Raw genomic sequence first — 288358 nt, 5'->3', positions numbered from 1 at the left:
AAGGAGCGAGAGTGTAGAGAAGGTGGAGCACGTGGAGATGAGAGCCAAGGGTGATTTGTGACAGTAGCATAGCAGCAAGAGTCAATGTGAAGCTTTAAAACATGGTAGTGAGACCTTCCTGAAGGCCGAGCTGGAGATTTTCATTGGGAGTGATCAGAATGGACAAGATTAGAAATGAGGTTACATTTGAGATGGTTTGGACACGAGGAGAGGACGGATAGTCGATATATTGGGGATGTAGAATACGGTGGTTCCAGGCAAGATGAAAAAGAGGAAGACCACAGAGAGGGTTCATGTATGTAAGGAAGGAATAACTGCAGAGGCTTGGTGTGTCAGAGTAGGATTCTAGGAAAAGGGGGAAATGGAGGCAGCGAATCTCTTTGGGGTGAATATAAATATTTATTCATGACAGTTCTTGTCTCTAAATATAGACTTTTCTTTTTTTTCATAACAGAACTAATATTTTTCTGCTTTTTGCATCACTAAAATTAGCACTGCAATTAAACACAACATTTGTTGTCTTGTTGCAGCAGTATGTAGGAGGGCTCTCTCTTTTAAAATCCCAACTTCTAGGAACAAATGTGGCCTTAGTGTGTGTCAGGGCTCTCGTGGTCTGATTCTCATTGAGGTCTTCAGTCCCATAATGGAAAACACATGTAAATTAGAGCAGCATTTCAGTGACTCTAAAAAGGTTCACAATTATATTGAATGGAATTGTGAACGATGAGGCAGATATGAATTAATTAACGCTTTCTGTTCTCTTAGTGAAAAGTAGGTGCATCTGCTGATGAAAGCAGCGAGCTTCCCTCAGTCATAGTTAGTAATTACTGGTCTTGGTGCTGACAGTGACAGCTTAAGGCAGAAGAGATGAGGCTTAATTATGGACTAACAAGACACGTGCCACGTCAAGGTGAGGGTAAGGTGAACAACCCTGCTCATCAAATCCGTAAAAACCATTATCCAACATGAGACCATTTCGATTTATCGCTCCTGTAGGATCTACTTGGCACACTTACAGTAAAGGTCATGCATTTATCTGTTTTGGCTTTCAGTAAAAATCTCTTCAACCTCCTCTCTTATATACTTGCAGAATAACACATTACATTTCTTTGCTTTTTTTTTTTCCTTTTGAGGAGCTGAATTTTATGCAAATGTGCAACCCCTAAAGCTAAGAAATGAGGTTAGCAAAGAAGTGCCAAAACCTTCACAATGCCTACTGGCTCCAGAAGTCAGCAAGTCCCCATAGACTCCCATGGTAAAATGCCTAACAGTGTTATAGCTTGCTGGTCATGATGTCCTAGGAGTCCAGGGCTGTAGTGGAGATATCAAAGATAGGCACGGCTGTGGCACTGATTCAGTCTTTGAGCACTACGGTCACCCCAGGCCCATTGCGGCCCTTTCCTCCCTCCAGGGAGGAACCCAGCCATCACTATGCTGCCAGGCACACTGGTTCCTCATCAGCTGCCAATGAATCTCTAGTACTAAAGGACCAATCAGTGCTTCTAGAATCCATGAGATAGTCTGCTTCTACCAAATGGTAAAACAATCTCCTGACGTGTCTTGTCATTATGTCCTCTGTGCTGACTCTTCTGAATTGATGCAGATTTTATACCAAATACTCTTTCTGACACAGTGCTTTCATGTATCTGGGATTGGTACTTGCACTATACTGGAGCTGCGCTAGTTTCTGACCATCTAATTCAGACACTTAATACAAATGTACATGCATTTGTATATAATAATTTTATACAGAAATTATAGAAAGCCTAAAAAAAACTATAGAAAATTGTCTTCCACCTCTTAGAGCTCTAATTATGTTATATGTTGATGAATGTGAGAGAATGATCAAGTTACACTTCAGGTTTTCATTAACTCATTTGAACATCTGAACCCAGGTGAGGTTCTTCTTTTAATCTTGATATAAAATTCTGTCCATGTGTTTCAATAATGCATGAATGTCCATGAGGTAATATTTAATTTTATGATCTTAGAAATTAATTTCAGGCACATACACAGTGGGTAGATACCATGAAGTGCATTGAGCTCAAAAAGGCATAATTCTCATAATTATCAGATTTTGCATGAAATTAATTTTAATGGCATCTGAATCGCCTCTTTATGCTTATGAACGGCCTGTCCCTGCTGTCCTACAGCTGACAGTAATCGCACGTTCATAAACATGCTACACACAAGTCCCATCTTCTCTATGCCCATCTTCTCAGCCATCAAAACTTAATTTACATAAACAAATCTCCAGATTGTGGTTCAGGTCGTGCTAAACGATGTTTACTGGTCAAAACTTATTTTGTGTGTTCTTTAAGTTAAATTAAATTATATTTGTGTAGCCAGTTCACAGTTCACAACAAAGTCAATTTATTCACTAAGATAAAGACACTACAATATTAGAAAGTGAACTCTTGGAACTTGGTAATGGTTTACACAGACTCTGACCAGTGCACAGCCTTGCATTTTCACCTTTCCACCTGACCCTCTGATTCCAACATGTGTTCTCCAAAGCATACCTCCACCTATCCAGGCTCTCTTGCACCCACTCCCTACTTACACAGCAGGACAAAGTGTCGTCCGTGACCCTCATAGTCCAAAGAGACTATTACATTGTTAAATACAGAACTATAAACCAAAATCATCATCTTCCTGTGACCTTCTTTTGTTATGTAAATTATTCTAAAACTGAACTGCATGCGCTTTGCTGTAAATAATTAAATAAGAACTCATTAATGAAAAATATTTGAAGTAGTCTCTAGATGTATGTCTCCGTTCTTACTTACATTTTTTCACAATTTATGGCCACATTTTTGTTATTTTTGTCAGATTTTTAACTGGTCTAATCCGGTGCTTTTGTACATTATAATGACTTTATGTCTTACAACTTGCAAGTTTAATAAATAAATAAACAAACATGACTTTGCCGGTGCTAACATATCTGTAGTCTCTGTGTCAGGTTTGGCATAAAAAGGCCAAGCGTCTGAAACCACACACGTCATAGATGGACCAAATTAACATGCTAATAGCATTCCAAGCATTCAAAATAACTTTCATTTTTATTCATTTTGTGGCACTGTGGGGTCGCTCGATGCCCAGAGGTGAATTTCCCACGTGATTTCTTTTTATCATAAATGTACATCTCATGAAATATACAATATGACACGCAGAGCCACAAAAACAGCATCAGGATTGTGCAAGAAGATTTCAGTATTTAAATCTTTGCATTTGAGCTACGAGCTGTCACATAATGTACTGTCCAGTGTTTTCTCCTTTTTTAAACAGGCAATGTTTCCTCACCACATAAACTGATTTTATAATCAACCTGTTTCAAACATTTCAACAGGTGCTCAGAGCAACTGCTGTGGAGTCAGAGAGGCTTAAAGGCTTGCTGATATCTGTGGACGCGAAGGAAGCAACCAAATCGATCCAGATGGTCTGGGAATTTGTGAAGTTCCTTTAAAAAACACAACGCTGCTTCTTCTGCAATAGTTAATGAAATATTGCAATATGCAGTCCTTGATGTAAAAAGAGCCCATGTAGCCCACATGTTCCTAGAATGGCCATCATAGTCTTTTTTTTTTCAGGTACAAATTGGATTTTTCCGGCCAAGATTTAGCTGAAGCAGTTTTAGCAAGTACAGTAAATTTAAATAAAATATGAAATACAAGAGGCTGCAAACAAATTGCTAGTTTCTTATAATTTTTTTCAGACTTGATTAGCTAAAGGGATGTTCTGCTGTAAAAATTTTTTATGTTTTTACCCAGATCTGACAAGCAGAACGTGCTCCTCTAAGAGCAAAAGTCCTTCAGAAATAATGAAATGGGCTTTCACTCCACATACACAATTTATGCATCAAAACGTTTCTTTAACTCCCTGTGACCGAAGCTTTTGTGGCTTTCCTGAACCAACTGTATATAGAAAAATACCTTGAAAAAATGTAAATTTTTCTCTTTTTTTGCTTCTCCTAAAGGCAGTTTTGACAATCTGGAGATCTGGAATTACTTTGGACTTTAAATGTGAAAAAAAGAAGCAAATAGTATTTTTATATAGGAGCTTCTAGGGTATGGAAAGCTGTACATTCATCTTTCATTTGGACAAGGAAGAACTGTGACTATAAATCTTTGAGCTTTTTTTTGCATCGTCATAAATATCTTATTTAAATAATCTTTATACTTTTTAGAAAGTTAAAATTGCCTCTTTTTTGGTTAAAACAAATAAGTATCAGAATCAGCATCAGAATAATTATTTTATTTCCTCCTTCATCCAAAGACTTGAGACAACTACTTAGTGAAAACAAGTAATCCCTTGGATTAAAATTTGGATTTGGGTTGGGATCACCACCAATGACAAATTCATAAGTGAGCGACTTAGCTACATCTTAACTTTTCCAGGTAAACAACAACATTCCTAGGACACCATTGGTTACTTAGAAATTCACTAATCACAGAGCAACTTTGTTCTAGCTGGGGTTGGTGTATGAACCACGTGCAGGATCTTAGAAACAGCAAAGATCTGATTTTTTAGGGTATTTTAGTAAGTGAATGACCTCCATCCATCCAACCATTCGCTTCCGCTTATCCTTTCCAGGGTCGCAGGGTTGCATTTGAACTTATTGATATATTTTTGCTTGAGAGAAATAACGAATATTTTTCCAGTAAAACTAAAAAAAAGGAAGTTTAGTAAACGGTTTTGCCATCGAAATGTAGGTAATGCACCTCCGCGTATCTCAGAATTGCAGCATTTATCGAACGACAAGAATAACAGGCAGGTCAGCTCCGTAGGAAATAGCTGAAACTCATTATATTTAAAGGCTCCAGCGGTATTCTATCCCACAGACACAACAGGCATGATGTGGGGGTTGTTTCAGTCTAGAGAAACTTGATTGGTTGCAATTTCCTAGATGTTTTCCAGCCTCAGTGTGAAACTGAGCTGACGTGCTGCAGTTCTTTCTTTTCTCTTCGGGGCTGTTTGGTTTGATAACAGCTGCAGAACATTAGATTTATTTTAGGTGAGACACCTGCTGATACAGTGACTGTAACACACAAAGACAGAGGAACCTGTCTGAGTACGCCGATGTATTGTGCCGTAGAAAACTTCAGACTGCTCTCCACAGGGCTGTTCAGAGATAAAATGTTTCGGGTTTGAACTGCCTGCTTCCTACGTATGCATCTTCAGTCTCATTACCTTTTGAGTTTCTGTACTTATATGTGGCTCCATTCTTTGAGAGACTCCGTGGGCCTCCTGAAGCCAGGAACAAAACTATATGAAAGCTTTGAGTCATATTTTCCTCTCCTGCCTCAGCAATTCTGCATTTAAAGGTAGGAAAGCAGTCTTCAAAATTACTGGCAATGACAAAAATAACAGGATTACAATTCAGACTGTCTCCCAAGAAAAATGCATAAAAGTTTTGCAGAATTTGCTACAGTTGCAAAAGTTTTCCCCAGCTTTTCTTGTATTCTTTATAAGGTTGTATTTTTGTAGTTTGTAGTGTACTCAAGACAGTGAGACAACGTGGGAAGCTGTGAACAGACCAGCCGTACAAAGTATCAACAGTACCCAAATGATGGATAAAGACACCTAAGTTAGTGACATATAGCATAATGTGAGAAGACTCACAGTCTACTTACTTTTTGCCGGTAAAAGCAACAGGACTTGTTGGCAGTAAACTTTCATCTAACTTAAAAATGATCAAATAAAAAAAATGACAAAAGGTGAAAGGTCGACGAGTGCTGTGTGAAGTCAGCTTAATGGAGTTTTTCTGCTACAATCTCATCTACTGTGGTCCAATGTGTGTTCGGCTGACAGCTGCTCGGGATTTTATAAGTGACCTATGACCAGAATACTCACTCTGCCCATATGAAACTCTGATGCTTTGACATTACAGCTGCCAAACAACAGCATTAAAACACAGATCTTTGAGCTAACAAAAGGGTCTAATGTACTATAGGCTGGTATTAGAGTTTAGTGTGTGTCAAAGGTCCCTTTGCAGCAAGCTGAACTGACACGGTTGCAGAAGAGTGAATGTATTTGTAGGTGAGGTACTGACAATAAGAAACATACAGTTGAAGTCAAAAGTTTTCATATGCTCACATGCTTCATGGACATGAATGTTATGGTAATTTTGGGCTTTTAATGATTTTTGAAGTGTTCTTTTTCCATACTGGAATCATTATAAAACTTGTCTAATCATAAAAACAACAAATTTGAATTACTTCTGATTTTCTCTAATCCACATAGGGTCAAAATTATAGTTCTGATATGTGTTTGCGATCACTGTCTTGGTGGGTGTCCCAACCATATAACTGTTGATTTCATTTGAAGTTGAAGAATTTGGAAGTACTCTTCCTTCTTCATTATTCCATCCAAGGCAGCAAACAGCACCAGTGCATGATGTTACCACCACCACTTTCACCTTTGCTATTACTGGGTTTTTTCTGGACATCCTAACCAATTTCTGATCTGAGGGTGACAGTTTGGGTTTTCTTCAGAAACCTTGGCAAAGTTGTGACTCATCTGAATAACTTGCACTTGTTTGAACAGATAAACTCTAAATCAGCAGTTGTTTAAAAATGGCTCGAAGAGACCTTCCCAAGTTGGTGAATCTAGTGAGAGCTGTCAAACAGATCATTTTATGCTGCTAAAGCTTGTGCACCCAAATCTTGTTTTTACTATGTTGTACAATCATTTTGCCCTGGGGAAAAAAAAATTAAAAGCCCCAAATTACCATGACATTCATGTGATGATGAGTCCACAGCTGTACTGTCAAAGAATAAACTAGGACTGTTCTGGAGGGCCACAACAACAAGCTTAACTCAATTTTGCTCATATTATTTTGCTCTCTTCATAAGCCTATTGGTGTGGCCCTCCATAACAGTCCCAGTTTCCTATGTAAGCTCTTGAGAACATTAATTGTCCAACCCTGGTCTGGCAGACTTTTACTGAGAAACATCCACGTGTTAATGTAGTCAAGCAGACATTACTTATAGCTTCAATTCATCAGTTACCCCAAACTTTATACTGCAAGTTGAAGACCCCAGCTCCTATGAGAAAGCACTCGGCATTTGTAAGAGCAGAAGAGACAAGAGAATCATAGGGAAACAAGGACAAAAAAAAATATTCCATAGTTTTTTATTTTTTATTTTTTTAAATGTAACCGTCCCGAGGTCTGTCCCTCAGGCTCGTGTCAATTCCACATACAGTAGAAATCATATCGGTAGCACAGCTCACAACAGAATTAACACATGTCTGCTACATGTATTGTGTTCCTGGGGAGGCATAATGTTGGTCACTAATGTTTGAGAGTACCTGCAGACAGTTTTTTTCAAAGTGTTTTTATTAAATATTCACCTAGAGGTTTGTTTCCAACCCACCTGACTGCTCCGGTTTTATCACTCAGCATTTTCTCAGATCTCAGAAGCTAAAGCTTGAAGTCATACCTCAGCGTTTCATGTTTCAGTGAACATGTCCACAACAACAGCACAGTAGCAGCGTCGTATTCATCAAATAGACACCTTGACATAACACTAAAAAGCTACATAGATGTAAAAATTTTTTATGTGTGACTAAAAATAGAAATAGACTTTACTGTAGGAAGAGAGTCAATACAAACAACGTACAAGTCCAGCTCGGCAGAGGTGCCTTCTAACATCCCACAGGTCTCAACATGTAAGTTTGTGTTTATTACAGAAACGACAAGTGAAAAAAAACAAACAAACAAACAAACAAACAACAACAACTGACCCAATTTGCAATTAGATTTTTCTGTAAGCCACGAGAAGACATCTGATCAAAGTTTTCATACATTGTGAATAAAACATTACACAAGCATTTTCTGATCAGCATGGCAGGACACCTCCAGTGAACTTGTGGATTAAACAAATATTTCAAAGATATAAGCTGTTGTGGGAGCCACAGACCTGGTCTAGGGTTTGTGGTTTTTTGGTGGTAGTGGTGAGATAAATCCCCTGCACTTCATTTCCTGCAGCAGTCCTTAAAAAGGCTGAAGGAAGAAGAGAAATGAAGTCAATAAGTCTTCTTCCAGGAGCGGATGTACAGCTGGATTGGGAGAAGGGGATTTCTGTTCTGTAGACTCTTGTGGAAAACATCAAAATCCACCCTCCTCACTCTGTGAAGATAGTCCTCCAACACCACCTGAAGCACACATCACAGGAGAGTTTGGTTTCGGCTTCAACAGGTTTGACCTAACAAGCTGCAGTGTAAACACCGACTCATCCTCCTACAGGTATTGTTCATATGAATATGACTCAGACCTTCATAACACGGTTTAGTTGTTGGTTAGGGTACTTGAACAAGTTTTTAACTGCAATTGCGGTAGAAATAAGTAAACACATACACCACTGGCCATGTCTTTTTTTTGCCCCTCCATATCCTGTGAGTCACTGAGCAAAATGGAGGTGAGTCAGAAACCTGAAACTAGCCAAAAATTGACTATGGCCACAGATGTGCACTACTGAGTCTTAAAAATGCTATTTTTATGGTTTTATATTTGGGTATAGAGGACAAAATTGCAGCTTGACTAAAGTAGGAAAACAAACAAAATGTCACCAAATGATTTGAAAACCATCTGCATGACTACATCAGATAAGAGCATTTTAGCTCTCTTAGAAATCTGAGTGATCAAGGTCATAAAGAACTTTGCATTGATATTGCTATGGCATTTGTCCTCAGCTCTAAAAAGGTACCCTCTCAACTGTAAGGTTTAAATAAACTACTCATGTGTTAATATAAAAGAACCTAAGCGGCGGTTTGTGCGTTTCATGTCCCTCAGGCTTCACTAGGACTACTCTGTTTTTACCCTGCTGTTTCACATGACTCATCCGAGGCGCGGTGAGAAACGTGAGTGTCTGTGCCGGCTTTCTTGTGCGGGCAAGAACACTGAGCTGGAAAAGTATCAAGCACATGCATATGGACAAATAATACAAGTCCACCGCAGCGTGAACATCATAATCTACACTCAGGAGTGCAGAGTGATTTGTGCTGCAAACTGCAGAGTTGGAGAGCTTTTCAGCTTTGTGCTGTAGTAGATGCAGGTCAGTACATCAGCATCATTATCATCTGAAATCATTGTTTTACAATCAGAAAACAGCTTCTGCATGCAGGTATAAATAGTCAGCTTAAAACAGTGTATTCCTTTTAGGAACCACTTGTGAGATAAAAGCAGTGCTGCATTTTTAGCTACTGGGAAGTATTGACTAACCCTTCGGTGAATTACATCACTTCAGTGTTGTAGAGCAAAAATTTCCAGGTACTCACACTTTAGTAATGCTGTTAATAAAATTTTAGAAACATTTTTTTTTTTTTTTATTCAGCTTTAGTCATATAATGATGTCATTTCATCTCCAAAGAGATGAGCTGCAGTTTGCTTACACAGCACTTAGTGCAAGTTCTTTACATTTTCATCTGAATACATCTACTCTGAAAACACAAGATACATCCTGAGTTTGCAGATATTTGATGATGTATTGTTCAGATTTTACACAGGTAGCAGCAACATAATGACATCAATAATTAAAAACAGGTGTTGATTCCATAAGTTGTTAGTTTTTTGTAGGCAACAGTCTAACATATTTGGAGGACAATAAAGCAGATTGCTTTGATTAATCATATTGTGCTTCATTCTCATGGTACCAAACACGTATTACTTTAAATTCAGTACGCTAGAGTACTAGTGCATCTCAACTAACTCTACTGTGAAAAAAAAATCTATTTTTAAATAATTTATGTCAAAAAGGTCAACTTTTACATCTTCTATATCCACGACACAAAAAGTGAAACACCTCAAGCTTTTAAAAAAAAAAAAAATTGGTTGAGGCTCCTTTATCACAAATTACTGCAGTGATGAGTCATGGAGGTGTTCAACTTAAGTTATTATTGATCTGTTACTGAAGCCCAGCTTGACTTGATGATATCAGTTTCAGCCGTTTCTCATCTTTCTTAAATGTTCTATTGGGTTGATGTCAGGAGAGTTGGCTGGAACACTGAAGCACAGTAGTCGCATGCTTAGCAAACCCTTTGGTAGTATTTTGGACTTTTCTGCTGGAAAAGGACTTTGCATCCTCATAAAGCTTTTCAGCAGATGAAAGCATGAAGTGGTCTAGAATCTCCTGGTAGATGGTCTTTGGACCATTGAGCACGAGTCCAGTAGTTCTTCTCCTTAGCCCAGGTATGACACGTCTGTCTTCTCTCATTCAGGAGTGGGCCGATAATAGAAATGTGACAGTTGTGGCTTCTTTCCTGCAGCATGGTGGCCCTTGATGCACCGACACCAGCCTCAGTCCATTTCTTGTAAAGCTGGTATTGACTTTTCTTGACAATCCTCTCAAGGATGAAGTGATCCATGTTGCTTGTGCACCCTTCCCTGTTTCTGACAAAGTTTTACTTTCCAGTCGATTTTCCATTACCTTGCTTTCATACAGCACTTGAGAAGCCAGCCTTTCCAGAACTTTCTGTGACTTAACCTCGTTGTGAAAGATGCTGATGATTGTCATCTGGACAACTGTCAGGTCAGTGTCATCCCTGTGATTGTGGTTGTGTGTATTCGCACTGTTTAAATAGTTCTAACAAAAAGGCTTGAAGTTTTCACTTTACATGTCATAAATATAGAATTTGACAGTTTACTTTTTAAATTAAAATGAACTTTTTCAAGCTATTCATTTTTTTGGAGATAGACTACAAATAACAAGGATCAAAACCCTTCTTCACCTCTTTGAAAACACACACAGCAAAGGACTCAACACATAAACACATAACACTTTAAAAAAAACAACAAAAACAAAAAAGCAGGCAGCTTAATCACAGTCTTTCTTGTGGACACTCAACTTTGACTACAACGTCTATCTGCGTCATGAGAAAAACACTTTGTTGCATACTTGTCTGTTCTAAAAGTGAATGTCTAAACTACCATCTGTGATTAAAACCTTGCGGGACTTGAATCATTGGAATATTTGAATCACACCGAATCTGTGATTCAAACATTGACCTCAAATTTTATCTATCAACTTCTGTGTCAAACTGACCCAGCTTTCATGCTGAAGATCACTGCTGGAGATAAGAGCTGCCTGTGTAGCTACAAGTCACTGTCCAAATAATGTTTTGATGAAGAGTCCTGTGCCCAAGTCCAGAGGCAACAAATAAGGTCAGCAGTGCAACGATGAGCATGCTCATGTTTTTGTTTTTAACATTGTGTGCCATCAATTTTCCTCCTCGCTCAAACTGCAAATGATGAGTAACATCCTGAGGCATCTTGAGAAAGGACATTCAGCTAAAATGACCTAAACTGAGTTTTTTGGCCATAAGCAATGATTGCTCACTACCAGGCCCAGTGGCCAGATGTAACCCCCATTTGTTGTTTTCCCCAAATGACAGCCAATCTGAAGGGTTGTTTTCACTCTTTCTTGTATATGGTATACAATGATCAGGCATAACATTAGAACCACCTGCTTAATACTATGTTAGTTCCCCTTCTGCTGCCAAAACATAGCCCTGACCCGGTGAGGCATGGACTCCTCTTCACCCCTGAAGGTGTGCTGTGGTATCTGGCATTTGTTTGTCCATTATATCCCAGAGATGCTCGATTGGATTGAGATTTGGGGATCTAGGAGACCAAGTCCTAACACCTGAAACTCATAGTTGTGCTGGATGCATTATCCTGCTGACAGAGGCCAAAGCCATCAGGGAATACCGTTTCTATGAAAGGGTTGGTGCTTTCAGTGAAGGATGGGGGGTCAGCATGGGCACCCTGACTGGTCTGCAGCTATGCAGCTCAACACGCAATAACACTGCGATGCAATATGTACTCTGAGACCTTTCTATCAGAGCTAACATTTACTATTTATGTAATTTGAGCTACTGTAGCTCGTCTATTGGATCAGACCTGCTTTGGTTCCCTCCCTCATCAATGAGACTGTCACTGGTTCACCACTCCTTCTTCCTGGGACCAGTTTTGGAAGATACTGATATGCACACTGGGAAGACCCCACAAGAGCAACAGTTTTCGAGATACTCTGACCCAGCCGTCCAGCCAGCACAATTTGGCCCTTGCCAAATTTGCTCAAATCCTTACACTTACCCATATATTCCTGCTTCTAACACATCAACGTTCAGGACAAAAAGTTCACTTGAAAGAGATGATCAGTGTCATTCACTTCACCTGTCAGTAGTCATAATGTTGTACCTGCAGATCTGGTTTAACTGTGCAGTCACAGGTAAAATCAAGCTTTCTCAAACTCATCTTTGGGCACGGCAGCTCATTGGCACAGTGGGTTTACCGTTTATGTGGTTTCTTCTCCCACTGAATAATATGTTTTCTTAATCGCCACGATTTCTAATGTAGCGTTACATAAAAGTTAACAGATCTTAAAAATATGCAAATTTTAAAAAGTTTAGGCTTTTCCCAAATTAAAAGTTGAGCTTCCAGAGATATCGCATGTAACAGCTGGAAAACTAAAGAGAGACATCTTTGTGCCCTAATTTTAAACGTTTTAGTCTTTAAGCAGAACGCCATCACGCTTTTTTAAAAATAAATAAATAAATTCTCGCAACTTACATCAGGGCTGCCCAGAATAATCCGTTCTGTGATCTATCGCCTCTCTGCGGATCCTCGTTTGTCAAAAGGCTTAAACTGCGATTGCTTCTTACAAACCATGACTTGCATTCATTTTTAGTTAATAAGCAAGACTTCTAAACATTTTTAAACCTCCATATGTGATCTGTCCTAAAGACAGAAAAGTGGGAAATCAACTGGGAAATATAACGTAATCCTGGATACTGGACACCTCATTAATATCCAAGAGAGGTGATGTGGATTTCCAATTTCATTATTTTATTTTAGCCCCCCAAAATAAATCTTACAGATATAGAGCCGTAATTTTCAAGCCTAAAGGAATGTTTGAAAAGTCAATTTAACTCTTGATAAGAAGTGATGAGGATACTATGTTTGGGTGCAACAGAAGCCTGAAAAATCGCTTTGCCTTGGCCTCAGTGGAAGTCTGTTTTTCTGGTAGTCTTTCTGAACAAAAAGAGGAATCCACTAGAATAAATTGATGGGCTCAGTTCTTAAAAGCTTTTCATGGGAGGTTAATTAAAGCTCTGAGTCACTTTAAGACATTTTTTTTTGGCATATTTGACATTCAGATAAATTTTTCTCCAAAATAAATATAGAGCGATTTTATATGAAGCAGTTCAGAAGGCATACAGAGAAATGTCAGCATCAAATTGTCAAAGAATAAAACCATAACCACATTATTTGACTTACAGTGGGGAGGAAGGCTGGAGTGGCAGCTGCTGGAACATTGTGGCTAAAGGATCGTGCCTGAAGGAGAGAGCACAATAAACAGAAATTAAATGGAGAGAAAAAAAAATTATCTACACTCACCCACACCAAATATTTGAAAACGCACCCACACCGGCCTTTTAGGGTTGCTTTTCTAAAGATCGTTCACCCACACAGAAACAACAGGAAACGGTTACATCTCATGTTTGTCTGCCATCACACAGCACATACCTGAAGCTGTGGGACGGACTGGTTACAGTGAAGAACTCAGGTCTTTTTTTGTTCTCTCATGGACACAACTTACACATTTTTGTGCTTCTGTTGTTATACAAAGGAGCAAGTGAACATATTGACACACTGGCAGCACATAAACTACACTTGCTGCACTGAGACGTCAATCAAATCACTTTTTTTATGAGCTAGATGACTTCTGCGATTTTCGCCCTGGTTATTGGCTTCTCTTTAATTTTCAAAAATAAATCCGACATATTCGATTTAGATGAATGAAGTTTGTGGTATACTACACAGTAACCAAGAATGACAGTAGAGACTCTTACAATGAGCAAAGATGAAACATGTATGCATTATTTTGGTGGTAATTTGTTTTTCATGGTTTCTCGGGAGAGTGGCTTGTCAGCTCAGACACCATATCGATGGTATGCAGTGTATCTTTTAAAAATTTGATCGGGACAAGTGGAAGTCAAAAGCGATGGCGACTAGTTCTATCTTATGCTTTGACGTGTCATCAATGTTCTTGCAGAGCAGCATGACTCCTACTGGGCGTTTAGGGAGGCTGAATACTTTTTCCACACTTAATCAAATCTCCCTGAATTTCAAATCAATTTGTAAGTGGTTTGGTTAGACTTATTGCTCCATCTTGGGCCACCCAATTTTCATGCAGTTGATTCTTAACAGTAACAATAAGCAGATAAGAAACACTGGCTAACTTAAAAGCTGCAGGTCAAGCTTAAAAACATCTTAATACAGGAAAGTACCTGACACTTAGATCCAGCAAGGCTTAGAATACGGTGATGAAGTGTGAGACCTTACTAGCCAACTTACTTGTAACTCAAAGAAATAGTAATATGAAAATACAGAACACCATAACAAATGCACAGCATGTTTAAACCCAACCATTTTTTAAATTATTCCTAAATGTTAATTTTGAGATTATATAAAAATATTGACTTGTAAAGAGAATAGTTTGTTTTTTATCCTTTTAATGAATTAATTTTTGATTCAAGTTTGGTCTTATATTTAATTTAAAGTGTCATTAAAGAGATTTTAAAACCAAAAAACAATGTAGTTGTTCATCTGGCTCACAGTAAGTGTTCCTATCACTGGTGTTGCTACACAAGTACTGCAAATAAGAACTAAGACCCATTGAGAAGTCAGTCTTGAAAAGAAACACATCAAGGACGGATTAATCTTGTTTCAATGACCAACAGTCTAGGAAGAGTACCACTTCTTTTAAACCTAGAAAGGAGTCTGTAGAAAAGACAAATGTGACTTTAAGCACACTGTGAATAATAAAAAAAATAAATAAATAAAAAAAAAAAAAAAACACATTAGAAGTCATTTAGAAAAACTGACTTTATGATAATTAAATGTAACATTTTGTCTGAATTAAAATTTCCAGTTGTTTTAATCATTTTAAATATGCATTTATTTTAATTATAAAAAAAAAAAAAAAAAAAAACAAAAAACACACACACAGACACACACACATTTTCATATTTTTGTGGGGGCATCTTATTGACATAATGCTTTCCCTAGCCGCTTACCATCAAAAATGAATGCGTAACCCTAACTTATTGTAATCCTGACACTAAAACCACATTTTGACTCTTAAAAATGCCTTCAAAATGGGGGCATTTGATCCCCACAAACATATGTAAACATACCACACACACAAAGAGTCATTACTTGCATAATTTGTGTAAACTGGCTCTTTGGTTAATGGGTATAGCCACAATAGGAAAATAAATAACATTACATCTATTCATGGCAGAGAAATCATTTACATTTTATTGTTTACACTTTAATATCACACGTCCTTTAACTGTTGGCGACACTCCTAACTGGTATAAAAAAAGGCTCAAATTAAAACAAGTAACTGCTGATGAATGTTTGGGAAGCCACTTAATGAAAAAGCCTCCTAAAGTACAAAAATCAATGAGGCATGTAAGTGGAGGTTAATAAATCTCCCAACTAATTAGCTCCCAACTAATTAGAGCTACATTAGTTAGACAATACTCAAACTGAAGACATTTCCAGGGCATTTTCAATGTGCAAGACGCACATCACAGCATGTCAAAGCATTATGTGTCACTGGTGTTCATTTACATTATAGCACAGCTTTTTGTTCATGCTGTTTTGAGTGGATTAAGAGGTGTTCAAGAGTGTTATAAAACACAGTAATGCGGAGGAGAATTTTACTTCATCTCGTCTCTGAAACGAGTCAACAGGTGTTGCAGAGGCATTATGCAAAAATATATGTTGTGAGCTTGGCCAGCCTCGATGTGATGCTGCTGCTGAATTCAAGGCCTTTGTGGAAATCCTGAGTGTGTTAACAGATCAGCCTGGTTATGTTCTATACTGTAGAAATACCGCACTGAAAGACGAGTGTCTCCTACTAACAGGTTTACAAAGCCTGATTATTTCCCCTGAGCACCACTATTATCCAAAGTAAGCTTACATTTGCACTGGGTGAACACAAACATGTAGTTTATAAGAATGCAATCCAGCATACATATTCATGTGCAGTGCTGACTGAACATATGAAAAAAATATCCATCTCTCTTTTTAACTGTAACTCAATTGAACTGTACTTTGATGTCGATTTGTCACCTGAAAATATTCAGTACTCATTAGGGCAACATACTGGACAACACTGACAAATTAGAGGAAGAGCAACACAATGGCAGAGGTAAAGACCAACAAATTTTATGTTGTTTTTGTTTGAAGTTAAACACAGTTTGGAGTTCAAAGGGCCGACATAACCGTGCATATGTTGTGTGGAATTTGTTTGTGAAAGATCCAAATGTTTTTATTATGCAACTTAAAATACACTTTGTAACTGCGGAATATTAGAATATTTCTAAAAGCTACTGTGGTCAGCTGTTTTAAGCCCCAGTCCCACACGGTTACAGACCCACGGACATTCAATGGGTTGCTAGGGGAAAAAAAGTGTAATTTTATATACATGAATGTATATAAAATATACACTCATGGTTCCAGTTACTATATGAAATTGGTCGCAAACTGATATATGCCGATCACATTGCTGTAGTTGCCTGTATTCTGCAGGGAAGATGCTAACTCGTGTGCAAGTTAGCATCTTCCCTTAGCATCTTGCATGCAAACAACTGCCAACTACTTGCTAACTGGTACTGAAACTGTGTTGCCTTTACTACTGCAATAGTTATGTATTAAAAAGCGCAACTTTTATTTTGAAAGGAGATATTCTCCATTTCCCGACTGCTTCGAACTTACTCGGGTTTCACTACTGCTTTCTCCATAGTTGGAAAATGTTTGCAGACAAGTTGGTGTCTTTCATGCAAACTATCAGCAACCTACTAGCAATCAAAGCATTCACGAGGTTGTTTTTGGTTTAAAGCCCTCTTTGTGACTGATTTCACCTGCAGCAACTACCTATCAACCCGTCAGGAAATACACATTTTTCTAGTCACCAGAGATTCCCAGAGGGTCACTGACCTCTTTTTAGGCCTATGTATCTAAAGAGGAGGAAAAAACAGGAGGAAATTAGGCCTCCTGTTTTTGTTTATTTTCGTGAACAGTGCCTGAAATTAACAATAAGTGCCAATGAGCTTTAAGCAAAAGCAAGGCAGTCACAGAGTGGCTGGATGATGAGAAATATTCAAATTCTGTTGTTCAGGCTTCCCCTATGGTACCATATTCTCAAATGAGCAACAACTAGCCCTCAAACTCCCACTCAAACTTCAAAAACCACACAAGGGTGCTTACTCATCTAATGTGCTCTCTTGCTCTCATTCCTTACCTCTCAGGAGAAGATGAAAAAAGGTCATTTGCTATGCACTTTATGTTGTTTCATACACTTGCAGGCTTGTTGCACTTGTTTCAAATGGGATATGGTGCTGAGTGTTGAGTTAATTATTCTCAAAGCTTTTCTTTGATCTGTTGTCCCTTACTTTGGACAAAAGCCTGCACCAACTGAGTACATGTCGATGCATATGTAAATCCCAGAAGCCAAGTTTCATAAACTAGTGAATCATATATAAAAGTAGCACTAAAAAGAACATGTTTTTGCCATGTGAAACATCTATACAGGAATATGCCATGTGCATGTGCATGCAATGTAGACCTTATTGTGTAGGTGAAGTACATACATGTTGCAGGTGCACGTGAGCCTGACTGGCGATGTCATACACAACATCCCGAATGTTCTGCTCCCGGCTGCCCCGGATGAAATCCTCCTGAGAAGCTCCGTGCTGGAGAGACACACAATAACAAAAAACGGTGATGTTTGTGCCTTCAGTTCACAGCTGTTCTTTCAATTTAACAACAAAAACTATCTCTGCAGTTCAGCTGTATCCATTTTAGCTCCACTTCCCACACGAGCCGAGTCTTCTCTTTAATATGCTGAAAAAGGTTTAAAAGCACCGAGTTGGCTCCTGGAGCTCTAGCAATGAAATGTGACATTGTGCTATGGGGGCATACCACCCCCACACTTGAATACTAAAAAAATAAATAAATACACACACTGCAGCAGTGTTTACATTACAGGTTGTTTTTTTTTTTTTTAACTTGTCAATAGATAAAAATGCTCTGCTTTGCCTCTAGTAGCCCCTAGACTTCTGCTGAACTGCAAAGGATGTTAATTTTATGTTTGGTTCCAGGTGCCTTGCCTCAGTGCATAGTCGGCTCCCATACAGCACCAACAGTGTGCAACATTAGCGCCTCATCATTTCAAAGTTTCAAAGAGTCCAAAACCCATGCGTGACCATCTTTTTATATATAGTCTATGGTCACATGCAAACATGAACAGGATACTGAGTGCAGGCCATTTAATGACCATAGCTGTCTTTAAGAGCAGAGGTTCTGTGGATGTTATACAGGAAGCATTTTGTTGCTCCTTGATATTCTTATATTGGAGCCTTAAGTAGCAAGAAAACGGTATTAAATGACATTTTCGTATAAATAAGTAGTTACCCTGTTAAAAACCATGGCAATTTCCGTGTTAGCACCATGTTATTACTGTGGAAAATTTTTGCATGATATAATAGTTTTTTGTTGAGAACCAGCTGCGCCTGACAGAGGTCTCTTCCTGTTAAAAGGGGATTCGTCATTCCCGCCATTTACCATGCGCTTGCTCACAGAGGGGGTGCGATTATTTTTACCCTGGAAGTTAAAGCAATTGTATTTAATTCAAATAAATTATTTACAACTCAATGACAATATACTTTTTTTTTAAATTAACATAATGTAAGCATCAAATCCTTTGCAATCTATTTAAAAGTGGTAAACACTTCAGTTATTGGTGTTTAATGCAGTAACTAACATCACACAAAATGCAGTTTAACACCCCACCCACACCCCTTTAAAAACAAAAACAAACAAACAAAAAAAACACAGGTCACTGGTAGAAATAATAATAAAGTGTATATGCAGAAATGCATATCAGAACAACCAATTCAATCCCAGACTAATTCCCATTTTTCCATAAATGTATTACCCTGGATCCAGATAAGCACAACAAGCTGACAAGATAACAACAGGTCATTTTAACTGATGATTTTCAGAATACCTCCCACCTTTCCAGCGACACTAGCGACTGTGTATGAAACTCAACAAAAAAAGTAGTGAACATAATCCACTGTTACAATCCCACATTTAATGTCTACTAGTATTCCTGTTGATGTTGAAAGTCTAGCAGGAATGTTGAGCCTATTCCAAGGTGGAAAACAAATTCATGAGCTAAGATTGAAATTTTATTCAAGACTTTAATTCAAGGAACTAAATTTTGTGCTTTTCCACACCTGCAGACATGTCGCGTTTTAATAAGTTCTTTCAACTTGTTGGATGATGTGGTATTAATATAACTCCCACTGGTGCGTCTCCATATGTGGCCACACATAATGATGTGACAGCAAGTCAAGGCCACTAAGAAGAAGAGAGAAATCAATGGCTGGTGTCCATTATTGACATCCTGCAGTTTACATGGATCATTAAAGCAGCAAAGCCTGTTCTATTTATTTCACATAAACTGAAAGCATTGATTCCTCTGCACCATGAGCACTTTTCCTCCAGCAGAATATAAAATATAAAATCTTACATGCATGACCATTTGCAGGTTACCTTATAGCTGAGATATAAAAAGGAACAAAAGTGATATTTACAGCAGAATTTAGAAAAATTATTCCCTACAAACAGCATTACATTAACAAAGATTAATTCTCTTTGTCTGTAACATCTTTATCTCAAGACTCGTATGTTTGGTTGGTAACAATGATCTATTCTTTTTGTACCTAAAAAAATATATATATATACTCAGGTGTTCAAGAGTTTTTGAATTGAAATAAATAAATTAAACTTCAAGAAAACTTGAGAAAGTGCTAAATGAGCTTTTGGGAGATGCACAAAATAACTGTTTCTGTAAACATGATAGGCAACTGTTGGAAGTCTGGTAGACACTGGGACTTTGGAGAGAACAAAAACTATGAAAGTTTTGCTGTGTACCAACAATATTACATTAAAATATGTCACAATAATTCAAAACAATGAAAAAAAAAAAAAAGCCCAGAAAGCCACGAAAAGCTTAAAAAACAAATGTCATCAAATGAAGTTTTTTTTTTTTTTCATATTTGCAAATCGACCGACACAGAAAGAAAGAAACTGCCTTCAGACCACATGGTTGTGTGATTAAAAGTTTTCAACTTTCAGCACATAGCATGTAATTTTTCTGAAACCGGACCAAAGTGTTGGTCTTTTGTGATATGGCATCTGTACGTCACCTAAAATAACGTATTTAAGATTTAACTGAAGTTTAGACTGTCAGGTTTATTTCAAGGATTTTAACCAAATACGGCATTGACCATACAATACATAGAAATCTTTCAGGACTCCCTGTAAATCACAACTAGGTTGGACCTCCTTTGTCTTCAGAAGTTCCTTAATTCTTCACGGCACAGATTCAACAAGGTGCTGGAAACATTCCCCAGAGATTCTGGTCCACATTGACATGACATCCACTATTTGAACCTCCTGACCACCACATCATACGCTGATCTACTGGATTGAGATCTGGTGACTCTGTGGGCCGTCTGATTCATTGTCATGTCCAAGAAACAAGTTCCTGACCTTGCACATTACCCTGCTGTAAGCAGCAATCAGAAGATAAATCAGTTAGTATTAGTATTAAGAGACACAAACTGTAGCGATCAGCCTAAAGTATGGACGCGAGGCAGGATGGATCTAAGCTTTTATGCTGTTTTACTAAAAAATTTTGAACTTAACATCTGAATTGAAACTCACACCAAACAACGATTTTAAAATCTCCTAAAACTGCCACTCACTAGGTATTTTCTCTTTTTCAGACCTCTCTGTAAACCCTGGAGACTTTGTAGGAAAGTAAGACCAGCCGATCTGGCACCAACAACCACACCCCGTTCAAAGTCATTTAAATCACCTTCCTTCCACTTCCTCCAGCAGGTATGGGTTGCCACTATGCAAATGCCTGAACAGATATTTGTGTTACCAAGCTACTCAACAGTACCTAATAATGTGACCAGTGAGAGTATATCTGTCTTCTCTTTATTTAAATCTTTGTTTTATTTAAAATCTGTTGTGGTGGTGTAGAAAAAAATCCCTCTTCAATAAATGATGGGATTTCCAGTATAATGTTGCATAATTACACAGTACAAAAACGTAACAATAACATTTATATTAACCATGAAACAATTTACAAGCTGGCTTGATTTGGAAAATGGAGACGTACTGTATCATTAGTTAAATTGTCATTTGTTGTAATCAGCATCTTTTTGAATCAAGACAGGTTTCTTTTTGGACACATGAGGAGATTCATTTTGCTCCGATAAAAAAAAACAAACAAAAAAAACAACAACAAAAAAAAAAAAAAAAACAGACATTTGACGAAATCAGCTATCATAAGCTTTTATTAGCATATTCACCACATACAATGAATGACTGTTGGATTAATAGTAATTATTAAGTATTGTTAGCCCTATATATGATATTCTGGATTACTTTAAAATATTTGAGTAGCAGGAATCATAAATTTAGCAAATGGATATCTTCACTGTTCGATATAACGATATATATCGGATGACGATATAAAAACGTCTATAGTTTCATTTTACGCTATCGTTTGTTTCGTGGTGTCGCAAAATAAACTGTTTACGACAATATTTTTTCATCGTTTTGATGGTCACTGTAGTGGCTATATTCATTTCTTAAAGTTCTCTCTTTCTCATATATTTAATATAACCACGACGGACGGACAAGCGCCTGTTTTTATGCGTTCTGGTTAGCAACAATGACAGTAGCACCACTGCGTGTCCGCTTGTTTATGTTCCACATAAACCTTTCACAATAAAGCTCAAGATCCTGTTGAGACTTTTCAAAATAAACTGAATCACATTAAAGAGCAGATTATTTACGGATGAGAAGTAAAAAAAAGAGCCACCAGGTGCTAAAAAAAATAAACCTTAGACTCAAACGTTAGAACAGGCTTTTCCCCGCAGCACGCCGTGTAATAAATACTCACAAAGAAAACGGCGGCCGTTACAACTTATGTCTAAAAATGTATCGTTTCATGCATCGGTTAAAACACTCGACTCCAGCTACATGACGCGCAGCTGGAAACACTTCCCGCAAGTCGAGCTGCCCGAGATTCACAGAATTTACAGAAAATGTTACATTTTTGTGATTTATATCGTTATCGGGACGATAGATGTCTTATATCGGGATATGAGATTTTGGTCATATCGCACAGCCCTATGTGTTTACATCGCAGACAAGCAGATAGTAGGGACTAAACTGAGACTCTCCGCTCTAGGTCTGCTGGGGGGGGGGGGGGAATTGTGAAGGATGAGCTATTGCGGGAAAAGAATGGAAAAAAAAACTAGAAAAAGGGAAGAAAAAAAAAAGTGGAAGGCAATAATAAAAGTGACGTTGAATATGAGAAATTATTTCCAGGAAAGATGATGAGGGGTTCCTGACCATCCAATTACCTCTAACCAGACTACCTGCAGTGTCTGCCTATTATCAGTTGTGTAATTTCTACCTTTTTCTCAGTCATTTTCAGAATTCAAGCATCAATGAAAAACAAAGTAACACAAATTGTGTACCCACACTGCCCAGCTGTTACACTGTGTGAGTGAGAAAAGTCAGGTGACAAAACCCAGACGAAGCAATTTGGTCCTGTGTTTGGATTTGTTATTTTTGCACTCACAACATAATATTTACGAATGTAATGTCAGAACTTCGACAGAGGCAGACAGATATTGAGCAGAGTGAAGAATGACTGCAAACAACCTACAAAAGCTGTGCCGCAGCTTGTAGTTCAAGTGTTATTTATGGTGCCAAATGGAATAAGAGCACAAAGGTGATGATATCTCCACTGCCAGCATAACTTCAATCAATATTTCCTGTGCCTCATTTAACAAAAGGATGGAACAATCCAGACTGTTAAAGCTGTTGCTATTCTGAAAGTCCTTTGTGCTAATTTCACAAAATGATAGAAGCTTATCATATGCCAGGTTTTTGCTGTATTTTTAAGTGGACTGTTCGATGCACTCACACTCACTATGCTTCAAAAAACGAGGATGTCATTTAATACTATTTTCTTGCTACTAAAGGCTCCAATATAAGAATATCAAGGAGCAACAAAATGCTTCCTGTATAACATCCACAGAACCTCTGCTCTTAAAGACAGCTATGCACTCATGGCCTGCACTCAGTATCCTGTTCATGTTTGCATGTGACCATAGACTGTATATAAAAAGATTGACACACATTGGTTTTGGACTCTGTGACTTGAAACGATGAAGCGCTAATGTTGCACACTGTTGGTGCTGTTTGGGAGCAGACTACGCACTGAAGCAAGGCACCTGGAACCAAACATAAAATTAACATCCTTTGCAGTTCTGCAGAAGTCCAGGGGCTACTAGAGGCAAAGCAGAGCACTTTTATATATTGGCAAGTAAAAAAATCCCACTAACAGCACTTTTCACATCCCAGTTTAGCAACTTTTACAGCCCTATATCCTCTTTTAAATTACTTTCCACTCAATCAGTGTAAAACAATCACTCTGAATAATCTGTACTTCATTTAATTAAAACATCCACCACATAAGTAGCATAAAATAGAATAGATGATTACTGCATCCATTCTTTTTTGCTGCCCTTTATAAACATCAGGCTTTCTATGTGTCGTACCAATCACGGTGTTTCCTGCAGTGAGTGATGGTGATTGAAATTCCACAAAGGGCACTGAACAGCCTCCTGCAACTAAATCTGATTTAAGTTGACAAGTGTATAAAATACAATTAACATTTGTGCATACTATTAAATTTATTTCAATGAAACTACCCATATGGAAAAGAAATAGTAAAAACTTATATGTGATTACTCATGAAAGTGGCCACTTTCATGAGTAAATCATATAAGGCTTACATGATTTACTCATGAAAGTGGCCACTTTCTCATTACTTTCATACATTGTTTTAGTAAGTATCCAAAACATACAAGTTTCATTATATAATTTTTCAAGGGATCTTATATCTGTTTTCGCTCTTATATGCTTTTCATACAAGTTTCACACAAGACAGATACAAACTTTATAAGATTTATATATATCTTTTCCACATGGGTAAATACACTGTGACCTCGTGCAACAAGTGAGTGGGATTTACCTTTAAATCCTGCAGATTTTGATGCACGTCACTCCCTGTCAGAGTGCGACAGAACTGAATGGAGCTCACAATGAAATAAACTGCAGGACGTCAGTCAGTGTTAATGAATAAAAGATGAGAGAAAACTCTCACTGTTCAGACTGTATATTCTAGTAAGCCTGCATGTAAATAGTTCTGTTACTGACTCGGGCAATTCAAAGCCTTTTACGGTTCAAGTAACAGTCACCCACACGCATAGTATTTTCATTTTGTACTTAACAAGGTGCTTTCGCCATCACATAAAGATGACACACATCAAGTTTTTATTTTTAAGGGAGGATTTAACCCAAAGCCCAAAGGTACTGTGACATGCTGACTGGGGATCAAACCACCAACCTCACAATTTATGGACAATCTGCACCACAGCTCCTTAACCAACTGTGGGCTTGTTGGCCCAAATATTAAAAACAGTCCAAATTCTTTCAACCAATAAAATGATCCATGTAGTGCATAAAGTATCGGATAAAGTACCGAGTATTAATCACTCCAGTTGTCTGTGGAAAGAAAAAAAAAAAAAAAAGGTTTTATGAGATCGAGGCGATTCAGAGGTTAACAGCAAATTAGCTAGCTAGGTGACAGCTACAGATGACATGCCTACAGTCATGTGAAAAAAAATATTATTTTCAGGAATCTCTGCAGTCGGGTAAAAAAAACTTAAGTACACCCACACAGCTTCCAAGGGAGTTAAGAGAGTAAGCTACAGGTGCTGCTAGTCACATGCACTCAACCCTCTCAAGGCAGGCGTTGCAGATTTGCAACAGTTAAACACTAACAACCTGATTACCCCACATACATATTTTATGAGTTTTTTTTACTCAGAAGTACCACTGCAGGACGTGGTTGTGCATTAGCAACCAAAACTTAATTTGAGCCTGAGAGGGTTAACTGATAATCAGCAAGTGTGAGCACCTGTGTAAAAGCCAGATGTTTGGGCAGTTTGCCAGATTGGCGCATTCACGTGTGTGTTAACACAATGCCAAGGAGAGGACGCCCCAGCAAATTCACTCCAAGGTCTGACTGCTCAGTGAAAGAAACTGCAAAAAACTCAAGAGCTACATCTCTGCAGGCCTGATGTGATACATCCGCACAAACACCCCATGCCAACTGTCAAGCACGGCGGTGGAGGTGTGATGATTTGGGTTTACTGCATTGTGCGTTGACTGAACTGCTCTGTATACCAAAGAACTCTACAGTCAGACTGAAATGCTGTAACAGGTCCTCAAAAGAGCTGTGAACAGAAATGTGCAAACCTCAATGAACTGAAATAATGCCGCAAACAAATTCCTCAACAATGATTTGAGATGCTGATAAAGTCATACAGAAAATGATACTACCAGTGGTGGCTTTACAAGTTGCTGAATTATGGGGTAATTTCAGTTTTGGTTCCCATTTTCACAAGACTGTGAAGACTGTGACACCACAACTATAACTTTGGAGATGCTAAAGACTAAAACCTAATTACCAATGACATTTGGAGAGTTACTGCAGTTGACTGACATAACAATGTGCCATCTTGTGGGTAGCTACAGAGTGTTTTTTAGACTAGTACATTAGCACAGTGAAGCTCTAGGATGAAGGTTAAATTTTCCTCCATAAATATACACAAGGATGCTCAGCAGGCAGAGATAAATGCCAGAGCTTGTGAAATTAGCCCATCCATAACACAAAGGATGTCATTAGTATGCAGCTGTGTGGTTTGGATTACTTGCTGTGAAAAAGTTTTGATCCCAAGCTTCATGCCGACCCTGCCAAAGAGTCATTGGAGAACAATGTGAGCCCATCAGCTGCAGCATACACTGTCGGTTTCTAACTAATCCAGGTGATTGGACCTGGAAACAGGGTTGTTACCTCATCTAACCTAATAATTTAACAAGCAAATAAATATGAAATATTTTTTAAACTAAAACGCAGCAAAAGAGAGCAGACCTCTTAGATCCAGTGGAACCTATACATGGACAGTCGGAGCTTAAAAACCCTCTTTGGGGAAGAACAGCAGCTATTGTAACAGCAATTTGAACAAATTAGATACAATTACAGCCCATTAGACTTAGTTGAACAGAAACATTATCCCTGTGTTAATCAATAAACCCTGTTTATGTGGCATATTACAACCATGAAATCAAATCAGATTTTTTAAAGCCTGTGTAAGCGCAATGTGTGACTTAACTGCAAAGGTTCACATCAGGCTGTGGTGTGTTGTTCTAACAGTACTATAAATCCAGCTTAACCAGTGAGCTGTGCTGGAAAAGCATTTTCTGTTGCTCTTCAATATAATTTGCTATAACATAAAAGTTTTTGTCCTGCCTTTGTGCTCCATCCTTCCTATCCAGCAAAACCAAAAAAGAAGAGGTTACCAATTAAGTTTTAATATTATATTTTGGTAATTGATTAAATCTTAAGACTCATATATGAACGGAAATTTAATGAAATTCAATCAAGCAAATCTTTGTAAATAGAAACAAGAAAAAAAAGATTTTATGGTAATTCAAAAGATGAATGTTGCATCAAAAACAATAATCAGATCCCCTTGTGAATGTTTGCAGTGATTTGATTGACTGTTTAAACAACATTAACTCTTCAGTCTGCTTACCAGCCCCTTTTCCCTCCTCAACTTGCTCCCCTTGTGCTTTTTTAAACATGAGTGATTGTTCGAGTATCGGGACAATTTATTCCATCGCGCCTGCCTGCTGTGTCCAAGAAATTCAACTCCTGTTTGCTAATTGAGGGAACATTACATTATAACATTTTGTTAGTTCATTAGTGATGTGCAAGTCACCCTGCATGGATAATATGAGCTGAAGTGTGCATGTGTACATGTGCAGGGTATTACAGCACACCACCAGCGCCCTCTTAAGGCAGCAGAGGGCGATGACATGAGGTAGGTTTTGTCACAAGGCTTCGAAGATTTTAAGGGCAGCACCTGCATGCTACATTCAATAGTCCAAACGCATCTGCACAATAAATACAGCCCAGCGCATCCTGGCTCCCTCTGCATCGCCGGATTGTTATTGTTCTGGGTGTGTGACAGATGGCTCAGCGTGTGGATGCAAATTATTTGAGGTGTCTTGTTTTTCTGCTGTGCCTGCAAATATGCAAACTAAGAGGGTTTTGCCATATTGTTGTTGTGTAATAATGCCTCACAGTTTTGTTTTCGGTTTATGGTGGACAAAAATTTCAACACTGTTCCAACAAGAACGTCACTGACAACGCGGCAGAGTCGTGCCATGAGTCGGTCAAATGTTTGCTGGCATGTGTGGGATTGCCTTGTGTTACTTTTGTGAGGAAGATTCAGACTCAGCTAAATATGAAGTAGCACTTAAAAGATCCTTCACTGAAAGTACTCTTAGGTTTCTGTTACAAGGCTAGAAATGCTTAAATTACATCCATGCATTCTGAAAAAGCCTTGCAAAGTTTATATGCAATTCAGGCTTCAAGTTTTCACATCACTCTCGTGTAAACTGGACCATGATTGGCTTCTAAACTGGATGTGATGTTAATAAAAATTCAAAAACATCCTGCTTGCATACACAAAAAAACCTTTGATTTTCACGGGACTTGATTTAGTTGCCTGAGTAAGGCAACGTTAAGGTAAACGCTAGGGTATGACTCTTGAGAAATGAATTTAACACAATAAATAAGAAATAAATAACAAAGGCACATTAATCTGCTGATGATGATACCAAAAAAAAAATCATCTGGCTCAAGTCCTGAATTTGTTGATTTCCTGGGTTTGATTTGGGTCAACAAAACCACAGTTTATCAGACGTGTCACCTTCATTAAAGTCTCAACAGCTGCAGCTCAAACCTCACCCAAGTTTTGGTAAGATCGCTCCTTTGGGCCTGAAATCAAAGAAAAAGTTCAACTTACCAACATGCAGATGTCCATGGGCAGGTAGACTTTCCGTCGGCTGCTGTGATAAGGAGTCGCTCTCAGGCATGTTATGATTCCCTGAGCTTTACCGATGTGACTCGCTGCGTGGTCCGCTTGGACATTTTTGACACCTGCAAAGAAAGACAGCCACACAGTTTGGCATCACCTACTATAATTCATTTTCACAGGTAAATCACACTCCTCACTTGAGGCAAAAAACAGTTTTTTGTTCTGGAAATTAAATGCTGTGTGGATCAAAACCATTAATTTTTTTTCGTAACACCAAAGTAGTACACCAATTAAAGCATCTAAAACAGACTTCTCATTTTGAGGGGCCCAATCCTAACTACAGTCCTTCCATTTTAAATGTCTCCAAATCATAATCCAATCTGACACCTATAAATTTACTTCAGTGTTGATTAAATATGTATTTGGCACATTAGAGTAATAGCCACAGCCTTCTTCTAGCCTCCTGGCATATTTACTCACAATGTGACACAATTAGAGGGAGGGGTCTGCTGGTATTACAGAATGATGAATCCACCAGCACAAAACACCAGAAACAATATTTAGCAGGATACAGAATGCAGAAAGAAGACAAATTGAACAACAGACCATTTATTTTGACCTATATTTAAGTTTTTAAATGGCTTAAAGGGTGAAAAGGAGAATTTGTGCTAAAATGAAACTTGTGAATTTGCTAAAAGGGTTAGAAGAGCTGGCTTAGGCCGACACAGCTGTCAGAGCAGAGACAATCACTGACCAGATAATTTTTCCCTTTTCACACTCTGTTAACTTTCACTCTCATATCCAGTGAAATGCTGCTGTGCAGAATCCGGCTGTGATTAAAGAAACCTGCAGCCACACGGGCACACTGAAGTGACAACACACAGCAGAGCTGAAAAAAAGAAACTACTGGATTTTGACTGGATTTGTTTCAGCAAACAATGACCCATAAAATATGGATGGATCTGCCCAGATAAAGGTCTTTAGGAGGGACTCGGGACACCCCTCAATTTATAATTACTGTTTGTCTTTTAGCTATCAACACAGTTTCTTACCTAAACACTCCAGCAGGAGGTAAATCAAGGATGACTGTGTGTTCTCTGAATACGCCTCCAGCTCCTGAAGGTTCCTGTAGGCTCTGTCATCCAAGTCCTTTTCCTGGTAAAACAAAGTTTTAATAACAGAAATGTCACTTTTTACATTTTTAATTACGCTAAACAGCAGCTGGCAAGTTTAGTTTTTATTTCCATTAAAATAAGCCATTATTTAACCTCTAAGGGCACAGGATGCAACCACCTGACAGGTCTTGTAGATAACCCACAAAGCGAAAATAATAAATGAAAATTGAAAAAAAGCAAAATATACACATGCAAAGACAAGTTTATATTGTCACATTTAAGCAGTTATTCGTGTTCAGTTTCACTCATCAGCAACTTCATTTATTATATCACAATTTAAACTTGCAGCAATTTGAATTTAATGATCATCTTAATTTTGTCTTACTCTCTCTGTTATGATCCTCAGCAGCCATCTCTTTGTCAGTTTGTGTGTCCTCACTGCCTGAAAAACACCACACAGACTGTTAATTAGCTGAGGTGCAACACTGATTCAGATTGGTGCCCCTCAGCTAATTGAAGCCGAGGGACAGAAACACAGAAATCCGACACACTGCATGGCACGTTTAAAACTGAAATAAGACATCCAACATCCTGACAGTGTTTCCCCTATATATTGCTAACATGAAGAAAAAACATCTTAAAATACCCTGTATTCTGTTGGCTAATATTTACCCTCCACAGCTCAGTGCTAACTGGTTGGTTCGGAGGCTCATCTCTGTAGATTTCTTCTATAGCCGTCTTCCAAAACTGCATTCGCATTAAACCAATGGTCTTTTGGGAAACAGAGTCCTTCACCTTGTAGAGAAACAAATGAGCAAAACAATTGGTTGACGAGCCAGTTTGAGAAGGACCTGAAATTAGCCACTGTAAGGCAAGGCAAGTTTATTTGTATAGCACAATTCAACAACAAGGTGATTCAAAGTGCTTTACAGAGACATTAGAAACAAAAACAAATAAAAAGCATGATTTAAAATTGATTAAAACAAGCAAGCAAACAAAAACCAAACAAACAAAACAGTATATAAAATCAAAAATCAAAACAGATAAAATCTGAACAGTAGATAAAATCAGTAGTTAAAATGTAAGTTTTGAAATTTAAGCTTAAGTGTGGATTTGGTGCTTTATTTAAATGCAGCTGAGAATAAGTAAGTAAGTACTGTAAGGATTTCATTAAATTCCTTTCTTTTTTATTTTTAATTAAGAGGAAAGTCAGGATAGAGGATAGTCAGGAATAGTGGCGGTATAACAGTAGTAGCAGCGGCAGTGACGCAAGTAGTAGAAAAACAGCAGTATTATCAGTAATCATTCTGCATTCAGCCTGATTGTACCAATACCTGCCTGTGCCAGCTCCACATTGAAGGCCCTCAGAGCCAGAGAAGAGCGCCGTGCCTTCTCTGGGAGGAGGAGAGAGGACAGGAAACCATCATAGTCTCTGGACCTGAGGAGGAGAGAGAGAACAAGCTGATAGGGGTGCCGGGAAGCAGATGAGATTTCATGTTTTATCCAAAAACATTTTCATACCCATATAACAAAATAGTCCCATTAACTTGCTACTTCTGTATAGCCTTTTTTGACAACACTGTAATTTTGCATAAGTTGGACAAGATAACTTCAAAAGCCACATTTTAAAACAAACACTTTAAAAATAATAATAAATAAATAGGAGATTAAACAAACCAATTCTCTTCAATATGTTCAAACAAAAATAAGTTCACATCAAACACAACCGAAAGAGCTTATTACCTCCAGTGAGTTTCTGACAGTTTTACTAAAAACTAAACAAAAGTACCTGCAAATAGGGATCCCAGGGAACAGTTCGGGATCCCAAAATATTAGGAAGTCTTAGTTGTTAGGGATCCTTTTAAGAAAAAAAAAATTCAAGTGACCCACCCATATTCCTATAAAATAATAGTATTTTGAAACGATTGTTTTTCTAAAACATTTGATCTGTAAGTTCTCTCATATAAGAGCTCAAGCAACCAATGTTAATGGGTGGAGAAAATAAGGGCACAATATGTCTTTTTTTCTAGCACCATTTAGAAATTAGAATATTAGAGATCAGCTTTATAACACAGAAAAGAAAGTCAGCGCTGCAGATTTTGTTTAATCTTAGTGACGGACAATAACAATGATCATATACATACAACAAGGGGAGGTATGTGATCCTCGTGGCTTTTTTACAGCTGTTGTTTCCATTTTAGTTCATTTTCTGAAGATGTCATGATTTAAATTATGATCATATCAGTTCATAACAAGAATAGAACTGGTAGTTTCTCATTGCAAGCTTAAAAGGGCTTTGTTTTTACAGGCCTCATTGAACTGACCAGCAATGAGAACCAGAAAGTCCAAGGAATCCAGTGCAGATCTAAGGAGAAGTGTAGATTTACACAGGTTGGGGAGGTCTCGTGGAGCCATTTCTAAACAACTGCAGATTCCAAGATCATTGGCTTAAAAAAAATGTATGAAAGTACAAGTTATTCGGATTTGTCACCACTTGGCAAAGGTCTGGAAGAAGACCTAAACCAGGGGTCCCCAACCCCAGTCCGCGAGGGCCGGTGTCCCTGCAGGTTTTAGATATCACCCTGGGTCAACAAACCTGAATCACATGATTAGTTCATTACCAGGCCTCTGAAGAACTTCAAGACATGTTGAGAAGGTAATTTATCCATTTAAATCAGCTGTGATGGATTTAAACTGGGATTGGGGACCCCTGACCTAAACTGTCGCCCTCATATGAAAGGAAATTGCTTAACGATGTTCAAGAAACCCACTAAACACCAAGGCCCAACCCTGCCATCAGAATCAGAAAGACTTTATTTATCCCCAAGGGGCAATTAACATACAACAGAGCAGAGCGTTGAAGATAAGGACAGGGCATAAACAGGCAATAAGAGTGAGATAATATGAATGAACTATAAACTGCTGGCGCATTAAAGAAATCATTAAAATGACATACAATTTATATTCATTTGAATAATTGGTGTATGTAAACTGTAGGTGTGCGATATTTGAAAGAAGTCTTGCATAGAGATGTGTCCCCACAAAACTTAAAAACTTTAGATTGCTTCTATTTATTTATTTATTTATTTCAATAACAGGACGAAGTTTCTTGCTATAAGTGACCGGATTATATCTGCTTTCTATAAACACAGATTAGCTAATTAACCCAGTTTGTGTTGCTAGCAGTCAGACCCACCTAACCAGATCCAGGCAGTACTTTTGAGTGTGTTGTGAGTCTCCCGTCGTGCTGGTTGATGCCCTCACACTCTGTATTTCGGCTGCTCGCTGGATACAAACACTATAAGGTGATATTTTCCTCTGAAGACCATAAACCAGCCGGGCTTTGCTGCATAATAATCCATGTTTCACACTAACACCAGCCGCCATGTTCCCCTTTAGCGTGCACCCCGACCTTGTGTTACATCAAAATAGTTCCCCGACCACCTTGAACCAGCAGATTTATTTATTTATCAATAAAATAGCCAGCGCCCGTGTTGTTAATTAATTTCCATTGTATATTTGAAATATAAAATATAAAAAATACATCTGATTTGTTAAATAGGTATAAAAGTCCTAATTCAATTGAACTTATTGTAGTTACCGGTGTTCCGGTAACACCACCGGATATGGCATGACTCTGCTGCCAAAATAAGAGCCGGTATCCTATACTCACATTTACCACAAATAGTTGATGATTAAAATAAGGGGAGATTCTGTTTGTTTTTGAATGATTTACGAACATATTGCAAAACAGACATGAAATAACTTTCATATCTATTCTTCTGACAATGATGTGCCACATAGCAACCATTATTTTGAAATTTAGCAGGAAAAGGAGTTTGCCGTGTGTTTTCTGCTGGCTTTGATAAGGATGTGGGATCCACAGGAGGAGACAGGAGTTTGACAGGCTAATTTTCCTCTTCATATGGCAACAGAGTCGGTGAAATGTACGTGTGTCTGGCTGCTGTTGTGGCTCTGTGTCCGGCTGTCCCAGACCACAAATACCCGGTAAGGCGCTACTTCCTGGTTGAGCTAATCGTTATATATAGTCAACTGCTAACTAACTGTTGTTAGCCAAGAATAAAGATTAAAAGAAACGTGTCTTCTTCATTTTCTTTTTCTGGTAAAATAAAAAATCACTTGAGGTAGGTGGCTGACGATATTTCGGGATGAAGTTGACTTAATGTACAGTGTTTAATTACCTACACGTCAGCATACAAACTTAGGTAAAGTCACTTGCCAGCTGTTGGGCAACAGTGTCCAATGTTTAAAGTCTTATCAGAAGAGTCCAGAGTTCACTATTCACTCTTGCGGTTATTCACTATTAACCGCAAATACAGTACGTAATTTAATGTGCTTATTTAAATACACCTAATAATAAATAATAACAGCATTAACAAACACGTGTAAGTCATTTGTGGTTGGCTCGATTGAATGTCTTCTCACTAACTAACAGTGTTCTTTACACTTAACTTTTCCCGTGTTTCTGTGATCGCAACTGTACATAATATTTATTTAACCCAAACTTTTGGTCACAAGACGAGCCGTCACGTTTTTGGTTTCATTTAACACGGAAGTTGACGGTTGGAGAAAATGTTGACGCAGTTGGATTTATTGGCCGCAAGACGGCGCTGATGTATTATAAACTTGAAACTTAAACTTGGATCAGTTTTGATATTTGACAGTAGCAGGTAAAGCCTAAATGTCATTCTTTTAGCCAGAAACGTTATGACTTCTCCTAAAATTAACCAAAATACACAAAAATTACAATAATTTAAGGTTTTGTGCTATTGTACAGGTGCTACAAATTTCTGTACACAGAGGCTCACCACTCTTTGAATAAATGTGGGTCAGTTTGACCCATATCTATTCAGATGGTTTTTAGATCCACCAATCATGTATGTGTATTTTTTTTATGGGACAGCAGTTACAGAGGTTGAGGGAAAAAACTTGACAGGTACTGAGCTTTCTCTTGGTAGCCTAGCTTCTTTCCACTGTCTAAATGCATGTGTGTCTGAATAAGTAGGAATTCTGTACTGACAGGCACATGAAGTGTATGTATTAAAGTGTTATATAAATGTATAGTTAAAAGTGTGACTTGTTAGAAGATCTTTGAGGTCAGTTAGACTACAAAAGTACAATGTAAATTCAAGTACATTACGAGTCCGTCAGCGCTGACATGTGCAAAGCACAAGAACTCACAATGTAAGAAAATATACAAACAAAATATAAGCCAGTATTCTACACCTAATGAGATGAAACTAACTCAGAACAGCTGAGATTAAACACTCTCTGAAATGGAACCCCCTTTGCTTTGAATGCACATACTGATTTGCAATAAGAAAGTTGTATATTCTATATGTTAATATTTAATTAATATTGATAATTAAGAGGTAAAGGATTGTGTTTAGTGGTTGCAGTGGTTATATATTGGTTATACAATAAATCCTAGTAGTTCTAAACATTCCTAGCACAGCTCAACTGGTATTATGAATACACTATTATTATTAAAGATATCTGCAAGAAATAGTTAAATAATATTATTAGAGTTTCAGTTAAATACAGCAAAGGAACAGCACTAGTGGAGGTTACAAATTATTTTCCTATGCTTCGGGCAGTGGACTCTATGTTTGCCCTGTTAGACTTAACTGCAGCATCCACTGACCACAATGTTTTACTACAGAGATTAGAACATACTGCTGGTATTAAAAAGAAACTGCACTGGAATGGTTTGAAACATATCTATGTGCAGTACTATCCATACATGCTTAGAATACTGCATACATAATCTTTACTATGCAGTTGATACCCAGCTATATTTATCTGTGAAGCCAGATAACACATTAAAGCTACAGGCACGTCTTAAATACATAAACATCTGGATGTCCTGTAATTTTCTTTTCCTAAATTCAGAGAGAACTGATGTAATTAACCAGATACTCACCTAGCAACACTGTGAGAAATCTTATTGCCAGGATATCTCCTTCAGTGCTCACATTAAACAAATGTGTAGGTCTTCCTTTTTCATGTAAGCAATATCTCTAAAATTAGAGACATCCTGCCTCAGTGTTAAGCTGAAAACTAGTTAATAGATTCTAGGTTGGACTAGCTTTTTTTCTCTTCTCTTCCCCAAGTGGTCGTGGGGTTTTTCCTTTCCACGATCTCAAAGTGTTTGCTGATAGGTGGTCGATTGAATGTTAGGGTTTTCTCCTAAATACTGCAGGACCTTTACCTTACAGTATAAAACAACTTGATGTTATTGTGCATTGACACTATAAAACACACATTAATGAAGAACCTAGTGGTAGATGTTAGGAGGTCCAAACAGGTGGTTTGAGAAAGAACATTTATGGCCCTTTTAGTGGGAAAAAATACTGGCTACAGCAAAAGTTCTCAAATGGTGGAAAAACTGCCAGCTGGCCAGTGACATCGTTTTTATTGGCTCTGGGCCATCAGGCTATTGGTTTCATTGAAACCTGAATAAAAAAAATATATAAAAAGAACCAAAATATTCTTACTGGGCAGTGGGCATACATACAAGTTATTTGTTTTGTATATATACTTCAGAATATAAGAATTCTAAGAAACCAAATTAAGGAGTAAGAGTTTAACATTCAAGTAATAATGGGATCTTTGAAGATTTAGGAAAAAAAACAGGCTGCGCATGGACTATTTTTGCATGACCCTGAGCAGAAACCACAACTCAGCACTTTTGAAAACACATTCCTTCATGTGATGAAACTGTGATTTGACCAGCTAAGGCTGTGATGAAATTTTCTCCATTAAAATATGTCCTCACATGATTTATTTGTTTAAAGATTAACACGCAAATGCGTTTTTATTTCCACAGCGTCCCTAAGGGGAAGGGGTTTTTGTAGCTCTTATTTTTGGAGATGTGGGAATGTTTTTCTTCCTCACAGAGAGCCAATGGGACACACTGAGCTACTAAAGGGTTTGTTGACATTACATGTTGGTGCAGTGGATATCAGGATTTGTTATTTTTGTTGCTTTTATTTTTCTAGCGAAACTGCTGCATCTAATATTAGTCGAGGTGTCTGTTTTTAACACATATTTGTTGGCTACTAACTAATGATTACTAATGATTTCAATAATTTTATTATTTTTATTATTATTGTTTTGGTTATAAAAGCATGGAGCCCCTTGTAATCTCAAAGAACCCATAGTAATTTTCAATTTGCTGGCATTGATCAAAAAACTGTCCAGAATAATATGATATGTGATAGGTTGGCAGTATATGACAAAGCAAAGCACCAGAGCTTTGTTGTGAGAAGCTGGAACTAGAAAATGTTTGGCATTTCTGCACAAAAACGTACACAAAGATTCAGTTATGTCTTTAGATCAATGAAGGGATTAACAGGTCCGTTCATTTATCTGGCTTTTTTCCCCAGTAAAACCTTTTTCAGTCTCCAGACAGTCTTGAAAGAATTGTGATGGAACATTGTCCAACTATCTACTAAGTTCACTTGAGAAATGCTATTTCTACATTGGCCTTTGTGTAGAGACAGGGTGTTTCCTTTGTCTGTCTATAGGTAGAGTTCTAATATACAAACACTTGGGTGCAACTTGGAACCAAAGGCACACCCACACACACATAAAATGTTTTTGCATGCAACACCTGCCACAGGTGGCACTTTCTAATTGACTTTTGTCACTTTCAATTAAGACCAACAACTCTTCTCTCGTTGCAGAGAGTCTATGGACGATGACATCCTGCTGCCCTACACACAAGGCCACGGCCCCTCCCACTCTCATCGCTATGTCAGGGATTGTCAGCCCATCATTCATGGCAACACCACCTATGAGAGCTGGGCCTCCAGTAACCGCAGCGGGCAGCCGGTTGCTGAGACCAAGTTGTTTGTGTCGAATATTCCGGGGAGCTCCAGAATTGTTTATGGTTAGTGATGACATCATAAGTTAAAGGAACAAAAAATAATATCAATCTCTGGTGTTTGATTTATTGATCCCTCTTTTTACTTCTGTACTCGCCCACCTTCATCTCAAAGTGTTGGCAAGAATCCTTTATTATATATCACTGAAGATTCAATTTCACCTCATCCTGCTGCGGCTTTCTTACCAGGACACATGACAGTGGTCAACGACCCCCTGAGGACGGTGTCCGTGTTGGAGCCAGGGGGGCCAGGCGGCTGCGAAATGAGAGTGAGGGCAACAGTACGAGAGACGGCTGAAGCGGCTGAGTGCCTGTATGCGCAAAATGCTGGTTTCTTCAGTACAAAAACAAGGGAGTGTCTGGGAAACGTGGTGAGCAACAGCAGGGTGGTGCGGGACAGTGGAGGACTGCAAAATGCCCAGTTTGGAATCAGAAAAGACGGCAGCCTAGTGTTTGGGTAAGAAATGCGGCTTGAAAATGTAAAACAGAGAAATCCGTTTCAGTGATTGTTGATTCACCATTAGATCATAGCCCCAAAGACAAAGGATGAGTTCATCCAAATACTCAAAGATATCTGCGTGAACAGACATGATCCAAGGTGAGGTAATGTTTTATATGCAGTTTTAAACACCCTTTAAACAGCATATTACACACAGTATGCAAGGAGGCAAAAAAGTCAAACCTTTTAAGAAGTGTGATCATACATATCAGTATGTTTTTATTTTCCAGACAGCACGTTTTCTCCTCTGTCAAGTGTGTCTCAAGTACCGTTTCTGTCAGGCATCTGTGCTTTATATGGCTGACTGTTGGATATTTTCCTAAAAAGATAAAAATCCTAAAACAAAGGAAAAAGAAAAGATGCAGAATTAAAGTAACAAAAATGTTCGTGTCAATCCAATTTTATATATAGCACCAAATAACAGCAACAGTCACCTCATGGTGCTGTATATTTAAAGGCATAGACACTACAATAATACAGAGAAAACCCCAACAATCAAACATCCTGGTATGAGCAAGCACTTGGGAACAGTGGGAATGAAGAACTCCCTTTTAACTGGAAGAAATGTCTGGCAGAACCAGGCTCAGGGAGGGGCAGCCATCTGCTGCAACCAGTTAGGGGGGGTGAAGGGAGGGAGACAGGACAGAAGACACGCTGTGAAGTTACCAATAATTGTAGAATTACTGCTAGATTGAGCTCTCAGATTACAATATTCAACGTACAAGCCAGCATTTATTTTTACAAGGTACAGCCCACTTTCACAGTTTGTATCATCAGTGTTTTCAAACAGCCAGAAACCACACCGTGAATAAAAACAAACCTCTTTCCATTCCCTCTTTGTTCTTAACTGTACCTGACATCATGGCGCTAAAATATCTTCTCACCTCTGCCTCTGATACTGGCCTCTTTTCAGGTTTTGTCCCAAGTAATGCACATTTGCAATACAGTGACTTCCTGTTTGCATAAGCTTATAACCTCTGCTCTTTTTTTTAATGTGAAAAACAAAAGAAGATGAGCTCATGTCTGAATCACTCACTGATCTAACTAGTGTTTATCATTGTAGCATGTTAAATCAGTGGAAATACATTAAACTATCATCAAATTGTTGTAGAAAAAGAAAACTGCATATCTTTACATTAATGCTTTAAAGAGATTCACATTAAAATTGAGCTAGAAGTTAAATAACACTCATATGTGAAGCCACCACATTTTCCTCGATGAACAAAAACAAAACATCTGCTCATCGTCTATCTTTAAACCATGAAGGACTCTATGTAACTTGTTTGTTTGATAACTGAGGTCAGAAATGCACATGATGCAACATGATGTGGTTTGTGTCGTCGGTCACACTCCCAGGGAGCGAGTGGACCTCAGTAAAAAAATAACCTGCTCACAGTCCTGCTTGGGCCCTTTGTGCCGTCCATGACCTGTCAGTCGAGCTCATAATAAACCTACCTCTGATTTAAAATAGGACGCATTGCTTCGCCCACAAAATGACAGTTTTGGGTCCTAGTTTGAAGTGACTGTTGGGCTGTTTACTCCTCCAGATGGAGCCGAGCTCAGTTTTTCTTTGTAGACACAGTGTCCAAAAGTTCAGTAGCTTTGGTCTACTAAACTAAATCAAGTACAGAGTCCAAACAGCTGTTTGCTATGACTAATATGTTGTTAGATAACTGAAGTGTTGATATCTGTGTGTGGGTTGTGTGTTTTTTTTTGTTTTTTGTTTTTTATTAAGAGACGCATCAAACAGCTACAGCGAGTACAAATGTGGGAACCACCGTGCTATGCTGTTTTAACATTATCCCTCTAAGTTAACAGAAATGCTGTTAAAGTTAATAAAGCTGCCTGAACCTAAAGTGGTAAAAAAGAGGATTTGTTAGTAGTCGTAACACAAAAGTAAAAAAATATTCTTTGTTTTCTCTGGGGTGCATAAAAAAACTGTGCAAATTGATGTCAGACATTTCAGCCTGGACTAAAGTAGATGATTACCTACCAGCATTATTTATCACCACAAATATCAAATATGGAAACATGAAATTATAATATGTACTACAGTAGTATTATATTTATTTTATTATTTATATATTTTTTGAATTCCTTTCTCCCCTCTTACCGTTCAGGTATCTATCTCAGGATGACGTTTTGGATCAGTCCAATCCGTTTGTCCAATTAGTCAGCGGGGTGGTGTGGTTACTGAGAAACGGCGAGATTTACATCAATGAGAGCATTGAGGCCGAGTGCAACAAGACGCAGGAAACAGGTAATGATGCAAATCCACATCCAGCTGGATTCATTTTATTGACCACATGTATGTATAAAGGTTTTCAATCGTAAGATTTTAGGATTTGAGAAATGGAGATATTTATAAATGATGGTGACTGAAGTTAAGCAAATAAAAGTAAAGGTTGATTCTGACTGGTAGAATTTTTTTAAAATCTTATATGGATATTGCGATATTATCTGTAAAGTCTTATTCCACAATACTTGCATAGTGAAAATTTGATATTAGGACCGGTATGAACCCAGATTTTTGGTTACGTTAAACTGTTACATAAAAGGATCCAGCCTGTCAGATTCAGTAACTAACTGGCTAGAGTGCTTCAGTACTGGCATAACCCAGAGGCCTGTTCATATTGCCCACAATGTCTTTACATTTATAGACAGCTAATTCTTTTACATTGTCTGTGCTTACACTCTCTGTCTTCACTAAAATTAACAGCTGTTATCATGTGTGTAGACCCAGGTTTTCTAAATCTAGCTCTGAACTAACACGGGGGGTGTGGCATGGCGCCAGATGATAAACATGACACGTCTAGAGTCATTTGTCTTACACAAAGAACAAACTAATCCTAAGCCACTATAGTCGTTATTAAAGTAATTTTTATCTTGTCTTATTTAGCCTTATCTATCAACCCATACATTTTTTCAAGGCTGAATTTATAACATGGAAAAATATAGAGCAGTGCAAGAGACATGGTGCAGCCTTTCATGTGTTGCCCATTAACAGCCAGTACACTACTATATGTCTCTGTGTACCAGCTAGCTGGAATAGGTAGTAGTTCTCAGTATTGACTGATAGATATTAGTAATGACTAAATGTAATGGCCAAAAGCCACATTACTCATCAATGTCATGCAGCTTGCCTTAATTTAGTTGTGTATAGGGAACACTTACAGCAACCTTAAGTGCTGTAAGTGTTCCCTATACAGTGTTGGAGCACCTGGCTCCCAGAAAAAAATTCAAAGGTCACGACCTTATTGTCTCAATAGCTGCTGCCTTGTTCCTGTAGCCAACAGTTGATCACAGTATTTAAAGCTTTACTGAACTGAACTGGCACCCTGGATTGACCCTTCAATCAAACCATACTGAAACAAAAAGTGATTTTAAACATTGTTTTGGAGCAAAGACACAACATTGAAATAATATTTTTATCAAATTTTATTGGTCATTCTAATAAAGGTAATTGCTTTTTCTTCATTCGTTCAGTTAAATGTTTGGTCTTGTTACTGGGGATGTATGATTAAGTGGAAACCCTATGACATAAACTACACTGTAACTTGACACATTTCTGGCTAATTTTCACTGCAGTTTTTGAATTTATCAGTGAGAGAAAAACAATCATCATCTCACTATAAGGAATATTAATGTCAGCTTCAACATAAGGACTCACAAATGTCAGCAAATTCCTGAAAGGACATTGATGAAACTGTCAGTATGGATGTGAGGGGTGCACAAAGGAATGGTAGAACTTGAGGGAAAAGTATGTTGGCCCCCAAAAACAACAAAGAGTAGGGACCCAGGAGGGAATAGGGAATATAAAACACAGGGACATGACCACAAGGTAATTGACACATAATGCACCAAGCACAAACATAAATGCCAGCAGCAACGCTGGGGACTTGCATATTACATTGTAGGCTCCACAAGCATTCACTGCAGAAGTTTAAATCAGCCATTAGCTTGAAATAGCAGCACTGAGGCATTATTGAGTCATGTCTTTATAATGCATCATTTGGATGTAAAGGCATGGTTAGGAAAAGGTGTTAGACTTTAAATTCCCAAATGTGAGGTCAGCATAAAAAAGACAAAATATTGAGTTAATTAATCACAAAACTCCTAATCTGGAATAACTGGTTCATACTGGTGTGCACATTTCTGTAGATCCTGAGTTCTATGGTGGGATAAATCCAAGACAGTTTGATTTAACAGGTTTTATTGAACTGTTAATCGTACATCATAATTAAAAAAGCATTTTCTCATATTTTCACAGGGGGTTTCCGCACTTTTGTGGATGTAGTTTCAGCGAGGACGGCAGTGGGCCACGATGCAGAGGGAAGGTTAATCCTGTTTCATTTTGATGGACAGACAACAGCACGAGGGTAAGAAAAGGAAAGGTGATAAACAATGTTTACAATGCTGTTTTCTTTTTAAGAAATTTGAAGCAAGAAGTAGTGATGAAATTGAAACAATTTGTTTTTAAATTTACCACACAGTGAGTGGGAAGCTATCTACTCCAACCATTAGAAAAGAAACGGCAAACACGGGTGTAAATGTAAGAAAAGAGTCAATTTATCCTGTTAGCTTGAAGTGATTCACTGGTGTTTGAGTCAACACAGGATGTCCCAAGTGGGAATTTAATATCCAGGAACCGATTTCACACACAGTGAAGAGAAAAACAACCTCCATGTACGTTGGAATGTCTCCAGTTTACTTCAGCTCATTGAAAGACTTGACATGACCATGAAAATGACATGTTGACTGTTTGCATATTTTCCACCTGCTGGTTTTCTAAAGATGTTTAAAACCTTGAAAAAAGTGAATCTTTAAAATTTGTTTTATACCAACACCAAACTTAATCCATCAGTGTTTATCTTTTGTTGATCTTGTAACACAAGCATCTACAGCCTAACACTGGCAGCTTCCTTGTTGAGATCAGGAAATATCAGAGAATATCATCCTACTAATCAGTTTTTATTTTCTGATGACTTTCTTTTTTTTAAACCATAAAAACAATGAGAACAATGGAGGGAATTATTGTCACAACACCAGGGTACAGCACCGGGTTTTATAAATGTAGGCAAGGTTGCTGCATTGTTGTTTTGTTGTCAGTCAGTAAAACTTCACACTGTTAATGGCGAGGTTGAAGAGGTGAAGACTTCTGGCCGTCAAGGACAAAAGGTTCAGAAACAGCCAATCAGCTTTGAGCAGAAACAGCCAAGTTAGCACTGAGCAGCAGTTTCCAGAGCCTACAAACGATTAGATCTGCTTTTGCCTCCCCCAGGAAAAAAAAACAAAAGAAAGAAGACCTGAACTCATAGCGCACACAAAACCCCCAGAGGTATTTTGGTGGGAAAAGGCTTAAGAAGACACATCACGAATGTAAACAGATGCTCAAGCGTAAACACACAAAACACACATGAACACACAGCTTTTTCGACCTGCTTGTTTCCTGTCTTGTAGGTTTGTTTTGACAACAAAACATCTTTTTTAGAAGCAGCAACAGTAAAAATGTGTCCACAAACTCTGCAGAGAAATAATATTTTCACAAGATGCAAAAAAATATATATAAAGTTGTTTCAAAATATAGCTGTTAATTATAGATTAGTTTAATCAATAACAACATCTCAGGACACCATTGAACAACAAGATGATGGACTAATGCAGGTCGAGGTCATTTGGAGGCTGAAAAATAAAAACAAGCTGACAGTGAATGTAGTAAACAGGGGTTTTGGTAAACAGAGATCCGATAACACTATCAGGCTTATATTAGCTCAGCCCTCTTAGATACTCCACCAATCAATTGCATTGATCTAATTTTCCCTCCACCTTTAGTGCTGTGACCCCACAGACCTGCACTGACTTCAGATATTCTATTGTTGTGTTTATGATCGGGGTTTGAAAAGCACAACAATCGGACACGTCTGAACATGTCTGCTGCCCTCTGTATATCTCTGCTCAATATAGGGCCACCTCCCACTCAATAAAACATGAAAAAGTCAGGTCAAAGGAAGCTGTGACCTCAGAAACTGACCTCTATGATTATTTTCACAATTAATTAATCATTCTGTGTTCATTATGTGATGCATTGATTAGCATTGAATTGTGAGACATCTTAACTGCAAAGAACCATTTTTGGACTTTTTAGCCTAATCTCTACACGCGATTGGTGAAATAAGCAGGCGTCTGTTTTAGAAATTTGGCCAGACAAACCCAAACATAAAGTAAAATGCCAACAACATGAAAATATTTGACTGCAGTGCTTTTGACTCATTAGCTTTTGAAGATTTTGTGTTTTGTATATACTTTATTTCTCATATTATAGTGCCATTGTCACCACGATGATGGTAAATCATACTGAGTAAATGAAAAACAATATATTTTGGTATTTGTTCTTCTTGTATTAATTCTGACACAGGCAGGTCTGCATGCTCTCATGATCAAGAACATATTTCTCTTCAGGGACTATCATTTTTATCTTAATCTGCATTATCTTAATTATTTGCAGAGTTTAATGGTTGTTTCATTCCATTTAGATTAACAAAACAAAAATTAAGCCAGACTACTGAGATGAGGTTTTGTCATCTATTGTCACAGTTTCAATTTTAAAGTTACGTCATCTACAGCATCCCACACCTTTCTTCTCTACCCTTGAATCTTTGAAAAGACTCACTCTTTTTAAGTTTGGCAGGCAGGTGACACATGAAAACCTGTGGCAAACTGTGACTCCGCTAGAGTTGCTTGCATCATTCACAGTGGAAAATAATGGACTTTGGTGCAGGCCCCCAGGTCATCTTCTGTCTGAGGCAAACCATGATAGCTCCTCTCCTTTAAAGGACACTGTGTATTTAGGCCTGTTGTCTTCTGCATGACTGCCTCTCAAAAAAGATTTAAATGACAGAGGGGGGCTTCTGTGGAGACACACACCCAGAGCTACCGTGTACCTGAGGTGACCATATTAAGTATATACCCCTCCCCTTGTTGACATCATACAGAATCAAGATCAAAAACTGTCATGGTCCTGGGTCGTGCGACCCAGTGTTTTGTGTTTAGTCTATTTTGATGTTTATTGTTTGTTTAGGTTCATTACGTTATTCCAGCTCATTTGTAATTATATTACCCTTGTATTAAGCCTCCCTTGCCCTTCATGTGTTTATGTCTGTGTGTCTTGTGTTGTCAAGTTCATGCTGTCGCTTCTGTCATCTTCCCCTGTACTCCGTCTCCCTGGTTCGTGCGTCTACCTTTCATGAGTCATGTCTGCGTGGTTATGTTTAGTTCATGTCATGTCTAATCTCCATGTTTCCTGTTTTACTTTGAAAGTCTGTATTCAATGTCAGTGTATTTAGTTTCACCTCTCCTGTCCTGTCCTGTCGTTAGGTTCATGTGTGTCAGCTGTGCTCCCATGTGTGGCCACTTCCCCTGATCATCCCTCATGTGTATTTAGTCTCTGTGTTTCATGTAGTCTGTGTTGCGCCGTCTGTGTTATCTCCCCTACCCCCTTGTCATAGTTTCCCAGCCATAATAAGTCACAGTTTGCATTTTGTTTAGTCATAGTCTATATCTCAGAGTCATGGTTTCCCAGTCTATGTTCAGGTTTTCCCTCAGTTACTTTGTTGTTTTTTCCATAAGTTTTCGGCCCTAAATAAAGGCTCGCCTTCTGTTAAGTCCGGTTTTGTGTCCTCACCTCTGTTTGCTCTTGGGTCCTCTACTCACTCCACACGGTCTGCCCCGTGACAAAAACACTGTTTGCAAAAGACAAATTGGAGACTAAGCTTTTAGATAACTTTTAGAAATAATTTCTACTGTCTGAAATATATGATCTTTGACCAAAGCTCGCCACTTGTCCACATTGCCAGCAATTCATATCCAACCATGAGAGGTGATCTGTGGGACATTTTTGCAAAATGTCAGCACTACCTTGCATCTGCTCCAAAAATGATCTTTTTATCACGTGAAACTTTTACCTGTGTGTCAGTAGGATTCACCTTCCGAGGACTATGAATGTTTGTATTGTATACAGTTATTTGAGATATTCTTGTAAATGGATATCTGTTTTGTTTTATTGTTTTTGTATGTGGGGATAAGTATGCAATGTACAGCAGCATATACCAAGGAATTTATAGCCCAAGCTAATGCAACACCCATGCATGTTTGTTTCCATACAATACACAAAGCTGAATGACTCATGCACAAGATTTTGTGAGAGAAACATGGTAGTTACATAATTACAAAACACAGAACCAAATAAATGTAGACAGACAGAACAGTAACAGATGCACCAGGCTGTTTGGCAGTCACTGATTCTGACACGCTGGCACTATGACTAAAGTCCTCAACATTTCTATGGCCACAATGTTTGTCTTCAGTTTTTTTTCAGTGCTGCTTTTTTTAACACAGTTTGAGTCTTTGGGAGATGGCTGATTTCTTGAAGGAGCATGGAGTGATCAATGCCATTAATCTGGATGGGGGCGGATCTGCCACCTATGTTAAAAATGGCGTTTTGGCCAGCTATCCATCTGATCATTGGTGAGTGAGTTGTCCCTTCACACTTGTGAAACTTTACACTTACTTTTTTATTCTCCAACATTTAATGTTAAAGTGTGCATATAGGTGTACAAGATAATTAATAAATTGATTTTTTAATAGACGTTTTTTCTTTCCTTCCATGCTTTCAACACATCTCCTTCCCTCCCAGTGTTTCAGATAACATGTGGCGCTGTGAGCGAAAGGTCTCCACCATCTTGTGTATCCATAAAAGACTATGCCAGCCAGCAAACTGCAGCGAGCACGGTGACTGTGTGGACGGACACTGTCTGTGTCATGATGGTTGGCAGGGTGCTGCTTGTGACTCTTTGGTGTGTCAGCCATCAGCTTGCCGACCCCATGGCATCTGTACTGCCAGTAAGTATGAAAGTGCTGGTAAAGATAAAGCAAAATAGCAGGATTACTTATAGTACAGTAATTCTAAACCTTTAGCCCTGTAAACATGTCATCAGTGATGTACTGAATTTGACATCAGTGCACTCCAAGTCCCTCTAAAATTTGAGTTTTAAAGCTTTTAGTGCAGTTGCAGCTGGTTTAAGAGTAATCTTTGTCCAATGTCTGGGTATTAAGAGTACAGCCTTTAAATATTTCCAGTCATATTTGTCAGATAGGAGTTCCCCTGTGCATTTAGGACAGTATTCATTATGTGTGTCCCCACTTGGTTGAGGAATACCTAAGGGTTCTCCATTTTTTTCATTTTATATATGCTTCTCTTGGGGTCCATTTTTAAAAAAAACAACATCTCCTTTCATTGCTTTTTAGAGGACCTACAGATAGGTGTACACATTACACCTATACTGACCTCTTTACACTGACTTGCAGTCCATTTCAGGATCCAGTTTAAAATTTGATTGCTTCTTTTTAAGAGTGTCAGTGGTTTGGTGCCCCCTTACCTAACAGAACTTTTGAGACAGCAAAATCCTAGCTGAGCACTGAGGTCTTTGATATCATAGATCCAGGCTTAAAATCAGAGGTGATATAGCCTTTTCAATGGTGGCTTCTAATCTTTGCAACAACAATCCTTTTCACATAAGTGCTGCCCAATCTCTTAATCATTTAAAAACACTGTTAAAAACCTACTTTTTTTAGCTTGCTTTTGGGTCTAGTTGAGGAGCCAAAAGTACTCTGGCTTTTATTATGCAAAATACTTAATTTCTTTGTTTTATTTGATTTGTAGTACATATATATATATATATATATATATATATATATATATATATATATATATATATATATATATATATATATATATATATATATATATATATATGTATGTATATGTATATATATATATATATATATATATATATGTATATGTATATACATAACTTGTACAGCACTTTGGTCAACTGAGGTTGCTTAAAATGTGCTATAAAATACATTGAACTTGAATTGACTTAACGTAGGAGCATAGATTGTCTATAAAAGATGTAGCCGCTATGATGTAAGTGTTGTTCACATTTTGATACCTCAGTCTTACCGTTTTGGCTGCTGCTATTTGAGTATTTTGGGCCCAGAAGTTACCACATATGGACAAGAGGGTTGAGTGCTAAGTTACCAGCAAACGCTAGTAAGCTTGGCTGGCAAGCTGCCACAATAAACAGTACTTTTGAAATCCGCAGACATGGATATCAGCTAAGTAGTGCAAAGTAACAGACTAATAAAATGTAGAATTTCAAAACTGAAGTCCAAACTTCACAAAAATAATTAAGAAGTCCGATGACTCCAGTTAACAGATGTGAGGTCTAGCTGACAATGATTGTCAGCTCAATGTGTAAAGACATGCTCCAAACTCCAGAATTGGATACAAACTGCAGTTTGACTTGAGTGGTGGAAGCGTAGAGCAGCACAGTATTTACAGTTATATATCAAGCCTGCCTAGAGGGGATATTATAAGTGAAAGATCAAACTTCTTGTTTTCCCCACTGATTGTTGACTCATTGTTTGTCCTCTGTGATTCATGTCTTTCTGTCTGTTCCATCTGTGTTGCAGATGGCTGTGTCTGTGATGCTGGTTGGAGAGGAAAGAACTGCAGCCAAGGTAATCAAAAGCCTCATCTAGTCACACGTACGCAAGAATGCAAACACATGTTTTTGTTCTTCTATACACATACGCAACCTCATTAACTTTCACCAACACCAGCCTCTAATGGTGAGTTATGGTTTGATTAAATGTGGCATTTTTCCCACCCGTGTGGGTCTGTTGGTCATCCCACTGCACCTTTACATGTTGTTTTTGTTTTTTTTTCCATTTGTGTTATATTTTGTTTAAATGTGTATGTATGTTCACACATTGTTTGATTGCTGTCCTGTGACACAAAAATAAAACACGCTCCTTACATGAAATGTCTCTGTTGTTTTGTTTTGTTTTTTTGTTTGCAGAGTGCCTCGCTGGTTTCTATGGTGACGGCTGCAATCAGACCTGCTCCTGTGTTAATGGCGGTTCCTGTGACCCCGTCCACGGACGCTGCACCTGCCCTCCAGGTTTCCATGGCAACTACTGTGAGCAAGGTAGAGCTATGCATGCTAAATGTCACTTCACCCGGACCTGTTGAAAGTCACTCAGAATTTTAGTGGAAATAAAAGGATTTTCTTTACTATTGTGTTGAACTATTGCATGTATGTTCTGTCACATGTGTTGAACTGCAACTTGATTTCCATCCATTTTTATTTATGCTGTAGAAGGAAATCATTAACTAGACCTTTGCTGTGTTGGCTAGAATTCACACCACTTAATACAAGTTAGTATTATGTGTCACATGTGGATCACACTATGGTCTTCGAGGCATGGTCGGGTACGAAGGGGCCAAAAGTGTGCCAAGAAAATATTCCTCACACCATTACACCACCACCAGAAATAGAGATCATTGATATAATGCAAGATGGATTCATGCTTTCAATTGTAACCTTACCATCCAAATGTAACAGCAAAAACTAAAAATAATCAGACCAGGCAGCATTTGTCCAATTTTGGTGAGAAGGTGTAAATTGTAGGCACAGTTTCCTCTCCTTGGGAGGAGTAATGGCACCCAATGTGGTCTTCTGCTGCCGTAGCACGTCTGCTTTAGAGTTCGACTTCTTGAACATTCAAACATGCTCTGCTGAAAACCTTGCTTGCAAAAAGTGGTGATTGGGGTTACTGTTTCCTTTGTGTCAGCTCAAAGCACTCTGGCCATTCTCCTCTCATATCTGGCATCAAGTAGGCATTTTCAAAAAGAGAACCACTGCTAACTAGAGCAGGGCGATATGACCAAAAATATTTATCACGATATACATTTGAAAATTTGCGATAACGATATAACTGACAATATAATTGACACTAGACAAAATACTTTACAACTCCTCAACTTTATTAGTGCAAAAAAAAAAAACATCAATGTATTTTCACTTAAACAAGCAGCTGTTTTTTATGTGCATTAAAGTTATATAAAAATTTAACAGTGCAAATGCAAATTCCTTGCTGACAGTTTAACCAAAAGGCATTTCCAGTGGAAGTTGGCTGACATATCCTCAGCATAACCATGTATAATATCCACAAAACTTTAAAAAGAGGTTATACACACACAATACGGTAATATTATGTTGAAGCACAGTAGGTATCACTCCGCGAGGCTACTGCCTACGATAGCCGTAATGCTCCGACAATCCATCAAGCGGTGCGGCTTCGTAGCTTAGCAAAGTCGTACTAAAACATTTGACAGCTTTTCGAGCGCTGTGTACCACATAAAATCATTTCGAGTTCAGTAAACGCAACCAGAATTCATACATAAGGCCCACTGGATTATACAGGGGCACTGTCGATTTTCAGAAAAATAAAAGGATTGATTTTAAGTGTGCCGTATTTTCAAAAGAACACGGTAATAACGACAGCCCGCTAGCATGCTCTACCAAAAATAGTGCTTTGTTTAGCTTTCTGAAAGACGAAAGCTAAACCAGTTCCACACCACTGAAGTTGCAACATTTTTACAAACCAATTCTGGTTCATCCGTTTCATTCAATGATCCGCTTTCGTCCTTCTCATTCTCCGCCATGTGCGTATGAAAACAAAGGCGCTGCGCATGCGCGTTTTACCCATATTCTATCTCGATATTTCATTTTCTTATCGTTGCTCAACATTATACCGGTATTACTGTGAACAGTATGGTATGGCCCAGCCCTACTGCTAACTGGATATTTTCTCATATTCAGAACATTCTCTGTAAAGCAGACAACCATATGTTTGTGTGGGAAAATCCCAGCAGATCTGCTCTTTCTGAAACATGCAAATCCACCAGTGTGGCACCAAACTGCCTTTTTCCCTACTCTTATACTCAGTTTTATACTCAACTTCAGCAGCTTGTTGTGACCATGTCTACATGTCTAAATGGACTGAGAGGCTGCCATGTGATTGGCTGACTATATATCTGTATTAATGAGCAGTTGAACAGGTGTATCACAAAAAAAGTCTGAGTGAAGTCACTCAATAACCTTTTTGTTTTCATTCATGCTTTTATTTTGGCTGTAAAAATGAAACGGGTATTAAAACTTTTCAGAACTTATTTAAAAGATCCGACGATTAAACTTGATTGAAAAGAAACAGAGAAAAATCAACTTGACGACCATTTCAGTCACAAAATGAACCATTTAGTTTGCTAAATTTGTTTGTTCTTTATTTAAATATTAAAAAAATGTAAATTCACTTCATTTTTTTCTTTCTTTCAGTGTGTCCTCTGGGTTTCTACGGTCTGTCCTGCGCTCATGAGTGTCAATGTGAGGATCGGTGTCCATGTGACCCACAAACAGGAAGCTGCCACACCACACTGCCAGGAAGCACCAACTACACCTTACACACAGGTACAGACCAAGGTTATTAAAGTTAACCAAGCTAAATTATTTTTTTTGTTTTAAAGCTACGTAAAGCATAAAGTAAACTTAAAAGAACTGCTTGAAATAAAAAGAATGCAAACAAAGTTGTTACAAAACTGCAATAACTCCTGTGCAGACCCATATATAGGCACACATACTGCTTGTACACACAGGGTCATATGGTGGTTGATGGTAGCGGTAAAGAGATGAACGAAACCCTGTCCTTAAGCTCTCATGCAGCTGGTGATTAGCTGCAGGGGTTTTCACGTGAATGAACAGTTTGAATTTTTTTTTCTATGCACAGCGCCTCTGTTCCTTCCTTTTCCCTCATCCCTAGCCTGTTTGTTACACCATATTTAATTATTAATTATGCCGCTAGTTGTGAAAGCAGGAACATTTATGGTTGTTTTTGTAGAGAATTTGAAGTGAAACAAGATGCAAATAACTCAGTTTCATCTCCTTTGCCTGCTTTCTTCTGGGCAAAATTTACAGCCAGCATACAAGAGAGGAGAAAGATTAAAGACTAAAGTATTATTTAATAGATGCCTTCTGACCAAATCACAGCAAGTAGCAACCTTTTAAAGCATGTAGTTCCACAGGGTTGGAGACCAAATCTTTTGTCTAACATACTTTGCTGTTTCACTGTATCACATTTCAAAATGTGGTCATCTGTACTGTGTTTCAGTGCAACTGAAGTCCCACTGTGGTGTTTCTCATTTACATTTTTCTTCTTTCTTTTTTTTTTCCTGTTAAACAGCTGAGCAGATATTAAATACTGATTTGCCTGCTGCCCATAAGCACTACACATGTACACATTAACCAGCTCTCAGTCCCTTCAGCTGGTTAATGTGGCTACTTTGTTTCAAATATATTTCCATTTGTTGATTCAGTCATTCTCTATCCCATCTCCTTAAAGTAGGGTGAGATACTCACATAGTAAACATAGTGTAAGAAAGTGAGAGAATATGTGTGAGGAAAAACAGTCAGTGTGAGAGGAGACACTGAAGTAATGTGACACTATGTAAATCAGCTTCAGAATGTGTGTGCCTGAGGAGAAAAGGCAGAGATGGTGTTTATCATTGTGTTGAAGTGTGCATATTCTCACATGAGCAAATGATTCAATATTTGCAGAGAGCAGATGTAGAAGCAGCTCTGTCTTTGTTGCCGTCTGTCTAAACAGAGGAGCACCGTGTCAGCTCATCTGGGAGGACTGGAAATGTTACTCACCTGCATGTCAGCTCTCAAAACTTTCCACTGTAACTCATACGGTTATGTCTTTCTGCTCTACAATCTGTTTTCAGAATATTAGGTACATGTAGCCAAAACTAGTACAGTGAATATCCTCATAAAAGTTAGTAATGTTCAATCATTGTTTATTTAAAAGAGGCTTTAATTCCACTCTGCACTCTACTTGTATTACATTATACCCTTTAATGTTATCATTATCATTGATGTTGTTTTTTTGTGGGGGTTTTTTCAGCTTTCTTTTTTTTCCTTAAATCCTATCCTCTCAAGCATCGTTTTGAAAAATATTTCCACCCACACGAACATATTAAAACACAGTGTCAAGGGCTGTGAAGAGCATACCATAGCAGCAACAGATGGTAATATGACCATAACTGTATAGAAATCCTGGCCAATCAGACGCCCGGGGCAGGAAGTTATTATATAAACAAAAGACAGTGCATAGAGGAAGAAGCGAGTCTTGCATTTGCATTTGTGCGCATGTGTCCGCATGCTTAGAAAAATGCAGATAATATCGTTAACAGAAAAAGTATTTTCTCTATGTCCGCCATTGCACAAAAGCAAAAAAAAAAAAAGCATAAAAATGTGATAAAGCCACACACCTTTGATGTTACATGATGTCATTGCAGAACAAGTTTCTGAAAATCTTGACCCTATAACGAGTTTTCAGGAACGCCATTTTTTGTGACCTAAAGCACTGTTTATGTGGCCTGACAGGTCTGATATTTTACTTACATCATGATATAAATAGACTTGTTTTTTTACTGCTTCTGTTATGTTTCTAATAGGAACAACAAAAACAGAAAAAATGATCTCGGATACCGCTGTATCAGTTCAAACCACAAACCTATAATTCATAACTTCCAAATGGCCTTCCTACCTTCCTAACTGCATGCTCTAACTATCCATCGCTCCAGTGTTTTCAGTCTCGTGACAACACATCTAAAGCTGTGTGCTACATGGGAGAAAGTGAAGCTTTAAATACTGTCTTCACCTGATTCTGTTAACATTTTCCAAAGTTGACTTATGATATCAGTTTTAAAGACGTAGTAAATTAATATTCAAATACATCTCTCTAAGCAGTTTAACTCATTGGTCCATGCAATATTTTATCCAACAATAACTTATGAGATGAGGTCTGTAGCAGGCATCGTGTGCACAAAGCCAACACAGAAACATAAACCTCTCCCCAGAGGTGCACAGGCGTGGGAGACTTTATTCAGAAATCCTTTTTCTAAGAGTAACAAGTTGGCAAAATTTAGCGTGACTTACATATAATTATCTTTGATTTCTTGCCTTTGTTTCTGATTACTGATTTACATGTCCAACTATATCAGTGATAGTCTGAATATCTATAACTGCGCTGGAAACCTGAGCTGCTAATAACTACTCCAGTTTCCCTTTAATGGTGACAGCCTGTAGGTTAAATTTCACACAGAGCTGATATAAAAGTAGGCCATGCTGCTCTATTTGGAAAAACACCAATTTGAAATCCAAGGTTTGGCTGTGGAGGAGATTTCAATTACAGGAGGAGCAGCCAGTGTAATTGTGGCTGAAGTCTGGGTTAGAAAATTACCTTTTCATGCAGGATGGGATTAAAAACACTGACCAGCCACAGTCAGTGTCCTCTGTCATTTATCTCTTGTTCTTTTTCCTCACCTCACCATAGCTGGACACTGCCTGGCTAGAAAGATGTTTATATCTTGGAGGCGAGAAGAAGACGCTTACAGAGAGCGGCCTTATTTTACGGAGTAAGTGTCAAAGATCACACAACATTAACCCACCCTCCCCTGTCACCTTTCACCCTGCTGTGCATCTTGAGGTCTTTTCAATAAATTGTCTCCCTTTTAAAAAATAAAGTGGTTACATTTTGCCATTTTGATACCATTTTTAGCATTGATTTCAGCTCTCGACGTAGTATTAATGTGTTAAATAAGAAGGAATATGAATGGGGATGAGGTTCAAGAATTCTTATTCACTCACACTGGCCGCACACAGAACCAAGAGCTTTTAAAAAGCTGTTTGTGAAATCTAAGGCTTTGGCCATGTTCCATGTATATATGGTATTGCTATGTATACAGAAAATTACAGATCCTGTTAATAAGTGATCCAGTTTTTCCCTCTGCTCTAAATACTGTAGTTCAGTTTAATAATAATGGAAAACATCTGAAGCAGCCCAGACCCGCATTTGGCTTTTTCTCTCACACTCTCTCTTTTACATGTAAACAAGGCATGTAAAAGACACTCTGGGGGTGGGATGCATTCACTGGCCTCATTACCTTTCACATGGAAGTGAGGGATTGTTAGTTGTTGCTATGGTTTCTAATGTTTGTTCACTTATGTAGGAAAGGACACGTTTAAAAAGAACTAATCCCTTTAAACCGTGTTTGTTAAAAAATTGGACACGTTCCAATTTGTTATATTCAGCAGTAGTCAAAGTGCATGTCTGCGTTGAAATCCCCTTCCCCCAGGGCCTTCCAGATGGGCCTGTCTTTGTCATTCATTTCTTGTAACTTTCCAAAACCAACTCCCACTTCAGGCAGGGATCGATCAGCTGCGACAAAGTAGGTGGAGCTCTGTTATCTTTAACTGTTTCTGTCCCTTATCATCCAAACAAGCATGTGAAGGAGATACTGACTCAAGACCACGGTAACAATAATACCACCAACTTTTCAGTCTGGCAGTTAAACTGATTAGATATATGCTAATCTCATGCACAGTCTTATTGAATATTAAACAGTTTTTAACCTGCCTCTAACAAATAGTGTAAAAATCTGCCAATTCAAACATGCAGAGCTCCACCTTATGATGACCTCTTTGTGAATAAGAAGGCAGCTGAAAGTAGCTTTTTAAAGCAAGTGAGCAGTCGTCCTGCACGCAGCTTCCTCCAGGCAACTGCCTCAGTACTGACAGAAAGTTTCTAGTGGTCAGAAGAAACCCTTAGCAGACTATCTCATGTTGTGTGCCACATGTGAGAAATGTCTCAGACTTCTTCTCACGGCTTGTTGCTTTTTCCTCTCACTACTTACTATCAGACAAGGAAAAGTAGTTGTATTTGTTTCAGGAAATGATAAACTATATTCTACATATTCTACATAAACAGAAGGCTAACAAATTGGTTAAGGAATGAGATACATTGGAAAAATACACTTTAACCCTAAAGCAGCTATTTTAGCAACTGATTTGGTTTTTAACCAACACTCAGGAACACGTAATTTTTTAATGGCTCTTTTTCTCTTTAGCATACCCATAACATTGTCTTTATATATAGTAAATGTTTTAAAATACCGTATTTCCCGGACTACAGAGCGCACCTGAATATTAGCCGCACAAGCTAAAATCAGGGGAAAATCCTGTTTTGTACATACATTAGCCGCACCTGACTAAAAGCCGCAGGTGTTTCAATGGTGCAATGGTGTCTTATCATATGTAAGAGAATATGCACAAATCGAATTGTCAGGAAAGAGATGGCTGTTTGGAGACACACCACTTTTATTAATATTTTGAAAAACAAGTTATGGGTACATATTTGCATAACCTTTTAGGGTATATGTACAAGTAGTGGTAATTACAAGTACAAAACATGTACTGTGCTTCATAAATGAGTAACAAATGTAGTACATAACAATAACCTACAGCACACCAGAAAAATAGATTCAGACTACCTTTTAGGCTCAGGTGCAGTGACACGGCTTTAACAAGAAGAAAAGTCAGTCATTCACCACCATCTTTCTCTTCTTCCTGCGCACTAAAACCACCAAAGTCCTCTTCTCCAGTGTCGGAAACGAACAGGCTCAGGGTGGCTACATCATCCACTCTCAGCTCCTTTCTTTCGTTGTCACTTTCAAAACCAAAGAAATCCTCGTTGTCAGTGTCAGAGTCGAACACCCTCTGAAGAGCCTCCTCTCCATCATGCAGCAGTCCAGCCCTTCGAAATCCGTTGGTGATCGTGGATGTTTTCACACTTTTCCACGCTGTCAGAATCCAATGGTGGAGTTGGGGCATAACTTGCTTTTTGCAAGTTTATCGCCGCTCATCATCCACGCCTCCCGCTGAACGCGTAGCGCTACTTTGAAGTTTGTTTTTCGCGCTACTTCGTACGGCACTACGTTGCCTGGCGGAAGGATCGGGGTTCAAGAGTGGTATGTTGGTCACATGTCCATCCGCCAGGCAACGTAGTGCCGTACAACAGCGGAACAAACAAAACAAATCCGCTCATGGACAATCCATAGAAAAGCCGCACCTGACTAAAAGCCGCAGGGTTCAAAGCTTGTGCAAAAAGTAGCGGCTTATAGCCCGACAATTACGGTAGTCTAAATATAGTTTTCCCAACTGATGTCCATCAGCTACATTGTTTCCATTGTCACTTTGGGCATTAAATCTCCCTGCAGCAGTAAATCTTGCTACTGTAGGACTGTTAGCGGTTCACTATAAAATACTATAAAAGTGGAACCTAAAATCAAAACATTTGATGTTAAAAAAAAAAACATGCACATATTTCCCACAACTTTATATTATCCCTGCCACACAAGTGGGTCAGTTCCTGTATGAAAAGCTGTTTAAAGTTGTAGGAGAAGGAGAAACTGCACAAGTGCAAATACAGCTGTGGACATAATTGAACTCAGTCACTCAGTAAAATCCAGTTTTAAAATGAAGGCACACTGTAAGGAAACCTTGCTTGCTCTCATTACAGTAAGGCAGTGAGTGCTTTGTACTGATACATGTGGCTTCTGGATTCATCATTGAAATGATCTAACCTCCTCCACTCCTCAGGCGAACGTGGCTGATCATCACCTTCACCCTGGCTACTGTCCTCTTAGCCAGCCTGCTGGTTCACCTCGTACAGGCGTGCCGTGCCGTTTCAGTGGCATCTCACTTTCCCGAGCGCAAGGATTATTCGTACGTCCCTCTGAACAACATCAACAGAGTCACTTCATGTGCCAGAGGCAACACTGAGAGAGCTGAGAAAGAGGATCTTCAATTGGAGGACTCTGACTCTCAGGATGAAATTTGGTCTTCCTCACACTCAGGGTAGTCGTAGCTGTCAAGAGGACCAAGGATAGTGAGTGAAGACAGTTATTGCACAAAAAGATAACGCTGTACTCTGTAATCCTCTGCTTTATTTGCTCTTCTTATCAATGACAGGTTTCTATCAACACTCCTGATAAAATGAAACTGAAACTAAAGGACAAAGCACAACAGCTTTATTGCAGTCTTTAACCTTTGTTTACAGCTGTGGAACTTGATCAGCAATCTGAATGTCTCCATTCCAGCTAAACTCCAGCAAAACCACAACTTTTCAAGTTGTGAAGAACTTTAAACTCTTGTCAGGAATCTGTATTACAAGATCGCATTAATGGGTTATCTCACTTAAATGTCAGTTAACTATCTTTCCACTTAGTATAAAACAGATGGATATTTTTTCATAGCTGACTTTTTAGAATCAGATTTAATTTGAACGCATCAGCAATATTTTTAAGATCAGTGAAGCTATGTAACCAAAGAACTCCCAGACTGTTGAGCTTACTTTATGATACTGATTCCTGATAGGACAAACTTTTCCGCGTGTTGCAATGTAATCAGATGAAGAAGACGAAGATGAAAACGTTTGATGTTCCAAGCAAAATGTGGTTCAATCAGACAATTTTTAAACAAAATGATAGAGTTTACTCAATTTGCACTGAGCTCCATGTCTGAATTTCAAATATCTATGAGATAAATGTGAATAATCCCTTTGAATTTCTGTGTAGAAAAGTGCCAATTTTATATTAAATGTTATTAAGAAAATTATTACTATGTCATTTATAAGCATAATCGGACACCCAGAGTGTATTTATGAGATGATTTATTTTTGTTTTAAGCGAAATAAAGTAAATATCACGATTCAGTTTTGGTTGTTCAAAGTAGAAATCATTTACTTTTGTTTCTATGTTCACTTTCAACCTAACACAGTTGTCGGGGCCATTATACTCGCTGCTCTTGCACTCAAACAGCACCATCATGCAAAAGCAACGTCATCTGGTCGGTGTGTTAGCATTTAGCATAGTAGCGTACTAATATTGTATGCTAACTGAAACACCACCATAAAGACTGACTGCTACAGTTGTCAGGAAAAATAAATGACTAAAAGAGTTGACCTTTTAGAAAATCTGGCTGCAAACACAGTGAGATGTGTTTTAAAGCTTCTGAGTAAGCTAGCAAAAAGATCTTGAGTTTTAACTCGTGCTGGTACTATAGCAACTGGTCTTTAGATTCTTCATTACCAGGCTTTAACAATAGTGTTCTGGCCACTGACTTGTTGGTTTTGTGGTGTCTGAACCAATCATATTTAGACAAGACGTTATGGTACTAAGTTGTAAGCAAGCAGGCTTGGTTAGCAAACTGTATCCGTAAACTGTAATACATTGAAACAGAAATCCACTAATTACTGCTAATTAACAAACTTTACTAAACTAAAGCTTCTCTCACGAAAACTGAAGTGCAAACTTTTTGGACAGCCTCTATCTCACAAGAGACCATATTATCCAATAGCATGCATGAATTTATACAAAAGTACCAACAGTACTCAGTTCAGATCCAGTTCGATGATTTGATCCGGAGCTAAAAATGCTTTTAATGTTGTAAAATTGGGAATTTTAACATGAAAGTCTTCTGGAGCCAGCCTCAAGTGGCCATCAGAGGGAACTGCAGTTTTAAGTTCAGCACTGGAGTTTGCAGGTTCACTGGTATACGATAACATTTTTAGCATTAGCCAAAAAGTAAAATCATCTTGTCAGCATGCTAACACCATTGTGTTAGTGTCCTGTGTTATATAAAGATTGTGTTTGCATGGAATTAGCTCTAGAAGTGACTTCAGTTGGCTGTTTGGGAAAAGTAAGTCTGACCACCAAAGTCAGTGGGATTCTGGGGATACTGAGAGGAATCCACCCAACATTCATCAAGACGGTGAACCAACAGGAAAACAGGCTTAGCTTCTGTTGCTAGATGTTTTGTGAAACTTATATTTCCTGTTTTCTTCATTCTGCACTAACTGTCAAACAGCACAAAGAGAAGGCACTGGGTCATTTTGATGTTTTAATTAACTGTTTATGGAGTGATTTTATGCATTGTGCTAATTGTTAAAGCCTATTTTGTAGATGCACTTGTCTTTTTTTTTCTCTCACTGACTGGCCTTATCCTGTCTTTGTTTATTTGTTGTTCTATATCAGCATTGTGTTTCCATGAGGAAACTCTAGTGCTGCTACACGGTGACAAAGTTTTAACTGTGCAGAGATAAACAGGCTGAACCTTCACCTGCAGGTGACTGGGGCATACAGTTGTCCTCGGACCTTAACCATGAGCTACTCACTTGTCACTTTATATAACTTTGTCCCACTTTCACTTTTACATTTTTTTTTTTTTTTTTTTTTTTTTAGTGATGATTTTTTTTTAACTTGTTCTGAGTTTCCTATCTTCAGCTTTTTGTGTGTTGCTTGAATGCTTCACATTTTATTTTGCTTTATTTGAGAAAGACGAGGGAATTGAGGACATTTGTATTTCTGCTCTGTAAGGCAGTCTAAATGATGGACTTAAGATTTTCTATTAATAAAATACATTTTTCACTCTTTATGGGAGAATCTATTATTTCTCTTCCTTCCCTGGGAAAAATACTGTAGCTCCGGAAGGCATTTTCTTTCTCTAGCAGTCCCTAATAAACAGTGACATGAGCCTTTCATCATTTGCGGGCTCTGTATATATTTATGGATTCTTTATTTAATTGCCAAATTAATTATTTCCTAAGGCAGTTGCAAGAAACTTAAATGCAGTTCTAATTATGTTCAAAACTCACGGTCCAAAAGCATCCACAAAGCAATCAAAGGGCAGACCAGTTACAGGAGAAGGCAAAGAAAATATATAACTGGAGCTCATTCAGGCACAGTCCCCTTAACTTATGCAATCAAATGTAAACTGATTACAGAAGGGGTAGAAGGATAAAGCAGGACTAACAGGAAAGTTAAAATATTTGAACGAGTTATGTAGTTCACCATGGCGCTGTGGGGATCTGAGTATTATACCATCAGCTGAAGAATTGGGTCACCACTCATATGACATCTGGACACATAAAACACGCTACAAATACTCCACCACTTACAAGTGCTGCATTAGCTGCTCTTACGTGATCTAAACCACACAAATTGCAGTCATCATGCCATTAGACCGACACACTGTTGCATAATATACACTGAATAAAAGGTGATATTTGCATTAATAGAATGCTTTCTCCTTCAATGTTTACTGATTGCAACTGCAAAGTGAAGAACAACCTTTACACCTCAGTGTGGCAGTCACAAAGATGAAATAAAATCAACACAGTATACCAAAAAACAGAGGACACTAAGTCCTTTATACACTGCCACTCTGGTATGTGGACACCAGTGTTGTCAGTTTATTTACTTGCTTGTTAACTTATGCAACCAGATCTTACAAATTTACTGACAACTACACATGTAAAATTTTAAAAAAATCATAGCTGTAAGTTAGTTTTGTAATAAATAAAAAATCCTTCAGACCTGTTTTTACTTTGAATACATGCGAGTGCACCATTGCATAAGAGTATGGACACTGCGTATGCTTACACTAACCTATCAACTTGATATTTGCCACACTTCTGTACAGGAAGCATGGGAAATGTAAGAGTGTTTTCAGTCTCATTCATCTTCAGACAAAGAAAACCCATGCTTTTAAACTTAGTCATCCAAATAGTTTCTTCACTGTAAACCATCAGCTGTGGTTCTGTGAAACTAACAGGAAAAGCATTCAATAGAATATTAAGTCAGAAAAAAAATGTTTGTCTGCAGAAAGGAATGCTTTTGTTTGCTTTGCTGAGTTAGGCTAAAAGACAGCAGGCCGTAGCTTCACGTTTAACAGAGAGACACGAGAGGCATCATACTGCTTTTGAATAAGTACAGATATTTTCCCTAATGTCAGCAGGAACCAAAGTAACATCAATGTTTACAGTACCAGGACAAATTTAGCTGAACCAAGCAAGTTTATTGTTTCTGTTCCATGGATAAAAAGTTTTGTGACTCTCTGTAGAGGACCTCCTGTCGGTCTCTCTGACAATGCTCTCCTGTTGATTTCTTTTATTTCAAGCATTCCTAGTTAACCTACAATGGATATTAACACTGAGCAGCTGCTGACAGTCGCTCTGCAGAGCTCCACCATGTTTAGTAACCATGTTAGCACTGACCATCTGTGGAGAAACACAGTTTGTGACTCAGCAGCTTAGTTGGCTTCACTTCCGCGTTCATCTCAAAAAGTTCACGAGCAAACCAGCTGGAAAACAGGTTATGTAGATAGAAGACTCTCGCTTGTTAAGAGTTTTGAAATTCCAGGCTTCCCAGCCAATCATAGCAGGAATACAGGGGTTTATACTGCACGAACTACCCTAACGTGGTATGTCACTGTTTTGCTACGAGAGGGTTCCACATGACATTTTTAGTTGTAACATGTATTTTTTTTTTTTAAAAAACTGCTGTTTATTCATCAGTTATGTGGCATCATCACAAACTTCCTTCTGCATCCTGATGAAAACAGTTGTGCAAAAAAGCCACACATCCTTATCTAAACATGAAATAAGAAAAAAAATGTTTTATAATATAATTTTTGTCATGATCACAACTCAAGGTGTCAACATGATTCTTATTGATGAAAAACACAAATTTACAAATTTCACTCTTAAAAGCTGCTGTAGAACAATGAGGATGCAAATCGGATGCAAATTCTTTGTTGCCCAACCTCGGCTGCACAGTAGGAGGGTCGTCCATTAGCTAACTTCTAATCTCAAGGTGGGTGGGTCACTCCTCGCTGTTCACTTAGAAAAGCGTCATTGAGAAGAAACAATGGATCTTCCCACTGCATCCAATGGCTAGGCTGGTGCTGTGAATGCTACCCTGTCCTCATTGTATCCGTATGAATGGGTTAAAAAGGGGATTAAATGTTTTTGTATAGAAACTCCATATCAATGCAACCAATTTACCTGGTAATTCTAGAGCAGTTCGTTTTAAAGGTACATTTATCCACGTACTGTACTGTAGGTCCTTATTTTAAGTATAGAAAGTTTAGACGTGGTGTCATTCTGGACTAATAGGAATTTTATTAATATTATCATTCAATTAAATGAGGAAATGTATAAGTCATTCAAAAGTGTCTGCTATTTGTGTCTTCTATAAAGTCATTTTAAAATGAAGCCAGAAAATGCTGCTTGGTCATTAGTGAGTAAATATATTCATGTATAAAAGAGGATTTAAGTGTCCGCACCTCTACAACACAACAACTCATCAACACATTTACCTAATTTAAAAACTCACATGCATTTATGCCTTTTTTTTAGAAACCTGTTCAGTAATGTTTCTGAAGTATTTAAATGCTTCTTCCTTAACTTTTTTCAACATTTGAATAACCTTTAATGCTGTCTTGCAAAATATTAAACCATAGTGTCATTGTGTACAGTTGCATTGCTTTTTCACATGCAGTCAAACTCTTTTTCCCAAGCTGTGACTCATGTTCTTCCTGCAATTTCCTAAAACAGAAAGGAAACTGTCTGTGTTTTATAACTTCACCACTATTATTAACTCACTTTATGACCAGCAGGACTGGAGCTGCAGCCAGCAGAAAAGGGGCATTAAGAGCCAATGGCCTGCTGGTTCTCAGCACCTTGTCCCGCCCCTCAGTCTGCTCAGCTCAGCTGATGCAACTCAAGAGGAGGATGTCACCTTTCAGCTTTTCAGATGTTTATATTAAAACAGCTTTCAAGCTTTCTATTCTGAAGAAACTATGAGAGGGACCTTTTCCTTTACTGCAAAATTAACCATCTGCACAATGTGTTTCTGATACCAGCACATCAAACCCTTGTCGGAATTCTAAAGCAGCATTTTTCCACTGGGTGTGGATACATGTTTGTGTTTGTGGTCTAGCATGTAAAGGTTATAACGAGTTCGAGTGATACTCCGCCCCATCTATCAACAGCTCGAACGCTCAGGTCCTGTAGGCTTTTAATTTCCTTGTTGATAACAAGCAGCATTTTGAATTCATTGCTTATTCATGCATTCAGAGTGGACACATCTCAGACAATTACTGCAGTATAATCCTCTCCTCTGTCTGTATACCCTACATGGCCAGAATCAGCTGATCCCTTAAATAGCAGGCCCAATAAAACACACAACAGCCCTGACTAATGTACACAACACATTTAGAGAGTATAGCTAGCATCCCTCTAGAAGGATTTATTGTAGTCACTTACGATACATCATTTTCAGTGCAGACTTTGAGCAATGTGTTTTTCATACAAGTTCTTTTGTGGACCCTCAAGTGGGTCAAATACCTTTGTGCATTTGTGCAGCTTTTATGGGCATCTACAAATCAGAATAATGGAATATGAAATCAGATACAGCTATATTCACCCTTTTGTCACTGTGATCATTGTAAGATGCAATTAGTGTCTCTGATTACAGTCTTTAGAAATACAAAAGAGTTGCTAAAGAGTCTTGTTTGAGGGACAAATAATAAATTTGTGTAATATCTTCAGAAAACTGTATCTATTCAAAATCTAAAGCCCTCCATTTTTAAACCACAGGAACTTAGAAATATTATGTTTGAAAGCTTTACTACTACATTTTTGTAAGATAAAGTAGAAGTTGTCATTGATCGTCGTTAGTTGTGAAGCTGTGACCTCTTATGCCTCAGAGGTCAGTGTGCTACTCCCAGCCGGGCCCACATTCCTCTCTGCATCTGTACGTCATGAATCTAAAGTGCAAATCAACAGACAGACGGCTTGTCCCCATAGCAACAGTCAACATGGAGATGATACTGAAAACATGCTGAGAGGGCGCGTTTACTTCTTTGGGCGTTGCAGATGTAAAACAAGAACTGTTTTGATAAAGTGTTAAATTTGATTTAAGTTCACACTGTTTATAAAAGATGGATGTGGCCACAGGGACATCGCTTATTGGGTTGATGCTTTCGACCATTTGTGCCATCTTGACTGTTGAAAGCTTATGTCGCAAGCAAGGGGTGGACCTGACTGAGAACAACGCTCATATGGTAGTGGCTTGTCAATCACAAAGTGGCCTGCTCTGTGACACATTCCCTGCTTATGACCATAATATACTAAATTAATATGATGCTGTGTTGCGTGACACTTGAAACTAGCAACCTAGACCATAAACCAATCAGAAAAGTATTTATTGAGATCACTGATAAAGAAATGTTCTCCTAAACGTCTATACAACTGGTCTTCTTCTGCAACTTGTATAGAGTTTAAGCATTTCCTCGTAATTTCAATTCTGAGACTGCACCTTTATTTACAGATAAGAGTTAGTTATAGATTTATCAAGGAAAATAAAACACAATTACATATTTTGAAATTTATCAAGATCACAATGTCTCAAATGACACCATGTCTTTCATAAATTCCAAGTTGGATATATAATGTTCTAATGTTGGTTCTTTAGGATTATACCTTTGCTTATGCCACACATGGAAACGTTTAACATCTCCTTAGATACATTAATGACAAGGGACCAGTTAGATTTACTCAAGGTGTTTGTACATCACTTACTGCAAGAACTATTTTTCAATCATTTTATTGTTAATACGATTAAATAAAATACACAGTCAAGGAAAACAGAAGAAGGAAAAAAGCACAAACAAAATCTTGCTCTACACTTGATGTTAGGATCGGACTAAATTAACACACCTATCCTAAAAAACACATTCTTTCTTACATGTACACATAAACTATGAATGCCCGTGCATGTAAATATACATATGCATAAAAACTGCACATTAATATGAAAACATCCACACGCATGCTAAGAAAACACATTTTGCATTTAATTATTGTTACACGTTACTTATGTCATGTTAGCCAACATGAATTACAAATATGACATCACAGTTTAATCATTACTGAGTTCATTACAGTCTTTTTCCCATGGGTCTCTCAATAGTTTTACGAGTCCGGATGTTTTACAAATACTTTGATACCCTTGCTCGGCCTTAACACTCACCACTGCTGGAATCCCTGGAGCAAACTGAATTCTTTACGGTCACCTTTCAAAGCTGCAGCAAGTATCACTTTAGTATGAGGACAAACAGGTTCTGGTAGGTTCCTGTGATCACTGTGCAGCATATACGTTACTCAGTGTGTCTTGAATGACATCAAAACAAAGTCATTGACCTCTGCCGTCTGCTCGCTGAGGACAGAATTGTGCAACACGGACAGTGAACATTAGCTCGATTACATAAAGCCGCAGCAGAAGGACGGCGACTGTGCATTGTTGTGATGGATGAATGCGTAGTGTAACACACACAGTACTTATGTTGGCAAGCGGACATTTGGTTCATGACACTCCTGTTTACTTACACATACCAGGGTTTGCGTCACTCCACAGGACATTCCTTAGTAAGTCTAACCTGCATCTAATCTTACCCTCATCTTATCATAACCTTAAACCACGACTAAATCTTAGCCATTTAAGTTTTGAGATCTTTTTTGTTTGTCCCTGTAAAGAAGTCAGCTTCTGATTGTATGAAAATAGGTGTACATATGTCCCCACTGTGCAGGTAATGCAAACACACACACACACCCCCACAGGACAGAGAATATGCCTCATTAGTCCCGTAGTATTTGTTAATAAGAAACAGCTTAAGTGAACAAACTAGGTGTTCGTAAGCAGGGAACAAGCCTTAATTTAAAAGACAGTGAGTACCTGAATTAGCTCATCATCCACACACCCACTCTCCTTTTTCAAGTGTCAGTTCATGTCTCACTACCTCTCAAGTGTTGAGGTTTAATTCAAAAAAGACTCGGGAACTTCCCAAACAAGCTTGTCATTATAGAAAAGTTTAGAGCATATTTTTTTGGAACTGCTTTTAGAAAATTTGGTCCTCTGGTATGTGTTTTTGGGGTAGCAGGGAATCGAGTATGTGGTCAAGTCAACTGTGTGTGTGTTTTCGTGATAATGAAGGAACAAGTCACACAGAATAGCTTACCGATTAAGAGTTTCTACACAACAACAATAAAACTCTGTGGCACTGAGTTCTGTTGAAAACAGCAATAAGACTTAGAAATTAAAGAAAGATAATGCTATTGTTTCAGTCAAGTCAAACATTGTAATGTATTTATTTAACAATCCTGTAACAGGTTGATGTCACTACATTTGTTTTGTCTGTCCTTTCAATACCAAGAATGCTTCTAGTTTTATGATGCAAGTTAGCATTATGGACGTTATATTGGGAGGATGCAGCAGCTGTGATGTAATAGTTCAGAAAGAAAAATAAAACAGAGCAGTTGAGGACATCTTATCAGCGTTGTGTTGTCAGAGTGGTACAGGTGCGTCCTTGTGTTTTGGGAAATGGAAAAACATGGTAGGCTAACACGTTGGTCCTATGTTCTGCTCCCCTGTATGTTTTTTCGACATGGATGTTCCACTGGAATTTCTGTTCTGTTTGCTTGAACCAATCGCATTTCTTCTGTGTGGATGTTGACGGCTGTAGAAAAGTCAGGCATACTGCCAGGATTGGTGGCTCTGGACCAGAGAGTCCACTTAAAGTGAGTCCTAACAATTGTTATTGAAAAGTAACTCATCCGGAGAGCTACAATTTGACTATAAAGAGTTCAAAACTAACTAAAATTGCACAAAGATGCACAAAATGACCACAAGGAGACACAGTGATCCCAACAGGGAGCAAAACAACCTCAGTGACCCATAAGCCACTGCCAAATGGCAAAAAATAATGACAAAAACTCACAAAACAAGCTCAAACAGACATAAAGCACTCAAAGGGACGCACAAAGCCACACAAAGGATGAGTGAAATACAAAAAAAGATAGAAAACAGCTACAGGGAGAAGAAAAAGAAGAATGCCAGGTAGACAAAGCAAGATTAGGGAAAACAAAATATACTCAAAATACATCCAAAAAGACTGCACAAAGTGACAGCAGTCACTTTGTGCAGTCTTTACATACATAAGGGATCACAACCAGTGATCCCTTATGTATTCCACAAGTTGATTAAACTCCATGGTTTTAAAGAATTCTAAGTAGCCAGATGTCTTCAATAAAGTTAAAGAGTGTCATGTTGGGTTCTGAAATGTAGAAGAAATATGTGAAGAACAACAGTCTAAAATTACGTAAGAAGAGTAAATATACTCAGTAGCATTCCAACCCTGTAACATCTAACAGTCAATGAGTCAACTTTGAAACTCAAACTTTCCACATTTGGAGGAAAAATAGAGAAAGCAGCTGGAGGGAGAACAAAAGAGAGAAACTTAAGCTAGTCAATATTACAAAAACCTCAAAAACAAAAGCATGAACATCAAGTGTAAATATTTAGTAAAAAGATTTGAAAATATAACATATGGATTGGAAGGAAAATACTAAAAGGTAGAAATTTAATGGGACATTTCAAAGGGAAACATCTATTCATAAAGACTGCAGTGAGCCTCGTGCTGTATGTCAAGTTGCATACTTCAATATTTGCTATTTTGAGTGTTCCAAAGTGCACTATTAGTACCTGGGCTGTGTGTACTAATAATGGTAAAAACTATTAGTTAATGAGTTAACAATCCAATATGGCAGCATTGAAGGTAAACAGAAGTAAAGCTGTAAACTTTAAATCTGTGCTGCCACTGTTGTGTTTTTTTGACTCGCTAAATACGCTATGCGTAGACCACTGATCAGGCTTTATCCATGAATGTCCTGCAGAGCAAAAAAACAAGCATTGTGCTGCATTGTTAGCGATACACACATTTTTCTATTATGCTAAGAAGCAAAATGAATCCTGTTTTTCATTGTTTTTCTGACTTTACATCTGGAATGCACTCAACTCAAAAGTGACGTCATTCTGAGTTCTGATATCCGACTTCTGAGTTAAAGTCAACACTGGCTATGTGGAGGTACCACCGACCGGGAGGAATACATTTTCAGTTAATTAGGTGGCACTAATGCTATCAAGCTAGCTAACAGCGCCATGTGTTGTAGTCTTATTTGATATTTGTGCCAAACCACAGCTGACACAAGTCCAGTTGCTCTCACAGCCAGCTGAGGCTGGCTACAAGAATGAATCAATCCCCATAGAGTTTCGTATTAAAATACTCAACGTAATACAATTAATAAGGATGTTTACAGCCTGCTACCTGCTTTCATTCCTTCATTACAGCTCACAGAGTAGCTGGTGAGTGTTTATAAAGAAGTCGCTGTATTTCATGCAAACTAAAGGTGACTGGGGCAATCTGCTGTTAACCAACGCAATCACAAGGAGGTTTTTGCCAAGCAGACGGTGATTTCTCAGTGTTTGTCGGATGGCTTTGGACATGTCTCTAGGCCTGTGACACTGGGCCTTATTCACTTAAGCCTACATTATCACCACAATTGTCAACATGCCCAAAATGGAGGAAAAGTTAATGCCACGTGGTTAGTGGTTACATGACTACGAAACCTTAATGGATACCATCAAGAGGGCTAAGTAAATCTTTTATATACAGTCCGTGGTTTTTCCCTATTAAGTGTTTTTATTCCACATGTAAAATTTAAGTATTATGCGTGTTCAAAAGGAATGACAAGTTGTTTTGTCTACATTATCTAAAGTACTACAATCATTGTACAAAGAAATACAGTCACCATCAAAATGCCTGTAATCATTTCTGATAAAAGGGAACATGTTGTGTTCCAATTCTGTTAAAAAACAAACACTGATCAAGCAGGAGTGAAGTATACATAGTGTACTATGTTGAAGTGTACTAAAAGAAATATCACCTGCCTTTAAGAGGTTGAAGGTCAGGACACAATGCTCCTCATGTTGTGAACAAAGTTCTTTTAAAAGAGAATCATTGTCTTTAAGTCTTTCATATTTGATGTGATTTCATTCGTGGTATTGTTTTCATCATTATATTTTTTAAATGTCCTGCTCTAAAAAAGCCCTCGTGTCCCTATCGTTGGCATTTATGACCACCGTGACAATTGATGTGAGCAATATCCCATAATGTACTAATATGAGGGCATTTTTAAAAGCGAGTATTTTCCACTGATTATCTGTTTATAAAGCTACCGGCACTTGCTGGTGTCCACAATAGAAAATACTAGTTGACAGACCACTTTTATCTTATCTACAATTGCATTATAGCGTGTTATACAGTTAGACCTACATGTTTATGTTCACCTTATGTATACTAGCATTTATGAGAAAAAAAATTGTCAGTACTTTGAACACCATAACATCTTCATAAAACAACTTTATAGCTGGAGATAAAGAACAGAACATACTGGCGGTTCGAGATGAAGAATAACACAACTTCCTGGAGGCCTTTTGTCTGGCCTGATGGCCCTTCCTCCACAGTGTGGGTCGTGTGCAGGGCAATGGGAGGATGAGATTTTTAAAAAGGGGAAGGGGTGAAGGCTGGGTTTCCTACTTCAACCCTTCCGAAGGTGGATCCTATTAAGCCTGCTGCTGACCAAAAAAACCCAAAACTGATGTTATCTCCATCCTGTTAACATGATTTTGAATTTGGAGCCAAGCATGCGAGTCAGAAGCTTATAAATAGTGAAAATTAGGAAGAGGTGCAGAATATTTGTCCTTCTTACTAAATTCATGTTAATATAAAACTCATCTGATTCCCTGATACTTGATGTGGTGTCTTGGAAACTGCAGTGGATACCTATGACAGCTGTTCAGAAAGAGTGGTATTAATCCAGTTTTAAAGGTTAATAAATTAGTTAAACGTTAACTGTTATTAGAATGGCGACATTATGTTTATCGGGCTGCTGCTCTCTGTAAAAACGGGTCAGTGAATCAGTGGGAAAGTATTCAGTTTAAATGGAAAACAGTACAGTGCAGGCCACACTGAAGAATTTCATTCATCTAAACATGAAGACAAATCCAGCATACCATGTACTCTTGACATGTCTAAATCCAACAACTGTTGGTTGTTGTTCATAGTATCTGTTATTACCAAGCCTAGAATAAAACATAGTGTGCAGTTTGAACATAAGAGTATCGACTTTACAGCTGTAGCTAAAGACCAGTGAAGATATCCAAGTGTATCTTTAAGGCCTTTTATTTGGAACTGATGGCCCTTCCTCCACCTCTTCGGTTGGGTGCAGGGAGGGTGATAAGAGGATGAAGTGTGAAACATGGGGGAGGGCTGCATTTTCTCATTTTGCATTTCTGAGGATTGAGACTGCTGAGCACAACACTGATCTTTACTGGATTTTTGCATTTCTTTTATGCTGAAACTGGAAGGGGACAAATATAATGTGGAAGCACATCAACCGTTTTTGGCTTTTAAACGGTTAAATATTAAGTGCTGCTGTAGCATTTTTTTTACTTAATCTTAAAGCAAAAACAGTTACTCTACTGTAACCGTCACAGATACTCATATTACTTACAAAAATCCCCAAAACTTGTGTAGTATGCTCTATTTATGTCTAAATGTCAAAACTAATGAAATCATTCTTAACTCTAAAGTAAATGATGAAAACTTTATTCAAACCTCGCTGTGTAATCGTATTTTAATAAAATTGTAAATCTGATGACTCTAAGGGGGTGTTTGAACGGTTAGAAAACAGGAAACCCAGCGGCTGGACCCGGATATCTGCTCTGTTATGTAACATTAACTTGTTTTGGGGGAAAGAAACACACTATAGTCTTGCTCAGCTGAGCGCTTTGTCCAGTCATGTCCCTTTCTTTTTCCTTAGGAGAGGGAGGAGGGAGTCACGTGGGTTAGTGACTGCCCTTAACGCGCATTTGATTGGCCCCTCGAGGGCTCCGGTTGGCTCCTCCCGCAGAGAGGTGGTCCTTAACGACGTCACGGCCGATCAGCTGTTGAGCTCCACAACAACAACAAAAGAAGGCGCAGTCGGGGGCTCGAGGAGGAAACGGGACTGAAAAGAAACGCCGCACTGTGACTCCCGATGTGCAGTCCTTAAAGTAACGTTTTTATATTTTATTTCTTCCGCGAAGAAACCTCAAGTTTTTCTATTTTTCGAAAAGTAACGCATCTACCTCATTTTTAAGGATTTTAATCACGGTTTGGACTCGTTTACACCTCCTCCTCCTTCTGCCGCAGGTGAGCTCTTTGTTTTCATCTCGGTGAATATACCCGGCCCCAAAGCCTCTGATTTCGGTATTATATATAAATTGCATGCACATAACAGGAGAGGCACTTGGTGTTTTGGTAGATATACAGCAATTAAGAAGCTATGCTCCATTATTAAGCCTTAACTGTGCGTTTTATTCGGCTTTCTCTGCCGGTGGCTTTGGTTGCCGTGGCTCTGCACAGCTTTCTGCCTTTGCTCGACTTGGACTGGAGTAAGTTTATTTTGGGAAAATATTTGATATCATATCATACGGAGATAAAAGTTAAAGTGAATATGCGGTCCAGCACTGTGCGGGTAGAATTACAGCCTCCTCCTCCTTCTTTCCTTGTATAACCATCGAAACCGGCCAACACTCTTAGGGAGCTGTAGCTCCACATTATTACCGAATCACTTCAGCCTTTATCCCCCCACAGTCTGGACGCCAAATCACATTAGCGCTTCGATCACTCCATTGAGAACAAACTTAACTTGGTAATTGGTCTTTTATCAAGCAGAGGTGTCAAGTATTCCTTTCGGTAATGACTATTTGCTGCTTTTGTCCCGTAAAGTCAATAAGAATCTTTTTTGGGGGGGGGGGGGGGGGCTGCGAAATAAGATGGGTTCCCCAAACAATCGTAACTATTTTCTACAGAAATCATCTAAGGTGAGGATAAAAGCGTGCGCCCTTTGAGTTTAGCTGTGTATTAACTCTTGTTTGCCAGCTAAAACGTGGGTAATCTGTATTTTATCCTCCACTGAATCCCACTTTATGGGTTTATTCTTAATCCCGCAGACTGCATACTGTATAGACATCCGATTTAAACGCCATGCAACAGCCCATCTTTCTTTTACAGCCCGTTTCGCACTCAACACCCAAACAAAGCGCGATCTGATGTAATAGATGCATCAATTGCGCTGACGTTCAGTGACCCGTTTAACAGCATTAATCAGGCATTAACCGGGCTTTAACCAAGCCCGGGAGAGCTTTTCTTTGTGTATGGTTATTATTATAATAACAGGAATAAAGTCGTGTAAATGATTTAGGCCTATCCTGAAATGACCTGCCCTAGGAGGGGCAGGAGGGTGAGCAAGGGGAATGAGAAACAGGTGCTGCAGATTATCAGCCTGCTGTTGTCGGTGTGAGACAGTGAGTCAGTCAGAAGCGTTTTCTGTTTTCTGTCCCTCACAGCTGTTCGATGTTTACAGAGGCGGGGTTAGATTGTTCTTGAAAAGAAGAGCGCTTTTTATTCGCTATGTGCCGGAAAATACGAGAGGTAATTAAACGCAACACAGCCAGAGGCAATGCGCCTTCAAGGGTAGGGAGAAAAAAATCGGATATCTGGGCTTGTTTGCTCCTGATGAGCATTTAAGTGTTTTTATCCAGTGCCGTGCTTTGTTTCCGCCTCCTACCGGTGATTACAGTTATTGTAACTAGATGTTTAAGTGTTCGTGGATAAACCATAACTTATCGTGAGTCATTTTGCGTAAGCAGAAAAAAGTGCCAACAGATATATGAAATTAAAATGTCACTTATCCACTGAGAGAGCTCGTTACTCATAACAAATGATTAGGTTGTGAATGATGTAAGATAAGGCTGTTATTACAACAGTTGAGCTACTGCACCTGTTAATGCAGTGTTCATGTGTTGCCTGACACACCTATACACGAAGTATGATGAAATTGCTTATCATATTTGCCACATTTTCTTCAGTTTACATCTAATTTACATGTAATGGAAGTCTTATAGATGATACATTTGCATCTTGCACCATCGTTTGTTTGTTTAGCCATAAGTAATGTCTATAGGGCTATCATGTTGGACAGTAAAAGAGTTCATTTGGACATATTACAGAAACCTGAATTCGTAGAGTGAAGGCCAAAATAAGGGGTGGGTGGGTGGGGGGGGGGGGGGAGTACACTTGGCTTCAATCTGCTAATATCGTGCCAGTGGGTTCCATTTACACAGCAGCTGTAGGGTGACAGTGACACTTGTGACTTTTCATTTCTTTCTACTTTCCTCATGTGAAAGGCTGTAGTTAGGCCAACAAACAGGCTGCCAGCCAGCTGTGTCTGTACGTCCTCTGAGCACAGCAGATCCTTTATTTGCACGTGAATTAAACACAGACAGGACATCTTTTTTCTCCGCTCGTTTCCTTCAGATCAATAATTGAAGAAACTGCAGCTGCTGCTCATGACCATCAAGTCTGACAGGAAATTAATCCATCCCGGAAATTTGTGCAGCTAGAGGCGAATACTAACAGGCTTGTCATTAAAGTCGTTCTTGTGTGTGTTTGTGTTTAAACCATTTCTCTGGGAAGCCCTGGTGTGTTTTCAGGCTCTGTCCTAACATCTTTAATGAGGGATGGAGATGTGAGGCCTTGTGTGTAAAACCAGCACCTGTAAATGTTTATAACCGAATCCTCATGTTTCTCTGCCTCTCAGGGCTTTTTTTTTTGAAGACTTTTGCACTCACTGAAGCGATCCTGACGTTGAGCGATGTCCAGCCTGCGCCTGCTGGCCCTCAGATGATCTATGACCACAACTTATTGATGCACTTTAGCACCTTTACGGAGCCTTCCCCCTGCTGTGAACCCCGCAGCTGATGACCAAAACGACCGCAACACCTCCCCGCCGTCGCCCAGAGCCACGCGCCTCCCCCGACCCCTCCCTCATCCTCACGCCCCTGCAGGACATCTCAGGATGTTCCAGAGGTTCGCCAGTGCTCTCTTTGGGGACGATGTGGAGGAGGTGAGTCGAGGCAGCAGACCTGGGGACGGCAAAGTGGAGGAGACAGAGGAGGAGGATGAAGACTGGATCCTGGTCAACTACCTGAGTAAGTCTGATTCTCACAAGAACCAGTTAATGGTTCAGAATCTGTAATCAGCCAACACCTTGCATTAGTACCATAAAGTAGAAGGTAAATAAACATTTTGACACGCAGCAGTGATTTTAGAACGATTTTGAGACTTGCTTCACTTGTTCAGCTGTCAGACAATGCATTTTTGTTCTCAAAACACTGTAAACTAAACTATGAAATGAAAGCTGACTCTAACAGGAGGACACTGAGGAACAAAGGGCTCAAGCAGAAATGTTTTATCCAGCATTTCACTATATGGCATATGTGAAAACTTTGGGTTAAATAGGTAAACAAATTAGAAACACACACACACACACACACTTCAGATATATGCATAGCAAGTGTTAAATGCCATGCATATATGCCAAAAGTAAAAAAGTCAATCAGTTTGAGGAAGATTAGAGCAAAATCCACCCCCTGATGAAGACTGTGAGTTCAGGAAAGGCTACTGAGCTAATCCAACATGGAGCAACCAGCTAGAAAGACAGTGTATAACTTTAGAGTTTTGTAATGGCAGGTAAAAACCATGCCAAGTTTCCAGTGCAGTCTGAGACCATAAAAAGATTCCAGTCAAAACAGACACGACACGACACAGAAGAGTTCAACAAGTCACCCACCCACACACTGTATGCAGAAACATGACACACTGCAGTGACTCCCAAATGGCTCTGGATGATTCTTGGCACAGCTTTGGTTTGGTGTTAACCCACAGTGGGTCTTAACTTGAATTGACCCCCCCTCCCAAAATTCCATAACCGTGTGAATATTTCTGGCACGAGGGCTGGTGAGAACGAGAGGCTGTCTGACTCACTTCAAGCTGGAGGGGGTGAAGAGGTTGGATGTCAGGCAGTTTATGGGCAAGTCAACCTGCAAACAGGTCAAACAAAAGTGTCTGGAGAACCAGATGAGGTAAAAATAGGTCCCAGTGCTTCCAGGAGGTAAACATGTATGGGCAGAAAGTTTCCTCAAACATCCCTCCACTATAAAAACACCTGGCTACATCATATCCGTGTCTCCATCACAAAGATACACCATGCTATGTTTTGTACAAGGCTGATAGAAGCTCAGTGTATTTGTGACTCAATGTTTTGTTGACATTTTCTGTCAGGTTTCTCACCAGCTCTGGCTAGAGCTGATTTAAGGGGGACCTATTATTTATTCTATTACAAACATTTGTGCTCTTAGATCTGTGTGGTGAAAGAATTGTGTTTGGGTTTTATCACATAAGTAAGCATGTCAAGAGCAATATTTTTTTTAAAAATGAGGTTTTTATGGCCTGTCATCACTCATGCATATTATCAAGTGTGAATACAGGCTCATGAATGTGCCACATACAGTGTCAGAAATGAGTAAGAAGTAATAATGTTATAAGAAAGTATGGCTTGAACGTTGCAAATGTGGTTGAATGAGGCCAGGAGCTGAAGAAGTCTGGTTAAAGGCGATGCTGTCTGTTTGCTCTGCTGATGCTCTGCATGCTCTGAGCCTTTGTGGTTCATGGAGGAGACAGGGTTATGTGGGGGATCAGCTGGTCCTTTCATAATCTGGACTGACCTCATTAACCCAATGTACAGTGAGCCCAAGTGTACAAAACACTACATGCACCCCATTCTAGAGCTGGAGACCTGTTGTCTAGTTGACACTGCATACCTTGAGCTGCTGTGTTTGCAAACGCCTGCAGCCTCCGCAGGAAGAGATCAGCAGCTGATGGGGCTCGGACAGTGCTGCTGAGAGGATAAAGTGAGAAGATCAGCTGCTGCGAACTGAGTCAGCACCCTGCAACCTCTCTGGCCCGTTGTGGGTAAACAAGGACTCCTCTGTGAACTCCAGGGAGTCAGAGCCACAGCGCGGTGTTAATGTCACGTGTAGAAATTGAGCTTCAAACACTGCTCTCACAGTAAACGGGTGAGAGCACTGAGGTCAGAGGAGAAGGGTGGAGGTCGAAAAACCTTTATCTTCATCCTGTGTGTTTGATGACCACTAAAACATTCTAATAATCATGTTCTTTACAAAAGTAAGGCCCCATCCTTAAAGAAAACTGAAAACAAGCAGAGATGTCTGCTGTGTTGACACAGTTATTTTTAACATCCAGTCTGCAAGCTTGAGATCATGTTGGCCTTCCACCTCACAACTTCCTGTTTCTCTGTGAATCATTAGAAGCTGTGGCTGGATCAAAACAAGAGCCCGACCCGCAGCTTTTGGCAAGCCTCCAGTTTTGCATAAGATAGCTAGCAGGGCAGGATGTATGCGTGCTCGCTGCACACGATGATTTATGTGCAAAGGAACGAGCAGTGGTTGTGTATGCTGCTTCTTGTAGAGAGAGCTTAGGTTGCTCTCCCTGGGGTTAACAGCAGACAGACATTTTTGCAGATTCAAACAGAAACATGCGTGCAAGCTGTGGTTCATTGGGCATGCAATGTTGAGCTGTCAGGCTGTCAGCCTGCTTGCAGCTGTTTGGCTGATCAGCTTCCAGAAAATTATTGTTTACATCTGGCAGGTTCCCTTCTGCTGCGTGGTCAAGCCACAGCGCCGCCTGCTGGTACACTGATGACATTACACAGGCGTTTTACTTTAAAATCAAAACAACAGCTGGAACAGTAAATGACCTGTTGCATAAAGGAGTTTGGATTTATGATGTCTGTAAACCAAATGGTTTGAGACCTCATAGAGAAACATTTTAGAAAAGTAGGGCGCAGAACATGTTTACAAAGATATGCTGTAAAGAGAGGGACGCCTATTTTTGAATCTCTTTTCACTGGTTTGTGTATAACCAATGTATTTTAAGTTTAAGGGACGAACTTTTTCCACCACTCAAAAAAAAACATAAACCAAAGTTTTGGGTTATTATTTCAAAACTTCGAGTTTGGTATCTTAAAATTTTGATTTATTACCTCAAACTTCTGTGAAAATAACTCAAAAATGAGAAAATAACATTTCAAGTTAGTCAAAGTCCAAATTTTGAGATAATGACCCAATGTTATTTTTAAAAATGGATTTATGTTTTTATTGGGTTTTTAAAAAAAATAGTTTTTCTGTTTTTAGTTGTGGAAACAAGCTTCTACAAGTTAACGACATTCACCACCACCGCCTCCTGGAAGGTCAATACAAAACAGGCCTTATTGTTTGACAGACGATGGCTTTAAAGATGCTCAAAAAGGCACAAACACTGTCATGAGGTGCAGTTCGATGACTCACAGTAGCAGACACCTGCTGCAGTCAAAGCGGCCATGCCTTAATAATGAATAGGTTTAAGCCTTAAAAGCCTGTTTTTGTAACAGGTTGTTCACATGACTCTTTCTGCTGTAAAAGTTGCCTGTAAGAGCATGTGGGGAATGACTAGTACTTGGTACTTTTCAGATACAGGTGTTACTTTTTTCATAAGACATAAAATCTGATGCGTCTCTAGTACTATTTTCATTCCATTAATGACACCTTCATCTCACCCCTTAGCTGAAGCTGGCTCCAGCCAGTGTAACGATGGCCACTCGGGATCCACCATCATCCAAGATGAAGACGAGGAGGTGGAGGCAGAGGAGGATGAAGAAGATGATGAGCTGGTGATGATCCCCTCACCCATGGGCATCCCACCTGTCCGTTACGCCTCCTGCACCTCCCTCAACTCAACGGCTGACACCGACCCGGACGGTGGTCCAGATGAGGACGAGGAAGATGATGAGAGTGGGTTTCTGCGTGTGGACACCCGCTCTCTGCAGGAGAGCTGGTTTCTTACCCCCCCACCCTGCTTCACTGGGCGTAGCACCTTTCCCATCGTCCTGGAGCCCAGCCCTCTGGAGAACCTGCTAATCGAACACCCCAGCATGTCCGTCTACACTCACCACAGCATCCCACGACTGAACCTTGACCCCCTGCCACAAAGCTCACATGAACCAGAATTGAACTTTACGTCCGATGAGATGACCGCGAGCCTGACAGCTTCAAGTGGAAAGGAAAAGGCCAGAAGAACGCCAGATGGCTCTCGCCACAGGTAAAATCTGGGCTCTGTCCATGCACAGAAATTTCATCATCATTGGAAAATAGATTTCAAGCATGGACATATTTATAAATATGTCCAAAAGTACCAAATGGACAACACTTCAAAGGCACCAACTTCGCAATAGCCGTTTTTAGTGTTAACTTATCCAGTCACAGGCTTTTTGAGACATTTTAATAAAAAATAATCTACTAACTGAAAGAGCACACAATGTAGCAGATACTTCAAAAATGCTCCTGATAATTGGATATAATTGTAAACCAATGCATGTTCTGAAGCAGCTGTTAAATTACTTATTGCATTGTGCTAAAAACTAATCTGCCTTCTTCTGAAAACTTCTGCCTCCTGCAGGCCAGAGGCGGCAGTTTCACAGCGGCGCTCCAGTCTTCACTCCTCCTGCTACGCCGCGGCGCTCTCCGCTCAGGCTGGCCTTGTGCAACAAAGGCCGGGAAACCCCACCCAACGTACCCAGCCCATGTCCCGCAAAGCCCTGCGACGCCTCAACCTGCTCCGCCCCCCAAAAGCCAACACCATGCACCTGCACCAGCCCAGCCAGAGGCATCTCAACTTCTGAGACATCCTCATCACTATTCATCATCATCATCAACCTCAATACTTTAAGCAGTACAGGAATGTAACACTGGCCACCCACAAGCATTCATCTCCGTTTTCTTTCATCTTCTCAACAAACAAACACCAGCAGCAAGTTAACTACGACATCAGCCACCACTTACACACCTCACACCTAATTTCTCCTGAAAGCTTAATGGGTGGTGAAATCGGGAAGGTGGCTGTTGACTTTTTATATCAGTAATGTGGCCAGTGAAGATTTTTTCTCCCTCCCTCACTTCACTCCCCAAGTCCTACTCCTCTTCATCCATCCTCCATCCTCCTATGTATTGATACTGAGAAGAAGGGATATATAAAGGTCATAAAGTTAACCCCCCCTCCCCTCCCTTTTCACAAGACCATTTCTTCTTCTATTTCTTCAGAGCATTGTACGTCCAATCACAGAGAGAAACAGAGGTCATGATGACTTCTCTTTCTTTTCTTTCTTCTTCTTCTTTACGGTCACCTTAATGTGTAGAATCAATGCTGTAGGTCACTTTACTAAGCGGCAGGTTCACTGTGTGGCAGGATGGTCCGGTGGTGTCACTTCAGGGTCTCACAGTGGGACTGCTGGTCATCTGGGCAACTTTTTGGGCTGACAGAGGGCAGTAGGAGACATTTCAGATCCTAAATGACTTGAACATAGACAGTGCAGCCGGATAACGTTTTCATTTAATCAATGCAGGAGTATTGGAATGCAGTGTTCCCAATATGTTGCCAGTGAAGGGCTGTTCACACTAGAGGATGAAGTTTAGGTGGGTTTAAAGGAAAAATTCCCTTTATGTAATCTCACGTGCTTATAATCAGTGATCTGTACTAAATGCTCTGTTTGTGTCTTGAGTGACTTCCTGCATTTTAGAGGAGAACAGGGTATGTCCATAACAACTGTAGGAACAGACGCTCTGCTTTATTACAGCTGACTTTATTATAATTACGCCTTTTTGATGGTGTAAGTTTAAAGCTTTATAACATCTTTATTACAGAAGAAAAGTGCAACATTTTGAGCCTCTTTATAAGTGCAATACAAATTCTCTTCTTTTTATAAAAAACACAGTTCTTGCTGTTATGTTTTAATACTAAACGCTTCAGCCAGACTTAAACACGTGCATTCAAAGGTTCTCCTGTGAAACTGGAGGGTGTGTTAACTGAAAACAGAGAGTTTCAGCAAAATTAGAATCACGTCTGAGTCAAACCTAACTATGTACTGTAGCTGCTTTGCCTGTTAGTCCATTTTCTGCTCTCGTACTTTCAGACGTAGATTTCTAGTTTCTGTGCTGCGGTTCTCTCTGTGATTCACTTTGGTTGCAGAAGGAACTCGTTCCCTTCACCCAACCTTATGCTGTGTGTGTTTGACTGATTATTAAAAAGCTTCAAAAACACCACAAATGAAGCCAGTGAAGCAAAACACAGCTGTATTAAAGCCTTTAAAGGGTATTTTTCCTTAAGTTCCTGCTTTTTGAGCTCTGCAGCACCACCAGAGGTGAAAAACTTCCATGTTGCTCATCCTGCAGCTTCAGCTGAACCTGCCTCTGACTTTATAATTCAGTACTTTTCACGATATTTCTTTAAAGGAGAAAAAAAGAAAAGAAAAAAATGGAAAAAATACTGGGTTAAATATCACTAAACGCCTTGTTTTAACAGTAGCTTTGAGATAAATAGAAATGTTAAAAAATATGTAAAACAAAAAAAACTTCCAAAAATATTTTTTGAAAAGAAAAAACAAATTACATATCAGTATGAAGTTGGTATATATGCGTCCATGGTTTCTTGCTTAGGTGTGTTTGGTTATGATAGTGTGCAATCTGTTGCATGGTTGTAGAGTTTTGTTAGTGTCATGATGGTGGGAAAAAAAAGAAAAATGGATAATTATTATTTTCTTTCTTTTTTTCTGTTTTGTTTTTGTTCTTAAATGAATCTGCAGTCCACTTCTCAGGGTCACAACCAATCACCTTTACTCTTTAGGAAAATGCAGATTTACTTGACGGCTGATGATTCTTTGCGTGTACTCGGACTTTTTCCAGCTATGTCCCTGCGTGCTTTCCCTCTGTGAAAACCTTTGTGAGAAATAATCAACTTCTTGTTTAGTGTCACAGAAACATCTTTTGGTCCCAGGACTGTGAAATGAACTCTGACACTGTCAGCTGACTGTTGGAAATCCATCAGGATGGAGAGAAACTGTTGGTTTTTTCAGCTATGTTTATATATTTTGCTCAACTGTACCTAACATGGTTTTAGAAATGTACCTTATGCTATTTTAACTGTTCTCTTTTCCATGTTAACGTAGTTACATTTCGTTAAATATTTAAACCAAAAAAAAAGTAGCAGCGATCTTTAATCTCTCCGTAGTTTTATTATACTGGTGTTCTTTTTTTTTTTTTTAAATTGTTTGATAACAGCTCTCGGTTACGGTGCTCTAAAATGGTAGACTGTTTAATGGTTTGATGTGTCTGCTGTAGGGATAAGCGGAGCCCAGGCCGAGTCGCCACACTGCAAAAGTTGAGAAATAACCAACCTTATAGAGTGACTAAAATCTATGGAAGACCATTTCTGCCAAAAAAAGACTATTTAAATATATATAGGGTAAACAGGTTTAAAGTAAAGTTCTGGAGCATGTATGTTTGTCTGATGTTAAACAGAAAATTTGACTCAGTCTGTGACTTTTTATAACTGAAAATTTGTTCCAAAATGTTTAATTTTTTTCTGTTTTTCTTCTTCCGAACTTTTAAACCCTTTTTTTTTTTTTTTTTTTTTTTTTTGTCTGGCAGAAATCGGCAACCATTTTAATGTTCGTAAATAATTTAAGAACAGGTGAAGGACTCTACATATAACTTCACATTTTGCTTATTTATCAACTTAAAAAAAAATTCATTTCCTTACACACATCCACAGAAACTTACTAAACTCTGTAAATTTGCCTAACAATGATGTTTTGGAAACCGATCCTGTTCTGAAGATACGGAGATGCAGTGTGGAACGAACACATATTATGGAGGAGAAAAGATTCAGTCACTTTTAATGGAAACTGTTGCAGTGTGGTGTTCTAATCGCCTTGTAAACCTGACTGAATGTCTCTAGTCGAGTTTCTGGGAAGGTAGCGTTGTTAACAAAGCCCTGTAAGGCATTTTTGTTATTTGCTGTAAATAATCGTAAACGGTAGTAGAGTGGATCTCTTGTGTTTTCAAGCTTTTTTTTTTTTCTTGTCCTTTCTCGAATGTCTCTCTCTCTCTGCAGTGAGTTTTGCAATCACGAACGATGTTATTTTGTGTCATTTTATTTTTTGAAAAAGAGAAACTTAAAGACAGAAGGGATCGGAGGTTCCTCCTGCTGTCAGGAGCCTTAAACGATTTATTTGTTTTTTTGTTCTTTTGTTTTTTTTCTTAAGTATCTGTTCTCAGCTCATCTCTCCATCATTAATCTAACAGGGATTTGTAATGCTTTTTGTTCAATGCCTTGAAATTTGTGGATCACGTGCCTTCCAGGTTGAAATGTTATGATGACAATGCATCAATGAAGAACTTGAACTCGTTTTTCTTTTTGTTTAACTTTTTAAGTGGACGTAATAATAAATTAAAACACACAGACAAACATCAGAAACCAACTATGCATCATTCGAGGAAGCTCATATGCTCTCACCACCACCATCCGCCCAGTCCTTGTACAGCTTTTATAATGACTCAACAAACCAGACGGAATGATGTAGCAAAACCTCTTTTTTTCTCCTATTGTTTTATTTGTAAGTGTGAAGAATATTTTATGGCATTTTTCCACTAAGTGTTAGACTTTTTGGGTTTTTGTTTGTTTTGTTTTGTCATTTTTTGCTTTTCTGTGTAGTTTACTGGAATAATACTGCACTTTGCCAAAAAGAAAAAAGGTGTAGGACTTTTAGGGTTACCTTTTTATTTATCAACATAACTGGTTTCCTTTGTATTTTGGATGTATGACAGATCACTCTGTTCTGACATCAGAAACAAAAAAAAGCTAAATAAAAGTGGGGTCATCTGTTTTCACACTGTAATAGTTAATACATGTGATCTCTTATTAGCCTCTAATAAATGTTTTCATACACAATTTTCTTGTCTTTGTCTTTTTCTTTAGCCTCAGTTTTGCTTATTAACACAACAACCAAAAGCAAGAAATAACACATAATAGTGCAGAAGATAACTTCATATTCTAGGGAGTGCAGTGGTTAGCACTATTGCCTCAGAACAAGAAGCTGCTGACAAGTGACTGATGGTCTTTTTCAAACTAGTGGCATCAGATGGACAAAATGCACAAACTGATGCTTGTATCCACCTTTGAAATAATGTTACAAGTATCTGCTACATGACCATATTACCAAGAGCTTTAAGTATTTCAGTCTAAATTTTAATTCTATTGAATCTATTTAGCTTGAATCAATTATGTAGAACACGAGCAAAGAAAAAAAGAGTGCATTTTTTTAAAGTAGCTCTATTTTCTGTTGTCTACATCGTAGAGAGTAACTTTAATGCCGCACCTAAAAAGGGAAATGAGTACAGTCAAAGGTTAAAGTGGATTCATCAGGTGGAGGAACCCTTAAATTGGTTGTAGTGGCTCAGTGTGGGGAAAAGACTCAAAGCTCACAATAGTTTTGATTGTGAGCTTTAGTAGATTTTCTTAGTGTACAGGCTGTGATCAGCTGATCTGCTGCTCCTGCTCTGAGGTTTACTGCTTGTTACAGGGCAGCCTTTTGTGGCTGGATTTACAATGAGGCAGACCAAGACAAGTATAGTGGAACAAGGGGTATTTCTTTATCCGACAGCTCTCCTCACCAAACAGTCCACCCATCTAATGGCAACTAGCAGCCTTAAGTACTTTCAGCTGTCGCAGGCTAAACCATTATTCTATTAACAGGGGAGTTCTCAAACCCAACCTTCCACCACATTATACAATAAATCAACTCAAATAAATATATATCTAAATACATTTTTCATTTTCATATGAATACATATTTTACACTTTATCCTTACACCAAACCCATTATTATAAAAACGCCACACTCTCTTAACCCATGGCCTCTCCCGGAACCTTTAAATGGTGTCTGGACCTCCAAGGAAACATTTGCCCAAACACCCTGAACAGGACACAAGAAAGAAAGGTGAGTAATCGTGTCTTACAGTTGCTTCTTTGCACCACCTTTATTTCTAGATTTTCACACACACTTGCATTAGTTATCCTTACTGGTAAACCTTATTTGCTCTCAATCACAACCTTTCCTTTTCACAGACAACCACCACATTTCTTGACGAGGAGCAGCTGTCCAGGACCTGGAACAAAGGCTACCAACTGATTTTAAAATACACAATAAATATTCAATAAATAATTAAACTTTGTATGCAAATGTTCTTCCTCTGCAAATCTATGCTTAAAGTACGATGCTAAATAAAGTGCTAGATAAGGTGCTCCTAAAATGCTGAAAATAACAATGAAATAACTTCTTAACGTACAAATTACAACAACAAAGAAAACAAAGAATATGTACAAAAAATACTATTCCCTTAAAAGTAAATACTGCCTGGAGAGGAAGCTGCCTTTCCGGAGGATTGTGCTCTCAAAGTGCTTGTTGTTTTGCAACAGTTTTGTGTATTTACAGCCATTTTGTGTCTACTTATGGTTATTTAATATCTCTCTGTTGTTCTTGTAAGACTCTTTTGAGCCCTTTGTAGTGTTGTGATTTTTAGGAGTCTCTGTAGTAGTTGACTGTGTATTGGCAGCTGTTTTATGCCTCTCAGTGATCTTTTTGATCCACTTTGGTGTTTTACATATCTATATTCTCATATTATCTCTTTGTCTCTGACTTATTTGTAGTTGCTTTTTTTTTTAATCTATTTATGAGGTTTATATTAGCATTTTTTTTACTGATGGCATTCTTAATTATTTGGCTCTTTTTTTTTGAGTATTTGTCTGGGTTTTTTGTTTTTGTTTTGTTACTCCACTTTATTGTTGTTAGGAATCTCTGTAGTGGCTTGGTGCCTTTTTTGTCAGTTTTATTTTCTCGTTACTGGTTGGTAATCTCAAGTTATTTTATTTACTTTCTTATAACTGCTGCTCTGCTATTGTTTCGTGAAGTAATTATAACTGTTGTAGTTAAAAGTTGGAAGTAGCAGCAGCTTTTCAGCACTTCTTTTTGACAGCAGATGCACGTGGTCCTCTGTTTACATTCTGCAGAAGGAACACGCGGCTGCAGCTGCTCGCCTTCTCATTGGCTCTACGTCATGGAGCTCCCTCCCACAGGCGGGACTCGGATGCGGAAGGAGTTTCGATGCCGCGTAAAAAAGCGAAAATAACTCCACGGATTGAAATAATTACCACCAATATCTATTGCTAGTATACTCAAGGGTGTCTACGGAATCGTTAAAGTTTAACCGGAATGTACAGAAAGTGGTGTTTACTGCATAATTCATACTTCAGCTCGGTGTCCCTTAGAAATGAACGGAGGCTCCAGACAAACTGGAAGCACAGCCGGTTTACCTCCGTCCTGAGCCTGTCAATAAGCTGTTTTATCGCGGTCGAAGTTATAATAACCCGATTAGAACCGTCCAGTTTAGCCGGTTTGTACAAATCTCAATTCGTATTTAAACGTTTAGCGCGTTTCTGTGAAACCGGGAACGCGCATGCGCACTGGCAGGAGGCAGGCAGATGCGGATATAAGGATTGGCGCCGGCGCCACAGCTGATGTACTCATTCATTCTTCACTAAGGAGGTAAGAGCACCAACTCGGAGACTTCAGCTATATGAATATTTATAGTTTAATATTTTATGCCTCGAAGCTGCTTAACCTTTCCTGCGGTTTTCATCTTAGGTTTCGTATTTAAGTCGTCGTTATTGGCGCAAAAAGGATTCAAATGCGGACTAAAGCGGGGACTGCTTTCTTGTTTTCTTGTTGTTTACTTGTTTTTTTTAACTGCCCGGGCATTGTTTCCACCTCTGATGTAGTCTGTTCTACTTTAGTTGGCTCTTGCATGTCGTGCCAGATGTGTATTTAGAGAGAATTTGGCCTTTTGGTGGAGATTCTGTTAAAATACTGAGGCGTGTAGCTTTAAAACTTTGTACAAAATTACGTCCTCACGTTGTCTTTGTCATTTGTGCACGTTTCCTTAAACCAGGCATTTATTAATGCGTTTGCATGCAAAAGCTGTAGATGCCCAGTTTAAGTACACATCGGGGTTAGCTGGTTATTGTTGACCTAGTTAGGAGTTACCGAGCTAAGTTTGCTAATTACAGTAGCTCCCCTCTGTATCTTTGGCCTGAGGTCGGTCTCAGTTTCTCCTACAGTGTAGCGCTTAAAAATCCTCTTGTTGACAAATGTGCTTCATAAGGGTTTGTTTTAGGTGCCCAGGTGGCTTTAAATTATATATCGTTTATGTTAAGCGGTCTTTTTGGCTATTTTAACCCGGCAGGCTTGGAGCAGTTTCGGGGAGGTAGGGCTCAAATCCTCCCGCTTCTACGCTGCGGAAATTGGCGCGTCTTTGAGTTTCAACCCCGAATTAAAGTTAGTATTTTGTCGATTTCACTCATTCTAAATACACCAAAGATGTTTGGAGATGTATATTATGACGCTGAAAGTGGTAAATTTGATATGAATTGCGGGATTTTTCCGCTTTTTTTGTTCAAAATCGAGGGAAAAACCAGCCCCCCTCTTTTCTGGCTGCAGATACCACACTAGCTTACAGGTCCTGCCTGGCTGCTTTGGCTCTGTATTTATCACGTTTTTAATCAGTTTTACCTTTTTACTCTGAAATGAGACACTTGGTAGTCCTTATATGCAGTCTGTCGGTATTGTTAATTCCCCGTTCTCGGTTTTTATCGAATCTCCGTGGCTCCTAAAATGGTGGCCACAAGCTAACACTGCATATGTTATTATAAGCTAACCATCACTTGTAAGCAGGTTAGAAGTAATCCTACAAAGGGATGTCTTATTATATCTGAGGTTGTTGAGCGTATTAGGATCCAGCTGTGGATCATTCACTTTTAAACTGTTTTTTTTGGTTGTATATGATCCTATAGCATTAAACCAGATGCCTAGTTGCATTGGGGGGCGGGCATTTGCTTCAGAAAGGGCCCACTTAACTCTTGAAAACTTCCACGAGAATTTGAATTATTTGTCCCAAGTGTTTGGAGTTTTTTGTTTTAATATCTCTGTTCAGTGTTAATATTTTATTTAATATAATCTCTCCTTTTCTTCTTTACAGCGGAGCCATACAATACAGTCAGCACCATGTCCAGGCGCAGGTGAGCACCTCTTGGTGATTGTTCTGAAACTGGGGGCCCGGAGGTGAAGTGGAGCCACTACCCTACAGCAAAGCTATTAAGCACATTTCTAAATGTGCATAAACTGGTCCTCAGAGATCAAACTCCAGATGTTTATACATCAGGAGACTTTGACACCATTGTTCAAATTAAGCAGAGATGAGTGACTGGAGGTGAAAATTAATAGATGTTTGTATAGTTAGACTGATCACATTGTCTGTTCACTGTTGCTTTTAATGTTTTGATTGCTGAAAGGCATAGTCTGTTGTAAATGTAATTAGGTTTTAGAGCCTACAGTGATGTCATACATTTTTGTACTTGTCACCAGTTCACAATCACATGTAGTAAGATAAGGAAGATGACCAGCCACTCAAATGTAAAAGCTTTAAATCCATCAAGCTGTAATCACCCCTTTCTTTAAATGGGCGAAACTCCTAATACAGTTGCCTTGCTGATTGCTTTTGTCTCCAGTCACTGTGGCCCAGTCATTATTTCCATCAATACTGGTGTTTAAGTTGATCACCAATATTTTCTTTTAAAGCTGGCTCTAAGTGCAGATTAATTCGATTAATATTTCAGTGAGCAAGAGGCAGATTCTTATTTGACCATTCTAATTTAATTTTAATTTCAGTGATCGCATCACTCTTCAAGCCAGAGATCAAAACAGCCCCGTCACACCAGTCGTCACAATCACGCTGAGGAAAAGAAAGACTGAGGTTTGTTTCTGTTACTAGCTGCAATCCTGCGTTTCAGTTTATCAGTGTTTGTCTCAGCTTTGTCCTGTTTTTAGCTCAAAGACACATGTTTTTGTCTTTCTTGTTTAGTGTTCTAAGAAGAAACTACAACCCGCTCCCAAGAAACAAAGCTATGAAATACAAGTTAGTACTGCCCAAATGATATTGATGCTTAATGACTGTGTGTTTGTTACTGATAAGAGCTCAGCCCAGTGTGTCTGTGTTGTTACTTGTTTATCTGTCTGACTATCCTGTGTATGTGTCAGCCCAGCTTTTTTTTTCCTTTTTTTTTTTTTTTTTTTTAAGGAAATTAATTTAATTTCCACCATGTACTACATAGTAAAGCTTTATAGTAAATGGTCTCTGTATTTATAGATAGAATGGGTGTCTGTAGTCAAAAATGGGCTTTGTTTGAATTGCTTCCTTTTAATTTAATTAAAATATTTTATTTAACTATTTTCTCTCATGACTTGATACATGGTCCTAAGTGACTTATTTCTGGCAGATTTGTATCTGGATAAGATTATATTATAGGAGTAGGTGAAAAGTTTTCAGTAGTAAATTTCCAGTCGTAGCCATGCACTACCTTTTATTCAACAGCAGGTGTCGCTGTTTAGCATGATATGAAACTGAACTTCAGTGGTGGTGTAACGTAGAGTCCTGCTGTAAAGACATGTGACACACACACACACAGATGACACTTAGTATGTAGGCAGTGTCAAAAATGACAGAGAAATGCAGCCACCGATTCCACAGAAAATCATACATTTTGCAAATTTAACATTGTGACTAGGTGAAGTCACAATGTTGAGGAACTTTGATTTGTTCACAGTAATGGGATGTGCCAGATTAATCCCTTTTTAGTATGTTAATACATCTGCTTGACCAACAGTCAGGTCTGGGAGTTTCCATCTCCTCTTTTAAATTCAAGTTTTATTCTTTCTTTCCAGAAGTGTTGGTCAGAGGATGGAGCGTCTCCGTGCATTCTCATAGAAACTCCCCACAAAGAGCTAAAACCAGCAAACCCGTCCAACTTCAAACAATACACATTCAAGAACCTCTTCATCAAGGCTTCGCCCATTCCTCATCTCAGGTAAGTGTAGCTTTTACACTTCAATAGGGAGGTCGTAGCGTAACACTTAATACTCCACAGCGCTATTGTTGTTGGAGATGTTGCTCCACCCCACCTGGTATTTAGGGTTCAAGGCCCTCAATTACAGTCAAAGTCACTTTGCAAGTAAAAATCAAGTTTCAGATGTATCCTGTTACTTGCTTTGTCTGCAGAACTCGTTAATTCACCTCTCGGATTTTGTCCAGTCTGTAGTCAGTTGTTAGCATCACTGTTGCATGTACTTATTGACCAGCATAAATGGTTAAAACTTGCCGTTTCTCTTCCAGTTGGGCTAGTTCGGACGATGTGTGGATCAAAATGCTTAACAAGGAGCTGAAGTACGTTCATGACAAGAGCTACCTGGAGCGGCATCCTAAACTGCAGCCGAAGATGAGGGCAATTCTCCTGGACTGGCTGCTTGAGGTGAGCATGAAAATCTTTAATGTGCAGAAATTCGACTGTTCTGGTTTTGGACAAAGACTCAGCCTTTATGTCCGATTGCCTCGGCAGGTGAGTGAGGTGTACAGCCTTCACAGACAGACAGCGTACCTTGCCCAGGACTACTTTGACCGCTTCATGCTCACTCAGGAGAATATCAACAAAGACTACCTGCAACTCATTGGCATCACGGCGCTCTTCATAGCCTCCAAGATAGAGGTGAGTGTCTTAATTCTTATAGAGTCAGATATTTCTGATAGTCAAACCTCTGTTTGTGCTGATGACGTTTAATCTCAATAACCAACTTTGCCCCTTGTTTCTCATCAGGAAATCTACCCTCCTAAAACCTACGAGTTTGCCTATGTCACAGACGGTGCCTGCGACCAGTGGGACATCCAGCGCACAGAGCTTCACATATTAAAGGTACGCAAACTCATCTACTTCACTTTCTAATCTAATCTTGTAATATTGAGTGGTAGCAATCAAAGTTTCTGTGTTGACCTCCGTGTTGCTGTCCCATAGGCGTTAGACTGGAACCTTTGTCCTGAGACCCCCATCTCCTGGTTGAAGCTGTACACTCAGGTTGAAGCCCAGAAAAATGGAGTGAACTTCCTGGAGCCGCAGTTCTCCCAGGAAACCTACATCCAGATCACACAGGTACTTTCAACAGCTGCTACATTTATTTAAATCCTCTTTTTCTGTTTATCCTTGTTTATTCATCTGTTTGAATTAAAAAAAAAAAAAATGATGCAAACACTTTCTGATTCAGTATTATACTGATCTTTGACCTGCATGTTGCAGCTGTTGGACTTGTGTATGATGGACATCACCGCGCTCGACTATAACTACAGCGTTCTTGCCGCAGCTGCCTTCTGCCACTTTTCCACCTTTGACATTGTTCATAAAGTCTCAGGTGAGTTTCCCCATTCACATCATCAGATTTAATTTCTTTTTTTTTTTTTTTTTTGGCTCTATTTGTTGGTGGGATTCTTTGTTTTATAACTTCACTCACAATCGTTAACTTGTTTTTGTCTCAGGTCTCACATGGGATAGTGTGTCTCAGTGTTATCAGTGGATGACTCCCTTCATGGAAACACTGCGATCTGAACCCAAACCTCAGCTCAAGAACTTCCCAAAAGTCAGAGCAGATGACAGACACAATATCCAGACACACGTGGCCTATCTGGACCTACTGGTAAGAAAAAGTAGACAGAAAACTCAGAATCTGAAATGCAAGATTAGTATCACTGTAAAGTAATACACAATTTTGAATGTTTTTAAAAGGGTTAGAAAGTGTAGTTAAATATCTATATAGACGCCTCCTTGCAAGAGCTTAGAGCAATGCATGCCTATATATAAGTCTATATAATTGAAAGAGTTGTTAATTCTTTGGCTTAAATTTCACATATTTGTACAGAACCGGTGGAGGACTCGAGCCCAGAAAGGGAAAGAAAGAATATAACCGAGGCCACTTAAATTGTTTTACCATAGTGTAACACTTATTGTTATTGTCGCTGGAAAAGTAAGGCACCAATATCAGGCTTTTACCTGGTAAAAATGGTACTCGGGTTTTAAAAACTTGCCTGATCATTCAGGGTCTACTTGGTATAAACTGGCAAATTTGATCATTAGGGAAACTGCTTAATCCGGCTACATGTGTTCATCCATCAATGACATGAAAGCTTTGAAATTTGATTTTATGACTGACTGGACAGTAGGGCTGCACAATTAATCGTTAGAAAATCACGATCTCAATTCATACTTATGTGCGATCTCATTTCCAAATGACAACTATGTTTAAAAAAAAAAAAAAAAAAAAAAAAAAAAGACGATTGTACCGCATTTTGATCCGGGACATAATCTGCATGAAAACAAGCGCTCACTCTTCCTGCTCAACAAATGACAAGGTCGGAGCCTTATACCACGTGATACAGAAGCCAGCTGGCTGCTAAAATTGGCAGGGGAAAAAAACAACGGTGAGCACGTGAGAGATGAGGAGAAAGTGACAGGAGAAAATCTGTCCCAGTCAACCACCCAACCATCAATAACGGGAACCTTATACAGCGCTTCCCCATACCTGTCGAACTCCTGCAGGCACAAAGAAATTACGGCGGCTATCACTTATCGCCTGGCTAAAGATATGGCTCCCAATCAACACTGTGCAAAACGAGGGATTTAGGAAAACGATCGCCCTAGACAAACGCTACACAGTGCCGTCCCGCAACTATTTTTCTATTGTTGCACTACCTGCTCTATACACGCAGTGTCGAGCAATGGTGGAGACGGAATTTCAAGCAGTACAACATTTTGCGGCAACGACAAAATGTGAGACATTTATTGTTTTTATGTTCGGTCTCAACTGTTACGAAGTTGATGTGCAATAAATATTTATATTGGAAAAGAAAATCGTGAGAGAATCGTGATCTCAATTCTAAGCAAAAAAATCGTGATTCTCATTTTATGCAAAATTGTGCAAATCTGTACTGGACAGATTTTTGTTTTTTGTCTCTCCTTTTTTTTTTTTTGGTTAACCTCCTAAGACCCGAACTCTTCCACGGCATGCATTTTTAATTTCTCTTTGATATTTGGTCACATTGGGGCCCGATCAATGTAAAAACAAAGAATTATCAGATTTTTTTATTTATTTTTTTTTAACCTGATTTTTGTTTATAAGAAAAATAAGAGCCACATCTGAGGATATTCGTTTAAAATTTTGATAGAACAGTAGCAGTATAATGTCCTCGTAAGTGGATATCAGGCCCTTGTAGAGCAAAAATTGAGTATTTTGGTCTAAATAACCCAAAATGTGATGTCCACATACGTGGACGTCAGGTCCTAGGAGCTTAAAGTATATGATAAAGTGATTTTAATTACTAACATGGAACTGTTTCTTCCTGCAGAGAATGGCTCAGGAGTGTATGATCTCTGAGAGTAACGCCGGTCAGCTATCGCCTGTTGCCGCGGGACCAATTCTGACACCACCCAGCAGCACAGAGAAGCCACCCAATCCCTGACCAGGACAAAACCAGAGAGACGTGCTACCTCTCCTTAGTCCGATAGGAGCCACTCGCTGAATGATGCACAATTTTGGGCAAACTGACCTCATGTAGCTTTGTGTGTGTGCGTGTGTTGTTGGGTCTGTTTGTGTTGTTGTGGTTTTTTTTTTTTTTTTTTTTTTTTTTTTTTAAACACTAAGATCAGACTTTTAGTAGCCATGGCGATGAATTGACAACGTTCAGCTGTGAAATATTGGGATTTGTCCCTGTTGACAATCCTGCCAACAGTATTGTGGTTAAAGGTGACGAAGGCCAAGATCAGCGTGTTCACGTTTCCATTCAGGTCTGACTCCTTTGATATGGTCAGAGAATGCAGCTCACAGGCTACCTAACTTTAAGTTTGTTTTTTTTTTTTTTTTTTTTTTTTTAAATATATTTAATACATATATACAATTAGCAAATGTTGGTCTGAATCAGCAGCAGCTACTTCAAAACTGATTTTAGCTTGACCAAGCCCACAGATGTGCAGCAGCTGTCGTGGCTTTTCTTTTTCCTTAGACTGGTTTTGGTCTGAAAAAGAGCCAATCATTTCATATCTGGGAGTTTCACTGGTGCTATTCTAAGTGATGCCTGCTTTTGAATGGTGCTTCAGGCCATCTTCTCAGGAAGATGGACAGACTCATTTCCTGTGGTGTGTGTGTGTGTGTGTGTGTATTATTTTATTTTATTTTTTTTAAAATCTTAATTACATTGAAAGGAACCTTTGCTCTGAAGAGCTGGATTTTGAAATTTAGTGTTATTAATGTCCCCATTTCATTTTGAATCTCAATGTGCAGACCTGCTGTAAATTGGCAAGGTGGCAAACTGCTTGATAATGAACTACACAATGAGTTTCATAGCTTCGTGGGTCAAAGGAACAATCTCCTGATTTGCTCACACCTAAGTGTTTTCATGCTCGTGACCTGTTGGTGGCTTCCCCCCCCCCCCTCCCCATATTATATAAACTGTTGCAGCCTTGTTGCAGACTCTTGTTACATTCCTGTGAAACTTGATGATTGTGCAAATTTTTAATTTTAAGTGCTTGTATTTATTGAGCCTTAATATGTAATAGAAAAAAATGTTAATATGTAAATTCTTTCAGTGATTGAGCTCAGTTTGATCACAGCCAAAGGCAAAAGCTATTTATGATTTTTGCTGACGCCTGTTGAATTACAGTTCTTTATAATATGTTGTACACTAGCCTGTCATTAGTGCCTCTTTATGAAAATATTAACTGTATTGATACATACTTTAGGCTGAAGCAAGCCCAAAGGCGTAGATCGGGTAAACCTGTGACTGGAAATCTCTGCAGTGAACCTTCCACCATGTAAACTGTACATAGAAGTCAAAACGATGAATGTTTAAAACATAAAGCAACTCTGAATTTTTTTTTTCTTCTCCCTTCTTTATTGGAATGTTTTAAATAAAAGAGAGATGTGACGAAGCGAGTCTGTTTAGTTTACCGATGAAAGTTACCAAGACTTTGTTGGGAGCGCATTATTTATTTTTGCATGTACTGTGTTCATTTACATGCAACCTCACGCTAAAAACATTACTGCTAATAGGCCAGAGGGAGGTTCGGTTAGGTGCTATGCTTTCTACATTGTGTCTGGGTTTCATATTTATGTTTTAGATCATCTTGAATAATAACTCAGAAGGAAAAATATACATTGTGCATAACCTCATGTTCATTGTGGCTTCTATTCGACACAGGGTTGTTGCTTTGAGAAACAAAACCCATCCCTGTGACTAATATTTTAAATTTGGCATACCATATTGGAATATCTTCATTAAAAATGTGATAACCCTGGGAAAAAGTAGAACAAAAAAAACAACAATGTGGGTTTAAAATATTCAATTTCACAAATACTCTATCGATTGATTTTCCTTTATAATGAATATATGCATGCACACTGGAAAGCTGTCTCTATATTTACATGTTCAGAAGGCTGTTGTAGTCAGCTACAACTAAACTAAAAGTAAGTTTGAAATGATATTCCAGTTTACTGAAATACTATTAAAATGATCATATACTTAAGACAAAAATGAAATAAATTTATACAGGGAAGATATGAAAAGTATTTGGGAGCATTTTAATTTATCAGAGTCACTAACTCATTTGGTTGCAAAGCCATTATAGGTTAGTGCCTTAGTTTGCAGTCTTAAGTGGTCTTGAGTCATTACAGTGTGAGATTTTTTCCTCTTTCAGTCCTAAAGGGGTGAGGACACTATATTCATATGCAGCAGCTTGTGTTATTAGAGGCCAGCTGGGCTGTTTGTGGGCTTTTAGCTTTTAACCATCTTTGTTAAGAATGATTGTGATTCAGGGGTGAAAGCTAAAAAAAAGCTGTGAAACACTTCTAAGGTTTCACAAACCTAACAGGGAATGTGAGGCTCTGACTGGGACATCCAACACCTTTCACAGGTGGTACAAACAACAGAGAATCATCTGCTCAGTACTGTTATATCCTTATGGTAAAATACCTTTAGGACCAATTACTCATGCAGCTTTTTTTTTTTGTCTTTTCCATCTACTGAAATGCTACAGTGAGCCATCTTTGCCTCAAATAAGCATTTCTTTGAATGAAGTATAATTCTAATGTAAAGTGCAATAAAACTGCTCAGTTTTCACACTGAAGTGATGCAGGAGCGTTTGTGGTAGGCAGCGGGTGTCAGTTCAGCGTGACGTTTGTTCGCAAAGCAACCTGAGAGAAAAAGTCTTACTTCATCGCACTCAAGTGCTAATAAGAGAGAAACAAAGAGAAGTGTTGAGTATCTATACTTAAGGATTTCATGAGTCATAAAATAAACCTGAAAACATATCGACAAGCCACACATACAGGGAGTGCAGATTTATTAGGCAAGTTGTATTTTTGAGGAATAATTTTATTATTGAACAACAACCATGTTCTCAATGAACCCAAAAACTCATTAATATCAAAGCTGAATGTTTTTGGAAGTAGTTTTTAGTTTGTTTTTAGTTTTAGCTATTTTAGGGGGATATCTGTGTGTGCAGGTGACTATTCAAATCAAATCAAATCAAAATTTATTTATATAGCACATATTAAAAACAACAGTGTTGACCATAGTGCTTCACAGTCAATAAAAACACGAGATAGTTAAAACAAACAATAGAAGAGGACAACAAACAATAGGTAACAACGCAACAAGCTAAAACAGCCAACTAGACAGAATCAAAAGCCAAAGTAAAAAAAATAAGTTTTAAGACGTAATTTAAAAGACTGGATAGACTCGGCAGTGCGAATATGAACGGGGAGGTTATTCCAGAGTCTGGGTGCCACGGATGCAAAGGCCCGGTCGCCTCTCGACTTCATTCGAGTCCTAGGTTGTGCTAGGAGCCTATGGTTGGATGATCTAAGTGCCCTGTTGGGATTGTATGAATGGAGTAAATCAGAAAGATAACTGGGTGCTAAATTATTCAAAATATTAAAAGTGAACAAAATAATTTTAAAATCTATACGATATTTAACAGGGAGCCAATGTAATTTGGCTAAAATTGGAGTTATGTGTTCATGAATTCTCGTACCTGTTAAAAGACGCGCCGCTGCATTTTGAATTAACTGGAGCCGGCAAAGAGAGGAGTGTTGGAGGCCCGAGTAGAGGGAGTTACAGTAGTCCAATCTGGATGTAATAAATGCGTGGATAAGCTTTTCAAGATCTTTTAAAGGAAGGAACGGCTTTGCTTTGGAAATCTGACGCAACTGGTAAAAGCTGTTTTTTACCACAGTGGACACCTGTTTCTCGAGTTTAAAAGAGCCATCCAGGAACACTCCGAGGTTTCTTACAGTGGACGAAAGATGGCTAGCGAGAGGGCCTAGGGCATCAGCTAACTGGTCTAGAGGAGTGTGACTACCAAAGACTATGATTTCGGTCTTATTCTCGTTCAATGTAAGAAAATTATGTGATAACCAAATTTTAACTTCATGCAAACAGTTGAACAGAGGTTGCAAAGAAGCAGTCACATCGGATTTCAAAGGTAAATAAATCTGGATATCATCGGCATAACAGTGAAAGGAGATGTTGTGTTTTCTAAAAATTAATCCCAACGGCAACATGTACAAAGAGAAAAGAGCACGACCGAGCACGGACCCTTGAGGCACACCACAATAAATAGGGGCAGAAGCCGAGGAGTGTTGCCCCATAGCAACAGAGAACGACCTCTCTGAGAGATAGGATTTAAACCAAGATAAAACCGTACCTTTGAGACCAACAACATGTTCCAATCTTGATAGAAGAATGTTGTGATTAACCGTGTCAAAAGCAGCAGACAAGTCAAGTAAAACTAAGACCACAGAATATCCAGAATCAACAGTTAAAAGAAGATCATTAAAAACTCTAAGTAAGGCTGTCTCTGTGCTGTGGCGAGGTTTAAAACCAGACTGAAACTTTTCATTAATACCATTTGCATCTAAAAAGGCCTGAAGTTGTTTTAGAACTACCTTTTCCAATATTTTGGAAATAAAAGGGAGTTTAGAGATCGGCCTGTAGTATAGTGAGAGCATTAGGGTCAAGATTTTTCTTTTTCATAATAGGTTGCACAACAGCATGCTTAAAGACAGACGGTACACAACCTGATGACGATGCATTCAGCAGAGATAAGATACAAGGACCAATAACATGTAAAGCTTCCTTAAAGAAACGAGAAGGAAGAATATCATGCGGGGAACCAGAGACTTTGAGATGATCAATTATATCTTTTAAAGCAGAATAAGACACTGGCTCAAACTGTTGAAAGACAGTCAAGCATTCAGAAGCTGGAACTGGGTCTAAAACTGATGATGGATGAGATGGATGAGAAGCCCTTAGAGCTGAGATTTTATCAGAGAAATACTTTAAGAATTTATCACAAAGAGCAGGGGAAGCATCCCTATAAGTGGTAGTGCGAGGGTTTATCACAGAATTAAAAGTATTAAAAAGTGCTCGGGGGTTGTGGCTATTAGTCATAATAATGCTAGACAAAGGCAGATTTGGCAGCTTTAACAGACTTTTGATACATAGACAATTATGGAGGATGTCCAGAGAGACGTGGAGTTTGTCTTTCCTCCATTTTCTTTCAGCACGACGACATTCACGCCTAAGGGCGCGAGTAGTATCATTTAGCCAGGGTTGTGAGGATTTGGCACGTTTAATTCTCAGAGGTGCCACAGAATTAAGGATGTCAGCGCATGTAGTATAAAAGAGGTTAGCAAGCTCATCCGCTGATAAAACCCCATTACAGTTAGCATCAGAGAGGGGAGAGTCAAGGAAAGCATCAATGAAGTGGGCGATTGCCGCACAGGACCATCACTGTTCAAATCCACATCGCTCGCTACAGTATTAAACAAAACCGGAAAGTGATCTGAAATCCCAAAGTCCTCTATGTCCGTGATGCAAATATCCAGACCATAAGATAGTACCAAATCAAGTATATGACCTTTAGTGTGAGTTGGTTCACTTACCCACTGGGTGAAATTGAGGGTGCTAATAAGAGCGAGGAAATCCTTAGTTAGCGAACTGTCCTCACAGCAAACATGAATGTTGAAGTCACCAACAATTAATATACTGTGCATAATTATTAGGCAACTTAACAAAAAACAAATATATACCCATTTCAATTATTTATTTTTACCAGTGAAACCAATATAACATCTCCACATTCACAAATATACATTTCTGACATTCAAAAACAAAACAAAAACAAATCAGCGACCAATATAGCCACCTTTCTTTGCAAGGACACTCAAAAGCCTGCCATCCATGGATTCTGTCAGTGTTTTGATCTGTTCACCATCAACATTGCGTGCAGCAGCAACCACAGCCTCCCAGACACTGTTCAGAGAGGTGTACTGTTTTCCCTCCTTGTAAATCTCACATTTGATGATGGACCACAGGTTCTCAATGGGGTTCAGATCAGGTGAACAAGGTGGCCATGTCATTAGTTTTTCTTCTTTTATACCCTTTCTTGCCAGCCACGCTGTGGAGTACTTGGACGCGTGTGATGGAGCATTGTCCTGCATGAAAATCATGTTTTTCTTGAAGGATGCAGACTTCTTCCTGTACCACTGCTTGAAGAAGGTGTCTTCCAGAAACTGGCAGTAGGACTGGGAGTTGAGCTTGACTCCATCCTCAACCCGAACAGGCCCCACAAGCTCATCTTTGATGATACCAGCCCAAACCAGTACTCCACCTCCACCTTGCTGGCGTCTGAGTCGGACTGGAGCTCTCTGCCCTTTACCAATCCAGCCACGGGCCCATCCATCTGGCCCATCAAGACTCACTCTCATTTCATCAGTCCATAAAACCTTAGAAAAATCAGTCTTGAGATATTTCTTGGCCCAGTCTTGACGTTTCAGCTTGTGTGTCTTGTTCAGTGGTGGTCGTCTTTCAGCCTTTCTTACCTTGGCCATGTCTCTGAGTATTGCACACCTTGTGCTTTTGGGCACTCCAGTGATGTTGCAGCTCTGAAATATGGCCAAACTGGTGGCAAGTGGCATCTTGGCAGCTGCACGCTTGACTTTTCTCAGTTCATGGGCAGTTATTTTGCGCCTTGGTTTTTCCACACGCTTCTTGCGACCCTGTTGACTATTTCGAATGAAACGCTTGATTGTTCGATGATCACGCTTCAGAAGCTTTGCAATTTTGAGACTGCTGCATCCCTCTGCAAGATATCTCACTATTTTTGACTTTTCTGAGCCCGTCAAGTCCTTCTTTTGACCCATTTTGCCAAAGGAAAGGATGTTGCCTAATAATTATGCACACCTGATATAGGGTGTTGATGTCATTAGACCACACCCCTTCTCATTACAGAGATGCACATCACCTAAAATGTTTAATTGGTAGTAGGCTTTCGAGCCTATACAGCTTGGAGTAAGACAACATGCATGAAGAGGATGATGTGGACAAAATACTCATTTGCCTAATAATTCTGCACTCCCTGTATAACCTGTGACTTCCTGAGTGATTACTCATAAATAGAGCTATAAACAATTAAGTCAAAGGAAATCAACTTTTAATTACTTTAGTTAAATAGCTTTATCAAACACTTACATTAGCATGTGCATATTGTCATCTTTTTCTCCTCGTCATCTGCTTCCTGCATTACTACTACATCTCCACCCTCATTTTTACCTCATCCTATTCCACCTCACCGTAGGCCTCATCTCCTGCATCAAAGTCAGAGCTCTAACACAAGATGTGCATAAATGGCTAAACAGCAGCAACAGCTGGTTATAAGCTAACATCCCAGCTAATGTAAGGCTCAAGTGTCAGATAAACAATTTGATTACATTCTCACATCATATAGTAATTTATTCATACGATGTCCAACAATATTAGATCCACATCTAAGAAAGTTTCACTAACAGCGGTAAAAACAGCATTCTTACCAACAGAAAAGCTCAGGATATCCTCAAAATTTTGCTCATTATAGCTTTTATCAGACAGAAGTGAACTTCACTGGCTCATCAACTCCTATCGGACTCCTTTCTCAAAGTTTTACAGCCTCCTCCAGAGCAAATACACGTGTACACACACTGACAGCTGAGGTAAACGGCAGACTGATAACCTACACTCACTGCATGTGAACAGCGGCCAGAATTTGAGGTGGTCACCAAAATATAAAATGCCACCAAATGTTTAACTGACACAAATCCATTTTATAATCCTGATTTATTGCTAATTGTCATTGTGGAGCCTTTGGTGGATTAACCTAATTTGGAAACGTTACCTGTCTTTAATCGATCCTAAAGAAGTCAGAACTACAGCCATGGTTTTAGTTGCCTAAACATGTTCTTACAGTTGACCCCTAGGCTTTTTTTTCCAACCCTTGCTCTCCCACTTGAATGTTGAAAGTAGGTAAAGTTGTGCCAAAACCCCTGTGATGTTTAAGCTAAACTGGACATCATGTTAAACCTAAACTAATCTAACCTAACAACCTCATTGTCTTCATCCTAGAATCTAGTGATCCTGGTGTTTGGAATACACACGAACCCCTGTGCTGATGTGTGTGTTAGACATAGACTATAGTGGCAGACAGGGGCCCCTCATGTGTGTGCACCTCCCCTAGAGTGAGTGCATTGTGTGGGCCTGGGAAAGCGTGGTTTTAACCTCCTCACACACAAACTGACCCCAACACACACACACAGTGCTCAGCTTAACTTAAACATGAGAGAAAATGATCAATTCTATTGCCACCATCACTCAAAAAGAAGGAAATTCTCAGATACTGAGGTAAAACAAACTTAAACTTAACCGAAAGACAGAAAGATCCTAAGGAGTTGCGTCAGCGGCAAGAGTCAAAGGCTGACAAAGGAGAAAAGAAATGAGAGAAAAACACAAATGCACGGTCAGTTTTGTTGTTTTTCTAAAATTAAGGAAATTATTGATTAAGACCAAACATATAAATGTATTCATACCTGGATAAGTTATAAAGATAGGCGTCTGACATGATGGATTAGAGGTGTTTCTCTGTAAAGGAAAGTACTTGTAGATTAGCCAAAAATAAGCTTGTGTTTCCCAAATCATAAACTGAAGTTTAGGATTTTGTAACGTTATGTCGACTTAAATTGTTGGATGAGGAGGAAGCAGACTGAGAACCTCTTGTTATAGAGGTCCAAGGCAATGCATGCTTCTGCACCACACAGTGTGTGTGAGACAGCCCTTATAGATACCTAACATAGATACTTACTCTCTAACCCTGACATTTGTTATTTTTCTCAATCTTGCAATTATTTCTCAATTTGTTGAAAGTGATCAGTTAAAAGATCCCATTAAAAGATAATTCATTCTTAAGATATAATAAATCCAAATGTATGGTTGCACAAGGAAACAATGAGCACCTCCAGACAAAACATGAGGTCTCAAGATGTCTAAAATATCTTCACTCTCATTGGTTCACAGAGCAGCAGCTGCATCAGAGCACGATAACCTCTTTCCATTGTTTGTAACAATGCATATGCTTCATGTCACTCAATATCGGCTCTATATGTGTGTCAGACGGGGGCATTAGAGGGAGGGGGAAGGGTCTGAGGCTTTTTTCCCCCTAAAAATTATGACAGTTTTGAAAGATTTTTAAATACATGCATTTAAAACACAAAAATAAAGAATCGTGAAGTCTCATCTCAGCAGGAAGACCAGTGGTTTGGTTATTGTAAAGGAACCAAAGCCGAGTGCTGTTACATCATGGAGTGAACAAAAATTCAAGCTTAGCTGAGAGAATTCCCTCGGAAAACTGACAAACTGATAAAAAAAACCTCTGAAAATGGAAAAACTACAGATCTGATGTGGTGATGCAAATTGGGGCGATCGTGGCTCAAGAGTTGGCAGTTCGTCTTATAATCGGAAGGTTGCCGGTTCGAGCTCCAGCTCTGACAGTCTCGGTCGGTGCAAGTTTCCTTGGGCAAGACACTTCACCTGTTGCCTACTGGTGGTGGTCAGAGGGCCCAGTGGCAGCCTCACCTCTGTCAGTGCGCCCCAGGGTGGCTGTGGCTATAATGTAGCTTGCCATCACCAGTGTGTGGATGATTGAATGTAGTGTAAAGCGCTTTGGAGTCCATAGGGACTAAGTAAAGCACTATACAAATACAGGCCATTTACCATTAAAGAAAGCTGGATTTTGCAGGATCATTTGTGGTGGAAAGGTTTTCCACCTAAACGATTAGTTTAATTGTTGTGCTGATTTCATTTCAGTTTTGCTCCTTTTTCCATGCTTTTAAAGTACTTCTCATTATACAGTCAAACATGTTATTAGGTACATGTAACTAGTACTGGGTTGGAGCCACTTTTGCCTAAATTCTTCAATGCAAAGATTCAATGGGGTCCTGGAAACATTCCTCAGAGGTTTTGGTCTATACTGACATGATAGCATCAAAGAGTTGCTGGAGATTTATCAGCTGCGTGTCCACAATACAAGTCTCCCATTCCAACACATTCCTGAGGTCCATCCATTTTCTTCCACTTATCCAATTAAGGGTTACGGGGAGTGGGGTGGGTGAAGTCTATCCTAGCTAGAATGCAACAAGAGGCAGGGTACACCCTGGACAGGTCACCAATCTGAAACAGGTCTAACATAGACAGACAGACAGCCATTAACACTCACATCACATCACCAGTTAACCTAACCCCACTAACTGAATGTCTTTGAAGGAAGCTGGAGTCCCCAGAGATAACCCACGCAAACACGGGAGAACATGCAAGCTCCACACAGAAAGGCCCCGGCCAGATGGCGGTAACTCTGGAGGCCATTTGAGTACAGTGAATTTATTGTCATGTTCAAGAAACCAGCTTGATGATCTGAGCTTTGTGACATGGAAGTTGCCATCAGAACATAGCTACATGTGGTCGCCTTGATCGTGGCTACTTGCTTAAATGCATTGAGTTGCTGCCATGTGATTAACCGATTAGCCGTTTGTGTTAACGGGCAGTTGAGCAGGTGTACCTAACAGAGCGAGTAGTGATGCTGTAAAATGACACAAATGCATCTTTATTCCCTGTGATTACACACATTCTCGAACAAAACCAAAATGTTTTAGTGTTCGGGCTCTCCTATCCCTGCTCTTTGCTAACAGTCTATATATAATAAATAAATGTCAATTATGGTGCTTTTGTGAATATTTAAAAACAAAAAAATCAAACAAAAAACCTCGAGGTCTACTTTTATGCTTTCAAGGCTTCTTGCTCTTGGTAAAAGCAAGGGAAAACTGAAAAGAGCAACTTTTTAAAATGAGCATTTTAGAAATATTTTGATTTGGTTTTAAAAGATAAATCAATAAAATAAAAAATAAAAAATAAATAAAAAAAAGATGATCACACAAAAAAAAAAGCCCTATGCAGTGTTACCTATTACCACGTGGTGGCAGCATTGCGCCATATGTGTAAATGGAAACTTACTGTGATCTCTCTTTCTATGTGTACAGTTAGGTTTTTGAGCTTTATACATTGAAAACGTAAAACACGATCTCCCACTATGTGTGTACAAAGGTCTGGTCAGCTCTTACAGGAAAACACATCGAGTCCCACTCTAAGTAACAAATGCTGGGAATACTGGGCAACGTGTAACTATGATTCATAAAACAAATCTTTGAATCATTGTGAGCCATTTCTGAAGTACTATCATGCCAGTGCAGCAATGACAGTATATGATTTTTAATGTATGAATGTTTTTCTGTGATTAATTTTAAGAGTAAATGCAACAAACCACCACTTTCTAAAGCTGAATCTCTATCCAACTCTCTCAGAAAGATACATGGACAGCTTCAAGGATTTTTTTTAAATGTCCTTTTATCCTTTATACTAGCTTTCTTATTTTATTTAGTTATTTTTCAACTTGTTCTCTTACCAGAGAGAGAGAGAGAGAGAGAGAGTGAACAAAAACACCAACATATAAATCATGTTCTTGGGAAGAAAAGTTTTTCTTTTTAATTAAAAGTCACATACAAAAGGAATATTCCACATTAGGTTGCTATAAAACGTTCATTTGTACATCTTATTATACAGATCAGCACAGCTCTGTGGTAAATGACACTTTAAACCTTTACTCTAATAAATGCATATGAATTCAATAAAAATGTTCACGCATCTGTGTTAAACAAAATTCAACAGATGTTGCACACATACAGGTCAAAACATCTGAAGCGTCACAATAGTTTATAAAAAGACACCTGTGTTATTCTATTTGGATGCATAGCTTTAAGTACAGTTCTTACAAGGCTTTTTTAAACATTTTTTAAATTCATTATCCAAAAGAAGGGGGGGAACCACTGAATTGAAAATGTCTTATCTGTAGAATCTGTCTACGCGGTAAAAATCTCAGAGCCTAGCAGGCAAATATACTGGCTTTTGAATAAAAAAAAAAATTCTCACTGTATCTGGAAGAAAACCATGACTTAAGTGCAAAACCTTTAAAATATCAGGAAATGTTTATCTATGTTGCCATTTTTGCTGGCTGAGGATTGAGTTACGCCGAGTTCTGTGATTGTACTTTACTTGCTCAGACTTCCTCCACAGGTTTTCTCACTCTCTCTATTTAAAAACTACATTCATCAGGCGCTGTAATGACAATATACTTAGCCAAGAGGTAGGCTGGAAAACAACCATCATACACGACACTGATCTGCAGCCAGAACCAATAAACATTTGGCTGCTTTAAAAGTTGAAGAAGGAAAAGCTGGTGTCCTGTTGTGCACACGAGAGAAGTCTAACCTCTCCTGTTCTGGTCCTCATTTATCAGGGAAATCATCTAAGAAATTTACCGTCAAAGGATGGCAGCAAAAAAACATCAGGTAGCTTCAAAAGGAACAGAACAAAATGCTTGTGCTCCAAATCAAACAGCCCATTTTACAGATATGGAATATGAGAAGATTATTATGTGGCCACTAAATAAAAACAGGGAATCAGTGCTGGATTTAAGAGAGTTTAGGTCAGGTTTGCAAGAACAGAAATTATCAGTGTTACTCACTTTGAGCAGTGCTCATTGGCTCTGCTACAACATGTATAAAGTTTTAATAGAAACTGGTAGAAGCTTGTTCCGCATTCACACCTACTTATTAGTTTTTTTTAGAGGCTGCATATACTTTAAACTGGAAGTTTATGAGCCCCACTCTTAATTTTTCCTAACAAGTAAGCAGTTTAATAGTGGCCATGTGACATCAATAAAGTTATATACTGTTAAAAAAAAATGAAACAACACAGTACAGATGTCTTGAGTCACCTTCTTTATATTTTGCTTCCAAGCATGGTGGTGCTGAGAAATACTTCTACAAAGTTTTCCAAAGGTCTTCCAGAGTTTTTCTTTGGGCACTGGCTGTTTTTTCCATTCATTTTCAGTTCAATCCTTGTACCCGACTACTTTCAGGGGAAGGCTTTTTTTGTTTGTTTGGCCATATATATATGAATGATTGAAGCATAAAAGGCACCAAACTCGAGGGATGAAGCAGTGTTGTGTTCATAAAACCATCAGACCTGTTTCCATTGAGACAACTAACAGACAACTTAGCAAAGAACCAGTTCTAGTTACAATTCATCTTACAGCCATCGATAAAGCATGGTGGAGGCTGTGTCATTGTTTGGGGCTTTCGATTTAGCCAGTGTAGTAGGTGTCATAGCCTGGCCTTCCTAGAGCCGGAGCTTTAACATTACTGAATAATCATTCTGACAGAGCAGCCAACGTCAAACGAATATATGGAATAACTGGAATGAAGAATAAAGGTGGTCTTATTGAATATTGACTTTCAAACACTGCTTATCAATTTCCAAGCAAAATATAAAGAAAAGAAGACTTTTGCACAGTACTGTATTTTAGTAGGATTACTTTATAAGAGAAAGACTTGCATATACTGAATATCCTGCATTTTCATAGAAAGAAACAAAGTAAGTAATTTTTGCCTATTTGTTAAAAGCCATCTTCACATGTATCACAACTTTCACTTCCAGCTCACAGCAATGTCTCAGCGTGACTTAGTTTCAGTACCTCTGGCTGCCATGTTGATTTCCAAATGGATTCACAGTTTCAGTGTTTATATTTGACAGCGGTTCAGCCTTCGGAAACACTGGTCTAACAGGGTGCTCCCTGTTTTTTTGTTTTTTTTTAGAAAAAGCAAAAACATTAACAGTGCACGACCAACTGCAAGTGAAAAGGAGCTTCTGGGGAGTTTCTACATGGGGGTTACAAAAATAATGTCATCTGAGAACATACTAGCAAAGCTCATTTTACACGGTGGAGATGCTTTAGGCTGCAACTTGGAGAACTCACAAGGCTTTTAATTGTTAACTTTCTACGTCTTACTTGAAGATGGAGAACTGACTCGCCTGCTAGTGCAACAAGAACGGCAAAGAGAAATGCACGCTGGTTACTGGAAGGTTTTTTTTGAGGTCAGGTTAATCTGTGGAAACGCAGAGGGTAGAGAAGCAAAAAAGATATTTCTTAGGAAAATAAAAGCGTAGAAGAAAAGCTTGACCTTGGTAGTGCTTCTGTATGAAATTGAGTTTTTGTTTACAGGTGTGGAGCTGCGCAGGAGGGTCAAAATAAAAAAAAATTGCCATGCCAAAGATAAAAAGATTCAAATAGTACTTTAAAATTCCCTGAAAGAAGAACTCGGAGCTGTCTTTGTTAGATTTCTACATCAAGTCCTTCTTACCAGACTATTTCTCTAAATACAAAGCTCCCCTCATTCTGAACATTTCTGACATAATTTGATGTTATATTCCTCCAGAAAAGAGAAACTTTTGACCTTGAAAGTCTGCATTTTCCATGGAACGAAAAACAGCAACCCACAAACTGCCCTGATAATTAAATAAACAGAGTACATGCTTTCAAAAGGAAGAAGTACAAGCAAAATAAATAAAAGCTGAGTGATGTATTCCTGTGTTAAGCTCAAAGATGAACCGGTGACCTCGGTTTTGAAGAAACACGAAGATCACATAATGAACCCGCGCCCTGAAAGTGTCTCAGCTTTTCTGTGGCGATTAATCTACACGGGGGGAACAGAGCTGCTGCGTTCCTGCCCCACCTGAGAGAGATTTTTTTGTTTCATATCAGGTAAGATGTGATAATATTCAATCCCATTTGTGCCACAAACATACCGAGAATCAATTTAGAGATAAGACACTCTTTCTTTTTTGTTTTAGTGGTGCGTTTTGAAGAAACACCGTGGTGGAGCTTTCACTGAAATAAATGAATACACAAAAAACTCGAGAAGGTCAATGTGAATGAAGGAAATGCCTGCCAATTTGCCTTTCACTTGAATTGTCTCCATTTTTTTCCAAAGTTAAAACATCAGAATAATGCGATTACAGCTGTAAGTCTGCACTTACAGCTGCGATTTATGACTTTGGTGACATTTCTCAGTTTGGTTTACTCACTTTAAAGTTTCTCTGCCCAGATTTCCTGTTTGCTCCACATGACACAGTGACCACAGCATTACAGACAGTGGCTGGACCAGCGTCCTTAAGGGCTGGCAGCCAATCATGACTGATAATTCTAAGTAACCAATCAAACTCTCCAAAGCCATACAAGTGTTTTCAGTCATTGGGGCAGACTGAGCATCCTTCTTGTTGTTACCTTGGCTTTGTAGCGTATCTGCCTGACGCAGCCAAATGTCTTTCTGTTCTTTTTTTTTAACTAAACCAGTCAATATTTAAAAGATGATACGTTACAACACAAATAATTCTTTTTCATGCGCTGGTAATAACTTCAATATCAGTGAAAGTAAAATTTAGTTTATTAGATGTTCATGATACTTAAGTAAAGAACTTTGATGTTGTCTTAAGAGCTTAAAAATAAGTGAACTGAACTGAAAGAAGCCTCTTGGAAACGAGGTGAAACGTTTCCAAAAAGTCCAGGTTTCAAGCTCTTACTCAGACATGATTTATGTTGATAACCGTTTGTTAAAAACTGTAAGAGTAAATACAAGTATGCAAACATATTTCTTAGGTCAGTTACTCTGATTTGTTTCTTTCCTTCTTGTACTTGCATGGCCCAACGTGTCAGGAGTTCTGAAGGATTTACAGATGGCTTTTGCACATGTCATCCCAAAAACATGGTGATTTTTTTTATCTGGCTGTTGATAAAAGTTTCTGATTTATGGAGTGCTAAAAAGACTCATGTGCCAACAAATTCAGAATCTGACTTTATCTATCCATTCAGATTCCTGTAAGATTGTGCAAATTGGCACATATTAAGATATAATGCCTCACTTGCATATTGAAACATTATATCCTTAATGTAAATAATAATCTGGGTAAATTTCATGTTGATATATGAGTTTTTACCCTGTTTACCTGGACGATGCATGATATCTGTCATTTATCACCTGTTTCTACTTGTAAAACTCTCTTGAATAACTGCTGCTGCTGAGGGCTCGTCCCTGTCAGACAACTCTAATAAGAATGCACAGTCCTCCCAGCTTTGCTTCTTCTGCCTCATTCATTGTGTTTCTGTTCTTAATTGCTTCTTTATGCCTCGTTATTTTTAATTAATGTGGCAAGCTCATCTTGCTTCACTAAACTCTGACATGAACCATAATCTGACATTTAATTAGCCAAAAGAACTGAAAATATCACTTGTTTGGACCAGTTTGCTTAGAGACCTTTGTAGAAACCACACACTGTAAAGGTTTACAGCTGAAAATCAAGAAAAAGGGTGGATTTGTTCAGGACAAACAAATTCAAATTTGTATGTCTTTAGAACAGTGAGTATATTTATATATATTTCAACATCAGAAAATTAATATTAAAACACATATTTTAAACATATTCCCAGCCATACAAAACAATACCTGACCAGCCATCCTTGTTTTGATTTTTTTTTTCAAATTTGACAAGATCACAGCACTGAGTCCCTTTCCACTGTGGCAAATGTTCTATGAGTGTGTACTTGTATTTGGGTAGCACCCCCTAATGGTGATGTGGCAGGGGGTCATGGCTGTGGCTCCTCTGTATGTACGCCATTGCATCCCTGTATGTGAGGGTCAGCTGTGGTCGGTCGTACATCTCACTGAGTGCCTGAAACTTTGGGCCCCACCGCGAGAGTCTGTCATAGACAAAACCTCCATCATCTTCCTCCTCTTCCCCGTCGTCCCGATCACCGTCGCCTGTGTTGATGTTTCTATGGGAAACTGCGGACCCCAGTGAACTAAGGCTTCCTGCCGACGACCCGGAGCCTTCCACGCACCAGACGTGGTAGGCGTCTGGCGGGAAAGCCTCATTGTCATTGTCTGCCTCCCAAATGATTCGCGCCACGTAGCTTCTAAAGTCCACGTGGGAGCGTGAGCCAGGCGGGGCATCAGTGTAACTGCCTACGTCGCTTGTCTCCACGTCTCTGTTTACATGAGCAGTGTAATTAGCGTAGGTTGCATCGCTGGTATAGTTGGCGTTGGCGGCATGCTGATGGTGGTGGTGATGTGGGATGCTGAGGTAGGGAGCACCTGAGCTGCACGAGGAACTGGATGGATGAACCTCTTCCTGGGAGCCCGGTGAGGATTTGATGAGCGGAGCGGTCGTGCAGGAGGATGACTGAGACAAACTGGAGCACAGTGGACGCTTCAGCTCTGTGATGTCATAACCGTTCTGGAAGGACGGAGGAAAAAAGAAGATACATGGGTACCTATTAAATCTGATGCTTAATTTTAAAAATTGTATTTTTTTTTTACTGTAGTGCCCCTAGTGGTCAAATAATATAATTCATTTTGGTTTTACAACTTCAGGAAGGGGTGCTAGGCGAGTTCATACACCAAGTCTGGTCATAATACATGAAAGATGCTAAGACATGACATGACTTCGTGTCTGACAGCTTTGCCAACAAACTTTTCATGAATATGGTGGAAACCACTGTCTACTGGGTTTTTCGAATTTAACTTGGTCTGATGGTGGGTCACTTAATTACACAAATGGTTCCAGCTTTGGTGGCCCTTGAATGCTAAAAAAAAAATTAGATAACTTGTTTACATTATACATGCTTCCCTTAGGCAGCATCATTAGAAGACATAGCATACATTTTCACTGCTATGCAGATGACACCCAGCTCTATCTGTCCATGAAGCCAGATAACACACACCAATTAGTTAAAGTGCAGGAATGTCTTAAAGACATAAAGACCTGGATGGCCGCTAACTTTCTGCTTGTTAATTCAGATAAAACTGAGGTTATTGTACTCGGCCCTGAAAAGCTTAGAAATATGGTGTCTAACCAGATTCTTACTCTGGATGGCATTACCTTGGCCTCCAGTAACACTGTGAAGTCATTTTTGACCAAGACATGTCCTTCAATGCACATATTAAACAAATATGTAAGACTGCTTTCTTCCATTTGTGCAACATCTCTAAAATTAGAAATATCCTGTCTCAGAGTGATGCTGAAAAACTAGTTCATGTATTTATTACTTCCAGGCTGGACTACTGCAATTCATTATTATCAGGATGTCCAAAAAACTCACTGAAAAGCCTTCAGCTAATCCAAAATGCTGCAGCAAGAGTCCTGACAGGGACTAGAAAGAGAGAGCATATTTCTCCTGTTTTGGCTTCCCTTCATTGGCTTCCTGTTAAATCCAGAATTGAATTCAAAATCCTGCTCCTCACATACAAGGTCTTAAATAATCAAGCCCCATCTTATCTTAATGACCTTGTAATACCATATCACCCTATTAGAGCACTTCGCTCTCGCACTGCAGGCCTACTTGTTGTTCCTAGAGTATTTAACAGTAGAATGGGAGGGAGAGCCTTCAGTTTTCAGGCCCCTCTTCTGTGGAACCAGCTCCCAGTTTGGATTTGGGAGACAGACACTATCTCTACTTTTAAGATTAGGCTTAAAACTTTCCTTTTTGCTAAAGCATATAGTTAGGGCTGGACCAGGAGACCCTGAATCCTCCCTTAGTTATGCTGCAATAGACGTAGGCTGCCAGGGGATTCCCATGATGCATTGAGTTTTTCCTTTCCAGTCACCTTTCTCACTCACTATGTATTAATAGACCTCTCTGCACTGAATCATATCTGTTATTAATCTCTGTCGCTCTTCCACAGCATGCCTTTGTCCTGTTTTTCTTCTCTCGCCCCAACCGGTCGCAGCAGATGGCCCCGCCCCTCCCTGAGCCTGGTTCTGCCGGAGGTTTCTTCCTGTTAAAAGGGAGTTTTTCCTTCCCACTGTCGCCAAAGTGCTTGCTCATAGAGGGTCATATGATTGTTGGGTTTTTCTCTGTATCTATGAAGTGCCTTGAGGCGACTGCTGTTGTGATTTGGCGCTGTATAAATAAAATTGAATTGAATAACTGTTCCCAATCAGCGTGCCAAATTTCAAAACTTACTTACAAAGTAGAAGAAGAAACACTGGTTAGTTGTGGGCTCAAACACAGGATGTTTGTAGACTATTATTTGATTACCTGAGATGCTAAAATGCATTTTTGACGGTGAGGCCTTGATTCTTAAAAAAAAATCAACTGTCATGTAAAATGCAGAACATTGTATCCATTTATTGTGTGTGTGTTTGGTTCTGTGTACCTGGTCCTGCTCTCCTCCTCCCTCTTCATTGTAGTTGAGAATGTTTTCTCGGATGTCCTCCCAGCTCTCATGCTCAGCAGGGATGTGGTAAACTCCTCGCTTCCTGAACTTATTTCGGCTGCCTTTTTGGTTCCACACTGTCACTGCCACCAGCACCGCTGAGCGCACACACACGCACACACACATACACACATGCACAGAGGAGGATGGTATGAATATGCATCTCTTCGTAAATGTGCTTCTGCACCACCGGGACAGACATTAGTTTCCTTCCTGTATATTTGAAGCAGTGGCTCATTAAAGCTGCTCTGTGGAGTCATTTAGCCTCAATAAATCAGTACCAAGTTCATTTAGAAACATTAGTATAATTACGGCAAACAGGTGAAAAATAAATGAGGCAGCCATTGGGAAGAGTATCAAATTCTAACAGCTTTCTACGCAGCATTTTTATTGAGACTACAAGGTCATTTGTGTTTCAAAAATCACCTAGAAGATATTTAATCTGTTCATGCGAGACGAAATGAAGGCTTCTGATGGAAAAACACAAACCATAACACAGTAGGTGTGAAGCTGAGGGAAACAACCGTTCACTGGTTAGATTAAGTTGACTTATGAACAGCTTAAGGGGCGAATGGTTATTTTGTAACATTTATTTAACTGAATTCTCTTTGCATCACCACAGCTTGTATTTTTAATGATTAGTGCTCCCAGAAGAAACTATTGATCTTCAAACAGTAAAGGTCTGCAGTGGAGATTCGACCTGACCGGGCTGGATGTATGCACACACTTTTTTGCCAGCTTCCATCTATCTAAATAAGTTTAATTTCTGTTGATTATGCTGCCAGTATCAATCAGAGATGAGTCATCACATGACTCATACTGAAGTCAGATGTGAGTCATACATTTGGCAAATTTCATCTCCTCCTACCGTAAGCCTCTGGTCGTAACCTGAATCTCTCAGCCAAGACTCTGATGGTCATACCACAATCTCGGCTCATAACCAAGGTGATCTGGCTTTTTCTGTCAGGGCCCTCGCTCTTTTGAATATTCTTCCCTCTTTAAAGACACTTTTTTTTGTGAGCATGCTTCTTCTGTGCCTCTAATTTAAGTTATGCTGATATTCTCCTTTATAATTGTTCTATCAACTTCTACTGCTGAATCTTTATTTTAGTTAACCAGTTTGTGGAAATTTGGATTTTCTTTATTCCCCACTTTTAATCTTCTTGTGCTGCCAGGATTCCAACAACTAATATTGTTTGATCTTTATCTCCTCTTAAAGCATGAGTGCTGTCACCCAGGTTGGCACGTGCTGAGATGTGACCCTCTGTTTTCTGAGACAGAGAACATTAACCTTTTTCTCCCTCACACAAGACTTTGTCCAGCTCACTTCAGCCTCTTATTTCTTACTGGCTTCCTCTTATGAATAGAAAGTTTGAAAAGTAGGTGGGAGGGGCTTGAGAGATTGTTACCCACCCTCCCTGAATTCATCAAGAGTCAAAAGTAGAAAAAAACCCCAGTCTATCTTAGAGCGGTCTACAAAGAACACTTGTACACATGCTGATCTCATTTATTGAAACATTAATCACAACAGAAACAAAACAATTATAGATAAATTTGCAGACTTTAGAATTCTGAGTTTCAAAATAACCACAGTTTTAATATAAACTACTAATATGCCATCATACTTTCCTGGAAACAAAACAACAACATAATTATTTCCCGTACTGTTAGTTATATTGTGTAATTCATGACAACATCAGAGTTTATTGTGTGAGGTTTGATTTAGTTCAGTAAATTATGTGTCATTCAGATGACTATAAACCAAAGAACTTTAGCAAAGTTTACCTCATCGTACTCTCTCTTAATTTCATTCTGTTAATGACTCTCTTTGCTCTTACCGAAGAAGACGAGCAGACACATGCTGATGGCCAAGATGGAGCTGGGGCTCAGAGCGGGCAGCAGGTGACCTTTGACCTGCCCCAGCTCGCAGCGTTGACCCCTGAAACCCTCCTGACATCGGCACCGGTAGCTATCGGGTGAAAGCGGCTGGCAGACACCACCGTTACGGCAGGAAGAAGGTCCACAGGGCGACGGCGCGCAACGCTGCTGACCTGAGTCGTCAGTCACGGTTACCTGACCACCAGGACACCTGGGACATGATGGAGAGCAGGACAGATGACAACGTTAGTTAGATGTGGCACTAAAATGGAAATAAATTCTTGGAAAACTTTATGCGTGACCTCATAGGAAAGACAAAAAACTTTTAAGAAACAAAACTGCTAAAAGAATGAATTAATAGCTTCCCACCAGTGGAAGCTATATAAGTGTGCTGCTTTGCGTTTGTGTGTCATTTACTTGCACTGGTGTTTCCTCCATAAGTCGACGCACCGCAGCGGGCTGCGGCAGGGCTGGCTGCTGCAGGCATTGCTAGAGCACCCTGAGGTGACACCACGTCTCTCCAGCACCGTCACCAGGTCCCGGCTCTGGCCATCCAGAGGCAGGACGTGACCATTAAATCGAACATCACGCAGACAACCTGTTTGCCAAAAATTCCTGTTTAGCATTGCGTCCAATATATGGTTTTTAAGATAAACTATTCAAAAATAATGCGCTTGTGATGTAATGAGTGAAACTCAAAAGCTAAACTAACTAATTGCAATGCTTTATCTTGGAAGAACAATTAACACAAAAACTTAAGGAAAACACAATCATTGCTTCATTTCTGAGTTATCGCTGAATTAAGCATCTGCACAGCTATAAAGTATTTAAAAACTGAATTCCAAGTTTTCTGGTAACATTGTGAAAGCAAGAATAAATCCGAAGAGAAACACAGTGTATTTCAAGAATTTAAATACTTGTTGCCATGGCTGTCAGGCACTTAAGAGTCATTTTACTCCATTCAGAACTCACTTGAATAAACAAAGACTTTTTTTCTGAAATTAGATTCAGCTCTCACCCTGGAAGTCAGTCTTGTCTGGTCCATTACCAACCATTAGGCTGGATGGATGAACCACGATCTCCCTGCGGCTCCCCAGGCGGGCCTGCACTTCCCTCGAGCCCCCGCCGTGCTCTAACCGCAGGGTAAACATGTTGTCATAGCGACTGAGGCTGACCAGGACCCACTGCCCGACATCCACCCGCTGGCCGGGAAGCCGCAAAGCGTGAGCGCCGTCACCAAGGTTGGCACGTACTGAGATGTGACCCTCTGTGATCTGAGACAGAGAAGAACATAAACCTTCGAAAAAAGCTGCTGCTCGGGGATTTAAATTCTCGCAACAAAATCTGTCATGTGGGGAAGTAAAAACTGCCACCCATTGAAAATGCATTCATTATCTAAAAATGGTGCAGTAAAAGTGCAGTATTTGATAAAATGGTTAAATGTTCTTTAAGAAAAAGTGAGATTATCTTGATAAGTGGATGCTGTTTAAACTGTGATATAAGCAGGCTTATTTTTGAGGATAGCTATCATGTGAAAGGTTAGTCATTGTTGTTCTACAGGTGGACTGACCTCCAGTACGATGTATTCATTGGTCTCCCGGGACGTCACAGACAGCAGGGTCCCTGAGGTGGCTCTGGTTCGGACGAGCAGCTGAATGTTTGTGCGTCGGGAGATGCCGCCTCCTCTGAGCTGAAAGCGCACCACACTGCCCGAATCGAAGGAGAACTCTGGCATGGCTGAGGGGGGAGGAACATATAAATGTTTAAATTGTTTCACACAAAAGGACGAACTTGAACTATTAATCTTCTTTACAGACTGAAAACAAAACATGTACACATAAGGAGGTAATTGTTTTTCACAGACTGTTTGGCCTGACTGCTCTCAGTCAGATCTAACAGGTACAACACTGACTGCTTGCTGTGGATGTCACAATTATTAAGCTGACCACAGAGCCCTGGAAAAGGAGTCAGACTCTCTGTGTGTGCTATTTTAGGCTGACGGGCTTTCTTTGCTCCAAAGCTTCACAGCCTTTATGAAGGTTTCTAAAATTTCCAAGGTCCATAGATCTAATTCTGTATTCCCAAAACTAAAGATTTAAAAGAGGAAACTGCACTGATATGGACTGAAACGCTCTGACCCTCACCCCTGTCACACTTGTGCCCCGTGTATCCAGCGTGGCACTCGCAGCTGAACGAGCCCCAGTCTGCGAGGCAGGTTGCGTGAATCCCACATGAGGGTCCCGCCGCCGTTACGCACACGCCGTCTGTGAGCTTACAACCTGGGGTGCTGTCCACGCTCTCACCGGGAGATGCCAAATCATACACCTAAGGGACAACAAAAGAAAGGAGGGAGATGATTATTTGTTGAAAAAAAATATTTACACAAATTTTCTTTTATATCCAGCAAACTTTCGTCACATGCTTTACAAAGGAACCCAGTGCTGCCTCTGGTCATGTGATCCAGGCTGCGCACACAGCCAAGTATAGATCAGAGAAGTTTTTTTTTTTTTTTTTTTTTTTTTAAATTCTACCGTTTTCCTTCTTTATATCTGAAATAGAACAAAGACCAAATTTGACATGCACTGAATTTCTAAATGTGCCCATTCTTTCTGGTTGGCAGCCATTTTCGTGCTGTGTCAATCTACCTTAATGCATGAGTTACAAAAATGTGGTTTGAATTTTTCTGAGGGAATCAAGAAACCAGCTTTGATTACAGAACAAAGAAAAGCATGTAAGGCGGGGGGTTCTGTTTCGGTCTCTTTTAAGGTTTTAAAAGCCTCTTTCTACTGTCATAAAAATTTGGCTTTGAAAAGTGAAACTAAAGGGGTTCCTCCTCAATGGAGCATGAATGTGCTCAGCAAACCTCCCACAGTTCCTCACACAATATTTCTTCTACATAACAAACAAAAACAAAAAGACCCCAATTGCTTCCTAATGGTGGCGCCAGTGAGTCATTGTATCAACACTGTAATTGATCATTTTTGAAACGTGATTTAAAAATGTTGGGCTTTATATGTATGTTGTTGATGCAGAGCTGTGAGCTTTGTGAAGCTGTGAGGCTTCAAGTGTGCTAATCTAGTTTAAAGTGGAGCTATTATGGGTTTCTTATCTTCTGTCATATACAGTTGGATCCATAATTTTTTGGACAATGATGCAATCTATTGTAATTTTGCATCTGTATATAACCCCACTGGATTTTAAACCAAACACTCAGGCTTTCAGCTTTATTTCAAGGGGAGTAAGAAAAAGTATATCTTTAACTGTGTAGGAATTACAGACCTTTTTTTTTTTTTACATATACAAAGTCATACCAATTTCAGAGGCTAAAAATAATCAGATAGTTGACAAGCAGTCTGATAAGGCCAGCTCTCGGCTCTTGATGATGATTAATATTGTCATCTCAGGCCCACAGCTCTGGCTATGAGCACAGAATCTCCACCCACCTGATGTTCAAACCTTCTGTTTATAGAAGTAAACCAATGAGAAGAAAGCTGGCTTAAAGGAAGCGTGAGGAGCCAAAAGGGCTTCTTTCAAACAGATGATGAACCGAGGGGCTGTACCAGTTCCCAGCATTAGATAAATAAGGATTCATTTGAGCTGATTTGAGCAAAACTCGTCAAGCACCAAATAACAAAAAGATGTAGCTCGAAATGAGCATAGAAAAAATATTTATGTCTATAAGTTTAAATTGATTTAATTTGAACTTGGTACAAAATAACAGCTAGAGGATGGAAAATACGCTGATACCTTCATGCTGGGTTATGCCAACTTACCATATTTAGAAAGAATAAATGTAGCCAAACCCTTAATTACTCACAGAGGACTTTTGATGCATGCTGAAGGCAACAATAGGCAGGTTTTCTCTCAAGCTCAGTGTCTCTGCTTCTATGGTTACTGCATGAGCTCACAAACTGGGGATCTTGTACATGTATATTTATTGATCTTGAATGTATGAAAACATTAAATAAACCCCATAGCACGGTTAGAACATATGACCTCTATGCTCACAGGGCACAGCTCCATCAAGCAGTCATCGCTTACAAACGCACGGTAAACTACAAACAGATCCTGGTTAACTGACACCTCCGGTGAGGTTGTAATCAAACAAAACGACTGCTTTGAATCACTTGCTGAGTTTGTGAGACTCCCCATCATCAGTCACTGCACTGTGTGGAGTCCTGCTTGACCTTTAGTGCAAGAGCACTGATATTGCCCACTGAAAGAAGTCCAGCACCCCTCTCGCACTCTTCAGATTCACAATAAATTGCATACATGAGGTTAGAAAAGGAACCACTTTGCCATATTTGCCATATCTACCTTCCCTGTTTGGTGCATGTAGAAACAAAATCTTCAGTCTTCAATTAGAATTTGATACTTTATTAGAGTGCAAACACGACCACTGGAAGAAACCTTTAATTACCTTTAATCCCTCATTATTATCACTATAAATCATTTTATGTGGCAGTGTTTTGCTAAATTTTTTTAAAAATTTTTTAATGCAAAAAACTGTAACTCATCCACCATTTGAAGGCAGAGTTAATCTTACTCCTGTAAAATCAGAGCATTAGACTGAAGGAGGCATCCCCAAAACACAGGGGATTGCGGTTTGAATGAGGTGCCACAGTGACAGGCTGATGGTAACATACTTCCACATCTTCTTGTCTGAAAGCTGGTTGAAATCTTTCCAGGGGACTATTTTGGGATATTTGAGAAGTGACTGAGGTTTGCAGCAGTAAAGGAACCACAGCAACACGCTGAGCTTCATGAGGACGAGGGAGATTCTTTTCATTTATGTTACATTTTGGACTGTGATGTTGTTATGCTGGCCTTGGCTGAGGAGCCGAGCCTAGATCACCATCTGTCCAACCACCATCCCTGTGGTACTCACAGGCGCACAGATAAACACCATCACCATCCACCAAGGACTGCAAGTGAATACATGCATGAACAAACACAAACAGGTGCAGACCTGCAGACATTAAAACTGCATTTAAGGGCCAAGAAAAACACACACACACAAAAAGCCTAATGATCTCTGGGATTAAAAACAATCATTTAAAGAGGCTTTAAACAGAGTATGGCTATTAAAATCTAATCATTTACATTAAGGCTTTTTGCCCCCAAAATTTCACACACACATTCATGTCCCCACAATAGGAACTCTACAAACCAGCATGCTCATATTGTAATATTACCTGACTGTCGACCACCAGGTTGCGGATGCAGCCAGTGAAACTGCGGTAATGTCTGTGAGGGGACATTTCCTTCACCCCTCCCAACTGCAGAGGCTGGAAAACATTCAGATACCTGAAGAGGAGAAGAAATAAGGAAGGGAGGAAAAGAAGTGGCGGATGACAGAAGAAGGGAAGAAAAACAGAAGTAGTCAGAGGATGAAAAGCAGAGTTGGGAGGATGATGTGAAAGAAGAAGATTCGGAAAAGGAAAAAAAAATAAGGATGAATTGAATGAAAACAAAAATAAAGGAAAAGAAGAAAGCAAGAGAAAGGTAAATTGGGTTTTTCACAGCAAAGTTTTAGATTCTCTGTGTTAAATTTGTAAGTAAGCAGTGAAATCAGCAGCGTCTCTGGGGTTGTTCTTACTTCTGATTTCCAGGTGTCTCTCCTGCAGCTCTACAGCTGGACTCATCTGTCTCCAACTCATTCACAGCCACCCCTCCACACTGGTCCAGGATCAGCTGGACAGCCTGAGGACAAACAGAATGCACACCGTTACCTCATGTAACCCACCTTTTCCTCCTATTTTACAAGTTTTTTGATTTCCTGTTCCTTTGTTTCTTTTTCATTATTTCCACCTATCCAGTCATCCATTCATGCATCTGCTATACTGCAGATAAGTCTCACCTTTCCATCACTGATGATGTCGAGGCGATGCCAGCGTCGGTCGGTGACAGTGGATTTGGGTGGAAACTGCAAAGTGAGTGTTCCTGATCCGTGGTTTATGCTCAGAGCTGGAACACCGTTTCTCAACTCTGAATGGGGAGTTGAGAATATTATCTTTGTTTTCTCTTTTCCATCTCACAGTAAACACACATACACACACACACACACACTACAGTGACCCAAATACAAAATCCCAACAGGCCTAAATAAACAATAAAGTCAAGTCTGTAAACATCAACATAACAAATGTGTAAAACAGGCTGGAAAATATGTTTAGAGCTCATAAAGTGAATTTTGAGGGCTGCCTTACTTAAGTTGATGTGTGCAGTAAAATTGAACACAGCTTTGGGTCATTTAATACCCACTATGACAAAAAAAATATTCGTTTCTTGTGTCTTAAAAGTTGACGCATGCCCTGACATCACTTCTCCTTATTGCTACGTAAGCTTCTGGATCCCATCAACAACTGCAGTAAGCCACTTTATCAATTTTCTCTGTCTGAATCTCCCAATATCCTTTCATCTGCTGCTGTAAAATGTGTGCGTTTGTGTCTATGTGTGTATGACCTGATCAACCTCATAGTCACAATATTGGGCATGTAAGTGCAAAAACGCTTCAGAGAGATCAATCCTGCAACTATCTTTGATTTTCCCCTCCCCGGACCACTGCAGCAACAGCCTGGGTTCAATAATTACATAACTTTAATGCCACAAGATTATGCAAGAAGTGTTCGAAAGGCCATCTGCAGGCTAATCCATCAGCACCACATTAGGACCACTGGGAGCTGACATTAGAGTTTATGAAGCTCCTCATCCACTGAGAAACTGTCTATACAGCAGCGGATTGATGAACGCTTTGTGTTTGCTGAAAAGCAGGACCGGCAGCACGTTCCCATCAGCACTGTGAGATTAGTATGATTGTTATAGAGCTAGGAAGTTAAAATAATTTGTCAGCTTTCAGCAAAAGGGTACTGAAGTTCAAGCAGAATGTGTTTGCTGCAGCAAATGAGCCACTCTCAGAGACTTCTGCAAGCATTGCAATAATCACCTCTGCTCCTCATTTCTCTAACACTTTGTTGGTTAATAGATGATTCTTTTTATCTATATCATACCAAACCTAGCTGAAAACTACAATGACTAGCTGATAGTCTAAGAGTTGATAAATAAAATCAGAGCCATCTGTACACTGAAATGTGCTGCTAGCTTTGAATCACGACAATCTCTTTGCTGGACCAACATGGTGGTTGTGTGGTCCAAAGCTTATGTACCAAAGTGTTGCACATTTGTATTTTTATTTTGCGTTAAACTGAAAAGTTAAAGGACATCACAGGTCCAGTAAATGAAATGCATTAGCCACATCAATCATCCCAGAGCACACACTAAACCTAATAATTTAAATTTAGTTTGATCATTTTCAGCCTTTGTTCTCACAAACACCTTCCAGAGAATCGATTAGATAAAAAATTATATTTAGACAGTGGAATTCAAAAGCCTTTACAGTAACGATCGAATCTAACCTCAAATCCACATATGTCATATAACAGTTCTGACTTCAGAACATCTACAGTACAATGTGCCATTTACCGAGAACATGAAGTTATAACTTTATAAACATGGAAGAAAACCCACTAGATCAAATCAAGGCCTTACTGTATAAACTGTGAGTTCTAATGTCACCTAGTGCATAATGGAGCTGTTGTATAGCTGCATGTAATCAGCGGTGCGTTTTCTGATTCTTCGTTGGTTTTGTCACTAAGTCTTAAGATGCAAAGAATACCAACAGAAGGTTAGTAAGGGTGACTGTAAATCATTTATTTATTAGACTCAACACTGGCTCACACTTTCATGTGTGTTTTTGCAGCTATTTAAGAGCACCTTTACTGTCATACTGACATATTCAGGCCAAAATTTCTACTTCCATCCAAGTGGCTAACTTCAAATGACTAGATCTAGCCTTATTAGTTTATTTGAAAATACTGACTGTTTGATCTTCATAGATCTTCCGAGTAGAACTCTTTGGATTTGTGTTTTAATTGAGTTTGACTCCAGAGCAAAGAAAGTTAAGACGTTAACTCTTAATCTACAAAAGTAGAAACTTTACACACGAGAGCCTCAGCGTGAAACTCACCAATGGCAATGAAGTCCTCCTGCTCCCCAGAGTGAACATTACCAAGCGGCCCGTTGTAGAGGAGCAGCCCATTGGCCGACTCAGCCAGGAACTCCAGGGAGATGTGGCTCTGATAGCAAGGTTTGATGGGAGGGAACCAGGCGTAACCCTGGCCGCCAAAGCTGTGTTTGGTCTGCTGACACTCGGGGCCGTCGTACATGGGAGGACACTTGCATCTGAGACAGAGAGTTAATCTACTTTATTTTCTAATTATATTATTTATTTTATTATATTTCTAATTAAAGACTTTTTACTGTCCATTAGTACTGCTGCAAAGCAAATTTCTGACAGGTTCAAATGAACTGAGAGAGATCGACAGACAAAAAGATAAACAGAGACATAATCCACATCCAAGAAACCTTAATAGAAATGCTTAAAAAATAATATAAATCTATATTTGCCAGTGTTGATAAGTTTTTCAAGTGCAAGAAAAAGAAAGAGAGGAATGGAGAGTGAGCCATCTGTCAGATTTAGCAGCTGAAATGTTTCATCCAGTATCTCAACCATTAAAATCATGTGACAATTCAAAGTCAGCCAGCTTACTTTCAGCTGAAAATGAGGCTTTAGAGTGTTATTACTTTAAGAGAAATCTTCTGCCTCTCTTTCAAATGTTTGACAGATATACCTAGAGTTAACCACTGAACAAATACAAAATTTCTGCGAGCTTCACAAGGTGACTTTAACTGTTCAGGGCTTGAATCTGCCGCATACGACCGGCAGACTTCTAATCAGTACCGTCAGGTGAAAACTATGTAAACACAGAGCAGCCACTGAGAGAAAAGTAAGAAAAAGGTGATTCACAGTATCTCATTATAAAGAAAACTTTTCCTTCGATAACAAGTTTCAAAGACACAGCACTTTAGAGACTCTACTTGCTGCAATCAGATAAGTGCAACAGTTCAACCTCCAGGTAACATACTGGAAAAATGACATGTTCATATTTAATGTCATCCTGGATGCATTATCATATGAAGAATTATATGGAACATGCAAAGAGCCCCTCCTTGGCTTACACCTACCGGTATCCCAATGGTCCGTCCTGGCAGGTGCCCCCATTGAGGCATGGGTTGACGGGGTAAGCAGAACAGGACAGGTGGACTGCCTCACGGCCCCGGCAGCCACATTGCGCAGTCAAAGAGGCCGCCAGTGACACCAGAGAGATGTTACCAGAGCTGAGAGCCACCGGTGCCTGGCTGAATGAAACCTCATTGCTGCAACCTCCAGACTGGCTGCAGTCTGTGTATGGGCAGTCATCCACGCCCACCTGAGAGATGGACACGCCCAGAATGGCCTCCAGCTAAAGGTGTTAAAAAAAGGAGTTAAGACACAAACAAAGGAACTTTCAAAATATGATAAGCTACAAATAGAGACAAACTATATAATGAAACAAAAACCTAATGAGGGAAAGTAAAACAATGTTGAAACAAAGTAAAAATAGCATGGAGCAAAACGAAACCTCAGCTCAATCAAAGATAGATAACTCAAGATTTTGCTGAATGAACTGAAGAAACACTGCAAAAATGGGACAAAACTTCTCTGCAATGATCTGAAGGACTGATAAAGTCATACAGAAAACAATCACTGGTAAATTTGGTTCTATAAATCACTGAAGCATGAAGTGTACTTAGTTTTTCATGGAACAAAAACCTGTGAAAACAATTGACTGTAGAATATTTTGATATAGACAGGAGTTCATGATCAGCTCAAAGAGTGTACTGACCAGGTTCTGTGGCCCTTAAACCAAACCCAAATCATCAAGTCTCCATCAGTGTGCTCCACAATTGATATGAGGTGTTTGTGTTGATATCCTGTGTTTGTTTTTTGTCAAATGCGGTACTGTGCATTATTGCCAAACCCTGCCTTTGGTCATCTGTCCAAGAGGCTTGTCTTTTGTGTAGATGCAACTTTTCAAAACTAAACTGCGCTACCATGTTCTTTTCAGAAAGAGGTTTTCACTTGGAAAGCCTGACAAACAAGCCATATTTGTTCAATCTTTTTATAACGTTACTGTCATGAACTTGAACATTTAACATTCTACCCAAGGCTGTGAAGTCTCAGATGTAGTTCTTGTAGTTTCTCTGAACATTTCACAGTCTGACCTTAGGGAAGATTTTTTGGGATGCCTGCTGCTAGGAAGATTGTGGCACTGTCTTAATACACACCTATAACACACCTTCTGTAGTTTCATTTGCTTCTGCAAGTGTAGCGATTTCTTAAAGAAACAATAAATGTGTACTTAGTTTTTTATAGGACTGCTCAGAGTCTGGTGAAAACTTTATTTTCCACATTGTAGGATTGTAGGTATCCTCGAAACTAGGATAAGCTTGGCTAACCAAAACTAAAACAACCATGAAGCTAAAATTTAAGCTGGCGTTTGGTCCAAACCCATGGACCAAGGTTTCATACCTTGGCATTTTTTGTCTTTGATTAAACTGATGAGTCCAATTCAGTTAGGTATAAAGCTGACCTATGAATAAGCAGAGGAAACAAAACTAAAACTGAAATGAAGATGAAAAATGGCACACAACTAATTAAAAATCGAATATAAGCCCACCAAGACAGATTAAGTGCTAACTGTGTCGTTAAACTTCAAATAAGACTAAGTACTGTGTGTGAAATGAGTGAAACTAAAACTAGCGTGGGGGGAAAGCAAACTCAAACTAACAGCATTGAAGTCATGAGCTCTGTTTGAACATATTAGAGAATTTCAGAGAATGACAGGAAACGTCTTTGATCTGATGTCTACCTGCATCAGTGAAATCTGAATTTACTCTATTTCCCTTACTGTTATTTATGCACTTTGGTGTTTCTCTGTCATTTTCCCTTCCTCTTAAAGTTTTGCTGTCATTTGCTTTCCGTTGCCAAATTCACTCGCTTCCCTGCTTGTCATCCTGATTCTTTTCTCTCGTTTTGTTACTTTTTTGGAGGGGGGGTAGGGGGTGAGAGGTTTTCATCAGAGTCCCTCAGGGTTTCCTGTCTCTCTCCAACTGTGTGTATTTCTTTTTTTGGAGTTTAGCTATTCAGCTGACACTCTCATCCACTGTGACTTACACTCCCCAGGCACGGCTTTAGATTTTGGCTCCAGAGCCAGTTTCAACATCGTCTTTTTTCGTGATGACTTTGTATCTCTCTGACATTTTTGTTCTAAATCAGCCAAGACACTTTTCCTCTTAACCCTGAGATAATTAAAGACGTACCTTTCATCTTCAGCATTTGATGGAAGTTATTTTAAATCATGCTGTGTTATTTATACTTTAACTAATTTTTATTGTTGTAGGTGCTGATTAGGCTTTTGAGCCAAGCTGCATTAAAGCTGGAGATGTGCTAACTATCTGTGTCTTGACACTTTGACAGGATTTATGTTAGCTTCAATATTTGAACAATATTTGCATCTCTGGTAATATGAAGGCTTTTCTAAACACACAATATGTAGTTTGTTTTGCAGTTATGCCTTAACATGAGCATTATGCACAAAGTAAAACTAAAACACTGCTAATACCCTGCTGTAGAAGGCAACAGTGTAGAAAATTTGTATACTTCAAGAAAATCATCAAGACACCCCGACAGCTATGTAACCAAAGTGGGAAGGAATTATGTACTTATGTGTTATACTTCTACAACTAAGCCTAGTTAATCAGCAGTAATGTCACCAGGCAATTATTTAAACCTTGATTGAAATGAACTTTACTTTCAGGATATTAAAAAAAAGTGTAATTATTACATAAACAGTCACAATATGATAATAAAACACATGCAATAAGGTGTTAAAGGTTGTTTTTCTCATCTTCCTTTCAGCTTCCTTTGACTGTTTTGTTTTTCTCTTATTCTGTCTCCGGTGTTATGTATTTATTCCCAGTGCTGTAGTGTTTCTGTGTATATTATCAGTATTATTAAACACTATTATTTAATCATGAAGTGAAATAGCTTTCTGATGTAATTTCCTGCACTGTTTCCTTCATGTGAGCATATGTACAGTAATATTGATTCACTTTATCCCCCAGCATATAGCTACCCCTTCTTGAGGCTGAACCAGATGTTTCTTCCTGCTAAAAGGTTTTTTTTTCCCTCCCCACTGTTACCAAGTGCTTCTTTATACAGGTTCGTCTGAGTGTTTGGGTTTATTTTTGGGTCTTTACAATATAAAGTGCCTTGAGGCGACTGTGGTTGTGATTTGGCGATGTATAAATAAAAGTGAATCGAATTAAACAGAATCAGAATTAACTGAACTGAATCGAGCTGTGTGTATAAACTGATATTTGTACAGACATGTATTACGACAATACATTACACATTTCTGAAGCTATCTTTTGCTCCATTGTCAGTAATATTAGATGGTTTTGTTTTAGTAATATACTTTTTAGTTTTTGCTCATATTTTGGTTTTATTGGCCACTTGGAAGCAGAAGTAAAACTAAATACAAATTATGAACCCCATAGTGCATATAGTAACTGAAGATGTTAATGTGAACTGCAGTTATATTACAGTATGCTACAAATCTCTCTTTCTCCTAATAGATTTATTCACATTATTGCTTTGCCAGTGTCATAACTTTTATGCAGTCTTTTAAACAAGACGTCAGCTGAGCGACAGCTGACAGTTAGATATTTGATCTAGCTCGGCTGTCTATGTTTGTGCAAGTGTGTTTATTTAATATGCATATTTATATGATTCACCAACTGCCATCATCTGCCTGCCTGTCACAGAAATGAGATCAGAAGCAGCTCCCAATGCTTTAATGGTAAATTTTCATATAAAAGTATACAAGTGTGTACATATGCACGCACATACTTGCGTGCATATGTGGGTGTATCACTGAAGAGAGACATGCTGAAGCAACATGTCCACATATTAATGTATGATCAATTTTTCACCTTTCCTGGCATGTGGGTGTGCATGAGTGTGAAATGGTTTACACTTCGTGTTAAATGTCTCTGCCTGTTGAACTGCACATATGAATATGTGAATGTAACATGTAATTGAGTGTAATTAATGCATCATTAATCCTATGGCTGAAGATGTAAACTGGATGGCTCATTTTTCCTGTCAGTTCACCACGTTTACGTTTTCACACTTCACCTTGCTTCACTTTATTTAGCTTTTGCACAATTATCTGTTTGCTTGTTGGATTGGGGCACTTCCTCTTTGATTTTCCCGACCGAAGAGAAAGTAAGTTCCTGAGATTTCCAGTAACAAAAATCACAAATTAGCCTTTGAAGGTTTTGGATTAAATAACTGGTTTTTAACTTATAAAGAAAAATGTAAATAATGGATTTTTATTAAACATCAAAAATGTGCTCAAGAAATGCCACCTTTCAACTGAAACACTAGAAAGAGTGGAAACAATGCCAAAAAGTATAATAATTTAACATAATTTATATTCCTACATTTAAATAGTTTAAAGTGTATTTTCCAGACTCTAAGTCTTTCCTCACCTTGGCCTTGTTTGCTGCCACGTAGCCGTGCAGTTTCTCAGCCTTGTAGTAGGGAGAGCCGTGGGCAGCAAACCAAACATTAAGCGCCCTCCCACCATGTTTGCTGGCATCACCCACAGAGAAGATCTGGACGTTTTCCGGCAAAGTCTGCAGGAGTTCAGCCAACGTCAGACCCAGACGGGAAAAGCGACTCTTCTCACCTCCACCACTACTACTGAAAAACTCCTCCACTGTCAGGTCTGGAAGAAGAAGAAGGGGAGGAGAACAGATTTGTTTACTAGCTTCATAAATCACCATGGGAAATTAGAGGCAGCATAAAAAGCAGCGGACAGACAGAAATATCCTGATACTACAAGTTGAATGAAAAGGTGAATAAAACAGAAGGAAAAAAGGGAAGAGACAAGAAAGTCTGAAGAGATGGAGCTGAAAATAAACAGCAGGGAACACAAGAGATGATAGAAGAAGAGGAGCAGGGAGTTATTTCCAATTTTGCGTCTGTGTGCCAATGCTGATGGAGCCTGATCGAGCTGACAGCCCTGAAACTGAGACCCTGAAGCACTGTGCCACATCGACAGTCACAGGAGGGTGTAAATGTGCGTCTTGTGTCAGTGCGCTGAGATGTTGTTAAGTCATTTCCATGACTAACAACTGTTTTGTTTGAGGATAACAAGTGTATTTTCATATTTTAACAATCTGACATCTTCACTTTGGGACTCACTGCTCAGGCGGATGGAGGCAGCACGCTGCAAGGCAACGTGGTGCAGCTCTGTGACGTCTACTTGGGCGGTGGAGGTGACGTCTGGCCAGGTGCTGTCGGATACACGAACCTGCAGGTGGTATGAGCCGGGAGGAGTTCCCTCCCTAATACTGAGCTGACCTGAGCTCTGGTTCAGACTGAACAACCTGAGAGAGCGAAAGAAAGATTAGTTTGACTTATTTTCTGTTGCTGCTTAGAATTATATTTGTTAAAATACATCATATCTGCTGCTTTCTTGCATAAGAAGCGGGTGCTATTTTCAGTCCCAGCAAAAAAAGTGTGTGTACCGTTTCGGATTTTCGATTTATGTATGTTACATAAATACTTATGTCTGGATTTCCAAAAAAAAGCAGTGCAGAAATACACTTTATTAACCTCTTCCACTCTGGAGGTCTGTTTGCAAGGAACCATTTATCATCTGGCTATTAAAGGTATGATGGATAGGTTGGATATTATAATTGTTGAGCAGAATTCCTGCTGCAGAAAATGTATTAGTTCAAGGACTTATTGTTATAAGGCAAATACAAATTCAGACATTTCAGCTGTTCCTCGTGCTTGGAAAACCAAACACATTCATAAAGTTCCCAGTGAAATCTTCAATCTGGATAAAATCTTTCTCAGATGGGATTTGTCAGATCAAACTCTGACCAGATGGAGGTCAGCTGTTGAACATGGATCCAGGCTGGTGGGGGGGGGGGGGGGGGACGGACACTCTTGATCTGGAAAACTTTGGCAATCTCTGCTCTGCTGCACTACAGAGTGGATCCCAAACCTGGTGGAGAACATGTGCCGCTGGCTCATGTTAATATTTTAACCTCTTCACACTGAAGTGACCTTCAGAGCTCAGACTAGACCAATTAATTAAGCGTTACTGAACTGAGGCCAAAATGAGTCTGCGGACGGCGCTTGTGCTGCCGCTACAAAACAAGCTCTCATGTACGGTCTCCTGGAATACCGTCACGCTTGAGAGATTTCCAAACATGTCAAAGCACTTCACAGACAGGAAACAAATGAAAACATAGCATACCGATCTATTCCAAACAAATCGCTGTCTGCTGAGGCAGAATGCTGAGGTTTTCTGGTTATTTTGTGCGTTTTGTGATTTACTGAATGTCCCCAAATAGCACTTTTTTTTTTTAGCTTTGACATGTTTTTAGCCCAGCATGGTGGCACGGTGGTTAGCACTGTTGCCGCACAGCAAGAAGGTCCTGAGTTCAATTTCACCATCAGGCCGGGGTCTTTCTGTGTGGAGTTTGCATGTTCTCCCCATGTTTGCGTGGGTTCTCTCCGAGTACTCCGGCTTCCTCCCACTGTCCAAAGACATGCACTTAGTGGGGATTGGTTAATCCAAATTGCCCATAGGTGTGAATGTGCGAGTGAATGTGAGTGCGAATCGTTGTCTGTCTCTGTGTGTTGGCCCTGCGACAGACTGCCGACCTGTCCAGGGTGTACCCCGCCTCTCGCCCTATGACAGCTGGGATGGGCTCCAGCGACCCTGAAAAGGATAAGCGGACGCAAATGGATGGATGGATGGATGTTTTTAGCCCCTCGGGCTCCTTCACCTTACCAGAACGCTTTTTCATATTTTCCCCTAGATTGTATCTTTTTATATGTAAATAACATTCAGCCTAAAGCTGATCTATACTGTGAACAAACTGCTATCTGCTGTATGCTCTGATGAGGGGCGGCAGTTCAGGAGCATCTATGGTAATTCTCTCTCTCGTGGTTCCTTTGTTCTCGGCCATTTCTTGTCGTCTCTTGTCGTCCCTCTTTACAGGTATCTCATTAGAAGAAAAGGTGGCAGGGAGCGCAATCAGGCTCTCCTTTCAATGCGTCCGCGTGAAACCTTGCCTCATCAAACAAAATGAGTGCGCCCTTGCCGTGCTTCACTGGGAATTTTCAATACCGCTGGTTATGAAGTATTAATAGCACTGTTCCTGACAAGTCAGATCCCTTTTTCTATCTCTCTCCTTCCTGTCCTCTTCCCCTTCATTCTCTTTCACTCTTTCTTTGTTTCCCCCTTCAAACTGCCTGTTTCTCTGTCCCAATTTTCCTTTCTCCCCTTTGTCGCGCGGCACCTTTGTACTGTCTCTCCCTCTTTATTTTAAATCTGTCAGCTCCTGTGCAGCTCTTTTATTTTCTCTCTTTTTCTCTTGTGCATTTCTTGCTGCGTGTCACATGAGAAGGGACACTTTAGCAGGGAATCTTTTCTGTATTAGTCCCAACACATCGTAAAACTACTTTACATCTGTCGTTCTCTGGATTCTTTCATCCAAAACTGGTCACAATATGCTCAACAGGAGTGTGTAGATTGGTCCAAATCACACTGTATATTGTGATATTGTGCATACTACATCTTTAATCCCAACAAAAAACATCATCTTGTCATTCATGTTTTAATTGTTTCATTCCTTGTTCAGAGTTTCGTGAGCTGTATTCTACATTTACGTTGGTTTTCCAGTGGAAGGTGCAAACGGTACAATTTTACATTTTGGATATATTTTATAGTCTTGTTGTGCAAATTAAAATCAAAAGGAACATCAGGTTTGCATTATTATTTAATTATGAGTAGTACGTTAACTAGATGAATAAACAAACAGATTTGAAATGTCACTGCTTACTTACGATATCGCACAACCACAATCCTAAGCTACAAAGGAATACATTGAAACTGCAGCCTGTCTGGAGTCATAAAAAATGCATCTGCCTGCCTAAAACAAAGCAGCATTTCCATTTGAGAACATTCAAAATGTTTAAAAGAACCAGCCTGTATCTGTTTCCATCTCTTCTCTTCATCATGAATCTCTTTCCTGTCCTCAAAGTGTTTACATGCATGATTCTCTGTGACTTAAGCTGAACTCCAGACAAGGTCCAGACGATCAGGTAAGGACATTATCTGAAGTTGCACTTCCTCACATTTAGAGCACTAAAGCAGATCATATCAGATGTGTTTGCACTGCTGGAAATTCTCATCTTGAGGACGATTACATGAAGATTTACTTTAAAGGGGTGAAGGGTCAAAAACTATTTAATGCTTGATCTAACTGCCATGAACGTTTGTGTTCTCACATATGCTTCAGCTGGGGAAGGACTAGAAAAGTTCAGGGCTGCAGTGCATGTGGGAAAATGGCCTTATTCAAATTTTTCTTCTACTTCTTTTCCTTCCTGTCTTTTCTTTGTTTCGTCTTTAATTGTGATTTAATTAAAAGAATCTTTCTCTATATTTTCAATATTATTGCCATAATTCTGACTTTATCTATATCTCCTTCTTTTTCTTTTTGCATTACTTAATTTATCCATCTGTGCTTTCACCTCCATCACTCTTTTCCTGCAAGTCACCTTTCAGGCATCTCAGAGTTTTCAGCTGATGAGATCAAAGTACCTGGTTGGTTTGCCTTCAAGACGGTACACTTTCTCACTCCAGTCATCAAGGTCAGGGGATTGAACTTGTCCGAGCACTGTCGTCTGGAGAATACCTGTCAGGAGGTGGGAAAAAAAAGAAACAAAAAAGTCCAAAAATGTATAAGCTTTGAGAGGAATTAGTTTTGAGCACAAAGGGTCCCTCCGGTACAATCCAAATATTAAGAGTGAAGGGAAAAAAGTAGAGGATTCTTTAAGGAGATAAGGTGACGGGCGATGCCTCATGGGCACACACGGTCATGGTTTGACGGCACAGCAGTAATATGTTCACGCATTAGTTTCCCCCTCTTCCAAAAAAAGCTGAACACAGCTCTGTAATCTCTTTAGCCGTGAAATCAGCTGCCTTTTAAAAAAGCCTCCTGTTTATGTGCTCATCAAACCCGGGACTTAAGCTGGTCTTAATTGTTTGCTTCATGGTATGTTGTTAAGGTACGTGATGGATTCATATTAGCAGGTTAATGCACTTTCATGTGGAAAGGCCCCCGAGAGGGAATCCACTAAAAATACATTACAGAATACCTTAGTTTTTCCAGCAAATTACAGAGGGCCGACAGATGGTATGAAACGCTAAATAAGTGATGTGGGCTGGAGCAGGAGGCTGTGAGCAGTCGACTGTGACAAGTACAGTTTTAACAACATGAGTGGAGAGCGCTCAGAAGGTGGTGGGAGGGCAACTCGTTCTCACTCCCAACAGGTTACATACTGACGCTTGGTCAGGACCTGCAGGTGTCACATGTTAAAACATACTGGGTAACGCTTTAGTGTCATTTTTCAATATTGAAGGCAGTCTGGCGGACTTTAAAAAGTCCCTAAATGTCAGAAGGAGACAGCAAGAGACCATAATTAAATGTCCTCCGCTGTTGAAGGATGAATCAATATGGTGACCAAGAAAACTGAGGAGATGCTTGCTGCAAATGGGAGAAGTTTGACTTGTAATGTGTGATTAATGCTGTGAAAGAGCATAAAACACAATCTGTTCCTAAACCTAAATAGTGACAGAACAAAAAGGCAGGAATCTCAGATGGTTGTAAATGATAAATGGCGATATATAACGCCTTTCTACCTCAAGTCTTATTTACCCAATCACACACATTCATACAGAGCTTAATCTATGCCTAGCTTCCTAACATTCGCACACACACTCGCACTTCGATGAATGCATCTGGGGCAACTTGGGGTTTAGCAACTTGCCTGAGGATAATTCGGCATGAGGCTGGAGAAGTTGGGGATCGACCGAGCTACCCTCCTGGTTGTAGTTGTGTGATTATGCCTTCTACCAGCTCAACTGCATCCTTATTTTTTTCTTATGTGGAAAAATGAAAGTACGGGTGAAGACCCTAAACACTGCACTGAAAAATGGCACTAAAGGGCCACTCAGTGCATTAAACGCTTGATGTGAGGAGATTTTTATGTGATAGGGTGGGATAATAGAGACCTAAAGGTTTAAAAAGAAACCATGCTGAATCCCTCAGAGTGACCAGGGAACTTTTAACTGGGACAATATAATATAATACATTATGTTCTGGGGTAAAGGCGTGTTCAAGCAATAGTACACCCAAAGTTTCTCCAGTGGAGTGTAAAATACTAGACTGAACGGTGAGACTCTCATGAAAGAAAAATCCAAAACCAAATGAATGTTTAAATTTTGTGGATACAAACAGCACACATTTATTTAAACATCGTGTTTTCATCAATTTCCAGTTTTCAATCAGTTTTCATCAGTGTGCAGCTAGTTTACATTTATTTTACACTGGTTCACTTTGATGCCTCACTAAATCAGAGAAAAGCCTGAGGCCAGTTTCACAGTTTTTGCAGCTACTGTTCACACCACAAATGTTAGCAGCATTATGTTTCACAAATTACAGATAAATTTACAGACCCTACAGGGCTCTTGCATGCTTACTGTTTTTACAAATGAAAAGCATCGCGATGAACAAAAACACTTTGTTTTTGCAAATCACATTGTGCATTCGGCAAATTTAGTGAAACATGCCCACGTTTAATTTTCTCTGTTCGGGGACAACAATGAGATCACTGAATGAAAATGTCATAGATGCAACAGATGAATAGTGGTGAACAATGAAAAACTTGCCGTCACATCTAAAATCAACCCTTTTTTTTTGACACAACACGCTTCATGTGATCTGTGTGTAGTTTTATTTGATCATGGCCATGAAAAAAAAAACTTTTTTTCACAGACTAGGACTTCAGAACCTATTTTCATAAACCTCAGCAAACTCTGTAGCTTTGATCATGGACATTTGGAACCAAATTATGTAATAATATATATAGGTTTCATGGAGCTAGTCTCAAAAATGAAGCATTGGAAACCTCATTGAATTAGATAAAAACAAAACATACCTTCATAACTGTAGACAATAAAGTTGGTGTGTCCAGGTGAGTGGGGATGATCATTCCTGTCGCCGATTACAACTGTCAACGTGCTAGTAGAGCTCATTGGAGGAGAGCCGCTGTCAATCATGAGAATTGGGAGGCGGTACTCCTTCTGCCGCTCACGATCAAAAGCGCGGAGCGCGGTGATGGCTGCGCTTCCGTTCCGAAAGTCCGTCAGGTTAAAGTTGGTGGCGTCTGAGGTGAGCATCAGAAGCCGTATGGAAAATGGCCCACTGTTGGTGGAGGTGTCGCGATCGGTGGCATGAAGGAGCAAGGAGGTTTCATTCATTCTCACTGGCTGAGGTGCAGCTGTGTTCTCCCAAACAACAGGCTTGTAGGGGACCTCAAACTCTGGCCCGTTGTCGTTAACATCAAGTACAGTCACCACAACAATGGCAGTGCCAGTCAGGAGGGGACTCCCTGCATCTGTAGCCAAGACCATGATCCTGTGCTGTGAAATTTTCTCCCTGTCCAAAGAATCAGCAACTACAACCCAACCAGACTGGTCCACCAGGAACTGATTGTAGGGATCTGACTCTTTGGATATACTGTAAGAGAAACGCCCATTTTGGCCAGAATCTAGATCAGAAGCTGTAACTTGAGCAACAATTGTCCCCACTGGCACATCTTCAGACATAGCTGGTGACTCATAGAATTGTGGAAAGAAGACAGGAGGATGGTCGTTGGAGTCTTCCACTTGAATGAGACAATAGGCGAGGCTGAAGAAATCGGCATCTTCGGCCTTCAGGGTCAGATTGAAAGTCCTTTCGTTAGGCTTCTCAAAGTCAACTTTCTTCTTAAGTTTTATTACGCCACGTCGATTCACTTTGTCTGTCTCCACAAAGAACTTTCTGTCTTCATCACCACCTACAATGCTGAAGGTTACCACAGCATTCTCGCCCTCATCTCCATCTGTGGCAGAAACTACAAGAACCTCGCTATTCACCTCAAGGTCCTCAGTCACCTGATCAACACATAGAAGTAAGTGATCTATTTACATGCATCATTGGTAAAATAAATGTAAATGTTTAAAGAAGGTTAGCGAGGTTGACTCACCTGAGTATTGTAGAGTCTCTGAGTGAAGATGGGTGGATGGTCATTGACATCTGAAACCATAATGGTGGCTGTCCCTGTCCCTGCCAAACCCCCTCCATCACGGGCCTCCACCACTACCAGATACCGGTCCTCCATCTCCCTGTCCAGAGAGCGTAGTACTGTGTAGATGGTGCCCGTAGTGGCATTGATAGAGAACAGGTTGAGGTTGATCTCGTTGCGAATGTTCTTGATGATGCTGTATGTGAGCAAGGCATTCCTGCCCTCATTGGGGTCATCCAGATCCATGGCACGCATTTCCATGACGGATGTGTCTGCAGGTGAATTTTCAGGCACTTGACCAACAAAACAACCATCTACTTCCAGTGCTGGGCAGGGGAAGAAGGGAGCATTGTCATTGATGTCTCTGACTTCTAAAAGTACATCAGCAAATCCCGTGAGACCTGCCCCTCCCTCATCTGTGGCGAGGACAAGGAATCTCCAGGCAGGGCGCTCCTCGCGGTCCAGTCGACGTTGAGCATAGATTCGTCCAGTGCGCTCATCAATGGTAAACTCACCACCAGCGCCCTGGCCATGGAGGGAGTAGCGAAGAGCACTCTGGTCAGCTTCCTGATCGGGATCTGTAGCTGATACCTACAAAAATTACACAGAAATATAACGGTAAAATAAAATCTAAAATTCTCAAAACACTGAGTTTGTAGTTCAAATTAAAAATTAAAGATCAAGCTTGCTGTTTTAGTCACAGTGTTACTAGAAATTTCCAGGTGATATAAAGCACTGTGTAAATGTTTCCCCTGATTTCTTTCAAGGAGCCAGGCTTTCTGGAAATATTTTAAAGTGGTCTTAAGCAATAGTTCTCCAGGCTTTCTCATGGCTTTCTGCACACTGGCTGCTTCTTCACTCATTTTCAATCCACTTCTTGTACCTGATCATTTTCAGATGATTGTTTTTTTTCCTAAGCCAATGAATATTAGAATAGAATAGAATTAGAATTCAACTTTATTGTCATTGCACACGTCACAGGTACAGGGCAAACGAAATGCCCTGTACCTGTGACATTTAAGCATAACAAATCCCATCTATAACTCCATGGATGAACCAGTGTTGCATACACACATAATGGATAGCTTAGCAAAGAACTATCTTTGGGCACATTTTTTAACTATCAGTCTGCAAAAACTGCAGGTTCTGTGATGGTTTGGGTTTGCATTTCAGTTACTGTTGTTGGGGATTTTGTCAAAATTTGTCAGAATTTTGAACGCAGAAAAACACCATCAGATTTTCATTTACACATTGCCTTCTAGCCTGTCTGATTGGAAATAGTTTCATTTTTCAGCATGGCAATGGTCCCAAAGTCACTGCCAGTGCAATAAAATATACCTAGATGGAAAAACAAACAATGGAATTTCCCCAGAGTCTGGACCTCAACATTACTGAAGCAGAATAGAAGGCAGCCAACATCTAAAGAAGAGGTTTGAATGTCCTTGAAGACGCCTGAAGACCACTTAAAGAAATGATGAGAAAGCTTGGCTAAGAGAGTTCAGGTTGTGTTGAAATATAAAGGTGGCCATACCACAATATCAATATTGTTAACATCACAGTATTACCAATACTAATGGTCCCTCACATTAATATCCTAAAGTATTATGTTGTTAAGCGTAAATAAACATATTCATTCCTAACTTTTTCATTTACCAGGAGCACATACTTTAACAGATACCATTATTGTTAACTGCTATGGTTTACCTTAAGGAACTGTTTTAAAATTTGATGTTTCATAGAGCCTTGGACAACCTGTTTCTGCACGAGATGACAAAATTTATGTCATCCAGATTCCTCTGGACACACAGATGCATGAACTGTATTCTGGGCTTTAAGCCAGATGCTGCATTTTATAACATCAGATCTTTATTCAAATTATTTGAAGTGCTTTTGTGTATGAAATGCTGACTAGTCCCCATTTTCAAATTGGAAAAGTGGAAAAAGGGCTGAAAATATCTTCAGAATTAAAGCACGAAACTTATTGCAGACTTACTAATCAAGCTTTTGATGATGCTGAAAATAATTTTAAACTTAAAAAATTACAAATACATAAAAAGTAACCATCAAAAAACACCAAATGAACATTTCCTTGTTAAAAAAGTGGCTTCATTATAGAAGGACTGCAGCAAAAGTTAATCGCAAGCTGTCACATTTGTCGTCGCAAGTCCATTCAATAACATTTTTCTTCTTTAAAGAAACAGTTTTTTTATTGTTCTTTTATACATCAGGCAGTTTCTTATTAAAAAAAGCTGAACTGCTTTTTCATTATGTACAAATGTCAAGCCCAACAAATAGGACACGAGGCAGGGAGCTGATTGCAGCAGCTGCCCCTGCACAAGGGGACTTGCCAACACAGGAATAAACATTTCTCAGTTGCTTTGTCCTGTTTGCTTAATTAACCAGCCTTCCTGCTATCTCTCTGAACAAGGGGACAAGAGCAGCAGAAACGAGACGAGCTCTCACATCTGTCAAGGAGACACACAATGCAATTAAAAGTTAATAGACACAGACAAAAGCAAGAAAAAGTACACTTTTACCCTTTCTCTTCCTCTTTTCTCACCAGAGGGTTTGTTTACAGAAGGCTTTGAAGTCATCCCCCCTTCCTCCCTTCCCCAGCCACCTCCCCCATGTGGGTTCTTTGCATTTCTTGACAACGTGATGCAGGTACACAATATTGAAGATGAGCAGCCGCGGCACCGCAGAGCAGGCTGCTGCGCAGGTGAAGTCAAAAAATATTCATTTCAAATTGGATTTTCCCCTCTGTTCGCTATCTGCTGAATTATATTTGAGGGCAAGGGCTGAAAGTGGCGGGCGTTGAGGGAGGCCCCGGTCGCCGCGTAGCAGAAAAAACTATCGAGAGCGTTAGAGAGGAACCAAACGCACATCAAATCAATTCCAGCAGGCGAGGGGAAGCAGGCCCAGGTTGAGGGCTTGGTGACACATGCCTCTCTGACAGAGATTACTTCCCTGGCCTCCCAGACGCGCTTCCACCTTTTTAATCTGATTTAGCTTGGCGGCACATGCATATTACTGTGAATTACCGGTGATAGGTATGACGAAATGAAAGCCACAGGAGGAGGAGGCTGACTCTGACTTTTCTGAAGCAACTTTTCAAATGGCAGGCAGTTCCTGTCAGGAGGTTTTGGTTGGTTAAACACTGGCGCCTCTGTCAGCTAATATTGTGCTAACCAATTTCATACATGTGCGATGTGTTAGTATGTGGTCACTTGATCTCAGGTAGGTTTTTGCTCCAGGCTAATACAGCTCGATGTTCCTAGTGTAACAAACACAATTAGGTTTGTTTCCAGTACATCTGATACATTTTCACATATTGTTCATATAAACACTAACATTTTCACAATAAACTCCTTTATCTTAAAGGTATGTTTGGGAGGTGCTACTTTCTCAAGTTTATATGTTAAACAGTTTCATCTGGACTGAGTGGACATGTGATCAGTGCTTAATGCTAAAGGCTAAAGCTAATGGCTAACAGTTACAAAAAAAATGAAAACATGGCATCAATCCATCCATTCATGTGTTTTGTAGTTACGCTGTATATGGTCATAAATTGACTAATCCATTATTTTGTTGTGTGAAAAGAGTAAAAACTTGGCACTTATTAGCAGTGTTGGGACTAACGCGTTATTAAGTAATGCGTTACAGTAACTACGTTATTATCGTGGTAACGAGCAGAGTAACTAGTTATTATGCCAAAACCGGGAACGCGTTACTCGTTACTGGGATTTAGATAGGCTCGTTATTCGTTACTTCGTGTGGTGGCTATCGCGGAGCTTCCACAGATTCAATAACATTAGCAAGTGGTGGAAGCCAGCAGGTGGATGAAGGAAAAGGGAGGCAGGAGCAGAGACCCGAAGCGGCCGCTGGTCCGAGAGTGTCAGGTGAACTGAACTTCAGGTAAGAAGTTATAACCTGCAGTCCATCTGGGTCAGATATGAACCAAGTTTAGGTGGAGTTTATTTTCGTTATGCTGACTTTTTTGTACTGCGTACTAGCTAGCATGACAGAGTTTCTATACAGCTGGGTGGGTGCTATGAAGTTAATGATGTTGAACTTTATTTTGTTCATAAGGTTAATTAGTAGAGTTGCCAACCGTCCTGTAAAAAACGGAATCGTCTCGTATTCAGAGAAAATATCATGCGTTTCGTATTGAGGTGAAAAGGAACACAGTTTGTCCCGGACTTCAGCTACAGTGAAAAGACACAAAGCTGGATTTATTCTGTGTCTTTGCTGCACAGCTGCCTCTTCTTCTCTCATCCTCTCACCCTCCCTCTCCTGTTGCTACTTCAATCATGAAACTGATCAATGATCAGCTGATCGGCTCTCTTGTTTGTTTATCGCCCACTTTGCGCCAGAAAGAAGAAACCAACGGATGTCGCGCTAAACAACAGCAGCACTTTTAAGCTTGATCAGCTGTTGTTAGAATTTATTTAATATTAATTTCTAGTATCAGCTGATGTTTGCTGGAGCCACAGCTGTGAAGCTGCTGATCATGATGTCGGTTTGGTTATCTGGTGAGAGGGAAACATGAAGATGAAACCAGGAGATGTCCTTACTGAATCATCAGAGCTGAACAGGTGACGGAGAAACAGGTTCACCTTTTAGGTGACATGAATGAGTTGAAGGGAAGTTAGGAACTGTTTCTGAGAGACAAATAACACCAGGATCCTTTTTCTAAGTAGCTGACAGCTGGTAACTGTGCAGGGGCGGGTCTAGCAAAGTGTTGCCAGGGGTCCATGTACGGCATTAAAAGGGAAAGGGGGGCACAAGGAAATACTTTCTTATTCTCATTTAAAATGTCTCACTTTTAAAAAAAATAATTATCTGAGTCTTGCAACAAACAATTGATAGATTAATGCATATATACCATCAGAACAGTGTACATCACTGTCACAACAGTGTTTATTTTCATTCAAAGGCTTTATGATTCTTCCTATAATGGTGGGCCGGTCTCTAGTCAAAATGCCTGGGACGATTTTTTTGTCCCAGTCCAGCCCTGTATGCAGCTCATCTGCAGTCTGGTGTTACCTACATCTTCCTATTCAGAAGGCAGAATTTCCGAGTTCTGAGTACAATCGAAAGCACCACGACTGCAGTTTTTGTGTTGGATGTAAAAAGCGAGGATAGAATGGCTAGGATAGAATCAGGTGTGGGATTTCTCTCGTGGAAATGTGCACATTATTTTTTCCTTTCTATTGGTACGTGGCACAGTGCACTTGTGGCAAGTAAGCAAGCTAGAAGACTGGCAATCTTGCTGGGTATCCAGTTACGGAAGCAACACATTAACAAGAGAATTCTGAGTTAAACCAAAATTACTTTCCCTAGTAACTAGTTACTCTGAAAGTAACGAGTAACTTGAAGTAACTGAGTTACTTTTGATAGAAGTAACTAGTAATGTAACTAAGTTACTAATTTAAAGTAACTTACCCAACACTGCTTATTAGTAGTGGAAAACAAAGAGAACTTAGCTTAGTCTGGCTCTATTTGGGCTTCTTGGCTGAGTTCAGTCCTATACTGTTTATGGGAGTTTCCTAAGAGCAGCCAATCAAATTCAGCTTAAACCGTTTGTAAGAATTTGAAAAAGACAATGCTGTGAGTGTGACTCCTTTTAGCAGTTGCTCTGTCTGTTGCATTGTAAAAGTCATAAAAATTCCCATTAAGCATCACCAGAAAAGGAAATGTCAAATTATTAAGAACATATATTGCTGCTAAATTATATATGATTTTGTATAATTTTTTATGACTCAACTAAAACTTGAAAAACCGCATTGTCTATTCTAATGCCAGTGTTTTAAAATCACAACTGAGTTGATTATAGTGAACATAATCCGATCTAAAATGACTAATAAGAGTCCTTTAAGTAACTTTTAATACGACACAAACAGATTCACTAACCTCTAGGATGAAAACAGGGAGCTGGGTGAGTTCTTCCATCACAGCAGCGTGATACTCGGTCTGGCTAAAAACTGGTGCCTCATCGTTGCGATTTACCACTTGAACGACTACCAGTGTCTCGTTCTCCCACTTCCCGTCTGAGGCCACCAGCCGGAGCTCGTAGCGCTGCTCCATCTCATAGTCAAGAGGTTGAGCCACAAAGATGGTGCCCACTTCAGGTTCCACGTCGAAGGTGCCCATGGTGTTTCCTGATGTGATCTGGTAGCGCAGCTTGGCATTAGCACCTGGATGGAAGAAATTAAGCACTTGTCAGTTTTTTTAAATCTTTTCTACAAAACTGATTTATCCGATCAGACTGCTTAGTTCTGGAGACGAAGGTAAAGGAGGAGGATGATCTTCCTGTTGCTTCCAAAAAGGCCTGTTTAATTTTATTGAAATAGGAAGGCTGAAAAATCCGGCACATATGGTGAAGAGATGTATATGTTACTATCACTCAGATCAGTTGAATGGATCATTGTTGTGTTGCATTTTTGCTTTGGTAGAGTACGAGTTGGGCTTTCTAAAACTAAAATTTTGCCTGGTAACGGGAGCATAAATAAAGAATCTTTTGACATTTTATAAAATATTAAGTTATCATAATTACATATAAGTGTATAGATGTGATACTAAAATTGCAACACTAATGACCAGCGTCTCATGTTATGCAAATGCTCTTCCTGTGGTGCTAGTCTGATGAAAGCTCTAATTTTTAAAGATCAGTCACAGTCAAGTGATTATCACTGTGGTAAAAATGTCTCCCATTTTTTTCTTATCTATGCCCCATTAAAAAATAAAAAAAGTTCACCAAAAATGTGAACCAAAAATTGAGGTAAGACTCAAACTGTGGATTGAGAAAATCCTTAATCCCCTGCACACAAAATTATAAATTGAGGTTTTGTAAGAAGCCATAATATAAGCTTTCTGGTCAAATTCTTCAGTAGAATCAGGTATTTCTCTTACAGTTGGGGTTATTAATACCTTGGCCTCTTCAAAATCTCCTCACACAAACACTCGTTTCCCCATCACGCAATTAATTTTCTAGAGACCTAAAAAAAGGCTCAGAATTAAAGTAAGATGTGCTTTTTGTTACAGCAGAAACTTGGGTTATTCTGTTGTGACTATTTAAGATTTAGGTCCATTTAAATTGGATAGTATGAATAGACACACTTCTTGTATACTGAAACTCTCACACGTTTTCCATTGTGTTTCCAGAACAGATGAGTCGGACACGAGTCGGCCTTTAGTCGGCCCGAGGGTCCAGTGAAAGGTATTGAGAATGCATCCTGATCAGATGCCACTCTCTCACCTCTGCTGTCAAAATTGTAGCTGTTGCTCTACTCAGAGAAAGAGTAAAGACTTCAGATATGTGGTGGGAACCCACATAAGGAAACTAATTTCATATATTATTTGCAACCACAACCGGGTCGGGGATGAGTTCCTGCCCCAAGTGGAGGAGTTCAAGTATCTCGGGGTCTTGTTCGCGAGTGATGGGAGAAGGGAGCCGGAGATCGACAGATGGATTGGGGCTGCAGCTGCAGTAATGCAGACGCTGCACCGGTCCATCGTGGTGAAGAGGGAGCTGAGTGTAAAAGCGAAGCTCTCAATTTACCGGTCGATCTACGTCCCTACCCTCACCTATGGCCACGAGCTGTGGGTAGTGACCGAAAGAACGAGATCGTGGATACAAGCAGCAGAAATGAGCTTCCTCCGAAGGGTGGCTGGCCTCTCCCTTAGAGATAGGGTGAGAAGTTCGGCCATCCGGGAGGGGCTCAGAGTAGAGCCGCTGCTGCTCCACATCGAAAGGAGCCAGCTGAGGTGGTTCGGGCATCTGACAAGGATGCCCCCTGGGCGCCTCCTGGGTGAGGTGTTCCAGGCATGTCCCACCGGGAGGAGGCCCCGGGGCAGACCCAGGACACGCTGGAGAGATTATATCTCTCGGCTGGCCTGGGAACGTCTTGGTGTTCCCCTGGATAAGCTGGAGGAGGTGGCTGGGGAGAGGGAGGTCTGGGCCTCTTTGCTTAGGCTGCTGCCCCCGCGAGCCGGCCTCGGATAAAGCGGATGAGGATGGATGGATGGATGGATGGATTTGCAACCACATATTTTCAGTCATGACCGCAGGTGATGGCCTGAATGTACACTGACTGTTCAGTCTGCAGCTTTTTCCGCTCACCACAGCAGCCAGTTATGATGTCTGCTGTACCGCTCACTCTCACTTCAGTTACCCTCACTACTAAACAACGCCTCAAGAACAGCAGCTCACTTGGGACATGGACTCACTTTCAACTCTGACACGGTTACAAACTGTAATTTCTTCATTTCTCTATTGTCTGCCATTTGATCCCATCTCTTCCTGCAATCTTTGGTCTCCTTCCTGCTTTTTTTTCTGCTCCTGAAGGACTGGTCGCAACAGAAAGTGGCAAACTTCTGAGAGCACTGTTCTTTAACTGCATCATGCGTTGTTCTTGGTGGATTTACCCGACAAATGTCACAGGGACAAAAGGATTTTCCAGAAGGAGAATAACAAAAGCAAAGTCCTCTTTCAGTTGCTCCCTTTAAGGGTCGCCACAGCAAATCAACTGCCTCTCACCTTGTCCCCAACTGACTCCTTCATCCCACCAACCCCATGTTTGTCCTAAAATAATAAAAGCAAAGCGAAACACCCTTTTCTAGTTTTTACCTTTACTGTTTCTACTAATATTTTCAATCACATGTTCAGTGATTTTGCAGACTAAAACTATGGTTGGCTTTTATTTCAATGTGTGTTGTAAATACACAGTTCTCTAAGTATTAAAAATGATTCTTTGAACTGATGCCACAATATTTTTCTGTCTTGCTAACTGCTTTGATGTCTAACCCCAACCAAAAAGCTTGAAAAAATGAAAATGATGTCATGTAATGCAAGTAAAGTCCAAAACAGAAACTTTATATTGGCTAGTTTTAATTAAGGAAGTATAGAAAAAAAAAAAAAAAAAAAGGAAGTATAGCAGATTATCTGCTAATTGGAAGGTTGGTAGTTCGATCCCTGGCTGCTCCAGTCTCCCTGTGAAACAGACTGAACCCAGATCTGCTTGTGATTCATTCATTGGAGTGTTAAAGTTAGAAAGAAAACACTTAGATAAAAACATGCTTGGGTGAATGAGACACATGTTGAGTGCTACATTTAAAAAGAATAAGCACTAAATAAGAATCAGTCTATTTATATTTAATATCTAGGGTCAAGTGTTATCCAGTAATCCATGTTGCTACTCCAGCTCCCAAATGCCAAATCTTGATGTTATTCTAAGCTGAAAACATATTAATGATTCTACTCAGCAGAGTAAAATAACCTTCAGTCAATGAGGCGATACTGACTTCCTAGTAAATGGAGGAGATCCACTCTTGGTGACATTCGTAGGACTCACAACAGCTTATCAACCGTTTAATCAAATATAAAATAACTGAAACAGCAGTTTTTAAATTATGGAAAAAAATGTAGATTTCCATTTTCTTATAATGTGAATACACTAATTTCGGTGACTTACATCTTTGCCTTAAATGCTTTGGTGACCAGTTTTTGAAGATGAGTTTACATGAACCACAGTGTATAAATCCAACTTGACTAATTTCCCCCTCTCCTTCTTCTCTTCTCACATCGATGGTTCTTTAGTTTTCTTTCTTTCCTGCTTCCTCCATGTGCCTCCATCCCTCTAGCCTACCGTTTCTTTCAGCTTTGCTATGCAGTCCTGTTTTCCTCCTTTGATTATTTTTTCTTGCCACAGTCTTTTCTTCCTTCCTTAACTCTCCTTCATGTATCTTCCTCCCAAATCTTTTATTCTCCTCCTACTTCCGTCTGTTCTTTAGGCTTTTTGTCCACTTGTTTTGATAATCTACTTTCATCCCTCTTTCCCTTCACTTCTTTCATCTTTCTGTTGCTTTTCCATCTCATTCTCTAGTCTCTTTCCTTTCCTTGTCTTTCCTCTGTTGGCTTTCCCTCTACTTTCCTGATGAACTGAAGAAATGCCAGCACACACACACATAGGGACATGGTAAACATGGCAAACACATACACACACAGATGTATGTTCAGGGCCCAGAGGCAGGTCTGTCTTGGTCCGGCTAGCTCTCTGTTTACCGGCACCAAGGAGACTTTAGGAGACAAACACCATCTGTGGAGACATGGAGGACCTTCATTACGACACTGGAGAGTGTGTGTGCTCGTTTGTGTGCGAGGAAAAAGCTTAAGTGCACTGGTCCGTCACAGCCTCCAAGCACGATGTGTTGTGACACTCAGCGAGCGAGTTAGTGTGTGTGTGTAAATGTGAGTGTGTGTAAATGTGTGTAAGGAGAGTAGCTCCAGCGGTTTTTGCCTCCGGCAGCCTCCCTAATGATCAGTCTGGCCATATGGTGTTGCCCTTTTAACACATACACACACATATGAACACACACACACGCACATGCTAGGGGATAGAGCTGATTTAATTCGCAGCCTAGCAGGAGGCCCAAATTGAGATTAAGGTCAGATCTCTGCTCCTTGTGAGGTGGACCGGAGGGGAAAGTCGTCCCTGAGCAGTGACTGCAGGTTGACACTCTGAAGGACTAAACTCATATTTGGAGGAAGTTTCATTTCGTTTTACAACCACATTAGAAAATATCACATGTTGTGGCCTCAGATGCCTGCAAGAGATACTGTGGATATTTGAAATTCAGCTGGCTGCAGTACCCAGAAATCTTGAGTAGAGCCATGTATTTATTCCAACATGACAGAAAACATTAAGCCTGATATGTGATGGTAGATTTTGGAGTAAGGTTTCCCCAGTAATCGGTAAAAAACATCCTAAAATGACAAATTCGAATACAAATAACCGAAAGCTAAATTTACAGTGTAAAAATTAAATATTAGTCTGCTGCATGACTGAGCAATTGGAGGGTCCAAAGATATTAGACCCTCCAGACATATGCATCTTCCAGGTTGTGACAGATGGTGACAGCTGTGGTTCCAAAGAGACTTTCGATGCAATGGAAATCTATGTGAATCTTGATCGCTGTAAACACTGACATTATGGGCTGAGTCACTCATTTTGGGTCATAGTGAAGAAGAATTAAGTCTATTTTCCAAATCTTGGTCATACCATGTTTAAAAATTGAAGGTTATCTGTGGTATGAAACCACAAACTCATTCAATAACGGGCTGTCACTCACAACTAATTAGTTAATGGGCATGTGGTTTCACAGTCAGGCTGTCCCTTCTCATCACATCTGTTTTTTTTGGGTTCTTTTTTTTTGCAAAAGCAAATATGCTCATCTTGAGGCTTCAAAAGAGGACTTAATGAATAGATACATCCATCTTCTCCTGTTATTGTGTGCTATAACTGTTATTCATGTCATAATAAGTTCTGTAAATATTAATATCTGACTTTTCGATATAGATTCTAGCAAGGTGCTAGAAACTCCTGAGATATTTCTATATTGATATGATCCGTAATATTTACTCAGCACATCAATGATGTGAATCTCCTTTTCTACCACATTTTCAAGGTGCTCTGATCTGAAGAAGATCTGTTGACTGTGGAGGCTATCTATCTATCTATCTATCTATCTATCTATCTATCTATCTATCTATCTATCGTCTGCCTGTTTCAAGGTGTTGTGAATTCAGACATACTCCTTTGCATATTTGGTTCTAATGAGTTGTTATGTGAGTTGATGTTGCTTTCTTATCTGTTCGAATCAGTTAGAACCATTTTCACCCACAGAACTTCCAATGACTGGATATGTGAAAATCCCAGTCGATCACAGGTCTCTGAAATACTCCGACCAGCCCATCTGGCACCAACAACCATGCTGCATTTAAAGTAAATTAAATCACTTTTCTTCCACATTCTGGTGTTTTTTTCCTCTCTGTCTACATGTCTAGATGCACTGAATTTCTTCCACGTGATTGGGTCATTAGATGCAGTTGAACAGGCGTACATAACAAGTGAGTGTAAGTGACAATTTAACTGATACAAAACTATAAAAATAATGTTTTCACAAGTAATAAATATTGGTATAGTTTTAATTTCATAAAATGTAAACATAGCATTGGCCTGGAGATGAGGAACTGCGATAGAGCATTAAACACTGTTTGCTTATAAACTGTGTACAGTGGTCCCTAAAGATGATGCACAGGAAAGGGCAAAAGCATGGGATTTTTGCATTTTCGTTTTGCTTGCAAATCATCGTGGAGCATCTTAACAGTCTGTCTGGAGGATAATCAAGGCCTGCAAACAATTTTCAAGTATAAAGGGGGAAAAACTCAGATTTCTGGGGCTCTCCTACAGGACACATCTTTAAAACACACTGTTTCATGTTTATTAGTTTGAGGCAATGGTTTCGTCTGTTAGTAGGAAAACCTAGAACAATAGGTATGTGCACTGCTACCAGCAGATGATGAATATTTTGCTAAAGACCAGATGGAAGGTCTAATACAGAAAGGTGTGTTACAATTGTATGTATAAATATGACAAACACGTTCAACATTAATTTTGGTTTTTCTGGGCTTTGACCTCATTGTCCCCCCTCTCCCTGCTGAGCTAAGGTCAGGAAGCCAATATGGTTTCCTGTTGTGAAAGGGTGATACAAACTTACCACCTCAGGGGACTCAGAGACTGCATTAAAGGCAGCAAGGAGAGAAGAATAAGCAGCTCGCTGAGGGCTTAAACACTGCTATGATTAAAGCTGTGTTGCAGTGACTGAAGTGTGGTATCTAAATGCAGCAACAAACTCAACTTAGCAAACAGGCTAAGCTTCATTTAGTAGAATTGTTACACACTCTGATGGCTTGACTTTGGACTGCAAATCAGGAACCTTTGTGTCCCAGATCCATCCAATCCTAACCATCATAACCATCACCTCCATTCAGTACAATGTAAAATGTAAAATCACTCACATTCACACATACCTCATTAGCTCAACTTCACTGCAGTAGTAGGTAGTTGTGCATGTGTACTAAACCCAGGGGCGACGCGAGACTGAAACGCCAGACTCAGCAGAATTTAAAAAAAGCCCCTTGATCTCATTACAAGATGATCTTAGTTCGGCAGTTTTTTTACACTAGTAGGACCAAATTTACCCAGAAAACACGACGGGTGACAAAAGCTGCTGCACCTAATCAGCTTTAGGTTGGAGAGGAGGGGGGTAAAGAGAGGTAATCTAAACCCACCCTTCCCCCGTCACCTCAACTCTACCTTAGGTTATATTCCAACAAACACCAAATCAAGCTGAAACAAATGCAGGAACTATTCAGCAAAGGAAAGCGTTGGCGTGTGTGTGTGTGTATGTATGTGCGCTTAGTCCCTGGTAATTGTGTTTGAGTGACCTACAGTTTATGTCTGGAATGAAGGTCACCGGTGCTTCAACATCTGTCAGCTTCAACAACAAACTGTGGTCATAATGTACAACACACACACACACAGCTGCAGCCAAGGTGACGGCTGCTTTGCTGCATTTTAGAGGATAAAACCTTGAGTTCTGTTTACAGCTAATCAAACTTGAGATTGGAGCTTTCAGGAGTTTGATTTTTTTCACCTTCAGTTACCATTACACACACACGCACACTTTTTAATCTGCCTAACATGTACACACATGCTCTACACATGCATATAAACAATGTATCTGATCTCCATATAACATGGGAAGGAATCTGACTGAAAAAACACCAAAATGCATCAGAGGTAAATGAGCCTAAAATTTGCATAGCTTGCAATAAGATGATAATGAAAATGACTCATTTGCCATTTTGGAAACATGGACATGTTCACAGTAGAAGAATGTGAATCAGCTCATGCAAGCCAGTGTTTGTGCAATAAAACACAAGATAGATAAAACAACTTTTATGCATTACATAATGGACAACGGCGAGGACTGCAAATCAGTATGGGCTAGAAGTCCGTGCTCACTATTCACCAGCATATTATTTTCCAGGAAAAATAAATCAACAGTTTGATGACAAATGAACGACAGATTTGTCGCTTTGCCAACTGCCATTTTTCAAAAGGCGACTGACTGATAACTTGAACAGACCTGAAACTAGAAAGCTTTGGGCAGCAAGTAAAAAATTGCAAAATTGGACTAAGTTAAAAAAACAGGTCAGAGTGTGGCATGATCTATGAAAACAGTTATTCACAGAAATCTTTTTTATATTTTACAGTAATGATTGCTTTGAGTTCTTTATTGTTATTCTGTGAACATATGTGATAATGTAATTACAAAAATGTTCAACAAAATATAAATAGAAGCACATTAAAAATATTGCAACATAGCACTCTTAAAGATAACATTAGGAGGGCAGATGGCAGTGCTAATGTTTGTCTACCAAAGTGTTGGATTCTGCTACTGTCACAATAGAGACAAAGCAGTAAGAGAAAGTAAGTGACACAAGGTATTTCTCTTGTTTCAGGAAACAGTGAATCAAACTCCCGTATGTCTTATAATAACTGTAATTACAGAAATGCAAACATCGCAATTCAGTGCAGCCACTGAACTGCAATTGTTACTTTTTAAGATACTGAGCTATAATCTATAAAAAGCAAATCACAAAAGAGCAACAACAGTGCAAACACTGAAAACAATCTAATTAAGGTTTAGTTATATCTAACCACCAAATATGACTAGAACTTAACAACCGAGTTATTAGAGGTAGAAAGATGCAGTTATTATGGATATATGATAAATATTTACAAACATTTCACCCTGATCTCCCTCTTTTACGCTCAGAGAGCTGATTCAGCATGGATCAGATCTGGGGGTTTAGTTAATCTCACCCTTACCAACGTGCCTGTTAGGAAGGTTTAAGGGATGTTTAAGCCAACACGGCTGGTTTTCTTTATCTGAGCCTTTGGACCCCCAAGTGGTATAGGGCCGAGGAGTGTTTGTTGATTACTACGGGGAGTCTCTGGCGAGACAAAAAAAGTGGGGATAAAGCGTCAGCAAGAAAAAAAGGTTAAAGATTTGTACAGCTTTTTGCAATCTTAGCATCTCTTAATCCAGTGTTCAGCGTCTTTCAGAACCTCACGGGATCAGTCTGAGGGGGGAAAAAATACTAAATCTAGACATTTCCAGGAATAAGGCCACATAAAAAAGACAAAACAATAAAAAAAGAGAAAAATAAACAAAACAGCTATTTTAACTGACTGACTGAACTACTTTCAATAAAAATTAGAAAGCAAAGCAGATTTTCAGACACAAGCCTCAAAATATGGAGCGCTCCCAGAGAAAAAGAATTTACAGGGTTTATGAAGGGGCTCAAATAAAAATGAACCATAAATTAATCAACAAGTCAAGGGCCAGAAAATAAATTGAAACTTCTGTTTTCAATTTATTTGTTTTCTTATATTAATCAAAATTAGGGTCAAGTGGGCCTGGAGTGAGGGGTGGGGTACTTCCTGGACAGGTTACCAGTGTGCTACAGGGCTAACCTTCCTTTTTTCATACCAAATATTTTAGTATAAATATTTTTTTAACTTCGCAGCAAGAAATAGTTATAGAATAGTCTCTAACGTCCCATCACAGTGTAACTTTTTCAGCTTGTGGGGATTTCTGTTTGCATTTAAAATGTTACTTTTATTCCTCCTCATGTTTTGCGGGATGTAACCTCGTAACTTTATAGATAATAACATCCTTATATGACTTCATTTACATTATGAAACGTTGGCATGTGTCAGTCAAATGTTCCACATGAAAAGGCAAATTTAATTTTGACTCAGAAGACTATATGATCAACAAAAAAATGACAGTTCTAAGTTAAATGTAAGTACCTTTGCTAACATACTGCTTTAATGGCTTATTTGAATGTATGATTTCTGTTTTCAATAACTTCAATTACAACTGTAGTTAGAAAAGAGCTGATAGATTATTACTTTGTATTCTCTTCTAGATAAGTCTGACTATCCTGCCTACCTGTCAGACCACTGAGTGTTTTTGCTAAAGATCTCAATATTTTCTGGGGATAGCAATTAGTAGTCATAGAAATAACAGACAAAGTAAAAAAAATGTGAATCACAACTTTAAAAAAGACATGTGCATTCTGCAAATATGATATGACTGATGGTATTTCTGCTGTCATTCTGGCTTTATGAGCCATGCAACATGGTATTTATAAACTCTCAATTACACATGTACTCTGCTGCTACCAGCCAACACGCAAAAGTGCAGGAACGACTTGGACTGAAATTCATCCAGATATTCTTTTAAGCGCTATAGCTTGTTAGCGAAGCCTATAGCAAGTTTGGTTGAGTGCCGAGGTGTTCCTTATTTCTATTTTTAAGAAATTCAGTAAATGGCTCAATTCAGAAGTCGGCTCAAACTGTGGGAAAAAGTATTAAGAAAGGAGACAGTGGAAGACGAGTGACTGGAAGTTTGGGGAACTCCTCAGGGAATCAGGGTGAATATAGAAGATGAATAGGAGGTAGACTGTGTCACACTGTATAAAAGTATATTGCAGTCAACAAGAAAAAAAAAATAAAGGTTAAAGATTAAAAAAAGAAAAATAAATAATAAGACATCACTCTTCTTTCCTTCACTCATGCTCTGAGTATAGAAAACCTCAGAGGCGTTGATCTGACGCCAACAGCTGTCATTAAGAGAGAGAGTAGAAGAGAGAGAGGCTTGTTTTTTTGTTGTTTTCTGATATTTTTCCTTTTTTTTTGCCTCCTGGTGCTTATTGGTTTAGAGCGGAGGAGGAAGAGGAATGAGGGACAAACACAAACAAAGAGACAAACATCAAAACCGCCGACCTCAAGGGAGCAGCGGCACTCGCTAACGAGCTGTGACAGCAAGAGAAGAAGAGAGAAGGAGATAAAACAGAGGAGAGAAAATAAGGAGAGTGGAGACGAGTGACAACAGTGAGGAGAACGGGGACTAATAAATTAAGAAAACTGAAGAGCATGAAAATTTTAAAATCAGTTTTTAAAACTACTTAAATGTACTTCTGTTAGCACAGACACAACTACCCAATTACCCTCCAAAAAAAGAAAACAAAGCAAACAACAACAAAAAAAGCAAGAATACTTTCCGCATAACCTGTATATCAAATATGAATGGAGGCACTCTGATGTTAGGTAAGTAGGTTAAACCAAAAATGCTATAATTCAAAATACTGTCACGTAGGTTAAGGTAATTTAACATTCTGGTGCTTCCAAAATGTGGGAGGTGCAGCTTGAGAAGCAATGTTTACTTATCTAACATTATCAGTTTAACGAAGCTAAATTCTTATCAGTGTGAGACTAATTACTGTTAACCAAAACCTACCATGCATGCCGCTTAGATTAAAGAAAATGCACTGATTTGAAACATAATCAAGTCAATTAGATTTTATAAATGAGGATTCTTTGTCATGCATAAAAGTTAGTCATGGAGTTCCACAGGGTTCTGAGTTCGGACCAATACCTTTTAATTTACATATGGGTCTCTCAGGTAATATCTTTAGAAAACAATGCATACATTTCCAATGCCATGCAGATAATAACCAGTTGTATTTATTTGTGAAGCCAGATGACACAAATCAGTAAAACTATAGGCACGATATGTAATTTACGATGTAATTTACAGGAGGAGCTGAGAATATGCTGTATGAGGAGGATATGTTCTTCAATGTGCACATAAAACAAATATACAGGAGTGCCTTCTTTCATCTTCGTAGCATTGTCAAAACTAAACAAAACATCCTGTCAAACGCTGTCAAATGCTGACAAACTAGTTCATGGATTTATTATGTTGAGGCTGAAATACTCAACTGTAATTCCTAATTATCCGGATCGTCTAAAAGTTTCACGAAAAACCCTCAGCTGATCCAAAACACTGCAGTGAGAGTACTAACAGGAAATAGAAAGAGAGATATTTCTCCCATATTAGTCTGTTTTAACTAGCTTTTCTTTTTATCTACTTCCCTGTTAAATCCAGTATATATGAACTGAGTTCTTCCTTCACACTGTCACTAAATGCTCACTCATAGGATATCATCTCATTGTTGGGGGTTCATCCTTTAATGCAATATGTTTTTTACCTTACAGTACAAGGGCCTTGAAAGAGCTCTTTGAATAAAGTTGAATTTGAATTCAGCTCAATAAAAAACATTTCTGTTCACGTTAGTCATCTGTACACCTATGGGAAGTGTAGAGGTTAAAAGTACACGTTTTCATGTGGTATAGACTTGGGCTTTGTATTCAGTTTTATTGTGAAGTCTGAATACATTTAAACGGTTTTATAATTAATACACAATGGAAAACAGAATAAAACTAAGACTGCTACCTCTATTTGCTGCGTTAAACACAGTAAATTTACTTTACACAAGTAACTATAAATGATTAGTTAACAGTTATAAACAGATGGGTGCCACACTGGTTCTCGTGATTTTATTTAGATATTTTTTAAAGAAGCATTTACATGAAAGTTTACTACAAATTGTACTTTCAACATTTTTCTGGGTCTTTTAGTACAATCAAGCCTGCAAACAGAGGAGTCAGCCATTAATGGCGATCAAAAATAATACAGGTTTAAGGAACTTTTGTTGGTGTCATTTTGCTACATCCATCTTTAATATACACTCTGTGAACTTCAACTAATGACCAGAAACAACAGAAACTGCAAACATTAAGGGTGCCATCAAAGATCATTTACTGTAATGCTAAGTATCCATATTCTGCCACACATCTAAAGCCCGATTGTCTGCACAACTGTTTACTCTCAATTCAACAGAGCATTCATTTTCATTCACTTTGTGTATGTGAACCACACTGGTTAAGCGTGTCCCACTTTGTATTACATCAACAACAAGAGTGGACTGAGTGATTTGCAGGTCTGAATAGATAATGGATAATATCATCCACCATATAAATCCTGTGTGGTAACACTTTAACACTGATCAAGTTTTCATGCGAGGTCTCACAACAACAAACTGGATAATTTCACTAAAGCAAGTAACATATTAGTTTAAACCTGGGCAGCCTGATTTTGAATTTAGACACACATAAAAACAAACAAACAAAACCTCTTCAAATTTATTGCCCACAGTCTCAATAAACAGCAATAAAAATTAAGTGGTTTTTAAGCTGTAAAACGTAGGTGTGCTTTTGTTAAACTGATCCTGACTTTCTAATGTAAGCTTTTACAATAAGACATGACCACCAGCTATTGCAGTGGAAGAAAAAAAAAAAGTCACCTTATACAGAGCAAAGTTTATCTTAAGAAAAATAAAGAGAAGAGACAAATTCAAAAAAGAAGAGAGCAGAAAATTGGAGTGGATTGAGACAAGAAAAGCAAAAGGGGAGAAGAGGGGATGCAAATCATCCAAACAGAAGCAAAAAGGCAAAAAGAGGAGAAAGATTATAAAAAAGTGTGAAAAGGAAACAGCGCTCAATGGGAGAGACAGAGAGGGGAGGCACCAGATCATTCAGTTCACGCACCTAATTTCTTGCTCAACACTTGTTTTTATGACTAACTGCACACTCAGTCGGAGACTTTGATCAGTTTGACTGAAGTTCACATGAAATCACAAAGAACTGACTTCACTGCCACCACTGACAGCAACTACAACAGGTGCATCCCAGAGAGACAGAAAAACTGCCAGATTCTAACTTACCTTCATCCTCGTCGTTGGCCGTGACGGTGATGAGGACGAAGCCGACCTCCTTGTCTTCCTCCACGCTCACCTCATACACCGGTTGGGCAAATGCCGGGGCGTTGTCGTTCACATCGGTGACGAAGATCCTGACGTAGGCTGTGTCTGAGTCAAAGTGGGACGGAGGCTTTGCTCAGGAATATAATTTCAACGTATTCAAACACATGCAAGATTCTCTAGACTTTCGTTTTATAAGGTCTGCAAAATGATCTCTTTTATATTAATTGGACTGCACGCCTTCTCTCTGATTGTGCGTTACCTGTGTTAGGCTGGCCCTGCTGGCCTTGTCGGGCCGACTCCGAGCCGTCCTGTGACTGCACCTCTATCAGATACGAAGCTTTCTGCTCACGGTCAAAAGAGGCTCGAGTGAAGATGATCCCACTGTGGGAGTCAATGCTGAAGAACTGAGAGTCCCCACTTTCATCCTTCAGGATCACATAGTGGATCTGAAGAACACAGAGAGATGCAGTGAAGCAGAAAAAGAACAGGAAGTAGAATATCATTAACGATCAGTGCAGACGTTTCTCACCATCCCGTGCAGACCAGAGTCCAGATCAGTGGCTGACACCTGAGCCACAGACGTGCCCATCTGCGCTCCTTCGGGAACCGTGGCCTCATAGGTGGACGACAGAAAGAAAGGAACGTTGTCGTTCACGTCTGAGGCGGAAAAAACAAAAAGAAACAGTAGAAAAAAAATATCCTTTATTTTCCCACATTCATATTTTTTGTTGTTGAAGGATCTGGCAAAAGAACACATACAGCCTGTCATGTCCATGAAAGCTGATTAAAGTGGATTAAAAACAGACAGAGAAAGAAAATGCTAGAAGGAATGGAAAAGTGAGCAGGAAATAAACAAAGACAGAAAGAAAGAACAAGCAAGACAGAAGGCAAAGAGACAGAAATAAGATTGGATTTTTGGAACAGCAGTAAAGGAGATTAAAAAGTAAAGATGAATTACAGTGAAATAAAGCAGAAAGAGACAAAAAGGCAAAATCAAAAAAAAAAAGTCCATCAGAAAGTGAAGCTGGACTGTGTCTACCCTCACTAATGAAAACTGAGTTATTAGTGAGGAATTATCCTCCAAACACCCTGAAGAGTCCACAAAGCAGCTTGTCAGCTCACTTTCAAGCTCCGCTAAGCCAATTACAGCGTCCGATGTGGGTTTGTTCAAAGCCAATCAAAGTCAGGAAGTGTTTTCTCCTCTTTCCTTCTCTCCACCCGCCTACAGATGCTGTTTGGGAAGTGAGTCACTGTTAAAGGGAGACGGCATGGAGCTGACACCACCGGTCGCTTCTGTTTTCTTCTTTTTCTGCCAGAAACGACCCTGGATATGAACCGCACTTCATTAATCTTTCTCTTCTCGTCATTTCCTCCAGCTTGTCTCTCATTACACCCGAGTTTCTGTTGCTCACCAACGGCTTCTTTACATTCGATGGTCAGAGCTCTGCTACTCATTTTAAAGTCCTTGTAATGGCAACTTTTAAACCACTAAATACTTTGCTTTGTTCATCAATATAGCATATTTAGAATTGTGAACATATCTATCAATATGCAAATAAGTCAATATCTCATCTTTGAGACTCACTCACACTGAGTGCATATAGCCAACAGGGGCCTTGTACTATTTAAATGAAAGAGCTGTAAGTTGATTGGTTACCTGTACAAACCTATGGGACTGAATCCACGTTTTTGACTACCAGTCTGGCTAAAGGAGTTGAAAATGTTTGACCCTTAACCATACAAACTCACCTGTCACATTAACATAGACCGTGGTAAAGGAGGCGAGCGGCACAGCAGCGACATTCTGCACGCGCACTCTGAGCGTGAAGAAGCGCGTCGTCTCATAGTCGAGGTTCTCGGCTACCAGGATGGACGCCGAGCCGTCGGCCCGGTTTGGTTTCATGTAGAACCGCACTGGCATGTTGGTCTCCGGTACCTGACCCTCCTCCAGGTTGTAGGTCACCCTGGGGTCACCGAGGGGAGATGTTGCCTTGATGGTCTGTTGACAGAGGGAAAAGAACAAAAGATATGTTTTTGTATCCAAAAGAACCAGCGTCTGCTCGCACATTATGAATGTGTGCGCCTGAGCTTCCTAATGTCACGGCTTTTCCTCATCACTTTGTGTGTGTCGCTTTTCCACTGAGAAAGGGGCAGAGTGATTTGAAAAGCAGAAGAAAAACTTGACAGGAAATGACACTGTGAAATATACTGATGTCATGCACACCAAGGGACAGCAAGCGTGAGCTGGCCATTGAGACTTCACAGACATGGTGGATTATACAGAACTTACCTTTGTAGTGAGGGAGAGACTGAAATTCAGATTTGAAATTCTCTCATGGTACAAACATATTTCTCACATGAGAAAGACCCTTGAAAAATAGTTGATAGCATCAAACTTGTCAAACTAGTAACTTGCTTTTCTATGTTTTCCATCTTTTCCACATTAAATATCTTGGTATCTTATTTTTATTTACCTGCGTTGATCCTCAGTAATGATCACTGTCAAGGGTGTTTCAGTGTTAAAGTACAAAGTCGGAGACTGCAGGAGTCTTGGGGACATCCTTTGAGGATCATGTGATGGATTTCAAAAGTGACTGCTGCTCAAATATTCCAGATACATTAATGAGTTATAGAGTTCTCATCAATGCTAAAGCAAAGTATCCAGCTTGCTTTGATTATCAGAGAGGGAATTATGTGGCTAATCCCAGCTTCCGTGTTGAATTGTGTATCATTTATTAATTGCTAGTAAATATATTTATGTTATTATTTATTTTAAATGAGCACCACCAAAACAAATAACTTGCTTCTCAGGTAGCTGGAAAATCTCATTTAAAATTCCTTTACCAATTGTAACTAATATAAAAAAAAACATCTTTGGGTGGAAAGTTCCAACTTACTCTCACCCCAGGGTGTCAATTCATGCTTTTCTGTTAGATTGAACTGGCCATTCAGAAATATGCACAAGGTGTCCTTTGGCTTAAGTGCCAAGGTGTAAGTGCTTACAGCAGAATGGAGAGTGAGAGACAAAGGTCCTCTTTAAAGAGTGTCAAAGTCTGCATTTCGAGCTTGGATGAGCGACATCCCTGAGACTTGAGGGTATGTATGATATGCCTGAACATACAGAAGTGTATAGAGGACAAAATACTGTGGAAGTTGTTAGACCTTTATGTCTGAGCTTTATGGAGAAGTTTAGAACCAAGCTGTCATGATTTGAGTACACAAACCTCAGTTTGTGTTCACAAATCAGTGTTCAAGTTAGAATTGCGAAGAATGCAGCTTCTGACACAAGTACTAGAAGGCGGCATATGGGAGAAAATATATAAATGCAAGATCTATAAAAGATATATAAAAGAAATGCTGCAAGATAAGAGATTGCAGAAGACGAATGTAGGTTTGCTCAGATCTGATGTCATGCCTTTCGGTCTTAAAATCCAGTTTGAAGAGTTTTAAAAGTTTTAAAAATGTGTGTATTTTTAAACAACCTTTAATATTAACTGGCAACACTGTTTTTGTGAAATTCAGTGTTGTTATATGTAGCCTGGTATTTGGAGTTCTTTTTACAAGTGCATCTTTTTCAAAAGCAAGCAGAGTTGGTCGTTTCTGACTAGAATAGGAACAGAGATCATCACTCAGACAGATTACATGCAGTGCCGACAGAATAAAAGATATCCCATATACAGACACTGGAAACTCATCTTCTCAAACCTCTGTTTACTCCTTTTGGGCTTCAAGTTTATAGAGACAGACTTATCTCCATTTCTGAAGCAGTTACTCCCACATTGCGTTATAATCCGTCAAAGGCAGAAGCCAAAGAAGAGTCTGTACTGGTTCATGATGACATCATGTTATCACACAGCTGCTCGTGTCGACAACGAGGTCGTACATCTTTATAACAGCTCCAACGGCTTCCAGATCTTTAAACTATAACACTCACCAGAAAAATGACACCCTAAAATACACAACTACATTTCAAAGAATGCGACGTTTTAACGGCCAGAGGTGCAACTCAGTCCTTCTATGGAAATAAAGCTCTCGTGGTGAAAACTTTCCAAAATACCCAAAAAGGATTCGGTTTCTGCTTTGTTGATGTTTGTCCTTTTTGTGTTTTTTTTAAATAAAATATGTGTCTGGATCAGAGTGTGTTGTCCTGAGCTGTTCTTCTACCAGCAGCAGAGCTTTTAAGACTTGTGTTATGCTCCTGGCAGTAGACTAAACTGACCTTAGAGTGAGAAAGTGTGTATGTGTGTGTATTTATGTCCTCAGGGAAATGGAGTCATAAATCTGTTTACACAGTCACATTGTGGAGATATTGCTCCTTTCGGGCACAGAAATTAAATCATTAAACCTTATTACTATAAACCTCTTGCTTATGTTCAGAATGAGTTCAGGTTTAGGTTAAGGTCATAGTTAGGTTAAGTTGGAAGGAAATGCACAAAAAGTCAGTATAATGTCCTTTGAAGTGATGGAAATATGGTGTGTGCTATTGTCCTTCCTGACCACACACTCCCCACCTTGCCAAGGAGGGGCTGTATTTTCCATGGCTGAGTGATGCCACCTCATTTTACAGTAAGCTATGACCTGGATTGTTAGACACACACACACACGCGCGCATGAATTTCCAGTTAATTGACTCACTCTGATTTTTACCACCACAGTTTTTGTTCACTAAAGTGTAAGGGGGCTCATTTATTTAGATTGTAACTTCAGCTCAGATTCCTGTGTCCACTCAGCTGCAAATAAAATATGTCAGGTGGTCTCGGTAGCAAGCTGCGAAGAGGGTCATTGTACGAGTAACAGCAGTTAATATGGAAGCATTCTTGTATCATTAAAGCAGGAGTTTTGAACTGTTGGACAGAAAAAATGCAATGTGACCTGTTTAATTAGCAGTTTTTCTGGTATTAATAATTAATGATGATGAAATATGCTTTTACTGGAGGGAGCATGCATGATTTTTTTTAAATCTTCCTACAACGACATGACTGAAAAATCAAGGAGAAAGCAAGGGCTGTCTATGCCTGCTAAGATCCTGCAGGCAGATGAGTGGGAGAGAAAAGGTTGCTGACGACCACTTACGAATAAATCTTTTCTTAATTCAGTGTAACGGTGCATCTGTCAGCCTGACCGCCACATCTATAAATGGTTCCGTAAAATGGCCACTATAAATATAAAGTACAGTCGGTACAGAATCATTTAACCCCTTTAGTTCAGGACATGGTGGCTTCGAGCAAAGACTGAAAGCAGGGGAGAACCTATCTCAGCTCCAGTGTAAGGACAAAAATCACCTCTGAACAACCGTCGCCCTTGTCGTCACTTCCACAAGAGGTAACATGTTTCCCCTGAGTGAGAAATGCTGTCTGCCACTTCAAACACTGAAACCCTTTCAGCCCTCAGACCCAGTGACCACAGCAGCTCGAACAGTCTCAATCTAATGCATTTACCAACTACTTAGTATGCTGGGATGACTACACACTCTCACACACAGAGAAAAACACTTAATTCTAACATTTAATTCTTGCCTGCTTGTATTTGCATGCATCCCTGTTCTGCAAATATTATTGCCACTGTGCTACTTCTCTACTACCTTTCAGACCATCTATCATGCAGTCTTCCTCCACTTCATCTCCATCTTATCCAGATTGCAGAACATCTCAACCGAAGCCACTTCAAGTCATTTGCTAACTGTGTTCCACTACAACTGTCTGAACTCCGGGGGTTCCCATCTCTATTTCCTACTTTTCATATCATCTGCTCTAAGACGTGGATTTTCATCAGAATCTATTAACCGAAAAGAATTTTATGTTACACGCTGTTTCTCCAATTAATTTCATCTTTACTTCCAAACGATCTCTCCTTATTATATTGATTTTTAACTGATGAGTATAAAATTGACTTTTAATCCATTTTGCTTTCCTCCAGCAGTTATAAAGGACGGACGAGATTCTGACTTTCTTGTTTGGTTTTTCCATTGGTAGTCTCTTAAAAATTTTAAACAGGATGTTAATCTAAAATCTCACAAACAGCCCGAGATGAAGGCATCCGGTTTCAGGTGAAGAGTTGCGCGAGGGTATGTTAGTGGAGCGTGGCTCAGCCTCACAGCAGGCCGAAGCAGCAGAGTGTATGGAATCAGGACTAATGAGAAATCATCTCATTAGACATCAGTGCAGCGTGCTGAAGTTAAGCTGATCAGTGTCTGCCTTCCTCTCCCACACAGATTAATGCCCGTGGAGATATCGCAGCAGATCGCTCTCAGCTGGTGCGGCTGGTGCTGAGAGTGATTCAGCAGCTGGAATACAGATTGCCCTGTCAGCTTCAAATGCTAACAGTTAGCAGTCAGCTGAAAAGGGTAAGGTGGGGTCATCAGGGTTGGTGTGTGTGTTTGTAGGGGTCTGCTCCATTTTTTGACGCTTACATGTGGTAATTACACTTTTAATGGCTCCTTTGCTTATTTATCTGGCAAATAACATAATTAGTGTTTCTGCCTCGTGTGTTTCATGTCTTATTATCTCATTTATCAGCCCGTCACGTGGGTAGCCTTATTAAACTGATACAAATCAACCGAAAGAAAGAGATGGACGGTGTCTTCCAACGCCCCCCCCCCCCCCCCCCCCCCCCAAAAAAACCCCAACCCCCACCCCCACTGTGCTCTCTGTTATCATATTCCCTGTGTTTTCTGGAGCTGAATTCAAAATGTAGTTGTTCTCGTTTGCATATTTTTCTAATAAAATGAACCAAAATACCACACTGTAGAATTGCCCATGCTGACATTTAACATGAGTGATTACATAGAAGGTTCTCTGGCCCATATGCCCGATGGCGACTGGATTGTTTATCTGCAGTCTTTCATAATGAAAATATGGTGATATGAAAAGGCAGACAACTGTCCATCCCTATTGCACGCTATTCAAAAAGCTGCAATGCACACAGGTCAGAAATTCCTTCATTTTGTGTGATACTGCAATACATCAGACATATTCTCTTTTATCAGATGCTTGAAATGAACTGCTTTTTATACTTTCCAAATGATTTTTAAGCATCAGTGGATAGCTAGAAGATAGATTTTAAGGTAAATCTAAGAGAATATTTAAAGTCATTTGTGGCCATGAGAGAAAGTGTTTGCATAAGAGCGAACACTAAAAACATCAACAGGATGAGGAAGAAAACAAGAGGAAATCAGCTGATGAGGAGGCCTATTATAACATGCGACTCTCACACACATAAGCAGGAGATGACTTCAGCTTATTGATATGGAGATTTAATACACGCGCGCACGCAGAGCATCTTCCACCTCTGCAGTGTCTCCCTCCCTCTGCCTCGTTAACAATGTGATTAACAGACCTTATTAAGGCTGCTAAATTTAAAACAACAGTTCCTCCTCAGCGCAATTAACACCGCAGGGGAGACAAAGGAGGGAGGAGGAAGAGAGGGAGGAGACATTTCAGCCTTCCATTGTTTTGTATATGTAGCCAGGTTTGGGTAACTTAACATATTTGTCCACTGAATTTATTGCTCATAAAACATTATGTATACATGGTTTCAACATGCAGACAGATGATTCTCAGTTGATCACAGTTTTTTGTTTTTCCTTTGCCAGTATTTTGTCCAACAGTTGTGCATCTGGGCTCAGCTTTCAGGTAATACTTTTTGACAGGGAGAGCGTAGTGGAAAGATTCAGCCTTTTCTAGAGGAATGAAAAATGAAGGAGATGAAACATTGATGAAGGGAGAAAAGGCTCACTCCCACAGTTAATTGGAACAAAACAAGACACATTCAACAAGGAACACATTCGTGTAAAGTGTATTCTTTCAGATGCAACTGGTATGATCTGATTAAAGGAGAAAGCTCGTGTTATTTTATATTTCTCCTACTGTCAACATAAAAAGACTAAAATCCACACAGCCTTTTTTTTAATCCATCTTTCAGTACCATAAAGCTTTCCTTTCCCTAATTTAGCTCCCCCTCCTCACTTCTTCTCACTGCATCATACAGCCTCTGTCAGGTTAAAGACAATAATTAAACGTCTGTTTTTCTGAGGTGATAGGAGTCCATTGTGACGCTCCGACAGCAGGTGTAATTTTCTTGCTCTGCTCAATCATCTCTGACAGATGGAGCTGTGGGTGGGAACCCCAATCACCATCATCGTCTTTTCAGCGAAAACACGGTGTCGAAAAGAAGCACAACAACACGCGAACACACACAGGATTACACTTACCCTCCAACTATTTGAAAACTGACTAACCTCCATGAAATCGAGCAGCTGGAGGGTAAAAACTCCTCTACCTTCTAAACCATCAGCTTAGGAATAGGAAGCAAATTAGGATGGAGGGATCAAAAGAGGAAAAAAAAATCACCAGAGGTATACAAGCAAAGTGTGTGTGCACTTGTGCGTGTGCGTGTGTGTGTGTGTGAGATTGCAGTGAGTCAGGTGAGACAGACTCGGGGCGGGTTTGTTGTTTGCTCGGCAGAAAATATTTAGAAGTGCTCGGTTAAACGTGCTGACACAGAGAGAGAGGGATGGATGAGCTGGAAAGTGAGGAGAGAGGGATGAAGAAGAAGAAAGAGTATCTCTAGCCTCCTCGGGGTGCTGTGCACAGACGTGAAGCAGGATGTAAATGAAATAGAACTCTTTTACTGCTGCAGGAGGGTGACTGAGTTTAAATATTCCTCCCTTTTTACGAGTCATCCCCTTCTCTCGCCCATGTCACCTCCGAGCTCTTAGGGCTACTGATACTGATGAAAAGAAACGTGTGCTTCAGTTCCCAGACCAGCACCTTTTCAGTCATACATTCACAAGCCACTTTGTTATGTACACCTGTTCAAATGCTCATTAATGAACATATCTAATCAGCCAAACTGGCAGCAGATATGCTCACGATGACCCGTAGAAGCTCAAACCAAGCATCAGAGTGAGGAAGAAAGGTGATTTAAGTGACTTTGAACGCCAGACTGGATGGTCTGATTATTTCTGAGATTATTTCTGAAATTACTGATTATTTCAGAAACTGCTGATCCACTGGGATCTTCCCACACACAGAAGTCAGAGGAGACTGGCCAGACTGCTTTGGTAAGAAGTCAACAATATCTCCAATAGTAACACGTAATACAACGGATAGGCTATAGGAGCAGAAGACCACACTGGGGTCCACTCCTGCCATCTAAAAACAGCAAACCAGGGACACAATTTGCACTGACTCACCAACATTGAACAATATAAGATTGGAAAAAAAACTCTTCTCTTCTGATGGGTCTCGATTTCTGCTGTGACATCTGAGTCCATGAGTCCATCCTGCCTTGTATCAGCGGTTCAGGCTGGTGGTGTTGTAATGTTGTGGGGAGAATTTTCTTTGCACACATTGCATCACTTAAACACCAAAGCATACCCAAGTATTGTTGCTGACAATGGGCATCCCTTTAACAAGGAAGCACACCATGTCACAAAGCTCAATCCATCTCAAAAAATGGTTTCTTGAAAAGTGAAAGTTGAATGTTTTTTAGTTATCATTTTACCATTTCAGGGCTCAATGTTCTCATCATAAACTCACCACTATCTTGGCATCTCGGACGGTGTTTTCCGGCACAGTGACCCAGTATTCGGACTGCTCCCACTGTGGTGGCTGATTGTGGACGTTTGTGATGATAACAGTCAGCTCCACTGAGCTGCTGCGGTTCCCTCCATCTGAGGCCACAATCTGCTGGTTAATTCTGGATGTCTGCAAAGAGATGAACAGGGAGTAATTAAGATCAAGGAACTCATGATTCTGATCAGAACATTTTTGCTTTAACAAGTTTTACCAAACAAATAAGGGTGTTTGCTATTTAGAATTGATTTGCCTTTAAAACTTGGTCTTGTTATCTTCAAAATCAAATTTTAATGATCAAGTAGCTCTTTGATAGTTCAGAAAGACCAAACACTTGTAAAAATTGTAAATATTTGAGCAGAGAAAGAAAGAAAATATTGATCCTTTAGTTTGTTTGCAAAAAGTGAATCAAGAAAGTGGGTAGGGATACATTTTCCTTTGCTAAATTATTGACTGAAGTGCTGCTAAAAAGAAAATGAGAGGCAGAGAGAAGAAGAACAGAAAGGAGATGACAGTGACAAAAGAAGAAGAACAGTAGGCATCATTCATCGCCGACGTTAGCTTAACAGACGGATTCGCTTCATTATGGATTTTCAGTTTGACATTGTAAGATTGTACTGAAGAGAAATCAGACACACATAATGATGACAACCATTAAAGATTTAAAACAACAGTCTGTTTGATGCAACTTTCATTCCTCACGCAGTGGAAACATCAGAGCAGCTGTTGCTGTTGGAAATAACTTTGACCTTGTGACCTCATAATATCCCAGTTGTGTTTAATTTTTTGCATTGCCTTGTTTACATGCTGAGGATATGCTTTTATGTGCATATCATCCAGCTTATTACATTTATTCATTATTAAAACAATGTTTTTGTGTTGTGATATGGCCCACCGTCTGTGCTTTCATGGAAATAGCACAAGGTCATCATAGCTGGACAGGGTTTAAATAGATTTAGGGTGACATTTACAATTGGATTGGGGTGGCTTGGAAGCTGTTGGGGTGAACAAAGTGCATAACCGCTGTGCTTGAATACCCTCCCTATAAGCCACTGTTTCAGAGAATTCTAGGTCCATTTCCAAAATCCGGCATTAGTGAAAACTACTAATGATACTTATGCACTTAGATAATGGTTAATATTACATTTGAATCCTGCTAGACTTATCTCCAACGTCTGATACCACTAATCATACCATTCTTTTTAACAAATAACAGAACTGTGGTGGTATCAGTTCAATTCAATTTTATTTATATAGCACCAAATCAAAACAACGGTCACCTAAAGTGATAACTCATCATCATCAGTGCCTTGCTCTCAAATGGTTTTCATCATACTTATCTGACACATATGTTAGAATTCATATATATGCACCTATGGAGTGAAATGCGCCTCAAACGTGTTGCAAATGTGTAGGACATGATTTACAAATGTGTACAATGAATTGGTGTGCAACTTTTAAGGACTCAGGAGCTCATGCCTCGATACGCACACAAACACGAAGCATTCTGACCACACGTAAAACTACTTTACAAATGCGTACATCCCGACCTGAATAAATACTATTCATTTACGCACAACCTAGTAAGTTCGTCTTCCGATAATTTTAGGTTTCAAAAACCTTTCTGTGCGTATCCTAAAACTACACGTAACATCTCACAGACATACTCACAAATCAAGTCGCATTCCACATGGGGCTTTGAGACAAATTTCAGCTGTAAGATGCATTCAAGTCCCAGTGTAAAACTGGGACATCTGTGTTTCCACTGCATACGTGGCATTCTCTCTCTTTTTTCCCCAAATAAGTTGGATGTTTCTTTTTCTAAATAAACAAAAGAGCTCGTAACCACAGTTACAGACTGTACTCTGCCACATGCTGAAATATTCAGGATCATTCATTATGCTAACATTTATGTTAGCCTGCTTTCATTAAAGAATGGTAAGATTATCATCAGTGTTATTCCACCTGGATTATATCTACATTCAAAATATACAGAGATTAGTTCGCATATACTCACTGCAGAGGATGATACACAGTGATGCACAATCATGGTGTCCCCCCATCTGCAGCAGAGCATGAGTGACTTTTCCCACTTTTTCCAGCAGATTATTTCAACCATATATAAACCTCTATTCAGACTGTGAAGTAATTTGCAACTGTGTGTTTTGAAAGTGCTAATAGTGTTATTATTATAATTCTAACCCTTATTGTAGAGATTGGAGCTTGCATCTAGTTCGCTGTCTGTAATTTGTTGCAGGGAGTCAAAGCACAAAACATTGCTCTTTTTGAGGATGGTGTTCATTTCCAGGAAGTTTTAGCAATTTGTGAGAATGAAATGAGACAGTTTTGATATGAGAAGTCATTTTGTAAGTGTGGACACTTGCAGACATTGCATCATGCTGCAGCATGAAGAGGCTGCTGATGTGCTTCTGACCTGAGAGATTGGGTGGTTGACATAAATCCACCCAGTGCTGGGGTTGATGTGCAGGTAAGCCGGCTTCTGTCTGGACAGTGAATAGGTGATTGCCGCGTTGCTCCCCTGGTCATCGTCATGAGCTGCTGCTCGCAGGAAACTAGTTCCAACTGGAGTGTCTTCTCTCAGAAAGTCTGACAGGGAAAACATCAGCTGTCATATGGGGAGCGAAGTTCTACTAGCACCAGTTTGAGTTACTGCAACTGCTACTACTATTACAGGAACCGCTATGGTGAAACACTGTGTATGTCTAAAGCACGAATACCCAAATCATTAGAGTTGACTGAAAGCAGTGTAACATTATGTTCTGTGTTGGTAAGCAGGTATTATAATAATGGAAACACAACATTGTGCCGGATCAGCAGTCTGTCACCTCATTTTGTCATTTCTGGGTCTCACTCTGCAAAGTCAACAGATGCATTTTTAAATTTATGAATATAACCTCCAATCCTGCTGACTGTGATGTGTGTCAGCGCTGATCAGACAACAAAAACAACGAGCAGCGACGAGGTGCATTTGCCTCTGTAATACTGCATTTCAAGCATTATGTCAATAATAATGTCCTTTTCACAGTCTCACTGGATACATTTCAACTGAATAATCACGTCAGATCCTGCTGAGTCTAATGTGTGTCACAGAAAAACAACCAAAACCAGCAGGAGGAGCAAACACAGGATTTTCCTTTCAGGGTTCACTTTGACAGACAAAGAATCTTACATCACCATGGTGAATTTATTTTGTTTATATTATGCCAATTAACATTAATAGTAAGATATTTTGCTGTTAGCATCATTCTCAATACACAAAATGATTTCATTTTCTTTTTAGATTTTTTTCTCTTTGTTGTACTTTACATCGATTTATGTGATTAATAGTTGTGGAATTGCTTTTTTCTTTATTAAATGTAAATCTATGTCATATTCATATGGTTCTTGTTGCTACTCCTATCTTGCTTGGTTACACTTAAAACAGCCCAGAGTTATAACAGGTACCAGGGAACCCGAGCCCTGTTTAGTTCTAGAACCAGAATTTACAAGCAGAAGTGATGTTTTACATTCATTTATTGAAGTTTCAGTTTGTGCTTCTTTTCATAAAGTTGTTTATATCAACTGTAAATATGACAACACTTAACATAAACATGGTCTGGGTTTGCATTACCAACCCAAAAGATAGCTGGCGATTGTGTTGTCTCCTTAAGCAGAAAATCTTTGCACTGAAATACATGTTGGTAATGATGTATGGATAACTAAGAAAAGTCTAAACAAGCTCAAGATTTCCAGCTCATTTCCATAATTTGTAAAGGAACCCCCCCATAACACATACACACTCACAACTGCTAAATAAATGCATGTCCCAGAAACATTTCAATCTGCCTCTTAAATAGTTAATGAGACACTCTGTGCGTTTCTCTAATCGGACGAGAAGAACTTCTGACACTATGCTTATCAAAACACATATTTGCACAGATAGTAAACAAACAGAGAGCTCTGGGACCTGCCAGCGAACATTTCATCAGTCCTAAGGGGTTTCCAGGATTACAAGGATGCAGATTGATGCGCGATGGTGACGACAAATACACGGTTTCTACACTTCCTCTGCTCCCTCAAAACACACAGCTACAGGATGTTTTTGTGTTGAACAAGAAGCGGACGGACTAAGTCACTGGGAGGAGTCGTGATGGTACTCACACTGGTAGCGGCTGTTTTCAAACTTGGGGTCGTTGTCATTCTGATCTGAGATCTGCACTGTGATCTGACAGATTCCAATGAGCGGCTCTTCTGCTTGATCGGTGGCCGTCACAGACAAAGTATACTCCCTCTGACGCTCCCGGTCAAAACTCACTGCTGTGGTTATCACACCTGACACACAGTGAGGACATTAGCACACTTAGAATTTCAGTTTGTCATTGTTTGGACTGAATTGTAAAGCTTTTCTGATATCCAACAGGTACTGTGTGTGTAGAAACTTTTGAAACACACATATTTGATAAGACAGTAAAACCTTAATCACTTAAGAAACTAACTCAAAGAGGTGTTTGTGAATTAAGATTCCAAGATTTTTGTTGGATACGACCAGAAAGGACAGCTTTAGAAATGAGCATACCAGAGGAAAAGCTGTGGTTGAGCGATTTGGAAAAAAAGTAAGAAAGAGGGAAGGCTGAGATTTTGATAATATATAGAAAGGAGGGATTGTGACAAAAGAATGTTAAACATGGAGCTGCCAGGCGGGAAGAAAAGAGGAAGACCATTGTGAAGGTTCATGGATGTAGTGAAGGAGGAAATGCAGATGGTTGGAGTGACAGAAGAAGGTGTGAGGAATATGGTGAGGCAGATGATCCAATGTGGAAATACCTAAAAGGAGTAGCTGAATAAAGAAGCTGTGGAAGAACTGTTTGTAAAAATTATAATGAGTGTTTCTGAGCTTACCAGTATCAGGATCAATATCAAAACCAGATGCCACTCCGTCTCTGTTCATTATGCCATATTTGACCTCTCCATTGACGCCCATGTCAGCATCATGAGCCTGGACGCGCAGGACGAACGTTCCTGGAGGCTGATTCTCCAGGACTGCTGCGTTCAGGCTATAGTTCTGACACTGACAACCAAACAGCAAAGTCAGGGGTCAGCATTTGTCATTTAATTTGCAATAACGTAAAAATAAATAATAACTCGACTCACCTCCTTGAACAGTGGTTTGTTGTTGTTGATGTCATTTATTCCCACAATGACCTGCGCTGAGCTGCTGAGTGGGTATGGCCCACCAGATGCGTTGTCATCCGTGGCAGTGATGTTGAGGACGTACTGTGGCCCCCTCAGGCGTGGAGGAGGACTCCGCCGCAGCTTAATAATACCTAAACACACAAATACAGGTGGGGCAAATCAAATAGGGTAGAAAAGGTTTTTTTGTCAGATTCAAATTGAATATGTGCAGGTGGACTTTCTGACATTTCTAAGAGTTGTAATGTAATTCACAAAAAGACTCAGATCAAATTGCTTGGGGCTAAATTTATACCTTCAGAAAAAAAAGGGACATAATGAAAGTTCAAGTTATATCTTGTGACATTTTCAAGCCTTTAGATTGGGCCACACTAAACTCTATATAAAATAGCTTTATCCTTTAGCAGCTACAACACTTAATGGTCAGTAGCTTTTTTGTTATTTTGTGCCTTTACTTTTGTTTCTTTTACTTCTTTTACACCATTTTTGTCTTCAGATAAAGTCCAAAAGTAATCAACACATCTTTAAATATGACAGAGGCCTGGTGTTGTTTGGCAGGGCTCATGGTTTCCTTTTATTTAGCAGATTTTCAAAAAAAAAAAAAAAAATAGAATAAAAATCAACATTTTCTACAGGGAGAAATACAAATTTCAGCTTCTTTCATGTTTCATCCAAAAGTGGTTTCTAATGCCAAGGGACACTGTTCACTTTACACGTTCCTCTGGAGGAGAACACAGAGTGTAAGTGCTGCTGTTCATGCTTTCCCTCAAAGACATCATAAAAGTGAAACTGCAGGATGTTTGTGTCTTTAAAAAGGGCCTCAATTTCACCTCAACTATTTGACATTTTTAAGTCACCTTAACAAGACATGTAATTGCAAATTATAAACGCTCACTGACTTTGCTTTAAATACACTGAATTCTGTATGGAAGTGTTTTCAGTTGGGTGTTCAGCTTCTTTTTTCGATGCTATTTACACTTTACCAGGCTATTAATATCTCTCATTATGAGATGGCAAATGACTCTGATACAAAGGCTGGTGCACGCCAAGTGTTAGATGAAGCATTATTAATAAAATTGAGTGGCTCAGTTACAATACCAATTCCAAAAAAATTGGGATGCTGTGTAAAATGTAAATAAAAACAAAATGATGTGCAAATCTTACTAAACCATATTTCACTCAGAGTAGAACATATCAGTTATTTGAACTGGAGGAACATTTTGGAACTAAGTAGAGTGGCATCAGGTCAGGAATATGATTGGGTACAAAAAACGAGCATCTTAGCAAAGTTAAAATTCTGAAGACTTTAAATATCTCATCATCTACATGAGAAATCTCTGTGGGCACAAAGATGAGAATCAATATTTTGGTCTTTGGGACCTCAGGCAGAACTCCATTAAAAACACGAACAATTCTGTCCAAGAAACCATTGCAGAGACTCATGAAATGTCTAGATATCATTGCCTATGAACATAGTTTCTCCACAAATGAAGATCAAAGCTCGTTTAAAATGGACTGAGACAAGCTGTCCTGTGGTCAAACAAATCAGAATTTGAAATTCTTCTTGAAAAACATGGATGTCAAATCTTCTAGACTAAAGAGAAGAGGGACCATCTGGGTTGTTATGAAAACTCAGTTGAAAAGCCTGCATCTCTGATGGTGTTGGTATGGGGAGTCAATCAGTGCCTGTGGAAATGGCAGCTTGTACAACTGGAAAGGCTCCATCAATGATTAAAGGTATACAAAGGTTTTAGAGCAACACATACATCCAGACAAAATCTTTTCCAGGGAAGACCCTGCATATGCTTAACAATAACAACTCTAAACCATTTACTGCATCTGAAGAGTCTGGATACCGAACTAGCTGGTCTGCAGTCCAGACAAATTGAAAACACAGCAAAAAAGTCAACCGAGGACAAAGATGAGTCAGGACTGTTGAACAGCTTTATCCTACATCAGACAGGAATGGACCAACATTCCTCTCACAAAGGTCCATCAACTGGTTTATATAGTTCCCAGATGTTTATGGGACGGCCCTGTCTTAAATTTTGTGAGACCTGTCGCTGTGTGATTTACACATTCACCAGGAGAAAGATAAATACCTTAGGGGTTGCACTAGAAATTGTACATTTTGTCATTTTAAAAATTTACTATGTTTTCTATGTTGTACTGTCTATAAAATATAGGTTTATATTTGCATATCAATGCAAATATATCTTGTTTTTATTTATCTTTTACACAGTGTCACAACTTTTTTGGATTCAGAGTTTTATGTAATGATGTTATGTTCTTTTAAATTTGTTACAGGCTATTTTCCTGGTTATTTTCCCATCGTTTGAGTTATACACATACAAATGCCGAATGTCTGTGGATGGAGGCTCCCAGCCTCTGTGTCCACAATGGTAAAAGCTTAAGTTGGTGTAAAGGACAACTGACACGTTGAGCTTAAAAACAACATAGATGAAACGCATTGCTGTGATGTTTTCTGCTCTGTGGGTCACCAACAGCACAGATTGTTGGCACAAACTGCAGCCAGTAAAAAACCTCGCATTAGTTTAACTCGGGCCTAAAACAAATGTCATATTTTTCTGCGCTAACAATCACTTGCACATTAACATAACAGAGCAGCAGTGCAAACAAACAAACAAATAAGCTGCTTTGGTAGAAACATGAATAGAGACACAGAGGCTGGGAGAGAGAGAGAGCGAACACATCTACATGAAAATACTTCAGAACTCTTTGAAGTGACAAAGCAGAACAGCCAAGCAAGCCAAAGGCCATCTGCTGCTGAAGTTCACGCGCGTGTGTGTAAGAGAGAGAGACAGTCTTAAAATATCATTTATGTGCAAATGTTCATGTTTATATCTCTTTGTGCATGGACGCATATGTGCGTGGGGCACAGAGCAGTGCAGCAGTGCATGCTGGGTGATAAGGTGGCACAGCGGCTTAGAGAGAAAAAGACACATACACATGAACACACACACACACACACACAGATAAACATGCAAAAATATGACTGAACATCTCACTGCTGCATATGAACTTTATCTTTAAAGTGTCTTTCTCTGACATACACATTTATACTTGTACTTTTGTGAGAAAACTCATGGACATGATGCAACCCCTGGCGCCTCACCCTCAGTGAATACAGTTTTTTTTTATTTGCACACACATACAACACAGTAACATCCTTTAAATATGAATGAATCAGATAAGGCAGGAGAGGTCAAGAAGCAATTATCTACACTCAATTTAAAGTGTAAGGAAAACAAACAGCGCAAGGGAAAAGGAAACATTCAGAAATGCAATGTGATTTTAAAAAAAATCACAAAAGAAAAAAAGGATTCGAAATGGTAATAAAATGCCTACAAGCTTATCTTCTTGTTGTCAAGTGGTCCCAATCAGTAAGTGTGTGTGAAAGGTGTTCACCTTTACCTAAATGCAGTATGAAACAGTGAATTTCCCTTTAATTCTGCCCCAAACTGAGAACCAATAAAAAAAAAAAAAATCTTAGCTCAAACTGACCCTCACAAAGATACAGAGACAAATATGTAAATGAGTCAATTATGTCAAATAGTTTATATTCTAATAGTTTATATATTCCTGCACCGATTCTACATTTGTGTGTTCATGTTCTTTCTATTTATGCGTGCTTGTGTGTGCGTGTTTTCTAGGGGGGGGTTCACTGGCCTTGTTAATGCTACCAAGCTTTATCCCAAATACTCGTCACCATGGCAACAATCACTTTATTCCGTGAGTGTATATGTGTGTGCAGCTTGGTAGAGTGATCTGAATGCTGCTGCTGTGTGTATGTGTATAAAAGTTATTGTTTGTGTTGTTTGTGTCTGTTAAAGCTACTTTGCTGGCAAACAAATAAAATGCTCATAATCAGTTAATGAGTTTTTGTGCTATTCAAAGCAGACATCGCTGCTGTCGGTCCATGGGAATATATCACAACAAGTACTGGTCAAAGGAAGAGAATATTTACTTATTCTAATAATAATTGCATTTGTTTTACTGTCTTACTATAATAATCATAGCAAATGCATGTAGGTCTGTTCCTTTTAGATGCATTAATTCATCTGGATGAACCTCACTATATTAACTGCCCTTTCTCTTGATGTTCACTCAGTGTAGCAGTGGAACAGAAACTGTCATTCAAAAAGCTGTTTGTCTGTGTGCAGCTGTGATGCACTGAAAGTGACCAATCGTAAGATGACCAGAACATCCCTTGGTTTCTGCTTGAAAACTCTTAAAAGCCAGATCAGTTGGATTTCTTAGGATATTTATGGCTTTTTTACCTTTATAACCACCTGTTAGCGTTTCTACCTTCCATGTCTCGTCTATTTGATTGGATGAAGATGACTTGCAGTTTTTTGCTTTGTGCTCTGAGAGATGCTCTAGTTGTAAAACATTAGTGCATGCATATACATTACGTAAAGTCTACACAATTGTTCATGAGTCATTTAATAAATCCGAGCTGCAGCTCAGCATTCATTAGCGTAATTAGCTGCTCTTTTCCTGCCCCCTCAAGAAAAGTTGAGACTGGATAAACTGCAAGCATGTCACTACTAGTTGAGTTTGGTCAGAACCACTATAATTAAAAGCAGATTGTTATTTATGTCTGCAGTAATTTTAACTTGGTGGTATTGCTCTGCAATGGCAGTGAACATGACACCGATTAGTTAAACCCAGGATAGAAGCACATGAAGTGGCTTGCAGCAACTGTGGGGAGGGGTAAAACCTTATCAATAGTGTGCCCTATATGAGATATGCCAGTTGGATGTGTAGAAGGATATGAGATGAGATGAATCATCAGCCAATGAGGGTTGGCGTTAACATCAACCGTTATCAGATGTACTTGGACTGCCAATTAAATTTGGCTTCGTGGTTTGCCTGAAAACCTGTTGTGCTCATTTCCTAATAAGCAAAATGCTAGAACGTACATCTATTTTCATGTTATTTAAAGCACTTTGCAAGTACATTTTGGGAAGTGCTATATCACCACCAAACTGGGCCACCTTCAAACCCCCCTGCCACCTGCTCCTGGATCAAAGACTCCTTAACCAAACGGCCTAAATCAGTCCCACTCAGCCCCCACCTCTCAGCGCTACTGTCACTCAGCACCAGATCCCAACAGGGCTGGATCTCAGTCCCCTACTGTATCCCCTGGACACCTATGGCTGTTCACCAAACCACCGAACCAACATCATAGTCAAGTATGCTGATGACACCAACGTGGTTGGGCTCATCTCTGATGAAGATGAGACAGCGTTCAGGGCAGAGGTAGAGAATGTGTCCTGTTGGTGCTCAAAAAATAACCTGAAGCTGAGCTCATAATGGACTTCAGTAGGCTCAGACAGGTCCACTCATTATAAATGGAGAACAGGTGGAATCTGTCTCCATCTTTAGGTTTCTTGGCACCCACATCTCAGCCAATCTCACCTGAACCCACTTCCTCTGTGTCCTGAGGAAAAATAACCTGGACTAGAAGCTGCTGCTGGCCTTCAGCTCCAACTTCAGCTGCTTGCTGTCTTATTTGTGTTTACATAAAAGAAGAAACACATTTTATGTACACCAGCTGCCGCTCCCTTACCCTTCTGGTTGTCAAGCAGGAAATTGCTATCCTCATTGCCTCCAGTGATGGCGTAGGAGACGCCATCTCCGTCCGGGTCGTTGGCATGAACGATGGCAACCAGAGTGTCAGGACCGGCATCCTCACTTAGGAAGGTCTTATAACTGACAGAGAGGAAGAGAGAAAGATGTGTTATTTCTTTACTGCATACAAGCACTTCGCAGACGTAAAGAGATGAAGGATGTCATGAAAGGGTATTAATGTATGAAAAAAAAAATAGGCTGATGCCAGAATGAGGAAAAAGTTCAATAAAAAAGTAGAAGAAATAAAAGTGTGAAAGAGACAGTGGAGCGAGAGGAGAGGTGAAGATGAAGTGAAAACAGATGGAAGAGAACAGTGGGATTAAAAATAGATTCTGAGTTAAAAACAAACTTAATTAACAGATTGACTCTGTGGGCGAGAGACCCAGACAGCGACAGGGGTGAGGCAGGAAAAAAAGAGAGAGAGAAAAATCACAGCTGATATTCATTATTAAACAAAGTTGTATTAACAATTCAAAAGGTGACAAAAAATGAAAACTGCTGCAAAGAGTAGAAGAATGAGGATAATTCTTACACGCTCTGTGAAAAGATGGGTGCCTCGTCATTGGTGTTGGCGACTCGGATGCGGATTGAGGCTGTCCCGGTGCGAGGGGGTGTTCCTGCATCCACTGCAACCACCAAAAACTCATAGATGTGATTAGGGCGCTCATAGTCCAAGCGACGGGCGGGGCTGACCACACCCCCAGATGTGATGCTGAAGTCACTGCTGGGAACGAAGTATGAGATCTCCGAGTTTATCCCGGAGTCACAGTCCCGGGCAAGTACTGGATGGGAGGTGGGTAGGGTGAGGAGAAAGGTGAAAGAAGAAAGAAAATTAGTTGTAAAGTGCAGAAGATAACGTGGGGTAAATAAGGAACAGAAAGAAGGGCTCAGAGAAGATGGTTGTAAAGATAGAGGTGAGAGGAGTAGGAAACAGAGATGAAGAGATTGGATAAGGTGGAAAAAGAAGAAGAAGGGAGACATTTTTATTAATAACTTAGTTTGTACAGTGTTGTAATGTATGTATGATTATGTGTACTTGTCTGTCTCTGTGAGGACCAATCTGAGTTTGCAGCCTTGAGATTGATGTAGTTAGTCTTCACTGTAGGATAAAATCTTCAAAGACGTGCTTGGAGGTTCAGACATAGTTTTAAGGTTCAGGTTCGGTTAAGGAGCTCAGTAATGTAGTATGTCAACAAGAGTCCTCGCAAAGATAGAGGGAAAAATAAGCATGTGTGTGAGGATGTGATGCTGGCTGCCCGCCTAATAAGAGCAAAGCCTCGCTGAAGTTGGAGTGTTTGATCTCAACCAGTCACCAGCAGCTATGACAGATGGCTCTGACTCACACACACACACACACACACACACACACACACACACACACACACACACACACACACACACACACACACACACACACACACACACACAGATGAGCTGTACAGTCTAACCACAGGTGTAATGTGTTGGTTTTGTGTTCACACAGACCCTACTTGACAGATCAGTGGGTGTGTTACCTTGCAGCAGTGAGGTTCCAGGTGCGATGCTCTCAGGTATGTTGTCTCTGGTGTAGATAGAGTGGAGGAACTCTGGTGTGCAGTCATTCTCATCCGTTATGTGTACAACCACCTGCAGGGAGCATCCCACTGTTATTATCTGGTATCAGATTATACTTTATGTTGGTTTCATATTCATTTCAGCGTGAGCCAGCAGGAGTGAACAGGTGAGTTATTTCATCACAGTAAGTAAAGCTTTGGAAAGTATGACACACAAAAAAAGAATTGGGTCACACATAATCACTGATTCGACTACATTTTAATGACTACTACAGTAGATAAAGATGGAGCTTTATCTGCTGATTTATCTGCTTTATCTACACTCCATGTATAGTGGCAACTCAAGCTGCGACTATACATAGAGTGCTTTGGAAGTTTTTAATCGCTTTCAATAATATTTAAGAAAAAACAAAAGCAGTTTCAATAGATAGAAATTATTTTATGGCACTGTTATAGTTTTTGCTCTCACTTTTCTTTGTAGAACTGCATTAATGGAGCCACAATGGACACTTTACAAGTGATCTGACTTTTAAATGCCACTTTTAAATGGATTCAGGTCTGGACTTCGACCAGCACACTGCAAAACTATGAATGAATTCCTTCTGAGCTATACAAACATGGACCTGGTGTCATGCTTTGGATCATTGTGCTGCAAATCCCAGCTGTGCTTGAGCTTGAACTGCCGTAGGTATTAAAGTTACTGCACTGCATATCTATCTATTACACTTCAGTTTTATAAAATTTATAATCAGGAGTCTTCACAAAACAAAGTTAACTTAGGGTTCTTAACTTATTTGTCCTTAAAACATTGTCCTGTGGTTTGTATGTGCCACTTTTTTCTGCATAAAAAAGCCATCTTCATGAAATTTAATGGTTAACCAATGATTTGACAGACACAGCTGGTAGGGATGTAATCAGTTTTTTCAATTTGATTACAAGAGCAGTATTTTGTGATTCATCAGGGTGGCGTTATTTTATGTCAGAGCTTTTTTGATTGTATAATGCAGTTTATTATGGGATACACACACAAAAGAAGAAATCAGGCAGACAAATTCTTTGTTTCAGGTTTATATTAAACTAATCAAAATCAAAAGACCCAATCAAACCAGTGCCTATGACAGAATGAAGAGAAAAACCATGAAGATGTAAATTTAAAGTCATTTTTGTTTTGTTTTCAGACATTTTCTATTTCTTATCACAAGAAACTAGAATGTCTTAGTGTAAAATTCACAGCAGACACTCTGACTTTATTAAACGTATATACTTTTCAAGATAATTGAAGCAAACATTGTGAAGACATGTCCTCTGGTCGAGGATGAAAAATATTTTCTCGTTCTCCCCACTTCTCCTTCAAACGTCCTAAACCTTGAGCCTCTGCATCATCACCTCTCTGCTGTTTCAGTTTAGTTTCACCCACTATCCCGAGCTCCTGGAGCCCAACCAAAATGCTATTTTCCATTCCCATAAAGCCTGATTTAACTGGTAAGGCTGCAGACATGACCACTTGAGCACAGATTTTCTCGGCAGTCCTGAACCTTTGACACACCACCTGTTCAGTAATAACAGCAGGGCAGAGGAGAGGCGAGCAGAGAGGATTTAGATGCATGACTGCTTCTGCAAACATGCACTGAATATTTAGAAGCGTAAACAGTAACGCTATTCCTTATTAGTTTTTTTTTTACATCCAACTCAACAGGTGAATATATATTTCCTATGCTGAAAGACTGATACAAAAGAAAGAAGCACATACACACCTTTTTACATCGGAGAGACACAAAGGCAGAAGCACTGACTGCAGTCACTGTGGTGCAAATAGTAATCACTTGATAACAGTAATTACTTGATTTTATCCTTTGCTGCACATGATTTGTGTGACTTCTTTTTACTGACAGAAAACATTTTTCATTTCTGGAGGATTCATTTGTGCATGAAGAATAAGAGCAAGTGTTTATTAGTAATAGAAAACATTGTTAAAGTTGAGAGCTTTATGAAACACCACAACCACACTTTTTCTGTACTCGTGCCAAACTTTTAATATCTGCTAAGAAATTGATTTCATATGGTTAATAGATTTGACCAGTTGTTACTTGAAAGTGATAAATACAAAAACCAAGTACAAACACAAAGATAACACCGTTTGACAGGCATGAAGAGCTTTCAGCTGAGAACTTGGCATTTCTTCTGTTTATCCATCTTCAGTACTGTTGATCCCTCTATTGTTTGCTGAAGCTTTATCAGAAATGGTTTCAACTGAAGGGTGGTTGGGAAACCATTGTTAAAGAAGGCGGAGAGTAAAGGCTAAGTTGTGCCAAATTATATAAGAACTGGAATGAAAATCATTGGAAACAGGTCTTCTGGAGTGATGAATTCAAACTTTTTTTGTTTTCGGAAGAAAACGACAAGAGTGAGTATGTACAGTTATTCATGGTGTGGGGCTGCATTTCAGCCAGTGGTGTTGGAGATCAAGCCTCTGATCTCCCAGCACGATATCATAGCAAACCATGTAATAGACAGTCCACCGTGTCCATTTCACGCTTCAGGCCTCTCCAAAGAGTGAAATGAACATCCGTGCAGAAGTTGCAGTACCAGCAGGGGGAGATAATATATTTAAAGCCAAGAGGTCGCTAGTGAGCAAGGAAGGTATGAAATATATTCCAGTGTCCTTCATCGCTAGAGACAATTAAGCTAGGTGGCTAATATGTATTTAAATGTGTTAATAATGTCTGTTTAAACACTTTCATGTGATTATTTTCATGGTAGCCTGGAATAAAAATATCTCCCTCTGCTGGTACTGCAACTTGCATGCATGTCCATTTTACACTTTGGAGAGACTTTGGTGTGTCTAATAGACATTTTTGGATCTCCACCAAGTAGACAAAAGGTCATGTACCTAAATTTTGGGGGAAAATTCCCATCAGCCAATTCCCATATACTGGGTGAAGATGGATTCTTTATATAGTTCAGGCAAAGACAAGTGTACTTATAAACTAATGGTTCAATAACAAACCAATAGCTGCTCACTGACATAATTTTTTTTAACCTAAATTCCCTTCTCTGTTATATATTTAAAGATGTTTTTCCTTTACAGGTGGCAAAGAGATGCTATTTTAGTGTGTTATTGAAACTATCTTGAAGTCTTGGGGTTTCTATATTGAGAAAATTGGGAAAACGTGTGTAGTCTACAGGGAGTGCAGAATTATTAGGCAAATGAGTATTTTGTCCACTTCATCCTCTTCATGCATGTTGTCTTACTCCAAGCTGTATAGGCTCGAAAGCCTACTACCAATTAAGCATATTAGGTGATGTGCATCTCTGTAATGAGAAGGGGTGTGGTCTAATGACATCAACACCCTATATCAGGTGTGCATAATTATTAGGCAACGTCCTTTCCTTTGGCAAAATGGGTCAAAAGAAGGACTTGACAGGCTCAGAAAAGTCAAAAATAGTGAGATATCTTGCAGAGGGATGCAGCAGTCTCAAAATTGCAAAGCTTCTGAAGCGTGATCATCGAACAATCAAGCGTTTCATTCAAAATAGTCAACAGGGTCGCAAGAAGCGTGTGGAAAAACCAAGGTGCAAAATAACTGCCCATGAACTGAGAAAAGTCACCAGTTTGGCCATATTTCAGAGCTGCAACATCACTGGAGTGCCCAAAAGCACAAGGTGTGCAATACTCAGAGACATGGCCAAGGTAAGAAAGGCTGAAAGACGACCACCACTGAACAAGACACACAAGCTGAAACGTCAAGACTGGGCCAAGAAATATCTCAAGACTGGTTTTTCTAAGGTTTTATGGACTGATGTAATGAGAGTGAGTCTTGATGGGCCAGATGGATGGGCCCGTGACTGGATTGGTAAAGGGCAGAGAGCTCCAGTCCGACTCAGACGCCAGCAAGGTGGAGGTGGAGTACTGGTTTGGGCTGGTATCATCAAAGATGAGCTTGTGGGGCCTTTTCGGGTTGAGGATGGAGTCAAGCTCAACTCCCAGTCCTACTGCCAGTTTCTGGAAGACACCTTCTTCAAGCAGTGGTACAGGAAGAAGTCTGCATCCTTCAAGAAAAACATGATTTTCATGCAGGACAATGCTCCATCACACACGTCCAAGTACTCCACAGCGTGGCTGGCAAGAAAGGGTATAAAAGAAGAAAAACTAATGACATGGCCTCCTTGTTCACCTGATCTGAACCCCATTGAGAACCTGTGGTCCATCATCAAATGTGAGATTTACAAGGAGGGAAAACAGTACACCTCTCTGAACAGTGTCTGGGAGGCTGTGGTTGCTGCTGCACGCAATGTTGATGGTGAACAGATCAAAACACTGACAGAATCCATGGATGGCAGGCTTTTGAGTGTCCTTGCAAAGAAAGGTGGCTATATTGGTCGCTGATTTGTTTTTGTTTTGTTTTTGAATGTCAGAAATGTATATTTGTGAATGTGGAGATGTTATATTGGTTTCACTGGTAAAAATAAATAATTGTAATGGGTATATATTTGTTTTTTGTTAAGTTGCCTAATAATTATGCACAGTAATAGTCACCTGCACACACAGATACCCCCCTAAAATAGCTAAAACTAAAAACAAACTAAAAACTACTTCCAAAAACATTCAGCTTTGATATTAATGAGTTTTTTGGGTTCATTGAGAACATGGTTGTTGTTCAATAATAAAATTATTCCTCAAAAATACAACTTGCCTAATAATTCTGCACTCCCTGTAGATTCATATAATATTAACAGTCAAAAGAAGGTACTAAGCTTGACACCAAATGTCAATATAAAGCTGTTCGACTGAACAATGGAAAGAGACAGAGACATGTTGACGGCTTTAAAATGTCTGATGAAGGTGATGAAGCCAGAGGCAATAAAAACCGCAGAAGCTACAGTAAGGTGCAACATAAGCAGTGCTGCAAAACCCCCCCTCTCTCTTTTACATGCACACGCACTCACTCACACACACGCACGCACACATGCACACACACACACACTGGCATGCACGAACAGGCAGGGCATTTATAGTGAATTAGCCAGCCAAGCTTATAGAGCAGCAGTGGCCTTTGGGGGACACTGGTAGTTTAGCAGCTATTCTCTCTGTGTCTCAACCATCTGGACACTGAGAGCAGGTGATAATGGATTTCTCTTGGTGTGTGTGCTTGTGGGAGTGTGTGTTAATGTGAACAGATGTAGATATCTGTTGTATTAAGTCTTCAAAGCTTACTCTGAGGGTAAAAGTCAGTACTTAGCAGCCAGGCTTTTGCACTTTACGTATGTGTGTATGTGTGTGTGTGTGTGTGTGTGTGTGTGTGTGTGTGTGTGTGTGTGTTCGAGCCACATATAATCTATTATTGTGCAAACCCTGTAACAAAATAAAAAGAAGGCTCCTGCACCACAAAACTGCTGATTCCTAAGTGATTCCTAAATTCTGAACGCAGCTTTGAACTTGTGCATTTCACTGAGTTTTCATCATGAGAGCTTCACGGGATGCTCAGCAGTTTGTTTTTAGTGGTATGCTTGCAAAATAAACACATAAACTTAATAAACAGTAAATGAAAGAGTTGCATCACAGCATCTGATTCAGCAGCAGCACTTTCTTTCTCATTTTAAATTAATGAGTTTTCATCAGAGAAGTGGTATGCCGAACTGTCAAGGGTCAACACCCTTACATGTTCTCAGATATGTGTGATGATGAGCTGTGGATTTATTTCAGAGGCTGTGGTAACACTTACAACTCTGTATTGACCTTCCAATTCACACCATAATACTCCATGGCCATCATGTGATTCGACTGTAAGAGTTTAATATGCCATTGATGTGTGAACACTTAGAGTGCCTACCATTCTCCACCAGTTATCAGATATAATAAATTATTTTCAATCACTCTCTAACTTCTGTTTTCAATTATCAGGTTGTCTGAGTGTTATTTTTCCCTGGTTATTGTTTTAACTGCAGTGCACGGGACCATAACTTTGTCTCAAAAGATAAAACTGTGTGTTAAAGCTGTAGCTACATGCTGTTGACATGGATGTATAAATTTAGAGCTTGCATTTACACATCAAACTTGTAAAAGTATTAGTCACTTTACACAGATTAATAAATAGTATATTTGCATGCTTGGTAGTGTAGCTGTACCTCTGCCACGCTGCTAAGGCCGGTGTCGGGTTCAGAAGCTCGGACCTGCAGGGTGTGCAGGTTGTGACCACTCTCATAGTCGACGTTCCTGGTGAGGCTAAGCGCTCCGCTCTCCTGGTTGATGCTAAACAAATTCCCTGGATTAACCAGTAGCATGTATGAGAGACTCTTCTTCTGGAAGGAGACAGCATGGACAACTGCAACTCTACATGGACGTGGACATAAACACACACAAAGCAAGAAATTTAAGCAACACTAGCGACAGTTTTCTTACCAGAAAGAGAAAATAAAAGGAAAAATAGACTTGAGTTCTCCAAGATTTTATGAAATCCTCTTCTTAGACCTCTATCTTCTGCTGAATCAGATAAAATACTGTGTTAGTTTTAATGTGCACCACTTCACAGTCAGCTCCAAGTCATGTCTTAGCATGGCTTAGCAAAAATGCTGCAGCCGCGGGGGAACTGTTAGCTAAGCCCCCTAAAAGTAGAAAATATTGAGAAATTTCCATAACTTTTGTAGTTCTTTAAATGTCATTACACATTGGTTGTGACATTTCCTTACCTACTTTAGCACTGTTGTTATTTTTATTGCTTGTATTCCTGTTTTTATCTGTGTAAAGCCCTTTGAATTTCTTTGAATGAACTTGGTGTGCCTTGCCCAAAGTATAAACATGACCACAGGTCTGCAGAAAGCTGATCTGCATTTCTTTTTCCAAACAGACTTATAAAGTGAAGAGGAGCTGTGACGTGCTGGTCGAGCTCCAGTGCTGCGTTTAAAGTCTGCAGCCTTCATGGATTATTCTGAACTCAGACACCATTGCAACCCGATTAATCAATTTAACATAAACTAACACACAGGTATGCACAGACGCACATACGGTCAGAGGACACGTGCATGTGAGGACATAAAAACAAATAAAAGGGACATAATGGAAGAAGAGACACACAGAAACCACATGCAGAGATACACCCACAGACACACTGCTCACAGGGTGGCATGGATACTTGGATATTAATACAATGTGCTTTGCGCCAGCAGCCCCGAGGATTCACACACACACTCTCCTTCATGTTTATCCAGACCTCGCTTTTAATAAATATTTGAATTTGCCACACTTTCAAATTCTCAGCCTCAGGCCACACTCATACATCTGGGTCCTCTTCAACCACCTCCACCCACCCCAGCCTTCTCTGCATCATCCCTCTATCCTTCATTTTCTTCTCTTCCCTCTCCTTCCTTCCTCTATCATCCCTTCATGCTCTCCACATCCCTCCACCTCTCCCTCCTCCTCCTTCTTCTTCTTTCCTTTTGTCTCGCTCTACAGGGCTCATCTTTTCATGCATCACATGACATGCAAAGCAAGGGAGCAGGCACACACAGACAGACACACATATGCACAAAATGCCATTTTCACATTCTGTGTCTGAGGCAGTGGAATGCAAATCATGATTCTGTATATATGGAGTCAGAAATATAAACAGACACTTTTGTTAATAAAACCTACTCACAACAATAGTACCAGATGTAAGATTACAAGTACTTCTAATATGTCTCTCTGTGTATAACCCTGTCAGTAACATATACAAACATATAAATTAAAAGCACATAAAACTGGTACCTGTTGGATCACTTCTAATGCAGTTGCTTGATACAAAGCAGCATAAGGTGCTGTATCAAAACTTGTACTAATGGATCATACAGGAATTATGCGCTTAGTATTTATTTTTATGTGTTAACTGCCAGGCATTTTGGTTTGTACACATCTGTACATCCATGCAAAGGGTGAACCCGTCATCGTCAATAGACCACACAATATGGCGTCTTCTGGTTTAACTGGTGTAACTGGTGGAGGCCTAAATGCTAAAAATAAGACTTCAGAAAAATTTTGTCGAGTAGAGAAGGATCTGTAACAAGGAATGATAAGAAAAAGAAAAACTTAACACTATCACTTTCACCTTTTACTTATTGAGGTTTATATTTCAGAAAGCATGCGGGTAGCAAAAAGCTTCTCTTAAGTTAACATCTTATAGTGCAAATAAACATCCAATGCTATTCTTTGGGAGTTTCACTGTATGTATGCACAAGGCATATATTTCTAAAGAAACTTACTTTCTGACTGGTAAACCTGTGAGACCTAATTGACTTGTGAAGGGCTAAAATGTATAATAGCAGTCTGGCAGTTTGGATGAAATGTCTCAGATGCCATCTTGCATTTTACAGGATTTAAAAGATTAGCCACTAAGATCTTGACGTATTACAGAACCTTCGAGTGTCTTGGATTGTATACAACTTACTAAATGTGAAGCCTCAACAGCATAGCCAGGTGGTTATAATGCTGTAAGTGTTATTCACAGAGCATACACACAAACAAGGGATAACAATATGTCAGACTGCTGTAGGGACTCACGGTTGGCCAACGGGTATGTTCTCTGGTACATTCAGGCTGTACGTGGAGTTGGTGAACTGGGGTGGCCGATAGCCTGCAAGGATAGCAACAGTGGCTGGTGGCCCTTTACGACCATGTCCATCCACTGCCTGAACCCGAAGGAGGTACTCCTTACTGGGGGTCAAAGGTCGACCGGTTGTCCTGATCTCCCCAGAACGATGGTCCACCTCGAAGCACTCCTCATCACCTTTATAAAGAGAAAAGGAAACTCTGCCTTTAAAAACATTAATTTAAATGATAGATAGATAGATAGATAGATAGATAGATAGATAGATAGATAGATAGATAGATAGATAGATAGCAGCCACAGCTGTCCAATTATAAAACTAAATAAGGTAATATGAAGCTAGAGGGATTCTCTGAGTATGTTTATTTCTGTGTGTGTTTGTGATTAACACGTTTTGAAGAGTCTCCACTGGAGAAGAGAAGGAAGAGGGAAGGGAGCAAAAGAGAAAGAAAGCAGATATGGAAACTTTGAGAAGAGGAGGACAAGAAGAAAAGTACAGTTTAAAGTTTGCTTAGCCTCTCTGTCCACCATAATAACTGCCATCATCACCTCTTGGGCTGGTGCAGAGTCCAACAATTTCAGTAGCTTTCATCCTATATCCTATCTATTATTTATTTCTAAAATCCCTGAGAAAATAGTTGTGTCTCAGGTTCTTGCTCACTCGTTTGGCAATAATCTTTTTGAACAGTTTGAGTCTAGTTTCTGTCCCATTGATTCTCAAGAAAACAGCCTTTGCAAAATTCACCAATGACCTCCTGATAGCAGCTGGCTCTAGTCTATTAACCATTCCTCTTCTTTATTTCCATTACTATTTATGCAATTGCAGACTATCACACTATGTCCCATAATATCCTTCTTAAGAGACTAGCCTCTACTGGAATTAATAAACCACCCTTAAACTGGTTTAATTTCCATTTTTAAATCCTATCCTGGTTCAGTCAACTTAAATATCTCAGCTGAAATTTTCATTTCCAGTTATACCACTTGTTCTCCAGGGATCTGTTTTGGGGCCTCACCTATTTATCAACTGTCTATTTCCTTCTTTGGTAAAATTATCAGCATTTCAATTTCCATTGTTATGGTGATGACACCCAGCTCTACCTGTCAGCCAAACCTACCACCACTCTCTCAGCCACTTTCCTCCAGGAAATCAAATCCTGGTTTTTCTCATTGGCACCAAATCCAGAATGTCAAAAATTTTCCCTCCCGATCGACAACTCCTCAGTTTCTCCTTCCCCTCAGGTTAAGAGTCTGTGTGTCATCCTTGACAGCACACTTATTATGTCACTTGCTCCTCATACTTCCATCTTTGTAACATTAATATATAAAGACATTAATGTCTGTCTGTCACAACCAATAGTACTCCCATCTTTATTCACACCTTTGTTATGTCCTACATGGCTTCCTGTATATCTCTTTCTCTCATATCCATCCATAACTTTCAACTGGTCCAGAAGTAGTCACAGAAGTTTCTCCATTTATCACATCACATCTGTTGTTCAGCAGCATCACTAGCTCCCAGTTAAATATCGTATTGATCTCAAGATTCTGCTCCTCACCTTTAAGGCAATCCATAACCTCCCTCTGCAGTACCTCTCTGAACTACTGCACGTTACACACCCATTCACATCCTCAGGGTTTCTTCTTCTCTTCTTCTTACTATGCCTTATGCCTGTTTGACTACCAAACAGTTGCTTCAGTTCCTCTGTTCCTCACCTCTGGAATTGCCTCCCATGAAACATCTGTAACACTGATTCCCTCCACTTTCAATTCCCATCTCAAAATGCACCTCTTTAAACTGTCCATACTCACTCTGCTGGTCTTCCACCTGTCATATGAATCCTCTGTTCTTAATTACTTTATATATTTTAAGCTTGTTTTACTGACTTGATTGATATTTTCTTGGTTCATTCTTGCACTGTTTTAAAACTCTTTTGTGTAAGGTTTTGAAAGGTACCCATTACAAAATGTGTTTTTATTATTATTATTATTGTTAAAAACAAAGATAAGGAAAGTAAGGTACCACTCACAAAGGCCTAGACAACATCCGCGACCCCTAACTGCTAGTTACTAAAAAAAGATTTATATTCCCCGATTGGTTGGCAAGTGGTTGGTGGCTGATGCCAAGGGAAAGTGGTTACAAAGAGGGTGTTACACCGAAACCCTTCCTGCTTGCTGCAGCCATCCATAGTTTGCATGGAAGATGTGTCTTGTCTGCATAAACGTGCTAACTAACCACAGAGCAATAGTGAAACTTGAAAAAAGTGTGACACAGGCACACAACGAAACAAATAGGCAAAGGCTGTATATCATGTCATGAATAGAAAGAAGATGAAAGGTTAGGATGGGCGGATAAAAAAAGGCATGAAGGGCAGAGAAGAATCCCCAGCTGTTGACTGGAGGGTTTTGAACCAGCAGCTGCATCCAACCTGTCAATCATCTTCTCTTGTTTTGACTGCTGAAGGGAGATTTTTCTGACACTTGTTTGTCAAAGTCTCACTAAATGAGTTCTGGTTTGCTTCTAAAGCTCCTACAGATTGCCTTTATTGTCTCACTTGCATAATAATCTCTTTTGAATTGAAATTAAAACTGACTTAAAGTAGGTTTCGTTCAGAGACAAGAAGATGCATATTGGTTTCTTGCCCCTGATTGGCATAGCATGAAGACTAGGCAAGAGGCCAGGGAACCAGCTGGCAAACCTGTCCAAAAACTGAATAACAGCACCTCTAAAAGCTCACCGACTGATGCTTTATAACTGCATTCAGTGACCTAAAATATCCAATGACCTGTCCAACTGTTCTGGACAGACATGTAATATATGTTAGTTGTTACTATAGGAAGAAATATATTTTACTGTGGAATAACACTACTATGATTTTGTGAAACTTCTGAAAATAAAAACTGATATCTGTCAACCTCATCTACAGCTAGAGACAGCTATAGATTCTTAAGTTGTCGCTTTACAATGGGACCATTAAAATTTGAGATTTTCATTCCAAATAAGTAGGATTCATGGTACTGCATTTGAGTCCCCTTGTGTAGGTATTTGACTATGCAGAGTGAAAGATTTTGGGTATACGGATGTGCTTGCGTGCACTTCAAAAAAACAGAAAACCCCAACAACAATGCTGAATGCTGACTGGTTGAAAGTTGGTCCTAAACAGGAAAGGGAGAAACAGCTGAATTTATCAGCAACATAAAGAACACAGAAAGTGGTTGAAGTGGAAATTATTTTTGAAAGTTTCACTTTATAACTTAGGTCTTCTCCTTGGTTGTTTGGAGGACCAACTAAATATAAAAAACATATTTTAAAAAATCTTGATGGTGACGCCTGACAGGAACTGGATCAGAAGATTTTACATATCAAATACAAACACAAAGGGTTACAAGTTTACAGTTTTATAAGAATAGCATTCCTGATGATTAGATTGTTGTCTTATTCATTTAATTTTTTTAAATCTAAGTTTAAATTAAAGTGAGTCTTGCAACTTGGTGTTGTTTTAAGTCTATAAAAACATGGCAGAAGGGAATGACAGTGATTTATTTCAGTTTTCTAAGAAGAATATTTTGAGTATATTGAAGAATAACATAAGATTTTGTAGATATAAAAAAAGAACCATTTGTTTCAACTTTTATTTTTTTTATAGTACAGTGATGTCAGTGAGTGCACACTGTTTTTAAAAAGAGCCACAGAAACTGAAACTTTCACCGCATTTTTAAGCCACTAAAACAAAAACTGCACATTTAGGATGCTGTAACTGATTAAAATAACATTAATGCCCCTAATTGGCTTCACTCACTCTACGTGAATATATTTTCACATTGGCATGATGTTAAAAAAACATTTTTAATATAAATTATTGGATTATTCATTCGTACACATGTAGTCACATTACGCCAAGGGGAAGTAAGAAGCTTTTAATAAGAAAGCATTAGAAATTAGCTCTCAAAATATCTCCCCTTTACTTTCCTCCCCCATTTTTCTTCACTTAAAAAAAAAAAAAAAATCCACAGCCACCGGCGCCCATCCGCCCACCCTCTGACTCTCCCACTCGCTGCCTCTCCAGAGACTTCCCTATTATTCCTGAATCTGGGAGCTTTCTTTGCCCCAGGGAGCGATTAACAGCGCAGCTCCATCCCGTTCTTGAGCATTTCTTTCTCCCTCTTCCATTTGATGGTAATTGAAATTCAACAAGTCAAATTTTTATTTATAAATCACTCTTTTGAAAAAAAAAAAAAACAGGTTTGTCACACAGAGCCTGGCAGAGCTGCAGCGGACCTAATTACAGATACAAGCGGGAGATAAGAGCAGGAAAAAACACATGACAGGTTTTTAGAAAAACTGACTGAAAAAAGATGGAGGTTTGACTATGGTAGGTAAAAAACACCCCAAAACAATGAAAAAAATACAATGAGTCGGGCGAGTGTTGATATTATAAAAGACGTGTTAATGCATTTGAAATGTATCTTTCATCTTTGAAGGGTTCTTAACATCTTAATAGCTCATTTTCAGCATATACAGTATACAGAAAATATTTATATAGTCATTATGCACAATGCAGCAATTAAAATAAGAATTTAACCACTCACCTTCAAGTAGGAAGAACTGAGCCCGTCCTAGTGTCCCGTCTCGTTGTCGTGCTGACAGTCGATACACTACAGAGCCTGGTGTTGCATCAGGACCAATAGCACCCAGGTAAGGTGAGGGAAACATCGCCCACTGCAGGTCAGCCTGACTGGGCATGCTCAGAGTTAACCTGCACAGGTACCAGTCATCACCTGGATAAGAGAGTAAACAAATATGACATTACTACATGTAACTGATTTGAAAGATAGCTCTGAATAGCTACCATACAGTGATTAGGATTATGTAGCTGTCCTTCTGAAAGGCATGGTTGCATTTAGCCAACTTATTACTCCCCCATGTACCTGCTGCACTCTCACTTGAAAATAGTTCAATTGTTATAACACCATTAAGTTTGTGAATGTTACTTCTCTTGCAAAATCAAGAAGGAGGTGAAACTTAAAATATAAGAGAATGGTTCTTGCTGGTATTTAAACTGATCTGTTTATTTATGCATTGTTAAATAACCCTATTCAAAACTACCTTTCACCCAATGACGGCTGGGATAGGTTCAAGCCCCTCATGACCCTGAACTGGATAAGAGGAAGAAAATGGGTGCGATGGATAAATGAATGGATGGAAAGAAGCCTTTTTCAACTGAATACTAATCTTTATTGAGCCCAGGAAAATTCATAACACTTCTATAACCAAAAAAGATAAATGTTTGAAAAATGTCCTCAGAAGACAACAGAACAACAGCTTCTTATCCAGTATTAGTATTGGATAGTATTAGTATTAATTCAATGATGCAGTTCAATTATGAAAAATAACCTCTTTTATTTAGCCTTTGGTTTTAACCAACTGAAATATCTGACTGTTGAGCTACTAAGGTGACCAGTCAGTTTCTATATGTGTCTCTCAACCTGTTTTCCAGACACAGGACATCAAATAACTGCATATAAAATATTAATTATCCACAAAAATATGGACTGTAGTGTCCATGAAATGGCTTTGTATTAAGAGTACGCAGTATGTATTTACAAGATTACAAATCTAAAATCAACATTGTTAGTAACACATTAGTCATATAACTGCTAAACATCTGGTTTTAAATCAGGTCTATGTAAAATATGTCATAGAAATGCATTTGCTTTTAGAAATAATGACTCTTTGTACTATAATATACAGTACCAGTCAAAAGTTTCAATTGATAGTGATTTAATAGATGATTTCTGTGCATCAGTGTTTTTATATGTTTTTATTTAAATGTTACCTAACAGTCCCTGTGTTTTGGTGGTTGTCTGAGTGCTTCAACTGCATGGCTGCCATTGTTGTCTCAGCTTTGAAGTGACGAAGCTTGTTAGCTAAGCCAGCTGCACTCGTTCAGACAGAGGTTCAGCCAATGGGGACAAGGTGACATCTCTCAACTTCTGTCATTTTTTCCTCATCTCTCATCATCACCTTGCTGCTCCAGAAGAGAACAGTGAAGGAGTGACAGGGAGGAAGAGAGAGAAGGAAGCAGTTCCTCCAAAATAAAACAACAGAACTTTCACAAGATCACAAAGGCACGCAGCAGGAGCTCCCATTCTCCCAGTCAAAAATACACACACATATACACACACACACACACGCATGCACGCACGCACATGTTTTTTCTGCATCCAAAAGTCAACTCTCTTTACATATTTTGTTATGTCGTCTGGTTCTGAGGAGGCATTTGTTTGGTTTGAAGGTGCTTTGGCGCTAGCTGTTGTTTTGGCTCTTGTGTCGTTTTGCAACAGCAAAGGAGACAACAGCCTGAACAAGAGAGGAAACTTCACTTCAGAGAGACCAAAGAACGAAAAAAAAGAGATGAGGAGGTGGCAGAAGAGGAGGTGGAGGAGGGAAGGAGGTGAAGACACAATGGTGTCTCCCTTTGTTTCTGTCTTCTCTGAAGGTCTGTCAACAAACTGAACATGAGAGGGAGAGGGAAAAAGAGGAGGACAGGAAAAAGGAGGCAAATGAGACAAGGACATAAAGGGAGACAAAGAAGTAATAATAGAAAAAGCAACAGGAAAATGGGAGAAATGAACAATGGGGTGAAGCCAAAATGGGGGAAAATAAGGCATAAAATCCAAAAAAATTAGAATAAAGAAGGAATATGGTGAGCATAGATGCAGAATGAAGAAAAAAAACAATGAGGAAAAAGAAAATGCGCTCCATCTTAGAGTTACCCATCAAATTCAAGTACACAAACACATACTATTACACTCAGTGTGACGGGCACTGTCAGGGGATCCCATTATCTCTGAATCTGCATCACCAAGAAATGTCCACAAATCAACAATATCCTCTATGTATTTAACTCTGTGGTTTGTGAATCGCATATTTTTAGCTTCAGTAATCCATTATTAGTTACCTGTACGTGGAAAAAAAACAAAACTAACAGAAAGCTGTTGTTTCTGTAATGATTAATATTCATTCTGTATATGCCAAAGAAAAATTAATGTCCTTTCAGAGAAGAACAACTTAATCTGAAAATAACAATATATCCTATTCCAGGCCAAAGCATGCTGTAAATATGATAATCACCCATAAATAAAGTGAGAAAATGAGCAAAACGCTAACTAAAAAAGTCAAGGAGATGAGGGTGAGGCGATAATGAGGACGAAATCTTCCAGCTTAGCGCTCCACTGTCCTCTCCCGTGTTAGCCGGCCTTGAGTTTTTAGTCAATGCATAAAATCCAGAATAATCAAATCTATTTCTGTCTGTTATTTTACATATGCTGTGCTGTGGGCCGTGCATGAAAGCCAAATGAAGTCTGTCCTATTATTATGATAAGCATCAACACGTTCAGATGCAGTGCCAGCGGTCAGCACATGTGTCAGCCTGGGCGAAAACTATAAAGCCAACCTTACTGTATGGAAATACAACTGCAGGGGGGGGGGGGAGCAAAGTGGACACAATGCCTCCTTTGTACCTCCAGGCTGATAAAAGCTCACTGACACTAGAATAATGGCATTTGATATATGATATAATACGTAGTCTCTGCAGGGTTACACTACAGCTTGTTTATCTGCATTAGTGAGTGGAACACAAACGGCAGCCCCTCCTATATAAGTAACACTTTTTATTGGAAAATTTTAAAAAGTACATTTTGTATATTATTTAGGAGTCTACACAGATAAAGCAAATAAAGAGCTTACTGAACACTATGGGCATTAGAGAATGTCCCTGTTAGATTAAAAGAATTTTGCATTATGGGCATAGTGTAATATACTGTATTTTGATGGTAGCCCAATCAGTGAAAACAAAGGGTCTCCAAACATCTTTGCTGCACACAAAGAACAGTGGACGAATCATCTGTCCAGCAGCCAAGACTATTACAGAATGTCATGACAAGGAGCTTAATAAGAGCTGGAAAATACTGCCAGAGACAAGAGGCAGGAGATGAGAATGTGGGACAAACAGAAAGAATTAGCTAAAGTGCTTCTGAGGGAATATGTGCACGTGGAATACACGGCAGGCTTTCATAAAAACATGGTTTTGTAGATTCGACCTCGACAGCTGTTAAACCGGTATTTCATCTCAACATACATCCTAAAATGTAAAATCTTAATGTAGTTGCATTTCAAAAATGTGACTTAAAAATGTTCGACTGCCTTATTATTAACAAGTTGGAGTGTGTGATGATTCAGTGACTGCAAACTGTACTTATCACAGTTCAGTTCCTCAGAGGATGGTCTGTCTTTCAAAAATGTTATTTCTATTACAATGTTTCAGAGGGAAACACATTTGTGACCACATTATATTTGGCATAGACGATGGGTTGTATATGTGGCATATCACATGTCATTTCTTACATACATAAAGTATGTCTACTTTATGGGGCAGTACAGTGTTATTAAACTTTTTAGTCATTCTTTAGAGGTGCTCATAGCATTGGCTTAGGTCCGGGTGAAAGTTTTGGTTTGTTTTAATGAAATACGAGTTCCCTTTAGTTACACTTTCTAATGATAATTTACACAGTAACACAGACAGGAATCAGCATGTGATACCAGCCTCTGGTATGACGGTCTAGCTCTTTGTATCCCCTCCATCTACCCCAACTATCTCCTGCTGATTCTGATGCAGTTCATAATTATTGTGCTTTATTATAAAATACTTCATATAGTACTGGGACCAGTCCACATCACACTGAAAGGAGTTACTTGGCCACAGAAACCTATACAGTGAGACTAATTAGGTTAGTTTGGAAGTTTGGAACTCTTATTGAGCCAGCAGAGTATTTTTAATGCATTAAGCACCTCAGCTCTCAGTGACCCTGCCTCTAACCTTCTGTTGTCTGCCACTTCATGACTGAGTTACTGTGGCTCCTAAACACTTTCACTTTCCAATGAATGCACTTAGAGTTGATATTGAAATGTCTAGAAAAGAAGAACACACAAACTACAAACTGATTTGTTGCCACATTTGATTCTTATTACAGTACAACCTAGACAATCAGTGAGCTCTTTAAGTGTTTGCAAAGGCAGACTGCATTGCTAGATGCTTGATTTTATACACTTTGTCAATGAGACTGAAAACATCTAATGAGAGGTATGGACCAATTCTTTTTGTGCATATAACATTTAATATACTGACCAATTACACTTCACCTAAATGTAATGGGAAAAACACTTCAATCATGTAAAACAAACAAACAAATGAACAAACATTCAAAAATCCCTTTAATTTAATTTAGTTCTAGCACCATCCTCAGGACAAACCAGTAGCAAAATGGCATCTGTGTTGTTTTATGCTGCAGTGTAGCCATGAGCTACAATTGCAACAATCCAATTAACTCATATATATATTTTTTACACTAAACTGTGGTTCTAAAAGAAAAGTATTCAGGAAATGTTGAAACAACTTGCTCTGCCAAACTATAGCAATGAGTTTAGTAAAGTGGAGAACTCGCTTATATAGCTTTAGTCCAGCCTTGCTAGCACCCAAATGTGCTGAACAGCTCCTTGATGCGAATCACTGAACTTGAGAAGTCAACGAACACAAGCATGCATGCAAGCATGCATATAAATATGCAGAGGAATGTCCGGCTCAGGGCAGGAGTGGGCCTGAAGCAAAGAAGAGGAGTGGAAAATGAGGACGAGTTAAGAACCTGAACACTGAGCAGTCATTCAGTGTTCACAACTGTTCATTTTCACAAAGGAATAGATGTATTCTTTTCCTTAAACATGTCAAAGTAAGAAAGTAAAGTTATGTTGCTTTCTTTAAGATTGCGTTTCTGTTATGTCAGTTACTGTGACATAACAAAAGGCCATTTCAGATTATTTTAGGTTTTCTCGACTGTCTAACCTGTTAAGAACACATGAAAAAATGTTATGTTCTGCTAAGCGTTTCATCCACGACTTATTTTATTCCTCTGCTTCTACCCATAACCCCTTGTATTTTGGGGTAATTCCTCATCACTGGTTAAATTAAATTTTCATGTGCAATGAACTGCACCACAGTTTTTGTGTTAGAGGACTCAGTGAATTACTTTACAGAGCAGTGGTCTGATATGATAAACTGTATATCTTAAGAACACGCTGCAGGCTCTCATTGATGGACAGTCAAGTGAAGAAATTCAGGACAGTTTAACTGATCTTACCTTCACAAACAAATTAACCTAAATTATATTATTATGTGATATGTTGTTCTAAGGGGTCTCGGAAAAATTACATTTCAACTTGTAGTTCTGACCATTGGTCATTGGCCACTGAGCTTTTAGATCTTGGAATGACAGACTGTAATAGATCTAAAGTACCTACTATTGTAGGAGGTCAAATGCAGTGGGGGCCACTGCTGTAAACATTGGTTTTTATTTGGTTTCTGATCAATTTTCATTTTTAAACTATCTATTGTTCTAGGTTAACTAGTAAGCAGCTATTCTTGCTTAATTATCTAGTGAAAATAATGCAAAATAAATGTTGCCTTGGTACCATTTCTAGTCCTTGAGCTCTCACTGTAACGCCATTGCATATCTAAAGCTCATACCCAAACCACACCTTTCAGTTTCTTTGTTTACTCCACGCTTTCAGCTACCTGGGGAAAAGTTACCAATTGCTATTCCCAGGGCAAATGGTTCAACCAAGACAGTGTGAATCCTAAGTGAAAGAACTCCTTTTTCCAAGGACATTTTGCAGCCAGTAGCTGGCAGATTTACATAATGAAAACAAGACGGGTTGGAAACCAGACTAAATGCAAATGGTGTCACTATTCAGCAGCATTCACAATATTCAATAGATATTACATTCATAAAGATAAGTAAAAGCCACAAGCTTCTGTGACACTTTAATATTTTAAAGTGTTGGGAGAAGTGGCGACTGACAAATACAAATAAGCCTCGGCCATCATTTGTTTGCAAAAACGATGAGGTATCCCATGATAGCGCACACACACGCACATACACATAAATGTTTTCTAAGCAAGTAAGTAAAAAACAGTATAGTACAACAGTCTTGTCATGCCATGGGTCCCAGCTGGACTTCACCACTGAGAAAACAGAGAAAACTAATGTTTGGAGAAGAAATACTGCTCGTTTTTCATCTCTTTGTCTAAACTTCCCAGTCTTCTATCCTCAGACTGTCAACTCTACTGTGTCTGTCATTTACATCTCAGTCCCTGCTGAACTCCTTTCAGACTGTTATGTTGGTGTTAGTTTAATGTAGCCTGCACATTTGCCACAACATATCCCATCTTCAATCCTATATTGAAAGTGATCCTTTCAGGAAAAAAGGTGACAAATCAAAGGAAAACATGGAGCCCTAAGTGCTTCAGTAGGGGGCTCAGATGGCTTTGTTATTCTGTTTTGGGGAATTCTGCAGGCATCATTTGGATCTTCTAAAAGGAAACTGTCACTACACACACACTACACACTTAATAAAGAAACACTGTTTGATATCATCTTTATCACATGATGAAACATATCCATCCATATCTATCCAGACAGGCGTGGTCTCCTCCAGGATGACAGTGCCCCGATCCATAATGGCACCAGGGATAACTTAATGATCTGATGAAAATGTGTTTTTCCCAGTCAACAGGTTTCAGTTTAACATCTATGAGACATTTTGGATTGACGTCTTAAACGGTGCTCTCGATCACCATTATCAAAAGACGAAATGAGGACAAATCTTTTGGAAGAATGGAAGATGTTTAATTTGTCACTTCCCTGTATATAACACACGTTGGAAGAGGCCCGAGCTCTTTGTTTCTGTTCTGTTTGTGTGTGCTGACTGTACTTGTCCCCTGCTTATCTGATAAATCGGTTTGGCTGCTGCAATGGCCTAATTTCCTGGCAGAGATCAATAAAGTTTCATAAAGCTCTCAGCGGTTCAAAATCCCTCACCGTCTGTTGTGTTGAACACTGACTGTCCTAAACTAGTCAAACAGGAAGTGTTGAGAATGACATGTCTTTTATACAGCCGGATAAATAGTCCCAGTGAAGTGCAGCTAAGTCCATCTTAAGCCGCCACTTACTCATTTGAATCTCAATGCAGAGCGTGTCATGGCTTGTTATGCAAAACGAGGCTAAAAAGAGAAAGGGAATTGTGCTTTGTTTACACCAAACTCCATTCTGCTGTCTTTTAATTTAAATTCATTTATTTGTTTGGGGAGGGGATTTGTTTGTATGACACACAGCGTACCGGGATCAGAACAGGATGCAACCGAATCGAGAGGACAGAGGCACAATGAGAAGAGCTATTTTCTGTCTTTTCCCTCTGAGTCTCTAAGTTGAATGGCAGCTGATGCATTTAGCGTGAAGCTGAGCTGTGGCAGCCAACCAACGGCGCTTCAGAAATAGCTGTTGCTGGTGCTCGCAAGAGCTTCAATTAGAAGAGGGCTGGAAAACAAGATGCGGGGGGATTAAATTAAAATGTGGTCGCGCCCACAGGTTGTCACACAGCCGATGATGAAAGGTGATTAAAGTGAAAGATGTGTTTATGTATAAAAAGCTTTTAACAAACCTGTTTGTCACAACCTGCTACGCAGAGCAGCAGGAGAAACAAACTCAGATACAAAAACAGGCAAGAAAGATTAAAGATGAGAAGAAAAGTGCAGAGATGTCAAATACAAGGAAAGACAAAACAAGCAGACGCAGATTCAGGCAACTCACCGACCCCCGGATAACCTCCCATCGCATTTAAGTTTTTTTGTGATGCTTCAAAAGATTAATGTAGGAAAAACCAAAGACGTTTGCTATAGAGAAAATCCCCAAAGAATGAAAAAAATACAGCATATTCTCAGAATCAACAGCACAAATGTATATAAAAGACTAATGTTGTGCTGTCACATCCTTTCAATAAAGCTTTTTGGTGTACAAAGTCAATGTAAGGAGGAGAACAGGCTGAATAGAAAAAGAACTTGGCCTAACTCAAGGGCAAATGCCACTCTAATAAAGTTAAAGATGAAAGATAAAATAAGCACTATTTAGAAGGAGCTGACAGTTCTGTAGAAAACAGTCCCATCATTATGTGTTTTCTTTTTTTTTTTAAGGATTATCATCATACTAGTTTGAAAATAAAGAAGAAAGCTGATAAGCCCCAGAGTAAAATCTCTCTGCAGACCTTTTGATCCCTTTTATCCCTGATGTGTGTGTAGCAGGTAGGTTTAGACTCACAAACTGACACATCTGTATTGGGATTGCTGCAGTGTGCTATGCTACTTTGCGCCACACATATATGCACGTCTTTCTGTCTCTATGAGGACCTTTGTTGACATAATGTATTCCAGAGCCCCTTACTGTAACCTTCTCTATCATATCTAAACATCCATCCTCAGCCCACCCACAACCCACAGACTTAAGTCCCTACAACTTATGTGCAAAACCATAACTCATGTGCACATGACTGCCATAGCGCAAGTGTTTACATGTATGTATGTGTTTGCATGTGTACGTGGGTGTGATTGACGTAGTGGGATGCATCTCCGTGGTGACGTGCTGGGAGCAGGTGTTCTCATGGGACTGGTTGCTGGGACAACACGTTAAGTCTCTATCACACGTGAAAGCACTCTGGCTTTGTGACACCACCTGTGTCCGTGTATGTGTGTGTATGTGTCAAGGTATTTAATATATCTGAGGAATTTGAAGGGCTTGAGTATATTTTGGATGATGAATAGTTACTGTTTGCAATTTAATGTGACTCAGTATATTCATATTTTTGATTTGTATTTTTTCATTAGTGGTAAGATTTATAGTGAAACTGAAAAAGCTGTGTAATTGAATGTATACATCTTTGTATATGTCTATCTACATAAACTACATTAATTAGCTCTTTGCATCTATAGGACATAAAATATTAAGGATATTTTAAAAGTACTTGGCATTTGACCTAAACTGAGAATAGTTTTTTGTTGCTATGATAGCAAAATATTTATTGTATATATGTTGCACGTGATTTTTTTTAAAGAATTCTAAAGAAGCAGAGAATCCTTTAAACCTCTGGTAGATGTAATTTCCATCACCACCAACACTCTTGGTTATTACTACAGACAGCTATTATATTGACAGCATAATACAGCACATGATGGAGAGTCATGTGTTGTATTACTGTATGCGCATTTCTGAACTCAAAATGCAGACTCAAATACGAGTTACTCAGATTACTCCAAAAAAATTACAAAGAGCAGGGGAAGTAAATGGGAAGTGTGGCATGATGTGACAAAGAACAATGGAAAACTGAGGCATATGGGAAATACCAGGGTAAAGAGAGACAACATCAAGAAGATGGGAAAGGGGAAGCAAAATTGGAAACAGGACACAAAAGACAGAGGCTACAAATTAATAGTAAAGAAAGTAATAAAATGAGGGAATACCTAAAACTACATCTACAAATTACAAAAAAAGGTTTGACTTAGATGAATGAAGAAACCATGAGAACAGAATCATGGGAAATAAAATAAGATATAAACTAGAATACAAACTCAAATGATATGAAGAAAGATCATACTATCCAGAAAACATATAAAAATAAACAGAACTGAAGCATTAAACTCGCTATTGTACTACTGGTTTGTATCAGTACATGATTGTCTGCAAAATCTATACCATTTGGTATCATACATAACACAGTGTCATGGATCGTGTTAACTGGTCAAGTAATTTGCTAAGCTAGTCTAGCATTTTAACCAAGGACTTACTAGTAGTAAGATTAGGCCTCAGTAACACAGCCCTAGAGACTGCTTAGCAACAACCCTCGCAACCTCCGGTAGTCACTAGAGAAAAATGTCTATTCCTTGACTGGTTTGCGAGATGTTGCTGGCTGTTGCTAGCTGAAACTGCTTATAAAGAGGGTGTTTCTGATTTTCTAAATGTAAGAAAAAGTCAGGCTAAATTGTTAGCAGCAGTCAGCGAGCAGATCTGTGATGATTTCCTGAATGTAACACTAGAAGACAAATAACAGTGTTATCAGCAAGGTGGTGGAACCTCCAAAGCATCTTTAACCCCAGGTACCCCTGCCAACATGATGAAAAAATCCACTATAAAAGCTGCTAGATTTCAAATAAGCAAAGAAGTGTGAAAAGCGAAGCAAACGATGCATGAAGAAATTTGAATCTGGCTTCTCCTTCCACAGTTGAGCCAAAGTGAAAGTTAAAACATCACTGAACAAACCCTCCTCTGTTTGTGAACCCGGCTCTCCATCTGGTCCCTAGGAGCCAGCGGACAGAGGCCTGCTGAATCCTAATTAACCACCTTATAGACTGGCCTACTTTACCTCTGCACACACACATATACACAGAAAGCTAAAGTCCTGCAGGCACACAGTTAATTAAGCCCCATTTTTCACTGCTGATGAAGAGAGAGAGGGATAAAAGGGAGAGAGGGTGGAACGATGGAGAGAAGACAGAGAGAGAATCCGTGTTTAGAGCTAAGATAACAAGGCAGATAATGATGAAAATAACAGATGACAAGAAAATAAAAAATCAATGCATAAAACTGCCTGTTTGGAGGAGCAGAATACAAAAAAATGAAGCAATGTAACAGTAAACAGAGCTATTATAACTGGATTGACATTTAAGAAAAAAAATTAGTGAAGCAAATCAGGAAAACATTGAAAGGATAAAAAAAAACAAATTTAAAGCTTTCACAAAAGCTTTCATATTTCATTTTCATTAAAAAAAATCAAGCTGAACTCTCTCCATCACTTTTCCCATTTTATTTTTGAAAACAACTTCAGGTTTTGTGGGCTTATCTCACCAGTTGAAAGTGAAATGACCAAAGGCAGATTTTATTAATTTGTTACTCAGTGGGAGGTGACACATAAATCAGAGGTAGATGTGAAGGTAAGATAAAACAACTTGATATTAATGGTTACCCTGTGCACAACAGCTAATATACGTATATAAAACAAATGTTTTTACATTTGCTGTTGCTTTTAGTTGAAGAAATGTAACTCTTACACCCTCTTCTCATGCCTCGCATAGTCATTTTAATTGATTATAGTGGAGTGTGACATAGTAGCATTAGCTGTGTAGCTGGTCTGCATGTTTTACACATTGAGTTTAGCCACGGGATTAGTTTAAAAGCAGTGATCTAAAATGTGCTTCTGAATAAGATGTAGTTCCTTTAGTTTATTGTGCTGAAGATGTTCCCATTCAGTTATTAGAATATAGACTCTCACATGTTAAAGTCAACTGTTTTGGTAGTAATGTGGTTGCACATTTCTACTCACTAATGTCCCTACAGATGTTGCTAAAATGTTAATAAGTACTTAATAAGTAAGTCTTTAGGTCTTTAGGAAATTTATAATTGCGGGTACAGCCCTTAACACAGAGTAAGAGTGCATTTTCCACAAATGGACGTGTAGGTCTGTTTTATGTTTATGATCACTATTGTCATGCGATGGGGACTACAGCCTGGCAGTGGTTTGTAGGAGGAACCGGGACAACATGAAAACTCAATTAAGGTTTCATTCTGTGGTCAGGGCAGAGGGGCTGAAAGAATGAAGGAGACAGAAGATGCAAATAATGGATGGAATGATGGGAAAATGGAAATTGAAGAGAAGAGAGATATCCATAGTAGGGTGAACACTGCAGGACAACACTAAGTTCTGACTGAACCATTTGCATACTTGAAGTGCATCACTCTACAAAAAAAAAAAAATTAAATTATTATTAAATTAAAATTAAGTGGAAAATATTCAAGACAATTGCCAGTGTTCCAGGAGTGGATATTCCAGAAAATTCACCCCCAAATGTTAAGCTCAGTGGTAAAGAGTGAGTATTCTAGGCTTGTTTTAGAGTCACGGGATCTGGACACACTGCAGTCATTGAGTCAACCATGAACTCCTCTGTATATCAAAATATACTAGAGTCAAATGTGAGGCTATCTATCAAACAGATGAAGCTTGGCTAAAATCACACAAGTACAGCAGCAACAGAAAGGCTGAAAAACAAAAGAATGAAGGTTTCACAATTGTTGAAACAAAGTTCAGAGCTCAAACTGACTGAAATGCTGTGGAAGAACCTAGAGAGTGATACATAAACAAATCCCTACAAACTTAAATGACAGTGGGCCAAAATATGACTGCTGCTACTGCTGTGAGACAATAGAGCAAAGGGGGGCAGGAGAATGGCAATAGAGTGTATAACACTATCTAAGCTGTACTATCAACTATAAATAAAGAAAATAAATAAGTAGAATACAGTGCACATGAGTTTTACTACTAACAATTCCTTCACGCCAAAGTCTTACCACTTAACTTTAAAGTTATTTCTGCCTGGTTTCAAATATTACAAAGACCAATTTCACTGAATCATAAATCAAGTGGTATCTTTAGTTTTCAAATATATTTTTAAAGGATACATTTTGTCCGTTACCATCTTTTCTGACTAATTACTATGCTTCACTACTTGGAAAAGATATTCATGTAAATAACAAACCCTAATATGCTTGTGTGCATGTGTATACTAAAGTCTAGCTGCTGCAATACCACAAACTGGAGAACTAGAGATAAATAAAATGGATCAGATGAGACATAAGAGTGACATAAATTAAATATGGCTGCTGTGTCCATAAAGCAAATGATGACATCATTGCATCAGCTGCTGTTGTTCAGTTCACAGCGAACTGAGGCAGAAACTAAGCGGTGCTTCGCTCGGTTGGCAGCAAAGATCCCCGTTTCCCACGGAGGGAAATATATAGCCCTAGGGGGTCCCCTGTGCTCAAGAGCCTCAATGCCCACCCAACCCTAGGTTCAATCCATAGAGACAAACAGTGGATCCATGGGCCTGATTTCTATTGACACAACTGCAGAGAGGATCAATGACACAGGAGGGTAAAAAGGGGGGGATAACGAAGAAAAAGACTGGAGGAGACATACATCAAAGGAAAGACAGAAAAGAAAAATGTCAAAAAAGATGAGAAAGAGGGAAAAAAAGAAGAGGAAAACACCACCGCCAGCTAAAATCAAACAGTGAAATATCTAATGGAAAATTCAGTCCACTTAATTCCTCTATCTGATCTTCCCTCATGATTGGCTGGATGAAACAGTTATGGGGAGTGGAGCAACTGAACGGGTCAAACAGGATTTACCGATAACTCAGAGCGTTTGTTTTAATCTGCTTGGAGGCACAGACAGGTGGAGCTTGGCTATATACCCTCAAAAAATAAAAAGAGGAGAGTTCCAGCAATCAGAGGAATGCATTTGGTGTGTGTGTATGTGTGTAAGAGAGAGACGGTCAGATTGGTTCTGCAAGAGTTACACCAGAAGATGAAAAGACGACAAGAGAGGCTGAAAACATGAAAGGATGGGTAAGAAGTGCTGAAAGGAAAAGAAAAAAAAATCTAACATCTTAGTGTGTAAATCTGTTAAAATCAAGAAAACCTTGGAAAAAGGAACAAGGGAGAAGAGAAAGTAAAGACAATAAAAAGACAATGAAAGGGTAAAAAAGAGAGAAAAGACAGACAGCAGTGAAAACTAAAAAAAAAAAAAAAGGCTAAAAAGATACTAGAACTAAGCAAATCTTGGCCTGGAAATTACCATCTATCCTTTTTATTAACTGTTTAACCAACCCTGCCAAGACACGAAATTACAAAACAAACAAACAAACTTCCAAATTCCAGAATAGACCACAGCAGACATTCCCAGATTCAGCTAAACAACTAATTGGAGCAGGATAAGACACAAATGCCAAGACAACATACAACCCCATTAAGATGGGACCAAATCAGAATACACTGAACCAGGCTAAACTTCTGTGGATACAAATTGTATATTATGTCTATTTGTTTTAACAACACCGAAAAAGGTTAAAAGATTGCTAGTTTTTTCTGGACGTTTTGTGGAGATGGTAAGGTTTTGACTTTGGAGGGATTTATGACAGATTTGCACTCAGTCCAAAATCCAGGATCTGTTTCCAGTTATTTCTGCAGATTTCTGCAATCAATAAATATGTTACGTTCTATACAACAATCTATGATGTTTTATGCAAACCACACTCTAAGACTGAAAATGTCCACTGTTACCACCATATTTTAACATCATGTCATCCTCCACATTTCTGCTTCAGACAACAAACTTCTGCCATGATTGAGAAAAACACCATATGAATCAAATTTTAATTTAATGACTTTATTTTGTCACAAGGAAAAATACTCCAGGCATTAAAACAAGGTTCCCTGAAGAGCAAGAAAAACATCTTAAAGATGACTATGGTTTTTTGTTTTGCTTTGTTTTTCTGAACAACAAATTCCAGTTAAGTCAACTTTCCAATCACTTTCTATTTCTCTAATGTCAGAGTTCGTTTTATGAGTTCCACAAGAAATGATTTAGTAGCGATTGAGCCTTTTAAGACAAATGTTTCAGCAATTTGTACAGTAGGAGAGGGTTTTAGATTCAACAAAGGTCAAGCAAAGTTTTTTAAATAATTTTTTAGAGGAGTTTGTTATGTCAATTTTAGCAGCCTTTATGATTAATAGGCATGTTGAGGACCTGTTTTCAGGTCTCAGGCTAAGTTTTGTTAGGGCCCGTGGCCAGGAGGTAGCAGGTTGTGAGATATTTCATAGACTTAAGTTGTGCCTGTGGTAGATTTACTCAAGCTGTTCGGCATCTCTGACAGAACGTTGTCACGCTGACTGACGAAGAAGAATCCAGTGTGATGTGAGAAATAGCGGCTGTCGTCTGAATTATGAATATCGGAGGACTTTTGTCAGCCATTAAAAAATAAAACTGTGAAAGTTTAATGCAGCACTTCATTGATTATTGATGGAGAAACTCCAACACTGACAACTGTGGGAATGTGAAGTATGTGGGTCTTCAGTTTAAAAACTATGTGGCCATGCCTCTGACTCGTGCATCCTCAGTATTAGTGCGTAGATAAAACATGCAAAAAATTACTTTAAATAAATTGTATATTAAAAAATATGTCACTCATCAGCTGGTAGAAGGCGTCTGCAGGTGGGCATAAATAGCAGCCACATAACCTTCAGGGACTTTATGGAGTGCAGCTGTGGAGCCACCGGCGGTACATCTGGGTAACAGTGTGTACTTTAGTGCATTTGTTTGTGCTTTTATGTGTTTTGTGTATTTGTGTCATCTCAAATCTCTCTGTGACAAACCCTCTGCAGTTCTGATGGAGTGTGAGTGTGTGTCTCATGTTTGAGCTTTCAACTCATGATGGGATTTCCTCACTGTGACTCAGATGTGTGTCTGTGTGTGTCTGCTTGTTTGTGTAAATCTGTTATCTCTCACCATCATATGGAAAGAATGAAAATAATCAACAATAGAAGAAAGCTCCAGTAGGAGTATGCGCGTGTGTCGTTTGCCTAATCGACTGCACTTTTATTCTTTTGCATGCTTATTCATGTATATGTGTGCAATTGTTGATTTTTATGCAGTGTTGCTGTTTGATGTCTCTAATGCGTAACTAATTTGTATCTTTCAAAAACTGTTTTGATATTATCAAACTTTTTTCCAGGGGAAACCTTTAGCAAACCTTACCCCGATCACTCCAGTTTGAATAAAGTTTAGTTAACATTATAGCATTGAGTAAAATTGTAAGTTTATTGTCTTCTCTGTAAAGTTTTAGGCTGAGTGCTTCCGAAGTATTACATTGATGTAATGTGCCTAAAAGTATTATTCTGACTTTTGTTAAACCTTTACTGCTAACAGCTGCATGTAAATGCAGTCATGCAACCGAGCAGGGGTTATGGTCCTGCCACAAATTTAGTAGTGGACATATGGTATAGCTAGCTTTATGTGTTTGTTCTTTTCTGTGTCAACAGCACTGGTGCATGAAGCCAGTAAGAGGTGTAAGAACTGAGTGGCCTAAACAGAGCCCTGACCGATACCATTGCTAGGACCACTATTGTTCATTATTGATATCTGAAAGGAAAAAAGGGTTCAACAGTTGGTGGAAAGACTGAGAACAAGAAAAGTGGAGTTTGTTAATTACACATTTGTGCTCATATCCATGCAGTTGTAGGGTCCACAAACATTACAGCTTGTGTATAGAGGCAATGGCTTGTAATGCACATCTACTGACAAAAGCCAAAAGTTTACTTATAACAAACCCCCAAAACAAGATGTTCTTGTCACCAAGCATTTCTTAACCAAACAACTAAAAAAAGGAGATCGAAACTAGGCTTGAGTGCCATAGTCCTCTTTAGATCACCATATGGTGCTCCTGACTTCTCCCTTATTTTACCCCAGAAAATGGATCTGTTTGTTGATGCCCATCCTGACATAGTTCTCCTATTTATTCAGGCTTAGGACCAACAATACAGGTAGACTGGTCTCTCAAACTCGGGATCTTCCATGTATAAGGCAAATACTACTACACCACAGAGACACTAACATCACAAAATTTTAAATCTCAACCCCCAACTGAGAAAACAAATAACAAACTTCAAGGCTGTTGGAGAGTCCTATCGCCACTGAGACTTGTTGCAATTTTTAATGCAATTAACTATGATCAGCGCCAAAATTTAATTTGTTATTTCTTTAATGAAGCTACATCCTAACCAGTTTTCATGAAATTTAACATGGTAGTTTTTTAGACATCTTGCTGATGGACAAAGAAAGCAAACTATACTAAAAGAACTACCTCCACTGGTCTTCACAGTGGTGGAGGAGCAATGTAAATGATATAACTATACTGATATCCCAGTTTGAAAGGAGCAGATTCTCTTGTAATCAGTTTTTAATTTAAATTAGATTAAAATGCAACAGTCCATCTACTGCTGGTCCATTGTGTCAGGAGACACATGCATAGACATTGCTCACGGTTTCAAAACATAAAAGCACACACAAACCCACTTTATAACACAAAGACACACATGCACACACAACAACAAGGGTATTTTAAACTGAACAGAATTAAGCCACTTTCTTTCAGAGATAAACTCTAATGCACTTGTGATTATCTGCACACAAAGAGTTGAATTTCTATCTTTGCGAGGACCTTCACTCCCAGGCCCTTTACCCAACTATCTTAATAAAATGCATAACCCCAACCCTAAAACTAACCTATACCTGAATCGGCACTTGAACCAAATCTTAAACCTCTGAACTCCTTTTGAAGATCACAGACTAACTGAAATATTCTTACCTTCCTAAAATGTCCTCACTCCCAAGGTCTATAACTATGGTCCTCACAAAGACAGGTAAACAAGTACAAACAAACACACACTCTTCTCTGCAAATCTGGTGACTCGGCCGGGTGATCAAAGGCTTAGATCTGCTCCATTGTGTGGATAAACATCCAGCTTTTGAGACACTCAGGAACACACTCATCCAACACAACAACACAGAATAACGGACACACATTCGGCCAATTTGGTCCAATCTTCCAAAGCCGCTACTTTGGCTAATTCACACAGACGAGGGCTGCTGAAATCTGTGAGACCAAAGCACTTTGTTACGGTGGTTGTGGACACCCTGCGGTGGTCCTCCTGAGCATTCTGCAGCCCTCAGATCAATATAAATCCATTGCAGGCAACTGTGCAGTTCACTGCTAACCTAATTGTAACACAGCAAAGCGATTGTGAAGCCTAAAAGTGGTGAAATCTGTTGAAATACACAGTGCAAAATGAGTGAGAAAAAACTGTGTAATGCATCTAAGGAGGTTAAAATATGTTGCAAATGACAACGGCACAATATCCTCTTGATATAATGCTTCCTTAGAGAGCGAGTGTAGAAAGACCTAGTAACAAGGTTTTAATCTCTAAACTATGTGACTTTATGTCCTTTTTGTCAACCCTGTTGAAACTATGGCTTCCTTTGCACCATCAGTGATTCTGTCAAAGTCATTTATCCTTAGTAACTCTGCTATCTGCTTCATCATCTGCCTCACCCTGGGTTTACCTGCCAGTTAACAGAGCTGGCAAAGGTTTAGTTTTGCAGACAGTAGTGAAGGCTCAAAGATGAGAATTTTGATAGAACTGAAAACAAGATGCAGGAAGGTAAATCACTATGCAGAAACATGTATAACCCCAAAGGGGACCAAAATTGGGTGAACTAAGTTCATGTAAAAATGAAATGAAGTTCTTACCCACAAGGCTAAACTTTCTAAACAATCAACAAAATTGTGGTAAAACTGCAGTTCCTCTAACAGCCACTTTAGCCTGGCTGATTTAGACTTCTGCAGGAAATCTAAGTTGTAAATTGTGACTTAACTGGAAATCTTTTCTACATTGTAACCTTCCAAGTAACCTGACGTGCACCTACTGAGAAATGTAACTAGAGGTTGGCTCGACACAGTCTGTAACTAAGAACTGCACAGTATAACACAGTCAATTCCTCAGATTCCTGGAGACACATTGCTGAAACTACTGAAATGGACAAGATGAAATGTACGCCCGCAAAAAAAGACTGGCTGGCACTGCCTATAAAACATCAGGACATATAGTAATTAACATGTAACCACACACAAGCACAAATGTGGGCAACAGTGTTGGCCACTTACATAGGACTCTACAAAGGCTTCCTGCAGAAGTCTAAATCGGGCATTAATCCTCTTAGACTCTCACAGTAAGATGCTAAAACTGAAAAAGAATATAGTCACGGTTTTTGGTTCTGCGAACAGATAGTATATTAGAGTTATCAGTTGTAACCAGTAAAAAGAAAGACCACAGCAGTGAACACACAGGTATGAGATTGCCATCAATCCTCTATTCTCTCTAGGAAACAAAACAAATAAGTGTGATATATTTCCAGCAGCTCATTTTAAGGGAGCTTGTTCAGAGCGGATCATGCAAAAAGAAAAGAAAAAAAGAAGGCTAAGGTTTTTTCTCTTCCCAGCTGAGTTAAGAGAGATGGTGCAGGTCAGGTTAATTGTGTCGAGGTGTGATGGTTGATGAGGCTCTCAGAGTGGAGGGCCTGTTTGACTAATGAGAGCATCTGTCGAGGCACAGCAGCCTGCAGCACGTGAACACGCGCACACACACACACACAAACACAGAGTGCTGGATGTCCCAGGAGAGAGGGAACTCTGTTCTCTCTTCACTCTCATCACAGTTTCTGTCATCTCCAATCTGCCTCCAATCCCATCTCTATGACAACGCTTCCCTTTTCCTCTACAACTGCTACAGTGACCCATGTAAGATCATCATCACCTCCCTGTGAGACTCTCATCCACCACATTGCTGCAGGGGTCAAATGTCAGTGGTTGGTCAGGAAGAGAAACTCCAAATCAACAAGTTGTAATCTGTGGTGTTCAGTTCAGTGAATTAAAAGGTTCCTGAAGAGGATTATGTTGATACTTAACCATTTGGATTCTGAATATTCCATCAATTTTCCCAAACCAGACTTTAAAATGAGTTTAATTTTTTTTGTCTTTATCCCAAATCTGTACCAGCCAGCTCCAACATTTCACAGTGACTATGTGGGGCTCGCTCTTCAAGGAGAGCTCAATCATTAAATCAAACACAATATGTTGTGAGCACATGGAATATATACAATAGCAAACATGTTTTGTCTGTATCAAAAATGCTTGTTTAATCAATGCTTGTTTAATCACAAAATACATTTCAGTGTCGTGACTGAAAAACTTTTGGTCTTTCCATAGACTCCCATTTAGCCGGAATCGTTAAAGGGAAGTTGAGACATAACTATGTCATTTGTAAGAAATTAACACATAATGTAATTAATTTTTACCACAAAATGGCAAGAGCAAATGTTTTATGAGCAAACTGTACTTATTTGAAATGTATATTGCATTTTTACAATTAATTGTTTTCAAATAGATTTTTTTTTCCTAGCAATATTTTTGCGGTGCAGCGCCCTAGCGCCCTCTATTGGTGAACCACCACTGGACGCATCAATTTGGCATTTGTTTTCTTTTTAGTGTTTACTATAATGGGCCAACCTAAAAGGTGGTTCTTATATTTACTCATAAATATCCACATGTAAGTGTGTTATTAGGCAAGGTTATTTCATATGACATATTTGATTTCATATACATCTTGGCTTAAATTATGTTGCATTGTTGTTGGTAATACTAAAGCAGCTTTGTTCTTAAACTGAAGTGAAAACGTTGAAAATGACCAAAATTGGAGTTATGAGGTTTTTCCACATGACAAACAGTGTTCTCATTATGTCTCACTTGATCTTTCTCTCTGCCCCTGTTGGACTGAAGAGCAGAGTGAAGATGACTCACATCAAAGAGACAGTCAAGAAAATGTTAACGGCTGACTCATCTTCACTGATGGCACACGTCAGCGTTTGTGTGTGTATGTGTTTGTAGGTAGTCTACTGCTCGCTTGCTCTGGTGTGCTCACATCTACTCATGCACGTATAAAAACTTTGGGCTGATGCAGTACGGAGGATAGCTCAAAACATACCCATTTTTCTTTAAGAGTGATAGTAACCAATATGTAACAAACAATCAAGAACTGGCAATCAAGTTATGTTTTTAAAGAAGTACCTTATGTACACATTTATGCATCTGGCAAATGTCTAATATAAGATAATACACACAGCAATGACAAGAAACACAAAGACCCCAAACAACCACAAAAGCCTGGTTGCAAGGTTGTTAGGTTCAACGTGGGTGTGCCTTGGACATATATAGGTCTAAGGCACATTTCATATTTCTGTGTCCATTTTTGTTTTCAAGGACAGATTGTCACAATCTATTCTTGACCAATTTATTGTTTTCTTTTTACTCATTTCAAACTCACGCCATTCATATTTTAGCTTGTGCACAGAATACCTTCTCCGTGGTGGATTCAACTTGTGACTTCAAAACCTGCATCTGAACTCTGCTCAGCAGCAATGGTGTAAAGTGACTCAGTGTCAGTGCCTCAAATGCCAGAGTTGACTGGAGATAGAAAATGCTAAAGTGTTGTGATGATTTGAGCACATCTTTTTATTTCATCAGCAACTCCAGTGCAACCTGTCAGACTGTACCATGAAGCTGCATTCACACAAAAACACAGCAGGACACTGGCATCGGTTGGGAGAGTGATGGAGAGAAGCTGCTGATGTGTCCTTTAAATTGCCACAAAATGAAAAAGCTTCACCTGCTCTGACCATATGAGCCACAGAAAGTAAACTTATGGTGACAAACATATTGTCAAAATAATATAAACTTCCACGAACAGGTTCAATTCAATTCAACTTTGTTTACATAGCCCCACATCACAACAACAGTTGCCTCAAGATGTTTTATATTATAAGGTCTAGACCCTACAACAACACAAATAAAACAGAGGAAACCCCTTATTAGCTGTCATCCCTGTTGGACAACATCTCCCACCCCATGCAAGAGACTCTGACAGCACTGAGCAGCTCCTTCAGTGGGAGACTGCGGCACCCACGGTGTGGGACGGAGAGATTTCGCAGGTCTTTCCTCCCCACTGCTGTCAGACTCCACAACAAAGACTTTTGCAACTGATCAAACCCTCACACGTGCAATAAGACTGCTATATGTGCAATTCTTGTACAATTCTTCTTCTGACAAATTTGTACTTTTGTATTTTCTTACTCAGTTGTATATAGCATTTGTATTTCTATTTTATTCTATTGTATATATTATTCTATTCTATTCTATTTTATTCTATTGTATATAGTATTTTATTTTATTTTAATTTATTGCATTCCAGTGTTTTCTAATTTCTGCTACATAACTTTGCACTTTTGCTGTAACAAAACAAATTTCCCACCTGTGGGACTAATAAAGGTCATCTTATCTTATCTTATCTTATCTTATCTTATCTTATTAGCAAGTGCTTTGGTAACAGTGGGAAGGAAAAACTCCTTTTTAACAGGAAGAAATATCTCCAGCAGAACCAAGCTCAGGGAGGAGGGGCCATCTGCCACGACCAGTTGGGGGTGAGTGGATGAAGATAAGGCAATGGTGAGAGAGACAGAGATTAATAATAATAATAATAATCTAAAATGTTAACATAATATTTTGCTTCATGTATTGGTTTTAGTGATACATAAAAGTTATTTGAGTGTTACTATGAGCCTTAATAAAAACATATATAACTTTGGCTTCTCTGTCTTAAAACATGTTTGTTAACTAAAAAGTATTGAGGTTTAATACAGAGGTATAATACTGCCACAAATGAACCCCCCTCCACACACACACACACACACACACACACACACACACACACACACACACACACACACACACACACACACACACACACAGAGCAGAAACTCAGAAGTGTCACATTTGATTGGTCAGAAGCTGTTAAGTGGCCCTGGTTAATTAAAGAATGGTGTGTGAAAGAGAAAAGGAAAAAATCGGTAGCTGCCACGCTGGAAGAGCTAAAAGACAAAGCACATAAGAGCAAGGAATAGACAGAGAGGGAAAACCGCCGCAGAGGAGGACAAATGGAGAAAGAGAGGAGCAGAGTGGGATCAGTCAGAGCGATAAAGATAACACCAGGATGTGACAGAGGGAGCCCAGAGGAAGAGACAGAGGGACTCAGCTGACACACAGAGTATCGTCTAATGGAGCTTGGCTCAGAGGAGAGACAGTGCTCTCGTCCATAATGAAGCCTGAAGGTCCAGAGGACTGTGGTTAATGAGAAAACTGGAATCCCTCAGAAGAGAGCCAGTCTGTGAGGGATACCTCATCCACTATCGCTGCAGATAGACAGCTTAGGAAATCAGCTTAGATGATGATCACAGAAAGATCACTACAGAAAGAAGAATCACAGATGAAAAACTGAAACTATAACACAGAAATTAACTTATTGGAAAAGAAATTGAACATGGTAAACATTAACACAAAAAAGAAAAGAGGAACATATCAATATGAGAAGACAGTGGGTACAAAATAGATACAGAGAAAGAGATGAAATGAGGAAAAGCTGGCAGAAAAGTGAATGAAACGAATAATGAGAATAAGACAAGCGGTTGGGGGTGGGGGTGCAGAAATGAAGAGAAGCTGAAAGCAATAACGGGCCTAGTGGAAAGGAAAGTAAAGCAAAGAGAAATTTAGATGAGCCAGAACAGGATGATGATATGATAAGATGAAACAAGATAAAATCTGAAAAATGATAAAAGCAAAGATGACAGGATTATTAGAGAATAAAGGGAACACAGGCAAAGTAAAAAGAGGAGAGCTAAGGAAATGAGATAATAGATGGAGGAAAAAGGGAAGACACAAAAGGAGAAATATAGAAAGGACAGAGCAGGGCAATGAGAGGGTAGAAAGGGGAGGGGGAGAAATGACAGAGTGGTCGAAACATGAAAAAGAGAAGAAGCTGAGGTGGAAGACAGAGGTTTAGATCATAAGGATAAGAAAGGGAGACAGAAAATGGAAGATGAAAACTAGAGATGGCATATTGAGGAGGAGAATAAGGAAAAAATGGGAGTATGAGATGAGGAAAGGAGATGACAGAATGAGACCTAAAGAGGAGGAAAGTTGAGGAGAGAAGGATGAAAGAAGAGAAGGAAAAGAGCGAATGATGACAGGAAAAAAGGAGGGTCCAGAGGAGGAGAAGATGACAAGAAGACAAGGAGAGGAGGAGAAGAAAGGAGGAGTGGAAGAGAAGGATGTGAGAGGAGGAGGTGAAATGCTAAATGTTGTAAAACCTCCTCCGATCACAGAGGAGCAGAGAGGAGTGCCGGCAGGCAAACCACACACACATACACACAGATAGACGCGCAGCCTGTAGCTGCTTCCTGCGTGTGTGCATGTGTGTGTGTGTGCGTGTGATGCAAGCCTGCCGGGCTCTGCTGTAATCGAGGCCGGATGGACATCGGGGCTAAAAGTTGCAGCAGCCCTGCAGGCTGTGATGTATAAAACACACACGCATACACACACACGGATACACACACACCCATGGGGGACAGACAGAGTTGTGTTCTTTTTTGTTCTGCTTCATTATATTCTCAATCTCAGTATTACTTTCTTTCCACAGATCTTTCTTCGGTCTTTCACCATGTTGAGTCTTTTTTCCCCTCATCCTCATTTCAACTCTTCATCTCTCTGCACTTTCACATCCCCCTCTACCCACTCATCTTGTCCCGCTTCTACTCATGCCTTTCTTCAGGTCTTCTTCTTTGTCTCCCTTACGGTCACCGGTCATATGGCAGTCATGTTTCTCTGCTAGGAGCAGAATAAAGTGCTGTTTTAGTTGTAGTGACAAACTAAACTCAAGTTATTATCATTATCTTACAAATTGAGGTTGATGGCTGGATAATTTTATCAAAACAATGTTTTAATTTTGCTTGGCTGAGAAAGCGCTATTTGGGGAAAGCCCCGTGCCTGTAATGTCAGGTCCCTTAAGTGTGAGAATAATAAGCCTGACCAAAGTGTTTGGCAGTGAAAACAGATGGTACACATTTAAGGCCAGTTGGGACTGATGACAAGTCATTAGCATAGAGTTGCGGGTGTTAGGGTAGGAACTGTGGTCATTGTGAATAAGTTGAAGTATTTTTTCCAAAGAAAATCAATTACATCTGTACCCTTGCCTGTTAACTATAACCCTGCAATGCAAATAAGTTCTGCTCCTATAGGCCAACTCTAAAGTATTTATAAAAATGCATGAAAATTAAAAAATGGCAACTGCATCCATACTTCATACTCAGAGAACTGTTTTAAATGCAAAGAGGAAATGAGGAAATGTTCCCAGTTGTCTTTTCCACAACCCTCATTGAACAGAGCAGGGAGCTTGGCTCTGCTACTGTTCAGACAATCCTCATAATTGCTGGGTTAACAAACCTGGCAGACATTGGCAGAGCAGTGCAAAACTACTGCCAGGCTGGGTCGGGAAACTGCGATGAGATCTTTGCGACTTGTAGAGAAATTGCTAGAAGAGGTCATGAGAGCTCTTCTTAGCCTCTTTGGGGTGTTGCTGGGGACTTAATCTGCAGGTGGTCAATCATTTTTGAAACTTGACTTTCCATAATTGTCTATTTGTGCTCTACAGGTAGAGCAGGATGTGGAAGAAGGATTACTGTTATCTGTTTGAACACCTGTGTGAATTCTCCGAAATATCCAAGAAGACTCTGTATGTGGTAGCAGTGAAAGGCTCCAACAAAGCTTTACTGTGTGGTGTCCAGGAGTCGAGGCTGTTTGGTGTGTTGGCTCTGGGGTCATCTTCTAGGGGCAGCTGGAGATCCCTATATTAAACTCTCATAGAGAAACACAGTCCAGATCTCTGATAGACTGGCGCATAGCACTCTAGCTAGGAACAGACATGTCGCACATATGGGACAGGGCAGGGCAGGAAGCCATTGTGTTTTCTGTAAGGATAAGGAGAGACTGCACGACCTCTGGCTTAGCTGTCTCAGATTAATCTCCATTTTATTTCTTTGTTTCAGCAATGGCTCACTGATTCAGGGGTATTTTTGGAAGACTGTTTCTAAAAAGTGTTTGTGGAGCACAGTGCATATAGTTTTCTTATACAGGCTAAGATGAGCCTCACTCATCTCAACTGACTCACTAGCAGGAATCAAATGAAGGGACAGTATCAGTAAAGGCTTAGATGATGTCCAGAGGTCTGGTGGTTGTGTGACTTAAAAAGAATTTGTGTATTATAAAATGGTCTTTGATGTGATGTTTTGACTTGGAGATTCAAGGGTTTCTTTTGTAATGTAGCTGAAGAAATATTAGTTCTTAATTTTAGAGAATGGCTTTTTTTTTTTGTTTATTTCTGATTGGGTGGTGGCAGCAACTGTATATATATTAAACTTTCTTCTTAATTCTCTTGGTGTTAAATATTAGTTGAACCAATAAAGGATTGGTTAAAGGTCAAAGGTCCCTTCTCCTCCCCTCATAAATGCTATAAAATATCCATGTTTTTTTCCCCATGACATCAAATGGGAGAAAATGAAAAAAAGTAAAAACGTTGATATTTTTTCTCTTTGGGTCAGAAAAAGAGGGAACAGGTAACAATAAAAGGAAATGTAATTTCACTCCATAGAAAGGTGGTTCAGAAAAAAATCCTCCAATCTGTCTTTCTTTTAATTTAACTTTCTGGCAAGAAAATTCCCAGCATCCTTTGTTTCTCATTAATTTGCTCTCCCTGTTTCTCTCACCCCTCTGCTAATTATGCCACTGGAGCCTTTGATCTGTCCGTTAACCCCCCGTTAACTGAACAATTAGTCAGCAGCCATTCAGGTGAGGATTGATCCGAGCCACTCAGCGCCTACAAGGCTTTTAATGGATTTAATTAAACTGCCAGGGAAGTGTGTGTGTGTGTGTGTGTGTGTGTGTGTGTGTGTGTGTGTGTGTGTGTGTGTGTGTGTTAGCACCCAAAAGGGGATCAGAATAAAGCGAGACAAGCCTGAACACAGGGTTGTCAAGGAAACGCAATTAAAATGTGAACATACATGTGACGCTTTGTTAAATCAGATGCAGAAAGTGAACAGGCAACCCGAGGCAGACAATTAAGTCGTAAATATTTTTTCTTCATGTAAACCATGAAAAAACAGATTCATATAACTAGATGTCCTGCAGTAATTCAGCCTTTTTTTTTTCTTTTTTTTTTTTTTAAATTTGTACATCATCAAGTCCATAAGTCCTTCAGTGAAATGTCTACCTATTTAGGTCAGCATGACAAAAACACATTCCTATTTTTATCATTAAATAAAGAGATAGTTGATGTTTGACCTGCAGTAAAAATTCTTTAAGAACAGTAATACCCCAAACCAATCGTACCAGCTAAAATATAACTCTACAGGCATCACAGAGAGGCTCACTGTCTACAAAAGTAGGTTCATATCAAATGTCAACTCAATTAGGTAAATGCTACCACTATGAAAAGATTTCAGTCCTGTTTTGCTCATCTAAAAATCGCCTAATGTGTTTTATGATACTGCATCACCAGAATTCACTAAGAAAACCCCAGCCTGATTAATTCTTAAAAACCACTTTTCTTAGGCTTTTAGCTTTTAGTTTAAACTGAAACGACAGGAACACAATATACATTTTAAATTAGTTTGAGGAAAAATAGCTATCAGAGAGAAAGAGGACGAATTTGCATCAAACTCCTGCTTTGACAGCTGCCACTAATTCAGCCTGACACACACTGAGCTCTTCTAAGGTCAAAGGACAGTTTAAGTCCCACCCACTACGTGTCAATCAAACAGTGAAAGGCCAGAACCCAAACAGCATCATGCACAAGAAATTACAAGGGGACCATTAGGTAGAGGGCCCGATTTCCATATTACAGGTTAAAATAATGCAAAATTACATAGGTCAAAAATAATAAATCACATACAAATACCACATCAAGCAGATGTTTTTTCAACATTGAAAACAGTACTGAACTTAGTAATTTTGAGTTATTTTTACTTGGAAAGGGTCTTTTATGATTCTCCTTATTGTGTAATGTATATACTTCTTTTATATACAAGTTTATATATATATATATATATAACATTAATTCCAAAAAGACCATCTGCCAAAAAATTCAGCTATTACTGTAAAAAACAAACAAACTGTATTTTCTGTGTATTGAAGAGACGGTTAGAAGAGAGACAATGAAGCGGACAGAGGGCACTGAGGGCATGACAAACATAGTGTTCATGCCCTCTTTCGTGTCAATAAAGATACATGCACACACACACCTCTGCATCAGAACAAGCCCTGTCTGCTTTTAGTCATCACCCATGGGACCTCAGGGCCCCTCCTGCTCTGTTACTCCAGTTGTTTGCCACCTCTGAGTCCCCGCCCCCATTAGATGTGATTGACAGGCAGGGTTAAAGGACAGGACTGTTGTGTGAAAATAATGATGGAAGTAGAAAGAGGGTGAGAGAGAGGGGTGGCCAACAAGAACAACTGTCACACTGACACACTTTGGATCTGAGTGCTTCAGCCTACAAGTCAAGGATTGCAATAATAAGGAGATGAAACTGTATCAACGAAAAATGGCAACATGTTATCATGCCAGTGTGTCAAATTCTGCAAATTCTACTAGATGCTTGGTTAGGTTTGAGCACTCAAACTGCTTCTTCACAACATACAGTGCTTCACAATCGTAACCCTGTATGCTGAACAATGACTCTTACCCAGCCATGTACATGAGCTAGGAGTGACAGCCTCACTGTTGCCATGATCTAATATGTCACGCAGAAGCACTTTATGCTTAAATGTTATGTGCCAGCAGATTGGCGAATGGGAACAATAGGAAAAAGGGGTCCAATTTTTTTCTGCTTCTGCCACTATATTATACCAAATACACAATTATCTGATTGTGTCCTTTTTAAGAACACAAAAGCTTTTAAATACTTGGGAAGTTTCTCCAAGATCGACATCCTTGAAACCTTATTTGCAAAAATAGGAACACGGAGAAGCAAAAGCAAGATTAAGATGTTCCTGAATAATCAACGTGAGATTAAATGTGCAATATGAATAATTCCTTTTTCTAGGAGTTAGTTAACCTCGTTATCTGTGACAGCCTTAATTCTTCCCTGTTTGGTTCATTTCTGCAGTAATCATTCATTATATAATTATTTCATTGGTAGCAGAAAAACACATCATAGAAGAGTTCAGTAACTACTGCAGGTTAAATTGATATAAAGCAACTCTTTTAGGCCTGAATATGGAAGACTAAAGATGTAAGAAAGAAAAACAGACTCATGAAATGCTGGTACTCTCCCAGTTAAGAAGCTGATCTGATTTCATGAATTGATTCTGGCTTGAAAATAAGGTAAGTAAAAGTTTTTCTAATTCCAAGTTTCCTCAAGAGAAAGAAGTATCACTCTAAAATAAACACCTCGAAAGCTCACATTATCTCATATTAACACATGAAATTTTGATTATTTCGCCAGCGTATACCAGCATAATATTAGAATACACAGAAACTAAAGAGCCTATTGGCCTCTCCTCCATCTATTATTGTCCACTATGAGAGCATTTCCTCGAGAGAGTGAGCAGGAGCAGGAGCAATGCTGTATTAATAAAAGAAGCAGATATTAGAGATGAGTATTATTTGTGTAGCTCTCCTGCCAGCTCACAGCTGCTGACCACTTTAACAACTGTCGAACCAGAAATAATCCTGCACACATAATCCCGGGTATATGAACACAGACAGCATGTTTGCTCTTATTTATCTGCTGGAATCAGCTAACAGATTTAACACCACCAGCCTGTTACACTCGCGACAGAGGACTCACGTTCACGTCCATCTGCTGTGTGATAATATCAGACCTCTGAAACCTTGCATATAAACTGAGATTGAATGTGGTCTCTTGGGGCTCCACAGGGCTCCTCACCAGCCTCCTAACAGATTAACAAACCAGGCATCTGGTTTGACTTTCAAGGCTCATCTGATTATAAAAGTATCAGATTAGAATAATTAAATGAGGAGGATTCTTGTATCTCTACTGTTAACACAAACAAGCTTTAAAAAAGGACCACGGCAAGATGCGCGCACTTATATGTATGTAATGTATCTCATATTTTAAATAAACTATGAAACAAAAGCTCAAACATTTTCTGGTTCCAGCTTATAAAATGCAAGATTTTGAAGATCTTCTTTAAATTTTTAATTTAAAATATCAAAAGAATCAAAAATCAAATTAACTAGTAGGCTCAGACTCTTCACAACACTCACATTTTCATTCACATTATCCACAGTTTCCTTCCAACCTCACATCCCATTGACATAAACCCATCATGTCTGTGTGCAGTAAACATGAACCCCTCCACCTCTCTCCTGCTTTGTCTTTGCCCTTTAAATGCTGTGGCAGTTCTGAGGGGCCCTGTGCTGCTGAAAGAGATCTCGACCTCACAGCTGAAGGGGCTAATTAAGCCGACAACGAGGGCTAAAGAGCGGCACAATCGGTCTATTCAGCAGCTTAGACTGGCACCTCTCACTCACAGTGTCACGGCTTTTGTCTCACTCAGGGCTGAGGTGTCGCGCCTCTGCCTGATCTGTGGGTGTGCTCCGCTGTGTTCGGGTGTTTTGGGTCCTCAGAGGCAAGCGCGAGTGGAGCCTTTGTGTTTGTTTGTGTGTTTGGAGGGTTTGATTGACAGCAATTATGGGAGAGTTCAGAAGAGGGCATGATCCTGTGTGCGTATGCAAGGTCTCTTACACACTCCAGAAATGCATGCACGCACAAGAAAAAAATGCAAGTATAAATACATAAAGGACAAACAGAAAGACAAATGTATACATATTGCAGGTGTGCTGCAGACTAACACATCTTCTGTTCATCTGTTCTCAGCTTGCAGCATATTTCTGTCTGGAAAATAAAACTGAAAAACTCCAGCAGGGTCTCACTCTGTTGTTTTTTTTCTTCTTCTTTTTTTCAGCTCTGAATCTCATTGAGGGCTCTGTAATTAGAGAGAGCTTAATTTGCACATGAAATGATGCAGTGTCTTCAGCCCACACTGATGAGAAAGAAATTTTTTTTGTGTAACAGCTCTGTGTTCACATGAGCAGTTTGATCCATTGAGTAGTGAGACTGGTGATATAACTGTCTGGGGCTGAAGGTGAGTTAAATGTAAATGTAACGTCCAAAGATTTCTTTTAAAAAGATTTTATTGTTTCTGATTTTAATGCCACTTATCTTGTCATACTGAGCAATGTTTCACAATGGGTTTTTTCTTTTTTTTATTCTAAGTTCACAAGCTGACAGCAGCACACAATCAGGCAGCCTCTTTCATTACATTTCTAACATGCAAGTGACTTTTAGATGTTTGTTTAAAACTTACAGGAAACACAATGCAATTAACTATGATCTAAAATAGCATCAGAGTTTACAGGTTTGCTTTGGTGTTCTTTTCTAATATAACTGTCTCAGCTATTATAACATCTCATCAAAAAGGTTTCATAAAAGTTGTATAAAATAGGTGTTGCAGAATATATAGAATATATATATAACATGGCACATACATATATATATGTATGTGCCATGTTTCTTGTATTAAGAGTAGTTTGAGAGTGGAGGCTAAAAATGGGTTCTCAGTTTTAAAACTTGGAGAATCTGTTCTTGGTATCGTCAGAATGTATCTTGAAGCTTCAGAAGTTTTATTGCATTGACTGTCACAATGATTTGAATTCCCCTAGTTCTTTAATTCCCCTGCAAATAACACAAGATTCAAGTGATGCCTGTTTGATTTCTTTAGGTTAAACCGCAAGAACAGAGTAGGTTAATCCTTTCTGGTGTGACAGCAGGATAGGTTTCTATTTTTTCTAATCATCAGGGACCTGAAAAAGTATGACAGAGAGTAAAGACAGTAAAAGTAAAACTTTTACTGTCTTTCCAATGAGGCTTTCCAATGTGATTACAATATGTTGTTCTCACAAATATATGACAGTGGAGTCTGAGACTGAGTACAGTAGCAAAACCACTGTAAATCTGTTTTTTTCCTTCTGATTTGTGGTACAGACAGCCAGCTGCACTTCCTATAAGTTATTCAGTTTTCCTAAGATGACAGATATACCACTGGTCTGCATGTATGTGAAGGCTTCTAACAAAAGTGACACTGAAATGTTTCAACTTGTTGCTCAACTTGTAAAAAGTGTGCTAACATTCAAGGCCAGATAAACAGAAAGCTTCACTTTCACACTGGTCTCATCAGTTCTCTCCTTTGTCCTTCTAGGATGGAGACAGGAGACAGAGAGCGAGTGTGAGAGAGAGAGAGACAGAGTAGGAAAACAGAAGAAGGACTTATAGCCTTGCTAATGAGGTGTGGAAATGTTATCAGAGAAAGGACTAATTATTTTCTCAGCATAGTTAAGACGCAGAACTAATCCTGTTAGCATGGAGGAGGAGGGTGGAGGAGAGACGATGGAGAGTGAAGTGAAAATATAGAGCGGGGAGTGCAAAGATGGATGAGAGAAAAGTAAAAGTGTGAATGAGGGATGTGAAACCATCTGGGATGGAAGGACAGAGAAAGGTGGAGAAACGAAAGCGAGATATTAGAACAAGATGACTGAAGGATAGAGAACTTATGAATGGATAAAAGTGAATGAATGGGAATGAAAGAAAAATGGAGAAATACATTTTGATATAAGGATAAAGGAAAGGAAGAAGGATGGAAAAAGATGAAAAAAGCATGAAAAAGATTGGAAGCAAAAGAGAAAGCAGGGAGGATTGAAGGGATGGATGAAGCATAAATTAAATTAAGGCTGGACAGAAAGAAACACTTGCTGATTGATATTGAGGATGTATGAAAGGATCAAGAGTAGATGGATGAAGGATAGAGGGTAAATAACTATAACAAAATATGGGAGGAGATGGAGATGAAAGGATGAAACAAGATGAATTGATAAAGTGGAATTGAAAGAGAAAAGAATTGACAGCTAAAATGTTGACTGAGGGAATAAAAGAGCAATGGAACATGATGAAGGTAAAGAAAGTTGAATGGCTGAGAGGGAACGACGGAAAGGAAGATGGAAAAAAGAAGGAGGAATACAGAAAAGGTGTAGATGGATGGATCAAAGAAGGAGGCAAGAAGGAAGAAAGAAAAAGATGTAACGGTATCTTTTCATGCTGGACTAACAGAATCTGTTCTTTGCTCGTTTATTTTCCAATTAGTGAAGCAGGAAGTCGTTAGTGTAGCGACGCTTCCTGTTCTAATGAATAGTGCCAAATCTGCATTTATTTCATGTTTTCTTTTTACATTTCTGCCCTGTTTCTTCTGATCTTTGAGCTTTATAGAGACAAATTGGGTGTTAGCAGAGTGTCGCTGTGCTGCTACTGTGACACATTTAACACACACACACATTAAAGAAAGAGTGTTCTGATTTTTTTTTTTAAATAATTACAGTAGGTTAAGAAGCCACAGAATTTAGTATATAATGTATATTTATCCATATACAGATTATTCTTCATTTCTGTTCATCTAAAAAAAAAAAGCCAAGTAAATGATTATATATACATTATTAAAACAACTTCATTTTTCTAGCAGCTTTCAAATGAATTCTAAAAGACGCTTTAAACCAGGAAAACAAACAGTCCATGTGTCATCAAACATCCAGGCTACTCCATTAAAATGTACAGACAGAGCAGGAAACATATGATGTGTAATGTGTATACTCAGTGAATCTTAATGCTATTATGTTCATATTCCTTGTGCAAATGAAAATTGTGACCTAAGGGTAGAGTGATGTAAAGGTCACGGGGGCATTAAAATCACTGGAAAATATGGAAACATGAACATGCTTAATGAATTTCGTGGCGATCTGCCAATAACATTGTAAGATACCTTGTGTAAGAAACTGACATTTGTTCCTGGGGGTGGAGGTGATTGAAGGTCATATTGAGGACAAAATAATAATTTGAAAATATCTCATGACCTGCCACCCACCGGATTTCAACATTTCTCAGCTAGAGGAAACATGGTCAAAAATCATCAGTGTTCATCCTCTGGGACATTTTACCATTAGGAAAGCAGCCATTACCATTCAGTTATTGTAACCATCAGTGCACTTTATTCTTCTCATACTATTATGCAGGCTTTTTCCCAACAATTCAGCCAGCACTTTTGCTCCATAAGCAAATTAACAGTATTGTATTATTAGATGGGTTGGCTGCTGAAGATGAGTTTGACTTGTTTTAATGGCAGCACTGTGCCTCATGCCAAAGATGACAAAATAAATTTAGTCTAACAGAACAAAGTGGCTGACTCAGTTATAAAATGTAACTCTGAACTTGTGTTTAATGTTTATGCTTATAATGTCGCACATTTTTTGCCTCACTCCTCCTTTGTTCTGTTGTCGCCACAATATTTTAGAAAAGAGTTGCTTTTTTTCAGTGCATTTACTGAACTGATGATGATGTAGGAAAAAATGTGCCACAAAGAGATCAGCTGCACACTTGGAACTGTCTCTGGCAGCATAATCTGTTTGATGTTTGCATATGTTTGTGTATCTTTGCTCCGGTCTTTCTGAGGACTCATTTGAGGTGGTCTTTTTTTCACAAAGTGAGAGCATTTTCACCCATCTTCATTATAGGAGTGACCCTCCTATGGCTATTTGATGGTTGAAATCAATCAGAGGATATTGAGTCTTAAGCTTAAGCCTGCATGGAAGGGACTTCTGCTGCAATGCAGCCAACAGCTGGTAAATGCTGGCTTCAGTTCAGCTTTGTTTACTTGTTCTGAGTAAAACTTTCACCTTTTCTCAAGAGAGAATTGGTCATAACGGATTGTTAAATGTTGGCTTCTCCTTAAAAATGTGATTAAGGACAAACCACTATGCTTGTGGTTAAGAGGTTCACTATCAAGATTTTCAAAGGAACATGCTACTTAATTTTAGAGGGTTTAATATTTGTAATTGTGCAAAAACAATAGCTAATGTACACCAGTCAGTGTTTCCAGTAAGCTTGTGTTGACTATGGGCAATGGAAAAAAGAAGGAGGAATACAGAAAAGGTGTAGATGGATGGATCAAAGAAGGAGGCAAGAAGGAAGAAACACCCCACACTCCTTATTTGGAAGACTGATTTCAAATAGAAAATATGGTGCCAGCCATAAGCTGCTGACTTCAAATTAGCTTTAACATAAACCACTGTGTGATGTCACACTTTGCTAACCTTGCCACAGCCATCTTTTCCTTATGGTTAAAAATAGTTTTTATATTTAGGTAGGGTTAGTGAAAAGACAATTATCATTTAGTTTTGGTGGGTAAGGTTAGGTTTAGGGGCTAAGGACCTCATAAAGGAGTATAAACGTGTGTGTGTGTGTGTGTGTGTGTGTGTGTGTGTGTGTGTGTGTGTGTGTGTGTGTGTGTGTGTGTGTGTGTGTCTGGTGCCTTATCTCTCCCAGTCGCAGGCTGTGAAGCCCTCCAGAACATTCCACCAGCTCTGAACACACGGCCAGCTGGCATGCACACACACACACACACACACACACACACACATACACACACACATACACAGTAGCCTCACACAACCCGGCTTTTGGCCCTCACACGTCTGAGGATACATGCACCCCAGGCATTCGACGGCAGGAGAAAGACAGAAAGAGAATGAGGGCAGAGAAGAAAGAAGAGGAAGGGAGATGCAGATGAGAAAGAATAAGAAAAAGGGAATCACTTAAAATTAAAAAGAAGGCAGAGACAGCAGTTACAGAAAGAAGCAGTAAACATATTGAATAATAAATGATCAAATATTTAAAGCAAGCTTCTCCAGAGAGATGAGGACAAAAGAATGAAAGAATGGCGGGAGGATGGAAAAATAATAAAAAAAAGAACAGTGAGGAAGGAAAATGATCCCCATCTTTACAAACACTGCTTGATCAAAGCCACCTTGCACTTCTTTGAGGTATGACCTCAGGCCACTGCTACTGCGACCTCCAGAAATCTAGAGTGTGTGTGTGAGAGTACTTGTATTACTGTTTTGTGTGGACATAAATCTGTGTACACAGTCACACTGCAGGGACCCTATTTTCTTTTGAGGACAAAAAGCAAGACCTTAAAATTTTAAATCCAATGTTAGGTAGTGGAACTGAAACAAACTTTGTTTGTTGTTGAGAAGTTAAGAATGGAATGAAGAAGATCAAGACGAAGCTAAAGAGATCAAAGAATAAGTTGAATAGAAAAGGAAGCAAAAGAGAAGATAAGAAAAAGACAGTAAAAGATAGGAAGGGTGAAAGGCATTAAAGAAGTGTATAGGAGGTATAAGAAAGGGTGTAAGAAATAAACTGATGAATAATATGAACAAAGGAAAGGAGAGTTTGGAGACAGGAAGGCCCGAGGAAAAAAAGAATGACTGGCAGGATGTAGAACAAAAAAATGAAGATGACTAGCATAAAGGGATGGGCAATAAAGATGAGAAGAAAGATGGAAAAAACAATTGAGGGTATAAGGAAAGCTGAAAGGGAGAAAAGGGGAGAGAGCAGAAAAGGTCCGGAGATGAAGAGAGAGAAATCAGGACAGTGAGGAGAGCAAAAGAGGTGAAAAGGAAGAGAAGAATAAGCATATCATGGATATTGGGAGAAGAGTAAAAGAGGGAGAAGAAAGAGTGGTTGGAGGAGAGGTTTTTGAAGAAGAAGAAATGCCCTGTAGGAGGTATTGGAGGTGAAGGAGGTCTGGCTCCAGGCTGTATGTTCAGCTTTACTTGGTGAAGGTTGTTTTGGGCTCAGTGAGACACCACGCTGAGTCAGGTGTGCGTCTGTTTGTGTGTGTGCTTGTTTGAGTGATTCATGTGAAGTATTTAAACCAGGACACCACATTTTTTCCATTAGATGAGACAAATGTTCACTGTTATCCTCTTGGTGGGATTTCGATATGTTTACAAGAAGAAAAAAAAAGAGTTAAGGTGGACATATTTTGAATACAGTCACCATTTGGTGCTCCAAAGAAGACTAAACTCTAAATGTACACTTCTTAATAAAATATAAAGGTCCTTTAACAGACGTCTAACTCCAAACATCTCTGCTGTTAGTGGAAGTTTAAATGTGTTCTTTTCCACTTAACTGTGGATTGCACATGTTCCAGTCGTCAGTTTCACGAACAAAGCCACAAATTCACACTCTGTATATGACCCTTTATATTTATCTGGAATTAAATATCTAGACGGAAATTATTTTTCTGTCTAAATCTAACCAGTCTTTTAGAATAGCATAAAATTACTATCGTAATAAAAGGATGGATTTGGGTATCAGAGGGTAGGGACAGATGACCAATATGGATAGCACAGATTGCACCTTTTAGCTCTAAATCTTGGTATGACTTTCAAAAGCTCAGTTTCATTATTTGTGTCATGGTTTTGTCAATTCCAGTGTGAATGCTATCTTACTGCTCTTTCATTTCAACTGTTGTTTCTATTGTTACATTTTTTTTTTTATCACTTTTCAATTTTTATTTTTCCTTTTATAATTTTATCTCTTTTTTTAAAAAATTTTTTTTTTTTATCATTACTGAAATTTTTTCCTATTTTTCATTTTCATCGTGTTATTCATCTTTGTGAGTTTTACCATGTACTTGCACTCACAAAATGGCTTTTTCATATATGTTATATATGATCATGATCCCATTATGAACATATGTTTTAGGTGAGGAAAAGGAGGAAAACTTTCAAGTTAAAGAAGCTGGATTCACTTTGCAGACGTTGCACATGTATGGCTAATCTGTGTAAATTGTGTTGCAGTAACACAAATGGCCACTAGGGAAAATTGTTACTTGTCTGTAAATTGTAGCATTTTATTTTGTGTTTCCAAAAGAGAAACACAACAAACTTTAATAAGCCAAAAACTTCCCTGTAGAGAAACTGATAATAAGGTATAAGCACATGTTCATTCTTAAATAGAGCTGTCATTTTAGGACAGCCTTTGTCATTGGGCCTCTTTCACTACATAGACCTGTTCTTACATGTCCACATGGCTGCTGTCAGCTCAATGAAATGCTCCAATCCATCATATCCCTTACTCTGTCATCACATCTTAAACTCCTGACACTTACTATGTTATCTGAGAAGTCACTTTTGAGCAGTGTTTTGTGGGAAATGGAGTCTCCAGCGGGTGCGTTGACAGAGCTGCGTCACCCTGGTGCTGCTAGAGTGAGACGTTTATTGCAGCTGACACGCAGGAATTCACTCACCTGCTTTATGCAATTTTAGCAGAACAACAAAAGAGAGGTGATTGTAAAAAAACCCTACATCTTCTTTTCATTTTATCTATTAATTTTGTATTCCTTCTACTTCATAATGCATGTTTACATCCTTTGCTATTCCATTATTATTAACCTTGTTTGTTTTCATTTTCTTTTTTTCTTTCTTTAAAACTATTACCACGTGGGTTAAGTTTAATGAAGCTTCTTACAGAATAATAAACAGCGGCTGATGAGATGGTGTTTCAGCTACAGGACCCCACCATGGCATCTTTCATCAGAACTGTTTCTGTTAAAATATAAGACCCCCCTTTCCCCCAAACCCCCAGCCCCCCACCGACACACAGACACACGAAGAAACACACTTTAATGCAGAGACCTAAGTTTCTTCACGTCTCATTAAACAAAGTGAAGCAAGTTCAGGGTTTCCAGCATCGCAGTGATGACAGAGCCGCTGGCTGTTTGTTTTAGCTCCTAAAACTCATCAACACACCTGCAGCCTGCTCATGCAGAACAAACTACACCTCCACTCCATGAACACTCAGCTGTGTGAGGCCAGCTACACATTAAATTCAGTGAAATTCAATTCAGAATGCCTTATTTATCCCTCAGGGGGCAATTTGAGGGAGCAAGTTTGCCAACAAAGTGTACAGGAACAAGTCACCTACACGCATTAAAAAAAGCAATCTAAAAATACCAATTTTGAAGCTCTTGTTTAAGGTTTTTTCTTTCTGTTTGACAAATCAAATCAGAAAATGAATTATGTTATTAACTTCTGAAAAAGGCTAAATTACTTTTTGTCATCATTCACTGAGTTACTGCGTAATCTGCCAAGAAGAACAGTTTCCAAGTATTTGTCTGGACTATTTAGCAAAATGAATGATGTTTGGACAGTTTGGCTTCAAGAGCTTACCTCATTCAGTCACTCAGCCACATACAGCTCTGTTTTTAACCAGCTCTGTGTTCTCTCCTGCTTTCGGAGGTACAGGTAAACTCTAATAATAAAAGGAGTAATCAATAAGAAACTAACCATCCGATTAATGACCGGATGCTATGATTACATATAATATGCATCTCTCTGTGTATCTGCCCATCTCTTTGCCTGCCCTGTAACGAGAACAGCTGCATCCTTTTCTGCTGAATAACTGATCAATGTGTCTTTTCAGGTCAAACCATGGGATCAGTAAATTGTCATTATGCAAATCCTGTTCAATCCTTGCTGATATAATGTAATTGACTGGCAGCTCTTTGATTGACATAAAACTTTCCTGGCTAAATACAGCAAGGTGTTTGAAAATATCTGCTTCTTTAATTAAGAGTCAAGCTTGGGCACATACAAATTAACTGAATGGAGCCAAAAAGACCACGAGGTGCTATTTCATCTTGAAGTATCCAATTACTCAGGTTTAAATTTATTTTTTTATTTATTTATTTACCACTAATAATGAAATGAAACCACTGCACTTGTATTTGCTTTGAAAATGAGGCACACTGAATTTGCTACAGCGCTGATTTACACCTCAGACTGACTTCTTAACATGACCCCAGGGCTCAGTGGGTATTATATAGCTCTCATACCAAAAGGCTGCAATGTTTAAGCTTATTTAACTATAAACCAAAGTTACTCTTACTGCAGTGACGGAAAATGGAAATTCCATGTGATTTAAAAATCCAGAAAAAGATATCTTTTAGTTTATTCGGTTTCGTTTTAACTCTGCAAGCTGACACAAGACAGCCATGACTGAAATCTAAATGTCAAATCACATGATTCTCTGTTTTTTTCTGTACAATTTCATTTGCATACTATCAAATCAATCAAAAACTCTACATACATATGCGGCACGTTACATTTCAGATTTCTCAAAACAAATCATACCAGCTCACTCTGTGCTTGCTAATCAATATTAAAGCATAAAAATATGCATAGTTTAAAATTTGAACAACACTCATGAAACAAACTCTTCCTGTTTTACACCACACTCTACAACCAGAGCGTGTGTGTGACGAACTGGCTCACCATCGCTGCCCCGAAGGGCTAAAAAACTCAGCAAAGAAGACAACAAAATGGCCGCTGCATATCTTCAGTAAAACACTCTCCAGCCTGGAAGCCACTTTGAAATCCACCTCCTCCTCTTCCTCCTCCTCCTCATCTTCATCCTCCAACTCCCTAAACATCAGAAAGAAAAACCAACAAGCTCCGGAGGGGAAAACTAACAGAGAAACATCCTCTCTTCTTCTGTTTTGTAAAATGTTTCTTCTTCTCTGTCTCTCTATGGCTCTGCTGGATCACAGTGATGCATTTATATTTGACAAGTGGCATCAATAAGTCAGCAGGCGTGTAGATAGAAATGTCCTCACACCTTCAGCACACCAGTGTTCAGCGGGGAGTGTGCATCGGAATGTGAGCGCATGCATGAATGTTGTTTTTCTACATTTCTGTTTCGGAAATGTCCTCCCTGTCTCTTAATATATTTTATTTCTGTTCAGCGTTTATCTCTTTGGGTGTCTATATTTATGTGTAAACTGAAAGTACGCACACATCAATTAGAAGAAAATGAACTTGAAGTTAATTACTTTATAAATGCAATTAAAGTGTGTTATTTTTAACCTGCTTGTGTTTTACATAAAGTTTTGAGGGAAATTAGAACAGCAATGCGATAAACTGCGTTGATCAATAAGGGGTAATGAAGTCCAATGACGTTTCTATTATTAATACTAGAGTTTTGAAACCTCTGCTTTTTATCCATCCACTTCTGCTTAACCTTTTCAGGGTCACGGGGGCACTGGAGCCTATCCCAGCTGACATAGGGTGATAGGCGGGGTACAGCCTGGACAGGTCGCCAGTCTAACACACAGAGACAGACAACCACTCGCCATCACATTCACATGTACTAGATCAATCATTTAACCTATCGCCACAGCATATCTTTGGATGGTGGGAAGAAGCAGGAGTACCAAGAGGGAACCCAGGCCAACATGCAAACTCCACACAGAAAGACCCCGGTGGAATGGTGGAATTGAACCTTCTTGCTGTGCGGCAACAGTGCTAACCACCGTGCCATCTGCTTTTTATATATCAAAATTAAGTTGCAGCATTATCAAGTCCAGTATAATATCAAGACTTTCTGTGGAATTTAAAAGGTAAAATGAATATATCCATTAACATCAGAAGAAATGATTGCACATTTATAAGGGTTAGTATAAGATATTGGCAAAAGACAAGATAAGGGTTTTACAAACAAAGCTAATGCTGAGGTGACAGAAGTGGCAGTTCCTTATATGGCCACTAGCTGGCTTAAAAAGTGATTCAATCCCTATAAATAACTGAAATAAAATGAAATAACGAACGATGGCTTTCTGTACAGTTAATTGTAGAAAACAGATAATTCAAGAAGCCTGTGCTCAAAAAAGTGTTAATATATGTTACCACTAATTAAGATGTTGACAGCAGAAGTGTCAACGTTCCAACAGATATAAATGTTATTCAAAGGTTCACGCCATAGAAACAAATAGCTATAAATGCATGCACTTTGCTATTTAATATTCTTCTGCAGCATCTACCAAATGCATTCCTTCAACTTTCAGTTACATTTGATCAAATTTAAGAAAATTTAGTTATTATTCAGAATTCCTTACCCAAATATTCTGAGTATTTTAGTACTAATGATAAGCAACAACTGAATAACAATAATAATAATAATAATAATAATAATGATATTTCAGCCAAATAGCTACTGTTCAAAACATAGCACATTACCAAAAAAAAATCAATAAGTAAAATTCATATATATGCACACACATAAATAGAAATAAGCACACACATAAAACACAATAAGATCTAACAGAGTCACAAGAACAGGGTCACTGAGCACAGAAAACGTGCATGAAAAGATAAAACACAAACATGGCTCAGCTAGGTGTTACCAGGCCGTGGTGGCCGGACTGGTTGACACGTTGACACACTCACACACACACTCTGGCGGACCCCTCGGGGTGTGAGGGAGCGAGTGGCGGTCGTCCTGTCAGAGCTGATTTGAGGCCGAGGTGTTTCAAACCCTAACCTGCTTCATATTGGATTACTAACCCTGCACTGAAGAGGTATGTGTGTCTGTGTGTGTGTGTGGGTATGTATGTGTGTGAGGCGATGGACATCTAGACTCATGTTGTCATCCCTGAAGCGGCATGTGACAACCGTATAAAGTTTAGCCCTCTGTTGTTCCTGTAGTGTATGTTTGTGTGCGTGCTGCTCAGGTTGATTGCCATGCTACATCTAATTTTGAGAGTGTTTTTAATTAGTGGAGCTTCATTTGTCAGGCCAGTAGGTCACACATGTATGCGTGTGCCGTATCTCTGTGAGGACCACTTTGATGTTTAGACTGTGGACATAGGAAGGAGGGGAGGGTTAAAGTGGGACAGTTTAGTATTGGGATTTTTTTTAACAATGTTGCTATGATGAAGATTCCTGGTGCAGATCAATTTAATCTTCAATTCAATCTTTTTTCCTAAATATATTTTGTACATTTGGCTTCCCACTTAACACTCAAAAAATATAAGTTGATGTATCAACTCTGTCTCGGACACAGCTCATAGAAAACTGAACTGCTATTTGCAATTTTGTTGGGGTGATGATGCAGCAACTGGAGGAATTGTTTACTTACCCATTAATGAAATTCTTAATAGTCTTATTATCAGTGAAGAATTTCATTAATAATAACATAGTAGTGAAATTTAGAAGGCTTTTGTACAAACTTAATGGACATGAGGCATGGACGCCTTGACTTTATCACCACACAAACTTGATGGATGTGTCAGTGCAAGTGATTTATTTTACGTTAATTTGCAGCATGTTTATGTGTGTGTATAAATATGTGGCCATGTGGGTCAGGTGCCATGGGACTGCTGTGTGACAGCTGGCATTGAATGTGTGCGTGTGTGTGTGTGGCAGATGGACTGGTCAGACTGGTACATCAGAGGATATATGATATGAACATTGTGGAAAACACCTTCTGCTGTGAGCACTATGAAGGCCAAAATGTTATTGCAGCTCCCCATGATGTTTAAAGGTCCATCTGAGCTTAATGATGGTGTATCATTTTCACTGTAAAATTAATGGGGATTAAACATTTGCGCTCTTATTTATAAACAGACCAGCTCATTAGTTACTTTCTGCCAATCTGCCTTATTTTAAGAAAAATAGTAGTTTCTTTGTCTTCTTCACCATCAGTGAAAATTCAGACACTGGAACTGCTGAACTGCATCGTATTCTGAATCACCGTTTGAGATAGCAAGATTAAAAGTAAATGCAACCAAACTTGACGTTTGGCTATTTATTTATTATTGTTTTTTTACTAGATTCTTTACTATAGTCTTTACTACTATTTTCTATATGTTACACAGCCTGATTCTACTGATAGAAATTCAAAAGTACAATCATGTTCATGAAGTGTTTTTTAGTGGAGAAGTTAACTACAACTCCAAAGTTTGGCAAAAACAAAAGAAAAGAAAAGAAAAGAAAACCTAATCAAGACTTAAATCTGTGTCACAAAAATGTTTTGGTAAAAATATAATCTGTAAAGTCACAAACCCATATTGCTTGGACAGAGAGGTTTAGTTGGATGCTGCCACTTGTTTTACCTCCAGGTGCAAAGTGTGAGCTAAATGTCTAAACTACAGATGTAATAATACCTCCTGCGTGTGTAAATCCATGACCGTATTTGCTACACATTTTTATTAACAGTACAATAATGAGGGGAGAAGCTTCTCAAACATTAGATGTAAAGGGTGAAGGGAGGGTGGGGGTGACAGGAAGTTCACTGCAATTCTTGCTTAGACCTGCGGAAAAATCCTGCTTTTACTGCTGGAAACGAAACTGCCTCCTGAAAATGTTGAATGTCCCCAATATCTTCACTCCCATGGCTTAGCGAGAGGTGATAAGCAGCAAGTAAGCAAGATGTGTGTGCGTGTGTGTGTTCGTGTGTGCAGATGAAGCCATAATGAAAGCCCTTCTTCTTCCTAAAGCACACTAGTTGAACTGCTGCTGCTGCTGCTCCTCCAGAGGAACTATTTGTTTGGTTGTTTGAAAAAGATCTTTTTCCATGGCAGTTTTTTTTTATCCTCTAAAGAGTGTGGTCTTTACATTTGAGGGCATAATTTCTTGATTTTATGTTCACATATTTAAAATTACTAACATGGACAAATTCCATATGCCTCACTTACAAAATAACTCTATCTTACTGACAAAGTAATTTTCTCTGTGAGTAATTACAATGGCTACAGAGAGAGCAACAAACATTCCTCTTGAAAGATAGCTAGGCATATATGTATCTACAGTAGATAATACTATACTATATAAAGAGTAAATTTCAGATCCAAGAGCTCCATGCAATGTGTAAAAAAATTCTGTTGCCCAGAGAAATGACAGTAGTAGTGGTGAGAACAGGCCTTACCATTTCCTTTCTGTCTTCTGCCCCGATCCCCTAAAGAGACGAGTTCAGTCCTGATAAGGCGCTGAGTGGAGAGTATACTTTTTAATCAGCACAGCGACCTTGACTTGAAGCGGAGGAAGAGTGAGCCAAAAAGCGGACAGAGAAACCATCTCCCCTGGGGTCAACCATGAGGGGTGAGAGGAATAAGAACCCGAGGGAGACGAAGATGAGGAGGACAAAGCGAGGAGGAGGAGTGTCATGCTGAAGATTGATGGACAGACCAGGACTCTGGAGACGCTAAGGTTTTAAACGTGATTCTTCATGCTGCGGGGATCAGTGAAGGTCATAAACTGCTGCTGGATAAAACTGACACATCATTGAAGTCTACAGTTCATCACTCTAAAAAAGTTTCTCTCACCACTTCCATGCTGAGTGACTTCTCTCATCCTGCTACTTTGTAGATATCGCTTTCAGTTTACTTATGCAGATAGAGGAGGAAACAGTGCTTCTTTGACATATGGTTGATGATAGGTAAGTTCTATTAAAAGAAAAACTGGTGCAGCCTTAATGGGAGCCAACATCATCAAGTTTAAATGTGAAGTTTAGTGCCACTTACCCTATTATATTTTATACAGGTAAACTTTTTTTTCACAGTTAAAATTGTCTTTATAGTATCTTTAGTGGTTTCTTTATCAACAACAGATATTCTAAAATCTTCTCATGGCAATAATGATGCAAACAGATTTGGGTTAACTTAACAGTTAGTGTTAAGGCTTCTGTAGCAAGTTTAAAAATTTGTGAAAGGCTCTGATACGATTAATGAGTCAGTGAAGCTCACTTCTGACCAATGACAGCAATACTGATGTGAGTTGTTGAAGATATCCTAAATTTTTCTGTTTGTAAACATTGCTTTCCCCCAGCTGTTAGCCGCTGTTACTCTCTGTTAGCCGCTGTTAGCCAGCATTAGTGAAACTTTATTTGAAGTGGCTCTAACACTGTTGGCAAATAAACTTTCACACTGGCATAATGTTAGCTTATAACCACCTGTTGTTGTTGTCATTTAGAGCCTGGACTTCAATTCAGGAGATGAGGCTTATTGTGAGGAGGAAAAGGATGACATTTTTTTCAGATGCCAGTCACATAGTCTCTTTTCTTCCTGTTTTTACTTAATTGGTAAAGGGGACTCTTTCTCAGATAATAAAACATACATATGAACTATGAAAATATCTTAAGTCTGAAAATGCAGACACTGCACTGCACACAAATGAAAAGTTATCTTTCCCATTACCTTTGGCATTCTAATAATGTGACCAATCTCTAGCCACATACATTAAATGCAATTAGGCTAAATAGCACTGTAGACACTGTAGTCAAGATGGCGGCTTCCACAGACCATCACTCGTTCCTGTGTATTTTTAAGAGATTAATTCTAAGTTTATGAGGAAGCATCAGTTTGTTGAAAGATGTAATTACACACTAAACAGTGTACATTTATGAACACAACATTATTTTTTCCATTAAATTAACAAACAAACAAAAAGTGTGTACCTTTAACTCACACAGATGCCACAGATCCATCTACCAACACACAGTGACTTCTGTTCTTAATAGTCATTGCATAGTTTCACTTTCTAATTGATTTTGCATGATAGGTCATTCATCAGGTAACATGGTCTTAAGTTGACACAGATACGTCAGGATTCAGGCTGATTATCAACTTGCTCAGTAGCTGTCGGATTCTGTTAATTTATACCCTATGAATTTTCAGCCACACTAGCAGCGCCATCCATCTCATTATCAATCCCCCCGTCTGTTTCCCTCCTGAGCTGTAAGAGAACAGCATCAGCCGAAAGTGATGAGAGGCAATTAGCAGGGACACGTCAGCGCACACACATGAACAAACAATGATGTGTAACAACCCCGAGGGTGTGCGTATGTGTGTGTGTGCCTGAGTTTGCATTGGGGGAGTAAGCTAACATGGAGAAGACAGATGTGCAACATATACATGCTACCAACATATACACACAGCTGAGGTCACTGTCCAGTTGTTTGCATGTGTGTTTTAGTTTGTGTGTGTGTAGGTTCACAGACAGGGTGTTGTTTTTTGATGTTTTCTGAAGTAAACACTGCCGTTCAGTTACTGAAGGGGAAGTGTGAGTCTGACTGCAGATTACTCCTCTCTATCCCTTCATTCATCCCTCCATCCCTCAGCAGGGCAAGAGATGGAGACAGAGGGGAGGAGGAAGTCAGTTTGTATTATCACTGTGTGTCGGTGCAGGACGGCGAGAAGAGCAGCTCGACTAAACCGGGGAGAAAAGACGTCTCTGTTCACTTCTGTTATATAATCCCTGCTCACACGCCGAAGCTTCATCTGAACAAGTCTTGTCGTTATTACTGAGTGTTATGGTCTTATTTTTTTTAGAAAAAACATCTGTCGACCAGCACTTACAAACATCAAGCTTCCCTACCAGCCCTATTTATTCAAACTGAGGTACAAGAGCTTTAATTTCTGAAGAACTAATGCTTAAGAATTTTCTCAGGGGTAAATATTTCTCCAAATATTTTAGTTTTGTCAAGATGCCATACTTTGAACTACAAATCTTACACTCATGTTCACAGAAGGATTCGTCTTTTGGGCCCCACTGGTAGGTTGTTTTATGTACTGGACAGAAAACACAAAATATGAAGTACCAGTTATGCAAGACATATTTTGGGGTGGGGTAGGAAACTGTTTTCTCCGGTTTTCATCCCAGACCCTGTTTTATATGCATTTGCATCCTTTTTTTGATGAAAAATTACTGTGTCATACACTTAGTACATTGCTGGATGGGCAAAAGAGGTCACTTTTTTCGTGCTACATACATTCTCTTTAACTCTGAACCCAACTGTTTCCAAAAAGTTTTCAAATGAGGTTATGCATGATGGGTCAGCAGCAGAAATGTTAAAGGTCAAAGAAAGAGCTGTAGAATGGCAAAGGAGAGTGTGTGTGTGTGTGTGTGTGTGTGTGTGTGTGTGTGTGTGGTCCTCAGTATGTCATATGCACACATACACGTCTCCTGTGGTACCCTGAGTGAAGCAAAGTGGTGATCAAGCCTGCAGCTTGTGTGTGTATGTGTGTCTGTCCTCTGAACTATGTTATTAATTAACCCAGATGAAAGTTTCTCAAGATCTGAAACTTGGCTCTATTGATGTATGTGTGTGTGTGTGTGTGAGTGTTTATTGGACAGAGAACATACGTTAGTATGTACTGTGCTTTGATACAGTGGATATGCACTAAATCTAACAGCAAATCTAGTCTGGGCAATAGAAGTATGATAAATGTGTATGTGAGGATTTCCTGGGGTGGTTTACATATGTAGTGGGACTGCACTACATTATGAAATGCTCCATATCCCTACTGATAAGTTGTCTTACTTAGTTTGAAAGATACTGAGAATCAGAATCAGAATGCTTTATAAGGAAAATATGTAATTATTATTTATATTCAGTTCAGTGTCACATACAATGAAAAAAAGCTTCCAAATGTTTGCTAGTTGATCCATTTTGTTCAGTTCTGAGAGAAGCTGACAGTGAAAACTAATTTGTAAAAACACAGCCGTCTTGGTTGTCAAGCAGCAGGCTGGCAATCTCAGAGTTTTTGAGTTGAATTCTCAGTCAAACGAACCCTGTGACATGTTGCTGGATGGTACATTGAAGCCAAATATCTACTTATTGACAGAATTATTTTCCTGAGGGCACCAGGACACTGGTAGGAAGCATTCATTTTAGCTAATGACATCATAATGACGTGTGAAAAATATTGATTCGGTGTGCTGTAAGCAAAGTCGACACTTTTGGAGCCAGTGACGCTTTGGAATCATACACTAGCAGCCTTCAGTGGTATTGCACTTTAAGGTACTTCTGCACTGGGTTTACTTTACTGACCCCCAGGTTAGCACAGAGCTTTCTAAAATGTATATTGACAGAATTTGCTCTAAATTACAAGCATCAAAATGTCTCTGAAACAACAAAACAGTTTGAAGAACTTTATGTAATAAAAAATAAATAAATAAAGTTCCATACTGTATATGCATTTATTCCACATTGCTGCACTGGGTGTGTATTTATTGGTACAGTCAAGATTAAATGACCTTGTCCTACTTGGTGATTGGTGAGCAGTCTTGCCCAAGGGTACAGCTGATTGGCTGTCAATAAGCTATTAGGACAACACAGAGAAACAGAAACAATGGGGAGGAAGAGTGATGGAAAAGTGGAATGGGGACAGACAAAGAGGAACGGAAAAGAAAAAACAGTCTCTGGTCCATGTAGTTATCCACTGAGATTCCAAGTTTTGATACAGCCATGATATATTATGATGATGATTTATAGCCTTAAAAGCAGGTTATATTCTTGTTTTCATACAGCTAGAATGCTGACCGGACTGAAGCTAATGAATGCTAAGAATTAAGGACCCATTTTAGCTTCAAGCATTCTGAAAACAGTTGCACATACTAAAACTTACATTAGCATCATTGTTATATTGGCAAAATTCATCCCAAAAGTAAAACTGAATAAAACACGTTTGAGCTAAAAACTGATGGATTTTGGAATCAATAATCTATATTCAAATATCTGAATGCATAAAGCTTCAGTATTTGTGCAATTACAAACTGTAAAAATGTTCAATATGGTGAATCCAGTCCATTATTTATGTGTGTTGCTGCTTTGTTGCCTTTTAAAAAGGTCATTCTGGGGAGCTTCAGCATGTGGTCACAGTAATTTATCCTCCAGCACTTTAGACACAGACAGACACACACACACACACACACACACACACACACACACACACACACACACACACACTAAAATACCAACAAATACACACAGATATCGAGACTACTGTGATCAATGTATGTGGCACTGACAAACACACAATCACTCTGATGCTCAGCAGCCTCGAGGACACACAGTCCCATAGTGTTTGGCGTCTTACAAAACACACATTCACACAAACATGTGGCGCTGTGGCAGGTTGCTTCCGGCCTCGGGCTAAATCCAGAAATAAAGACAATAGAATAAACAGAAGGGGGAAAAAATGAGTGTGTGTGTGTGTGAGTTGTGTGTGTATAGGTGTGTATGAGTGTGTGTACGTTTGTCACCTCAGGGCTGCCAAGCACAGAAAATCTGTAGAAAATCCTGACAGACCAGGACCATGTTTGAGAAACAATGTGTATCTGTGTATGTGTGTATGTGTGTATGTGTGTGTGACCACCACACAAACACACTTTGGCTAAAACATTTAATAACAGTTAACAACAGTAGAGCTGCAGCTTAATGAGGGAACAGGCCCGTCGGTGTGAAGGCAGCTGCATTAATTGCAGCCAACAGGAATGATTTTCTCATTTAAATATGCAAATAAACACATTTATTACAGTTAATGAGACAGTTAAAAAATAGAGGCTATGCACTCTGGGAAGTTTGTCTGAGTCATAGTCGCTAATTTCAGCTGGTTTTCTTGCTGCGTTCACATTTGATTACTTCACATGTTCACTGTTTCGTGCTTAAGTATGCTTGTTTTTCCAAGATTTGACAATATTTTATGACGTCTGAATCCAGCCCCCAGTATTCTTATTGAATAACCAATAATAAATTCCAATAAGTGGGGTATTCTTAAAGAATGAGAAGCTGCTTGGAAAATTTGAAAAGAAAAATTGAGCCCGAGTCCGGTTCTATTGAAAATTCCTTCATGTTAAAAGGGAGTTTTTCCTTTCCAACACTGCCAACTGCTTGCTCATATAGGCTTGTTTGATTGTAGGGTTGTATTATTGTTGGGTCACCTTGAGGCGACTGTTATTGTTGCCGCTACACTGAAAAAAAGGCATTGGCTATCTCTTGGATTTATGTAAGCATCTTGCGTGTATTTAACACAATTGCCTCATGCTTTAAAGTTAAGTGTAACTATTTAGTGTAGAAACTACATGATATGCAGAGGGGGTAGATTAAATGGTTCATATCGTGTTCAAGTGAAGTAAGTCAATAATATAGCAATGTTAAATCTTGCGACACTGCACGGGAAGGCATCCATCTCAGTCAAGTCGAGCAGCCGCCTCTACTTTTTTCGGTATACTGAAAAAAGTAAATTGGGTGGTTGTTACATTAAAAGTCTACCTTGTAATTTGAACACAAAAATGCCATGTTTCTATCTTGAACGTAACCAAATCATCTGATCTGTATGAAATTCAACAATTTAATTTTTTCTTGTTGAGATGACATGATATAATCTAGTAAGAATGGTTAGTTGCTGGACTCATGAAATTCACAAGATCACATAAGATTTCAAGCTGCAGGAAAATCACTGGAGTTATAAGAGGCAGACAACTACACACTACACACACCACGTGCATGCTATCGCTATTTATTGTGGTTTAACCTGTCAAGTTGCCTCACAGCATCTATATGGGCTCTTTCTCTTAATAATGACAAGTAGTTTTACTGACATACCTTTATCTTTATTAAGTTTAAACATAAGACCTTGCAGTATGTGTCGTGTAAAGCATTGATATGAAAGTGAAAGTGTAAAAAAGACCTCAAAGGCAGGATTTTCAATAAAAGTGTAGAATGCTACAGAGTGATACAAAATTCTTTGAAAACATGCCAGCTGAATCCAGCTGACATAACATGACATAGCCCTGTAGAGCTTGTATTTTCCTCTACTAAAACAACCTTTGATCAAACATCTGGGATATTTTTGTGTCCTAGTCAATTCCTGATAGCAATAATCTACAAAAACTCAAAACAACTTCACCAAAACATGACAATATTGGGTATACTGGCTATGGAGGGGGTTAGAATGACTGATTTTTATGGCTAGCTTCTTGTGGTCTTTTCAGTGGAGTTCAGAAAATAAACAGAAGAACAGATTGTTTTCGAGGCCCAAACCTAACCTGTGCTTAAACCTTAACTAAACAATCACCGAAAACAATAAATATTTAAAAATCATCAATATTGCTTTTGTCTTATCTTTAAATCTGCAAATGCTCACATTGAAGACATTATTTATGTACAAGTGTCACAAGTGGAAGTCATAGGCATTGGATCTGTTCTGTTGTTTAGACCTAAAGATGTGTTACGTAAAAGACTGTTGGCTAAAAATTGCCAGATTTACCAGCTTTCACCTCACCACAAAATTATTTACTCCGTTGCTCTCTTTTTTGCCTACGTAGAGGAAATGTGTTCAGTTACTAAAGTCATGGCCACGACACATGTAAGGAAACAAAGACGGCTGTTATCATGTGTTTAAATTTATAAACAGTCAAGGATAAAGCAGAGTCAGTAGAGTCACCGCTATCTGCAGTGATGGACATCCTGCCAAGCAGTAAGAGAGACCAGTGCGTGTCTGTGTTTGTGTGTGTGCGTGTGGTGGGGGGGGGTACATACACCTTGACATCTGTGTGTAATTTTATTATATACAGGCAGTGAGGAGAGCGTGGGACTGCAAGAATTGTGATTCACATCTTCCGTCTTTTTTATTTTTTTACAATCTGCAAATTCAGAACTTTTCTCTGAGTTTCTAAACTAAAGCAAGTTCATTTTTCAGGTCCTTGTTACACATTTTAGTTAGAAATCCTGCCTGACTAAAAGTAACTGATCCATTCAACTAAAAAAAAATACTAGTGATTGATGAATCATTGTTAGATTTTTTTTAATGAATAATTTAGATGTAAACTTGATGATTTCAGGGAAAAAGAAAGGACTCATCTGCAGATCCAGAGGTTAAACTTATGTTCCCTGTTTGACCGGCATTAGTCGGGAACTTCCAACTGCAAACTGTTTAAACTACACAAACAGCATCTGATTAGCCAGCTGACCAATCAAAGACGAATGCACTGCCTCCACCAGACCGCTGCTGTTGCCCAGACCTCATCCCCACAGATCAAAATCGCAACCACAGCCGATGAAAGACAGTTCTTCTCAATCAACCGGCCAGTTTATAACACACTCAATGCCGTGTTGACCAAATCACACACTCTTTCTCTGCAGTCACAAACCAGAGCCAATCTGAGCTCGGCAGTCTGCTTTAACACAAACACTGCTTCCTGTCTGAGGTTCTGGATCTGTTTTGACTTGTGTGTTCAGACCTGGGAGATCTCCAGGTGACCAAACACAACTAATTTCTACAAATAAACATCGGAGATTTGTATCAACTGATTATCCAGATCTGACCAGGACACCGAGTTGCCAGCACAACCACCACCATCCAGATGTGAAGAGTTTAGTCTTTTGATTAAACATTGACTTTGCAAAGTAGGGTGAGCACATTGGCATCTGGATGTCATTTCATCCTGTCAAACTCATCAGAGCTGCAAGACACTAACACATTTCAGACTTGTATGTTAACCAGCAGATTTAATACTATTTTTAAATATTTCTTGGTTTTAAGTGAGTGTAGCACCAGATGTGAGAAGTTTACCTCTTTGAGGGTGGGGAGATTGTGACTGACAGTTTGCTGGGATTGGGTGAGTTTTGTTAAGGGTTAATACATCCATATTTCACCTAAAGCCTAAGTAGAATTTCTTAGGCTATACAGCTTTCATTTGTCCAAGTTTTGACTTTGCTTGCTTCAGATTTTTGAAGACTCCTAAGTAAGAACTGGTCTTTAGGTAGAAAACATGTTCTTTTTAAATGTTGATATTCATCGCTGATGGTAAAGTAGAATAAATGTCTTTCTTTTTTGTAGTTTGTTAAACTCCTTTAAATAGGTCTTTGATCTTTCTGTAATTTCCTGAGTTATTACTCAAACTATGGCAATACTTATAAAGACAAAACTTGTTTTACGTAAATTTTAACACAGTGCACTTGGGCGTGAAAACACATAATTGTGTAAAACCTAGAGGCAGATTTGACCTAAAGAGTGCTACAACCGAAATAAGCTTGTAAGCTCACCTGTAATTGCAGGAAAAGAGACAAAACCATGCAAGGCATAGCTTATTTTAAACAAGTTTTTGCCTATAAGCTTATATCTAAATCTTTTTTTTAACCATGGCAATGTATGATGAAAGAGTGGCACACATACGACCATGTGAATATGGTTTGAAAAGCTGTCCTTTAACCAGGTCGTTATTGCTACATATCACAATCCAACCTTCACCACAGAAATGGCAGATTGGATTAGTCTTTTGGAAATCATGGATATATAAATATTTTATGTTCAGGCTGTGTAACCCTTGTGAATCCTAACTAATAAAGGTGGTGTTAAAAAGGCTAGTAAGCAAAACAAATTCTGTACAAGTGCTGTTTGCCATTTAAATAATAAGCTGGAGTCCAGTTTTTTTCCTTTTGGAGAACTATCAACACATGGATGTATGTGTGTGTGTGTGCTTGTGCGTGTGTGTGGTAACTGTATTTTAAAAGTAAAATCTCTGTGTGAAGTGTGTTGACTTGTATATACTCTGCCTCACCTCGCTCTCAGTTCTGTTTGTCCTTTAACAAATTACTGGCAACAGTAATCTCACTCTGTGTATTTTACTCGCACAGACTTTCACACGCACACACAAGAAACACACACTTGGCAGTGCCGTGTGGAGTGTTGTAAGGAATGAATGAAAGAGTGGAAAGTGACCGTTGAGGTCGATTTAAACTCAGATGGAAAAAAGCCAAAACATACAAAAGCACGCGCGCAAACCTCTCTAAATGAATGAGCACCACTCAATTCTGAAAGGAAGATTCAGCAATAATTTTAGGGAGAAATTATTGCTGAAACTGTCAGAAAAGGTACTGAAAAGGTAATGTTCCTCCACATTACGATTACTAACTTTGGTTTTACCTTGCTGACTCCTGGCCCTACTTTTACATTTTAAAAAAGAGAGATGTGGCTAAGACTCAATAAAATACACTTTGAGTACCACGTCTACTTCAACATTCAAAGGTAGACACCAGCCTCCTAAGCCAGCATGACAATCTTCAGGTAAGTCTGGCTTTCTTTGCGCTTTTACGCACCAAAAGAAAACCAGAATTTTCCTACCTCGGAGGTTCTGAATCTTCACCACCACCTCGGCGGGCTCTCGCAGACTGCGCGCCAGGTACAAACGCCCCGAATCCCGCTCGATCTGGACTGGTGAGTCGGCTTCGGATATCACTTCAAACCACCGTTGATCGAACCTCTGGTCAGGAACTGTGAACACTAGGTCGCCAACTCTGACGTGGTCCGGAACGGTAACTGTGTAGGTCAGCTCCTCGGACAGAGCCCGCGGCATCCGTCGCGCTCTGTTGGACCGGCGGACGTTGATGCGCAAGAACACCGGCTCACCTATCAGTGCTACATCTCCTCCGTCCTTCACGTAAAGGCGCAAAGTCACCTGGCTGAATCCAGCGAGAGATCCTGCTAGGCTCACTTGTCCGTTTTGTGGGTCCACGTGGAGCAGGTACAAGTCCGGTGATGCGTAAAAAGTGACATGTCCATTGCTCTCCGCGTCACCGTCCTTTGCGTCAAAGCGAGCCAGCTCGGTTCCGGGCGGCGTTAATTCATCTACTTCAATCGTCTTGTTCCCGCTGGTAAACCGAGGGATGTTGTCGTTCTTGTCGGACACCTCAATCTGGACGATGGCTCGTCTCCTCATACACCGAGTTGGCAGCTCCACCATCAGTTCGTACATAGCTATAAACTCCCGGTCCAGTGCTTTTGCGGAGACCAAACATAATTGCCCTCGATGGACCCGATGCCCGCGGTAGTGAACAAGTCTGAAATCTGACGCGTAATCTCCCTTCAAGCTGGCAGTGAGGTTCGCACCGGGGCAGTTTGCAGCTGTGACAGAAATTACCACCCCTTCCACTCGCGTCCCAGCTGGAGAGTTCTCCGCTATCTGGCCGAAGTAGCGCGCTGGATGTCCGTGCTGCGCAGACAGACACACCGGTGAGACGTGAAGCAGCAGGAGCGGGAGCAGGCATAGGGTGTCCAGGATAACCGGCCCAGTTACGGCTTTGGTCATGTTTCCATCAAACCCGTTTCCCTTGCACAAGATAGCAAAGTGTCCGCTAACCGGTCTCTGTTTCTTAAAATGACCCAAACAAAAAGATTTTACGCATAAAAAAGAATAGTTATCTCCAGGAAAGCGCAAAGTTCTGCAAGGAAAAAAAATCCAATAATCTAAATATTCCCATAAATTATGCCAGTTTAACTTGTAAATCAGTTAAATTGTCACAGGTAAATGTGATTGCTAAGAAGAGCTCAAAGTCCATCTAAAATGCAAGGAAAACATCAGTAACACTATCATTCAGCGCTCTCCTCTCCAGTTAATTAAGAATGAAATGACAAGAGACTTTTACGCGCAAATAAGATAGGTCTTCTTCCCCACTGCTATTGAAAAAATATGGATTAAGCAATAAAAGTATTATTAAAATAAGCAAGTCTTCAGAGCATATTTTTCTTAGTCCAGCTGCAGTATTTCCAAGTTGGTCCAGCGTGTCTGGAGCGTCACCACTGGAGGATGGAATAGACTAACGGGCACAGAGATACCCAACTGCCTCCATGTGGATCTGATGGCACCGCCTACCAGCGTGGAAGAGAGAAACTAATCACGAAGCAGGAGCAGCACTGAGTGACAGGATGAAAGACCCACCCACTGACAGGCTGAGTCAGCGGATGGGGAAAGAGAGCAGAGAGAAAGGGACCAACAGGGAGGTGGGGTTTGTGGGTAACGTTAAACCTTTCTCATCACGGCCATGGCAAATTTGAGACGATTTTCAATCAAAACTGAGGACCCCGATAATCTCTACCAGATTTACACAACACACGCTGATGCAGGTTCAGCAGGCCATGATAAAAAAAGGGATAGTCTTTTCTCCAAATTAACTAAAATAACTTTTGTTTGTTGGTTTGCTTTGTTTCTCATAAATGAAACACGTCAAAAAGTATTAAAAAGATCTCAAGTTAACTTAACAATTTGCTACATCAAGTTGCACAATAACTGAGGAGTAACCCCACATCGTTATCAGAACATAATTTTATTCCCACTATAAGACAAAACAAATCCTCCAATCTGTTGTGACCTTTATGAACATACTGCAGCATGAGATACATAAGCCTCTGGTTTAAACTGTCAATAATCACTGCTGAAACATAATTAATCCTTTGATTCATATGGTAATGCTATTGGTTTGGATTTGTGTTAAGCAGAAAAAAGCAACAACTAACAACAAGTTGAATGTGATTAGGAAAGATTATGGTTTGGCTTGAAATGAGAACTTTAATTTCATGCAACCATTACAGTCATCTTTACAGTAATAGCACGTGGTAAGGTTATAAAAGGGTCATGGCTAAAAACCACAAGTGATTATCAATTTGAAAATCAATTTGAAAGGGAAGAGTTAATTCCTGTGTTAACAGCCATTCATTAACCCCAACATCCCTCATATTGTGACGTCTCTGTAGTGTCACTAAATGTAGTCATTTGTTAATGTCATTGTCAAACTGCTTGGCAGTGCAGTGGTTAACACTGTTGCCACACAGCAACAGAATTCCTGGCTCAAACAGGCTTGCTAGCTTGAGTTTTCTGTGTGGAGTATGCATGTTTTTCCTACGAAAGTCCAAAGACAGGTTTTAAGTTAACAGGTAATTCAGGATAATAACAACCTTACACTGCACTCCAGTGTTAGCTGGAATAGGCTCCAGCCCCTTGCCCTGATAATTGATTAAGAAAATAAACAATCAATCTCATAATGTTCACATCCACTAGAGGGCGCTGTCACCTGAACGTCAAAATCTGAGATTTTGAGGCATTTACTGAAACTACTAATATTACCATACTGTTTTCTCGTGATTCCTACAAGTCAACCAAAGCCATACTATAACTAGTAATGTATTAATATTTTGGTAAAAATGGTATGGACTCATTTATCATGTTCATATTACAAAACAAGAAAATAAGCCTGTTGGTCTCCTGGTTTGGTATTTCCAGTCAAGAGGTTTGGAAATGAGCAAACACTAACATTAGCTAAAAATTCCATTATATAGACTGCAGGTTAGTCAGCGTGTCTCTTTGGAATACATGCACTACAGATGTTCCACTGAACATGTATTACAGTGCCTAACATAATATTCTAACACAATATTGAAATTATTTTTCAAGTTACAGCATTTTTCCATCATAGACTGAGTTTTAAAGTGTTGACTCTTACCCAAATGCAACAAACAAAGATCTTTGTTACATTTCCTGTCTTCAGTTTGATTAAACTCAACAAGTCCTATCACAATCAGAAGACTTGTAAGTTGGTAAGCTTCCAAAAAAAGGTCTAAATGTAAACTTGCTGCTGTACAATCTTTACTGTGTACAGTCATATTTTATCCAACATGATATAACACACCGTCACACATGAAAATCAACTATCGTTCACAGATCTTTAACATTCACATAATAAAACTCTGTTTTGACAATTTACTTTTTCCCCCTTGTTCATTTCCTGTGTGTCCTGTTTATCAGATCAAACTGTGCCAATAACTGGCTTGAGAACCCTTAGTCTGCATGTCGTTTGCTGTTTCCTGTCTGCAGTAATGGCAGCGGCCCGTAGCAGTGTAATTTATCAGTGCTTCAAAGATTTCAAGTGACAAACAATCTAGTTCTTCACACACATTTTCCCCTCTGTTAGAGATTAAATCAGGCACGTGCGTGTTTGCCTCATGCAGGAAATCCCTCTGAAGTTTGCAAAAATGAGAACTTGTGTGCTTGTGTTCATTTTATTATCATTCATAAAAGCAAAATGAAAACTTTCTCAAGCCTTTGATCACAGACTGGAGGGCGAGAGGAAGCAAGTGAAATGATGTGAAGTGAAATGACATGCAGAATGAAGGAAATCAATTTAATATGTGAGCCCAAAAAACCCCAAAAAATGCTCCCATCTGTGTTCAAGAACAGAGTTCGGTGTGGTATGAAGTTGTCCTGCGTTATGACAACGGAAATTGAAGTGAAACCAGAAGTCTGTGGTTCTGTTCTGGTACGAGAATCTCAAAGAAAATACCATTGGCATTACTAAAGAACTAACTTTGAACAGAACCACAATAATGTGTATTGTGGCTTACTTCATTTTCATATGTTAAAATAGTACTTTCTTGATTAAAGTCCCATTTTTTTTCTTGAATTTTAATTCCTCTTGAAATCTCCACTGAAAACTATTTCTTATTAGTCCTTGAAGTCTAGAAAATGGCATCTTCGCGGGACCTTCATGAATGAATGGATGGTAGTTGAAACCTGTCTGTGGTAACAACAGAAGGAGAAGACTGAGCACTGTGGAAGTTTAAAAATCTGAGTGTAGTGTAGTATTTTCCTGCAGAAAACAAGGGCACATTAAGACATCTGGTCTCATATATCAGAGTGCAGACTGAAGCGTACGGTCAGTTCAGTCTGCATGTATTTCAGCCTGAAACAAAGCAGCATTTTTTCCCCCTTTTTTAAGCAATCACAAGCAGAATTTGTGATCAGCTTGACATTCTTGTGTTTGCAATTTAGCTTAAGTTCTCTGAAGCTCATGTAGCAGTGAGCCACTGCTTCAGGTCTCAGTTTATTCGTGCTGATTTGCCTGTGCAGACTCGCATGCACTAAGGCGACACGATGGCTGCACATTCAAGTCAATCGGTCATGCTTCTTCAAGCCCTCTATCAGGAAACAACCAAAAAGAGGAACCTAATTTGAGTTACAAAAAAAAGTCAAAACCTCACTGCACAAATCAGATATAATGCTCACAGAGAACAACAACAAAAAAATTGTATGAGTGGCTCAAACAGAGAGGCTAAAAGCTTGGAAATAGGCATGCAGCTCCACTGTTGATGTTCCCGTGCTGTGTCTTCAGTTGGTGGATAAAATATCACAGCAACATGTTGAGTTTATAAATGACGGATGGAACGTGGCTGAGCAGGTAAATCCTTCTTACACCTGTGTTAACATTAGTCATAGTTGATTGGATTGAAGGAGGTTGGTGCCAAATCCCCCTAAAATATTTCAGTCTTCCAAACCAGCCCAGCTTTAGAGAATGACAAGCAGTGCTTGCTTGCTTTTTGAAGAGACTTCTGTTGCAGTAAAGCAGAAGAGATGTGAAGGCTAATGATCTCAACCATCATGGACAAAGGACAAACCACAAACTTTATTTTAAAACCTTCAAACAAGTTGAAGTTTTGATCTTCAAACATCTCCTCGAAAACAAAATGTCCTAAATCTCAAAAATGTAAAGATTATTATATTATCTTAAATATCATTTGCACATATTTTACAAAGTTCTTCAATTTGTACACACGCTTCAGTTTTCAGTAATATCCCTACTGTCTAAACTTCAAATCTCTCAGTAAAAAAATATCCCACTGTCCAAAAAAGTATTCACGTTTTACAAATGACATTGACTTACTTTTACTCTTGAAGGCATTATCTTGGCCTCCAGTAACCCTGCGAGTAATCTTGGAGTCAGTTTTGACTAGCATATGTCCTTTAACAGCACACATTCCTTCATCTGCATGATATTGTCAAAATTAAAAGCCTCGGCCTGGCTTTTAAAAAAGTAATTGGAAAAAAAGCACTATGCTGCTAAAAACAGAAAAATAGATATTTGCAAAGTTCTGCCTAAATATGTATTTTACCTGGTTAATGTGTGTGGCGGGGCGTGGTCTGCCGCGCCGCTGCAGGGGAGGCGGATGCACCTGAGCGGCACCCGCAATCACGCCTCGCCACCTTAATGTCTGTGCTATTGTGTTGGTATGAGTCGGTCTGTGAGCTGAAAAGCTACAGCCGGCTGTATGCGAACAGCAACCGTATGTGAAAAGTGGTCAATAAAGAGATGTTGAAAAGCATGTTCATGGAAACATCGTCGGGTCTGCCGTGATATGTTTACAATGGGACTTCTGCTCCCGAACCTCTGCGCACAGCGTCTGCAAATCGGGGTTGTACGAAGTCACTTTCATCTTTAAGCAGGACTGTAAGCTGTCATCTGTGAGGCATGAGCGGTGTTTGTTTTTAACATAGTTCATGGTGGAGAATAGCTGCTGACATAATGTGGATCCGAAGATTCATAACTGGCCTACCTCAGGTTGAAAGTCTCGATAAATGCACGGCGTTTCGGCGGGTATACCGGCATCCGTGAGTGTGACGCTTATTTTGAACGATGAAAAAAATAATAGAATATAATTTTATTTTTATATTTCAATATCACAATAATCTTCCAATTTAGAACTACAAGTTAAAAAAGAACTAACATAAATAAAAAACACTTCAGCTAAATACTTCTAATTTATTTTCCCAAACCATGCAGAGCCGCACTATAAGGACTAAAGAGCTGCATGCGGCTCCGGAGGCGCAGGTTGCCGACCCCTGGGTTATTGGATGGAGCTCCCCCAGTAACGCTTGTTTTATTGTACAGCGGTTATGTCCATTTGCGTATGCATTTGCCTATGGAAAGCCTAGAGACAGGGGTTTTCAACCTATGCAAATCTACTCTATGCAGCACTCCAAAACCCAAATCTGTGCAAAGGTTGAATGCTATTTGGTTAACAAGTGGGCTGGAAGGGGGAAGGGCGTGACATGCTTCTTCACCAGCAACAGTAGAGGCATGAAAAAACATCAAAGATCAGAACAGCATGAAAAAGCACAGAGAGTGGCTGTAGCAGATACCTTTTATTGCTTTTAACAGTCAGTTTCATTTCAGGTCCTTTCATGTTATAACTGCGCTCTTCTCCACAGCTGGCTGATGGTCCAGCAACAGCACAGTCAAGAGTAGCATACAGACTGCTTGTTCCTCATACTTTGGACACTGCCTCCATCTGGCAGAACAGGGTTTCTGCCGGTAGACAAGCTCAGGTCTGTTAATGTAGTGTCAATGGAGAACCACGTTGTGCTGCTCTGGATCATTTGCTTAAAGATTTTCCCTGCTTAAACCTACCCACACTTACTAGATGATTTTCTGTGAGTTGGGTATTTTGGAAGTGGCAATGAGTTCACCGTGCCAAGTACATGTGGAGACCATCAGCTGCAGGTACACCTAACTGTTGCCAACAATCTAACCTCCAATCTAACTGTCCCATGTTTGAAATGTTGAATGAAATTATGTAATCTAAACAAGTCACTTTACGATTCATATCCATAGTTGCTATTTGACTAATAAGGCATAAACCTGAGATCAGACACCTATAAGTATTTCTATAGTACTTTTAATGAAAGACAGTGTAATATTACTGACTTTGTTTTAAAGAAGTTACCATTCACTTGTTTGTGACTTATATTTTGACTCAGGTTACTTCACAGAAGATGGCAGAGTGTCACTCTGTTCAGATTAACTTTAAATAGACATGTAAGTCATGTCAGTCTGCTGCTGCTTTCTGAGAGGCACAATCATTTACACCTGACCTGTGAAAATAGAAAAAAAATGCCAAATACAAAAGCATCCAAAGTGGCCTTTCCCCTATTATGCTAATCCTCAGCTCTCTGTTCCTGTTACGCATATCTACACACAATAATGGTCGGGATTTTCAAAAGAAAAATTTAAATATCCTGGAGCTGGGTTTTGTGCACAGTTTAAAACTCTTGAGGTGCAATTTCAGTATACCAGCAGGAGGGCAGTGTCAGAAGCTGTGTAAAATACACAAACAGTACATAATGGTGGGGGAAGGAGTTAAATCCACTGATTTCCTGTTCTACATGTGGAGAGCACCTTTGACAGCATGTTTGTATTAATACTTATGCCGTCTTCTCAAAGACAGGAGTCCAGCTGCATTCCTTTCTCATGGACTGGATGTGATTCAGACGTCCGTGGTGAATCTTTGTCGACACTACAACATAACCTACATAAGTTGCCAATACCATTATCACCATTTGTGCTTTTGTGTGGTGTCTTTATATGTTACTTTCCATTTCATATTATTATCTTACTGGGTGGATTACTTTATATTATAATTGTGGAAAACTACAGCACACGAGGAGCAGGAGGCGAATGTAAGGTAAGTTTGTTTTTGTTTTTTGTTTTTTTCCCCCAGAGAGATATTAATGAGTATTAGGATTTCTGATCATGCCACAATAGGAAACTTAGTTATGGCTGTGACATAATGCCAATGTAGCAACCTATCATCTTGTTAATTTAACTGGGGGTAACTGTTAATTTAAATAGTGCTGATCACATCATGTGGACCTATGCAAAAACAATAGGGACATGTTCTCATTCACACATTCTTCATCTATATACTGATCTGCTTTGGTTTTAGTTTGTTGTTTTCCATTGAGTAATTAGTTCCTTCTCTAATTCTTCTCTCTAATAAGCAGCAACAAACCACCCAATCAACCCAGTGACATCATACTCTCTTACTTCAGTGCTACACTTAATACACAGATTGTTAAATCCAGTTTTTCAAACAATGTTTAGTCTGTGACAGGAGTAGGTGTACATTAGGGTTAATACTTTACCTTACTATACTTTAGAGTAACAAGAATGTGTGTAAGAGGTGGGAACTCATAGCCTTTTGTGACTGACCTTGTTGCATTAATATTTCTGGGAGTTCCTTTCTCAAGGCCCAAATACAGGGAGGAGAATATTTAAATAATATTAACTGATTAACTATTGTTTGGGACATTTTACTGCTAATTGCATCAACAACACAGAAAAGAATTCTTCCTGTTAAAAGGGAGTTTTTCCTTCCCACTGTTGCCAAGTGCTTGTTTATCTTTTGATTGTTTGAGCTTTCCTTCTATTATTACAGGGTCTTTAGCTAGCAATGTAAATCATCCTGAGGTGACTGTTGTTGTGAATAGGTACTACATAAACATAACTGAATTGAATTCAAGTTAATTTATGTAAAGGTGCTGACGCCTCTTCAGTACAATTTACCTTATTTTAGAGCACCGCCTCATTTTCTGTAAGTGCCCGCACATGTATGCATTTATTATAATAAGTCCCTAAATATACAGCGGGGAAAATAAGTATTTGACACATCAGCATTTTCATCAGTAAGGGGATTTCTAAGTGGACCATTGACACAACATTTCCACCAGATGTTGCCATCAAGCCAAATATTGAATTCATACAAACAAATCAGAACATTGAAGTATACAAGTTAAACCATAATAAATAAAGTGAAATGACACAGGGAATAAGTATTGAATACATGAAGATAACAAGGGGCAAAATGACATAGAAAGCCAGGAGATCACCTGAAATCTGTCAGTATTGATAGAGAAATCCTGTCCCCTATCAGTACTAATTGATATCAGCTGCTTTAGTCCTAATTGATGGCCTATAAAGGCTCCTCATTACCCAGAAGGCACACAGGAAAGACTTCATGATGGGTAAAAGCAAAGAACTCTCTCAAGATCTTCGTAATCTTATCGTTGAAAAGCATTGTGATGGGAATGGTTATAGGTGCATTTCCAGAATGCTGAATGTTCCTGTGAGCACTGTGGGGGCCATTATCCGGAAATGGAAAGAGCATCAGTTCACCATAAACCTGCCACGATCAGGTGCTCCACGCAAGATCCCTGTCCGAGGAGTCCAAAGAATAATCAGGAGAGTTCTCCAAGAGCCAAGAACCACTCGGACAGAACTTCAGGAAGACCTTGCATCAGCAGGTACTGTTGTTTCAAAGAAAACTATAAGCAATGCACTGAACCGCCATGGCATCCATGCACGCTCACCACGCAAGACTCCATTGCTGAACAAAAAGCATGTCAAGGCTCGGTTAAAATTTGCGCAACAGCATTTGGAGAAGCCTGTGGATTATTGGGAGACTATAGTATGGTCAGATGAAAGCAAAATTGAACTTTTTGGCAGCCATTCTACACACCATGTTTGGAGAAGGAATGGCACTGCTCACCACCCCAAGAACACCATACCAACAGTTAAGTTTGGGGGTGGTAGCATCATGGTTTGGGGCTGCTTTTCAGCAAGGGGTACTGGCAGACTTCATATTATTGAAGGCAGGATGAATGGAGAGATGTACCGGGACATTCTGGATAAAAATCTGCTGCCATCTACCAGGAAGCTAAAAATGAAAAGAGGGTGGACATTTCAGCAAGACAATGATCCCAAACACAAGGCCAAGGTAACAATGAAGTGGTTTCAAAGAAAGAAAATCAAGTTGCTTGAATGGCCCAGTCAATCACCTGACCTAAATCCCATAGAAAATCTATGGAGAGAACTGAAGATTAAAGTTCATAAAAGAGGCCCAAGGAACCTTCAAGATTTAAAGACCGTTTGTGTGGAAGAATGGGCCAGAATCACTCCTGAGCAATGCAGACGACTGGTCTATCCATACAAGAGGCGTCTAGAAGCTGTAATCACCAACAAAGGCTTTTCTACAAAGTATTAAATAAAGTGTGTTCAATACTTATTCCCTGTGTCATTGCACTTTATTTAATATGATCCAACTTGTATACTTCAATGTTCTGATTTGTTTGTATGAATTCAATATTTGGCTTGATGGCAACATCTGGTGGAAATGTTGTGTCAATAGTCCACTTAGAAATCCCCTTACTGATGAAAATGCTGATGTGTCAAATACTTATTTTCCCCGCTGTAAATGTAATGCCCTCTCTAGGTTTAAGTTATATAAATATCTGGAGTAAAGTACAAAAGTTTTCTCAGATTTTCTAAAAAGGTTTGGTTTTCCAAAATTTGCGAAAACTTCCCATTGTTAGGGACCTGCCCATGTTCTACCCACGTTAAGTTAGTTTCAGTATTTCAGTTGTTAAAGTTTCCCAGATTATGGCTCAAATGTGACATTGTCATCTATGAAAGCAAGTTGGAAAAGGTTTAATAAACCAAGGTGTCTTTTATTCTGGTTAATTACCATCTCAGACTTTATGGGAAACTGTATAGTATTGGGCCATAATATGCCATAACAGGCCTTGGCTCAGTTACACTCACTGATGATATATGTTTTTACCCAGCGGCAGCTTTGCTAAATATACCCGTTGTACTACACACACCTTGACAACCTGCGATCACACTGGGCTCATTTCATTATGCTGCATGATGGGATTTCACCACATGCAAACGGGTTTAATTAAGCCGAAAGTTATTAGTCAGTGGAGTGTGAGTGAATGGATATGTAAATGTGCAGTGGTGCAAAGAAAAATCTGATCGCATGTATAATTGGATGCAAGATAAAGAGGCTTAATAGCACAGTAGTGAGCTTGCAGTGTGTCATTAGCTGATAGATAGATGCAATGTAAATATGATTGCCTACAAGTTTATTCAGACAGAAGTGATCGGATTATCTGAAATCATTTTCACAACAAGGTAAAGACAAAAGGCCAAAAAGTTCAAATAAAGATCTAGAATTAATAAGAGATTTCATTTCAACAAGTTTCCTCTTAACCTGTAAAAAGTTCAGAATCACGTTATCGAGACTCTTCCTTGTTCTCTCCTGCCGAGGAGAGAGGAAAAAAGCGAGTGAGCTGTGATGAAAGAGTGGACTGAGTGGTTTTGACAGGACATTCGACACCGTCTTCTCCGTCACACTGCTTCACTGTAGGCCTTGACTGCGGTGATTTGGCTTCAGACAGCTGTCAAGTACAGAGTAAGAGGAAGGCGGAGGAGGAGTGGGTCGGAAAGGTGATGGTTTAAATCCCCAGACTGAATAGGGCAAAGGTAGAAAAGTGAAGGTCTCTAAAATCAAACTTCAGAACCTAATATGGTATACTCTGATTGGTTTGATAGACACATCAAATCAAACTGATGCGGTAATGCTAAACAGATGTGAATTGTTAAAAGAAGGTTCTAATAATTTACATGATAGCAAATTAACAACCAGTTAACTCTAGCTGACGATCATTTATTGCTTTACCAGATGCTTTGTAACCCTCATGCAAGCTCCTACAAGCTTTCAGTTCTTGAGGGGAACAGACCAAGTATATGACAGTGATACTTACAGTGAGAACATTTTGTTTGCTCCACACTTTGGAGGGAAAAAACATTATGGTTATGTACCTTGCATTTATTTATACACTGAGACATGCCTTCGGTATGATAAAGGGAGCCTAAATCGACAGAGGATCTTCATGAAGTGCACAACTGGTGCTGACTGATGCCTGACAAACTGTCAGCCCGGGTGTCAGACAGGACGGATCAGTTCTTCTGACCAGTGGACTAGTCAAGTATTTCCCTGGACATGGTGTTGTTCTGTTGCTGTTCGGTCCCACTGGTTTGCTTATAAGAGATCATCTGATTGTTGGGATTTTCTCTGTTTTCTTTGTATTATTGTAGGATCTTTACCTCACAATATAACATGCCTTGAAGCAACTGTTTGACTAACAAAATAAATAAATAAATAAATGGATAGATAAATAAAATTGAACTGAAGTGCATCGCAAACTTGAATTAAATTTAATTCAGTTTTGACTTTTATGACTTTTTTTATCACCAGAAAAAACAGATAACAGACATAAGATTATATTTAATAAGTTTGCTTTGCCTCATTCCCTGTCTTGAAATCTCCCAACCACACAGTCAGACATGATCATCAGTAGCACCAACACTCTTCCCTATTATCTCATGAAAGGTCGTTGTTTATTTGTAAAGTTTCTTTCATGAAGTTTTGTGCTAGGCTCATCATAGGACCGAAGAAGTTTTTAGAGAGGAGTCTCAGAGGTAATATTCTCTGGGAATAGAGCTTATGATATTCACACAGATATGAACAAATGTGCACTTGATTTCAGCCAAATGGCAGAGAATGCCGATCACACAGATGGACGGAGGAGACCACCAGCAGCTTTGTTGGAGTTAGTGGGGTTCAACACATGTACAGTGATATGAATACCACAGCTATCGCTTCCTGTGACCTACATAAATATCTAGATATCCATCCAGATTTCTTTGTTTTCTTTTTTTCTGTTCACTAACATAAATATCGAATCTGCCAGTCACATGACAACAGCTCCATATATTTGAGCATCCAGACATGGTCAAGGTAACCTGCTGAAGTTCAAACAGCAGGGGGAAGAAAGGTGATTTCAGTGACTTTATAGGTGGCATGATTGCTGATGCTGATGAGCTGGTCTGAGTATTTCAGGAACTACTGACCTACTGGAATTTATTTATTCAAAGATACCCTGAAAGCACAATTGAATCTTAAAACAGCCTTCCTGCAGCAGTAAAAGACCATACTGGATGTCACAGCTGATAATATGAGAATGAGGCTACAATTTCCCTGGGTCATGGAAACTGAACAATAGAAGACTGGAAAAACACCTTGTACAGAACAGAGTAGGCATCAGTAATGACAGATGTGACATTGGTTGCCAAGTGGCTTGCAGAGCATAGCAATATTGTAGGCAGGTGGAGAGAGGTTAAATAAGTGCAGTGCATGTGAGACTTGACGATAGGATCAGGGTCCTTCAGCATTTACCTGGAATTAGGGAACCCAGAGCCACCCACCATTATATAACATGTAGTGGTATTGTAACAAGTTACTAAGTGCACTTACAGTATTGCTCAAAACAACAGGAAGTAGCTATACTTTAGTTATCATAGTGTGTCTAGGTTATAATCATAAAAGCATAAAGTTTTAAAAATCTTGGTTTTTGTTAAATTACTTTTAAAATCTGCCACACTTGGAGATATGAGAGCAGTGGTAAACTTAGGTTAGTGCCAGATCAGGCGCCAGTGAACCGTTATCCTCATCCACTCAGTCAGCACACATGGTTTAAATTAAGAAGAGAAAGACGACTAGGAGGAAGGTGAGTGACAGTTATCCTCCACCCTCCATCTGTCCAAAATGTCAGGCAGCAATCTGAGAACCATCAACCTGATGGACAAGTGAGGAACACGTGTGTGTGTGTGACCGTGTGTGTGTAGCAGATGAATTACAGGCTCCAAGTGACATTTTCAATTGAGTGGTATTTCCCTGTAAGTACAAGGCTGAATCTCACTGCAGCAGGTGAGTGACGAGTTTCTGACAGTCACAAACTATGTAATTTCTACTCTCTTTCTTTCTCACACACACACACACACACACACACAGATGTGCACATGTGCGCACACACACACACACACAATTATGACCAGCAACAGTAAAAATTATGGCTGATGAATGAGTAAAAAAAGAGAAAACTGGCAGAGTAAAACACTTGATGTTGATAGCCATTTAACTCTTCAGTGTTGGAACAGAGCCAGCACACACACACACACACACACACACACACACACACACACACACACACACACACACACACACACACACACACACACACACACACACACACACACACACAAATAGAGGATTCTTTGAAGCTATTTCTTCCCACCCTGTGTTAATAATGGTGTTTTTGAAAGTGCTGTCAATCAACTGGTGTTTGTGCTGCACACCAACAGAAAGACGGGTATAGGATGTGAGATAGTTTTGCATTCAAAAATAACTTTGGTGATTTGTTGAGACGGGCGAAATGGAAATGCAAAAATGTAAAAATAATTTACTCTGTCACTAAAAAGTTTTTACAACAACTTAAATTTGAAACAATGTTGAGAGTGTCAGAAGACTGAATTCAAACAATGCCTGATAGTCACTGTGGTACAATGGACCCACAGTGCATTTCTGTGGATAAGCAGCTGCACTTGTGGATGCACTCACAAGATGGGAAAATTCTCTAATAGTTATTGAGATGATTCCATGATTTAAAAGTGAAAAGATATCCTCACCTCTCTTCTCTGGTAAAGCAGATATGCACTTAATTCATTGTTAATCTTTCTTTCAGAATTTTTTATTAATGGTAAAAGCTGAAGGAAACAAATTTCCACCGTTTTTAGGGTTACATAAATCCTGTCATCTGTGGCACCTTCAGGCCACGTGCAGTGGAAGAGACCAGAAAGAGAAAGAAATGTCAAAAGTTGGATTAAGACAACAAGAAGTCAGATACCTGGTTTCCCCTGACACAGTGACAGTGTGGAGACAGTTCTGCCTTAGCACATTTTCAGAAGCAGCCCACATTCGTGTGGGTTTGAGTACCAAATGTTACCCAACATTACACAGCATTAGTTAGTTGGGATTATTTCATTGGCAAGAAAATTGTGGTGGACGGCATCTGGGCTGCATGTGAAAAAAATTTGTCAGTTATCCACTGCAGCCCCACCCATTCCCACTGACATCAGTGGTTCCAGCAGTGAAACCAGCAGTTTTGTGATGCAGAGCTCGTATTGTGAGACGAGCTTAGAGAATGTATTTCCCCCTTTTCCATTTTTACCTTTGGCTGGAAAGCACCACGAAGCTCATCAGTCTCTCTACCAGAAACACAAGAAAGAAAATTTGGTAAAGGAATCAAAAACAACTTTTCAAAGTCACACTCCACAGTGCCACACTTGTTTGTATTCAATAGTTTGTTACACACTGTATCTGATTGCTGTGCACTGTCAGCACTATGACTTCGACATCAGCCTAAACCCTGAGCATCTGTAACATCTGAAGAGCGGGAAGTGCCCCTCCAATAAACAGTGAAGCGTGCAGAAAAACAGAGCTGCAGGCCCTCTCTTCTTTTTATGGGAGAAAAGTGACAGAGTCAGTAGATTCTATATTAAGGTCTTTTCCAGTCAGTGTTCCTACCCTGAGTCATCTCTCTCTCCTCTGCAGGCCATCCCGCTGCTGTCAACATGAGGCCAGGCTGAAATATCAGACTGATGGCTGTTTTTAAAAGTCTCACACCAGCCAATCAATCAGCTCCTGATATATTCTCGCACAATCTTTTTTTAAACATTTCTTACAAAATCACGCGTCAGGTTATTCTCATTCACTGTGAAAGCCAAAACACCACAGAAGAAGGTACTCTAGCCAGAAGAGTATGTGTCCGTCATGGTAGGAAAAAGCATGATTTTGGCCACACTGCTGCACCGTCTTTAAGCTTGGAGAGCTGCAGGCTTAAAGTTTGCACTATATCCAGGGGAAAATCAGAAATGCATTTCCTCTGATAATGTAACATGCTGTGCTCTATTAAAGTGAATTGTATCCTGTATTTGATGGTTCCAGCATTTGAAACGCAAGGAATTATTATTTTTCTTTATTTTTTTGGCTTGTAACAAATGTTGTCAAGGTGTCTTTATAATTGTAACACAAATTTCTCATGTTTTACAAAAACATCAGTTAATCAGGAAAATAATAGATCCTCCTTAACAGAGCTGTTAAAATCTGCAAAAATAACCTTGTCTATGCTTACGCATGAGTAACAACAACATCTGTACAGGAGGTGACCGCTTTTAAATTTTTTTTTATCTTGAAATGTGTTATACAAGTGAAACTTTAAATACAGGTCTTTTATTCGATATGTGTATTTTTAGTGATAAGCAATTATTTTTTGCAGTGCGGCATTGTATTTAGGTAAAAGCTGTGACTACTTACCTCAGAAAGAACACCCGGTGAGAATGAATCAGTACAATGTGGAGTGTTTTGATGGTAAACTCTGTATATTTATGCTTGTACAGTTCCGCTCTGCTATTTGTCAGATTTCTCTCAATAATCAGCTTTTTACCCTCAGACCCAGTTTTCAGCAGCGCTCAGCACCATGTGGAGCTGCAGAGCCCGCAGGAAGCTTAATGACCGTGGCCTCCTGCTCCCGGCGGCCGCTGTGACTGACGGCCTGACGGCTCTTGATGAATGATGTTCTCCGCCTCGACAGACTGAAACCAACGGCAGGCGGTGGGAGGTGATTCAGCTGCTAAACATCAACTCTCCATCCTCTGAGGCCCTGCCACTGTAATGAGCCTGCCGCTCGGTTCAGTGGAGGGCCAAGGGGGCCGAGGCCAAGAGATGAGGGCCGAGCGTGACAACGTGATGGAGCGCAAGCAGCAGAACTGGTAAGGAAATGAGGGAAAGGGGCATGTCACTGCTGTCAGGAGAAAAGCTAATTTCTCCAGGTTTCTCTTTCTAACCTTTAGCCACGGAAACTAGTTTAGCTCCATCTGTCTTCTCCTACTTTATATTCATACACTAGAGCTGCTTTCAGTGTTTCTGATACATCAACTAATTACACAGAGTTTCTTGTAAAAAGAATTACAAGGAGCAAGCAAAATTGTGAAGAATTCAGAAACAAACAAAGCTGCAAGTCAAATGAACTTGTTTCTTGTACTTTTCACCAAATGAGCCATTAACTATTCTTTACGTTACATTTTTAAACAGATCAATACAGTTAAAAAAAATTCTATTGTGTGTTTCAGGACCTTAAATGTTGGGGAAATAGTGACCATCAGTGTGGACAGAATAAGCAGAGCATGCACTAATGGAAAAACTGAAATGACCAAATGAAAAAGGGGTTTACCAATTCATAGAACAAATACTGTTCACAAGCTATCATTCATAAGCTCAGGCCATGTTAGATATCTTATTTTTAGACACTACCTGGACCTCCATAATTCAATTCAATTCAATTTTATTTATATAGTGCCAAATCACAACAACAGTTGCCTCAAGGCGCTTTATATGATATCAACAAATGTATTTATGGATGTTAAATGCTCTGTATTGACGTGTATTCCTGTTTTTCTTGATGTAAGGACAGCTGCAGACCTCGGCCATTAGCCACAGTAGTCCTACAGTCCTGGCATGAAATATTTTCATCCTTGAGGACTGCTGAGCTATAAAACATTTCTGTTGTCGACGTATAGTGTCACTACTAAGACCATCAATTCTTCACCATCTGCCCTTGATCAGCTCAGATGCAGAAGTCTGTGACCTCTGAGAAGGAAGTCAAACTATTAAAACTCCGCATGAGCAGATGCAAAACCAACTTTTTCTTTCTGTCTTTCTGCCTCCTCACCTAATCGCCTTCAGAACTGATACTCAGAGAGCAGATTCAGATTTATTGAGTCTATGTTGATACAGTACTCAATCCCTCCAATCATTCTTCCTCTCCATATAAGCTGTGAAAAAAAACTTTATGGTGACTAGATTTTATTAGCTTGCTAAGCCACAGAGGAGGTATACATCCTTATAATTGCATAGGCTGGACAAGATCCAGGGTTGCTAAGATGAAGGTGTCAACATGAGCCTGCCTTTTATATACAGTCATGTGAAAAAGCAAGCACACTCTCCTTCAATTATAAGGTTTTTGGTATCAGGACCATAAAAGTCATCTGGTCCTTACAAAGGTTCTAAAACTATTTAAATACAAGCTCAGACTAAGCATAACAGCTGACACATTACACAATGTCATTTATTTGGAAAAGAACTAAACTAATGCCGTGATTCAGTATAGATCCACGTATAGCAGAGACACATACAGCAGCAATAACTTGAAATAATCATTTTTATCAGTCTCTCTCATCATCGTAGAGGAATTTCGGCTCATTTTTTACGAAGTTGCTGCAGTTATTTGAGTTTTGCAGGCCTTTATATATACGCAGCTTTCTCGACTGGGACATTGTAACATTGCCCTCTTGCAATAACGAATTTTGGCAAATCTTGAGCTGTCAGACAGATGTCCTAACATTTAACACTAGAATATTTTGGTACACAGAGGAGTTCATGGTCGACTCAAAGACTGCAAGGTGCCTAGGTCCCATGGCTGTAGAACAAGCAAAAATCCTCACCCATCCAACACTTTGCTTGACATTTGGTATGAGATACTTGTGCTCATATGCTGTGTTTGGCTGGGGCCAAATGTAGTACAGTACATTATGTCCACCCATCTCTACTTTAGTTTAGTTTAGCCAAAAGACATTGTAACAGAAACGTTGAAACTTAATGACAACCCTTCCAAACAAGCCGTACATATTCAGCATTTTTCTAATTGATCTGTCATGAACTTCAGCATTTAACCTGGAAACTGAGGCCTATAGAGTCTGAGATGACACAAATGAATGATCAAAACCAGCAAAGTGCCCAAACCTCTGCTTTAATAGAGGTGCTCACACGTGCCGATGATCAATTAATCAAGCGCATTTTATTACCAGCAACTAGTTACATTTTAGTTGTGCTTTTTTATTCTCATTCTTTCATAAAAACACACTGATGAATTTGTGCTGATTGTTTCAAAGTACTGTACATTGTAATACATTTGAAGATTTGCTGGTAACCTAAATTCCACCCCTTATTTTTTGCCCATCAGTGCAGAGTTATTTGATCCACTGTTAATGTGAAAAGATATTGATTAGTGAAGCTTTAAATGCAGGACAGCATGAACGCCGCACAACTAATAAATGTGGGCCCACCCAGGAGATAATCCATCTGTGACACTCTGCTGTTTGTCTTGGCTTTCCTCAGCTTACACTTAAACATCGACTTTTGTATGACCGGCTTAAAAAAAGCACATAGCTCCCACACTAACACTCACATACAGATCTGGATAGAGTTACCTTCAATCTTAAGTTACAAATGTTGGCTTTGTGTGCCCTTAAGTCTTCTTTACAGCACTTTCACAAATTACTGTGGTCAAACAAATAAAATCTGCAAAAAACATGATGCAGTGTGGAAAAGGAATGTGGCTATTACAGCAGTGACTTTAGGGATACAAAGTGGAGGTTTTAACACCTTTCTGGGACTCGGGGATCATTAAATCCTCAATGGGTTAAATGGCTGAATGAAAAAGAAAAATACAGAAATTGCAGCTTCACTCTTTCCACTCTCTTGTAGCTTATTATGTTTCCACTCTGTCACTGAACAGTGCAGCTGCGGAGGGTTTTTATTATCCCCTGTAATAAAAATGATAGCCTGTTATGTCCGAAAGAACCTCAGACATTCACGTTAAAAGCCTGAACAATCAAACGCGAGCGCTTTTCCGTCAATAACTCCCAACAAACCGGAGAAGGATTAATGTTCCTGCTTTATGGCTGCTGTGTTTGGAGTGTTTAGTTTTGCCATTACAGAGAGGTGGGTGGGTATTAGGGGGCTGAATTTAAAAGCACCTCGTGTGCCTGTGGACAATAAGAGTGATCACACAATTATGCTTTTGAGTTTAGTGGAAATTGGTTGTTGTGAGTTTAGCGATAAATGTGTTTGATGTTCCCAACCCAAGGCTGTTAAAATAGGAACTTCAATCACATAACATAAAGGGATTAAATGGAGAGCTGTTGGCTTCACTTTTTCATAGCGTCACACATCTATAGTGTGAAATTAATGGTGTATGCTTATGTTATAAGAGACTTTACATATGTGTGCCTGTGTAGCTGTCCTCTCTAGCTTTTAATGTGACTTGTGCAAAGAGCAGTTTTGTCACTTCCCACCACTTTATTGCTGTCAGAATTTAGCATTGGACTACCGTAGAGTTCTTGTGGAGTGAGTAGGTAATGTGTTGCATACCTACCTATGGGTTTCTCAGTTATATTTTCAGATGACATGTTCAGAAGATATCTAGAAGTAACAATTTTTACAATGGTGGTCTAGCGATGGCAGGACACAAGTTATAGGCTACTTCAGATATACATGATCCTGTTGGATATATAACCCATTAACAAGGTTCTCTTTAAGAGATTTTTGTCTATATAGTGGAAACAGACAATGTTAAAAAGCAGCGCTTCTCAGTACCCATGTGCCACAAAAGAAACAAACTTTAAAGAGCATAGCATTAGCAAAAACATAGCTTTTCTTTCTACTATGAAGTCTATTGTGTTTGTTGTTTGTGATAGCCACAGAAAAATTACACCATTAGCATTTAAATTAAATCTTCAGATTTGCTTTTTTTGCAAAGAGGAAGTACATGAGGATTTGTGCAAACATATCTGGAAGTGGAGATATCAGCGGATAGCTTTGATTAGCCAGGATGGCAGATATATGAACCTTTGTGGAAACACAGCCATCCAAAAGAAAAAGGACTACTTTATTAGATGAAGCAAAGAAGATTGGAGGGAGAGCGACAGAGGACAGGAGAAAGAGTTGACGCCGATCAAAACAGACAGCCATCTGGTATTATTTAAACTCTATGACTAAATAACAACACCATCCAGCCTGTTAACCAGCTTAGTATTTTTATTTGAGTGTACTTTTCCACTGAAATGTGTCATTAGATTTAAAAGGGCATTCTTAGGATTTTGAAATGTTTGTGGGCTACAGTATGAATACTGTTAGCATTAACCATGTCGCTAGCTAGTGGCATTAGCATGAGTTTTAACCTGAAAACAAACAATAATTACATAACATAATAAGAACATAATTACATCATTTCCTTAGGGATTAATGAAGGATTTTGATTCTGAAGAAATATCCACAAACAAACAATGAATGTACTGTATTTATGAATTCAGTTTTTTGAGGGAACTTTGTAACAATTAGCCACGTCATTAGGAAAAATTACTGAATAGCTTAAATTACTTAAAAACACATGCAAATATTTGCTAATTAATTATCAAGATCATCATCAAAAAGTAAGAAAAATAAGGGGAAATAGGGGGGGGGGGGGGAAACAAGCTGACATCTGAATATATGGGCATATGTGTGAAAAACCAACAGACAGTGTGTGTCTCAATGTTTTGGGGGCAAAGCCATCAGCCTCTTAATCCCTCTGTCACTTTTTCCAACGGTCATATAGTGAAGCCATGAACTCCGTCTATTGTCTGTCCCAAACCTCCACCCCCACTACACCCACAAATAAACACACACACACGGAGTTTAAGCCTGTCAGTCTGTTTCCTGCTGCCCTTCAGTGTGTGCTTTGTATGAAAGTGAATCACCAACATATGTGAGAGCTGAGCAACTGACAGGCTGTTAATCCTTCACCTCCTCCCTCCTTCTTCCCTCTCTTCCCCTCTCACCCTCCTCTCCCCATCTTTCAATTTCCATGCCTTTTTTTCCTCTCCCCTCCCAGCTTTTCCCTTTCACCTCCTTCTTCCAGTCATCACCTCTTTTGTAATCTAACCTTCCCAATCCATCTGGCCTGTCTTTGATCTCTCCTTCATCCTTTTCTTTTTCTCTTCTCCTCCTTTATCTTCTCTTTTCCTTCTGAAGCTTTTTCATTCCTTGCTGCTTTTTATCAGGCTTCCTATTACTGCACCTTTCCTTTTGTCTCATTGTCTCATTCCTCCGTCCCTTCTTCCCTTCCTTCCCGCTTCTCTCCTCTGTATCCTGAAAATAGATGCACCAAGCAGACAGAAAGTAAAGTGTTTAATCTCGAGAACTAAATGTTTTAACAGTCCACTTCCTGTTCAGCATCCACAGCTCTCACATCAAACAGAAGAAATAATTCACACTCATTCGCCTATAAATATAAAATCACACCATCTGATCTTCCTTCACCGTCTCCGCAGCTTATACCAGTGAATGCACCGCATGTGTTAATACGCCGTAATATGTTGAACAAGACACGGCCTTGTTAAACTCAGCTTTGAAGATGATGCAACACGATGGACAACTGAGACACTTTTCAAATGGGTGAATTCAGATTTTTTTTAAATGCTCTCTGGCAGAAAATCACTCCAGATAGAAAAAGAAAGCTGAGGAGAATATTATATGAAACTAACATGTTTCTCAGAGGTACTCTGTATTTGCAGAACTTAATTTTTTGTAGAAATACTTCAGTGCTAAAGTGATTTTTATGGACAATAATTTTTTTTAAAAAAAGTACCATAAAAAATAGGCCATGTTAGTCCTGTGAAGATCGGCGACCTGTCCTGCCTCTCGCACAGTAGTAGCTGAGATAGGATCCAACCCCCACGCGACCCTGAATTGGATAAGCATAAGACAATTGATGGGTGGATCATTTAAAAACTACATTTTGCATTTACTCGGGTTATCTTTGTCTAACAGTAAAATGTCTATGATGATTTTTTGAAATATTGTGAAATGTTTTTTACAACTCTGTATCTGCACAAAATGCCTATACAAGCTATGACTGTACCACGCTATCTAAGACTGGTAGCTCTGCTGATAATTTAGTCTTCCACCCTTTGGCCAAAAATGATTACTTCTGGCTTTTTTTCTTCAAAACCACCCAAAAATCGTGGTTCTGTGAAGTTTATATGAATCCTTAACTGCAAAAAAAAAGCTGTCTCTGTTTTTGTTCATGCTTTTTTTTCTTTGCACTGTTTGAAAAATCAGTTTTAGCTTACAGCTTTAAGGTTTTCCAGTGTTTTTAATAAAAGCATGCATTTAGAGAATTAAAAAAAAAAGTAGTACTTTGCAGATTGTTTTTTCAGCTGGTGTCTTTTTTATATGAAAGCATAAACCCACACGGATGTCCTTGTCTGAGATTATAACGACTTTACTGCTTCATCACCATCATACAACCATAATCGCATTAAAAATTGCCCTCTCTGGTGTTATTTTCATAATGTGCATGAGTTAAATGTGCCCTATTGTTCTGAGGCAGCCAGGTGGAAGAGCAGGGGCGTTTCTTTCACATTAAGACGATGCTGTGGGTGTTTGTGGGTGATGGAGCCACGTAGTACACCGACCTAGCTGACATGATGGGAGAGACAGGCAGGACACCAGCTCTGGGCCTAGTTACTCAAGCTCCATTAAGCTTCATGCTTAAATTATACCCTAATACCTGTTGTCACGGTGATGCACTGGACTGCAAGCGTTTATCCGGGCCACAGGGGCTAAAAACCGCCCACGCGTACATCACTGTTGGCACAGAGTACACAAATACACTTGCAAATGTTTCAGGCTTGCTGCCTCAAACATTTGCCTGAAACATTTCATCTATGTTACACCCTGCAGGTCTCACAAACACACACAGGCTGCTCTGAAAGCATACACAAACTTAAATACATTATCATTGACACATTATCCAAAACACCCTTTGAGACTTGCACCCCTTTCCATTAATCTGACAGCAATTTAACATGTTTGCCTCATCTTCATATAGGTTACACTCATTTTTCATTGAAGGTCACAACAGGTCAGAACTACAGTCACGTGAAAAAGAAAGTTTTCTAAATACTGTGTGGCGTTCAATGAAAAACTAAGTAAACGCTTGGCGTTTCCATAGGAATTAAGAGGGTAATTGATCATCAGCACATGTGACCACCTCTAGAAAATCACAAGTTTTGGCAGATTGCCAGTCTGGAGCGCTGAGATGTATATTAACATAGTGGTACAATCTTCCCATGAGTGGATGTCCCAGCAAATTCATTCTAAGGTTAGGCCATGCAGTGCTCAGAGAAACTCAGAAAACCCAAGGCTTTAAAGGTTTTAAGTAGCATGTTAAATGCTAAAGTTCATGACAGTCCAATTACATAATGACTGAATAATGTTTTCTTGTTTGGAGAAGTTGAATAAACCAAGACTTCTAGGACAATGTCCCTTGGACAGACAAGACAAATGTAGAGTGTTTGGGCATGATGTGTCAAACACATACACAAAACCAGCCACAGCATATCAGCACAAACTTCCAATGCTACCTGCCAAGCACTTTGGTGGAGGGATAATGATTTGGACTTGTTTTGCAACCACAGGACTTTGGCACCTGAGCCAACATGAACATCCTCTGAATACCAAAGTACTGAGTCAAATCTGAGTCCATCTGTCTGACAGCTAAAACTTGACCCAAATTTAGTCATACAATATGACAATGATCCCAAACACAGCTGCAAATCTGTAAGTGAATGGTTGAAGAAAAGAGTCAAGGTCTTGCAATGGTCCAATAAAAGTTCAAATTGCATCAAAATAAAATTGGTCCTCCTTCATTGTCTAAATTCAGTGCATTGCTGAGAAAAATATAAATAAAATGAAATTCTACCAAAATTTTACACAAAATGAAATCAATAGGGCACTGCTTTCAATTTTATGCTGTGGTAGTATACTATAAATAAATCTTTATAAATGATGAAAAATAAGGTTTTTGTATATACTGCATCTTAGTGGGTCTCCAAGAAGCAAAGTAAAGTCTTCATTCATTCAGTCATTCAGTGCAGCTGCATGATGGATGTGAATAAAACTCCTAGTTGTGAGATCCCTCGACGCTTTGCATACATGCAGGTTTTGGCACTTTGGAACAATGACTGTGGATGACCATTTCCCCAAAGCCTTCATTACTCACTTCTATTGGACACATATCTTTTACCAGTACACAATTGGATTGCAATGGCGATTTCAGTGTGTCTTTACCTTTTTCTTGGACTTCATTTGTCCATCACACTGCTGTTGTTGGATTTTTTGTTGTACAGCTGTCTTTTATCACAGTGTTAGACCTCTAGCAACTATAGATCAATAAAGCTTATGAGCTTTGGCAAAGAGTTGCTGAGACTAGTTTAAGAGAGAGAGGTCACAATCAGTGAGCAGCAGTATGGCTGCTCACTGATTGTGAGCAGCCATAGATGCGATGTTTGCTTTGAGAGTGTTGATGGAGAAGTACAGAGTTGCACCGTGTCTTTGTGTAACTAGAGAAAGGATATGATAGGGTGCCAAGAGAAGAACTGTGGTTTTGCATGAGGAAGTCAGGAGTGGCAGAGAAGAATATGAGAGTGGCGCAAAACATGTGGGCATGGTGAGAAGTGCGGAGTTACAAATGGGTTTAAGATGACAGTGAGATTACATAAGAGGACTTCTCTGAGCCCCTTCTTGTTTGCAATGGTGATGAAGAGGTGGACAGATCAGGTCAGACAGGAGTCTCTGTGGCATCTGATGTTTGCAGATGACATTGTGGACAGTAGTGAGAGCAGAGAAGAGGTGAAAGAAACCCTGGAGAGGTGGAGGTATGCTCTGGAGAGAGGAAGGAATCGATAGGTGGAGAAATTAAATCCAGTAGCGAGACAGAATGTGTGTGTGTGTGTGAGTGAGAAGGAAGCAGGTGGAAAGGTGAAAATGCAAGAATTAGAGGTAGTGAAGGTAGATGAGTTTAAATATGTGGGGTCAAGCATGCAAATCAGTGGATGGGAATAGTGCATTAGGGGGTGAGGCAGGGTGAAGGCACTGTGGAATGGGTGGAGATGAGTGCCAGAAGAATATGAGTAAGTCAAATGGAAGATTTACAACAAGCTAGTGAGATCTGCTATGATGTATGGTTTGGGGATGGCACAAAGAAAAAGACAGGCTACAGAGCTGGAGGTGGCAGAGTTGAAAATGTTAAGATTTTCATTGGGAATGACCAGGATGGACAGAAATGAGGACATCAGGGTGACAGCTCAGGTTGAGCTGAGATGTTTGGACATGTTCAGAAAAGGGAAACAATGGAGCTCACAGGTAGGAGGAAAAGAGAAATGCCACATAGAAAGTTTATGGATGCAGTGAAGGAGGACGCACAGAGGCTTGTTGTGAAGGGAAAGGCATGTTTTGGATTGCAAAAAGGCACTGTTTTTTGTTGGTTTGTTTAGTACCACAAGCAAAACTATTTAACAAAAATGTCTGAAAATTAATCTCATGCTCCACCTTTAAAATCAGGGGAAGATACCCAAAGAGATACAATATACACAGCTTCCTGGGCTCTCTATTCTCACATGTTAAGCTCCATTAGAGTAGGATTTATTTCCTAACAGCGGTGGGGCAATTTTAAAATTACCTGCCCTGGTCAGTGATTTTAATTCAGTCCAGAATGTTTATGTGAGTAATTTTTCACTCTCTCCCCATAAAAGATGACAGCTGAAATTACCTCCTGATTTTCAGCTACCTTGCTGCTCCTCCTTTAATTTATTACGAACTTTATTTAATCAGGTAGTCTCATTACCAGCCATGACAGTGATCTTTGTATTGTTTTCACTCTTAAAGTGTGTGTACTTGTGTCTGTGTGTACGTGTGTGTCTGTACATGGTTCATCATGGCAAAATGTTATCCTTGAAACTCCTACTGCAGTGGGAGCTAACCCGCAGGCATTTATATGTCTGTTTACTTCTATGGACAGATATTGTCAGCACAATAACATCACAATGATTCAAGACGCATTCAGACAATATATTAAATTAAAATGAAGGCAGAGTTTGACATAGTGGAGGGAAGTTTGAGATCTCTTTTACTAAAGGGATTTGGAGTAGGAAACATTTATAATCTAAGAAGCAAACAGTGAAAATGTAGGCACAACACCTGAAGCCAGACAAGTCAATAATGAGCATTTACTAGAATCATAACAAAAACACGCACACGACAAATTTACAGAATGGGAAAGTGTGAGTTAAATGAAAATGGTATATCCTAAGAAGCATAGTATTTAAATGTCTGTGTGTGTGTGTGTGTGTGTGTGTGTGTGTGTGTGTGTGTGTGTGTGTGTGTGTGTGTGTGTGTGTGTGTGTGTGTGTGTGTGTGTGTGTCTATGTGTGCTCGCTCTGACACTCAGCCAGTCTGTTTTATCAAAGCTCAGACTTTCATCTCTGCAGCAGAGCTGAATGCAGAAGACAGACTGGGTGACGCTGACACCAAGGGGTCCCATCAACTCCCGTCCTCTATAATTCAGCCAAAAAACCCTGAAATCTCTGGATACCAACATGGCTTTCACACAACGCACTCGGAAAAACACGCACGCATAAAAATACACACTCACTTTCATTTGTACAGATGAATCCATCGCAGATGTCGCACCCCGTTTCGTCACTTCAGATTCAGTCATCATACATTTCTGCATACTGATTTGATTTTTAATATATTTTTATGTGGCTGCCTAGTCTAACATATCAGCAGTAAAATTATATTCTGGGCTATGTAGCGATGACACTGGAGTGCTATCTTCCTGGTACCTTTAAAATCTCGGTATACTTCATTATTGTTCACAGTGCTACTTGTTTATTGCTAATAAAGCAAGGCAAAAAATAATCATCATTGTTACAAAACTGGAATTTTAAGTAAGAAAACACAATAATCTCGAGGCACTTCTTTTAGAAAGCTGGGCGTGTAACAAAGTGTGACAACTACTTCTTATGAAAGTACATTAAACTTACTGAACTTGCCTAACTGCTGTACTGCTGCTGATTGGTATCGATTGCTGACTGCTGTGCTCAGCAGTGAAAACCTCCTCACTTCTTGTAAACACTTGTGTTATAACTCATGAACTATTTATTGACTAAGCGAGGCAACACCATAGCCTTCATAGTTCAGGTTTTTTAATTTTAAGTTGACATTCTCCAAGTTAAGACTCTGTGCTTCTCTTTTAATGGAGCAGAAAAGCACTTTGGAGGAGAATAATTTGGGGGCTCAGCTTGGCAGTTCAGCACATGAAGCCACCTGACTGCTCCGTGGTCGGCTCGGCATCAGTCTGACAGAGGGGAAGCGGGAGCCTCCATAAAGTGGGTCGCAGAGGGTAAAACTGCCGGAGGGCAGGTTGGCTGACACCCCACATCTAAATCAGCATGTTAAGCACCGGTGCACGACAAAGAATTACGGGGAAAAAATGCAAGAGTGGGGAAACTGCATGCATTATGTGTTTTAATATTCAGAGTTTGGAGAGTGGATGAGATCAGTGCTGTGGAGCAGAGCCATTTGGCTTCCCTTCAAAGCAACGGACGCATGAAGGGTGCCGACCTGCTCAGGTTCAAACAGAGCTGTTTTTCCGGTTCCAGATGAATCCTCACCTGAAGGTCGTCACTCAGTAATTGTTAAGCTGACAAAGGGTTTCAGGCTATTTGTTAAACTAAACGCTAAAGTTAAACTAAGTCATTAAAGCCGCATCATTTCTTAATTCAGTGGGGTTTTTTTTTTACTTATTAGAGAGGATTCATAAATTAGGTTTCATAACCATAACTCACGGGATTAGTACTTTAAGCCAATTAACTAGCAAATGTAGAGTGTCAACCAAGCTGCCCTCCTCTGATACATTTAGTTTATTTTGTCTGTATTAAAGCACCTTTAATGCTAAGAGGTGATCACAGAATTTCACTGCCTCCATAACCCCCCATCCCCCCCCTTGTGCTCCTCTGCACTTTTAGTGAACTAGGTGGTGTTAGTGAAGAAGGTAGTGTTAGTGAACTGCTGCCTAGCCTCAGTACCAATAGCTGATTCACTAGCAAACAAGGCGCCACATTTTTCAAGCACAAAGGCTGTTTTATAACCTGTACTCTACCATCACACCAGCAGGGAATGACTTAATGTTTTTCAAAAATAATTTTAATTGTTGTGCATAAGAAAAATGAAAAATGAAGAGATTCAATTACTGGTCTTAATAAGGAAAACCAGATGCACCATTAACTCTCTATTTAGCTCACACAGAGCTGCTGCAGCCTTGACTTTAATCTGATGGCATTAACTTCAGACTTATTCCAAATGTAATGTTTGATCTGGTAAGAAATCACTTATTTGGAGTCTTATTTGAACAACAAATCAGAGTCTTAAACTGCCATTACAGGGAGTGCAGAATTATTAGGCAAATGAGTATTTTGTCCACATCATCCTCTTCATGCATGTTGTCTTACTCCAAGCTGTATAGACTTGAAAGCCTACTACCAATTAAGCATATTAGGTGATGTGCATCTCTGTAATGAGAAGGTGTGTGGTCTAATGACATCAACACCCTATATCAGGTGTGCATAATTATTAGGCAACGTCCTTTCCTTTGGCAAAATGGGTCAAAAGAAGGACTTGACAGGCTCAGAAAAGTCAAAAATAGTGAGATATCTTGCAGAGGGATGCAGCAGTCTCAAAATTGCAAAGCTTCTGAAGCGTGATCATTGAACAATCAAGCGTTTCATTCAAAATAGTCAACAGGGTCGCAAGAAGCGTGTGGAAAAACCAAGGCGCAAAATAACTGCCCATGAACTGAGAAAAGTCAAGCGTGCAGCTGCCAAGATGCCACTTGCCACCAGTTTGGCCATATTTCAGAGCTGCAACATCACTGGAGTGCCCAAAAGCACAAGGTGTGCAATACTCAGAGACATGGCCAAGGTAAGAAAGGCTGAAAGACGACCACCACTGAACAAGACACACAAGCTGAAACGTCAAGACTGGGCCAAGAAATATCTCAAGACTGGTTTTTCTAAGGTTTTATGGACTGATGAAATGAGAGTGAGTCTTGATGGGCCCGTGGCTGGATTGGTAAGAGAGCTCCAGTCCGACTCAGACGCCAGCAAGGTGGAGGTGGAGTACTGGTTTGGGCTGGTATCATCAAAGATGAGCTTGTGGAGCCTTTTCGGGTTGAGGATGGAGTCAAGCTCAACTCCCAGTCCTACTGCCAGTTTCTGGAAGACACCTTCTTCAAGCAGTGGTACAGGAAGAAGTCTGCATCCTTCAAGAAAAACATGATTTTCATGCAGGACAATGCTCCATCACACGCGTCCAAGTACTCCACAGCGTGGCTGGCAAGAAAGGGTATAAAAGAAGAAAAACTAATGACATGGCCTCCTTGTTCACCTGATCTGAACCCCATTGAGAACCTGTGGTCCATCATCAAATGTGAGATTTACAAGGAGGGAAAACAGTACACCTCTCTGAACAGTGTCTGGGAGGCTGTGGTTGCTGCTGCACGCAATGTTGATGGTGAACAGATCAAAACACTGACAGAATCCATGGATGGCAGGCTTTTGAGTGTCCTTGCAAAGAAAGGTGGCTATATTGGTCGCTGATTTGTTTTTGTTTTGTTTTTGAATGTCAGAAATGTATATTTGTGAATGTGGAGATGTTATATTGGTTTCACTGGTAAAAATAAATAATTGAAATGGGTATATATTTGTTTTTTGTTAAGTTGCCTAATAATTATGCACAGTAATAGTCACCTGCACACACAGATATCCCCCTAAAATAGCTAAAACTAAGAACAAACTAAAAACTACTTCCAAAAACATTCAGCTTTGATATTAATGAGTTTTTTTGGGTTCATTGAGAACATGGTTGTTGTTCAATAATAAAATTATTCCTCAAAAATACAACTTGCCTAATAATTCTGCACTCCCTATAGATCTATGCTGAAGGCTTTAGGTAAATTTTCCCGTTCTTGTAGGGAATGGTAGATGGACTGGTACTTATACACTGCTCTATTCAGAGCACTCAAAGTGCTTTTTTACTATAAGCCACACACAGTTATACAGCAACCTTCAAGCTGATGGACGGCCCACTTTACCTCTTTACCACAGCAATCCAAAATCACTGCTTCTGGTTGTTTTTACATTCTTTTCTACATCCACAAATGGGCTAGGAGTGTATCCATGGGCAGGGGGACAGGGTACTGTATTTTGTATTTATACCTACAGCCAACTCAGAATCATCTAGTTCAACATGCATCTCTGTGGACTGTGGAAGTAAGCCTGGGCACCTGGAGAGAACCCACACAGCACAACTTGCAAACCCCTCATAAAAAAAGGCTCAAGTTATCCTGCACCATCTCACTGCCTTGATATCTCTGTGAATTTACACAGTTAATTACATATCCATAATAACAATATGATACTAAATAACAATTTAAAAATGACTTACTCAACCAGATCTTGTAATTTTACCTAATTTTATCGTATTTTTTATTTTTGTTATCCTAAGATAAGCCCAATTCACATTTCACAGAGTAACATCAACAAATGCATTGATTTCTCTTTTTTTGGCATACAGATTTACCTGAACATCAACCACACCATCACACTCAGTATTAGATTGAAGGAGGTGTGTGTTTTGAAAACGAGGTCAGCTGCACTGGTTCCAACACACTCCTCTCTGTCTCTGTCTAACCTTTAGAGAATCCTGCCGACACTCAGATTAACTCTCACTGAGGGTAAATCCTGGACGACAGCTCACACAGGCGCACGCAGAAGCAATGTAATACCTTACACATACGCACACAAATGCTTGACTTCTTGCTCAATCTCTCGCATGCACACACATACACACACACACACTGAATAAAGTAAAATCTCAAGCACACACACAAGCTCTCAATCTGTCTTTAACTCTCTGGTGTGCACTCGCACACATACTGCTGCTCATGTACCATCACTTTGCAAATGTGCATACACAAGCTCTCTCTAGTTTCCATACACACACATACAGACACACACACACAGACCTGTCCTGAACTTTTGGGATCTGTGGGTAAAAAGCTGACTTGATGTGACGGGAGGTGTGCAGACTCGGCAGAACTGTGGTTTTGCAGATGGTTGATGTGAACCTGCAGCAGCTGTCAGATCTCTGTCAGAAACCGTCGCCGCGCTTTTTATTCTACAAGCTCTGCCTCTCCCCACCATCCACCCTCCACCCTGCCTCTCTCCACAGGAGTTTGTCAACCAATCCTCCATATGGGCCATAATAACATACCAAACATCTGCTTCAATGCTGCAACAGCGGCTCGTTCAATTAGAATCAAATTGGAGGCGTTGCAAATGTTTACAAAGAGTTTTTGACAATTAATTTGTTTAAAATCAGTTATTCTAGTTTAACAGAGGATCACGACTACTTATGTGAAAAGTGTTGATTTTTTAACTCATTGAGGATTATCACTCTGCAGATTCTGGCCTTAACTGCACTTTACCTCCTCTGCACTAAACAGGAGACAGACACAGAAACTAAATGGAGTGGAAAGTGCAACAGCCAAATATTTGTTTTAATAATACGTGCTGACCAGAGGTAAAAGGAGACTAAATACTGGACCTAGACAGAAACCTATAAATTTATATTTTCCTACAATTATCCAAGTGCCCTATAGGGACACTTTAAACAGTTAAACCTCTTTGAAAGCTGAAAGTCTGTGCTTCAAACAAATCTAAAAAAATAAAGAAGAGATAAAAGATCATTTTCTCCATCAATTGATCAACTGATTTGTGGAAATTTGTAGAAAGTCTCAGTTCTTCATCCAAAGAGCTGCCAGTTTTAAGTTAGTTGACCAACCAATTATAGAGCTGAACTTAAATAAGCTGCTTGGTGGTTTAATATAAATGTATGCAAACATATACAAGTCTAAGTGCTTGCTCATAGGGGGCCATATGATGGTTGGGGTTTTCTGTTTTCTCTGTAATATTGCAGGGTTTTACCTATAAAGGGTTTTCAGCTATATAAATAAAATTGTATTAAATTAAATATCAAACGTGTTCTTTAACCTTTGTATAAAAAACCAATCTAAATATGTCAACTACACCTTTACTACTCACTGTAGTTGCCACGGCTTCTTAAAAAAAAAAGACTTTGGATGCTGTGAATTTTGTGGAACATGGAGACTACAATGAAATGGGCTTCCAGCTGGCAAAATACTCAGATTCATTAAGATCAAACCCAAATGAAATGCTTATTATTTTACCTCCCGTTGTTATTTTTATTAGCACAGTCCAATTTTGATAACTTGCAGGTAATGTTAACAGCTTCTCATTTAGCTGGCACTAATTGTTGCTTTGTCACATTGGAAATATTGAAAAATTTCATAAATGCCTTTAAATGGAATTCAGCTTTAGAAAAATGCTGTCAAACCTGCATCCTGCAATGATACGTTTATGAAACAATAGAGCAACCTGAGTTTATAGAGAGGCTGTTTACTGCACCAGAAAAGTTATGGACTCAAGTTTAGTTCAAAGTCAAGCTCATTGCATTGCCATCATGCCTTATATTCTTCCTTTCTATCAAGCCGGAGCTCCCTAGGCTCCATGTAATCCAACCCTGAGGCTTTAACGCAAAACGTCCAACAACAATGATTCCAGTCACTAAAAACTCACATTAAAATGGCTGGATTTGAGAGATTTTCTTTTCTACAAAGTAATAACTTCTGGATGCCACCATGGGATTGTTAGACACTTTCGAATAACTACCTGGGTTCAGAAAAAAAAATGATGTTTCTGGATTGTTTTTGCTTTTTCCAACCACAATTCAAGTAATGGTTGTACAATTGCTGTCATTCTGATATGCTTGAAATCAGACCTACAAAGCAAGCATTAATAATACAAAAAAACTCCTCCACTGCTACTCAGTATCAATGAGCAAAATGTATTTTATTAATATTAGTGCAATCAGACCTCCAACGTTTTTCAATTCACCGTCCTCCTCCTCTTTGTCTTGATCTGATTATTCTAGTCGGCGGTGTGTCTGCTGCCTCTCGTCATTATAAAAACTGGATTTCTGTGTCAGAGGACTGGGATTTTCCAGCTCAGATTCCCACTGAGGAAGACGTGGGATATGTTTATCAACTGCAAACATACACATGATAAAGTGCCTTCATCACACACTGTGTATGAAAATGTAAATGTGCGGATATTCACAAACGGAGGGGTAATATGATACCAGGGATTTTTCTCCTCAAAAAATGCCTGTAAGAGGGCTGCAAATATCTTGCTAATACATACACACACACACACAAACACACACGGGAGTGCACACACACATGCATAAATTCACAACACATGTATACTGTACACACACATGCACACAAACACAAGGATTATTATTATTATCACATATGCACACAGACACACACATGTAGGAAGCTTAAAACTGTTTTTTTTTTACTCACAGTCAGGTATCATGCCACACACACACACACACACACACACACACACACACACACACACACACACACACACACACACACACACACACACACATCTCCTGCATTGTCTAATCTCAGGAAAAGGGAAACAGGCTGTGAAGCTAAAGCAGCAGCAGCTAATGTGGATTTACAGCATCTTCGTCCTCAACCACCTTCCTCACAGCATACGCACACACACACACACACACATACGTACACTCACATACTTACACACGTGTCAGCAGACTGGGTTTATTCAGCAGTGAAATAAATCTGGCTTCCATGTACGTCTGAATTATGGTCCTTCTGCGCTAGAAAATGTCAGGCATTCTGGAGCGAATCAATTTAAAGGTGTTTTTACACCTTTGCTATTTAGTCCATTCAAAATGAACACTGGTTCATTTGCCCCCTTGGTGCAGTTCGTTTGTGCAGATGTGAACATGATAATCGTACTCAGGTGTGGACCAAAATAACTCCTCTGAGACTCTTTGGAGGACGTGGTCTTGTGAAACCATAGGAAAAAGCTACAGCACACCTACTGATTCAGACCAGGGCAAATGAACTGTAGGTATGAGGACTGCCTTAAACTCTTAGATTTCTCCTCAAAACAAATATTGGTGCGCCCAGAATCAGATAAGATATTACTTATAACCTTCAAGGCTGATGCTTGTGTGGTTTAACAGCACTTGACAGTACAGTGAGGACAGAATAGACCTTAAAACTGATGAATCGACTGCGAATTCAGGACTTTTGAGATGCAGCGCGACCATTACACCCAGCGGTAACCAAAAGCTGTAGCAGTTACCGCAGATGTGGTACAAATGTGTTATTTATTTAGCATTTTAGCTGATTTAAATTTTTAACAGTGACCATTTATGTAATTAAACATACTCCTTTTTTTTTAAAATCATTGAAAAATCTAGCAACATTAATCATGCCATGATACATTACATGACACAGCAACTTCCAATTTTTGTTATCCCAATATTGGGATAACTAAATACTTTAAAGGCTGAATTACTCAGTAAACTAATAAACCACTACTTGAAGAAGGGCTTAATATCCCGCTTTTATATTAACATCAGAGATGGCTCTCAAACATCCTCAGAAAACAAAAGACTTGCATGGTGTCAAGATTTAAAATGTAGAATATCCGTAGAGGAATGACAGCGAGCCTGATTGAAAGTCCAAACACAATCTGCCCAATGCCCAACTATAAATGGCTAATGAGAACATATGTCACTCAAACATTGCTAAACAAATTTGATTTTAATATCCCAGACATATGTGTTAAATGTAAGGCCAAAGGCACACTGATGGATTGCTTACGGGAATGTTCAGAAATTCAAAGTTTTTGGAAATAACTTTTTTGTATTTTCACATATTACAAGTGTTAAGTTGAATCGATATCCCAAACTATGTATATTAGGGATTTTCCCCACTGAAAGATAATTGAACAAAGTTCACCAAAAATGGACAAGCAAAATACAGCATAGCCATACGCGAATGTGTGTGTGTGTATGCATGCCTATTATACGTGTTATTCTTTTGTGTACTTCTCTTTAAAACATCTGAAAAATCAATAAACACATTTTTCGCAAAAACAAGACGAAAAATTGCTTCTAATGCTGCACACTCTGTGGATAACCTTTGTGTGGTGATGTTCTTGCTAATCAAAAACAGCATTTGATCTAATTTTCAAAAACATACAACCTCCTCCTTACAACAATTCTGCATTTGTTTTAAGGGTTTAATGATGTCGCCCCCAGCCAAAGAAAATGCGCCAAAAGGAAAAAGCGTTGGTTACAATTCTTTTGAATCTATACTGGCTTATACCTTTTACTATTCTATTATACCAATGGCATTTTGCCACTTAATGTGTACAGACTCAAATATCTGTAAAACTATCCATGAATCCATTTTCAATTTTTCTTCCGATTATCCAAATCAGGGTTGGTGGGACAGTGGGGGCTGTTCCAGCTTGCAGAGGGTGAAAGGCAGGGTACACCATGGACAGGTTGTTACTCCAACACAGAGACATTCACACTCTCTTTCACACCTACAGCTAATTTAGAATCTCCAATTAACCCAACCCCATGCATGTCTTTGGATGGTGGGAGAAGGCCAGAGTACCCAGAGGAGTACCTGGAAAGAACCAATGCAGACAAGGGGAAAACATGCAAACCCCACACAGAAAGGCCCGATGCAGGCTAAAACAGTTGATGGTGGATTTTAAACCCAGGACCTTCGTGCTGTGAGGCAACCGTACTGCTCTTATCTGTAAGACTAAAAATTTATTATGAATTTTGTTTAGATATCTGCAAGTCCACCGAGGATGATCTTCACTTACTTTGTAATACCTCAGGTCAAAACCACTCACAGTTTGGTCTCCTTTGCTTAATAATTACTGTCCCCTCTGGAAATGATAAAGGAAATCCAAAAAGTATCATCTCAATCATCCGAATACCCAAGGAGCTCCAACTGTCACTTATCTGCAACGTTGTCCAAGAAACAAACTTTTATTTCTGGATCAAGAGGTGCTTAAAATAGTTTTTTCCATTAAAATTTTGAAACTTCAACTTCTGAGTAAAAATGGCATTGCATGCTGCTAAAATCTTAATTGTTTTCCATTTATTGTATTTTTATCTCTATCCTCTCCTTTACTGCTTCTACAATGACTCAGGATTTGATAAAACTTTAATGATCCCTATGGGGAAATTGGGTCCCTGTGTCTTTTCTGAAGTTATATAATACAAAGAGCTTTTACGAAAATAACAAGGACCCACTTCATACTTGCTGCCAGTGAAAAGAAAAGAAATAGAAAGTTTCAGTTATTTAATCTTACTTTACTTCATTTAACTTAAATAACAAACCTCGTTTCTCTGAAATCTTCGGTAAGCTCTCAGATTTAACTGACAAACTAATTTCTGTTTCATAGTACCATAGTGTCAGTTTTAATCCACTTTTCTTCATATTTTAATTGTATTCAGCCACGTGTCCCAGCACACAGGCTCTTATCTCATTTTAATATGGATTTTAGCACAGTCTGTTGGTTTCAATGACTTCTTAACCAACAGATCCCAGAGGGTCTAGGTTAATATAACCGTGTCCACTAAGCTCTCATCTTCCACACGATTCCCTCAGGGCTGCGTGCTTTTACCACTATAATTCGTTTGCATGCCAACCGGTGTTATAGTAATCATGTATCAAGTCTGTTCTTCAGTGTGCCAGTGGCTCTATAATTGTGAGATCTTCTGCAAGCCACGGAACAAGGTCAAATTTGTTCATTTTTCTTCCACCTAAATGTGACTGAGAGCAGAGAAGGACCAGAGGAGGCCATTTTCTGTGTTCCTGAACCTTGTCTTATTAAAGGTCAGCCAATGGCAGCAGTACAGCAAATATTTGGGCCCTGTCCTACATGCGCTTAATCCTTATGAAATGCAGATGCTGTATGCAAATTTCCCCAAGGGACACTTTCATGACTGGCCTTTATTTATATTGAAAATTATGGTAAATTATGGTAACATATATAGAATTGCCATCACCAGTGAGATGTACATTGCTAGAACTGAGCTGGACCTTCAGAACTGTCTTTGTGTCATAAACTTAACAAGGTGCTGGAAACATTCCTCTGAGATCCATGCTGACATGATAGTATTGCATAGTTGCTGCAGATTTGTCAGCTGAACATCTATGATACGAATCTTGTGTTTCTCAGAGGTTCTCTAATGAATTGAGATCTGGTGACTGTGGAGACCATTTGAGTACAGTGAACTCATTTTTATGTTCAAGAAACAAGTTTGAGATTATCTGAGCTTTATGCAGGAAGCAGTCATCAGAATATGGTACACTGTCATCATGAAGAGTGAAGAGAGACTGTGGCATGTTAACAATGCTCAGAGGATAATAAAGGAGACAAGGTATCCCAAGAAAATATCCCCCACACCCAATCAGAGGCATCCAGAACTGTTGATACAAGGCAGCATGAATTCAAGCTTTCATCTAGTTTATTCCAAATACCTGACCCTACGAAACTCATCAGACCAGGAGACATTTTTCCAAACATCTATTTTCTGATTATGGTGAGCCCCTGTGAACTGTAGCCATTGTAGCTGATCTACATCAAGGTTTCATGTATTCTGCATTCAGAGATGATTTTCCAATTATAGTGATTGTAGCAAGAACTTATTTGAGGTACTGTTGGCTTCCTTGACCTTTGGTATCAACAAGGCATTTTTGGCCAAAGCAAAGACAGTGTGAAGTACTGAAGCAGATTACTCTTATAGTTTACCCAACAGACTCTTTGGTAGAAAAAAAAGAAGAAGAAATTATAATTTCTTTGCAACACTTTGCAACAAACAAACAAAAAAAATGACACTAATAAATCTCCACCAGCTACACATAACCAAAATAAATAAATAAATTCAGGTGCAGCTGGTTAAGTTGCACAGAAGTAAATATCAGCACTCGACTCCCAGTCTCCTCAATGAAAGGACATCTTTAAGAGCCTGCAGGAGAGATGTGAATGTAGCCTTTTGATAAGCTGGAAACCTGGAATACCACCCATTGTAGGATAGGCTTCCACTTCCTGTGACCCTGAACAGAATAAATGGGTAAAGAGAATTTATGTCTGAACGAAGTGAAGTGAAGTGAACTGAATTTAATGATCACAGGAGCTGTCGACTGAGAACCAGAAAGACCAAACACACACACTCTGATATGCATGGCTGGACACACCACAGAGACTCTTTTAGAAAAATACCTAAGTCAGAGAGATGAACTTCCTCTCCTTTCTTCTACTCTCTTCTCTCTCTCTTCTGTCTATGATTTAAAGCTCCAGTTTGTTGCCTTAAAGATTCAAAGCCTCAGCGCTCCCTCTAAACAGATGTGCAGTCTTTATCGGCATTTTTTAAAAAAAAATCATCCAGGTGTTTTAAATTTAAGCTAGTGAAGTGTTAAACCTCCTGCCCAGGAGTTCTCAGCTCGTCTGGCCGATTGCTAACTGCAGCAGTTCAATGTTGTGTAATTTGGTTTTGCTTATGTGATTTTTTCGATCGTCATTAACTGTTTGAATGTCTGAAGCTGACACGAAACAGACCACATGATCTGATCCTTGACCAGCTCTTTCTTAACATTATTTTCAATGTCATATGCAGATAACACAAATTTAAGTCAGTAGGAGTGTGTGTGTGCCAAATGTGACCAGGAGAATCAATCACACAACTGACCTCTGATCAGTCTGAGCTCACACCCGTCAGTCATCTCCTGTCACCTTGGTAACAGGAGCCATACTGACCTTCAGCTGCTATAATCACAAACAGGCTGCTGGTGTCAATCGTGTGTGTGTGTGTGTACCAATCCGAGTTTAGACTTTGGGAGTGAAGACATTTCGACATTTGGCAAGTTTTCACTCCTTCAAAGGGCCGTTTGAAGGTTGATACTTAGTTTTAGTGCTCAGCTTAAAAACAGGTTTTGGGTTAGAGTTGGGGGTTAAAATATAACAATATTTTGTTTAATTTAGATAATGCATTACCTCAGTGAGAGTCCTCACAAAGATTAGTGTGCAAATGTTTGTGTTAGGATTTTTTTTTAGCAACTTATGGCTTTTTACGCAGTGTGTTGACATCAGCTTCAGTGATAATGTGTGTGTGGGTCTGTGTACTGCTTTTGTTTCACCGTGATTTAGTTTTATTGTTATCCTAGGATGCAGAAGGAGGAACCACAGGAGGATGCAGACTGACAGTAGGTACTACAGCTCCCCCTAGAGACAAAAAGTGAGAAGTGGCGATAGATGGCTCGACTTGTACTTGAAAAAGGGGACATGTTGCGCAGTAAAAGCGGGAATATGGGAATAAACTGATATATAACAAAAAAAAATGTTGTTTTATTTTATATTTTATTTTATTTTAGTCAGTCTCCAGTGAATTGCTTTCACCATGAGAGAAAGATATGTTCTTGGTATATAACATCTCCTTTTTCATGAAGACAAGATGCTTTAACACTCAGTGTAATTATTATTTGTTAATGTCTTTGCAATCCAAACATATGGTGTATTTTGAGTTTGATAGTTCTACTAACCAGAACATATTGTAATTATGTGATTAGGTAAGCTACTCCATGCAAAACAGTCATCTGAATTGTCAAAATATCTTTCTTTCCTTTGTGTCTGAGCATTGCAGATTTTTTTATCTCATACATGTTCCTCTTTTTGTTTTACACAGAAAAATATAAAAACTGGTGCTTTTAAAATCACCATCTGAAGGCTATTCGGTTTTAGGCCCAAAAGTACTCTAATAGTATTCACTGTCCATTTTCATTTAGTCATTTAGCATATCTAAACATTTTGACCATCTTAGTGTTACACCATGTCAAAGAACATCTGATTTGGATAGCAATTACTGCTCATTTACACTAAAACTTAATTTGGACACAGAAATTTGATGTGTTGGGAAATATTGCACGCCTTTGCAGATTAACTTTAGTCTTTTTCTACGCATAAGCTGTTTTGAGAAGCGCATCAACAGCGGTGAGAACTTCAGAAATGTTTCCAGAAATATGCAAAAGTGTTTAAGGAAGGCTGTCATTTTATTTGTTTACATGAATATTAAATCTTGTTTATGCTGTTTCTGAGTGAAGACTTTCATGCCATTCTCTTTTATCTGATAGCAGAGGTTGTTATGATGAGTCTATGGTAATGAATATGTCTCATGATGCCATTAGACTCATACCGATTGAACTTGTTATTTCTGACAGATAATCCAGTAGAACGAATCTAAATGTGATATTTTACTATCATATAATGCTATTTAAGTTGTGTCCAAAAAGCAACTGAAAAATTAGGATTCCCTATGACCTGGTTAGTGTTAAAATCATAAGTCAATTCTAGTAAAACATGGGCTGACTAACAGAGATGGGCAGTAACGCGTTACTGTAATCCGATTGCGTTTTTCAAGTAACAAGTAAAGTAAGGGATTACTATTGCAAAAAAGGTCATTAGATTACTGTTACTTTCCCGTAAGCACGCTGCGTTACTGCGTTACTAAAGCCGTGATTTTTTTGCGAGTGTCTCATGACAATGACGTAAGCGAGTGCGACGTTCGTGACAACAGCTGTGTGCAGATCAACAATGGATAATACATTGAGTGCGGGAGAGAGCATGAGCGTGCAGCGTTTAAGTACGCGTGGAAGTACTGACCTTATTTTGAGTTTGATTCTGTAAAAAGTGACAAAAACATTAGCATCCGCTGCTCACTGCGTGGGAAGAAAACTTCTCTATACAGCGAAAAAAAACCCTAAATTTCTGAGCAAGCACAGAGTGCGCTGCCAGGGAATGGGAAATTCACAGACAAACTCGTGGATTCTTCCACTGACCGCTGCGACACACCTGCACCAGGGCAAACCTCCGCCTACCCCACTCCTGCTATACAGGTGAAAATAGAGCAACAGGACCGCTAGTCTTTGATTTTATTTATTTTCTGCTGTGTTTTACTTGCATTTATTTGAAAGACTGAGTGTAAACACAAAAACTTGTTTTATTTTATGTGCTGGAATGTGCAGAAAATAGGTTGAAATGTTAAACAAATTTCTTCCAGTCAGAGAATGGTGCATTTAATTACATTTTTGCTTGATGCATAAAGTTAAAAGATTAAAACTAGCAAAACAAGTTTTAAAAAGAGACTTTTCTATTTGATTACATTTTGTATGATGGATTATGCAGAAAAAGTAGAATTGGTCTGAAAGATTTATTGCTTTATTACCTATTCAGGTTGTAAATCGTGTTTTTAAAAAGTAACTAAGTAACTAATTACTTTTGAAAATAAGTAATCAGTAAAGTAACGGGATTACTTTTGGGGGGAAGTAATCAGTAATTAGTTACTGATTACTTTTTCAAGTAACTTGACCAACACTGCTGACTAACAGTGCACCTTTACAAACATTCAGTTATGAAAAAACCTACATAGACACACTTCCACACAAAACATGAAGAGTAGTTACACACAAGCACACCCACTCAACTCATCCACACAAGTGTCACCTTAAGTCAGATGTTAGAAACAGACAGAAAAGAATCTATGAGCAGAAACGCCGTATCTGTGCGATGAGAAGAGACAGACGGCTGGCGAGCGGCTCACAGTGACACACACACACACACACACACACACACACGACTCATGCATCCCTAACTTACACATGTTTGTCACATCAGGTAAGTGAACTACACGCATGATCGCTTAACTGTGCGTGGATGCGAGTGCATGTTAGATGGACGCCGATGTGACACTTTCAAGCAGACGCAGCCAAATCAAACAAACATGTCAAATCAGCTGTGAACCTCATCCTGCGTGTATGCATATATCTGTTTGTGTGTGTGTGTACGTGTGTGTGTGTGTGTGTGTGTGTGCGTGTGTGTACCTGTGTGTGTGTGTGCGCAAGCTGTGCATAGCTTGTATTTTTTACCTATTCTTTCAATTATTTTATTTGACTCTCTCATAAGTTTAAAGGCAAACATGAGCCTGGTTGAGTTCTACAATATGGTCATTTCTTAAAATAGCCCTGGACATTGCAGCTGCAGAGTCATGTGCAGATAAGACCATCCACATTTCGTCAACCGAGCATTTCTGTCTGGAGTTTGCATGATCTCCTTGTGTCTCCGTGGGTTCTCTCCAAGTTCTCTTCCTTACAAAAAATAATTAAAATGATATTAAATATTAATTTAGTTGTAGGTCTGTCTCTTTGTAGTCTCTCTCTGTGATGGCCCTATGATAGATTGGCAGCCTGTCCAAGGTGTAGCCCACCATTCACATAAGTGGGATAGGCAGAAGATGGATGGGTGGATGGACAGATGGTCTTCATCAGCTGCTTATAGCTCTCTGCAGTAGATGAAAGCTTGGTTTTGCACCAATCACACTCCTTGATCTATCACCACTCTGTGAGACTTGATATTACAGGCTGACACACAACTGACTGACCCAAACCTTAGTCACCTCGTATGCCAGCTGTACTGCTGAAGCTGGTTTGTCTTTGAGGTACCAAATCTTAGCTGAGATTTGGCCACACACTGCAGAATGCTTGATACATTCATCATAAAAGGTTCAATTGAATGTTAGCTTGTGGTTAGTTGTAACTGAGCATTCTTCAGTGTTTATGTTAAACGCTGCTGGCCTTCTTTTTTTTTTCTTTAGGGTCTTTAATGACAGTTTCACCTATCATCTGAAAGACTACTGGTGGGAAATCACAGTTATTTAATGCCTTTTGGGACTGTCACCTTGGAGGTAGTGCAGAGAGTCACTGATCCAGCCTGTCATCATGTGAATCATTAAGGTCACATAGGTCAAGTATGAGTGAATTGCTTTGGAACAGATCTTAAAATGGCAAATTCAGGACTATACTGTACGTGGGCAGTTTTGAAATTCCTTCCAAGGCGATTCAACATCTACTCACACCATGACCCATGTTATCAGCTGATGGCTCATGCAACCCTGCGAATTGACTCTTGTGTTTCTTTTTGCTTGCTTAAAAAAATCTGTTGTTGCTGTTGTCTTCTGTTGGTTAAATGAAGATGGTACTGGGTCTTGCTCCTTCTCAGTATTTTCTGTATTCCACAGCGCCCATCTAGTTTTGCATTTAGAGCAACTGTGTAGGTCTTAAAGAGCTATGAAACAGAGCAACAACATGTTCATGTAGATAATGTGTGGGTGCAGATTGGAGTAGGGTTGTACAAAAAAGAACCCAAAACAAAAAAAGAAATAAAAAGATCGATACTCAGATGCTAATTTATGCAGCAATTTAGATACTCATTTGTAACAGTATCAATATCAACAGTGCCTGTCTTCACATCCTCTACCTGAGGCACTTCACACAGTCCTACTGGAGACATGCAGGCATCATTATAAGTTAATTATATTATTCCAAGACTCTAGTTTTTATTTTTATTTTAGTAAATTAAAGTAATTATGGTTTACTGACACTAAACTAAAGATCTAGTTTATTTTGTAGTTCAGTTTAGTAAGCTATAATAATTTTGCATTTCACCACACTGCAGCGTTTAGCTAGCACTGAGAGATAACAAAAAGGCATTAACAGCACAAAGTCAGTGTAGGGCATTTGATTGTTTCCCTCTAGGGGCAAGATTTAAGTAGATTTTGTCTCTATAGAAGCAAAGGTCAAAGTTACAAAGAAAAAAAGAATAATAATAATTTCAAATGATGTAAAACTGCCAAATCAAAATCATGTAATAATATATTTTGTATGCTAGCTACATGATGTTTGCTTGTCCAGTGTCATCTGAAACAGCTCTTTTTCAGGTGTTGTATAACACAACAAACTGGATGCATATGTTCAGTGTATCAATGAGTACTTTCTATGTTGTACCCATTTAAATAATGCTTCTTAATGTCAAATGATAATATTGACCAAAACTTTCTTCAGATGAAATATAATTCAGCATGCAAATCCAGTTTTTGATACACCTGCAAGCAAGTGTGGTTATATGTTATTATTATGAATTTAGCAACTTGGAGCAACTTCAGCTGATAAACCATCTTTTCTCTCCATTTTCTTTGCACTTTCTTGTCATCTGATA

At 39.3% G+C, this 288358-nt stretch overlaps 5 protein-coding genes across 8 annotated transcripts; 3 read left to right on the top strand and 2 right to left on the bottom strand.

The window, feature by feature from the left end:
- Positions 1-7125: 7125 nt before the first annotated feature.
- Positions 7126-32670, bottom strand: ndufaf6 (NADH:ubiquinone oxidoreductase complex assembly factor 6). 3 transcript variants are annotated; one of them, XM_040030536.1, is made up of 9 exons: positions 32443-32670; positions 30585-30684; positions 29919-30041; positions 29632-29688; positions 29184-29286; positions 28120-28253; positions 17668-17769; positions 13280-13336; positions 7126-8157 (listed from the first exon to the last, which is right to left on the bottom strand). In XM_040030536.1, the coding sequence occupies exons 1-9, from the start codon at positions 32631-32633 to the stop codon at positions 8029-8031; spliced, it is 996 nt and encodes a 331-aa protein (XP_039886470.1). In that variant the 5' UTR covers positions 32634-32670; the 3' UTR covers positions 7126-8028. The 3 variants fall into 3 exon arrangements, with proteins under 3 accessions (XP_039886470.1, XP_039886471.1, XP_039886472.1); XM_040030537.1 differs by having other exon boundaries at positions 30581-30684; positions 32443-32555; XM_040030538.1 differs by having other exon boundaries at positions 30581-30684; positions 32413-32525.
- A 415-nt stretch (positions 32671-33085) lies between these two features.
- Positions 33086-59892, top strand: nagpa (N-acetylglucosamine-1-phosphodiester alpha-N-acetylglucosaminidase). The gene is made up of 12 exons (XM_040030533.1): positions 33086-33254; positions 36956-37161; positions 37345-37612; positions 39775-39914; positions 41925-42033; positions 46049-46177; positions 46347-46552; positions 48188-48235; positions 48577-48705; positions 50896-51027; positions 53954-54035; positions 57058-59892. The coding sequence occupies exons 1-12, from the start codon at positions 33172-33174 to the stop codon at positions 57317-57319; spliced, it is 1794 nt and encodes a 597-aa protein (XP_039886467.1). The 5' UTR covers positions 33086-33171; the 3' UTR covers positions 57320-59892.
- Positions 59893-71153: 11261 nt separating this feature from the next.
- Positions 71154-82923, top strand: tp53inp1 (tumor protein p53 inducible nuclear protein 1). Its single transcript, XM_040030540.1, has 4 exons — positions 71154-71391; positions 73844-74234; positions 77706-78240; positions 78598-82923. Exons 2-4 carry the CDS (start codon positions 74102-74104, stop codon positions 78818-78820), a joined length of 891 nt encoding a protein of 296 aa, XP_039886474.1. The 5' UTR covers positions 71154-71391; positions 73844-74101; the 3' UTR covers positions 78821-82923.
- Positions 82924-85497: 2574 nt separating this feature from the next.
- On the top strand, positions 85498-92553 carry ccne2 (cyclin E2). Of its 2 annotated transcripts, none has more exons than XM_040030534.1 (12): positions 85498-85576; positions 87066-87105; positions 87755-87839; positions 87948-88001; positions 88808-88950; positions 89256-89391; positions 89479-89625; positions 89734-89829; positions 89929-90063; positions 90208-90319; positions 90444-90601; positions 92307-92553. In XM_040030534.1, exons 2-12 carry the CDS (start codon positions 87092-87094, stop codon positions 92418-92420), a joined length of 1194 nt encoding a protein of 397 aa, XP_039886468.1. In that variant the 5' UTR covers positions 85498-85576; positions 87066-87091; the 3' UTR covers positions 92421-92553. The 2 variants fall into 2 exon arrangements, with proteins under 2 accessions (XP_039886468.1, XP_039886469.1); XM_040030535.1 differs by lacking the exon at positions 85498-85576 and adding an exon at positions 85664-86365.
- An 11257-nt stretch (positions 92554-103810) lies between these two features.
- si:dkey-22o22.2 (neural-cadherin) lies at positions 103811-245545 on the bottom strand. The gene is made up of 34 exons (XM_040030532.1): positions 243588-245545; positions 189256-189444; positions 184620-184845; positions 182213-182417; positions 176048-176159; positions 175066-175315; positions 174472-174614; positions 168837-169009; positions 168585-168753; positions 167847-168017; positions 166120-166292; positions 163650-163817; positions 155860-156109; positions 154640-154767; positions 154370-154556; positions 154072-154215; positions 140439-140722; positions 134487-135116; positions 133398-134394; positions 130999-131092; positions 127578-127762; positions 126860-127098; positions 122447-122724; positions 121389-121603; positions 119223-119350; positions 118962-119065; positions 118558-118669; positions 115507-115687; positions 114933-115099; positions 114381-114636; positions 113780-113960; positions 113323-113573; positions 111425-111582; positions 103811-109502 (listed from the first exon to the last, which is right to left on the bottom strand). The coding sequence occupies exons 1-34, from the start codon at positions 244549-244551 to the stop codon at positions 108831-108833; spliced, it is 8784 nt and encodes a 2927-aa protein (XP_039886466.1). The 5' UTR covers positions 244552-245545; the 3' UTR covers positions 103811-108830.
- Positions 245546-288358: the final 42813 nt, after the last annotated feature.

This window comes from Simochromis diagramma, unplaced genomic scaffold (assembly GCF_900408965.1).
Source record: "Simochromis diagramma unplaced genomic scaffold, fSimDia1.1 OVJJ01000361.1, whole genome shotgun sequence".
NCBI classification, from domain to species: domain Eukaryota; kingdom Metazoa; phylum Chordata; class Actinopteri; order Cichliformes; family Cichlidae; genus Simochromis; species Simochromis diagramma.
This window is presented reverse-complemented; position numbering and strand designations above follow the sequence as displayed.

Excerpts from the sequence above, each read along its gene's own strand:
- tp53inp1 (XM_040030540.1), top strand. The coding sequence starts at position 74,102 with ATGTTCCAGAGGTTCGCCAGTGCTCTCTTTGGGGACGATGTGGAGGAG. Across the intron at positions 74,235-77,705 it reads GATCCTGGTCAACTACCTGA|CTGAAGCTGGCTCCAGCCAG; the intron begins GTAAGTCTGATT and ends CTCACCCCTTAG. Across the intron at positions 78,241-78,597 it reads CCAGATGGCTCTCGCCACAG|GCCAGAGGCGGCAGTTTCAC; the intron begins GTAAAATCTGGG and ends TGCCTCCTGCAG.
- si:dkey-22o22.2 (XM_040030532.1), bottom strand. The coding sequence starts at position 244,551 with ATGACCAAAGCCGTAACTGGGCCGGTTATCCTGGACACCCTATGCCTG. Across the intron at positions 184,846-189,255 it reads TCAGTTCTTCCTACTTGAAG|GTGATGAGGAGTGCTTCGAG; the intron begins GTGAGTGGTTAA and ends CTCTTTATAAAG. Across the intron at positions 127,099-127,577 it reads TGCCTCCATCCGCCTGAGCA|ACCTGACAGTGGAGGAGTTT; the intron begins GTGAGTCCCAAA and ends TTCTTCTTCCAG.
- ccne2 (XM_040030534.1), top strand. Across the intron at positions 88,951-89,255 it reads TCGCCCATTCCTCATCTCAG|TTGGGCTAGTTCGGACGATG; the intron begins GTAAGTGTAGCT and ends TTTCTCTTCCAG. Across the intron at positions 89,392-89,478 it reads TCCTGGACTGGCTGCTTGAG|GTGAGTGAGGTGTACAGCCT; the intron begins GTGAGCATGAAA and ends TTGCCTCGGCAG.
- nagpa (XM_040030533.1), top strand. The coding sequence starts at position 33,172 with ATGGCAACAGAGTCGGTGAAATGTACGTGTGTCTGGCTGCTGTTGTGG. Across the intron at positions 33,255-36,955 it reads TCCCAGACCACAAATACCCG|AGAGTCTATGGACGATGACA; the intron begins GTAAGGCGCTAC and ends CTCTCGTTGCAG. Across the intron at positions 37,162-37,344 it reads GAGCTCCAGAATTGTTTATG|GACACATGACAGTGGTCAAC; the intron begins GTTAGTGATGAC and ends CTTTCTTACCAG.
- ndufaf6 (XM_040030536.1), bottom strand. The coding sequence starts at position 32,633 with ATGGCGGCTGGTGTTAGTGTGAAACATGGATTATTATGCAGCAAAGCC. Across the intron at positions 29,287-29,631 it reads TGAGGATCATAACAGAGAGA|GAAAAGGACTTGGATGACAG; the intron begins GTAAGACAAAAT and ends TTGTTTTACCAG. Across the intron at positions 28,254-29,183 it reads CCTCCTGCTGGAGTGTTTAG|GTGTCAAAAATGTCCAAGCG; the intron begins GTAAGAAACTGT and ends CTTTCTTTGCAG.